At 38.8% G+C, this 288358-nt stretch overlaps 1 protein-coding gene and 1 non-coding gene across 2 annotated transcripts; one reads left to right on the top strand and one right to left on the bottom strand.

Moving 5' to 3' along the window:
- Positions 1-26786: 26786 nt before the first annotated feature.
- LOC130017345 (small nucleolar RNA SNORA70) lies at positions 26787-26923 on the bottom strand. The gene has a single exon (XR_008791387.1). It is a non-coding gene; the product is annotated as a small nucleolar RNA SNORA70 (small nucleolar RNA).
- A 115350-nt stretch (positions 26924-142273) lies between these two features.
- Positions 142274-282400, top strand: LOC130017337 (chemokine-like protein TAFA-1). The gene is made up of 5 exons (XM_056108023.1): positions 142274-142345; positions 147190-147292; positions 147981-148121; positions 276035-276159; positions 281326-282400. Exons 1-5 carry the CDS (start codon positions 142274-142276, stop codon positions 281341-281343), a joined length of 459 nt encoding a protein of 152 aa, XP_055963998.1. The 3' UTR covers positions 281344-282400.
- The last annotated feature ends 5958 nt before the right edge of the window (positions 282401-288358 follow it).

The raw sequence follows: 288358 nt of genomic DNA, 5'->3' as shown, positions 1-288358 counted from the left end.
TTGATTATGTTAAAATTTTCTGGCACAGGTTTTTTGAGGGATTTTGTAGTACATTAGCGGGTGAGGGAGGAAAACTTTGTGAGCCATTGCCTTCCATACTTTTAAGGGAAAGCTTGCTTTCCTTTAGTGAGTATTTTTTTGGTAGGGCCTACATATATAAATGTTCCCCATAGGCTTTGTGTAGACACTGTGGATTACAAAGTTGTTCCTGATGAGTTGTTACAGATATTCAATATTCCAACACCAATTTCACCACCATTAAACCTCCCCTTCACCATTGTCTCCAATTTTCCCAACCATCCCTTAAGTCTTAGAGAGTCTTTTTTGTGACTCCTGTTATTTCTTCAAATAAGTAGTCCTTAATGAGACTAGTCATACATGCTGAATATCTGCTAGACTATCATCAAATAATATTAAGACTTTTAAATGCCACTTTGATAATTAACTGGCAAAAATAATTTAGCTCTGAATAGTTTGTAGTCCTGATCTCAGAAGAGCTGAACCACTCCTTGGCCATTGGCAGTCCAGAGAATGCATTTTATTTTTCTTTGTGTCAAAAATAACTGAGTTTGTTAAAAAGTTGGTAAAAGGTGAGGCATGTTTTCAGAATCTTTTTGTCACTCCCTTTTCTAGCACCAGTTCCAAATACAAGTATTCAAGATATTTGACTTCCATTAGGAATCTTTCTTATTCTGAGAATATGGTCAAAGTTTTGTCTCAAAAAGATAATACTATTTGTTCTTAAAAGGACACTTGGGTCAGAATATGAAAAAATAAGAGGGGAAAGAGCACCATTTCAGCTTCAACAAGCAATGTTATTCTTCAAGGTGTTGCCTAAACTTTGACATTTTGACATTTAGCAGATCCAAACCAGAGACCAAGAAGGCCTGGCCCCCATGACTCAGCTCACTGTGGGTTTGGAGAAATGGAAAATAGGCAAGAATTCAATTGTTAGCTAAAATATTAGCGTCCTTTTGATATTTTCTTCCTGTGCTACTTAACCTCTCTTGGATGGGCATTATTATCACTTCCCCTCCCTCCATTGCAAGAAAATATAGTGGAAAAAAAATGAAAGGTGCAAAGAATAGAAAGGAAAAAGATGATGAATAGTAGGTAGAGGTCAGATCCCCAGGGTGAAGGGCTTAAATAAAGTCCTTTTCTTCCAGAAACCTAAAAATATCCAGCTCTTGCCTGATTGAAGTTTCTACTCTGTTTTCTTATGCATGCGCTCTATGGGCTGCTAGTGTTGCTAACACAGGCTCCTCGCACTTCCATGCTGTTAGAAAGAAACCAGTCAGTTGGTTAATTATGATAATTAAAAAAGATGTAAACTTTCAGAATGGCTGACACTCACTCATTACACTAAGCTGTCTTGCCCGACTGAACTAACATTAATTCCAATACCCCACTATATCAGGCTTGTAAGAGTTTCCAGCAAATGTGAATATTTTCTCTATCTTCTTCCTCCTTATTTTCTCCCTTCTCTTTGTTCTTGTCTATGTAAGCTCTCTTTGATGCTAATGTTGCTGATTTAAGGACTACGCTTTGATGCTTTGATAGTGTATTCCAGATCTGTATATGCCAAAATTGAATATGCATGTAAATCACCAAAGGGGGGGTCTCATTAAAATACGGATTAATGATAAAAGAGACCTAGGATAATATATCCTGAAATTCTGTCTTCTATCCATATTCTGGAAAGGAACAACAATTCTTACTCTGGGATCAGACTTAGAAGTTTTAAAGAAATTGTCCACCTAATTTCTATCGCTATTAAAATTCCAGTTTTAATACAGCCAAAGAGAGTGCTGAAAATAGATTTTCATTTGGCAAAATGATTCCATTGTATCCTGCAAGTTTGTGCCCCTTTTCAAAGGCATAATTCAGGGAACCACTTTCAAATACATTGTTGCATTTGAAAGTGTCACAAACTTGAATTGACTAAGACCTATAGGATCATGCAGAAGTAGATAAGAAACGTTGTGCCATCACTTTCTAAGATTACTTACTTCAATGTTCTATTTAATCCACAATTTTAAATGAGAACACAGGTCCGAGAGAGAGAGAGAGAGAGAGAGAGAGAGAGAGAGAGAGAGAGAGAATATAGGGTTCAAGGTGCTTGTCTTGCACATGACAGGCCCTAGATTGATTTGTGACATTGTATATGTCCTCTTGAGTTCCTCCAAAACTTATCCCTGATAATGGCCAGGAATAAGCCCAGAGACCAGCCAGATGTGCCCCCAAATTAACACTGGCAAAAGTTAGTTAAAATAAAATAAATATACAACTGCTAATTACCTAAAGAGGTTGGCAAGAGTGAGAGACGTCAAACGTAGATGTAAAATGTGTGCATTAATACTAAGGATTTTTATTGTATTTGGTTCTCTTCTGCCCAGTAAAAAAAGATGAAAATATATTTAAAAAACTATTACATTGCCTATACTTGGATTTATAAAATATTTAGTGTTAAGAGACTGAAATTTCAACAATTTTAATGCATTCACAAGATCCTTTGAATGTAGAGAATTTGTCAAGACTGGATTATATGTGGACAATTAGTAAAGTAACTATTTTGGGGACAGGGGATGGGCCACACCTAGAAGTGTTCAGGGTTTTTTCCTGACTCTGCATTCAGAAAGCACTCCTGGTGGGTTCTGGGAAACATATGCAATGCTGGGGATTAAACCTGGGTCAGCTGTGGGCAAGGCAAGTGCCCTATCCGCTGTACTATAACTCTGGCCCCTAAATTTGGAACTACTGAAACGGTCTCTCAATCAGAAGTTTCCCCTCGGGAAATGGGCACTGGTGGGTACGCAATCATTGTATAACTGAAAACCAAGCACAAAAATCTGTAAGTCTACAACTGTACCTCATGGTGTTTCACTAATAAAGAAAATAATAATAATTTAAAAAAAGAAATTAAGTGGGAAAAAAATAAGTTTTCCCTTTACCATAAGTTGTATCAATTTTTCTGATTCAATACATGGGGGCATAAGGTAAGATCAAAAGTAACCATTTCCTGTTGGGAATATTTCAGATTAATCTGCCAGCAGGCATGGATGTTTTACAAATTAAACAGTTGAGAAAAGTTAATCTTCAAGTTAAAATTTATTCAGAAAGCACTTGGGAGTCATTTATATTGTGACTTTTAAAAAATTAATGCAGAATGATGAAGATTATTCATATATCTTTTGTATTGAAGACCTTGAAAACAAATTTGCAGTCTATAATAAATTATTGTTTTTGTCGAAAAAGATAGAAGTATAGCAAAACTGCATATGCCAAAAGAAAAACAAAAAGTGGTGGAATTCATTGGATTAAATAAATGAAGTTTGCAAAGATATAGCCAGTATGGGATATGGCACTATGTCACATGCTATTTCCTGTCATCCCTCCCTCCTCTTGTTTACTGCTTCCCAACTGAACCCATAAAATTCATGTGATCCGGTATTGATCTATCTCCCTCTAGGTACAGACGTAGCTTTTCTGCATGCTCATTTCTGACCCATATGTGCAGTACAGGAAATGGAAGAGTCTACTTTTAACCAGACCATGAAAACCACAAAACTAAGAATATGACAAAAATAATTTCCCTAGTCATAGCAAGGTATTGTATTATCCCAAGAAGACTAAAGTATGGGTGGGTAAAAGAATTGGTTTCTAAAGTCCAGAGGGAATAAAGATGATATAAATATTTAAAGGACATGGGCAAAACATAGATAATCCAATGTTTTGCCATAGAGAAAATGAGTGATGATCCTTTATATATATATCAAAGGCAAGGTTCTTTTATTTATTTATTTATTTATTTATTTATTGCCAAATGCTGCTAAATAGTTTCCAAAGAGGTAATATCTCAGAGGATAAGTGAAAAAACAGATGGATAAAAAATAGCTATCTACTTTGTTTCTCATTCTCATATCAAATTTTACTCCCACACTTACATGTGGATATATTTGCATACATATATACACATGTCTTATATCTGCATATATCTACAACACTAATATATTATATCATTGTACTATATATGAAATAATCTTATTCCTCTCATGTATAAATGTAACGCTAACAAGTTTTACTCAAGTGGTTGAAGTTTGGTTAAGTGATTCTCAAGTACACAGCGATTTGCACTGCATAACTATAAATAGATGCTCAAGGGAAAATTCTTTTTTCCCAATCCTATTGACTTATGGAGATGTATGTGGAGATCCAAGCTCTGAGCAAAGTGAAATATGACTTTGTATTACAGTTTCTTTCTGCCAGAGATAAAAATCACTTTACGTAAGAGTCTATTCTCACTGGGTAAAAAGCCGCTCTTTTGTAATAAGGCACAATACTCTAGAAAATTACATCAGTTTCTGTGTGCTATCCGAGCACCATTCAAGGAGAGGAGGCATGTAGGGTCTTATTATGCAATCAAAAACCAAGCTTTCCTTAGATTCTGGTCCTGCTTAACCACTACTTATCTGGAAGAACAGTTCAATTATGGGAATATCTACTTCATCTTTTTGATGGTAATAAAATTATGTAGAATATAGGCAATTATGAGAACAAAATAAGGTAAAACCCATAAATGCATATGACAACATCTGTCATATTCAAAAGCACAAATAATCAATGATGGGTGAAGACATGACTGTTGGACAATTTGGCTATGCCAAACAAACCCATTTATTGAATCCCTATACAGTACAGCACAGTGACTGGGTCTGATCAGTTCCCTAGCCATTCCCTAAAGCAGAACTGCAGAAATATTTTGGGCTAAAGAAAAGAGAAATTAGTAGCTTTTACTGAAACTGTTGGGAATTGGCTGGTTTTGAAGTGGCATTTTTAAAAAAAAATTATATTCAGAATGGCTTCAAAAGAAATTCACATTCAAATTTTAATCTATAAATGTAAATACAGACTATAATAGATAAATTCACTTCATGGCATTAGGAATATTATTTTCCAAAGGAAGAGAAAGATGATAGTATTATCAATTGAAGAAATAGAAAGATAAAATTCCCTTTACCTTCTCTAACATTTTTTTTTCATTTTTATTTCTGATGCATGAGGTTGGGGGTAGTGAGTGGCAAATTAATATCAAAGCAAAAGAATGTAGGATTCTCATACATTCAAAAAAGTCAAAGTTAGTTGCTACCAGCATAGTTAAATGCTGTTGACCAATTAATGCATATTTCTTCTCAGTGTGGTTTACAAAAGTTATTTTGAAATGCACATACTCAAGAACACCTTAGAGTCTACTTTATCTACTTCAGCATTTCACCTCTACTGCTATACAAAACAGTACTTTCTACTAGGATGATTTTTAGGGTCTATGTAGTTACATTATTATTGAATCTTATCAGATCCTCATCAAAGTAGAGATAACTTTAGAACTTGCGTGTTTTCACATATGACTGTGTATATGTGTTTGGGTAGGGGATTGTGTTACAGTATTTGTCACAAATTTTAGTCTAAAGTTTTATTTATGCTTCAATTGAATGCGATTATAACTAGTGCTTGTTTTATCTCTCTCCTTTACTTACTCTAGAAGTGATTAAATTAGCAAAGGGTTCCTCGTTTACATATTTATTATGCAAAAATTAATACTTAGTGCATATACTGGCAACTACATCACCTCTGCTTCACTGATGACATCGTTCTAATAACACCAAACATTAGCCAAGTGGCACAAATGCTGGCCAACGTTGACCATGAGTGTGGAAAGGTCGAACTACAGCTGAATCTCACAAAAACAATTTTTATGAGAAACGAACTAATTCCTGATGTTCCAATCGCTCTCAATGGAACGGACATCTCTAAATGCAACAGTTATGTGTACCTAGGTCGAGAAGACAATATGACAAATAACCTGGCACCAGAGTTGTGCAGGAGAAAGATAGCAGCTTGGAACGTCTTCAAGAGCATCAAAGAAATAGCTAAGAGGCAAAGAACCTACAGCTCCAGGCACATCTCTTTGATTCCACTGTTCTTCCTGCATTAACATATGCCTCAGAGACCTGGACCCTATAAAAACAGAATGAGAACGCTATTCTGATCTACCAAAGAGGAATTGAAAGAGCTATGCTTAGAGTATCACGTTTCACTCAAATGAGAGAAAGAATCCAGAGTTCTGACCTCTGTCCACCGTCAAGAATCGGGGACGCTGTCTCATTTGTTAAGGCGTCGAAAATCAGATGGGCTGGAAATATAATGAGATTTGGAGACAACCATTGAACTAGAATCATTACCAAATGGATTCCAAGGGACGTCAAAACATAGCGTGACCACCCACCCACGAGATCGTCAGACTTCTTCATCAAGATCCTGAACCATTGGTTTGAGGCTCTTCATGTTCCTAGAATGAGCAGACGCCATTGGGCTACACTAGCACATGTCAGGGATGAATGGAGGCATTACTGGTGCATGCTCGAGCAAATCAATGAATAACAGGATATCAAGTGATCAAGTGATCAAGTGCATATACATTTGCAAAAACACTGAGAGTATTAAAGTTGGTGTTTTCTGAAAACATGCAATTAAAGTGTTCATAAAATGAATTAATATTATTGGATTTTATTTCTTAGAACTAAGTTTCAGGTCTGTAAAGAGAATAAATTGACTGACAAATATTGATCGAATATGTACCATTAGGGAGGATTATGGCAGGTCATGAGCAATTGCAACAAATCGCAAGTCAAGAGCCTGTCTTCACAGGGTTTACTAAAGAATAAAAGCCATTAGTTAAAGTGTAGTAAGTCATATTAGGGAGATATTTGGTGAAAACCCTTAATGGAGAGTATAAGAAGTCTAGTTAAAAATAACTGCTGAAGGAAGATTAAGTATTAGCTTGACAGCAGGACAAGAGAGTTTCCCACATGCTCAGACATCAAATAATCCCAGAATTTGTAGGATTATGTGTCCTTTCCCTTCAGAAAGTAATGATAAGTCATTGTTGAAAGTAAATAGTGTCAACACTACAAAGAAGTAAAACTGTACTATGTTTTTAATAAACAAAACTAAGAAAATGGCAAACTGGAATTTGGGCTTTGAGTCCAAATTAAGAATTGATCTCACTGCCCTCAAATGCCATCACAGTCTCATTCTGTTTTGCAGTTTCAGGGCATTTTGTGTTTCCCTTCACTGTAAGGACATGAGCATAGACTTATCACTGTTCATTCATTTCTGTACATTTAATGCCATAGGTGCTTTCTAGTGTTTATTAGACAGTTAAATTTTGTTACAAATTGAAATCTCCAAGATAGCATGCTGCATTTATAATGTTAAAAATCTCAGACAAAGAATATTTAGTTTAAATGTTGAAATTCAATTAAGCAAGTAGTAGTCTAATAATCCAGGGTTTTGTTTTAACAAAATAAAAAGGAGTCAGGAAAGTTAAATTCCTTGTTGGGGTAACAAGTCTAAATAGCTAGACCAGCATAAAATAAATGAACTTTTCTTAGCCTCAGAATGATTAGTGTTTTGGATCATGAAAAATCTTTGTTTTGAAGGCTGTCCTATCATTGTTAAGCAGCATCAACATCCACTACTCACTAGATACAGGTAACATCTCCTCAGTGGTGCCAACCCCACATATCTCCAGATACTGCCACGTGGCCTAGTAGGAACTAAGAGTGCAAAGTATTCATACAATGACACTTTCTAAAGTGCTGCAGAAATTGTACCACCCTCAGGGGTTTCATTTGATTCATGTGCAGTTTTGCAGAGAGCTATGATAAATGTGTTCCCTAAATGAAAATATTGTATATCATGTGTGCATTCTTAGCAGCAGAGAACAAAGATGCTTAATTTTTTATTATTTTTATGGTTAATGTTCAGACATCCATCAATGTAGAAAAAACACTTTCTAAATTTTTCTTTATAAATATGTAATGTAATTGGAGAGAAAAACCTCCTTTATCATCCTGATGGTGGATCAGACTAATACTCATATTGTACATTGAGTTTTATCAGGAATTTATTCTATTTTAAGAAGTTTTATATAGGGAGAAAAGAGGCGAACAGGGGAGACTTGCAGTGTGTTGAAATCAGTGGAATAACACAGTGTCACTTTAACACTAAGCTGGATCTCACAGCTTTCCCATACAGTTTGAATAATTTTTTTAAATAACTGTTTTTTATTTTAAATATTTATAAAACAGGAAATAATTTAAAAAGAAATTAAACTCATTCATAATTTTATAATTTTGACTTAATTGTGTTTATTATTCTTTTATAGATTTAACTCACTTAAATTATGTCCCAGGCACTGTGCTGAGGCTGGGAATTCATGACATTGCAAAGTGCAAGTAAAATCTATTTTTTTAACCACATATTAATATGTACATACTCCCTCTTTTCATGACAAATGTGTCTAGACACCTGGACAGTGAAGTAATACTTGAGAAGGAATTGTTCAACTGTGAATAAAAGGAACCTGAAAATAATATTAAATGAATAGCTTCACCATATTTATAAAATGAGAAGCTTGAAGAACTGATCAGAACTGATTCAATTCATTGGTAATCCAGGCTTCTAGTGTGTCATTTCTTATGACCGAACCAATTTTTATTTCTTCTAACAGTCTATCTATTTAATCTTAAAACATCATATCCATGAGTTGTTTCTATCTAGAGCAGAATGTAACAGATCTGTGACATTAATCTTATGCTTTCTTGTTTTAAACCTGAAACTGGTTGATCTATCTATATACTTATAGATTACTATAATCATAGATGTATCTTTACACATCATCCTCAGGTCGCTTTCCTAAGTCACTTTCCATAGATTCTCATTCTCTAGTTCTGGAGTGGTACCTAAAGTTCTAAATTTCTTTTTCATTATTTCTTTTCCTTTCCTTGAGGGAGGCATTGGGCCACAACCAGCAGTGCTCAGGTATTATACCCGGCTCTGTTTTCAGGATTCATTTCTTGTAGAATTGGTGGACCATATGGGATCGAATTTGAGTAAGCCACACGTAAGGTGAGAACCCTATACACCATACTTTCTCTCCAACCCCAGGCTCCAAATTTCTAACAACCTATAGAATGATGCAAATAGAAACTATCAATATATCACACTTTGTTAGCACTGTTCCAGATCGGCACTTCCAAACATTGCTGTGCATTTGAGTCATGTTCAAATGCAAAGTCTGACTTAGTATTTCTACTGCAGAGGCTGGGATTTTGTTTTCCTAACATGTTTCCAAATAATGCTGCTTTTTCATAGGCCAAATGCGTGTATGCTGGTCATTAATGGCCATAACTGGAGTCAGCTTGGAAGTGAAATCAATTGGCTATGCTACCTAGAAAACAAGACCTTACATAATTTCAAAATGTCCTATATATTATTCCACATAATAATGTGGTGTATGTATAGTGCAAAATGTGTATTGGGGAATCTTTTCTTGTCAGTTAAATTTCAAAGTCTATCAAGAGAAATGTTCTTTTTCTTTCTTTTTTTTAAAAATTGAATCACTGTGAGCAACACTTTAAAGCTTTCATTTTTGAGTTTTCGTCATACGGTGATAGAAAGTCATCCCTCTTACACCAGTGTACATTTTCCACCACCAATGTCCCCAGTATCCTCCTCTCCACATTCTACCCTTCCCCTGCCTCTATGGCAGATCGTTTACCTCTTACTCTCTACTTATGGGCATTACGGTTTGCAATACAGATAATGAGAGGCTATTATGTTTGGTCCTTTATCTACTTTCAATACACATATCCCATCCCGAGTGGTCCCTCCAATCATCATTGACTTAATGATCCCTTAAAGGAGAAATTTTCATCAATGAGTTTGGTGCAAAGCCTGGAAATTCATTTCAGGCAGCTCTTGGTTCAATTCTGAATCATTATGTGTGGGTGCTACCACTTTACACATTGATGATATGCAGGTGCTCCTTGAATTCATGTGCTCTCTCCTGTTGCATTCCTCTTATCAAAACACACCTATTTATTTGTTTTCTTATTCATTTTTTGGTTGGGGGGAGGCCCTGGAGTCGTTTTATAAGCACACAAGCAATGCTTAGAGAGCTACTGGGGAGTCTCACAAGAATACTCAGTCAATCAGGTTAAATTATTCAATGCTTATCCAAGCACAGCAATATTGCTCAGGTCTGGCTATGCTAACACCGGTTGGTACTCATTGTCTATGAGAGTGTACTTGGGTGGCGGGGTGGAGGAGAAGGAGGGATGTGGGAGTGAAGGGCAGTGCAGCATCTGGGATCAAACTTGGGGCCTGGAATGTGCAAGACATGATCTTTAGCCCTTTGAGCTATCTCTTTTGCCAAAGATCTATCTACTGGGTTTGACTTTGTTTCATGACTATGCTAGATTGCTAGATGTCATGGACTACACAGAGACAAATCAGGGTTAGATCCTATTTCCTAGGCATAAGAAACACACAAACGGGACTGGAGCAGTAGCACAGTGGGTAGGACGTTTGCCTTGCACGCGGCCAACGCGAGTTCAATTCCCAGCATCTCATACGGTCCCCTGAACACTACCAGGGGTGATTCCTGAGTGCAAAGCCAGGAGTAACCCCTGTGTATCGCTGAGTGTGACCCAAAAAAACAAAACAAAAAAAGAGAAACAAACATAATACTTCTCAAACAATTAAATGTAAAATTACCATATGATTTATCAATGTCATGCCGAGGAATCTATCCAAACATAAATTCAAAAAGATATATGCACACATACATTCACGGCAGCACTCTTTACAATAGACAGGATCCGGTAACAACCAAAATGGCCATTGGATTCATCTGGGCTGTCTACAGCAAATGAGAGGCTAAGGAAATTTGGGGATATATGCATGATAAAATTATGCTCTAACAGCAACCAAAAAGATGAAATCTTAGTTTTTGCTACAATATGAATTGAAATGGAGTGGGTCATGCTTAAGTGAAATATATCAGAAGGAGGAGATATAAACTTAATATTGTTGATAGTTAGCATATCAATAAACAATGCAAGAGAAAGACAATGACCAGTGGAAACAAACTTTAAACTGATGATGGAATTGACTTTAGTGGAGGTAGCTTTGGAGTGGTCTAGGTTGTTATGGAGTACTGGAGAATAACTGGCACTTTTTGGTGATGAGTGTGGTGGGATCATGTTATACTCCTAAGGCATATAAAATCAACCCTTGAGTGAAGAACAATTTTTTTTAATTCCACAGGAAATCAGAGAAGAAAAAATATTTTCTCTTTCAAAGTTAAATTGAAAGTGTTTGCTTAGTAAGAACTTTCCCATTTCAAGTAGAAATCACATCAAATCATTGCAAGGCCATGGTGATGATTTCCCATGTAGCATCAAGTCAGGATATGTACTTTATAAATCTGTTATACAATGACTTATTAGCTACACATCTAAGTGTAACACAACATGTTGCTAATTACACAATATGTGACAGTGAAGAAACGAACACCACCTAGAGAGCCATGGTTTTTTTTCTTTTTTTTATTCTTAGACTTTTGGGAGAAATTGTTTGTAGTCTTAATGATGTACATCTTTTGCATTTTAAGTAATGTGCCAATTGCAGTCTTGCTTAGCATCTTTGTTTTCCCAAACACTCATTCTATAAAAATTTCTATACAGAATGTAAATCACAAAATGCTAATAATGTAAGTGATATGTTTACCATCTGTTTCATGGTACTATTCGCTGTCATTAAGATTCCAAAAGAACCACTTGAAAAAACAGAATAATGGAGGGGAAGGGGCAGAAGAACTGTAATCAAGCATGAAAAGACTTTCAAAGACAGAACTGAGACATCTTTCAACAGTGACATTTATAATACTGATATTGGAGTGAGGTTGTAATTGTCTATCACTCTTTTCCGTGGTCAATACCCTGCTCACCACAACTCATTCTTTCAATACAATTGATCCTTTTAACAATCTAGGCTGGCAATCACTCTTTGTAAGTTACAATGTTAGTGGCATTCCTTCTGCCCTGTTTTGTGGTTCACTGTTAGTCTGCCTGTACTGTATGTCATGATAGATGCATGCTGGTAAGTGAATTAGAAAATTTGTTAGGTGATAAAGAGTGATTTCTCAGGCAGGATATTAGACTGGTTAAAGATTTATCTAGTTATAAACTGGTGATGTCCCATCACTACAGTCTCATTCCTGACATTCCATTCACTCTCAACGGAACGAACACCTCTGAATACAACAGTTATTGTGTACCTAGGTCGAGAAGTCAACATGGCCAATGACCTGGCACCTGAGTTGTGCAGGAGGAAGAGAACAGCTTGGAATGACTTCAAGAGTGTCGAAGAAATAGCTAAGAGGACGAAGAACCTCCGGCTCCGGGCATATCTCTTCGATTCCACTGTTCTTCCTGCATTAACATACGTCTCAGAGACTTGGACCCTATGAAAACAGGATGAGAATGCTCTTTGGGTCTCCCAAAGAGGAATTGAAAGAGCTATGCTTGGAGTATCACGCTTCACTCAAGTGAGAGAAAAAATCCAGAGTTCCAACCCCTGTTGACGGTCAAGAATCAGGGATGCTGTCTTGTTTGCAAGGCATTGAAAACCAAATGGGGTGGATTTAAAGATGACCGCTGGACTAGAGCTGTTACCGACTGGATTCCACGGGATGTCAAAAGACCGCGTGGCTGCCCACCTACCAGATTGTCAGACTTCTTCGTCAAGATCATGAACGATCGGTTTGAGACCCTTCATGTTCCCGGAGCGAACAGATGCCATTGGGCTACACTAGCACGCGACAGGGACAAATGGAGACATTACTGGCGCCCGCTCGAGCAAATCGACGACTAACGGGAAGTTAAGTGATTAAGTGAAGTGATTTCACCACTTAATCATCACATATTTATGTAGTTTTTCCAAACAATAGGTATTATTGAAAATAACTAAATGTATTTATTATGTGGTGGCAATGATTATGCAGTAAACTACACTAATATTGTTGGAAAAACTGTGGATCAAACCCAGTGCCTCATGTCACTGAGTCACAATCATGGACATAAGGTGACATTTTTATTAGCTGCAACTTCTTAAGGTCAGGATAAATTATGAACGTGTCACCAAAAAAGAAAAAAATCAGACCTCCTGGCTTCAAAAGAAAGCCATTTATTGGTGACTCACTTTTATAAACAAAGATGAGAACTTTCAAGTAATAGTAACTTTCAGGCAATAAAATTTTAACTACATTGCTCTGTTTAGTTAAGAGAAAGGGTATGCTTAAGCAAACTCATGGAGTCTAGACTGTGGGTATAACCTGGGAAGTGTGTTTGCTCCATACAGAGCATTGTATAGTATGAGCATCATAGCAGGGTAAATAAAATACGCCAAAATATGTGCCAAAACATCTTGTTTGTGAAGAGAATTGTTAGTTTTTATTCTTGAGTGAATTAAATATTTACTCAAAGTGCCTAATAATATAATAATCCCATTTTGCTTCTACACTGTGAAATATTGCTTATTTCACAATATTTAAAACAATATTTTAAATTTTATCTTGAAATATAAAATTTTCAATGAATAACTTCATAGCATGGAATATTCAAAATCTAAAATTAATTCATCTAAGCCTGGTGTGGCTAACCTGTCCAGAGGATTTCTGTAAAAGGATTTTAACTCTGTGTGAGCTTGTAGTTAGATAAACCTGAGCCCACTTTATTGCCAGGTTTATTGAGCATTGGACATACAAATTAAAATCAATTATGATAAAATGAGAATTTAATCATATTATATTTTATATTTCACTTTGGGTCTGGATGTAAAAAATTAACATTTTTCTTGAAGCTGAAATTTTCTATATTGTAAATTTTTACTAAGCAAACAGAAATAATGTGCTTTATAATATAACATATACTTAAACGAAAGGAGTAAATTTCATATTCCAGAAGAGCTGCATGAGATTGTTCAACTATATGTTCTCTCGACTAATGATTTTATAACTAAAGAGCAAAAGAGCAAAGATCCCCCTCATAGGACTGCTGTCGTTCTTTGTATGTTTTAGTATTTTTAGTTTTATTTACTGGTTCTCAAGCTTTTGTCCATGTATTATAATTCATGGTTATATATGTCAAGCCACTTTACCCTACTTAGTTGACAATTCAATAACTTTTTAGAATAATATATTAATACTTTCAGACTATTTCTAAATATCATTTAGTCTACAATCTCTGAATAAAACAAAACTCCGCATTGCTCCTATATATCTGGGTTTACTGGCCTGGGAATATACAATGAAAAGTTCTGAATGTCCCTAAATAGTAATTTTTTTCTTTTACAAATAGAGTGATAAAACATATCTTGAATATGTTAGTGAGGACATAATTATATTCAAGACTAAATCTTCCTTTAAAGCCTTAACATGGTGCCTAATGCACTGTAAATACTTAAAAAATGTTTACTTTCTTCCCAGCTCACCTCTTCCCCATAACCCATCACATAATAATATGAAGCAGGCATGGCTCACCATCTCAGGATCTAAATGCAGGCAACTGTTCTCAATTGCCCTTAATTGGCTTAACTCATTGCACAATACCCCTTGATTAGTTAACTCTTCTTGGATAGAAAGTTTCTCAGTTTTGCATAAACTTCCCATAGGTAAGTTTCTGAAGGTAAAAGTACTGAAGCATCAACTTAAACTAAATTATATTTCCTACTAGGAAAACCACCTACTGTTCTTTGTGATTTTATCTATATTTAGTCAGAGTGACACTGAGTTTACATAGATGCTCTCTTCAGTAAAAGGATAATTAAAGAGTAAAATAGATGAAATTTGAATCTTTCTGTTTTTCTCATTCTCATCATCTGAAATTAAACTTGCATTGATGCCAGAAGGAATTCATTTATAAACAGTATTTCTACTAAAGTCTCAACACTTCAACTGTTGGGTTATTGACTTTTTCAGGATTTTAGGAATTAAAAAATAAATGATAGCACTGTACAACAATCAAAATAGCAAAAATATAAAATATTGATAGTAATAAGTATTAGTGGGAGTGTTTTATAACTTGAACTCTTACACTTTGTTGGTGAGAATGTTGAATATACATCTTTCAAAAACATGCAGCCTTAATTAAACACATTTCTCCTCTATGACCAAGAAATACTACAAATAAGTATATGTCCATAAGAAATTAATGTGTCTTCAAATTTTTCATATAAGATGATTTTACATTATAAGCACAAAATTTGAAATTATTGAAAAGTTTATCTACAGCAATAGTGATAAGGCAATTGTGATATGTTCATGTGATGCAGGATACTAATGAAAAACTGCTACATTCAGTAACATGAATAAACTCAAAAACCTTATAGTGAATGAAAGAAGCAAGGTAACAAAAAAGTTCAAATTATAATGCCATCAACATGAAGTATAATAGGCAATAACATCTATGTTGGGCTGTGGAGATTATCACAGGGGTTAGGGTATATGCTTTTTATTGTGGGAGACCACTGTTGGACCCCAGGCCTTAGATGCCTGCCCAGCAGTGTTTGGTGTAGCTCTAATGACCCCTGTCCACTACCAGGGTGGGCCTGATGGTGCCTGGAACCACAGGTCCTGAGCAGAGCCTCATATTCAGGCCACAGCTTTGAACAGTCGAGTGTTATTAGGCATGTATCACCAGGAGTGCCTTCAGTCCCCTAGGATCACACAGGAGACACTGTTCCCCACCTACCCCATTACCCTCCAAAACACACAAAAAATGCTGATGACAGTCTTTGGTGTAGCTAATGGCTGGGATAAAGAATTTGGTGGGGATTAATATAATCTGAATATTTAGATATAGTGACTATTGTATTTATATGTCAAAAAAATTTTGAAGACATGCTTTATAACCTTGATAATTTTACTGTCTGTGCAATTAATTTTATCCCTCAAAACCTCTATATAGCTATATATTGTGCTATAAGTGACATATATGGTTAGATATAGCATAGGAAATTAGTAAGTTTGTATAAAGAAACTTCTGAATACCCAATTTCTTCAATATATATAAAGCAAAAGAAAAGGTTAAAAGATAGCTATTATATATTTAAAGTTTTTAATAGACAATCAAATGCAATGCACATTAATTATTAGTCCTTTTGTAAAAGATATATATATATTTAATCAGTGAAAATTGTCTGTGGGATGGTTATTAAATGATATTAAGGACATTTACTTAGGGTGTGATAATAGTATTGCAACTCCAAATAAAATGATTATGTGTCTGGGTTTTTTATTAAGTATTTCAATAATGAAATAAAAGTAGAGATATAAAATCATAGTAGTAAAATGTTGACTATTTTCTTTTAAATCTGGAAGTGAAAAACATTTTTTCCATGTATTTGTTTATTTTGAGATTTTATTGGTGGTGCCTGGGGTTGAACTCAGGACACATCATGTATTTTAAGCTTTATTTCTGACCCCCAAACTCAGTTTTGATTTAGATGACTGAAATACATAGCACAAGGAAAGTATAAAGAAATAGCTGGGTGAGCCCAATTATATGCCAGAAGGGAATTACTGGCCCTATGGGCTACAAGCTCATCATGGAGGTCTAGATTGGAAAGATGCATGGGTCTCTAGTTCCTCATTAAAGTCAGGACTTTAATGGGAAGAGGTCTGATGAAAGTGTTTGTAGTCAAAGACAACAGCACAATTTGCAAAAGGGGTGACTCTCAACACTCCCAAATAGAAGAAGAGAATACAGACTCAAGAGGAAGCCAAGAAGAAAATTGGAGAAAATTAGGACATTTAAAAAAATGTAAAATTTCCAAGACATTAAAAAAGATGTAAAAATTCCCAGAAAAGTTTAGTTATTGTAGAAGCTTTTTTTGAACTTTAGTTAGCAAATAATTTATGAGCACCGATTATCTAAGTGCTGGAATTGGACTGTTTAGAGGTCATTGGTGACACATGCCTGGAGCTATTCCAGTGGAGTGTTAAAAGATTAGCTAGGAAAGAATCATTAAGGTTGCACTAATGTGTAATCAAGACATTCCAAAAACTCTTCCAACATGAGCAAAAGAGGAAGAAGAGTGACCTAGTGAGGAAAATTTGAAAGAACTCTCTACTTCCTGTCCTGGTGGAATGGGGAGAGCAGGCCCCTTGGTATCACATTTTTAATAGGGCCATTCTTAATACGCTACCCTTGGAATAGAGGCTCATTGCATTTCAAGTCAGGAAAACGTAAGCAACTGCAGGACTGCACTCCACCATACTGAAAAGAAAAATGCCAGAAAAGAGTCATTTCTCTGCCCTAAAATTAAAACTGATCCGCTTTCATATTTCCTTGGGCTCTCTATGTCCAAATGGAGACCCCATTTGCCAAGTCTCAGCCCACAGTTAAATTACTTTCATTTTATTTTTCCTTACTCCTGAATTGAATTATCACCTTCCTGAAAAGCTGTGTGTGTATAATGGAAAAGCTGACATCAGCCAAAGTGGAGTGTAGCGGCCCAAATGAGGCTCCTATTATCGCCCTATTACACGAGGAACAGGCTTCTCCTCACCCTTCATTCATCACCTGCTCACTATGAAAACCTAATCGAGCCGCTTTGTTTTAATGGCAGCTGTGCTGGCCTGACCTGCACTGCTCTCCCACCCTGTTCCATGAGGAAACAGAAGAAATCTATTTGGGGTTGAAGTTACTGTGCATAAAAATCACAGTCAGGGGCTATGAGATTTTTAACTTTGCCTTTGTGGGAGCTTTAAGCTTTGTTTCCCCTCTTTGAAATCCAGAACAGGACACCTGGCTCAGGTGTTCCCTGTGAGACTGTATCATACTATTCAGATTCAAGGGCTTTAGTTGTGTATTGTCCTTCCCAAGAAGTGTTTAAACATTTCTTCTGTTATTTCTGCATGCATTTTAGTTATTAAAAAATACATCTTTCTGCGAACTGAAAGTAGACTATAGACCAAACACGATGACCACTCAATACCTATATTGCAAACCACAACAACCAAAAGGAGAGAGAGAGAGAGAGCAAAAGGGAATGCCCTGCCACAGAGGTGGGGTAGGGGTGGTGGGAGGGATACTGGGATCACTTGTGGTGGTGGGCACTGGGTTGTCGATCATTGTATGAGTAAAACGTGAGCACAACAGTTTGTCAGTCTGTAACTGTACCTCACTGTGTTTCATTTAAAAATATCACTGTATCACTGTCCTACCGTTCATGGATTTGCTCAAGCAGGCACCAGTAACATCTCCTTTGTGAGACTTGCTACTGTTTTTGGCATATCAAATATGCCACGGGGAGCTTGCCAGGCTCTGCCCTGCCGGCAACTTACACTCCGTAGCTTGCCCGGCTCTCAAGAGGGGCAGAGGCATCACACCCAGGTCGGCTGTGTGCAATTTAAAAACAAAAAAAAAAAATTAAAATTAAAAAATACGTCTTTTATCAGATTTTTATTGCATTGTCTCCTGGACAGTGTTACACATGATATAAGCTTCCAATTAGGACAACATACCCTCCCCCCTGTACTGTGCCCTGAAGCAAGTCTCATTTGGGAAATCTAATTATACCTGCTTATTTCCTTGGAATAAAAGACATTTTTGGATCTTTTATCAAGTGTGCTTCTTGTAACTGGAGGATGTTTGTGATGGTGCTAGATTTTTTATTTTTTTGTTTTTAGTTTTTTTTTTTTTGAATCACTGTGGGAAAAGTTACAAAGCTTTCAGGTTTAAGTCTCAGTCATGTAATGATCAAACACATTTCCCTTCACCAGTACTTATTTTTCACCACCAAGAACCCCAAAATACTGCCCCTTCCACCCCTCCCAATGCCTGTGAGGCAGATGAATTCTACTTAACACTCTATCTACTTTGATTGCATTCATTACTGCAACAAAAGATGCACCGTTATTGTTTAGAGGTTACACCCAACAATCAGAACTGCTGAAAAGGCATTGTGAAACAATTTGTTTTCTACAGCTGGTTATGAGAACCATATAATTTTGGATTTCTGATATTTTACTTATTAACCCTGGAGGTATTTCTGCCAAGAGCCCGATATTGGTTTCTGTGACTCTGGAGCCATGGCCATGCCGAAGAACTGCTCGTAGGGGGCAACTCGTGACCTTGGTAGGGAATGAAGGAGAAGCCGGGAACACCACGCCTTCCCATGAGGTTCCAGTTGCCCCATCACCACCGGCTCATACCTGGCTTTCCAAAAAGCTCCGAGACAGCCACCATCTTGCTCCCCAGGGGGGAAAAGGCAGAAGGGAGCAACATCCCTTCCCTCCCAGGCAGGCATGCTACTGTGGATTAACGCATAGTCCATTCACTTTTCTGCTGCAAGCTGCGGGGTTCTGCATTAAGTCCTTGTGCTTCTGAAGCCATGGCCGTGCCAGAGAGCTGCTTGTGGGGGACAACTCGTGACCTCGGTAGGGCGAGTGATGGTGCTAGTTTTAATTCTTTTTTGTTTGTTTGTTTATTTGGTAGGGGAAAGGTTTTCCTTGAGAATCCATAAGATATTAACTGATTTTTATTAATGTATTTATATATTTATTTGAGGTTCCCAGGACCGCAGGAGCCCTTCCTGTTGATTCTTAGGCAATGGGTCCAGCAATTCAATGCTATTGCTTAAGGCTGCATTGCTGCCCAAGCTTTTCTATGCTTGAAATTATCTGTTCCACCCAAGAGGTGTTGAGGCACTTCCAGGGCTCTTCCCAGCAATGCTTAGGGATCTGAGAGGTACCAGTGATCAATCAAGGTCAGATGTAAGCAGGGAATGTTGCTTAATCTCTCACTATTGCCCCTGTACATCGTATCTACTTTTAAACCTAATTTTACAGGACACTGTCTACAAGTCTTTGCAGATTCACTTAATTTTTTTACTGAATCATCATGAGATATAGTTACAAGGCTTTCATGATTGAGTTTCGGTCATGCAATGATTGAACATCCGTCCCTCCACCAGTGTACATTTCCACCACCAGCATAATCACTTCAGTGAAGTTCTTTCAGGACTGAAATCCTGAATCTCCTTCACTCTCAATCCTTACTTCTTTTGTCATTGAGCCACAATCTCCTGCTGCTGTGGAACTGAAAATTCATGGATGTTTCTAATCTGGAATTAGCAGAAACAAAAATATGATCCTTGTGGTAATCATTATCCCATATTTTCTGCTATCAAAGTAATAAATGGAATGCAGTTCTAAGCATACAGTGATCTTTGACATTGCCATAGGCACACACATACATACAAAAAAAAATTAAAGCTGATTTACTAAGATGCAGCTAGTATTGGACTTGTATTTGTCTTGAATCCAAAAGTGATGGTGAAAACAAAAATAAAGAAAACAAAATAAAGATCAACTATGGGAAATATCAATCTTGCTGACTCAGTTTACAAAAGAATCAGTCCCTTGGAGATGAAATTGTGCTTTTTGCAGTTAGTGTGAAACTAGAATTCTTGGCATTTGTATTCTTACCTAGCCTATTTTTTAAATCATACCTCTTCTCCATTTCTCATCTAGACATTTTTTTTCTATCTGCTTTCCATACTAATGTCTCCCAGATCTGCTTTTTAAATTAAATATCATACTTAAAATATTAATATCCTTTGCTATTTGATTCTTTGTTTATTCATTTTATGCAAAACACAACAGTGAGTCCTCCATCTGTATTAAACGTTACTTTATAGACAGACTCAATGACTTATTAATGACTGTTCTATAATATGGAGGACTAGGGATTTATGTAATCATGCAATTGTTACTTTAAAATGCCGTGCTAGTATTACCCTATAGGGAAAAAGTAAAATATATCTATCTTTCTAAATAAAAAAGAATTGCTTTGTGATATTTACTGTAAACATAAATAAGTATTGAAACTTGACCAAGTAACTTAAGTCTCATAAGAAGTGTGCTCAAGTTTTGAAGGGTTTTGTCATGTAAAATTTTGTAACATTTGTATAAGTAGAAAGTCATATTATTACCACATAGCTCAATTATCACAAAGTGCATAACCGTGGCCATATTCGGGAAATAGTATTTCCTTTACACACACACACAGACGCGCGCGCGCGCGCACACACACACACACACACACACACACACACGCCACATTTCTCTGTTTTATTATTTTGATAAAGAGTTCCTAACAGGGAGGCTAGAGAGATAGTACAGTGAATAACATTCTTGTTTGGATGAGGCTGTTACAGCCCCAACATATGGTCTTCCAAACCTGTCAGGATTGCAGTTAGAAGTAAACCCTGAGACCACTAGGTGTGGCAAAAGGAAATGAAAAGAATTCTAAATTGTAATGCTGTCTAATTTATCAAGTTTTCCCACTATAGTTACTGGTGTTTTTTTTATTTTTTGCATCCTATATTAAATTTTTTTTTGCCATCTTCCTGAAATAAAGCTATCCAAGCCTCATTTGGCATATACCAATGGACTTGGAGATTAATGCTTGGTTCTGAAATATATTTCTGAGTTTAGATTATCAAATTTTGCACTTGTGGGGTAAGAAAAAAATAGAAACTAAAGATTGCCCCTTAGAGGGAATATCATAGAATAAATTGAAATTCTGTTTTCTTAAGTTCGCATTTGAGAAGACTCTTCTAAGTGGAAATGAATAAATTAATGAATAACCCAATATACTTTCTCTTGATAACTAATTCTATCATAAAACTAGTACACCCAAGTGTTTTGACTCTAAGTTTATGATCCATTACACCAACATAACCCATAGAATATTCAGTTGATCTCTAATGTCGCAGTATTATAGAATAAGAAACCAAAGCTCTTCTGGTCAAGTAATTTGTGGCATTTTAACTCTCTTAATGATTAACTATGTGAATTACTTAAGCCTTAGAAATTGCATAGAAAAAAAGTACTTCATTATTTAACCTAGTATTACTCAAGTTATTCATTAAAAATGTCTCCTTTGGTAAAGAAGTGTTAGCACTGTAGCACTGTCCTCCCGTTGTTCATTGACTTGCTTGAGCAGGCACCAGTAACATCTCCATTGTGAGACTTGTTACTGTGTTTGGCATATCGAATACATCATGGGTAGCTTTCCAGGCTTTGCCATGCGGGCGAAATACTCTCAGTAGCTTGCCGGGATCTCCAAGAGGGACAGAGGAATCGAACCCGTGTTGGATGGGCTGGCCACAGGCAAGGCAAACGCCCTACCGCTGTGCTACCACTCCAGCAGTGTTTAACAATTTAATATCAATATTATTGTTTATAGTCTTTATAAAAAATGTCTTCAGTCTGTTATTGGTGTGTGTGTGTGTGTGTTTGCATGTATGCACAGAGTAGCAACTCTGAAACTCTATTATTTTTACTGCAAAACATATACAACCAGTAAATATTATCCTTGTTCAAATTTATCTACTCAAATTGTGTGCTCTTTTCCTAGTAGTAAAATGTTTCTTACCTTCCCTTTCTCAAGGGCAGTTCCCCCATGTCATAATAATTGAAAATTAAGAAGGTACAGAGTTATAATTAAATTGTCCCCTTTGAACCCTTGTTGACTTAAACTGCATACTAACCACATTCGTTTCAGACAGGAGTAGCAAGAAATATTCTGAACACCAACTGCTACAAGATAACATAACAAGCTTTGACAGCTTCCTAATTACCCTACTACCCAGTAGTTAAAAATCCTTTAAATTGTAGCAATTCTCTTCTTTGCACATAAGTCAAAAAGTATATCTAATTTGCTATTTAATTGATATCTATATTGGTGCTTTAAAAGAAGGAACACTCCCCCAGAATGCTTAACTACTAATGTGTAACCTTTAACCTGCATGGGAGAAATAATTATAAAAATAATTACTCATACTAGCAACCACAATTATTTCAAGAATAGATAAATTTAAAAACTAGCTCAGCAGATTGAATCCTTTTTATAGGAGTTAATCAAACTTTCTCCTCGAGTAAACTCATGTTCTGTAAATAACTATATTTTCCTTTATACTTTATTTCCTCTTGCTATACTTTATTTGACTTATCTATAGAATGGAGAGTGGGTTAAAAGCGTTGGCATCATTGTGAACATTAATAATAATGACATATAAAAAGGACAGGTTTAAATTCACAGAAACGATTATATTTTAATTTTAATGTAGGAGTATTGCTATTTATTCAGCCATTGGTTAGACTGATTGAGTTGAGCATCATCTCCACCTTACTTTTTTTTTCTTTTTTATAAATTTATTTATTGAATCACCGTGAGAGCAGTTACAAAGCTTTCAGGTTTACGTCTCGGTCATACAATGATGAAACACCCATCCCTTCACCAGTGCCCATTTTCCACCACAAAAAAAACCTCAGTATACTCCCCTCCCCACACCCTCCCCTACCTGTGGGGCAGATGATTTCCACATTACTCTCTCTCTACTTTGATTACATTCAATATTTCCACCAACTGATACTGCTATATTTCCACACCAGACCCACCATTATTATTTGGGATTTTACCCCAACACTCAGATCTGCCAAAAAGACACTGCACTGTAGCACTGTCTCCCATTGTTCATAGATTTGCTCGAGCAGGCCCAGTAACGTCTCCATTGTGAGACTTGTAACTGTGTTTGGCATATCAAATATGTCATGGGTAGCTTGCCAGGCTTTGCCGTGCGGGTAAGATACTCTCAATAGCTTGCCAGGCTCTCTAAGAGAGGCGGAAGAATTGAACCTGGGCTGACCGGCTCAACCACCTGCAAGGCAAATGCCTTACCCGCTGTGCTATTGTGCTATTGCTCCAGCCCACCAAAAAGGCAACTCCAAAATCCTTAGAACTGATTCAACTCAAAACCAACAAATAAGCAACCCAACAAGCAGGGGGTAGAGGAAACTTGAGTGTGTTGCCTTAGATCCTGCATCATTTTTCATTGAAATGTGAAGGAAAGAGATGGGGGAATGAGGAGCTCTTCTGACCATAACATAAAGGCAAAGTTCTTAAACATTCCGGTGATGCAGAGTTAAGTAATGATGCACATCAAAGTTCAGAGTCAACACTGTGTCAGCACGTGGCACAAACTGTAATAAGCGATTAATAATAAAAAATAAATAATAAATAAATAAAAGGAATTAGAAATGGAATTCAAATATAAAAGAACAAGAGAACATGAGAATAGGAAACAAAATAACAAAAACTAAAGCAGACTAAAATAAACCATAGAATGGCCATAAATGCCAAACAATTTCAATAATTTATCTAAATGATCATTTTTTTTACTTACCAATTAAGACATACAATAGCTGAAGGAAAGGCAATGGGCAAAAACCCTTAAAAATTAACTCTGCATTTTTGTAAACTTAATTTCAATTTTTTATTTATGTCATAAACTCATTACTATAATTTCTCCAGTTCAAAATCTTCAGAAAAATCAGTTATAGTTGGTTTTGGAACAATTATTACATCAAGTGTTGTGTATCATATATCACTGTATCACTGTCATCCCGTTGTTCATGGATTTGCTCGAGTGGGTACCAGAAACATCTCCATTTGTCCCAGCAGTGAGATTTTAGCAGCCTCTCTTTACTCGTCCTTCCCAAAGGTGCCACATTGGAGGTTCTTTCAGGGTCAGGGGAATGAGACCTGTTATCATAAGTAAATCTTCATAATATGGCTAGAGTGGTAGTATAGCAGGCAGTGCCTTGTATATAACCTTTCATGCGACCTACCCTGGTTTGATTCCTCCATCCTTCTCGGAGAGCCTGGCAAGTGACCAAGAGTATCCCTCCCGCACGGCAGAGCCTGGCAAGGTCCCCATGACATATTCGATAGGCCAAAGACAGTAACAAGTTTCACAATGGAGACATTACTGGTGCCCACTCGAGCAAATTGATGGACAATGGGAGGACAGTGACAGTGCAGTGCTAATATATAGATCACATTGAATTTATCCATATGTCTCTGTTAGTATAGCTATGTCAAGGTCTGTAATATATAAATTAGAAAAGAAAAGAGGATATCAGGCATTCATCAATATACCCCATACATCTTATTAATGGCTTTTTTCCTTCAGTCTTCTTTATCCTTTTACCAAACACCTTTCCAAAAATAAAAAGTTGGGGAAAAATGGCTGGGCCACAACTGGCTGTGCTCAGGCTCAGGGATTACTCCAGGTCCTGTGGTCAGGGATCAATCCAAGCCATCCTCAGGGATCGTATGTGTTGCCAGAGATTGAATTGGTAGTCTGTATGCAAGGATAACACCTTAATTCCTGTATTTTCCCTTCATTCTCAGAGAAAGGTATAAGAATTTTTGAAATTCTCATACACATGTAGGCTATAATTCATGTAAGTATTTTCATCGCCCCTTCACTTCTTTTTCTCCAATCTGTGAGAGAATCTAAGGGGAAAAACCATTTCTCAGCTCTCATTGACAAGTTATATAAAGAAGCACTTCATTGATTAACTCCTTTAGTTTCCTCCTACATTCTGATGGACATGTATTTACTTGTGTGACTTCTTTGAATAATACAAAAGGATGACTTCTGTAAAAAGCTATATAATTATACTAACAACATAAATTCAAAAGTTACTAAAAGACTAGGGAATCTGCGCCAGGCTGTTTTCACTCGGAGCACCCCGGAGGGGGTACAGTGAGAGCCCTCCCTGACCCAAGGGACCCAGCTCCGGAAGCCAACCTCCACTACCCAGCCGCTGCCACTTGTCCCAGGCCACTTTCCGGACACATCATAAGACACTTCCTAAATTTTCCCATAAGTAATTACCACAACGTATTTGATGGGGTTCTGAAAATAGGCAACAAATCATATATGCCTCTCAGAGAGTCCGGCAAGCTACTTGAGAGTATCCCGCCCTTTCCGCACAGGCAGAGCCTGGCAAGCTCCCCGTGCCGTATTCAATATGCCAAAACCAATAACTATAATAGGCCTCATTCCCCTGACCCTGAAAGAGCCTCCAATCATTGGGAAAGACAAGTAAGGAGAGGCTGCTAAAATCTCAGTAACTGGTACCTGCTTGAGTAAATCGAGGAACAACAGGATGAGAGTGATACAGTGATACAGTGATACTTAAAGGCCTAAAGACTTAAAGACTTAATTTTCTGTTGTCCTAAAGTACTCAGCCAAAGTACTTGATTCAGGTCCTTTAGTAGAGTAATGGAAGTGACATTTTAATGATATAGTCCAGGTGGTAAAGTGCTTGCCTTACACCCAGCCAGCCTGTGCAGAGTCAGAATTAAGTCCTGAGTAATACTGGGTATGACCCAATTTCCCCTTACCAACCAAAACAAAACAAAAAATTATAGATTCTCCCCCTAGAGAAATAATCACGTATTAACAATATAGAGCAACAAGATCAGAATTTTTAAATAGACTATAATCTTCATCTAAGAACCACTAACTAATGACCACTATCAATTATTATTTTGTTACGAAACAGGATATATTGTAGAGGCGGGATGGGGTGGTGAAGACTGGGGAGCAGAGGAGGGACTCAGGACAGAGCATCTCTTAAGCTCTCAAGAGAACCATGTCCAAAATTTGTCTAGGGACTAGTGATGTGGAATGCATTTGGCCCAACAGTCTTTCGGGATGATTCACTTTTCAGCAATTAAGTTTTCAGACTAATCTGAACTTTGTAAAGCCCCCTTCATGGGGATGTGGATCTTGTGGAGTTCAGGGAACTTAACTTTGCCTGAAACAAAGCATCAATTGCATGCTCCTTATTCTGCAGTTTGATATGGATGGATGGGCATTATGAGTTGTCCAGTGTGGTCCATAGGCATTGTGCTCTGGGACTTTCTTAAGTGTGTCTCACCATCCCTCGCACATACCTGTTTGGAGCCTGAGGCTGGGGTCAGCATGTGTGCAGACAGAAATGTCCATCAAAGAACTCTCTCCAGGGTCCCTTACAAAAGCCCATACAAGTCACAGGCTTTGACACTAACAAGGAGGCTGTTTGCTGTTTATAGCCATTGCAAACTGGGCCCCATAGAGCAGAGAGCACTGCCACTTTAATTGGCTACACAAAATCCACCATTTATAAATCAGTTCTCCAGTTATCTTGGAAACTGCATAGAATACAATATTTCAGATGGTATATTGGAACTTGAAAAAGAAAGGCCTAAATGCCATCCTTACCTCTTCCTAGATAATATGATCACAGGCAAACTACCTATTTCCAGCTCTGTGCTCTCTACATCTTTAGTGTTCCATAAGGATAGACTATATATACTAAACTCACATGTAAGGCAATACCCTACATGCACACTGAGGTATGTTTTCTATTGTTCACTCTAAAATCCATTTGCTTTTTGTGTATTGTCTCAGGTTTGTCTATTGGAATGAAAACCAGAGTAAAGAATTTGCTCTTTGGAGACCTTTGGTGAAATGAAGAGATATTAGCAGATTGAGAATTGTGGTGGAAATGAACCTTTCCATTTAATTTCCAGGATCAAGAGGTTTATCCCTCCAGACCTCTTATGAATGAGGATGGAAAAGCAAACCTTGTCAATAGGCAAAAAAGAATCAGCTCATGATCAAAGCACAGAGATTCCCTCTGGTACAATATTGATTAAGATTTAGAGGATTTGTATTATTTTTGTTTTTGTTTATGGCTGGGCTAGAGTGATAGCACAGTGATAGGGCGTTTGCCTTCTGTGCAGCCAGCCCGGCTGAGATGGGTTCGATCCCTCCACCCCTCTCAGAGAACCCAGCAAGCTATCGAGAGTATCTCACCCGCACAGCAAAGCCTGGCAAGCTACCCGTGATGTATTCGATATACCCAAAACAGTAACCACAAGTCTCAAAATGGAGCCGTTAATGGGCCCTCTCGGGCAAATCAATGAACAATGGGAAGACAGTGTTTATTTGTTGTTTTGTTTGTTTATTTTCACTGAAATACAGTCAGAAGAACATTACCCAAAACACTGTCAGCAGTAAGAAAACTGTCTTTATTCTTATTTTTATTTGCCTAGATCTTTATTATTTTAAGGAATAATTTGGAAAACATATCACCATGTTAAACTATAAAAAATTAAAATTCATATATTTTTGGAGGGGGGCCCGGAACAATAGCACAGCGGGTAGGGCATTTGCCTTACATGCAGCCAACATGGCCAACCCGAGTTCGATTCCTCCGCCCCTCTTGGAGAGCCCGGCAAGCTACCGAGAGTATCTCGCCCGCATGGCAAAGCCTGGCAAGCTACCCATGACATATTCGATATGCCAAATACAGTAACAAGTCTCGCAATGTTACTGGGCCCGCTCGAGCAAATCAATAAACAACGGGAGGTCTGTGACCCGTGATATTTTTGTTTATGGCCTTGTTTACAGGCTATGCTTAACAGTGTTCAGGGCTTACTTCTGACTTGGCAGTCAGCGTTCATTCATGGCAGGGGACTCTAGGGGTCACCAGAAATTGAACCTAGTTTTGTCATATGCAAGGCAAGTGCCATAACCTTTTTACTAATGCTCTAGCCTCCCCAAAGTAATATTTTACAATTCTCCACATGATAAAGGGATTGATATTACAGTATGTTTCAGTGATTTTATCTGAGACAGGAAAAATTCAAGGTAACAATAAAATTGTAATTCTTCATGTATTCACATTTTAAAAGTTGTAAAAGATAAAAAATAGTTATAATAGCATATTCTACCCAATCTATTATACTAAATGTAAAAAATCTTCAACTTAGTGCTTATTTCCAATATAGAAAGTTATTAACAAGATATTATAAAGCATCCCTGGATCCAATTGCAATGTGGGTGTTTTAAGACTTACCTACAGAATCAAGCAATTCTTTGATACCAGTAAAAAGGCTCAGAATTCAACTAAATTTAGACTACTGGTAAATGGCTCATTCCCCCAAGACTGTCTACTACTTCAGATGTTAGCTACAAGCCCAAGATGTTACCTAGATTTTTGTCCAGCTTTCTCTGTATCAGAGAGTTCCACAATTTTTTTCTCATGTTTAAATAACGTCTAGAATGGCACCTAGAATTCAGAAACACAGTTTACATACTAGATCATTGATTTCCACAAAGGTTCTATAATAGTACAATTGAAGGAATGTGTAGGACAAAGTATGGGGAAAACATACACTACATACATGCCATCTCTGTGCATACTGTTTCAGAATCCTTGCGTTCACTAAATAGAAGTACCTGCACTCCCCTCTGCTTGGTTTTATAGAGGTTTCAGCATATAGGCATAACTTATTAACTTACTGGCCTTTGACAACTGAAATCAACCACTGGAATGTCTTCCCTTTTAAAAAATTAATTGATTTCTTACTGGTTTCCCTGAAAACTAGCCCCAATCATCAACTGATTTTTTAAATATTAACTTCATTTAATTAAATATTAAATATTAACTTAACTTACCATAAGAGACACCATTAACACTCTCGATATTTAGAAAACTACAAGATAGTGGTTTATTTTGCACATCTGAATAAAATGAATACATGTTTTTTGCACTCTTTACAAAGCTTGATATTTTCTTTTTATATTAGAAATGAGTTTATTTTCTCACATAGAGATTATTATTCTTTTTAAGGTGCATGTAGTCTCATTGTATTAACTCTGAAATTTTACTTTACTTGAACTATCATTAAGTTGCTTTTTTATGTCCCAAAAGCATGAAACAAAGTAAGAGTTTTATAAATCTTGAAGGAAACTGCCCAATATGTACAGAAAAACCTTCACAGGTCTATCAGGTGGTAAGAAGAAAAGGGGCCAACCAACTGGGAGCAGAAAAAGTAAAGAACTTAAGGCAGGAACTCTACCCCTGGGCCAAAAGATAATGTTTTTTAACAAGAACCATCATCAGAACCGTTTAAGATAATGGGCTCATAACAGATAGAAAAATTGCCATTTGGGACTCAGCCAATCACTTCACAAGCTGTCAAAAATCTCTGAGATCACTGATAGTAACTTTCTGAGTAGGAAAGCAGAGAAGAACATCAGAAATATTGCAGCTAAGTTATATTTCTGTGTGATATGATTATTTAGCCCGCTTGAGCAAATCGAAGATCAACAGGATGACAAGTGATACAAGTCATGATTATTTTAGAGATATATATTTTGGTAGGGTTGTTCAGTTCTGTATTATTTGTTTATCTTTTTCTAGATTTCTTTTATTGAATTTATCTTTTGTGAGAGACAAGTACTTGCTATTTACTCTATAGTTTATCTTAAAAATATTTATGTATATACATGTGTATATGTATGTATATACATATATATGTGTGTATATATATATATTTCCCTAATATATATGTATATATATATGGGGTAAAGCGATAGCACAGTGGGTAGTGTATTTGCCTTGCATGTGGCCAACCCAGGCAACCCGGGTTCGATTCTTCCACCCTTCTCAGAGAGCCCGTCAAGCTACCGAGAGTACCTCGCCTGCACAGCAAAAGACTGGCAAGTTACCTGTGACTTATTCGATATGACAAACACAGTAACAACAAGTGTCACAATAAAGATATTATTAGGCCCTCTCGAGCAAATTGATAAACCATGGGAGGACAGTGACAATGATATATATCTATGTATGTATGGGCATGCATATATGTATATATATATATATATATATATATATATATATCGGGCCAGAGCGATAGCACAGTGGTAGGGAGTTTGCCTTACAAGCGGCCAACATGGCCAACCCGAGTTCGATTGCTCCGCCCCTCTCGGAGAGCCTGGCAAGCTACCGAGAGTATCTCACCTGCATGGCAGAGCCTGGCAAGCTACCCATGATGTATTCAATATGCCAAACACAGTAACAAGTCTCACGATGGAGACGTTACTGGGCCCGCTCGAGCAAATCGATGAACAACGGGAGGACCATGATATATATAAATCACAAACACATTTCAGATAGCATTTGATAATTACTACCAAAAAACAAATGTTTTATTTTACCCTGATTGAAAGGAAGAGATAAATATTCTTGGGATTTAGAAATTAACAGTAATAATTACCTCAGTTAATTATGCCTCAATACATTGATAAAAGCTTCATAAGGAGTTAAGTGTTATAATTCCTGGGACACTGTGGTAGGTTCTTATCACTTTAAAAACTCCAGAATCATCTTAGAAAGGCAGCAAACTTCAATGAGTTTTGTAGCATTTCTAATAGAAACTATATACATGCCAGAGATAGAATTTCCTATTTTCAGAATTCCCTGATCACTTGTCTTGAAATTTGCCTTGTCTTCTTCAAGACCATCTCAAAATACAGTTTATGACTCTGAAATATTGACAGAATCTGGATATTAGGGTATAACAGTGAGATTTCCCTATCCTCATTCATAACCATGTCTTTCATCTTTTCTTGTTTGTTTCAGGGGTATCTCTCCCACAGCGTCAGGGAGAATAACTCCACCCCCCACCACTTTTCCAGGGATACTTAATTCAGTGGTGGCAGGGCTCATTAGGAGCTCAGAACAGTGGTGATGCTTTGTGAGAAGACTGGGACTAACCACACCTTGCCTGCCTACCCTGATTCTCATTCTTGGGGGACCAGGGAGTGCCAGGAAGAGAACTCATAGCCTCCAAATGTTAGGCTTGTCTCCAAACTTTTGAGCTATCTCCTCAGTCCTATAAAAAATTTCCGAAATCTCTATCCTCTTATTCACTTACTTGTTACTGACCATCACACGTGAAAATAAAAGTTTCAAGAGAACATTCTACTTCACTGTCATATGTCTGCCTATAAAACTTAGGAGGCTCTCAATGAAAACTTTGAAATGAAAGGTGGCAGCTTACTAAAAAGACCACTTGACTAAAAGCCAGGGAAAACTGAATTTCCAAACCCACTGAGATAAATATGTTAAAGAACAGGAAGATTTAATTGCTGCCTTTATAAAATAGGATGATTTATCACTGCCCAAAATATGGGTTTCAGAGTCAGAATTTCCTATGTATATCACAGAACTCTAGATGTCTAAGATATAGGGTAATATACTAAAACCTTTATATTGCAATTTTCTCATATTTTTAACTGATGCAAATGCTTAAAATAATCTACCCCATAAGATTGCTGGCAGGATCAGATATACTTTTCATAGTGTATAGCAAGATTGACTATTTCCAAAATATTGGAATTAAATAACCCTGTTTTTTAATATATTTATATCAGTGGGGATGGAAATTCATTTTTTCCTGGCTTTCAGTCAGGTGGTCATTTTAGTAAGCTACCACCTTTCATTTCAAAGTTTTCATTGAGATCCTTATAAGTTCTACAGACAAATGACAGTGAAGTAGACATTCTCTTGAAACTTTTATTTTCATGGTGTAATGGTCAGTAACATGTAAGTGAATAAGAGGATAGAGATTTTGGAAATAGTCTATCTATTGGAATTTCAATATTGACTATTGAAACCAATCAATAACTATCAGCTGCTCAGTGACCAGCATTATGAGATATAGGGAAGAAGTTTATTTGAAGTACACGCACAGCTACCCAGGCTTATATTTCCAGATTATGACATTACTCCTCTCAAGGACATAATCTATATTCTAGTTGAGCCTTCTAATACTTTAGTGTTTTAGTCAACTTTATAGATACAGTGATCATCCTATTATACTCTTCAGAATTGTAGAGAAATATGTTGGGAAAAGGGGCTTTTCATTGACATAGCATCATGAAATTTTGCTATAATTAAAGAGTGAATGGAAAAAATTCCTTTTACTAATTCACTTTAGTTATAAGTATTCTTTAAAATAATTCAGAATAGGAACCTTAAACATAGTCAAGAGGCCACTTGTCATTCATATGCCAGCCAGGGTTCAATCCTCACCAGCCAGACTCCTCCAGGAATGACTCCTGAGCACAGAGATAGGAGTAAACCCTAAAAACCTCTCGATGTGGCACTAAAACAAGCAAACAAATTGAAAATATTCAGAATATGTTAAAAGTTTTCAAATGAAGTCACTGGTTTGCTGACATGTATTCAAAAAGCTGTGAGAAAGAAGTACTCCTTTTGGTTATAGAAATTTTAAGGAAAATAAATAAAACTTTTCATTTCTGTATTGCTCTGGAAATATATATGCTAGAATTTCAAGTATTAGGGCTGTAGCCATAATATAATGCTCACTTTGCAAAGGTAGACTTTACGTTAGTAGAAAATTGAAGTGTACAGTAATAGTTTTATACACAAAGAGTAAGGTAGAGCTATTTCAAAATGATATAAATCTGAAATTGGTATTTAAATATGGCTAAATGAAGGTGTCTAAAAGCATGTGGAAGCATTCTAACCATTTTTCATCCTGTTGCATATTAAAGTAGAAAATATTCAATAGATTTAAGTGATATACACCCAGTATAATCATATTTAAAAGAGAGTATTTTTAGAATAAATCATTAAACATTCTGAAGCTGTAGTGTTTTATTTGGAAAAACCCAAGTTAGTGAAAGCACATATCTAACCACATGGAGAAACCTTTTTTTAACTTTAATTGTATTTTAATTGAACTGAAAGTTCTTGGTTCTTTTATTTTTCTATTTTTCTACTTATTTAAGAACATAAATATTTCCTAAATTATATGAATAAGGAGTGTGATTTAAGTGTGTAGGATACCTTATATCTGCCTCTTTAGCCATCAAAGTATTCACTAAGCCTTAAGATAAGAGCTTTCTGCCAAGATTCATACAAATACTAGAGTGATAACTACTCTTTTGGTACTAGGAAAGTGAAATAAATCTTGTGTAAGAAAACTGTTGCTGTTTATTGTTTTCAAGTACCCACTAAAATGCAAGAAAAAATATTTAGTTACTTAAGTGTGCCGAAGACAGACTTGACAAAGTCATATTTAAAGTGGAGAAGGAAGAAAACAAAATTTATTTTGTTGTCATTTATTATTTCATTAGTTTATAAAGGGAAGTAAAAGTGAAGTTCTCGGGTAAAAGATTTGCCAAGGAAGACATATTTGGTTGAATATTCTCATTTGTTTTGTGTTTTATCTGGCTATGCAAAAAGTCAACTGAATAGGAAACATACTATAGTATTTAAATCCTTATCTCCAATTTAGTCATTCTGGTACAAACTGAACACAGGTAGATTATGAAAAACTGTGTTAGTTCCCTTGAACTACCAACATAAATTAACCTAAATTGAGACTTAGAGCAACAAAAATTTGTTCTCTCCAAGTTCTTAACTCTAGAAATATGAAATTAGTGGCAAAGCCATGCTCCTTCTGAGACTTAGTTGAATTTCTTCTTTGTCTCTCTCAGCTTCTAGTAGTGTCCATGATTACTGGCGTCCCTTGTAACTACTCAACTTTAATCTCTGCCATATCATTACATGGCATATTTTCTTTGTCTGTTTCTTATGGTGGTGTTTTGTTGTTGTTGTTCTATTTTTGATTTGTACTTTTGGCATAAGGATGCCAGTGCTAAGGGACTAGAATCAAACCTAATGACTTAATTTATATATCTATAAAAACCCTTTCTTAAGTTTTAGAAAAAAATTCACAGATTTATTGTTCTGGAGTTCTACCTATATTTGAGGGGAAAACAATTTACATAATAATAAAGTTCATTGAAAAAATAAATAATTAATATTTATTTAATCTTAATTGGAATTACTAAAATTTTCTTAGCCATATTAAGTGATTATAGTGATTTCTGAGTGTGGTGACGACCAGATGAAGTAGAACGACTGATACTTTTAAAGCTTCTATAAGCATCATCAAAAAGAAGTTTTAAGAACATTGAGACATTAGTAGAGCAGTTAGAGACACAAACTAAAGCGGGCACACTGCTGTAGAACTCACTGCCCAGGTGAATTGGGATAGCATGTGATGTCTCAGTGTCTCATGCCTCAGTTTCCTCATAAAATGTAGGGACAATAACACTATAAGTAGTTGTAGATATTAAATTAGAAAAATGCAGCATTTAGAGTAATACCGAATATTATCGTATATTTAATGCTTACAAACAATAAAGTAAAAAAATTATTAGAGGACTTTTACAGTTGAATAATGGAGGAGAAAAAAAGAAAAATAAGTGATTTCATGAAAGGTCTACATATCATTTTATTTTTGTTCGCTTGTGTTTTTTTTTTAATTCTGTTCTGTTTTGAAGCAATGCCTGGGTGTGTTCAGGGCTTACTTCCTGACTCTGCACCCAGGGATCACCCCAGAATCCTGGAAGGACTCGGAGACTACCTGGGTTGCTGGTATTGAACACAGGTTGACTGCAAGCAAAGCAAACTCCCTACCCGCTGCACAATTTCCCCAGGCCCAATATATCTTAAGTTCCTACAAAATACAAATTAGGAAATTTCAGATTTCAATAAATTAAACTGTTGGACGAACATTAGAGGTAGTTAGAAGATACTGAGCAATGACTAATTAGAAACTACATTGCTTATCAGATCATATACTTCTTTAAAGTTGTTTTACTTTGTACATTATTTCTACTGTTTTTTTTTATTAAATAAAGTAGGCTTAGTGCATCAAGAAACATAGTAAGTAAACACAGCTCAAGGGAGTTTAGTTATCAAACATGAAGAAACAACAATGAACTCACACATCTAATTATAAGTATATGTACGTTTAAATATCTTTACTATGCATCCATAAGGAAGGATGAAATCGTGCAGCTTGCTGTAACTTGGATGAACCTGGACTATGTCATATTAAGTGAAACAGTTAAAAGAAGGAAAATATTGCATTTTATCATTTATATGTGGCATATAAAATAACAACAGGAGGGAATAAATGGTACCAAAGGCTGATAAACCCTGCGTTACAGGAATGAAAATACCAAAGGAGAGAAACGGAGTGGGACAAGAAGAAGAGGTAGACTAGAGGGAACAAAGGGGCTTGGACATGGCGATGGAGGATAAGGGAGGTATTGGTATACATTAAAGCCACTAGAGCCAACAATACTGCAGGTTTGGAAGGGATCATATAACCTAAAAATACATCTACTCAGGAGGTAGACTGGACTGTGGGAGGGAACCTGGTTAACGGACAATGATACTGGTTGTAGGACTGAAACTGGAAAATTATATTCCAAAAGATGGAATTCAATTAACATTGAATTAATTAATAAGTTATTAACTAAGAACTTATTAATCAAGGTTTCTTAAGTAAATGTAAATGCCTTCAAAAGCCTATTTTCCACTGGATTGCTAAATTAAGTCACACATAAATTACTGAGCTCCTTGACAGGGTAGACTCACAGGTAAGAGCACCACAATCAGTCTCTGGGACCTTAGGATGTCAAAACATGTTCCCGCTGCAGAATTACTTAAGAGCCTACAGTATCAGGACCATGTTAGTGGTGCCTGTGGAACAGATAGCAGAAGCCCTACACAGGGTGCTATTCTGGTTCTGAAGATTTACTGCAGAAATGAAGGGATCTTCCTTACAACACCCACATTCCAATTCCAGTCTCACCTGTAGTTCCCTGTGAGACCAATTATGACTAAATTAGCAGATTCGAAATACTTTCTGCCAAATATTTACATAACTTTTTTTGTAAACACTTGGTGACATTTCCAGGCAACATTATATAGTGGTTAAGAACACTATTTGGAGCCAGCAAGAACTGGACAAATGCCAGATATAGCATATGACTACGTGACATTGCAAAGCCATTCAACTTCTTTGGGGTGTTGTTTCTTCACTGAAAAGTACTAGTAATTTCCCAAGCACTACCAGAACAGATCCCTGTGCACAAAGCCAAGAATAACCCCCGGGCCCAATTGGGTGTGACCCCAAAATAAAAATAAAGATCCACTAGGGATGATATTGTCTCTAGACTAGTGTATGTTAAAGTTTACTAAATTTCCTGGCATATGTTATAGTTTTTATGATAAGAATTTAAGCTCCCATAAAGGAATAGCTTCTATAGCATTAGAAAGACTTATTAAGGGGCTGAACTCCCTGCGAGGATGTGAGAGTGAGTTCAGGGTTAGGAATATGTAAGGATACATGAGAATGAGTAATTATTGCACCAGAGAGTCATAATTGCCCTTGATACTTCATTAATTTCCAATATGACTATGTTAACCTTCTTAAATGTTCTGAAGTAGTGATGTATTTTAAAAGAGATAGTGTTCATTTTTAATATTACTAAGTATTAAATAAATATCTATAATCATTCCCCAATACTAAGAACAACAATAATATGCATGATCTGAGTGGAAATTTCAGTTCCTAATTTAAAAACAAGCCTCAAAATAGTAAAAGATAATGCTACTAAAAACTTTTTCAGTACCTTTAACATTTTCTAACCAATAATATTCACAAGTCTAGGAAAGAGTCATAACAAAGTTTGTTTTTTCATATAACACCAGTCAATATCCCAAGTTCTTTTCTATCTGTTGCACTCTATCTTTACGAAACGTCTACACCACATAGTGGTTATATTCTATTTTTTTGTTTAATAAAAATTTTATATCCACATTTCAATAAATATAAAATAATAATTTTTATACTTCCTCCTGAACTTATCTCTGTATAAAAGTATTACATACTATTTATAAAAATATAATATAATAAGTAAACATCTTCATAACAAGACAAAATATAAAATCTCACTTTTCAAATCATAAAACACATTGCACACTCATATGCATGTTGGCATGAGAAATTGATCACTCGCACATTGCCATAGGAACTTGTTAAGGTTGGCATCAAAGTCAGATAAGTCAATGAGTTAAATGTAAAGGAAGGTATTGCTTTAAAGGAGGGATCTGGGCACTTTTAGTGGTGGGTGTGATATGGTAATATTGTACCCTTCAAATTGTAAACATTTGCACTCATAAGTGATGTTACCACAGAAAAATAAGATGTAATAAAAAGAAATGTCAATATCAGACAGTATTATGTAGTAAATTAAATATGAATGTGCAATTTTATTTTTAAAAATAAGTAAATGCATAGGAAACAATTCAATTTTCAACATTCAGCAAAACCACAATTTTCGATCTATTACATCTACATAAGAGTAAAATGATTCTAAGTTGTTTATTTTCCCAGGCTGTAGGATTTTGTTTTGTATAATATCAGATTGCTGTTTCTCCTAGGTAGCCTATGAAAAGTATTTATGAAGAAACTGCCCTGTATATTGAACTTCTGTCCAATTAAATAGTAATAGTTGACAAGTGAATGAACAGGTGAATGGATGTTTATTTAAAAATTCAAATAATAGTACTTATTCCTTTACATATAGGAGCTGGTAAGGTATACAGAATTGAGTTTTATTTAGATACTTAGCCCTAAAAGATATTAAAATTTTTGCAGCAGGGTTGCACCAACTTCCTACCACTAACATAATTGTTTTTATAACTTGCTCAGTCCCCTATGCTTTGGTTCTCCTGCTAATGTTATCACAACTAAAATCTATAAATAATTTTTCCTGCATTCATATCACACATATTTTGACAAAATAAAAGTGGTAAGCAGGGCCAAAGAGCTAGAGCAGCAGGTAAGGCATTTGCCTTGTACATGCCCAGCCCTGGTTCAATCCCTGCCACCTATATGGATCCAAGTCTGTTAGGAATAAGCCCTAAGCATAGCTCTGTGTAGGCCCCAAACAAAACAAAACAAAACAAAAAGGGGAAACAAAATTTTCTTTTGATGGGATTGCTCTTTGAAATAAAAACATTTCTCTACAAAAATGCATAAGTATATGCCTACAGGTTTTCACACATATCAATACCAGTTATGATAGCTATTAGTTAATGAAAGAGATTCACTTTACACTAATATCAGTACTTCATTTACAAATTTATTTAGCAAGAGCTTTTATGGTGTTGATTTTGATTTGGGGTTACACGTGATAGTTCTTGAGTTTACTCCTGGTTTTCCGCTCAGTGATCACTCCTGGAGATGCATGGAAGACCATTTGTAGCGCTGGATGTGGCCTAGTCATACCCCCTGGACTATGACTCTGACCCATAAAGTGCTTCTATGATTGAAATTTTACAAGTTCTTTCTAAATAGATACCTTTCATGAAAGGAGGTCAGTCTAGAACCTTTATATTCACAAAGTAATAGAAACTGAAGCACAGGAAATACCACAAAGTATTTTAAAGGAATATTCAAGCCCAGGGGCTGGAGTGATAGAACAGTGGGTAGGAGTTTGCCTTGCACGCGATCAACCCTATTGGCCCAGGTTTGATTCCTCTGCTTCTCTCAGAGAACTCAGCAAACTACCGAGAGTATCTCGCCGACACAACAAAGCCTGGCAAGCTATCCGCGATGTATTCTATATGCCAAACACAGTAACAACGTCTCAAAATGGAGACTTTACTGGGCCCACTCAAGCAAATCGATGAACAATGGGATGACAGTGCTACAGAGCTACTCAGTTCCAGTGTTTAAAAGAGTTTGCTAAACTTGGTTTATTTTTGCTATCTCTTGTCTTGGGATAGTTATACAGATAGTGGTGGTGATGGTGACTTCTATAGGAATAAAATGTACATATATATCAATATTAAATAATAGAATAAACTATATTGAGGAAGTTGTCGGACAGAAAAAATATTTTATTCTATTTCTTAAATAAGAAACCATGAAACAGTCATCTTTGGAATAAGTTCAAATGACTACTAGGTTGATAAACATAATCTTTACACTGCCATGTTCAGAATTGGTATGGATGACCACAGTTTTCTTTTACAGTCAGCTGAAAATAGTTTAAATGAGTCATCCTTCTCTTTTGGATCATATGTTGATAATATGAGTTTTTATGGGTCAGGGGAATTGGTTTTCCCTGAATTGAGTTAGTGATGAATTAATTCTCATGCCTTAAAACCCTAATTATTACTTCTGAAGTTACATTTATTCATTTTACATTAGTATACTTATGCCACAAGTACTTAGTTATAAACATTAAAAATTTCACTAAACTTCCTTAAATAGTTTTTCACACAAAATTTTAGCTATTCTAGAATCTGACAAATCAGATCATTTTAATAAACTGCAGCAAACATCTCATGTTGAAACAGCTGTAAGCACAATATGCAAATCTTGTTTACTGGTAGCTTATGCTCTAGAGAAATAATCTTTATATGACTGCTTTATTATTTACAGTAGTTTCAAAATTTAATTTTTGTCAACATTGACAGATGCCATCCATGTTAATACTTGGACTAGTATATATGGAAAAGGCTAACATATGCAGAGATCTTGTGTTTGTGAGCTGATAATGTAGTTGACAAATGGGTTTAACAATATCCAGTCATTTCTGAGAATCTGATGAAATTCACCTGAGGTCTTTGGTAACAGAGAGGAGGAAGGTCAAAAAAATCTGAATGAAGGAAGAAGAAAGCAATGGCCCTGGAGAGCAGTGCATATAATGAAAGCATGACAGAAGATGATTAATTATATTTCAGAGCCAGATAATTCCCAGAGAATATGTGTGCATGATAAAAAGTTTCTAACCTTTCCAGCTGTAATTAAATGAGGGATTCACAAATCTAAGCTAAGTAAAGACTATTTTGTTCCAATAGCGTGCTAATGCACATATTGAAATTGTTTGTTTTAAATATGAATATCACTAAATGACTTGCAAAGTTTGCAAAACTGAACAATATTGGGAAGAAGTTTTGCCCCAATGGATAAAAATGTCTCTAAGAAATGATCAGAATAGTGAAATAACAGAGCAGTTTGGAAATATTTGTCCTGGTATAAAATATCTCCAGTTAAAGAAACTAGAACTAATTCTTTACTTCTATTGTTTCACATTGTTCTGGATTTAAGTGATCCGCTCAATACTTTTCGTATAATATGAATTAGTTTTTTTCTTTATATTTTGTTTTTTAGATTATTAAATTCGAATGGTCTGAACTTTTTTACTCTCTCTTTTTCTCTTTCTCTTGGCATTTCATTATTTTATTTCAGACAATAAAAAGCAATGAGTCAAGAAAACATAGAAAAGCCTCACAGATTTTATGAGGTGGTTTGCTATGTTACATTCTAAATTCATTATAATCCACTTATTCCTACAAATATTCATTGAACACTACTGATGCATGACATGCAAATACATACTTATTCTATAATAGGCAAGGAGGGACTCAGTATCTACAAAACTGCCAAGCACTTAGTAGATCCTAATAAGTATATGTGGATTGAATTGATAAAGTAATACCATTTTGAATTAAGTGATAAGTAAATTATTTTTCTACTTTCTAAGAGATAAAGAAAACTGTTAATTAACAAACATCATTTGATTAAAAATATTATTATATTATTTCAACTTTTTTGTTATTTATAATAATAATGTAATTCCATCACATGTGAGAGGTATGCACGAGTGATCTAATGCCAAATTAATATTTCAAACAGATGGAACCAGATATTAGGTAAAAATTAAGCAAACTAAAAATAACGAAATAGTTTGAAACTTATGTTTCAAATATTAATTGGAAAGATAATAATTTAGATATTGAATTATAGAAAATAATTGCTATGAAGAAGAATGATAATTAAGGCAAAAGATAAGAATTAATTATTTAAAATACTGTTGCTTTTTGGACAAAGAAGAGACATCACATATTTAGAGATGCCATCACTAATGCTAAACTTTAGGGGTTTTATAGATCCCTCTCCCCAAGCAAAATTAGCTAATAGATTCACGAAGATAGATAGGTTAACTTCTATACCTGTCACCTGCCACAATTACAGTTTACTTCTCGATTAGGGCACATGTCAACTCCAGCTTTACTCTCTCACTTCCCTTTAGTACCCAGGTAAAGGATTAACACAGACTAAGACCAATGCCAGTCCCTGGAGCAAAGGTAACCTAGTGAATGATTTGCTCATTCTTAAAGTCTTGTCTCGAAATACTTCTGCCCACAAATTCATCAAGACAAGTTTCATGGCCTCTCCTGAATTCACCAAGAAAGTATATATTCCTGTCACAAGCAGGAATAATTAGAGATAGGGATAAGAATATTTGATTAGCTGGTAATTCAATAATCTACCATAATTGATTTTGCTACTCACCTGTGTATAGGAAATGTTTTTATTACAAGGAGTCGGCAAGAGACACGGGGATGGGAGGGAAGATAATAATGAGAAAATCATTGAACTCCTCCCTCCTTCCTCTCCCCTACTTAATGACAGATACAAGGATACTTTTGACTGAGTAAAGATCTGAATACGTGCCTGGGAGTCCTACCCATGACTTGGTTACTGGGTCTCTCTCCTCCCAGTCATCAGACTAGCCACAGCAAGGATGAAGTCAATCTCCTTTGCTATAGTCTTAGCCTAATCCAATACATTGTAGTGCATGTGTAACTTAATGGGCGAGAGACTTACTTCTGTTCAGTCACCTGCTAGACACATGAAAGAAATGCAAGCATGGGAGGGGGATGCTTGTGCCCCATCACCAAACAGAACAGTGTACACCCTCAATTTTGTCTCTTTCAGTATTCAGGTTTACTCAGAGAATAGAAACAAACAATGAGCAGGGAAGAAGAAGCCGTGGTAGTAGCACTTGCTATAAAGAATAGAAACGGGAAGTTTTCGAGGGACTGAGAACATGATAAGTTGGGGGAGCTTGTGAAAGAGCTCATTACAGAGAAGGAGAGAGGGTGTTCCTTGGTTTTGTTCAAGACATTTAAGAAGATTAGTAGAGGTGGGATAGCTAGCTCAAGGGGATCGTACACATGCTTTAAAAACTTGTTTAATTTTATATTATGGCTTAGGTATTAGGGTTACAATAATAATCAAGCTTACCATATTGATGTACAGATCCCACTATCAAAATGCCCATGAGCCAGTCCTATATCCCCTCCCTCAACATTCCTTCCCTCCCATCCCATGTTCAGTAATTGACAGCTATGCCTTTAGTGCATATAGTTACCTCCCTTAATACCACCCAGTGTGCTCCAACTACATTCCCTACTGCTTCCAGTCAACCTACTCAATTACTCCACCAAGCCGGGCACTCGAAATTTCTATTGCAGTATCAAAGGCTTATTATTAGTTGATACTCTCCATATCCTTGATTTGTTTCTTTTTAGAGTGCAGATGAGCCATATCATCATGTATTTACATGCTGAAGGTGTGGTTTCAATTCCTAGAGCCCTGAGGGATGTACCTTAGGATATAGTACCATGTGGAACTAAAAACCCAAGCCCTGATACATATCCTACATTCCAATCAGCAATATTTAACTTGTAAAAACCAAATTCAAAAATAAACTTCTAAAGAACATCAGTGTGTAACTGTTAATCGTCGATTGCCTCGAGCAGGCCCCAGTAACGTCTCTTTCATCCTAGCTCTGAGATTATATTCACGGCTCTTTAGGAGAATGAGACCCATCATTGTTACTGGTATTTGGCATATTTGGTAGGCCACGGGGAGTTTGCCAGACTCAGCCCTGTGGGCAGGCTACATTCGGATAGCCTGCAAGTTTGTCCAAAGTAGGAATGAGACAATAAGATGTCATAAAAAAAAGTTTTGATAAGATGTCACGCGGCCGCGAATCTGGATTTTATAGTCTCTGAGTCTTGGCCGCTGATGGGATTACACGGCGCCAAGGGTCTTTTCCAACTGCACAGCTTCTATGCTCATGAAGCTTCCCTTAGCTGAGTATGTTGATGAATGTAATCCATCCTTCAATTTTTACAGTCAACATTAACAATCTGTCAGTAAGATAAATATGTAGTACTGCACTGTAGCATTGTCATCCCGTTCTTCTTCGATTTGCTCGAGTGGACACCAGTAACATCTCCATTCATCCCTGTCACATGCTAGTATAGCCCAATGACATCTGCTTGCTCCAAGAACATGAAGTGAGACTTGTTACTGTTTTAGGCATATCAAATATGCCATGGGTAGCTTGCCAGGCTCTGCCGTGTGGGTGGGATACTCTTGATAGCTTGCCGAGCTCTCTGAGAGGGATGGAGGAATCGAACCCAGGTCGGCCACATTCAAGGCAAATGCCCTACCCACTGAGCTATACCCAGAGATTTATCATTGTGTGATGAAGAGCCTCAATAACAAAGTAAGTTGAACTTCTCTAAAAGAAAGCACACTTCTGCTTGGAGCACAATATACCTTATAATCCTTCCCTTCTTAACTAGCAAAGAATGTCTCTTTATTAACTGAATACTATGAAAAGTATTTGAATTTCCTTGGGTCATCATTTTCAGAAATTGAAAAGCTCTGAATTTAAAGGAGGATAAAGCATTTACTCAGAGAATTGCTAACCATTTGAGGTGTAAGGGATCTTTAAACCTTATAATTTGATTGATTTATCTTACTGCCAGGAAGTTAAAACCCATAGAAATAGAGGGAGGTATGAGGACAGTGTAGTGGTAATGATTTGTCAGAAGGTGACTTACTTGATTACCTAGTGAATGTTCTCTTACCTGGATTTTCTGTGAAATTTTCTCTTCTTCCTTGGCATTTATTTTTCTTTCTTTATGGTTTTCATTTGAAGGTATAGGAAAAGATAAATACCTTTCTCAAACCGTTTGAAAAATGAGTTTAACATGAATTTATTGAATTTAAGTCATTTTGAATTATTAACTCTTCAAAAAAGATAAATTATGTACCAAATGAATTAATAGAAAAGAATAGATTTTATTCTGAAATATATATGTTTATATTTAGAAATATAATTCATAACATACAAAAGTGTCTGATATTCAAATAAATTTAAATTAAAATTAAGTTATTATACTAAAATTTTAAAAATAAAATTAAAAATAAATAAATGTTCTATGCAATATCTCAGAAAAACAGTATTCTATTCTTCTCCATATCTTTCCTTTCTAGTAAAGCATCTCCAGCAGATACATCTTTTGCATCATTTGCTTGAGGTCACTTGGGTCCCATTAAGCATATTAAAACTAAATTATTGGTTCACTGTAATGATGTGTAGCAAATACCTATAAAATTATGTAGTTCCAGAGAAAGACTTGATCCTTGAGTATGACTTCTACACTAGTAGAATCTAGTTCAATGTGTATGGTGTGCTTGTTAAAAAGAAAATTGAATTGACTCAATAAAAGTAATAATTAAAACACATGAAATGCGAAAACTATTTATTTACCAGTTTGAGCGATAGCACAGCAGTAGGGCGTCCGCCTTACAAGCGGCCAACATGGCCGACCCGAGTTCGATTCCTCCGCCCCTCTCGGAGAGCCCGGCAAGCTACCGAGAGTATTCGATATGCCAGACACAGTAACAACAAAGTCTCCAATGGAGACGTTACTGGGCCCGCTCGAGCAAATCGACGATCAACGGGAGGGCCTTTACCTTTACCTTTACCTTTACCAGTTTGAGCTTATTTTTCTCTAGTCACTTCAGCCTAGTAGACGTGTGGCAATGTATGGAGACACGGCCATTATCATAATGTAGGGATTACAACTCTCCTCTGCTGAGTATAGTCTAAATATTTGCAAAGCATTCTGTGTTATAAAGGGCAACCTTGCCCCCAATAATGACCTGGTACACATGTCAGCACTATTACACTGTTAAATTACACCTACAGTCTTCATCGAAGGCATCAGAGAGGGTTGGTGGACAATTAAAAGGTGCTCAACTTTTATTCAATATTATCACATGGGCATGCATTGTGGGTATCTATCTTTATCACTAAAAGTTTTTAATATGTAAAATTTATTCTGGGATTTTCTTATAAAGGAAGAAATCAGTTTTGCACATCACATCTCAAAATGAATTGATCATTCTCAAAATAGAATGAGGCATATTTCCTTCATAGTTTGAATGATACACTTCTACATTGGTAGGATTAAATATTTCATTTTAGTTTAGTATCCAAGGACGGAGGTACTATCTAAGTCATGATTACGATCGAATTTACCCTTCTGAGATACATAAAATATTCATTACCATAAAAATAATTAGTAATTTCATAATAATATTAGAATGGTTGTTATCTTTGATAAAGCAAATAACGAGAAGACAATGGAAGCAGTATTTCATCTGAAATGGTGTTTTTACCTGACATTGTGTTATTAGCACAGGGGTAGGGCGTTTGCCTTGCATGCAGCCAACATGGCCGACCCGAGTTCGATTCCTCCACCCCTCTCGGAGAGCCCAGCAAGCTACCGAGAGTATCTCGCCCACACGGCAGAGCCTGGCAAGCTCCCCGTGACATATTCCATATGCCAAACACAGTAACAACAAAGTCTCCAATGGAGACGTTACTGGGCCCGCTCGAGCAAATCGATGATCAACGGGAGGGCCTTTACCTTTACCTTATTGTGTTATTATATACATAATTTATGTCAATTATATATATATAAAATACACATTATATATATATAGCATACATTGCATGCATGGAAGTATACACATGTAAAAGGACTCAACATTCCCAACTTAAACATAAGTTGATTGGGGTTGATGGGAAATATTAACCAAACCCTTTATCTTTCCCCAAAATTCTAAATCAGTTAAGAAAGACTCTAAATCATAATAATAAAGACTAGAAGAATATTTTAGCTCTATTAATTATAAAGTTAAGTTCCAACCAAGGCTTAGATTTGTAACCACGATCTACATGCTTTCTAAACTGCATGCATCCAAAGTGTAGGTTCTTCATCTTTCTGCCTTCAGATCAATCTTTGTTTATTCTGTCTCACGATCCTGTTGCTGCAAGTTGCATCTCACTGGCACCTAGGAAAGCTAAGTTCAGACAGGGAGTTCAGACACTATTCAGAAGTTAAAGGTGTTGTGAAAAGAGAAACCAGGGTCCTTCTCTCTGTGTCTCCACAGTGTGCTCTGTAGCAGTTCAGTAGTTCTGTACCTTTTTGGTTTTAGATCCTCTTGGTCCAGTCATCTTTTCACATTGCCTCCAGATACCCAAGTGCTTCCTTCCTGTGTGCTTCTACCCAGGCCTGGAGGCTATGCCCTTTACAACCAACTCCTTCTTGTTGATGTCATACTCCTTTTCTGACTACTGCAAGTGGTTTTGTTATAAAAAACAAAGAAACAAACAAAACAGTATTTTGGTGACTTGTTCACACTTACAAGCAATTAGAGCTATATACTTTGCCTACCAGGTACTACTCACTGGAATGGTCCACTTTGTGGACAATTAGAACTTTAGAAGAGAATATTTTTCTTTTTTTCTTTTTTCTTTTGCTTTTTGGGTCACTCCCAACAATGCTCAGGGGTTACTCCTGGCTCTGCACTCAGGAATTACTCCTGGCAGTGCTGTGAAGACTATATAGGATGCCGGGGAATTAAACTCAGGTCGGCTGCATGTAAGGCAAACACCTTACCCACTGTACTATCACTCCGGCCCCAGAAGAGAATCTTAAGATCAGACTCTTCCTCAGAGCAAGATAGAAATGCTTCTGCTCTTCCTTCCCTGGGTTCTGGGTTCTGATAAACCTCTTATACCAACTGCCCTATTCACATTTCTAATCTGCCTTTTGTTGCCAATAGTATGTAGGCAAGTAAATGCTATGTGGGCAGGTAAAAAAGTCTCTCTATACTTAGGTCTCTTTCTATAAAAGTGTGTATAATGTGACCCTACTTCAGAAGATTATTATGAGGCACATGAAGTGTAATATATAAAAGCAATATCTCTGTGCATAGGAAATATTCGCTCCTATTATTGTTATCATTCTTGGTTTCACTTACAAAATAGGCATGATGGTCCTTATTTCAAATGTTAACAGTCAATTTAACAGGGAATGCTTATGCCTAACATCTGAGCAATTAGAAAACCGTTACTATTTTAACTTCATAAACTATTGTTTTTGTCCCTGCTAAGGCTGTATCTATACTTATTTCCATTTATAGTGGGGAAAGAGAAATAGGGATGCTGCAAAGGTCTGTTAATAAGTGAAAAAACTAATATACAAGATTTTTCTTTTTATACTGAGGTATAACAAGTCAGTTCTAAATTATCTAAAATATGGTTATTAGGGGCTAGTGTGATGATACAAAGGTGAGGGCACAATCCTGGCATGTATCTGGGCTCAATTTCCCCACCAGACAACCTATCAAGAATCACCAGCTGTGTTCCAGGAGGCCACCAGTGTCTCTTGGTGTGAGCTAAAGCACCAACTGCCTTGAGATAGTGGATATCTCTGGGAGAAGTCCCCGGGCCTCCAGACTACCAAGAGAATGTCTGGTAAGAATTGTGTATTGTAATGAAACAAATCAAATGAAAAATGCTGGTAATTTTCAGGATGCTGCAAGCCTTTGGCTAATAGGAGGTCATGGCTGCTTTTATTTATCTATACCATCCACACTCTTTTCTCTTTCATTGACCATCTCTGACCATCCTCTAATTTTCCACCATATCCCCATTTTTCAGTCATTCTCAACATCTTCTTCCATCTTGCCTTCTAAGTTTCACTTTTCAATTAATTCTTTAATGTAGTCCAAAAATACAATGGTTAATACAATTCTAGTGTTTAATTTTACTACATAACAAAGCTCCAGTATTAAAATCAGTAAGTTATTTAATCATTTCTATGTGAAAATTGCTACTTTGTGGCATGGGTTTATTAAGTCCTTGTCTAAGGATTCACCAAGCTGTTTGTTGCTAGTTACACCTTCTGTGTTACTTCCCCATCTATTTGCCTCAGTAAGTTCATTTTAGTTTGCATGAACTTATTGAGGCCATGAAAATCAGTGGAGGATATCATCTAACATTTTACAGAATAGTCAACTGCAATCTGCAAAGTTTACTGAAAAAAGTTTAAATTAATAATAACTGTCTGAGCATCCTCCACCCAGATCCTCCAAATTCTTGTAGGCGGGGGTCACACCCACCAACTGGCCCCCTGGCACTGTATAATCCCATCAATGGCCAAGACTCAGAGACTATAAAACCCAGCTCCCGGAAGCGCGCGGCCTCATTAGCGGCCACGCGACATCTTATCTCATTCCTACTTTGGACAAACTGATAGGTTAACAAATGTAACCTGCCCACACGGCAGAGTCTGGCAAACTCCCCGTGGTGTACCCAATATGCCAAATACCAGTAACAATGATGGGTCTCATTCTCCTAACTCTGAAAGAGCCTTGAATATGGCACTTTTTAAAAATTCTCAGGGCTAGGACGAAGGAGACGTTACTGGGGCCTGCTTGAGGCAATTGACTAATAACAGGATGGTCATGATACATAATTATATTTAAATAGCAATTATGTTATTTAAGTTTCAGTAATTGAGTAAAATAAATGTTCCTGTTATATTTTCTGAGTTTGTGTCCATATTTTACTGCCCTTCTCATGGCATTCTGTCCTGTCCTCCTGTTGTTCATCGATTTGCTCAAGCGGGCCCAGTAACGTCTCCATTGGAGACTTTGTTGTTACTGTGTTTGGCATATCGAATACATCACAGGGAGCTTGCCAGGCTCTGCCGTGTGGGCGAGATACTCTCGGTAGCTTGCCGGGCTCTCCGAGAGGGGTGGAGGAATCGAACTCGGGTCGGCCATGTTGGCTGCATGCAAGGCAAATGCCCTACCGCTGTGCTATCGCTCGTACTTATGGCATTCTGTACTCTTATAAATGTAATTCATTCAAGAAATTCAGATTATTGTCAGGTTAGTGAATTCTCACAATCCTGTGAGAATTATCACAATTCAGTGTAATGGTATACTTTATTAGGAAGCTCAAATATAAATTTACGTATCTTCCTTAATTATAGCTCTGTCCTCCTGTTGTTCATTGATTTGCTCGAGCGGGCCCAGTAATGTCCCCATTGTGAGACTTGTTGTTACTTTGTTTGGCATATTGAATACATCTGGTGGCTTGCCAGGCTTTGCTGAGCGAGATACTCTCGGTAGCTTGCCAGACTCTCTGAGAGGGGCGGAGGAACCGAACCGGCTCCGCTAGGCTGGCTGTGCGCAAAGCAAACGCCCTACCGCTGGGCTGGAGCTTCCCTAATTAAGTTCAAATAATTAGAAACAAAATTTGGATTAAGAGTTAAGCATCTGGCTCTAAATATCAAATTACTCTCATTATATTACAGTCCTTTTACCTCCAGAAAAATCAAGGCCAGTAATGATCTGTAATCATACTAATAATTTCTGGACAGTAGGGTTATTGATTATATTAAAATATGTTCATAAAAGAAATCTTAACAGAAAAGACTAACGTAAATTTTCTAAGCATCGTGTTACTTTAAACATTGGCTTTGGTGTGTCCAGAGCTACGTGTCCTATATCCATCCAAATGAACTAAACATATCCATGGATAGATGCTACCTTTTCCATACTAAATGAATCACAATTTATAATGTCTCCTGCATGATACATTAGCTATCACCTGCAGACTTACCCAGCTGTGTAAATCTACTCACATAAATATATTTCACTGACTAGAACTTGAGAAAGGATTAAAGTCAGGAAATCAGCCAACACAAATGCAGGTAAACACGGGGGGTTGAAATCAAACCTAATATGGACCAGAGAGAAAGTGCAACTGGTAAATTATCTGCCTTGCTTGCAGCCTAGATGCAGTCTTAATCCCAGGAATCACATGTGGTCTCAAGCACTTCCAGGAATGATCCCTGACCATAAAGCCAGGAGTAAGTCCTGCTGACTTTGTACCCAAAACTAAACAAAAATAAAAGTAAGAAAACCAAACAAAATGAAGTGCTGATATTTAAAAATAAATAAAATGTTCAAAGTAATCGCATTGCAGTGACTGATAATTATCTACCCCAAAATTATTGGATAGACTGTCCTTGTAAATATAACTACATAATTAATTGAAGCCATCAAAACAATAATTTTTCAAGGGTTAAATAAAAATTCACACTTGTCTTAGACTTAAAAGGGAAAGGAAGAATAAATAATGTTCAGAGTAAAGGCAAATGAAATGCTACAAATACTGATTTGTTTCTCTAACCTGATGAGATATCTGTCGAATTCATTTCTTACAAAACAATTATCAGAAGCAGCATGACACAAGCATGTTCACCAAATTCCGGCAATTGATGTATTTACTAGGAAATAAATGAAACCTAAATCTCTGGAAAAATCTATTTGCACAAACCACTACATTGTGCTTCAGGGGGAAAAATGGGAGCCGTACTGTAATCAGGAACAGTTTCTCTTAACTAAGCGTTTTTGGCAAATTACTTAACAGGATATTCAAGAAGGGAACCTGTGTCTGCAAGACTCCAAAAATGATTCTTTCTTTCTTCATTGTTAGTGAGCATCAATTTTACTGTCTAATTTTGCAATTTTCTAAGAGTTTCTTCTATTCCCCAAACTGTATGATCTTTAGGCATTGCTAAGCCCTGGAAGTACTGGTCCATGGCAAAGATTGTCCACCAAAATAAAGCAAGAAAAAGAAGAACAATGTAAAGTCTTTTTAATAAAGCCAAAGTAGTAATATTTATCATTTTTTGTAGAGCAGCAATAATGGCTGTGGATGTTACTATGTGTTGATGTGTTAATGTATTTTACTGACAAATCAATGTAAGTTTAGAAACTATACCAATCATTAGTACTTAAAATAAATCTAATATGATAATAAATATATTTTAAAATTATTTATTTACTTGATTTGGAGACCAAATATGACTGTGCTCAAGACTTAATTCTTAAAGTCTATTAGGGGTCACTTCTGGCCATACTTGGGATACCATATGGGGTACATGGAATAAAAATTAATTTGGCTGTATGCAAGGTAAGTGACTTCCCAACTGTACTATCTTTGGGGTCCTATATCTGAAGTTCTTTGTAACTCAGCCAAAGAATATCAGGAACACAAGAATTCTGAGAACATTAACAACTCAAAAAAACTTTATACTTCTTTCTCTGCTTCTTCAGCTTATTTGTCAAGAGAGGGCAATGGCGTAACTTGGAGAAGTATCCTTGTGAGGAAGGACTTTTCATAGAATTTAGAGAAGATTCCTGATTTTACTCTGGTTCATTACTGTTATTTAGTAAGAACACTTCTCTGACTGGCTATATTGATAGTTTCTGTATGCTTATATCTCATTTTAAAGGGGGGAATAAACCGTGCCTAGTATTGTAATCAAAAGAAATAGCAGTCGCTCATATCAGCCAGGCAAAGGGGACTCAATCATTTTTTGTAGTCTGAGTTATGTTCTTGTTTGTTATTGTTGCTTTTTTGTTGGTTGATTTGGGACCACACCTGAAAGTGCTCAGAACTTGCTCTTGACTCTCTGTGCTCATGAATCACTCTCAGTGGTGCTTAGGGGATCATATACAGTACCAGAAATTAAACTGGGGCTGTCGTGCGTAAGTGCTTTAACTCATACTATCTCAGGCTCTACATGTTCTTATTTTTTCTGAGTTTACATATGATTGTGGTTATAGAATTATCTTTGTCTCTCTTTTTTGTATGTTTGTTTGTTTGGGGGCTACACTTGTTGGTTCTCTAGAGTTACTCCTGGATCTGCATTTAGGAATTAATCCTGACAGTGCTCAAGGGATCATATGAAATACTGGGGACCAAACAAAGATGAACACGTGCAAGACAGCTGCCTAACCCATGGTACTATCACTCCAATAACTAGATAATTATCCATTCTTTATTATGATAGCCTATTGGATACTATTTGGTGCTTTGTGAAACTGTTTATATTAAACAGGAGAATTTTGTCAGTGCACAATTCAGAAGTTTCTCTGTGTCTCTGTCTCTATCTCTGTGTCTCTTTGTATCTCTGAATCATTCTCTCATTCATCAGTAGTATAGTATAACTACCCATGAAATCTGAAAGTTTATTGGGGCTAGAATGATAGTACAGCAGGTAGAGTGTTTGCCTTGCACACAGCCAATCAGGGTTCGATTCCCAGGATCCTATAAGGTCCTCTGAGCACTGCCAGGAGTAAGTCTGGAGCGAAAAGCCTGGAGTAACTCCTAGGCATCGCTGGGGAAAAAAAACATGGGTACAATTTATAAAGTTTATTTTCAATCTTGATCCTACAAACAATGTAACATTAGGGCTTGTGATTCAACCCGTTCCTCATATATATGTTAATATTTATTTTTATTATTGTTTACCCAATTATGCACACATTTAGAGAAAGATCTATCACTGAACAGAAATGCTCAGTATGTCACTACCTACAAGTATGGAGACAATTATAAATGTGAATAACATAACTAGTTGTATACTTGTTATGTTCCAAGTGGTAGGATGAGTATCCCATTGAATCCCCTTCTAAAAGTTGCAAAAGAATAGCTTTGTAGATGATTCATCTGAGATTTGATGATCCATGCTTGCACTGATGTATATACTAGCTGATATGTATTGAGTACCTCATCACATAATTGAATTATCACAATGTTGTGTTGCTCCCCAAACTCTTCTATGTTCCCTTTTGGAATGAGGGAACTGGTATTGGGGAAAGACCAATGTTATGTCAATTTTCCCTTATTTTGCTAGTGATAAATCAGAGATTTGAACCTAGATTCCAAATTCTAATCACTGCTCTGAGATTAAAAGCTGCTACATAAAGTGTTCATTGCAGATCAATGAATACAAAGACAATTTGGTCTTAGTTGTAGGGGGGCATTTCAAATAAATTTCCATTTAAAATGTCTGACTTTATAAAATGATAATCCCAAGTGAAACATTAACTGTTTAGTGGAATATAATGCTTCCAAAACTCAAATTCTATTTTCCCGAAGCTATTAATTTTATTTCTACATGAAAAACATACATTAAAATTTCCCAGGCTGAAATAGTGTACTAGTCTTCTTGTCAGCTGATACTAAAACTAACTCCTGAAGTGTTCTTTGGAACACTTAAAAAACACAGAATTTAAAAGTATCTGCTTTTGTTTGATATGAGCTTTGGTTTCTGAAGTCTTTTTTTCATTGAAAAATAAAGGTGGGAAAGGGGAGGTATTGAAACAAAAGGAGAACAAGAACATGGGGAAATTACATTTGTGCCACAAAGGAATTTCACATTCACAGTATTTGCATATTCGCATAGTCACAGGCATGTTAACTGTTAACTGAGAATTTGTGTTCAGCTGCCGCTTATTGCTACCTACATAATTCCATTCAATCTATACTACATTGTAGGGGACCATTCCTTCTGCCCAACCATTACTAGAATCTGATATTTGAAAAGATATTTCACCATGGTTTACAAGAGTAATCTTGAATGAAGTAAAGAATATTCCAGTATAAAGAGTTCTTATTACTGGATATATTGGCCACAACACCAGAGATATTCCTGGATATTTTCTAATTTAATCTTTACAGCTCTACAGGCAGATAATATCCTCTCCTCTGAAAAGAGAAGAAATAGGTGACAAAATCAAATCAGATTTTGGACATCTTAATTCGAACATAAAGGGTTTAAACTTCAAGATTAAGATTAAATTAACAAAATTTCGTCGATTCAATCAATGAATAACAGGATGATGAAATGAAAATGAACAAAATTTAAGCCTCTTCCAAGTATTTAGATATTAGCAGGGAGATTACATCAAAAATTTAAGCTGAATATTTAGAGCATCACTAAGAAGTTTACTATACAAGCTGGAAAATAATTGAATCTTTAACTGAAGAAAGGCAGTATGAATAAATTATCAGCTTTTCAGCTTTGACATGAGATTATCTTAGATGTGAGCATTTGTTTTGGTGCTGACTAGAAGATGAAACTATGTTTAAATATGTAAAATCATTAAATTTCATTCTTATTAGTGAAACATAGATATCAATCCTGGTTTTATGAATTTATGGAGAAAATTAGATAAAGTGATATATAAAAATCCTTGGCATACTGCAAGGAACAAAATAAATACAAAATAATTACTAATATTTTTATTAGGTCGTTATTATTCTGTGTACAGTTCATTATCAATTTGCCATGAATTAAAGTGCATGTAAGCCCCAACCCTCTTGTTAACAATAAAATCATTCTAGTGATAGAATATAAAACTATTTATTCTGGCTTTTAATTGATGTATCAAAATCTGGCAAGCTATCCGTTGTGTATTCGATATGCCAAAACCAGTAACTACAACTGGTCTCATTCACCTGACCCTGACGGCTTCACCGACATGGCAGCACTGAGAAGGATGAGAAAGGAGAGGCCGACAAAATCTCAAGGCCGACCTAGGCTGCCACAATGAAGGAAGACAAAAATGATCGTCTGTACTTTCAATGCACGTACGCTAGCATCAGATGCATCCATTGAGGACCTGATGCTACAAGCGCGAATGATCAAGTACGACATCATTGGTCTGACCGAGACAAGAAGGCACGAATCTCACCATGACGTTTTCGACACTGGAGAAGAATTGTTCCTCGGAACATGCGATAAAAGAGGTGTTGGAGGCGTCGGTGTCCTTGTCAACACAAACTTGGCCAAGAGCATTGATTCGTTCGAATGCCTAACAACCCGAATCGGACGTTTACATTTGAATAGATGTGGCTCACTGCCTGCAGTTTCTATCTTCGTTGCCTACGCACCAACATCTCATTATGATGAAAGAGAAATCGAGAAGTTCGACATGGAGCTAGAGAAGTTCTATAAAGAAGACCACACCTTCTACAAGATCATTGTGGGCGATTTTAATGCCAAGATAGGACCGAGAAGATCAGCTGAAGAACTTCACATCGGGACCCATGGCCTAGAATGGAACGAACAGGGTGAGAGACTGTCTGAGTTCATCATGTCGACCAAGACCATTCATGGTAACTCACAGTTCCAGAAGGCAGAATCTAAACGATGGACATGGGAGTCTCCCGGTGGACGATTCCACAACGAAATAGACCACATCATATTCAATCGACGGTTTTGCCTGACTGATGTCGCTGTTGTCCCAAAATTTCGAACGGGATCGGACCACCGTCTCCTTCGTGCAAAATTCTACTTCACAGAGTGGGGAGAAAGGGCTGCAAAGTTCAAAAAGAGAACTCCCAGAATGACCACCAACTGGGAACTCTTTGGTACTATTGCGGCAACATGGGAAGATGCCATTGTTGACAACATTGACGAGGAATACGATCGACTGGTTCAGCACCTCCATGAATGTGCGAGGAACGCCAAGAGAGAGATAGCCACAAAAAATCGCCTATCTTCGAAAACTCTTGAGCTAATTCGCCAGCGTGGTTTGGCGCATGCCTCAGGCAACCGCAAACTAACGTCCGAGCTCGCAAAGCAGTGCAGAGATGCGATCAAGGAAGACCTCAAAGAGAGAAGAGCAGAAGTACTGGTAGATGCGGCAGAAGCCGGGAAAAGTATTCGTAACGCCCGCCTGTCTTTCGCCAACTATAAGACCAAGATGACTGCCCTCCGACGTCCTGATGGATCCATCACATCCTCCAGAATGGCAATGGAGAAGATTATCCATGACTTCTACTCAAATCTCTTCGATAGCCATGTCCACTTGCCGACATACCAAATTCCACAGGATGGATATGTCGTTCCCAATGTTCTCCCTTCGAAATCCGACACGCCATTTCGTCGGTAAAGAAACAAACAGCACCCGGCCCAGACAAGGTCAGACCTGAACACCTGAAGAACCTGCCGTCAGTACTCATCAATACACTGGCTCGGCTCTTCACTCGCTACCTGTCTGAATGCAAGGTTCCGTCCCAATGGAAAACCAGCAGGACCGTACTACTGTTCAAGAAGGGAGACATCCATGACATTGGTAACTATCGCCCGATCTGCCTTTTGTCTGTCATCTACAAGTTGTTCACTCGAGTCATCCTAAATAGGATTGGCAGAACACTAGATGAAGGACAACCATGCGAGCAAGCAGGGTTCCGCAAAGGATTCAGCACCATCGACCATATCCACACAATAACCAAGCTCATTGAGGTTTCTCGGGAGTTCAAGATGCTGCTCTGTTTAACGTTCATTGATTTAAAGAAGGCCTTTGATTCTGTTGAGACGAGCGGTCATTGAAGCCCTAGCCAATCAGGGCATTCAAGCCCAATACATCAGGATCCTCCATGAGCTGTATTGCGGATTCACTACCAGGATCTCACCATTCTACAAAGAAGTGATCGTTGATGTCAAGAGAGGGGTGCAGCAGGGTGATACCATTTCACCGAAACTCTTCAGTGCCACCCTCGAGAACATCATGCAACGACTGGAATGGGAAGGAATGGGAGTGAAGATAGATGGTCGGCAGCTACACCACCTCCGCTTTGCTGATGACATTGTTTTAATAACACCAAACATCAGCCAAGCGGCACAAATGCTGGCCGACTTTGACCATGAGTGTGGAAAGGTAGGACTACAGCTGAATCTTACGAAGACAATGTTTATGAGAAACAGCCTTGTTCCTGACGCCCCATTCGCTCTCAATGGAACGACCATCTCCGAATGCAACAGCTATGTGTACCGAGGTCGAGAGGTCAACATGAAAAATGACCTGGCACCCGAGCTGCGCAGGAGGAAGAGAGCAGCTTGGAACGCCTTCAAGAACGTCGAAGAAATAGCTAAGAGGACGAAGAACCTCCGGCTCCGAGCACATCTCTTTGATTCCACTGTTCTTCCTGCATTAACATATGCCTCAGAGACCTGGGCCCTACGCAAACAAGATGAGAACGCTATTCAGGTCTCCCAAAGAAGAATAGAAAGAGCTATGCTTGGAATATCACGTTTCACTCAAATGAGAGAAAGAATCCGGAGTTCTGACATCCATCGACGATCAAGGATCAGGGACGCTGTCTCATTTGCCAAGGTGTCGAAAATCAGATGGGCTGGTCACGTAATGAGATTTAAAGACGACCGTTGGACCAGAGCTGTTACTGACTGGATTCCACGGGATGTCAAAAGATCACGTGGCCACCCACCTACCAGATGGTCAGATTTCTTCGTCAAGATCATGAACGATCGGTCTGAGGCCCTTCATGTTCCCGGAGCGAACAGATGCCATTGGGCTATACTAGCACGCGACAGGGACAAATGGAGACGTTACTGGCGCCCGCTCGAGCAAATCGATGACTAACAGGAAGTTAAGTGATTAAGTGATCAAAATCTTTCTAATAAATCATATTAGTAAAAGCAAGGTAAAGCATGGCCTACTCAATTTTCAGTATTCATTACAAGTTAAAAGTAAACGTATCAGAATCTACAAGAATTATTAATATTTTGGATTGGAGAGATAGTTGTGCAGTAGGTAAGATATTTGCGTTGAATGTAGTCAACCTAGGGTCTATCTCTGGAACCCCATCAGGTCCCCAGAAACCAGTCAGGAATGATCCCTGAGCAGAGGCAGGAATAATCTCTGAATAATAATCTCTGCATATAACCTCAAAACAATACTTTAAAAAATATTAATATAGTTGTTTATGACACAAGGAAGGTGTTCAATAGAGGCATCTGGACATTAAGACAAAAAATTCACTACTGCAATGTTCAGTTTTTAAAATGTCATTTTCATGTTTGATTCTTCCGTCCCTCTCGAAGAGCCGTGAAAGCTGTCAAGAATATCCCGCCAGCACAGCAGAGCCAGGCAAGCTCCCTGTGGCGTATTCTATATGCCAAAAACAGTTACAACAAGTCTCACAATGGAGATGTTACTGGTCCCGGCTCAAGCAAATCAATGAACAACAGGAGGACAGTCCTACAGTGCTATCTAATATTCATCTTGGTCAATATAAATTGTTAATCTATCAATGTTTATGTAAAAATTTGGTAAAAGTTTTACTCCTTGCTTCTTCCTAGGATCTCACCCTCTGCCCCGCCTCTCCCACACCCCCTCCCACGACTCCCAGCACCCAACAGTCTCTCAAATGCAGCTTAATTGAAAAAAATAGTCTCAACTTTGTTTTCAACATACCTAGTTTTCATGAATCAGCTGCTTTGTGATCAACGGGGATTTCATGCTGCTCTCATAAATACATTCCTCAGTGTTTGTCCTGGACTGTGTGGAGTGTTAAAATTACCAATTTCATAAAATTGCTTTTGATGTTGGGTAAGATGCTATTTTTATTGAATACGGCAATTGCCGCCCCAGTTTCAGAAGGACAGTCTGGTCCTGATGATCCTATTTAGTTTCCGATTTGTGTTTGGAGAAAGTAGTTATTACACAGCTTTGAATCCTCTTGAGAGGAAATTACTAGAGAAAGTGTCTGCTGGGTTGGGAAGCCAATTGGAGCATTTTGGTTGCTTTCTGGAAGGTTTATGCAAACTGGGGTGACTGCCCTGTGTACTTCTGAACTTTAATAATTTAGTAGATATTGTTTGGGTTTTTTAGGGATTTGGAGACACATTACCTATATTTATGTGCAATTTACTTTGAAATTTACTCTGACTGGGCATCAACTCATAGATAACCCTGATTTCCATATACTGTTTTTTTATTGTCTTGTTTTTTTCCTATATCAATATTTTTAAGTTCTAATTTTATCACAAGTTCTTTATATAAAGTGAATGTTTACATAGCCTTACAGGTCCACAGAATAGACATAAATAAAATTGAACTTGGAACTAGATCTTAATGATAGAAAGTGGTAGCTTGCAAAAGGGGCAACAGAATATAATAAAATAAAAACCATGTTAGAAGGCCAAAATAAAATGCCAGGTTGATTTCAAGCAACGTGAGAAACATAATGTCATGTTGCTGAGTACTATGTTATCTATACTCTTACTATGTACTTCAAGTCTCCCTAGAGGAGTATAATCTAATCTTTCTGGAGACCACAATTAATAAACACTCAATATCTTTAAGTGCCTTATCTTTAATGGAAAAATGTTTGCACTGAAATAGCTGCTCAGAGAAAGTTTTATCAAAGGATAAATGTGTGTTAGCTATAGGTGGTTAATGACACCTTAGAGAATGGATTTAAAGCTCAGATGCTACTGTTCTTAGCTAATTGTCATTTGCTTTGCTCCAAGAAAATTTTCTTCTTTGCTGTTTTATTTATTGCTTTTTTAAAAAAATATATTGTAATTTAATTAAGGTAAAGGTAAAGGTAAAGGCCCTCCCGTTGATCGTCGATTTGCTCGAGCGGGCCCAGTAACGTCTCCATTGGAGACTTTGTTGTTACTGTGTCTGGCATATCGAATACTCTTGGTAGCTTGCCAGGCTCTCCGAGAGGGGCGGAGGAATCGAACTCGGGTCGGCCATGTTGGCCGCTTGTAAGGCGAACACCCTACCCGCTGTGCTATCGCTCCAGCCCAATTTTAATAATATTAGTGCTTATGGTTTTGATGTACATTTACTGAACCTTCAACACCACTAAAGTGTTCAAGATTCTCCAAGTCTGTCACCTCTAATCCAGTTTTTCCTTTCCCTCTGTTCCCCACCACCATTATTTGGCAATCTAAGTTTTGTGACAAAGTGTTACAGGTTTGTCATTATTATTATTCATATATGTTTATTCTCTAAATAATGAAATGACAAGATCATCAAGTGATAACATTCTATTTTATTTTAGCTGATTAATGTAAATTCTAAATAATCACAACCACTTTATTTATTCATCTATAATTGGACATTTGAGTCATTTTCATGGCCTGGCTATTTTATTTAGTTTTTCAATGAACATAGATGTGCATATGTGTTTTCAAGTTAATGTTTTTGTTGTTCTTGGTATAAATGTCATAGTGGAATTACTGGGTCATGTGAAAGTTTAATTCTTACTTGTTGAGAAGTCAGTACACTGACTACTATAGACACCAAACCAGAACACATTTTCAACAATAGAGAATGAGGATTCCTTTTTGCATTCTCTATAGCATGACTCCAGGCATGCCTATTCAGTAGTGGTTGCTGTAATATATACTTGGAAAGAATTTTACCTGTGTAAAATTGGAAACTGAGAATAATAACTGTGGTTGTGTGCATGCAACCTCTTACTCTTAGCTCTCATATTGATTATATAGTATGTGTATGTACATGGAGAAATGGCAGGTTTTTATCTGCCTGTTACATTCATAATTATATCAGCAAATTAGTTTACCTGGTTCTATGTTAAATTTTTCACAGATCTTGACTTTTTTTAATTTAATTTTTATTAGTGAAACACCATAAGGTACAGTTGTAGACTTACAAATTTTTGTGCTTGAGTTTCAATTATACAATGATCAAATACCCATCCCTCCACCAGTGCCCATTTCCCACCACCATGGATCCCAGTATCCCTCCCACCCCCCATTCCCCCATCCTACCCTGCCTCTGTGGCAGGGCATTCCCTTTTGTTCTCTATCTCCTTTTGGGTGTTGTAGTTTGCAAAAGAGGCATTGAATGGAAGTCATGTTTGGTCTATAGTCTACTTTCAGCATGCTTCTCCCATCCTGGGAGGATACTCCCAACACCCTTTATTTAGTGCTCCCTTCTCTATCTGAGCTCCCTTTCCCCCTAGCATGTGTGGCTGGCCTCCAAGCCATGGAACAAAATTCCTGGGATCTTGACTTTTTAAGTTAAAAGTATCAGCCCTAATTCAACTTGGCTCAAGAATAGTACATATCAATTTCTTTTTGTTTTGTTTTTTGGGTAACACCTGGCAATGCACAGGGGTTATTCCTGGCTCATGCACGCAGGAATTACTCCTGGCGGTGCTTGGGGGACCATATGGGATGCTGGGAATCGAACCCGGGTCGGCCATGTGCAAGGCAAACGCCCTACCCACTGTGCTATTGCTGCAGCCCCCAAGAAAAGTACATATCAATTTAAATGTTGTCTTCTGCAGCAATTATTTTGGGCAGTAATAATCCTTGGACTAGTCAAGTCACTTAAGTGTCCAGTCCTATGATGGAAAGTTAGAATAATCCCATCAACCTCTCGCTACCACACATACATGCACACACATGTATGCCTATGCTTGACTTCACATTACTTTCCAAGTAAAGGATTTCACTAAATAATAAATATACGAGTTGGAGCCATAGAGATTAGGACAGTGGTTAGAGCACATACCATGCATGCAACTGGCCTGGATTCAATGCCTGGAACTGCATACATTCTCTGAGCACTGCTAGAAGTGATTCCTGGAGAAAAAAAATAAAACAAAAATTCCCAATCTCATTGGGTGTGAAGAAAGAGGAGGGAAGGGCGGGGGGAGAGGAGGAAATGGGGAAGAGGGGAAAAAGTAGGAAGGTAGGTAAGAAGAAAGGTAGGAAGGAAGAAAGGGAGGGAGGGAGAGAAGAAGGTAGGAAGGGAGGGGGAAGGAGAAAACAAGTTTCCCTCTATATGTATTTTGTCAAAATATTGCCTATTTATAAAGCATATAATAGCAATGACCTCTTGAAATTTTGATATATTTTATATGAATTGTCATATTTAATCCTGCAAACAACCTGCTGAAAATGAATGCTATTATTATTTTAATAAGTAAGTAAAGTAAAGGCCCTCCTGTTTATCATCGATTTGCTCGAGCGGGCCCAGTAACGTCTCCATTGGCGACTTTGTTGTTACTGTGTCTGGCATATCGAATACATCACGGGTGGCTTGCCAGGCTCTGCTGTGCGGGCGAGATCCTCTCGGTAGCTTGCCGGGCTCTCCGAGAGGGGTGGAGGAATCAAACTCGGGTCGGCCATGTTGGCTGCGTGCAAGGCACACGCCCTACCGCTGTGCTATCGCTCCAGCCCATTATTTTAATATATACCATAAAATAGCACAGCGGTAGGGCGTGTGCCTTGCACGCAGCCAATGTGGCCGACCCGAGTTCGATTCCTCCGCCCCTCTCGGAGAGCCCGGCAAGCTACCGAGAGTATCTCGCCCGCACGGCAGAACCTGGCAAGCCACCCGTGATGTATTTGATATGCCAAACACAGTAACAACAAAGTCTCCAATGGAGACGTTACTGGGCCCACTCGAGCAAATCGACGAACAATGGGAGGGCCTTTACTTTTACTTTACTTTACCATAAAATAAAGGCTTAGAAAAATGTACAGTTTTTAGCATTTTAAATACAAAATTTATATGTATTATACATTTTAAAATGTTTAACCATGTGAATATTATACTATATGAATTTTGCCATAGCACAAATACTTGTTTTTGTATTGGGGGACTGGTCCTGGAGGTCTTCGGAATATAGCACTTTCTTAAAAATCTCAGGGCTAGGATGAAGGAGACATTACTGGGGCCTGCAATCGACGAATAACAGGATAGTCATGATTCGTGATTCGTATTGGGGGAGAGGCACATCCACAGATGCTGGCTATTCATGTCTCTGTGCTCAGGTATGAATCTTGGTGGTGTTCAGAAGATCATGTGTGATGCAGGAGATTTTACTCAGGCTTGCTTACACCACAACCACATATAGGCAAGTTTCTTTGCCTCCCATAGTGTATCTCAATTCCAGATATAGTCTTGTTCTTTCAAAAACTTTTTTTAAATAAATAAGTGTTTACTAGTTAAATATAATTTCTTAATTATGGAGCAAGTCAGTTATTAGGGCCATACTAAATTCTATTGCAGACAAACTCCTTGAGATAAACAGATAATTCAGCTTATTTTATGGGAAGTAGAAAGAAAGTTTTTCTGAGTTCTATATGTGTTTCTTTCTTGATCCTCCAGGATACATTTCACTAGCTTCTATCCATATATATGTGTGTATCTATATATATACACATTCTCACACAATACTGACATATATTTTAATTATGTCTTATGATCACTTGATCACTTGACTTCCTGTTACTCATTGATTTGCTCAAGTGGGCGGCAGTAACATCTCCGCGTGCTAGTGTAGCCCAATGGCATCTGCTCACTCCAGGAACACGAAGAGCCTCAAAGTGATCGTTCAGGGTCTTGACGAAGAAGTATGAACATCTCGTAGGTGGGCGGCCATGGGATCTTTTGACGCCCCATGGAATCCAGTCAGTAATGGCTCTAGTCCAATGGCCGTCTCCAAATCACACTCTGTGTCCAGCCCATCTGATTTTCGACGTTGACAGTGGTCATAACTTGGGATTCCTTATCTCACTTGAGTGAAGCATGATACTCCAAGCATAGCTCTTTTGATTCGTCTGTGGGAGACCCAAATAGTGTTCTCATCCTGTTTTCATAGGGCTTAGGTCTCTGAGGCCTAATGCAGGAAGAACAGGGGAATCAAAGAGATGTGCCGGAATCAGATGATCTTCGTCCTCTTAGCTATCTCTTCAATTACCTTGAGGCATTCCAAGCCGCTCGCTTCCTCCTGCACAACACAGATGCCAGATCATTTGTCATGTTGACTTCTTGACCTAGGTACACAGAACTGCTGCATTTGGAGATGGTAGTTCCATTGAGAGCAAATGGAACGTCAGGAATGAGTCCATTTCTCAAAAACATTGTGTTCGTGAGATTCAGCTGTAGTCCGACCATTCCACACTTGCGGTCAAAGTTGACCAATATTTGTGCTGCTTGATAATGTTTGATGTTATTGGAACGATGTCATCAGCAAAGCAGAGGTGCGTAGTTGCTGGCTTTCTATCTTCACTCCCATTCCTTCCCATTCCAGTACTTCCTCCACTAGCCAGCCGCAACCGCACTCCAGGCCACTTTCCGGATGCTCTGGCTGAGACTCACGCATGAGTGAAACCCCACAGAACCAGGTAAGTGGAACTTTGTGACCTTGAACTCCAGGCTCAGTGGACCCAGAAACAGAGATCCTCTGCCTGGTCCCACCAATCTCCGGTTACCTAGGAATCAACCCCCAAAGCCCCACCTGCCCTGCCATGCCTGCTTCCACCAATCTCCAGTGACCCAGGGATCACACCCAAAGGCCCCACCCTGCTGGTACCAGATAAATACCTCATTGGAATACTTCCACTACCTCCACCTCCAAGCCACTGCACGTTTCAAGCCACTTTCCAGACACATCATAAGACACTTAATACCTATCTTCGAAGATTACCACACCATATTTGATGGGGTTCATATATGGTTTGAACCATGGGACCACCTGCAAGGGTGATTAGCGGCCATCGAAAAGCCTCTATCTCTCTCGGAGAGCCTGGCAAGCTATTGAGAGTATCCTGCCCGCACGTCAGAACCTGGCAAGCTATCCATGGTGTATTCAATATGCCAAAAACAGTAAATACAATGAGTCTCATTCCCCTGACCCATCATATTCAATCAACCGTTTTGCCTGACTGACATCGCTATTGTCCCAAAATTTCAAATGGGATCGAACCACCATCTCCCAGAGCAGGGAGAAAGGGCTGCAAAGTTTAAGAAGAGAACTCCCAGAACGACCACCAACTGGGAGCTCTTTGGCACTATTGTGGTAACATGGGAAGATGCCATCTTGACAACGTTGACGAAGAACGTGATCGACTGGTTCAGCACATCCATGGTTATGTGAAGAATGCCTAGAGAGAGATAGCCACAAAAAAGAAAAGCCTGACTTCAAAAACTCTCGAGCTCATTCAACATTGTGGCTTGACGTGAGCCTCAGGTGACTGCAAGCGAACATCTGAGCTCACAAAGCAGAGCAGAGAAGTGATAAAGGAAGACCTCAAAGAGAGAAGAGCAGAACTGCTGGTAGATGCGGCAGAAGCCAGGAAAAGCAGTCCCAACACCCGCCTGTCCTTCGCCAACTACAAGACCAAGATGATTGCCCTCCGGCATCCTGATGTCTTATGAATTTATCAAATTTTTGAAATAACTTTAGAACATGTTTTAAAATCTCATTTAATAGAGAAGATCATTGTTAATAGGACAAGCTAGACATTTCTAACATCTATAGTAGACAAAGTAATCTAATCTAAACATTATATAAATCAGAATAGATGTAGCATCTCAATGTTCCTCAGTCTTTTAGGTACATACAAATCATGAAGAAATCTTGTTAAAATGCAGGCACTGACAAAGTAATCCTGAGGTGAAGTTTGAGATTCTACATTTTTAATAACCTGCAAAGTGATTCAGATCCCTGATAGATCATAAACCACGCTTAGATTTTTTTGCTTTGGATAATAATTAACTCTGAAATCCCAGAGTTGCTACATTCCTCTTTTATTTCACATACAATACAGGCGGTATGTACAAAGCATTTGCACATGGAGTTCTTAGGGGCCTATATCAGTGGAGAATTTACCATTTCATTGTTGGTCCATTTGAAGAATGAGAAGTGAAGAGTTCAGAAAACTTGACCCTTAAAAATTAAATACTGGGGCCAGAGCAATAGTATAGCGGCCTTGCATGTGGCCAACCTGGGTTCGATCCCTGGCATCCTACATGGTCCCACGAGCACCACCAGGAGTAATTCCTGAGTGGAAAGCTAGCAGTAACCCCTGAGTATTGCTGGCTGTGACACAAAAAGCAAAAAAAAAAAAAATTAATTACTTAATTCAAGGCACACTGTGTAAATTTTACTTATATTTCATTAGCCAAAACTAGTCCTATGAACATGCTTAACTTAAAGGAGCTGAAGAAAATACCCCTCCCTATATTTATAAGTAAAAACAGAACAATCTATTATTGAATCTTTTGTTTAAAAGCATGATCTTATAAAGAATTATCTGGCACTTTCAGTATAAAGCAGTTATGTTCAAGTATACTTTGATGTGCAAAACTAAAATTTCCAGTTATCTTAAGGATTTATGAACCAAAGATATCTCCCTATTTTTTTTTAAATTTTAGGGCCACACCTGGCAGTGCTCAGGGCTTATTTATGGCTCTGTTCTTAGAGATCACTCCTAGTGAAACTCAGTGAACCATATTGAGTGACAGGATTCAAACCCTTGTTAGCTGCATGCAAGGAGAAGCTCCTTTTCCAATGTACTATCTGCCCTCTGATATCATTTTTTTAAACTGAAAGATATCCTACAAAATTTAAGACATCGATTTTACATATACAAAGACACTTAATAGCATCAAAGGACACATAATAATATTCCAAATTTGACAGGTTGTTGAGCTTGTTTATTCTTAGAATTTCAATTGATTCTAAATATCACCACATAAAATGATGGATGATATTAATAACTTGGATGCAAAACAAGTTGCCTTTGAGTTATTTGCTCAATAAATGGTTTTAGAAAATAAGAAAGTGGCATGATACATTGCTGGTACCATGAAAGTTTTCATCATGAAAGCACATTTTTTCAGTCTATTGCTTTCAATATTTACTCTGCTCTTTTCCTTTTCAATCACCTGAGTTAGAAAAACCATGGTCATTCTGAAGGAGGTGAACCTTGGTGTCATGAAGAACTGGGGTTGGGGTCCAGAACCACCCTTTGTCAGCTGTGTAGCCAATGGTAAAAAACAATTAATTTCTCTGTTCATTGGTTTTCTTATATTACAATAAATAACACTATTTACTTGGAGGTTGGATGTGGGAATTAGAAGCAATATATGTAATACATATTTTTAAAAAGGATAGAGCTCATGGTAATCTTCAAAAATTATAATGCCAAAGCACTTTGAGATTTCTGCCTTAAAAACTCAACTCTCTCATATTTAATACCCTTCATAGTTTGTAATAAATGAATAAAACTAATCTATGATACAGAAAAAAGCACAAATTTGACCCACGAGTACTAGGTTGTGTTTTACTGCTAATTCTATATTCTTCAAAATATGGTTCTCAAACTATTTGTGACAATCAACTTATACACGGAGAAGAAAGGCAAAGCCCTAATCATCACTCCAGACCACTGAATCAGGATAACTAGATGTTGATCTCGATGTACTTCATTGCTGTGAAGATATAGGGTTGGAGGAATACCTTCACCCATAAGGGTTTGGGATCCACTCAGTACAACAGTTTGAAGCTAGGTTCAAACAGACAAAACATGAACTCTTAAAAATTGAGCTATATGCCAAGATCATGCTGTACATTTTAAATAATCTTTCTAGATTATTCTGTGCTCTCTGTTATTTAACAACTTATACTAGTTGAAATTATACCCTTTGAAAATAATCATGTGAGCTTCTCTGGAAGACAGAGGGCAAGGCTCATATGACTTAGAAGATGTTTGGCTGCTAAATAATGTAGAGCACACGCTACCTAGTTTTACCCTAATCCCACTCCTCCATGGCAAACAAATAGCATGCAAACATGCCTAAGAAACTGAGTGTACAACCAATTTCATTAGTTCATTGAAGACCACATGGTTGAATTTTCTAATCATTTAGAGGGTTTCTGTCATATTACTTTACCCTGTGTTCAAGGACAAAGCAATTTGCTCTGGAATTCACTTAATGATGCGTGTATGTAATTTTCTATAAGCTTATGTTTAAATGCTCCTCTCTGGTTAGTTTTGGGCTACCTATGATGGATCTTTACTTCCTTTTGCTAACAGCACTCAATAAGGCCATGCCTTACTTTTTACTTATATAATAAAAATCATCTATCAAATTTAACAAAGAATTTTTAATATGGTCAGTGATTATCAGTGTTCAAAAAGTAATTCCTATTCCACACCACTGTTTAATTCCAGAGCAATTGCCTCTGGCTGTGTTCTACAGTCAATATTGAATATGTTGCCTTGCAGGTGGTTTTGTTTTATTAGTGATGTCTGACTCTAAACCAAAAATATGGTTTGTTGTTTCTCTTTCAGAATTCAGTTAGTATTAGTGCTTTGTCACAGAACATATTCAGTAAATACTGTTTAATAAAAATAATTCTTATAGCCATCAATTTTGGGGTTTTTATTATGTGCCCAATTCTATGTCAAGTCCTTTATAATAGATGGATTTATGATAAAGTTTCTTAGTTCTTCTTCCATGTAATCTGTGAAGTGAATACTATTGTCATCATTTTATGGAAGAAGAATTTTATGGAAGAAGAATGAGGCTAGAGGAGTTAAAAGTAATTGCTTCAGATTTCAAAATCTTGCATCCTTATACCCAAAACTGTTGAAGTATGATTTATATAGTCATAAATAATCTGAGCCAGAGAGATAACTCAATGGACCAAGCACATGTTTTGCATGCAGAAGCCCCAGATTCAATAGCCAGTAGCGCATGTCTATATGCTTCCCTTAGCACCTCTGCAGGCAACTGCCAAACACAAACTCATAAATAGCACCCAATTGCCATTGGGTGTGGCCAACATTGTTAAATTAAGAAGTAAATTTTAATATAACCCTGCCTCATATCTGATAACTGTATTAGTCAAGTATTACTCTCTGTTGCATGATAAAATATACCAAAATTCACTTGCTTAAAATCGCACTTTGTGGGTGAATGCAACCAACCCCAGGTTCAGTTCCTGGTAACCGTATGGTATCCTGAGTCCAGCCAGGAATGATACCTGATTATATAGCCAGGAGTAAGCTTTGAGTACTGCCAAGTGTGGGCCAAAACCAAAAGGAAAAAATAGACACACACTTAGTTTTCACTGGTGGATTAGAGAATTTTTCCCTCATCTCAGCTAAGTATGTTTAAGCTGATTTCCGACTGTAGGTCAGAAATTTTCTATATAAATAGGATTTAAGTCTTGCCATGTTTCTCATTCTGAGATTTAACATATCTGCTCTCTAGAATATAATATTCTAAAAGTCTGTAAATAGAAGCAGACATGATGTACATAATGCCTCCTGAGGATTTGGACTAAGAAGAAACACGTTATAGAGTTCACAACATACCACACAGAAAAAACAGCACCAGCTTGACAGAAGTCTGTGTATTACTGTGACTTTAAGGAGAGTGACATGTGTGCAAAGAATCACAGAAATGACTTTCCACCCCGCCGAGACCACGAGTTGCCCCCCATGAGCAGATCTCTAGCACAGCCATGGCCCCAGAGGCACATGGACCTAATTCGGAACCCAGCAGCTTTTGGCAGAAATTTGAATGGACTATGCAGTAAGCTATGGTGCCGTTACCCCCACCCCCCCGCCACGAGAGGGAAAGGGTGCCTGTCCCTTCAGCCTCCCCCCCCTCCCAGCGGCATGGTGGCTGCCACCTCAGAAGTTATTGGACAGCAGTGGCAGGGCAAGTGTGGTCTCATGGGATGGGGGGGGTGGAACCGGCATGTTCTTCCTGCCCCAACGAGACCACAAGTTGCCCCACACAAGCGGCTCTCCAGCACAGCCATGGACCCAGAGGCACACAAACTAATCTTGGAACTATGTGGCTTTTGGAAGAAATCCTTCCATACTTAATTAGTAAATTATCAGAAATCCAAAATCACGTGGCCGCAATAGCGGCCGTGCGACATCATATGCTCTTCATAACCAGCAATAGAAAAAAAGTTCTTTCGTGATGTAATTTCAGCAGGTCTGATTGTTAGGGGAAAATTCCAAATAATAATGGTGTATCTTTTGTCAAAATAATGAATGTAATCAAAGTAGACAGAGAGTTCAGTGGAAATCATCTGCCTCACATGCAGGGAGAGGTGTGGGATGGGGGTATATTGTGGTTCTTGGTGGTGGAAAATCTGCACTGGTGAAGGGATGGGTTCTTTAATCACTGTATAACTGACACTTAAGCCTGAATCTTTGTAACTGTTCTCATGATGATAAATAAATGAATTTTAAAAAATGATAGAAATGGTTGAGTATGTTAGGACAACCTTTTCTTCTGATTGTCAAAAATGTGATTGAAGTATAATGAGCAAAGCATTAAAAGACACATTTAGCTACAATGTATAATAGGATTTTATTTTGTGACTTTTAAAATTATTCTATCACCATTTTATGGCTTTACAGATAACTTAGTTTAAAGATATAAAAATTAGTTTATTAGAAACAGAGTCTCAGCATATACCTCAATAACTATTTAAATATACTGTGGCAATATGGATAATAATAGACAAAGAAATTACATATTCTATAAGAGGAACAGATGAAATGTGTGCATTGCAAAGGGATTTTATTAAAAACTCTTCTGGTACTTTATCTAGTACACCTATGATGTTTAATCCACTTGTTCTAAATAGAATAATAATTTTACTATGTGTACAATTTTACTGAAGTATTGCCAGTATTTTTAATATGTAGTTTTATTGTTTTTAATGTAGATTTTGAGAAAACAAAACATTAATATGTCTCCCTATGTTTGTTTTTCTCTTTGCAAACAGTGAGTCTCTAGTCAGCAGTGTGTTGGTAAACCAGCTCTACTATATAAATAACACTATTTGTTCTATTGAAGACTTTCTTATCCCTTTTATTTTCTTGTAATTATTCTTTTATCTTTCTGAATTTGTTCTGATTGACCATCGAAATAAGATACCTACTTTAAGTGATTTTAGAAAATCAGTAGTTAAAATTATGAACTCTGAGCTTTGAAGAAAAAAACAGTACTGTGTTTTCAATATAGATACAAGTAACATACCTTACATTTGAAAATAGTACAGGATTACCAGTTATGTTCACATGTCATTTGATACATGTTCCTTACAGCACAAGAAAGTAACTAGCGTCCTTTTGAAAATTCAATAGCCAAATTTTCAGGGGATCAAAGAAGAAATCTCCTATTCTACATGATGATTCCATCTGAGATGGATTTATTAAAATATAGGTAACTTTTGAATATATTGGGGAATTTGGTCAACACAACATATATTGATGTCTTCTTGCTATTTATCAAGTGAATGAACATGGATAAACTCACCTCTTCCCACTAGTTCTTAAGTAAAATAATTTTATTCAATCTTTTAAATACAGACTTTAAAAAAGCCTTCCCATCTTAATTTCCTTTCACAGCAACTGACCCCAGGGCCCTAGTATTGTAATCTCATGTTTCATGTATTCTCCTCCTGATTTCTCTCCACAAATCTTTCACTGAAAAGACACCCAAATTTAGGTAATTTACATATTAAATCTTTGGTTTTCAATGTTTCACACCTGCAGACCAAAAGTGCAATGCTTAAAATCTGCTACTTTAGAAAAATAGACTTTGAACTAGTTCTCTGAAAAATTGCACATTAATTCTATTTTTCTAGCACTGTAGCACTGCCCTCCCATTGTTCATCGATTTGCTCCAGTGATCCCAGTAACCTCTCCATTTTGAGACTTGTTACTGTGTTTGGCATATCGAATACGTCATGGTAGCTTGCCAGGCTTTGCCATGCAGGTGAGATACTCTTGGTAGCTTGCCGAGCTCTCCGAGAGGGGTGGAGGAATCAAACCCGGCTCTGCCGGGCTAGCTGCGCACAAGGCAAACACCCTACTACTCCAGCCCATAGAAGTAAATTATTTTATATCAATAATTTCACAAAATATCTGGGTAACAGATGGATCAGAAAACAAAATTCAACTTTCTGTTGAGACAAACTTGATCTCCAAATGATAAGCATAGATTTAACTGTAAAAATTTGGGATACAACCATGAAGATTAATAGTAGAATTTAAAAAAAAAGAAAAGGAAAGCTATACTTAGACAAAATCTGTTTTAAAGTTAATAAGTGTAACAAGACTCATGGACACAAGAATTAAGAGGACTACTCGATGATTGAAAGCCTTCCTCATCTGCTGGAGGAGAAGGGAGTTGGGAAAGAGAAGGGACCACCAAATTTATGAGGATTGGAGGGATTGCTCAGGATGGGAGATGTGTGCAGCAAGCAGACAAAGACCAAACATGATGACCTCTCAGTATCTGTATTGCAAACCCCCCTAGCGCCCAAAAGCACAAAAATTTGTAAGTCTACAACTGTTTCCCATGATGTTTCACTAATAAAGTATTTTTCACTTGATCACTTCATTTCTCGTTACTCATCGATTTGCTCGAGCAGGCATCAATAATGTCTCCATTCATACCTGTTGCGTGCTAGCATAGCCCAAGGACATATGCTCGTTCTAGGAACTTGAAGAGCCTCAAGCCAATCATTCAGGGTCTTGATGAAGAAGTCTGACCATCTCATAGGTGGGCGTCCATGTGATCTTTTGATGTCCAGTGGACTCCAGTCAGTAACGGCTCTAGTCCAGCAGTCATCTCCAAATCTCATTACGTGTCCAGCCCATCTGATTTTTGATGCCTTGGCAAACGAGACAGCATCCCTGGTTCTTGAGCGTTGACAGAGGTCTGAACTTCGGATTCTATCTCTCATTTGAGTGAGGCATGTTATGCCAAGCATAGCTCTTTTGATTCCTCTTTGAGAGACCCAAATAGTATTCTCATCCTATTTTCGTAGGGCCCAGGTCTTTGAGGCGTATGTTAATGCAGGAAGAACAGTGGAATCGAAGAGATGTGCTCGTATCTGGAGGTTCTTCCTCTTAGTTATTTCTTCGACGCTCTTGAAGGTGTTCCAAGCCGCTTTCTTCCTCCTGTGCAACTTAGGTGCCAGGATTCGTCATGTTGACTTTTTGACCTAGGTATGCATAACTGTTGCATTTGGAGATGGTTGTTCCATTGAGAGTGAATTGAATGTCAGGAACAAGAATGTTTCTCATGAACATTGTCTTTGTGAGATTCAGCTGTAATCCGACCTTTCCACACTCATGGTCGAAGTCTTGTCAGCATTTGTGCGGCTTGGCTGATATTTGGTGTTATTAGAACGATGTCATCAGTAAAGTGGAGGTGGTATAGTTGCAAACCATCTACCTTCACTCCCATTCCTTCCCATTCTAGTTGTCACATGATGTTCTCGAGGGTGGCACTGAAGAGTTTCGGTGAAATAGTGTCAACCTGCCGAACCCCTCTCTAGACATGGATGATCACTTCTTTGTAGAACGGTGAGCTCCCCGTAGTGAATATGTAATATAGCTCACAGAGGATCCTGATATATTGAGTTTGAACACCCTGATTGGCTAGGGCTTCAATGACCACTTCCATCTCAACAGAATCAAAGGCCTTCTTTAAGTCAATGAACGTTAGACAGAGAGGCATCTTGAACTCCCAAGAAACCTCAATGAGCTTGGTTATCGTGTGGATATGTTCTATGGTGCTGAATCTTTTTCAGAACCCAGCTTGCTCGCATGGTTGTTCTTCATCTAGTGTTCTGCAATCCTATTCAGGATGACTCAAGTTGAACAGCTTGTAGATGACAGACAATAGGCAGATTGGGTGATAGTTGCCAATGTCGTGGATGTCTTCCTTCTTGTACTTATTGTCAGATTTATTTATTTAAATAAAAAATATTTTAAAATATTTTTAAAATTCGGGGCTGGAGCGATAGCACAGCGGGTAGGGCGTCTGCCTTGCATGCAGCCAACATGGCCGACCCGAGTTCGATTCCTCTGCCCCTCTCGGAGAGCCCGGCAAGCTACCGAGAGTACTCGATATGCCAGACACAGTAAAACAAAGTCTCCAGTGGAGACGTTACTGGGCCCGCTCGAGCAAATCGATGATCAATGGGAGGGCCTTTACTTACTTTTACTTTACTTTAAAAAATTTATTTTCTAATTAATGTACAAATTCATATACCCTATCTTATATGTTGAAATTTTTATAAAAGTGAATTCAATGGCAGTATCTAAAACTTATAACATATTAGAAAGAAATTAATCTCACTTATACACACATATCCATAATATCAGGGGCAGCAAGTTAGCTCATTCTGCTCCCAGATTTTTGGTCCCAGATAATGAAAATAAATTTCTTCAGTAGGCATTCTAAGTGTCAAAGAAATCTGCCTGGAATGTATTGCGTTAATAATCTATTGGCACATAGAAGTTTGAGCAGAGTAAGATAATGTTTACAATATTGAAGAACGAGCGTCACAGAAATAAATGTCCAGAAATGATGGATTAGAAAATATATGAGTCCCTGGTTATTTTATTTTACTGGGACTTAAAATGATCAAAGAAGAGACATTGAATGAGAATCCAGCCAGTATCAACGGACTTTCAGTAGCAAGTTTTAAGAACTGAAGACATGAAGAGTAGATATATGAATAAGAGTACATTTGGGGAAGGGTGTCATCTTAAAGAAATTGCACCATCAATTAGTTATGCCCCTTTTACTAAGGTCAGTAATTCATAAAGGCTAGTCGAGCTCTGGATGGATAGTTTCTACATTGTGTAGATTTTCTTTTAATTTTTAATCACCCTGAATTATACAAATTAAATCATTTTTGTGCTTTAGGCATACAGTGCTTCAAAACCAATCTCTTCATCAGTGTCCACCACCCTCCATCAATGTCTGCAGTTTCCCCCATCCCACAATCTGCCTCTAAAGCAGGCACTTTTCTCCTCCACTGTTGTCCTAGTGTTCCCTTCCTAATTTATACCCTACCCCCTCCAATCCAGTGACAAGTTTCCTAGTGAAATTCTCTGCTTCTTTGGTCCTTTTACCTTGGGGACTTTGCTGTCTTCTTACAAAGTTTCTTTATATTTCACATATGAGAAAGATTATTCTGTGCCTGTCCTTCTTCTTACTCAACATGATAACTCTAGTTTCATCCTTATTGCTGCAAATAACATGGTTCTGTTCTTTCTTAGAGCTGCATAGTATTACATTGTGTATATAAGTATACCATAACTTCTTGATCCATTCATAGAATGAATAGGATTGCTGGTTCTTATGGAAGCTCAAGTGCTACTTTCTTGAGTAGTGACCTTATTGACTTTTACAAAAGCTTTATCAGTGACATTCCCATTAACACTAAATTAGGGTCCCTTTCCCCCCACATACTGACCAACCTCCATTACTGTTCATTTTGATGAGTACCAGTGTCTCTGGTGTGATGTGGTATCTCATTGTTTTTCTGGTTTGAATTTCCCTAATTATTTGTGATATAGAGCATTTTTTCTTAATGCCTTTTGGCCATTTGTAATTCTTCTTTGAGGGGTTTCTGCTCATCTCTTCTCCACATTTTTGATGGGTTTAGATTTTTTTCTTATAGAGTTCTACGAGTGTTTTATATATTTTGAATATTAACCGTTTGTCAGATGAGTGGTGGGCAAAAAGTTTTCTCAGTCTGTGGACTATCTTTGTATTCTAGTCATTGTTTCTTTTGAGTTTCAGAAAGCATCTTAATTTAACATACTCCTATTTGTTTATCATTGCTTTCACCTGTTTGGCACTTTTGACCAAATTATTTTCAAGGGTGGATTACCTTCCAAATAAATAACAACTGACACTTCGAAAAATAAAATTAGGGAAATAAAAACAAAATGGATGCTCCTTATTTCAAAGAACTCAGTCATAGGACTGTAGCACTGTCCTCTCATTTTTTTTCTTGCTTGAGCTAGCACCAGTAACATCTCCATTGTGAGACTTATTGTTATTGTTTTTGGCATATCAAATACGCCACGGGTAGCTTGCCAGGCTCTGCTGTGTGAGTGGAATACTCTCTGTAGCTTGCCAGACTGTCTGAGAGGGACAGAATAATCAAAGTTGGGTCAGCTGCTTGCAAGGCAAACGCCCTACCCACTATGCTATTGCTCCAGCCAACTGAGTCATAATATCAGAGAAATTTGAAACCCAAACCAGCTTGAAAGTGAACACAGAAATGTGATAGACAACCTAGGTTTAGCCCGTAGGGCTAACAACAGAAATGGTTGACCTCTTGACTTTTGTTTTGTTTCTGTTCTCTGATCCTGCCTAGAACTGATGAGAGCATCAACAGAAAATCTTTAATCAGTTCCAAAGAGCTGTGATCTTGTTTACTCCTGTGTTACTGCAGCAAGATGGAGCTAGTTAAATTTAGCTAAAACATTAAGTACCATTCCAATGTTTCCTCCCTCTGTTCTTAACTATAAAAATCCCATAGAAAATAAGATTTTCATGTCTTAATTGTGATACCAAAAGTGTCTTTTATCCTCAGCATGCTTGAGATAGCAAAGTAATTTTCAAGCTGAATATGATTGTCTCACACAGTCATGATTCAAATATTTAATCTAAAGGGAAAATTCCCAGAGTGTGTCTCTCATCATTTCTCAGTTCTGTGGAGAATAAAAACCTCAACTTTATATGATTTGATATTATTTCCATTATTGGTATTATGCTGTAGCAAATATCTTCCAAGAAGCAAAGTCTACTTCCCTTGTGCTTAACACATTAGGCAACACAAAAGCCCAATCTGGCCTTTACAATATGAGCTGCTGCTACCTTGTAATCTGTGGAGAATTTAATAACAATAATTTCACTTTATGCAGCACAGAATTTTAGATTTAATAGTATATTCTTCACATACTCTAAGTATCTTTTTTCTTTTAAGGCCTTGCTTGATTCAGGAATTAAATTTCCTATGGGTTAGTTGTTTTAACTAAGTGCTTCCAGGTGACTCATGCTGCAGTTGGTGAGAATCTATAGATTGATTACCTAGGGAATTAGATGAAAGGAGGTTACTTAGCAAACCCCTGGAGTTGTTTTGAGCTTTCTCATTACTTTTTCAGAAGAAAATGTCATAGGTCAGGCATTTTTATGCAGCTCAAATAATAAACATTGAGTTTAGTTATTCTTCGAGTATAGTCCGCACACCACCATCTATACATCAGCCTCCTTGTGACACAAAGCATACAAACTCCTGGAGCACTCTCCAGGAATTGAGTCAGAACTTCAGGGACTATAGTATTCGATATGCCAGACACAGTAACAACAAAGTTCCAATGGAGACGTTACTGGGCCCGCTCGAGCAAATCGATGATCAACGGGAGGGCCTTTACTTTTACTTTACTTTACTATGGAACACTAAATGTTAAGACAAATCATTTTTTTTGTTTCTATCAGTATTACCATTTCATCTTTTAAAAGGATTTTATTCAATTAAAGAACCATGACTTACAGAGCTATTGATAGTTGATTTTTAGACATATAACATTAGAGCACCAATCCCACCACCAGCGTTAACTTCCCTCCACCAGTCTACCCAAGTTCCTTCCTCCCCTGTAGCCAACCTCCTTGAAAGGCACATTTTAAAGTTTGATGATTGTAGTTTGTATCTCATGTTTTTAGTATTACTGAGTCTGTGGTTTGGATATATAGCTATACCACTCCCCCACATTTGCAGTATACCTGAGACCCCTGACCTCTGCTCTCTGTTACTTCCTTTCCTCATATTCTTACTCCCTCACCACTGGATTTCTTTCTTTCTCTGTCCTACTCCTCTCTATACTCTGAATTCAAGGGTGAACTAGCACCTCCCCATCCTTTACTATGTTGCATTGCCTTGCCCAGTCATTCTAATACCACAGATAAGTGTTTACCTTTACAAATGCCGTACATAGAGTAACCCTCTCTAGATCTGTAGATAAGGGTAATATGTCAGAGAGTAATTTAAAAGTTGACATCCCGTTACTCATCGATTTGCTCGAACAGGCACCAATAATGTCTCCATCCATCCCTGTCATGTGCTAATGTAGCCCAATGGCGTCTGTTCACTCCAGGAATATTGAAGAGCCTCAAACTGTTCATTCAGGGTCTTGATGAAGAAGTCTGACCATCTCTTTGGTGGATGACCATGCATCTTTTTGAAGTTCCATGGAATCCAGTCAGTAACGGCTGTAGTTTAGCGGTCATCTTCAAATCACATTCTGTGTCTAGCCCATCTGACTTTCGACTCCTTGGCAAATGAGACAGCGTCCCTGATTCTCGATCGCCGATGGAGGTCAGAACTTGGGATTCTTTCTCTCACTTGAGTGAAGCGTGATACTCCAAGCATAGCTCTTTAGATTCCTCTTTGGGTGACCCAAATAGTGTTCTTGTCCTGTTTTCATAAGGCCCAGGTCTCTGAGGAATATGTTAGAGCAGGGAGGATGGTAGAATCAAAGAGATAAGCCCAGAGCTGGAGGTTCTTCGTCCTCTTAGCTATTTCTTCGACGCTCTTAAAGGCATTCCAAGCTGCTCTCTTCCTCCTGCACAACTCAGGTGCCAGGTCATTCGTCATGTTGACTTCTTGACCTAGTACACATAACTGTTACATTCGGAGATGTTCGTCCCATTGAGAGCAAATGGAACGTCAGGAACAATACCATTTCTCATAAACATTGTCTTTGTGAGATTCAGCTGTAGTCCACATTTGTGCCGCTTGGCAAATGTTTGGTGTTATTAGAATGATGTCATTAGCATAGCGGAGGTGGTGTGGTTGCCGACTATCTATCTTCACTTCCATTCCTTCCCATTCCAGTCATCGCATGATGTTCTCAATGGTGGCACTGAAGAGTTTCAGTGAGTTGGAATCACCCTGCTGAACCTCTCTCTTTACATTGATGATCACGACCTTGTAGAATGGTGAGATCCTGCTAGTGAGGCCACATCCAGTTCAATCCCCTAATTAGACTCATTAAATTAGTATTTAAATTTTATAGATGTGCAGACTGAGATAAATGAGATATCAGAAGCTGATAAGAAGGGAGACTGTCTAACTAAAACTTGTATTCTTAATCACTGATTGCAAGAATGACAAATAACTTGATAAGAGCTAATTTGAAGTTTTCATTTCATTATAATGGTTTTTGGAACAGACCCAACTGTGCTCAGGGATTACTCTTGGCTATGAGATCTGTGTTCAGTCCTGGTAGTGTTCTGGCGAACACATGTGGTGCCGGAGATCAAAGCGGGGTCAGCCTTGTGCAAGCAATTGTCCTGCCCACTGTACTATCTCCCTGACCTTCATGTGAAGTTTTTAAAATAAAATAGAAAGATTAAGTAGTTCATCCATATCTTTAGAGCTCAGGAGATTGGTACCATGTAGAGTAGGATAAATACGGACTTTCACTAAAAGTCAATGTTTAGGGTCTGGAAGAAGCCATTAGTTTGGCTTGTCAAAACATTACATCTTGCTAACTTACTACAGACCTTTCATCAAAGTATGAATAGGAATAACATAAGCCGCTAGGGATAGAGGTATCCTCTGCCCTGTCCAGGAAAAGAGAACAGCTTTTCTGGCAGAACTCCAGACCCAGGATTAGGTGATCACTGATCTGTATTTCTCATTTGCCTGTGGAACTCAACATTGAAGCCCTTCTTTATATACTGGGACAAATATAGAAGTAGAGCTTCTCCTTCACACAGGAAAATCCTCTGACTTGAGGAAAATAGAAAAGGGATTAACAGCACTCAGAGTATAAGAAGTCAGAGAAGAACGTGAGAAATCAGCAATACGCTGACATGAACAGTAAAGTGACATTTAAACTTGACAAGGAGACCCAGGAGATCATGTTCAAGCATTTCATTAAGGCATAGAGATACCACTTCATTCAATGTTTTGCTCTTGCCTAAAAAAAATTCTTACAACCAGAAATTTAGAAATCAAGATTTAGAAAAATATGTTTGGTTTACATGACTAAGAGTGTTGAAAAAATTTATAACGGCTCTGGAAAATCAGGCTATCTCATTGAAAATTGATATTACTTTGGGCAGAGAATGAGTGGATAGGAGAGGATGAGTCAGAGGACAGGTAAAGAACTGGGGAAAATAAAATGTGTGTTCTGTTTCTTGGAGAAAAAGGGAAAATTAGGCAAGAGAAAGCGTATGAAATTAAACATTAAACAAATTAAATTAAACAAAAGTCCACATTCAATCCTTCTAGCATGATAGTATGCTTATTTGTTTCTAATTTTTATATGCAGTTTCTCTGGGATCTTACTAAATGTCTACAGCATGGATTCATCTCATTGAAAGTTAAATATTTTAATGTAATAGAAGAAAAATAGTCCAACAAACAGAATTAAGTTTTGAATGGCAACATTCAGCATGGGATGTTTACCTGGTCTTTTCCTTTTCTGAGATCCAAATCTCTGTTACCATACTCAGAAAGAAATCACTTAGAATGAGTATCTCTATGCAGCAGTACAGGGAAGTATTCCTTAAGTCATGACTTTTGTTTTTTTGAGCCACACCCACTTGTACTTAGGGATGACGCCCAGCTCTGTGCTTGGTGGTAATCTGCAATTTCTAACGATTCATGTGATGCTTGAGACCAAAACTTGGTGTCTTGTATGTTAAGCATGCGTTCTAATCTTTGGAACTATCTTCTCAGCCCGTCATGATTTTTATGACACTAGTACAAAAGTTTATTTACATTGGTTGCTAAATTGTTTGGTATCTCTGTAATCTGTCATTTATTATTCTGAGTTATTTTTCTGACATGAAACAAAAAATACATTCGTGTGTTCCAAATACTGTATATATTTATATCTACATATTTAATAGTATTTAAATAATTGTATCCCAGGTAAGCATACAACTTCTGAAGGTGTCTGAAGGGCTGTTAAAATCATATCATGACACGAAAACTTATGAAATTATGAATTCAGGTTAAGAGTAAAAAAGAAACTGAAGACACTTATTTTATATATCAAAGCAAAGAAATTATAAACTATAATAAACATGCAACAGTAAAATAAAATGAACTTAGACCTCTATCTAACACCATATACAACTTAGGTCAAATGGATTTAAAACCTCCACACCATAACAGAATCCGTAAGTACATGGATGAAAATGTAGGCAAAATCCTCCATAACACTGAAACTAAAAGCATCCTCAAAGATGAAACACCACTGATGAAGCAAATGGAGGCAAAGATTTAAAAAAATGGAACTACATTAAACTAAAAATCTTCTGTACCTCAAAAGAAACTGTGACCACAATACAAGGACAGCCCATGAAATGGTAAAATTTTTTATCTACTATTGATCTGATATAGATAGAACTTTATTAGAACTTTGCAAGTTTAAAAAAACAGACATCAAAAATGAGAAGAAATGAACATAAACTGCCTCAAAGGGAAAAAATTTAAATGGTCAAAAGGAACATGAAAAAATACTGCTCTTCATCACTAATTATCAGAGAGATGCAAATCAAAGCAATGAGATATCATTTCACATCACAGAGACTGGCACACATCCAAAAGAGCAAGAACAACCAGTGCTGGTGTGGATGCAGGGAGAAAGGGAGTCTCATTCATTGCTAGTGGGAATACTGACTAGTTCGGCCATTTTGGAAAACAATATGGACATTCCTCTAAAGATTAGAAATTGAGCTCCCATTTGACTCAGTAGTATCACTACTGGGAAATATACAATGAGCTTCCAAAAACACAGAACAGAAACACCATCTGTACTTCTATGTTAATTGCAACACTACTCATAATAACCAGAGTCTGGAAACAATCTGAGCACCTGCAAACAGACAACTGAATATAGAAATATGCCACATATAAAAAATTGTATGAGACTTATATCCAAGGCCAGAGAAAACAGGGTCAATGGTTGAATCAACCACAAGTGTATCGACGGTAGAGGGTGTGTAAGACAGAGAAGGGACAAATATGACAATACTAGTTGGAAATGATCATGGTGGATAAGAACTGAATATTGAAAGTAGGTAAAGGGATATACATGATAACCTTTCAATGTCTGTATTGCAAACCCCAATGCTTGAAAAGGATAGAGAGAGAGGGAGGGAGGAGAGGGAGAATGGAGAAAGAGAGAGAAAGAGATAGAGAAAGAGAAAGAATAAAGATGTCGAACATAAAGGCAGAGGCAGCCTGGGGGAATTGAGTTGAGGGGTGGTGGGAGGTAAACTGGAGACATTGGTGCTGGGAAATATACATTGGTGGAGGGATGGGTATTGGTGAACACTGTGTGACTGAAACCCAATCATGAACATGTTTGTAATGGACTATCTCATGGTGATTCAATAATAAAGTAATTAAAAATAAAAATAAGGTATACATTTTTACCAACCTATGTTGGTAAAAATTTCCAGAACTTCCAAGAAGAATTAACAGAACTATTGGGGAATTAAAGAAAGGTCTTTGAATTGATCTGGTCTACTTTCTCCAGAGTTTCTGAATATCACTCTCATTCCACGCCATCTGCAATGAGATTCTTCAATTCTGCAATGGTACTCTCGTTCTTAAATTCACCACTATTACTTACCATCACATTCCTCTGGATTCATCTTAGCACTCATATTTTTGCAGAATGACAAGCATCACTATTGAATCTTTATGAAAGTTTTTGCTTGCCTTGAAAATAATAATGCAAATACTAGTTGTGTGCTTCCAGATACCTGGCTGCCTTAGCTTCTTCCTGTATCCTCTCGCTTGCTCTCTCATCCTCAAATCTAATGTTTTAATGCCTTCTGGACCTCCCAAATTAGAATGAGAATTTTAGATTCCTCATTTCTTATCTCATTTCCAGATGCGTATCTGTGGAATGCAGAATGAAATCAGAGTACTCAAGGAAGTCCCACACAGAGAACCTGAAAACTCCTAGAGAGTGGTCTCTTCTGGGAATTAAATCTTATTGCGTTGAGCACAACAGATATTGAGCAATATATGTATATATGTGTGTGTGTGAGTGTGTGTGTATAAATTCTTTTGTTTAAAGGGTTTATTTTCTTGCTTTCGGACTTTAAATTGTCTACCTTGTCTTTTAATATCAAATACATTTTACAACTTCATTACAGAGTTTACTTTTCTATGCACATATTCATTTTATACACAGTTTCTTTAGCTAGAAATTTAGAAGAAAAAAACTTGTCAAGGTAACTGATAAATGTTTTCCTAATTTTATTCCTTGAGTACATTTAAGAGTTAGAGCAAAGAATATTTAGGCTGATTAATCCAAGTATGCTTTTCTTCCCTCATCAGTTATTGACAAAATGTGAGTGTGGCTGCAGAAATAGCAGAGAATTGTAAAGGTCGTCCATTTTGCTATGTTCTAAAATATTTCAACTCTAGTTTCTGTATAACCCTTGTTTTCTTCCCTCTCTCTGGCACCCTAAAACCTCTGAAAGCAATTTTTAAAACTCAACATGAAATGTAAGAATGAATTACTGCAATCCCTCAATAGCCACAGGGATCACGTTCCTTCATGAAAGTAGCTTGGCTAAAAAAACTTCAGTAGAAAAGAGCAAGGACTCATAAAATAGCAGGGGGCGGTGGGGTGGGGGGGAAACAACACGAAAGACTTTTAATAACTTTACAGTATGGTTAATAAAAATTCTAGAAGACTTGCGTTTTTAAAACAAACTGGAGTTCTGATGTTGAATGCTCGCTAAGAGGCATATGCCAACCTGCTTCTGGCTTCTCTATAGAGTACTGCGTTTTCTTTCTGAAAGCTTCTGAAACATTCTCTATGTATTAGGAAATATTGCTAACTTTTTGAATTCATAACAAACTTTTAAGTATGTTGTCTCTCAAGCTCTATTACCAGACTGTAACATTTAGGTTTCTTTTTTTTTTTTTTTATCAATCTTCAGTGCTTTCAGATTCAAAGTTGACTCTGACCCTTTTTTCCCCTTTCCATCATGGAGAAAGATGGTTTCTAATTGCTGAAAATTTTTCCCTCATATCAAAATACTCAGATGCCCATTTTGAACATGATGTTCTCTTATAAAAATGTAAGGTAAAGGTAAGGTAAAGGCCCTCCCGTTGATCGTCGATTTGCTCGAGCGGGCCCAGTAACGTCTCCATTGGAGACTTTGTTTTTACTGTGTCTGGCATATCGAATACTCTCAGTAGCTTGCCGGGCTCTCCGAGAGGGGCGGAGGAATTGAACTCGGGTCGGCCATGTTGGCCGCTTGTAAGGCGAACGCCCTACCCGCTGTGCTATTGCTCCAGCCCTATAAAAATGTATTTCAGGAATATAAACGTTATATCGCCTCTACCCGATGGTCATAGTTCCACCATTTAGAGCAAAAGAAAGGTATTAGTCCAACTGTTCAGTACTTACAATCTGTTTTATTTAGACATGCAGTTTTAAATACTAAGCTACAATTTAAAAATAATTAAACACAAACTAGGTAAATAATAAACTTTAACCATTAGAGAAAAGGCATACATATTTTAGGCTTTCATAATGTGAATCAAGAAATAATGGGTTACAATATAAAAAAAATTCTTAGCCAATGATATGAACCCAAGTCCTCAACCATTAGCCATTCTGTTATGATTTTCCTAGTTCACAGCATAGGGGGAGTTTTAAAAGACTAAGGGAAGTAGTCTAGGCTTAAGTTTTTTGTTACTAAATTTGGGGGGATTAGAATTTTTCTATTCATTTTTTTGTCTATGATTGGTTGATAAATATTCTTTAGACAAAAGGCTTTAGCATAGGGAGTCTTGTGACATTTAGCAGTCTTCAGTTTGTTTCATAGTCACTGATTGCTAGGTTTGGCTGCCTCAGCAATTCACCCAGAAATCTCACATTGCAATTAGAGATAAGATTGAGTTTCTCTGATTCAAAGGGGATTCCACAAGGATCAGAGCTCTCTGCTATATATAATTAACCCTGCTATAATAAGAAGAAAGCAGTCACAAGCAATATGTAAATAAAGGAACATGGTTGTGTTTTTTTAAAAAAAAAACAAATTTATTTGCAAAAGAAGATGAGAATTAGATATAGTTCTCATGTCTTAAGCTTGTACATCCTTGATTTTGATCATCTTCTCATGTGGGGAGTGAGACCATAGGATTAAGTCTTCTGGAAAAAAAAAATCAGCACTTCTGAGTCCATGTTCCCACATAATTAATTATTACAGCCAGATAAGAGTGGATCTTTTTAGAACACATAATATCATGAGCTATGAATTTGCCATGGCCCACAGATTTTACCTAGTCAGCTAAATTCATTAGCAATAGTTCTCTGATCTCTAGAGAATTTCAAATCAATGAGTAGTTTAGGGGATATAAACTTAACCAAGCAAATCTGAAAATGTTGGTATTCGACTAGCAAACATTATCTTAAAACTACTGTGAGCGAAAGAATTGATATCAAAACTGCAATTAGAAAAAATTGATACATATTTAGTCAGTAATTAAATTGGTTTTGTTTAATAGGGCATTACTTTAGAACTTGTGGATATAAATTTTTATCTATCTAAGCATGGGCATAAGCACAGTTTCTGGGCATTCATTGCAGAATTATTTATGGTATTAAATAATAGGGTCTCAATAAATTGGTGGAACACTTGTAAATATATTTCTAAAATCCTTGATCTAGAAGAGCTGTAGGTCTTATGTTCATCACAAATGTAGCACACCAAAATGTCAAGTATTATACTATGTATGATAAAAGCTAGACGCTATTCTCCTGTAAGTGTTTAGGAGAATAAAATAGAAGGAACTTTTAGAAATCTTGACCCTGAAGTGCTTACAACAGATTTTAGGGACAGAAACTTTGTGTGGGTAGGGTAGAAGGATATATGTTCATAATTATATACTTACTGCAGATTCCTGGGTCCTCTGCTGATTTTCTCAATCAGTCTTTCAAGACTTACTTTCTTTTGTTTTGTTTTAGTTTGGTTTGGGGGCTACATTTGGTGGTGTCCTGAGTCTGTGATCAAGAGAAAAAAGTGTAAAAGTTTGTGTGTGTGTGTTTGTGTGTTTGTGTGTGTGTATGTGTTTGGGGGAAGGGTGATATGGGTGGTGGGTGGCACACAAATTCACAGTTCATCTCTAGCAGTGCTCAGGAGACCATATGTGGTGTCATGGATTCAAAGTAAGGTCTCAGCCTCAGCTGCATGTAAGGCAAAGTCCTGACCTCCTATACTATCTCTCCAGCCCAAAATTAACTTTTTAAAAGGCTTCAGGGTCTGTCTTATGTCTGATATAATTTGAGAAACTGCCCTTATAAGATAGGTACAGCCATTGTATTTCCTTTTGTTTATTGGATGGAATTTACTTGTTTATTTGGGGGACTTCTCAGGTGGTGTTTCAGGGATCTAATAAACACAACTGATGACTTTCTGCTACAGATGCCCGAAGTTCAGTGTTTTACCTTAACGTACAGTGCTGCTGCAGTGATAGCACAGCAGTAGGGCGTTCGCCTTGCAAGCGGCCAACATGGCCGACCCGAGTTCGATTTCTCCGCCCCTCTCGGAAAGCCTGGCAAGCTACTGAGAGTATTCGATATGCCAGACACAGTAACAAGAAAGTCTCCAATGGAGACGTTACTGGGCCCGCTCGAGCAAATCGATGATCAACGGGAGGGCCTTTACCCTTACCTTATATTGTGCCCATGAGGTCAGGAAGTACCTAGGCCACCACAGTGGTACTCCGTGGGCTGCAGCTGGAAATCTCAGGAGACATGTGGTGCCTGGGAACAAACGGAGTTCAGTCACATGCAAAGCCTTTTCCCTGATCCCGTACTATCTCTCTGACTCATTTATTCAATGAAATTCAAACTCATTTTTAACATAAAAGCAGAATGTCACCTCAGCGCAGAACCAAGTACATGTAAGAAAATTTATTCTAGTCACAATTATGCATTGATGAAGTGTAGTTTATCTGAGCTCTGGGTTGGGTCATTTAATAAACTGCTGTGTTGGCCTCAGACCATCCACTTAACGTCTCTGGTCTTTTTATTCTAATACAAGGTCAGAATGGGAGCAATGTTGAATCATAACAGAGACCTGAACAGCTAAAACTTGAACTTTAAAATTGTATTTAATAACTTCTATGCTGGAGGCCCAAGCAATAGTGCACTCGGGTTGACCCCTAGCACAATGTATGACTTACTAAAACGAATCCCTGAGCAAATAGCCAGGAATAAGCCTTGAGTACCATTGGTTCTGGCCCAAAATTAAACAGAAAGAAATAAATTCTTGTGCTGAACACATATTTTTGCTAGCAAGTTGAGAGAAAATGATTTTCTCTTTAGAGACAGCTGATCTTTATTCCAGTAGGGTAGGGTTTCTTGTCTTTAGCTGCACATTGCTATCATAAAGGAAGTTTTAAATCCTGATGTCCAGGTTGTACTACAGATCCACTAAATTCAAAGCTGTAGACACAGAGTTCAGACATCATTACTCTTGTTACATCTTCCATGGGATTCTAATATACAACCATAACTTTTAGTTGACTGGAAAAGTCACTCAAGATATGTGAATCAGCAAGTCCTTCTGAATACACAAATCCACTGAGCCTGGGGTAAGTCCTAGGAATTTGTGTTTTTAATAATTATCCAAGGTGATTGCTTGATCAGATAAATTTGGAAAAACATCTCCTAACAACTACTTAGTATGTCAAGCAGAGTTTGTTCTGGGAAGCAGGACTGCTAAGAGAATCAAAAATAAAGGAAACATAAAAGGAAAATGTCTACCCAATAGTGATAGAAGTTGAGTAATGAAGAAGCTGGAAGAATTGAGAAAAGTACCTAAACAACCTTCCAGATATTCTGGTGAAGGTAATAAGTGAGAACTTGTTTAGGAAAATGAGATGGCAGGTGCTGCTCCATTGATGGAGAACCCTGTAGAAACTGTGTTCCCAGAGGATGTAGGCAGGCACCAGATCTCCATGATTGGGAGACATCAGGGTTGGGGGTGGGGACAAGGCAGGCATTTGGAGAGAATTGGTGGAAGTAATGTAGAGAAGAGTGAGGGCAACAAGAAGCTACCTATCTCTTTGACAACCTCTGTGGCAGACTTCAGAATCTCCACTCACATTTCTGTTTTATAGGACCCTAACGCAAGGCCAAAAAAGAAAAGAAGAATCTGGAAAGTGCTACAGATATGAATTTTCCAGGTTATATTAACCGATTCAATAGTAAACTGTCCCACATGGAAAATGATTTCTTTCCTCCTCTAAAATTGTGTCTTTTCACAAAAAGTTACTACTTTCTCAAAAGTTGCAAAGAATCTTAGAAGAAAGCATATACCTTGGTCTCTTTAGCTGGGATTGACTCATTGTATTCCAAGCCCTAATCTTTCTTTACTCTTATTTTAATAAGTTGATTATTTGGGGGGAGGGGAGAGTTTGAGCCACATTATAAGTGTTCAAGAATTATTCCTGGGTCTATGCTTAGAAGTCAGACTTGAAAATATTTGTTATAAGTAGAGGGAGTGAGGCACACTGGGCAGTTTAAGTCAGGAATTCTTTATTAGCTGATCAGCGACTGTTCTCTCTGCCCAGAATTTGAACAGGAAAGCAGTCCCCTCAAACTGTCTTTCTGAGCTTTTTATGAACCCATTTCTTTCCCGTTCCCTCTGTAAGCGAACAAGAAAGCGAGATACAGAAGCTAAAGATAAATGTTTAGCGAAGCAATCTTAATTACAAAATAGGACTATTAGAAGGACAATTGGTAAACAATTCATTGATTAAAATAGACCCCCCCCAAGAGAAACCCAAAGATAAGACAGTTAAACAATAGTAAAACAAATATCAAGAGAGTAGTCAGATAATAGTTAAACAACTGATCCATGCAGGGACAATAAGGCAAATAAGGGCAAATAAGCAATAGGCTTCCCTCTTGTTTTTCTGCCAAATGAATACAAGTCCTAACCCTTGCCAGATAACCACACATCCTGCTTTTCTGCCAAGCTCATTTGCACACTGCCTGCTTTTCTACCATGAGAACATGTCTCCTTCTAATCTGTCAAAGGAGCTCACGCTCTGAGTGACTCTTCTCAAGTAAGTGGGGTAGCTTGGCCTTCCGCAGCGTTAAGGAGACCACATGCGGTACCAGGGATGGAAACTAGGGTCAGGGTCATACAAGGCAAGCACCTTAAACCCTTTAAGGGTTTAAAAGGTTTGCACTCCATCCCCCAGTAAGAATTCCTAGCCCTGGGGCTGGAGCCATAGCACAGCAGGTAGGATGTTTGCCTTGCACGCAGCCGACCTGGGTTTGATTCCCAGCATCCCATACGGTCTCCTGATCACACCAGAGGGAAACTCCTGAGTGCAGAGCTAGGAGTAACCCCTGTGCAACGCCAGGTGTGACCCAAAAAGAAAAAAAAATCCTATACTCCTTTTTTATATTGTGCTTCTGTTGCCAGGACCTCAAACAGACAAGTCAATTCCACTTGAGCTCCATCGCCAGCCCTCTACAGGTCTGAGTTTTCACTTTTCTAGCCTTCTCCCTCTCCTTCTTTGTAATTTGTCTATGCCTTTAAGTCGCTTGTCCCCTTGCCTCCCCTACTGGGATCTTTTCTCTGTCCTAAGATCAGTCTTGAGTAACCACAGGAATTGAGGATAGGGTGATAATTTTCAAATATAATTGAACAAACAAAAGGCCTGAAGCTTCTTCTTCTTAAGTGTGCTTAGTACTCAAAGAATTCTATTGTGACTTGCATATGGTATTTCTTTGTTAACATATATCCCATTCACCTTTATTAGGTGAGCCTTATCAGTTTATGCTCAGTTGCATAGCATATAGTGTGCCATGAAAGCTCTAATAATACGACTTACTTGGTCCTTTGAAAAAATTTTGATGCTTTATTGGAAGGGGTATTTCTAAAGTCAGCTTATGGATAAGTAGATTGCTTTGTATTCATAGCCACTATTTACTGCATATCTGGCTTTTCTTGCAACAGTAGCTACAGGGAAGGAGGGAACAATAGAAAGAAAACTCTTTAAGTATTCAGGGAAAAAGCAGTAAAGAGAAAAATCAAGCCTGAGGCAGAGAGTAGAGAAGGAAGGCTTATAGGGCTCAGAGAAGAGGAAGCATCTTCATCAATAGCAAGACCAGGACTATTTCAGTCATTTAATGTGGCAATGCATATGATACACTTTTCAAGTGTGCTCCACAAGGCTTTCTTTGTTCCAACTCTAAGGATACATTTGTTACAATTCCAGAATTAATCAGCCCTGGCCTGAGCAGTATGAAATGAGTTCCTAGATAAAACAGAAACTAATTCTGATGACTTTGAACAAAGTGCGTTTGATCTCTGGGCATCAGCTTCCTCATTATTAGATGTGTTTTTAGAACTGGATTAGAGTAGACATTTGTGCAGCCTGTGTGCGACATATCTATTAACTGACCCTCAGGTTTTGCCCACAGGATATTTTATTTTAACCTATCTAGAAATTAAACTGCAGTCCAGACAGGAGTAAATCCTCAAAACAGTGGGGTGTAGTCGAACGCTCTCAACTTCCCCTCCTCCGCTCAAGGTAAAAAAAAAAAAAACTAGAAAAAAAAGTAATTTTAATATTTTATTTGTATTTTTTTATGACTGCCCTTTCTCTTGCACAAGAACCAGTCTAGGATATCTCAGTACATATAGTCAGGAATAACATTTTTTTAAAATGGTGACATTTAAGGGGAAAAAAAGGAAAAAATGATTCAGCCCCAAGACTCCAGAACTTCTGGAACAAGACAACCTGAGAAGAGCCTATAAAAGACACCTTGAACAAAGAAAAGGCAAGCATATTCTGCCTGTGCCAGTGTGCTGCTTGTGCCCACGTGGCCAAGCACATGCGGTACCTGAACACATGTGTCACCCACATCTCCCCTCTTGAGATGTGTACTTTTATGCTTTCCTATCTATCAGTGCTGGGGTGTGTGTTGTAGGGGCTCTCAGTCCTTGGAGAAGCCTGCGTTCTCTCTTGAGTGCTTTACCCTGTCTCTCTTACTCTCCACTCTCTCCCACTTTCTCTCCCTCCTTCCCTTCAAAAACCATCAAATAAAATCTGTTTTATTTCAAAAGAAAAAGCGCTGTAGCACTGTCTTCCCCTTGTTCATCAATTTGCTCGAGCAGGCCCGGTAAAGTCTCCATCCTGAGACTTGTTGTTACTGTGTTTGGCATATCAAACACATCATGGGTAGCTTGCCAGGTTTTGCTGTGCAGGCGAGATACTCTCAGTAGCTTGCCAGGCTCTCCAAGAGGGGAGGAGGAATTGATCCCAGACCCACAGGGTTCAATTTGCAAGGCAAAGGCCCTACCTCTGTGGAAGGAGGGAGAGAGGGAGGGAGGGAGGGAGGAAGGAAGGAAGGAAGGAAGGAAGGAAGGAAGGAAGGAAGGAAGGAAGGAAGGAAGGAAGGAAGGGAGGGAGGGAGGGAGGAAGATCGCAAAAGAAAAAGAAAGAAAAAAGAAATATTGAATTATCAGTATCTAAAGAGTAAAATATTTCACTTTTCACTTGTCCTTTGAAAGATCCTGGCTTACAAATACTAGAGTAGCCTGAGGTGCTTGACCAGAACAAAGAGAAGCCAGAGCTGAGTCAGCAGTGAGCCTTAAGATGGGGTTTCTGACCCCAGTTTGACACACTCCTCTTTTTCTACTACAGCTCAGAGAATAGGGCCAATTAACAGTACCCATTTGCATCATTTAGCTCCAATTATAGATTGGTGAAAATGCTAGAAAACATTCAGTATCCTGAGAGCTTCACAAAAAGCGAGAAATCAAGACAATCTAAAAGAACAAGTTTCTAGCAATTAAAAGGTCAAGAACAAATTTGAGAAAACAAAGATAGATTTACGTAAACAAACTACTTCCTTCATTTGTATGGGGTATTTTGGTTTGATGCCCCTGGGCAATCTTTTCTAGTTGCTTTCATTGTGGTCATTTGAGTAAATGGTATTTGGCAACCAGGTCAGAGACTGAAGGGAAATATAAGGTTTCTGGAGACCAGCTCTATAACTATATTTTAAACCCTCCCTCACTGTAATGTAGGAATTCTGTACCCTGAGCCTTCAATCAATGTAGTGCAATTTTTGTGTTCTTTTAGTTACTTTAATTTAAGTCTTGAGAAATGATTATGGTGTTGGTTGAGATATGCCTTTGAATTCAAACTACCCAGCTTCATTTTCTGGCTTCACCACTTCTATGGCTTATAAATTTGACCAGTTCCCTTCATTTTCCTTTGGCTTGGTTTTTTATTTTTCCTTAAAATTGGCCTTATAAATAAGATATAATCTATAAATTTGCTATAATAGATAAATGAGGTCATTTCTATAAAGGGCTCAAAACAATACCTAGAATGTATTAAATGATACTTTGTACATGTAATTATTCTTAGCATCATTTTATAAATATTTTATTATGCTGTATCCCACAGAAGCCTTAATAAAAAAATCTGGAATGCCTCATAATTATGAAGATTTATTCATGGTAAAGAGTATTAGGGAGGACTGTTTTTGTATTCAATTGTGCTTACTTTACTTTACTTTATGTAGTTCCACAGTAAAATTTGGATCAACTGAGTAAAAGTTAGAGAAAAATATACGGTGGTTCAACGAAATGAATTTCTTGAATTCAGAGACAGAAAGCAATAGCCTAGGTCACTGTGAAGTGATAAGCAACCTGTCTCTTACGTTGCTCAAGCAGACTATTGTCCCCAAAAAACTGATAGCCAGAAACTGTGAGTGAGAGTAGAACTTTGTTACATAAAATAAAGAAGAGAACTCCCAAAACGACCACCAACTGGGAGCTTTTGGGCACCATTGCTATTGCAGCAACATGGGAAGATGCCTTCCTTGACAACATTGAGGATGAATACAATCGACTGGTTCAGCACCTCCATGATTGTGTGAGGGATGCCAAGAGAGAGATAGCCACAAAAAAAAAAATCCTGTCTTCGAAAACTCTTGAGCTTATTTGCCAATGTGGCTTAGGCTCAAGCAACTGCAAGTGAAGGTCCGAGCTCACGAAGCAGTGCGGAGAAGCAATAAAGGAAGACCTCAAAGAGAGAGAGGAGCAGCAGTGCTGGCAAATGTGGCAGAAGCCAGGAAAAGCATTCACAATGCCCACCTGTTCTTTGCCAACTACAAGACCAAGATAACTCCCCTCCAATGACCTGATGGATCTATCACATCTTCCAGAAGATCAATGGAGAAGATTATCCATGACTTCTACTCGGATCTCTTCAATAGCCACGTCCACCTGCCCATGTACCGAATTCTGCAGGATGGCTATGTCATTCCCAACGATCTCACTTCTGAAATCTGACATGCCATTTCATTGATTGGCCCAGACAAGGTCAGACCCGAAACCTAAAGAATCTGCTGTCAGTACTCAACAATACACTGGCTCCGCTCTTCACACACTACCTGTCTGAATGCAAGGTTCTGTCCCAATGGAAACCAGCAGGACTGTACTACTGTACAAGAAGGGAGACAAGAAGGACTGTACAAGAAGGGAGACATCCAGGACATTGGCAACTATTGCCCGATCTGCCTGTTTGTCATCTACAAACTGTTCACTTGAGTCATCATAAATAGGATTGGCAGAATACTAGATGAAGGACAACGATGCAAGCAAGACAGTTTCCGCAAAGGATTCAGCATGATCAACCATATCCACAAGATAATCAGGCTCATGGAAGTTTCTCAGGAGTTCAAGATGCCAGTCTGCCTAACTTTCATTGATTTAAAGAAGTCCTTTGATTCTGTTGAGATGGAAGCAGTCATCAAAGCCCTAGCCAAACAGGGTGTTCAAACTCAATACATCAGGATCCTTCATGAGATGTATTACAGATTCACTACCAGGATCTCACCATTCCACAAGGAAGTGATCATCCATGTCAAGAGAGGGGTTCAGCAGGGTGATACTATTTCACCGAAACTCTTCAGTGCCACCCTTGAGAACGTCATGCAACGACTGGAATGGGAAGGAATGGGAGTGAAGATAGAAGGCCGACAACTACACCACCTCCGCTTTGCTGATGACATCGTTCTAATAACACCAAACATTAGCCAAGCGGAACAAATGCTGGCCGACTTGGACTGTGAGTGTAGAAAGGTCGACTACATCTGAAGCTCACAAAGACAATGTTTATGAGAAACAGTCTCGTTCCTGACATTCCATTCGCTCTCAATGGAATGAACATCTCCAAATGCAACATTTATGTTTACCTAGGTCAAGAAGTCAACATGACGAATGACCTGGCACCTGAGTTGCACAGGAGGAAGAGAACAGCTTGGAACGCCTTCAAGAGTGTTGAAGAAATAGCTAAGACGATGAAGAACCTCTGGCTCCAGGCACAGCTCTTTGATTCCACTGTTCTTCCTGCATTAACATACGCCTCATAGATCTGGGCCCTATGAAAACAGAATGAGGACGCTATTCAAGTCTCCCAAAGAGGAATCAAGAGAGCTATGCTTGGAGTATCCTCCCACTTCACTCAAATGAGAGAAAGAATTCGAAGTTCCAACCCTCATTGACGATCAAGAATCAGGCACACTGTCTCATTTGCCAAGGAGTCGAAAATCAGATGCGTTGGACACATAATGAGATTTGGAGACAACTGCTGGACTAGAGCCATTACCGACTGGATTCCACGGGATGTCAAAAGATCGCGTGGCCGCCCACCTATGAGATGGTCAGACTTCTTCGTCAAGACCCTGAACAATCAGTTTGAGGCTCTTCATGTTCCTATAATGAACAGATGCCATTGGGCTACACTAGCACACGATAGGGACAAATAGAGACGTTTCTGGCACCCACTAGAGCAAATCAATGAGTAACGAGAAGTGATCAAGTGATTTAAAATAAATAACAGATTACACCTGACTCTTGGAACCATGAAAGGAGATCCCTTCCTGCTGACAGACTAGGAGAGGAATAGAGATTAAAGCATGTCAGGAGTAACCAGTTCATTAAATGCTAAGCTTAATGCATGGGACCTATGAGGTTTGAATCTCAAGATTTAAACCTTTATATGGACATGAGGATTCAGTTAACAACTCAAATCCATTGCATATTATTATAATATGATTTTTATTGGAAAGAGTCTACATTGTAATAATTTAGGTACATAATTTAATGAGGAATAATATCGTTTGATTCAATGAGAAAATGGTAGAAGTAGGAGTAAGAATTGCTTGTATGAATGTCTGGGACACAGGCTAGCTGAAAAGGTTGTTGTTTCACAGCTCTCTGGTCGGAGGGAGAGTGGTGCCTTCCCAGAATGAGGCTCTCAGGTTGTCCTCATTGGAGAAAGTATAAGGACAGTTGAGTATGGAGTTCTGGAGATGTCTCAAATGTAACCCAATTCAGTGGACTAATTTAAACATCATGTCAGAGGCAAGTTTTTAGGACAATTTGTTCATTTAAGTATGTACAAGACCCCTCGCAAAATTTTGTCTATCTGCTCTTCCATTTTCCACAGCCTCATCTAATATAAATAATTTTCTATTGGCATTACTTTTGCATCAGCGTGGAACTGTTCTATGTCTGTCACCCCCAACTTTTCAACAGCTAGACATATTTTATGATGTCAATGTACATAATATTCTAATCTGTCAGTAATAATACAATACTAATATGTAATAGTATTGTGGTAAAAATATTGTGTCTGAGCCTCAGTTTCCCCAGGTATGTAATTAAAACTTTCCCCAGAGAGAGTGTTAATAGATAATGTTCAGGTTCAGCATCTAACACAAAGCAGGATGCACAGATTCTCAGAATTTTTCCCATTGCTGAAGGGAAGGAAACCTGTTGAGATAGCAATCTAAGTTAGGAAAATGAGTTACCTACTGTCAGTCTCTCAAAAAAGTGCTCAGTAGCTGCCATCAGCTTAACATGTACTGGGTCCTGGACTAGCAGATATATTATTTTATTTCATTCACACCACTCCCATCCTGTGATGTGACACTTCATACTATCCTTAAACTAGAGAAAGTTAAAGTCTAGTATATATGATTTTTTTGAGGTTGTAAGGGGGTGAATACAGAACTTAAACACATTCTTTTTGACTTGAGATGATTGTAATTTGTCACATTTAATATGTATAGATTATTATGTATGACATATATTGGGATAAGAATATTAATACACAATTTTGTATCATTCATACAGCTTTTTTCACTCTTCCCTTTGCTGCTATCATCGTAGTGATATTCAGACATGCACTGTTATTGTAGAATCAGATGATGCACACTTGGTTGCAGTGCACCAGAGGCTATTTTGACATTGGCAGTGGGCCAGGAATAAACCTGTAACTTCACAATGTAAGAAAAGCACTTCACCATTAAGTTATATCCCTTTGCCTATTTTTTTTCCTTTTAATGATTTACGTGGCATAGATAGAGCAGTGGTATGAGAGGCAGAGGATAGGGTCTTTCCAAACAGTGTAGTACTACATCTGGTGGCACTCAGAGACCACCAGAATTACTCCAGCTGAGTTTAGTGCCACCAGAATTACCCTTAATTTTGCTCAAGGGTCCTTGTGGTTCCATAGAGCAAAATCAGGGCCTCATGTATGTTAGGATGTATTTTGCCTACTGATGCATCTCCAAGACACCCCCAAGTAAGCAGTCTTATAAGTGAAAATTTGGGGAGATCTGGGACCGGAACAACTGTACAGCAAATAGGGCATTTGCATTGTACATGACCTGTCTGGGTTTGATCTTTGGCAGATGCGGTTTCCCAAGCACCACCAGGAGTAATTTCTGAGTGCAGAGCCAGGAGTAACTCCTAAACAATGCCAGGTGTGACCCAAAAAGACAAAAAGTGGGGGGATTCAAATGCCTTGTTTTTAACAACTTATACATCAAAATTGACGGAGCTAGAATGTGAATCCAAGTCTTCAAGCAGCAATTGCTTTACCACTGTCATCACAGCCTACAAACCATTTTTATAAGACAGTGAAAAAATTCTTTAAGAATGGTGTCACTGGGTCTTATACAGAGATAAAGATGCCAAACATATATCACTCCTTCCTTAGTAGACAAGAATGCACCATTTGTTTCTTCTGTGTCTCCCAGAATTACAAAGAACAGAATTCTCCAACTTTTAATGTGTGAGGACCAGCACATGTACTACATGGCATTGTAGTACATAGTCTGCAGATATTACTAAGATTTTCAACCTTTCTATACTTAAAGACTGGCACCAGTCTAGTAGACTGGTAATGAAAAACCACTAAATGATGATACATAGGATTAAGTAAACATTTCCCTATTTGAACAGAACTACATCTTTTGAGGCTGGTGAAGCAGTTTTCTTATTCATGACAGACACTTAATATGTACACGTCTGTTATCATTCTTATTATAATAGATGTCTCTGTTCAATGATATTATTTGAAAGATATTTCTTTTAAGAAATATAACTAGGACTATATGGAAGACAAAAACACATCACACATTCATAATTTTTTGGTATTAAGTCTTTGAAAAGTTTGGATACTCTTTATTTACTTCTTTGTGGAAATGTCCAACCCTTCTACTGAAGTAATGTAGTTACTTCTCACTTCAATAGACAGTATGTTCTTCGGCTAAGCCAGCCAGGTAGAAAACTCTCATCAGCTAAACAATTGGTTAGTTAAAAATGTGCTACTGAGATCGAACACAGGAAGAAAATGTCTTTTGGAAATTGCCTTTTTCCCAAGCATTCTGATGAGTGTTTGGCGTGCAAAAAGCTGCTTACGAGTAGAATGGCCAGAGACCATTTCATTTCCACTGGAGATATAAATGTTCTTTGTACTTGTGGATTCCCAGTTGCATTTATTTAATATCCCAAAGAATTATGAAGAAGTGACCCATTTTATTTTAGTTTTTGAATCTTGGAAGCTGGATAAGGATTTTTGCTTTTAATGAAGACAGAATGATATCCCATTATGAAAGCCTCCAAATATTGTACACAAATAATGGGATTCACTTTATAAGATGGCTTGTTTTGTGGATATTTTTACAAAAGAATTATGTGCTAATTAAATAGATTGTCTTAGCATGGGATTGTTTGAGTTGCATGTTCGGAGCAAGCGTTCAATAAAAATGTATACTGTTATCATAGAAATAAAGCTCAAGTAAGATATATGTATCTCTAGAATTATTGTTAGCAGTTTTGATTGTGAATATTCAAACATTTTCCTATATTTTTATGAGATTTTTGTACATGTAATTTTGAGAGATATAATTACATTTCTATAAAGTAATGGAGTCATTCCAATTTTATATCTTACTTTTTCCTAATTTTATGTCCTAAATATATTTTGATACCTTCATATTGGGCAAGCTACCAAGAGCCCAGCAAGCTACTGAGAGTATCTCACCCTCACGGCAAAGCCTGGCAAGCTACCTGTGACATATTTGGTATGCCAAACACAGTAACAAGTCTCACAATGGTGACATTACTGGGCCTGCTTGAACAAATTGATGAACAACGGGAGGACAGAGCGACAGTGCTACAATGGTACATATTGGGCTGGAGCGATAGCACAATGGGTAGTGCACTTGCCTTGCATGCAGCCAACCTGGGTCGACCCTGGTTTGATTCCTCCACCCCTCTCAGACAGCCCAGCAAGCTACCGAGAGTATTGCACCCACACCGCAAAGCCTGGCTAGCTAACTGTGACGTATTTGGTATGCCAAAAACAGTAACAAGTCTCACAATGGAGACGTTACTGGTGCCCACTTGAGCAAAATTGATGAACAACGGGAGGACGGTGCTATAGTGCCACAGTGCTGCCTTCATATTGAGAAAATAGTTATAATTATAACATGAAAAATGACCAAAATTTTAGAGAACATAAAAATATCACATTCTATCATAAGTTATTTACGTAAAGTAGCTTGTTAACATTTAAATAAATCTGAGGCATTATCTCAATTTTATCCTCTCTACAGATAAGAAAAAGGCACCTTAGAGGATTAAAGAATTTACTGGAGAATTTACAAGTAGAAACTGGTGACTGTTCTTAAACTCTATAGAAAATGCTGGTTCCTTTCAAATACTTAAAAATTGGGTCACCATATGGATATTCCATGATTTCCCCACAACTTAAACTGACCCAACAGTTGTTCATAATAATCCATATCTGCCCCCCATCTCAGTCAACTTTCTGCCCCCATAACTGAAGTCATCATAGTGAATGATGCCCATACTTTAAAATCAAACTCACAGATCTAAGATCGCAGAGGTTTACATTAATTATATTGTTATGGTTTATGTTATAAATCGTGAATGAATAGTAAATGTGGAAAACTCAGAATAGTTTAATTGAGAACACAGTACATAGTCCGCCCCTCTGGTTTATGCTGTTAATGTCCATTAAAGCCTTTGGAATAATTAACTGCATCCAGCTCTTACTTTACCTTTAATTCTGCTTACAAGATATGTACATTTTGTACTGGGATGAATTGAACATTCTCTTCTGTCACATTGTGGATTAATAATCACTTAAATATAACTAACCTCACCACTTTTAACAAGAAGTCTTCTTTCACAAATCTGGATGTCATCATTTCAAACCAGACTCATATCAATTATGAATTTCTCCAGGGAGAGATTACCTTTTATAGTCACATATTTTGTATATGTTCTTACACTATCTTCTATGATGAAGGTAAAATTCTTAAATTCATTTTTATCAGGAAAAAATGCTGTGGCTGTCCCACTGTTGTAAGAGAATAAGCATGAAAACATATTCTCCTGCAGAGGATTCAAGAGCGAATATACCCTTTCTGACACACTGATTTTAACCCAGTGCAATGCAGGCTTCTGATCTACTGAACTGTAAAAAATAATTTGTATTCATTTAAAACTTCAAGTTTCTGGCAACTTGTGATAAGAGAAACAAGGAAGTAATATAACCATCAGAATGTACCTTCTTAAATTACTAATCCCTGACTGGTATTGAACTTTGCTTCTGTGTCAAAGCAAAGTTACCATCAAATAACCACCATCTTATAGATTATATTAGTAGGGAAACAATAGAAGACATATTAACTTGCATAAGTTGTGTAAGAAAATTCAAGCTATTACTCCCTTTAAAAAAATTGGTTATCAAGAGGGCTAGTGAGTTTGGCATTCTCCTGGGTAACTGTGCATGTTTTTATAAACACTGATTTTTACTTATCAGAATTCAGTTCATGTCTCTTTAGTATTCACAGTTATGATTGCAAAAGTACTACAGATTTGCCCCTTGAATAATAAGAGTAAATAATCAACTTCAATAATTCTTCAATTCCATGCCTCCTAATGCTCAAAGTCATGGTGATTTTGCAGAGAATGTTTATCCTATAGGTTCTCATGGAGATCTATACATCCGAATAATTCTTTGACTGCACCACTAATAACAACTTTTTTAAGCAACCACTTTAACACATGCAAGGCTTTTATGGTTATCATTTTAAATGCTTAGTAGAGCATACGTACTTATCCTCTGAAAAGCTGTTTGCCTCGTCACGGTTATAATATATGACATGATATACATCATGGTAGCCCAGTGCTACTGTTGTAAGAGTTCATTCAGGTTTTCTTACCAGATTAAGATTCCAAATATATTTTTCATTAACTCAAAATTATAGATAAGGGAATCATGGATAAAAGGAACCCAATAAAATTTGCCTTATTATTTACTCAGAAAGTAGACACTAAGGCAAATTGGAGTTGCTTTGTATAGATTTGTAAAATGACAAATGTTGACTCAGCAGGTTGAACATTTTAAATTGGTATCACTAATGTTGCCATAGTTAGTCATTTGAAGAACTGTCTGTACACAAACTATGACATATGCTACTATTTAAATTCACAGCTTGGCCTTATATAAAGGCACAACAATGCTAAAATCAGTGACTCATATGGAAATGCTTAGATTTTATGCTAAAGTAGAAATTACTATGCTATACATTAGTATGTTGACAGTATATTGCAACCATGAAAAAAATTTTGTGGTATTTTAATGAAAATTTAAACTTATTGATATGTTTTTATTTATTGAACGTTCTAGGCTGCTGGTGAGGGGTATTTATATCAATGTTTAATGTTCACAAGAAATAAATATTTACAGTGTTATTAGTACAATTATTTTAATCTAATATATAATTATTTTATATTTTATAAAATATTTTATATCATATATGGAATATATAATGAATCATATATGATTACATAATATGTAGTAATAAAATGATAATGTAATTATAATCTATTATAATGATGGAGGAAAGTATGTCACACTATCAATTGAGTTAATAAAATAAAATAAAGTATTGCTGTAAAATCAAATTAATTCTAATATCTGATGAGTAACTGAACTCACGATAATCCTTAAGTAATTGTAATATTTAGATAATCAGTGAGTATCCACTGATAGTTTTCACTAAGACTTCAGCAAAAATAAAGAGGATTAAGTTGCTATTTCACGCAACAGACCTGAGTAAGACATAAAAGAGAAAAGGAACACACCAACCCTCTATAAATGCATATTATTTGTAACCCAAAGGAATCATGATTTTATATATATAATTTCATTTCATTAATTTGTTATGTGATAAAACCGAGATATATCTTATTGTCCCCATTTCACAGGAAAAAATTTACTTGAGTTTCAAGAATTAGGGAATAGAAATTACCCAATTAAAATCAATCTGTACTCATAAATTTTATGAGGTTGATAATATTTTTCTCTCTTTATCAAAAAACAAATCCAAAGAGAAACAAATTGACTTTTCTCATGAAAGCATTATAACTAGAGCATGGAAATATGTCCTACATAGAGCAATCACCCATTCCCTATCCCCACCCCAAATAATCCTTACTTCAATTCTTTTTTTGAGAAACATAATTTTAAGAATATATAAACACAAAAAATCATTACTTTTAAAAATGACTAGGCTAATTTTCGTCAGAAGTCCTATGCTGGTTCTTTTAAAATCATCGGTTCTCACTTCATTGCCAAGAATAACCAATGAAATTCTCCATCAAGACCTAAGGGAAAGTAGTTAAGCTTTTTTTCTTCTTAGGGGTACCCAACAAAGATGCAGGCAGGTAATTTCACCGTATACCTTAAGGTTATAATAGTGCCAATGTGAAAGTTTACTCCTTTCTTCTGCTCTATAGAAAATAAGGGGTTGCATTGTCTCTGCTTTGTTCAACATGCCATAGAAATTGTTTCCAATTGATGAATTTGGATTGTAGGAAAGCATGACTAGAAGTTAGATAATAGGAAAGAAGTTTGTAGTGTGCTTGAGAGTAATTTCTCATGGAGAAATGTTGAGAGCTTTACTCAGTGGAGCAAAGGCTAATGGCAGAAAGTGAAATGGGAAGTATAACTGGAGACCTTGATGCTATCTCCCACTTCTATTCTATGTCAACAGTTAGATCAGAGAATTCAGTTAGCAGAATGTCTTATAGCGTTTGTTTGAAATAGACATTCCTGGGCACTAGATTTTATTTGCTAAGTTTAGAGGGAGGGGGCATATAACTCATGAATTTTTAGTAATTCCTAATACAGAATATTGAAAACAACATTCATGGAAATTGATTATATTCCATAGCCTCGTTGCTCTAATTGAATCAAGAGGCATATCCCCCAAATTTCACAGAATAAGTTATAAGACGGCCAGAAGAGCACCTTCAAGAAGTATTTGGGGCAAAGTTTTAATTGAATAGGAACAAAATAATAAAAAAAAACACTGAGTTTCTAGGGAAGCCTATATTTCTATAAAAAGTGTTCACTATACTTTTGTTTTAACTTCAAGAGGCAAAATTAATTTTAAACTATTCTATTTCTTTATCTCTCTCCTTAAATTCCTTCTGTTATTGCAATGGCCACACATACTTGTCTGTAGTGCTTGCACACTTGAATAAAGTGCTCACACTATAATTCCTTTATCCAGTAATCTGTTCTTGGGCATTTGGGTTGTTTCCATATCTTAGTTACTGTGACTACTGTTGCAATTACATAAATATCCTCAAGAGGTATGTGAAAAAGTGCTCTTCACTCATCATCAGGTAGATACAAGTGTAACTTTTATCCTCAGTCTATAGATAAGAAATTCAGACCCACAAAATATTAGGAATGTAACAAAGATTAAATAGGAAAATTAGTGCTGACTGAAATCTCTGCTACATTGAAGCTTCATTTTGGTACAGTCAACTTGTCAGTCAAGTCGATTGATGCACTTAACTTTGAGAAACTACTACTATAGTAGTACTATAAAACTACTATGAAGTTAAATGACTACTGGGAGATTGAAATGAGAAAATAGTAACAATTACAGTTATCTTTATAGCACTATCTGTAGCACTGTCCTCCCATTGTTCATCGATTTGCTCAAGTGGGCACTAATAAAGTCTCCATTATGAGACTTCTTGTTACTGTTTTTGGCATATTAAATACACCACTTTCCCAGTGAACTCATCCTCTCTTGACTGATGCATCTGAATGTTGCTTACAGTCTTTCATCCTCAAGACGATGGTTGTGCATCTCACCGTATGCAAATGTCTTTTCTGTTTCTCTTTGTAACTGCCAGAAAACAGACATTGAACTTAGTTAATTTTCAGTTACTACTAGCAGAGTCTCCTGCCCCCTGGCCTGGCTGTTCTCACTGGGGCCCCTTAGAAGGTGGTGGGTTGAGTTTCCCTCCCTGCCCCAAGCAGAGCCCCAGCAGCTGAAGACCTCCAGAACCAACCACAACCATGCTGAGACTACTCTCCACATGCGTGAAGGAACCGGCAGAGGAACACAGGCATGCGGGTCCCGGGTTTGAGATCTCCAAGCCTGCTCGGATTGGGGCTGAACATCCTCCACCCAGATCCTTCATCTTCTAGTAGGCAGGGGTCACACCCAACAACTGCCCCCAGCGCCAGGTAATCCCATCAACGGCCAAGATGGAGACATTATATTATCTTGTTCTTACTTTGGACAACCTGACAGGCTACCGAATGTAACCTGCCCAAATGGCAGAATCTGGCAAACTCCCCATAGCGTATCCAATATGCCAAATACCAGTACCAATGATATGTCTCATTCTCCTAACCCTGAAAGAACCTTAAATATGACACTTTTCAAAATCTCAGGGCTAGGATGAAGGAGACATTACTGGTGCCTGCTCAAGGCAATTGAGGAAAAACAGGATGATAGAGATGGTGAAATACGCCAAGGGGAGCTTGCCAGGCTCTGCCGTGTGGGAAGGATATCTTCGGTAGCTTGCCTGGCTGTCCGAGAGGGACGGAGAAATCAAACCGGGTCAGCTGCGTGCAAGGCAAATGCCCTATCCGCTATGCTATCACTCCAGCCTAGCTTTATAACAGCTAGCATATATTAAGCAACACAAACACTATACATAGCTGTTCCTATGCATTGTCTTATGACTTACCCCATGCAATGTAAGAAACATTTTCCCCATAGGAGGGGTAGCATAAGGAAGGATGTTGACCAAGAGTATCGAAAAGACAGGGCATTCAAATTAAAAGAGTTTCTTTTTTTTTAGTTTCTGTTTTGCAGTGGTTTCTGATACTGATAGAGAACTACGCAGTGAAGTTAAGCATAAAGTGAAGTGATTTGAATCTTTTCTTCCAGAAGGTTGAAAGGCACTGACACTGGTGTTAAATGCATAAACTTAAACCCTTTGTTTAGCATCCTTATAAGAAGTCTCTGATTTCAAACCATTACAAAATGATTCTCCTTAAGCAGAAACATTTGAAAGGGGAATAGGAACTACATTGAGTATATATGTGAAGATTTATATAATATAATGAGGACAGATGTATTTCCTAATAGTAAGGTCTTAATATATGAGTTTTAAAATGTTAGTTTCATATTGCAGTCATTCAAACCAAACTTAAAATTTTAAGCAATTTTCTTAATGTCTCTAAAATTACAGTTTCTCTTTTGTAGATCAATATGAATAATAGTGCTTATCTGAAATTTGAGATTAAATGAAATAATCGATAATGATAAGGGCCTGATGAATAAAGTGTATTCAATAAAGTGATTCTATTATTGTTAGAGACAAGATTTAGGATAAAAAAAACAGAAATCATAACACTAGTCATTTATCTTGACTCAGTCAAATCTAGAACTGACGGTTCACATTTTCCTTTTCTAAGTTAACCTTAAATTCTTCACTTCTTAAAAAGTGAAATAGTAAGGACATTAATCTACATTAAATCATATTAGATTATACTACATAGATTTGTCAGTATTAGGTAAATTATAACATCTAAAGCATTTAAAATAGTGTCAGCCCTTGGAGATTCAAGTCCCAAACAAGCTTTATGTGGCTATGTTTAGCACAAATGTCTTTTGAAACCTAATTCTAGTTCCCTCTTTGGAATGCACATTTCTTATAAATGACTAGTGACACATTAGTAAACTCAATCAATTTAGAAGTCCCTTTGCTTGAACATTCTGCCCTTTGGTACAGTTGTCTTAGTGTTCAACATATTTTTAAGGTTTATAAATGTTGCAAAGGTAAAATTAAAATGGGTCAAAATATGAAAAATCAGGCCACAGTGAATCTTACATTTTTGTCTAGAAACACCTTGCACAGTCCATCATAGTTACATGATTTTCCTCCATCTTGAGGGAAAGAAAAACATGTTCTGGACAAATCAATGGCAAGCACGGAGGCCATAATGTTGGAAACCTGTGGTCTATGTCCTCAGAACACTTTAGATTTACTTTTTCTCTTGTTACAAAATGCCATAGGTAGTTTCACTTGCAAGTACAGATAAGGAGAGGATTGAGAGTCTAATAAGGCTTGAGGCAAAAAAAAGAGAGAGAGACAGAAAAAGAGAGAGAGAGAGATAGAGAGAGAGAGAGACAACTACTTGAATGGGAGCAAGTGGCTCTGTATTTTGTTTTGTTTTGTTTTTTAATTGAATCATCATGAGACACAGTTACAAAGCTTTTCATGGGTAGGTTTCGGTCATACAGTGTTCCAACACCCGTCCCTCCATCAGAGTACATTTCCCACCACCAATGTCCCTAGTTTCCTTCCCACCACAATTCCAGCCTGCACTTTTTGCCTCTCTCTCTCCTTTTGGTCATTACGGTTTGCAATACAGTACTAAGAGGCTATCATGTTCGTTCCTTTACCTACTTTCTAAAGTTCAACATTAACAACTAATTTAACTGCTGCCTATTGTAAAGCAAAGAATTTAAATGTGATATTTTATGTATACAATTTCATTGCATTCATTTCAATCTCTAGTCATTCTCTAAAATTGCAATGAAATATAAGATGCCCCACATGCAAATAGACATGAAAATCTGCTGTTTAGTGCCTGGAATTTTATGTTTTCTACATCTCCCTAGGAAAAATATGCAAAGTTCTTCCCCCAAGAAACAACAATCTGGATACTGAGTCAGAGTAACAGTTGGCTTGCCCTATACACAGCTGACTAGAGTTCTTAGATTCCCCAGACCTATATGGTCCTCCGAGACCACCAGGAGTGATCTTTGAGCATGGAGTCAGGAGTAGCCCTGAGCACCATCAGTGTGGCCAAAAATCAAAATAAAATAGCCAACCAGGGCAACCTTTAAAACTATATTAAACTTCACCATTGTCTTTTAAAAGCTCTTATTCAAATAAATGTAGAAAATTAAACAAATCGATTGCATACAGTTTTTTCTTTATCAATAACCATTTTGTCATGGGAAGCACTGAGCATTGTAGAATTTGAAATAATAAGCAAAATAAGTAGATGTAGCCTGCCCACAGGGCAGAGTCTGGCAAACTCCCCGTGGCGTACCAAATATGCCAGATACCAGTAACAATGATGGGTCTCATTCTCCTAAATAGCCTTGAATATAATCTCAGGGCTAGGATGAAAGAGACGTTACTGGGGCCTGCTCGAGGCAATCGACGAATAACAGGATGATGAAATGAAATGAAATGAAAAGTAGATATTTCTAAATTCTATGTGAGAGGTTAAATTTGGGTCACAAGTACCAATGATTTCAGTACTATACTATAAATAGTTTCTAGTGGGAATTAAAACCCTTCCACTCTATGGCCAATAAAGCTCACAGTCCAATAGGAGAAAACTCTGTTAACAAAAAATATCAACAAAAGTACCTTATGATCTGATAGAATGTCAAACTGACAAGGAAATTGAGTCTGCATTGAGATTTTTATGTAGTTTGTATGAAATTTCAAAATTTTAAAAATGCCTTTCCTATTCTTCACTTTACTTTTTTGACATATTGTTTAGATTAACTTATTTGCTCAGGTAAAAGTAAAAAGAAAAACACAGAACAAAAATCATTTCTCCTATACGTCTATTATCTTTTTAATTTACCTTCACAAACAATTAAAGTGAAATTGCTGACAAATCTATGTATAGTTACTATTGATAAGCAAGATACCATCACACAAGTCTATTATTAATTAATAAATTCACCATTATTCTTATTACTTATTACTTTTTCGTTATTTTTCTTTTGAATATTTTCATGGTATACTTAGGACAAGTGTATGATGGAAAGTTTTGTAGGAGGGGAAAAATATATTATTATTTTATATACAGACATCTGTATATCTTCATATAATCTTTTTATAGTTAACTTATGGCTTGATAAGAATTTCTGGTATTCTAATATAATTTTAATAACAAAATCCTTACTTTAAAAAAGTTTTGTAATTCAAATATTATAGAAGTCAATAAAAAGACATTCTGGGATCTCTATGTAGCATGCATATGGATTCACAACTCACACATCAAACAAAAATTCCACTATACAAGTTTTAGGGTGATTAAATTGTTAATCCAGCAGTCAATGTTGAGGATGTACATATTACTGATATAAATTCAAACACCCAAAAGTAAAAACTGATGCTATCTGTCAGCTCCTTTACTCCATTGGTTATAAGGCAACTGTAGTCATAGTTCAGAGATAATATTGTTCTGTTATTTCTTTCTGATCTTTCTCTTTTATCTAATTCAATTTTTGTATCTCCTGTTCCATTTAAATTTTCACAGTTTTAGGGATGTCCCAATTTTTCATATTTTTATGGATGTTCATATTTCCATATTTGTCCCAATATGAAAATAATATTATTTTGTCAAATAATGTCCCAATATTTTCATATTTTTAGGGATGTTCATATTTTTAGGACTGGAGCGATAGAACAGCAGTAGAGTATTTGCCTTGCGTGCAGCCAGCCTGGCTGAGCAGGCTTCGATTCCTCCGCCTCTCGGAGAGCCTGGCAAGCCACTGAGAGAGTATCTCGCCCACACGGCAAAGCCTGGCAAGCTACCCATGACGTATTCGATATGCCAACCACAGTAACGACAAGTCTCAAAATGGAGACGTTACTGGGCCCACTCGAGCAAATCAATGAACAATGGGAGGACAGTGCTACAGACAGTGCTACAGGGATGTCTCATAACTCATCACTCACTCTCACATTGTTTTCACTCTCAATATAACTTGTCTTTGCCTCTTGCATTGTTTCTCCAAATAATAGCAAGAGCTACCATTTCTAGATTTCCAGAATTTTTATTAGTAACAAATCCAAATTCTTCTGAAAATATTTGAAAGTGCTATACCTTAGAAAAGGTGGGGGGAGGAGATAAAAAAATACTACCTTAAAAAATAAAATGAAAAATAAGGCCACACATATGCTTTGATTTTTATCTCAAGACATAATTGCAGAATAAATATTTGTTTTAAGTTGTTTTTAGTTTTAAGTTTTAAGAGCACCAATAAAAACTCATTTTGCAGACTGAATATAACCAAAGTGATGAAAATAGATAAGCTTTTATTTCATATATAAAAGTGAAGCCAGAGAGATAGTTCAGCAGGTAGGGCACTTGTTTTGCTCACAATTGATCTGTGTTTGATCTCTGGTACCTCATACGGTCCCCTTAGCCCTTCTAGGAGTAATCTCTGAGCATAGATAAGTGTTACACAAAAAACAAAAGAAAAAAAAAACAAACAACCAAACCTAATTTAACGACTTAAAGAAATAAATATTCCAAGCATGATGATAAAATAATTGTTTTAACACATGGAAAAAAATCAAAGTGTATCGAAAAGCTATTAAGTTTGTCTCATTTTATAATATTTCAAAGTTTTATTTATAAAACTACACATTAGAACCATAAATATAGCACTGCCCTGTAGTACTGTCCTCCCGTTGTTCATCAATTTGCTCAAGCTGGCACCAGTAATGACTCCATCGTGAGACTTGTTGTTACTGTTTTTGGCATATTGAATATGCCACGGGTAGCTTGCCAGGCTCTGCCATGCGGGTGGGATACTCTTGGTAGCTTGTTGGACTCTACGAGAGGAGTGGAGGAATCAAACCCATGTCGGCCACATACAAGGCAAACATGATGTCCGCTATGCTATCACTCCACCCCAGAACCACAAATGTATTCTTAAAATTTAGAAAATTGCTATTCTTTGTTGAAATTCATGCCTTATTTTATTTTTGTTTATTTTTTTAATTGTCTAGATATCATTGATCACCTGTTGAGTTTTGAAGTTCTTGGGATGTGGCTAAGAATGTTTAGAAAGTATTCTTACACAATAAATCAATTTCCCTTAGACAATATCTAAGAGCACCTGCAAGTCCACTCAAATTTCTAGTCAATGATTAAACAGGGTAGTGTGGGTCAGTGGTGGGAAAAAAAATTTTGTCAAGCTTGTGTTATCATGAGGTGAATTTTCTGCTGGAATCAAAGTACTTAAGGTATAAACTTCCGAAGTACTTAAGGTATAAACTTCCTGGACACGACTTTTTCTCCCACATCTCCTTTGGTTGGTTTTTCAGTTGTTTGCTTAGCTAGCTGGTTGCTTTTCATTCTAAATATCATAATAATCTCATGGAAGAAACAGCATCAATAAGAGCAGGAAGTTAGGCGTATGTTTTCCTTACTAACATTTCTCTCAAAAGAATATATTTCAATTTCCTCTCCCCATTAATAACAATACAAATAAGCATGAGGCTATTTTGATTATGATCAAAACTTATGTGAGGCTTTGTTTCTTTACTGGTAAATTGCAGATAATATTTCTGAGAAATTTTATAAAAACCAAAGTGCTTAAAATCACTTAGTTCAGATCTTGCAACATTAACTGAATACAGGATAGCGAAAACTTAAAAGTAATCTAAGTGCTAAATGTGGTGATAGAAGAGGTGGAGGAGACTTTCATAAATGGGTAAGCCCTTGTTATTTTAATATTTGAGAGACTAGCACTCAGCATTTAGTACCAGCAAATTATTCTATTGTTTCCAGGTGTTCTTCTGATAGTGTTCAGAAAATTTATAAATCTAGATTTTGCGTGAAATAGTATTGATAATCAAAACTTTTGAAAACCTCAAGGTAGTGAAATACTTAATGTAGTTGTATTTTGAGGATGATACAGCTTTGCATTGTATCACAAGAAGATATTTAATCAAAAAAAGTCTCTCTTTCATTTATATCCAAATCATAAGATAAATATTTATGCTACTGAAGACCCCATAGATTTAAAATAACCAATTAGAGGAAACATTGACATTAGGGTTCAATTGTTTGTTTTGGAAATTAAAATGGTCATTGTCCATTTCTGTAATCTGAACAGCATTATTATCGTTGACATGTTTGCGATCTGGCAATCCAGAGGAAGAACATAACCTGAACTATTTGGGGCCACTCGACCCCACTGGTAGTATGATAGCTCAGTCACTGTCACTGTCCTCCCACTGTTCATTGATTTGCTCTAGCGGGCCCAGTAACGTCTCCACTGTGACAATTGATACTGTGTTTGGCATATCGAATATGTCATGGGTAGCTTGCCAGGCTCTGCCATGCGGGCGAAATACTCTCGGTAGCTTGCCAGGCTCTCCGAGAGGGGCGGAGCAATCAAACTCGGGTAGGCCATGTTGACTGCTGTAAGGCAACCACCCTACTGTTGTGCTATAGCACCAGCCCAATGCTATAGCTCCAGCCTGACAGCACAACGATAGGGCCTTTGCCTTGCGCACAGCAAGCCCGGCCAAGCCGGGTTTGATTCCTCCACCCTTCTCGGAGACCCAGCAAGCTACCGAGACCTACCAAGATGTACCAACAAGTCTCAAAATGGAGACGTTACTGGGTCCACTCAAGCAAATCGATGAACAACGGGAGGACAGTGTTTGATGTCTCAGTAATTGATGAAAATGTGCATGCAAGTAAAGACCAAGACTGTCATTGAAGCTGATCCAGGCTCTAATGGAGAATAATCAATTCCAGAAGTTGACAGCATGGAAGCCCAAACTGAGTTAATGAGCACTTTGATGAAGAGAGCCAGGTGGGTTCAGAGATAGACTACCAATCTTTGGGACTCCTCCAAGGATGTGCTCAAGGGCCATTTTTACTAATTCCTAATCATGTGACAAATAGTCTAATATAGAACTGGCAGGTGAAACAATATTCTAGGGTAAAGAAATTTCAGGACACAGTAAGCATAACCTTGTCAAAAGCAAATGAATGCTCAACTAGTAAAACACAATCTAGGAAAGAAACTTCAAAGCCCTTCATATAATAAAGGTTGAATAAATCAAACAAAATAGCACAACCAATTAATTTAAAAATAACCAGTCTAACACTGAAGAAATCAATGATTTCTTCAAGGCGTGGAGACAAATTGGAAATATTTCAACAAGGCACCAATCCCAAGAATCTTATAGAAAACATAAAGCTTTTAGAATATTTTTAAAAGGTTATAAAGAAAGTATACATGATCTCACACTATTCCTGGAAAAATCTCCCATTGGAGATGGAAAAAAGTTACTTGGCTCTAATGCCTGATGTGAAAGAGGAGACATAAGCTGGTCCATAACTAAATGTGTAAAGTTCACAGTTAACATTATTTTTCAAATTTTCTTTTATTTCCATTTAATTTTATTTTTTGGCCAGATTTAATGGTGCTCAGAAGCTCTGCCTGTGCTAAGGAATCCCACCTGATGTTCTCAGAAGGCCATGTGCAATGCCCTGGATCAAATCATAGTTCACCATATGGAAAGGTCCTTATCCCCTGTACAATATCGCTGACCCGATTTTTTTCCAATTTTGAGTCACTTACTTCCAGTGCCATTTGTTAACTATAGGATGCTACATTTAAAATGATCACAGAGACCATTGCCTATTCAAACGGGAGCTTGCCTTGTTAGGGTTCTCCAAAAACTAAGAAGTTTGATTCTCTATTGTGTTTGCTTAATGTCTGATACCAACTAAAGTGACAGCTATGTGTACTGAAGTATTACTCTTCTTCACAGAAGTAATAGCAGTATTTAGAGTTAATGAGTATACATTAACTTTAAAGGTATGCTGCTTTATTTACAACATTTTTTTTTAGCTTCACCTAAAAAAAGGTTCAGGGAGATAGGCTCAAGCTATTTAAAATGAAACAACAACAACAAAAAAATCTAGCATGAAGACACTTAAATTCACTATATTATTTTTCTTCTACACTATATCCCATCTGCATTTTCTATTCAGCCACAGTCTTCATACCTGTTCTGTTTTCCACCCTGAGAACAGAAGCTTTCAAGCATATTTTACTCAGCAGTTACCAGCACACTCAGGCAATGTAATAGATTTTTTATGTCAGAGCTACCATAAGAGACAGAAGTCATTTCATTTTATATAAAGATATCAATCACCATCTGGAAGACCAGATATGCCAATCTTAATTTGAGACCAGATTTTCAAAGCTAACTCCAATGTGTGAAAAATGCTTATCAGCATTCAAACTGAAAACTTGGGTCATTTTGCCTAGCAAACATTCATTTTGTTAGGACCTTCTTTCACAAGAAAGGCGAATGGATTTTGCAAACAAGAGCCCATTTCTGTATCTGTTCGGGATGTTTGATGGGGAAAGAAACCCACTTAAGAAAGAATAAAACACAAAAAGGAAATCTAGTTTAAGGATATGCAGTGTCTTCTTGGACACGAGGATAGAAATTCACTGAAGTCTCATAAATAGACCAAAGATGAGGGCACTTTCCTCTCTGCACTTCTCTGCTCTGAAAACTGGCTTTCTCTGCTTTTCAATCCACATGAAACAATTGTTCATAGTTTCTATGATTAGGTCCACCTATACAAAAGAACAACCAGGAAGAATCAGGAAATTCAAATTCCCTTTTGGCCAATTAATTCCTTAATTCTGACCAATCAATAAAACAAGGTGACAAAAGTCATGTTTGAAAATATATTTGTTTGAATTATAAATATATGGGCTGGAGCAATAGCACAACGGGTAAGGCATTTGCCTTGCATGTGGCCGACTCGGTCGGCCCAGGTTCGATTCCTCTGCCCCTCTCTGAGAGCACGGCAAGCTACTGAGAGTATCTTGCCTGCTCAGCAAAGCCTGGCAAACTACCCATGACATATTCAATATGCCAAACACAGTAACAAGTCTGACAATGTTACTGGGCCCGCTCGAACAAATCAATGAACAATGAGAGGACAGTGCTACAGTGCTATAAATATATGGATAGGACAGACCAGTAAGAGGGATGTGTCTGTGAAAAGAGAAAGAAGTGAGAGGGAATGGTTCTTAGGAGATAATCCACTCTCAGCTGAGTCTGTACTGTAACCTAAATGCACTATAAGAAGAAAAATATCCTAACTGTGTATGATAAAGTGCAAAATAGAAAGAAAAATATAAGTTCACTTTTTGTAAAAATTGTAACAGAATAGTATTTATTTTAATTAATTAATTTATTTAATAAATACTGTTTTGATAAATACTGTTCTTTGGGTACCCTGGAATTCAGTATGTCCTGATGACAAAAACTATTTAAAACTCCTACAATTGATTTCATATTTTTTGACTTCACACCATCTGTTTCTAAAAGTTGCCACAACATGCCAGCATCATACAAATCTTTCACCTGATGCTGTTGTATTGCTAGAAATCTTACTTCCAGGTTTCTTGGTTGTTAAGTAACTTCTTATGTGTTCTTGTGAGATGAATGACCCCACGCCTGTGAGAAACTCCAGCTGTCTCTTAATGTTATCTCAATGATCTCAGGAGCTTTGCCTCAACATGTTCTTTATGGGTCACATTACTTTCAACTCTTCTTATCGCCTGATCCAACAAAATAAAAAAAAAAGTAAAAGAAAAGTATTGTCTCCAACCAGCCTTCTCTCTTGGAGATGGCACCTTTGACTCTCCTTAGGCTAATCACATTACAGAACTGTTGCATTGGGGATAAATTTCTCTGATCTAATAAAGAACAAATCTTTGTAGCAGTTCCTCCTTTGACATGCCCCTAAAGATATTTTTAGTGCTCCCCTGAATTGTAGTTCTCCAAAGCAAAAACAGCTTTCTTGCCCTCTGTGTTTTCACTTTGCTTGAAAATGATGAGCTTTTGTCACTGAAGGCAGTAGCTCTTTTTGCTCCATATGGAGCCGGATACTGCCATGTATCCTGTTCTAGACAGTCTTATGATAAGGTAATATCTATCAGAACTTTAAATTAATATTTCCTTATAAATTCTAAACTGATTTTATAAAATATACTTAATAAAAATCATATATTCTGACTGGCCAACCTAATGTGCATTTGGATCAGCTCAGTGACTACATATTATACTACTCCTCCATGTCGTCACTGAACCAAAAGAACGTAAATGATCAGATGTTATTCCTGACCTAAAGGCTTTCTTAGTCTGAATATATATATGTGTGTGTGTGTGTGTGTGTATGTATATGTGTATACATATATAGAGAGACTATAGTCTCTCTTTATTTCTCTCTATATATACATATATATATATATATGTCTCATATTGACCTCATCTTTACTGTAACACCTGTACTATATCCTGACCTATTTTAGCAAATACTCAAATATCGTATATATATATATATATGTATATACATATAATTCTGTAAATAACTAAGCTTAATCAACTCTCAGATCAATGAAAAGTCAACATAGACTGATTTATAATTTTCGAGGACCACTGGGAATAATTTTTCTTGCTTAATTAGATTCATTGAAAGAGTTAGACTTATAGTTTACCATTTTTAACAGTTTAACCTTAAGGACAAATATAACTGAGTGCTCTCTATGCATCAGGCTCTGTGGTAAGTACTATACATATACAAGTGATTTAAATGAGTGGCCAGGTTTGAGATCCATCATTTTTCACAAATGCATGTTTGAATATTCCTCAAATAAGTTAATGTAAAATTGAGGTCAAATTAAAAGATGAGAATCTCTGCGTACATATTATACATTTAAATACAATTGTACATATATGTTTTTTATACCTTGTAAAGGCATTAAGTATTTTAAAGCATTGCACATTGCATATTTAAGAACACTGTTTTTTTATTTTTTGGTTTTGAGCACCATGTAGCATTACTCAGGCCATACTAGTGTCTTTGCATTCAGGGATCACTACTGGTGGTGCTAGGTAGATAATATGGGGTGTCAGGGATAGAATTTGGGCCAGCTTCATGCAAGACAAGCAGTACCCATTGACTGTACTATGCTGCAGACCCCATGAAAACCTCAAGTTTCTCAACTATAAAATGCAGATAATAACAAAGGCTACCCTACTGAGTTTTAACCCCTGAAGATAAATGAGACAATGCACACATATCTATTAATAAGAATATGGAAAAACTGTGTTCTACATTGCTTCCCCTCCTACAGACAGAAAAAATTTTGCTTACATTCTGAAAAATTTTGAATGATAATTAAAAATCATTTTCCCTTGAATAAATCCTGGTCAATGAATAAAGTCTTCGGCAAACATTATTACTATATATTTTGATGAATGAGGTGGTGATGGGAGTGCTTCCAAAAGTGCTCAGGTGATCAGGACTCTCAGTGCTGTGATGAAGTTTTTGTAGGCATATGTTGCCAGAGACTACCTGGGTGACCCTTTCAGTGCTTAGTTGACTCCAGGGCTGTACCCAGCAATGCGTTGGTATCGTGTGGCAATGCTTAGGATCAAAATCATATTGGGCTCATTCTTACTGTAATGCCTGTACTATCTCCTGACCTATTTAAGCAAATACTCAAATCTCATTTATTCTTTTTACAAGTGAGTATGTTTCACAATGAATCATATTTTAAGTTCCAGTTGGCCTAAACAATTCAGATCAATCATCAATCTTTATCAACTCAACATGCATTTATTTCCTTTAAAATAATTTTACAACATTCAGAGAATTATAATTTATATATGGGATACATACACAGAAAAACCACATGTTGATGGATTAAGTCAAAGTTAAAACTAAGTGAAATTCTAAATTTTCCACCTGCCTGATCTTAATCATAATTATGGAGGATGCATTTTCTCAATCTTGAACCATACTAGCATTTTACTTAAACCTCAGCGACAAACTGATTTCCACCTGACAGTAATATTCTAAGGAAGGTGCTGGTAGTAGCAGCTGAGGGTGAGTGGCTAGGAAGAATAAGCTAAAGCATGAAGACCTGAATTCGAATCCTTGTTCCTTTCTACATTCATTACCTGTGTAACTTAAGCTACCTTAAGGGTCCGGATCTCTTTAATCTTATCAAAAAGGACTGTAATAGTTTCTACCTTATAAGTGAATAAAATGATCCATGTGAAACACTTAGCACAAAATGTAGAATATTGTAAAAAATGTGAAGTCTTTGGTGTCATTAAGGTTTATTTAAATATTATCGCTAAGCATATCTATAAGCCATTGCATAATATAGCCCCCTGCTTTGGTAAATAAAGTGCCTCTGGGACAGAGTCATGCCCACTCATTTACGTACTGTCTCAGACTGCTTTGGAGCTAAAATGACAGGTTTCACAGTTGCTAGGGAAACAACATGGACTCGGAAGTATGACATATCCTATCTGACCCTTTACAGAAAAAGTTTTCTAACCTCTGCTGTAAACAAGACGTTGAGTTAAAATTAATCCCCACAGCATGAAAACAGTTTTCTATCAGTAGTAACACTAGGTAGATACAATTGTTATTCATATTTTACGTTCAAATAAGCAAAACTCATTGTATAAAATATCAAGGTCACAAACTGTTAAATGAAAAAATTCAAACTTAGAGTATTTTTGATGATTCAAATAGCCTCATTCCTAGTCATATTCTCAAATTAGGTAGCTTTTGAGGAGATGCAGTGACTATAATTTCTATTACTGTTTGTTTGCCTTTAATCTCATAATCATATGCATATGTCAAAAACAGTACATCTTTGAAAGATCCATGAGTGAATATTCAATTCATTTATACCTGTGATGAGAACTTACCCAAGTGCTATCTCTTGATCGAGTCTGTTAAGCCTGTAGGAAGGTGGCCTGGCTACAGATATGTCTTCCCATGTCTGCCTTTATTGATAATCATCTTCCAGCTCTTCCCAAGAAAACAGTATTTTCTTAACCAAAGGGGCTTTCTCCAAAAGAGCAGCTGTGTTGCTGATGAGTTAGCATTATAGATTGTGTCTTTATTTCTGCTGGTCTCTTGGTTTGTTCTGTTGCTATCAGGTAGAGAGTCAGTTGAAATGTCATGTCTCAGAAGCTTTTACTGTGAGAAGCTGATTTTTGTTTGAAAATATTCCATTGCCCTTTGATTTATTCATGAAATATATGATGTGCACAATAATTAGGTCCTGAAAATTTTCCCAGGAGGTCAATTTGCAAGCTCTTTTAGTTTTGAAAAATTGTTCTTTAGTGTGTATGTTGGTTTGATATGGAAATCCATACACTTGTCCTACATATAGATTGCGAGTGTGCCCAGAATTTTCTTTGTTAAGTCAGAAACTGAATCTATATTCATTTTGCCTCAATGTTTCTTTTCAGAGTCTGAATATAGACACCTTCTTAAGGATGAAGCCCTGAAGCATGAGGAGAGTGTCAGAGAGTAAATCTCAAATCCATAGCTTCAAGAATCATCTTTGTTGTTTGAAAACAGTGCTAAAAATTCTGGTGGCTATAAATCCAGGCATTATATTTGCAGTGATAATTAGTTTTCTCACAGATGTGATATTCTCTGTGCTAAACTCAAAATGGCGGTCTGTAGTTTGGGAGCGCATAGTTGCTCTCTGAGATTATAACCTTGGAGGGGATTTAGAATATGTATTTACATTAAGGGCTGGAGCGATAACACAGCGGTAGGGCATTTGCCTTGCACGCAGCCAAGTTGGCCGACCTGAGTTCGATTTCTCCACCCCTCTCGTAGAGCCCAGCATTCTACCAAGAGTATCTCGCCCGCACGGCAAAACCTGGCAAGCTACCCGTGACGTATTTGATATGCCAAACACAGTAACAACAAGTCTCATAATGGAGACGTTACTGGGCCCGTTCAGCAAATCGATGAACAATGGATGGACAGTGCTATAGTGCTATTTACATTAATCTCTTAATTTTCATGTCATCTCATATAAAAATTATTGTTATATTAAATAATTATCTGTGTTTTCTGTAATATTAAATTAATTTCTGGGATTCGATAAAACATTACTGTTTTCTACCCCAAAATACTGAAGTATAAAAACTACGCTTGTAGGCAATTATTCTAAAATATATGCATGGACTTTCTTGATATTTGATCAAAGAGAAATTGTATGACTGAGAATTTTTTTTCATTAAAAATGTTTATTACAATACACTGGGGAACGAAGCAATAGTACATCAAGTAGGGGACTTCTCTTTTGCATGGAGTTAGATTCCTGACACCTCAGATGACCTGCCAGGAGTGATCCCTGAGCACAAAGCCAGAACTAAACACTGTGAAAATCTGTGTATGGCCCCCACCAACAATCAACAAAATAATTTATAAAAATATAGGCTAAATTATTATAGTAATGTTAATATTTATGGTCTTGCAAAATTATTGCACCCTAACACCATTCCATAATGCTGCAGATCACTATATCTATGTAACTTCTAGTCCACCTCTTCATTTCTGTACATGCATTTTTTAAATTTAAATCTAAACATAATAGACATCTGACTGGGGTTTAAAGTTTATACTTTTATGAGAGGAAATGAATAACAATTGCCATTAGTTGGCCTCTTTCTAACTAAAAATAGCTGAATAACTTGTTTGGAAAATTATTATTTTGTCTTTTTTCTGTCCCTGAAATAAATATTTTGTTCATCTTTTAGATTTTAAGATGTTTAGAATAACATTTCTCCCCACAACCACTATCACACTGGAGCTAGGTTCCCTTTTAGGTACTTCTTAAAATTTCATATGTCATCTTATTGAATTTTGGGGGGGGGGTCTTTCCCATTAACTAATAAATACCCTAAGGATATTTATACTAGTGTATTTTCCCACCTAGAACAGTGAAGGATAGTAATATGTGGCCATAAAATATTTTCTGAATGACTAAATGGATGAAGTTGCAGATAAAACCTGACTTACTGTCTTATATCTAAAATTGTTGGATAATATAAAATTTCTTAACTGAATTCTGGGCTGGAGAGATAATACAGTGGGTGGGGGGCAGGCCTTGCATGTCTTGAGCACCACAGAGTCTGTCCCCCAAATAAAAAACCAATCTTGAATTCTTAGAAACTGTTCCATACAACACTTGTACTTTCATACTTTCATCTTGGTGTCCAGTCCAGTATGGTTTCGTTATTATGCTCCAACCCTCTCTCTGCTCAATAAAACATACCCTGTACAAAAAAAGTGCTGAAAATTTTAGACCTAAGTAAACAGTAGCCTTGCACTACTTTCTTTCTAGGGATAACACTAGAAGACTGGGGTAGAGCCCCAATTCTAATCTTTACTAGCTGTGTATTCTGATAAATCCTGCTGACTTTCAGTGTCCCCGCTGACAAAATGAGAATAATAGCAACTAAGTTTTAGGATTGCTACAGAAGTAAAAGAGCTAGCATCTGACAAGATAAAACACTCTGATGTACTTGTATTGTGTTCATATTTCTTTGTCTGTCATAGACAGACACACTCTGAGATGGCTGGGGAATGATCAGGATTTTCTGACCTGGAAGTAAGAATGTCTCTATCCCCTGCCTATGTTTTCACATACCATTTAACAGAAGAGAAGGATAGAAGTTGGATCCAACCAGAAAGGGGTCTTCAAACATTCTCTGAATAGTAAGATAGAAATGATTAGATTTCATGTGCAAAAGGCAACATTGGTGATATTATACATTTACTTAAATAACATGGAGGAGAGAAAACAAAATAGTAAAAAAATTTTATAACTAAAATTTAAAATACAGTAATGATATAAACTTGATTTTCTCTATAATCTTCCAACAAAAAAAAAAGCAATATACTTCTGCCTATGTTGAACTTACAGAATTCAATAACATGCTATTGAGAAAGAGAGTGCAACTATTTTTATCATTTCAACCCTTACCATTCTTCTTAGTAGATGTGTCTACCAATGAATATGATGGCAGTCCATAGTCTACTATTGTATATCTTTTTTATTTTGTAGTTACCTCTTGCACTATAATTTTTACCAAGAAATTGGACTTAGATCCTAAGTGAGTCCTTGAATATTTGTGTAAAAATTTCTGTAGACAGTGGTCAGCTTGCAAGTAAAGTGCTTTTCTTGAATGCAACTGACTCAGGTTCAATCCCTGGTACCCCATATGGACCCCCAAGCCCTGCCAGGAGTGATTCCTGAGCACCAAGCCATGAGTGAATCCTGAGAACAACCAGGTATTGGCCCACTCTCCCCAACCCCTCCAGATTAACATACAAAATTCCTGCTGTTTCATCTATTAAAATTTATTTATGTGCAGCTTAAATTGGTTATTCTGGGCCCACCAGATATCCAGGTGTCACTTTGCTTCCTGTGTACGATGTCTGTGTCCTATCCTGTAAAAAACCCCGAGGGCAGCCAGGAGGTGGCCCCGACAGCTCTTCCCCTGGCTGCCCAGATTCTGGGTGGCCCAGGCCGCGCACCTCCCTCCCCCCCACCCCCGCAAGCCTGGGAAGCCCAGGCCATGGGGGGGTCCAAGCCAGTTGATTGATCAGACGCTGCTTATTCTATTCTTGTCCCTGTTCACTCCTGTCTCTCTCTCTCCTTCTCTCCCGGCCCCAATTTGGAACCCCTCTCTCCTGGCACTGGCTCTGGATCTTGATCTCCATCTTCATCCTCCCAGCCCACTCTTACAGTCTAGTTAAATCCCCAAACCATAAGGGGCTGGGCTTACACATAAGTGTGGTCACAGTCAATAGGGTTAAATTTCTTCCCCTCAAGGAATGCTGCTTCTAGGACAGATTCTCTTTCAGCAGGACCACCCAACCAAGGGTGGAATCCCATGGGTCTGTTTCTCCTCTCCTTGTCCAACAAACATATAAGCATTCATAATTTTAATCATTCTGTATGGACACAGTAAGAGATGCATTAAGCTTATAGAATTGCTCTCCTGGGGTCATCCCGATCTCAGACTGCAGTGCTCAGGCCAGATTAGTCTTTCCTATCTCTAGCAGGATCCTAGTCTCATTGTTATTTTTGGATCATGACACCATTTGTCATGATCAAGTTCTTAATTTATAGTTAAGGATTGTGGCACTTTGGCCAGGCCCATATCGATGCCAGGGCAGCACATAGCTCACCACTTGCCCTGGTTCCATCCAGTCCCTCATGGGACCCTGCTTTTGGGGGTGCTAGGAAGTGAGGGCAACTGAGGCTTTAGTTGAGAAAGCAGATGCCCAGGAATGAATAATATTAAAAGCCAATTATATTCCAAGTTACAAAAGCATAATATTAATTGTCTTCTTGTGTCTATACAAAAGGACATTGCCTTAAAGTAAACTATTCAAAAGACATAATGAGAGGAGAAAGGCAATATTAACTTATAATAAAAGTCCAATGTCCTAGAAAGATCTGATCTTACAAATTAACAGAATCTGATTAGGGGAATAGCTGATTAACTGTTTGGGGAAGAGAGCATAGAGAAGTAGTTACAAATAAACAAAATAATGGGATTGAGCACTTTGATAGATGTGACCAGATAGACCTAAGCTCCTTGTGGCAAGGGAGAAAGGACAAAGCAATGTCATCCTACACTATCTCTTGCTGCTTTCTTTTTCCAGTGAATGACATCATGTATTCTGATCTCTTGCTGTTCTCTCCAGTAAGCAGCATCACCTCTGTGGTCACCCATTGTACAATGTCACTTGCCTTCTCACTGCTGTATTCTTGGTCCAGTGCTGGTCCTCTTTAGACTATTGCTACAGCTCTGTGGCCTTGCTATCAAGGCTCCTTTCTCCACTGCTCTCTGTCTCATTGGCTTTCCTTTGTTCTCCGCCACCTCCAAGTGGGTGAGATGTGATCTTTTTCACCTACCACCTAGGTACAAGAGACAGTTAGAAAGATTGTGTGAGCTGACCAGGTTCAAGCACAGGGTCAAAGAGAGGAACTTCTACGTGTTCCCCTTTTAAGTGTTTGTTTTTTCAGTTCCTTACCCATTTTCATCATATTACTGCTTACAACTCATATAGACAAGATTTAAAATGAACAAACTGCTTTGCACAAGGCTGACCCAGGTTCAATCCCTACCACTCTAAATGGTTCTCCCAGCCCCACTGGAGTAATCCCTGAGTACAGAGCCAGGAATAACCCCTGAGCACTACTGGGTGTGGCTAAAAAAATCCAAAATAAAAACAAATAAAATGACCAATTGTATTTGATTGGATTGCCCTTCACAATTCAACGAATCCCAGAATTTGACATGAAACTTCACCCTAAATGATCTGGATCTATTCTCTTGACTGATTTTATTCTCTTAACTGTTTTTATGCTAAAAACTTCCAAAACCATATACTGCGGATAAGAAAATGTAAAGTATTACATTTAGGATTAAGAGATTGGAAGGTGAAAAGTAATTGAGTACAAAGAAATTGAATTTATGTGGAGATAAAAGACTAAAAATATGTAAAGAAAAACAGGAGAAAGGTACTTCTTCATAAGATTTTTTTTATAAAGTTCTTACTTGCATTTACACAAATACTAAATGAAAATAAAATCCCTCCAAATGTCTTTCATGCATTATTGACTGCAGTAGAAATTTGGTATGAGCCAACTAGACCTCCCTGATAGCTTCAATTCCCGTGTTGACCCCATTAACCTGAATATAATTTGCTGTGAAGAAGAAAACTTTAGCCTTAGGTTGAAATTTATGTACATTTTGCCCAGCTTTTCCCTAATGTTATTTCATTAAAATCATTAACTTGGCATGACTATTTCTTCAGGGAACTCAAAATTTCAGTAACCATATTGTGCTTTGCAGATGATCACTCAGAAAATGTTTGCTGACAAACTGACATCTAACCAAAGCAAATGATAATATTTGAAAGGCTTCTCCTTGCAAGGTCACTCATTTCTGTATGAATTATATAAAGAATTTAAGTTTAATAAGTTGCATTCTTCTACTTTAGATGAAAAAAATTATCTCATGAATTACAACCCTTTCAAATCTGAGCTCTTCTATTTCTATATTTCTCAACTGATAATATTATGTGGCCATAAAAATATTAAGGTCTAATTTAGATAACTTTAGAGTTAATTCAACTTGTTCATGTTAGTCAATGTAGTTAAAACTTCTGAAGAAAGATGACGGCAAATATCAGTTTTAGTCAAGTTGTAAGAAGCAGTGCATATTTATCATTCTATTCGTCTTCACAATTATGATGTCTTTATAACTGTGTTTTACTCAGAGTACCTATAAAATGTGTCTGTTTCACATGATTTATAAGCAGTGAAGTTGGAATTTGAACCCATGTTTCACAGATGTTTGAGCCCATGAGACTTTACACAGTGTGTTGTCAATCATTTCATGTACTAACTGGGATTTCTTAGCAACAGAGACACAACCATGCAGTTGATTACAATACGATTCAACTGATTGCTTAACCATCAGCTACTAGGAATCAATATAATGAGATAATTCGATATCCTGCCACAGAAGAATTAGAAAAATCAGTATCTAACAGACTCTTTCAATTGCTCTCAATTAAATTTAAAGATATTTAACAATTCTTCCAGAACCACCTGCATATTGGATTAATAAAATTTCAAGTCAATTCATAATAAAGAATATGATCAGTATTATTACAATAACAATAATAGTCATAAAAAGTGGCTACCCAATTTGAAGTATTTATTATATTCCATGGGGCTGGAGCAATAGCACAGCGATAGGGCATTTGCCTTGCATGCGGCCGACCCGGCCAACCCAGGTTCGATTCCTCCGCCCCTCTCAGAGAGCCTAGCAAGCTACCGAGAGTATCTCGCTTGCACGGCAAAGCCTGGCAAGCTACCCGTGACGTATTCAATATGCCAAACACAGTAACAACAAGTCTCAAAATGGAGACATTACTGGACCCGCTTGAGTAAATCAATGAACAACAGGAGAATAGTGTTTGTTTATTATATTCCATGCACTCTTTAAATGCTCTTTGTATGTGGAGAGAGGTAGAGGCTTCAATACAAAGGCTTGAGGACATCTAGTCACCTCTGAAGTGTTATAAGAGTGGGAGACCTCCAGCCCTGCCCCTGGGTAATAGTGTGGTGCTGAGGATCAAACTAAGGTCAGCTACATGAAGGTTTGCAAAGTATACACCCCTATGTATCACTTTTTTATATGCACGTTTGTTTACTAAAAAAAAAAATCCCAGATTTGGGACTGGAGCAATAGCACAGTGGGTAGGGTGTTTGCCTTGCTTACAGCCGACCCGGGTTCAATTCCCAGGATCCCACATGGTCCCCTGAGCACCACCAGGAATTGGCTGTGTGCAAGACAAATGCCCTACCCTCTGTGCTATCTCTTCAGCCCCTTAAGGGCTAAATTTTGAGTTAAGCACCAATGGCTGAAATTCAAGTCATTCTTGCATATATTAGTTATACATATTTCAATATTAGTCATTGTGATTTGAAATTTTATCAGACCATCAATAATAGGGTTTCATGCATTTTCAAACTTACTCCATCACATCCCCTCTCCCTGTCTGTTTCCTACCCTGCATTATTATCTCAGAGATCCTGTTGATTTTACTTTAGGTATATCAATATGTTTTTCTCTTTCGCTAGCATTTATTTGGGCCACATGCAATTCTGTGTTTGTTTGTTTGTTTGTTTTCGCTCTCAGTACTTTTCCCAATTGTCCAGCAGCATTTGCCCAAACCATCAGTTCAACTCTAATTTTTCCCTAGCAACCAGCTGCCTGGAACTGACAATGACAACACAATTTAAGGACTTAACCCACAGGTTAATTTTGCTTTGCATTCTTGTTATAATGGGGTGCCTAACTCTTATTCTTCTATTCAACGTGGTGACAAATGTAGGAGTTCCTTGCCATCTCTTCAGGAGGATAACTTAATGGAGTGACTCAGGAACTCAGAAAAACAGTTTACTCATGAAGTAGTAACTAAATGGAAAAGATATATAAAGCACAGAAGAGGGAGTGAGGTGTGTGTTGAGCCATGCTCTCTTAACGGGGAGCCACATGCCCTCAACAAACCCATTATTTCTATTCGGCAAATCAGAAACTTTCCTATATCTTGGCATTGAGCTTTTATTGAAGGTTTCATAATATATGCACCAAACTCACACATATTCCAGGCCTGTGTGCTCACTAGAGCAATCTCTGAATCATTTTCTAGTTGACTTAGTCAACTTGGATTGCGAAGAGCTATGCTATTCAGGGGTCAGGTAGATAGCATAATATTACATGCCCATTTAACACTGGTTTGATGCCCAATATGACATGAACCTCTGAACACACCAGGTGTAACACTAAAGGTTCCAGAATACCACAAGGTTTGGGACTGGTGGTACTTGGCTCTGAAACACCTCAGCCTTGGGTGCTCCCATTAGACTGTCTGATCCAGTTGTCTGATCACCACCCGGAGTGGAAGCTAGGCTACCTGGTACATTTTAAAACTCCTGCAAAAGAACTGCGCTATTCAGCCATAACTGTATCACAGTAACACCCCAAAGTACTTGTTCACCTGAAAGTGAGGTAGAGATGGTCTTTCTACAATTGAAACTTGAGATGGTATTATCAAAAAATGGAATAATGTATTGGCACACAGAATAGATAATTGCATGTATCAAAAGAAATCCCTTACTCCATTTTCCAAAGAAGTAAATTAAAGTTCAAGAGATTAAGTGATTCTAAATGTGCTAGTTAGTAAAGCATATACAAATAGAAAAAAATAAAGTCAAAATTCTAGTCAAATATTCTCAGAGAAATCCCAAAGCCATAGTATACCATAAGAAGTTATGCTACGGAATCAACAGCTTTTAACATAATATTCTGATAATTTATCTTAGCCCCACTTTGAGGGGAAGGGCTCCCAAACATTACTCAAGAGACTTGAATCCCTCCTAGCAATTTTTGACTGACATGGCTAATGGTTCAGTGCAAAGAAAAAAGGATGCTGTGCTTCTTAGAACCCAGAGTGGTAGGATTGAACTTTAGAGGAATTAAATTAAATTGGCCTAAGTTCATGTACGGTATGGGCTTTCCCTACTACACTGTCACTCCATCCCCCTACCCCACCACACACATATACACACATACACACACACACACAAACACACACACACAAACACACACACACCTTTAAGAACAAAGTTAATTTTAGGCTTTGTAATTTAGTTTGTTTCCTCACAGATTATCGATTTGTTTTTTTTTTACTTTTTCAATATACTATATTTTCTAACAATAGCATAAGTTGCTTTAGTTAAGATGGCCATTTTAACATGTATTTTTCCAATTCATAAACACAAAACTGTGTTCTTTTAAAACACAAAATCTTCTTCTGTCTCTTTTGTCTTTTAATTTTAGTGCTCTCTTCTATCCTGTATTGTGTAGGAAGTTTACCTTTCTTATTAGGTCTACTCCCACTATTTCATCTTTTGGATGCAATTTGTAAGTGGGATTGTTTTCTTAATTTTCCTTTCCTCTAACTCATTGCTTATACATAGAAATGCAACCAATTATATGTGTTGATTCTGTATTCTGACACAAAATTCAGATTCTGAAAAATCAAAATTTATGTCCATACTTGTATAAATGGGCTGGAGCAATAACACAGTGGTAGGGTCTTTGCCTTGTGTGCAGCCGGGTTCAATTCCTCTGCCCTTCTCGGAGAACCCGGCAAACAACCGAGAGTATCTCGCCCGCTCGGCAAAGCCTGGCAAGCTACCGGTGACGTATTCAATATGCCAAACACAATAACAAGTTTCAAAATGAGGACGTTACTGAGCCCGCTCGAGCAAATGGATGAACAATGGGAGGACAGTAACAGTGTCTTGTATAAATGTTAGAAATTTTGATTCTTGGATCATGTATTTTATAACTGGAGTTATAAAATCAGAAATAATAACATATTTTATTAGATACTAGAAATTATGAAACAAATCTTGAATCTTTTTAAGGTTAATGTACAAGGTATGTTTGACATGACAGAAATATTTACCCTGATCAAACAGTACATAGAGGAAATATCATTATCTAAGTTCCACTAGGTTGTACAATTCATCTCCTGTGCTATATGAGTCCTTCCGGGGAGCCACTCTCAGTTCTTGGAAATCATCTGTACTTTCGTGCCATATGGATTTCTTTGCAGATCTTGCTGCTTACTTTCTCAACACCAGCACCAGTCTGTCTAGTTTACATCATTAAGAGTTCATAACTAGGAACAGATGTAGATATATAGAGATATATAATATTATATACAATATGTATGTCTATAATAATTATTTATGCACATAATATGTACTAATGTACTAGTAATATCCTATAATGTTTGCTATATTTATTATGTAGCTTATATTCTAAAAGTCTAGTACTTGCTAAAAAGGAAAGGAATCTTTTTTATCTCCTGGTTCATAGCTGGAAATGCTCAGGGGTTACTTCAGATCCTATACTGAGGAATTATTCTGGGTGGTGCTTGGGGGACCATATGAGATGTCTAGGATCAAACTGAGGTGGCTTACCTGATATACTCTTTCTTCATCCCCTCAAAAGGAAAGGATTTTAAAGGACATGAACAGGGAGTCCCACTGACTCCATTCCTAGAAACTTGTTCAATTCAGTGTTTCTACCTGAAAATCCCACATTCCACTAAACAAGCGAATAATTATTATTTTTTTTTTTTGCTCAAGAAAAATTCTTGAATGACAAAGACCTTGGGTTAAGTACTTATACTGTAATAATTCTACTTAATAATCTATTTAATAATTCTACTTAATAATCCATTAAGATTATAAGGGGGTGGAGTGATAGCACAGTGGTAGGGCGTTTGCCTTCTGTGCAGCCAGCCTGGCTGAGACGGGTTTGATTCCTCCGCCCCTCTGAGAGCCTGGCAAAGCTACCGAGAGTATCTTGCCTGCACGGCAAAGCCTGGCAAGCTACCCATAAAGTATTCAATATGCCAAACAAGTAACAACAAGTCTCAAAATGGAGAAGTTACTGGGCCCCCTCGAGTGAATCGATGAACAATGGGAGGACAGTGACAGTGACAATCCATTAAGATGAAGGTGTGATATTATGGTTCTTCAGAAACTTATCATTTGCCTTATAGTTTTATGGCATTTATTACTTTCCACTTTAAGCATTTCCCTCTCTTTTTCTCCATCTCATCCAAACATGTAAATATTAGGTCTAAATTTACTTGTAATTAATAGAAATTCTAGTGAATAATGGGTTTAAAAAATTGGTAAAAAGTTTATTTCGCATCAAGCAATAGAAAGTCTGAGAGTAGAGATTTGATGACAATAACTCAGTTGTCGAACATACGACACTTGAATCTTTGAGATTCTTATGTCTTTCTCTTTTACCTTCCTCTTTCCCACTGGCATAAAATAACTACTCAAGATTGCAGCTGGCAAGCCTGCATTTGAAGCAGGAAGAAACAGATAGTAGTATATAGGAAGGGGCAATTACTAGGTCAGGCAAGCAAAATATTTTGACTATACTTTATTTTTTTAATTTAATTTTATTTACAAACTAAGGGGTAACAGAAGTCATTTTTAAATATGTAGGCGTAGTCACTTTGACCAAAGTTATTATTCTAGCTGTATGGAAAAAGAACAGAGAAAATATTGAATTAGTGACATTTATTTCCCCAATTAGGCATTATGTTGATCACTGAGAATAATGTGATCAATAAAAAATATGACTTCTGCCTGATAGTATCTTTTATTATTAGAGGAAGGAGATACTAATAAAAAGTATTTGATACCCGAATGTAAAATCACAGCAGTCTGTCTGCTAAAATATAGAAGGACACACTGATATGAGAAACCAGAATGCAAGGAAGGAGATGTGAGTGACCTAATTTGGAAGATAAGGAAGGCTTCCCAAGGAGGTGGAATTTGAGAAGTTAGGACTCAGATCTGGTATTTCAGTTTTAGTACTAGCCATAGGATTCTGCCTATAATAGAACCTGTAGAAAAAAGAATATATAATCAATAACCATTTGATTTTATACTTCGTAACTCTATTGAAAGTAGCAAAAGCCTACTTCAAACCCAGTCAAGTGGGGTGGGAAGTATCATGTATGACCTAATGTTCTGCAGCTGGCTTCTGGCCCAGTTACACTTACAACAGTGTCAGCAAGTGCTCAACTTCTTTACTTGGCTGCCCTCTGCACAGACTCTTAATTTGCAGATTTTTCTATCATGGTATTAAGAATATAGCAAGTTCTTTGATTCACTTATTTTCATAAGAAATACTTAAAGATAAACATTTTACTTTCCATTAATAAGCATTGAGACTTGTGGTCAGTAGCACTGTAGCACTGTTGTCCCATGGGATGGAGCAATAACACAGCTGGTAGGGCATTTGCTTTGCACGAGACTGATCCAGGTTAGATTCCTCCGTCCCTCTCAGAGAGGCTGGCAAGCCACTGAGCTTATCCTGCCCGCATGGTAGAGCCTGGAAAGCTACCCGTGGTGTATTCGATATGCCAAAGACAGTAACAACAACTCTCACAATGGAGACGTTACTGGTGCCCACTCGAGCAAATCGATGAACAATGGGACGACAGTGCTATGGTGCTACATTAATAAATATTATACAGTGTATGGCTTGAACCAGGTATCTGTATACCAATCTCTTATTCCTTAGAGAATTCACAATTCACTTACTTCTCCTGAATCTTGTTTCCTCTCCTAGACCAGGGTGTAGAAGCAGTACTTCCAAAAATCCATGTTCTGGGAATGGAGAAGGCCATTGACCTTCCAGGGAAGATAAAGAAGTAGTCTCTACTGAAAGTGACATTATGTTTTTCTGGGCAGGAAGAAAAAACAGGAGTTGCAGCTCCATAAAAATGATTAGTGATATTAATAATTGCCACAGCTAAGAATAATAACTACTAAGAACAAGCACTTCTAAGTGTCATTACACTGACCCATACAAACTCACCTGACATTTCTGGCATGTTGAAAATATATCTACCCAATTTTACACAATCCAGAAGTTAAAACCATTTCTGTAGTTTGAAATTCATGTTTGAGAGGCCCAGAGAACAGCATTTTTGGTAGGAATAATAATCTACCTTCAGTCCCCAAATCTGTGCCAATTACCCAGTACTCATGTACTCATGCAAACCTACCATTATTGATGACCTGCTCCTAGAAGATTTATTAACTGAAGATCATTTCACGTGCAGATGGTCCCAAGTGGCTCAAGGTCCACCTGGTGGCCAGACAAAATGTTTTCAGATGGCCTTAGACTTCTGATCACATCCAGGCAACCAAAGAGGAAATGAAACCTTGTTTATCATCTTGATAAACAGTCCTTTTCAATGTCTCCAGACTCTGTATGCAACTCGGTAGAGTCAAATACTATTAAATTGTCATCACTGTCAAAAAGAGAAATAATAAGTTTCTCTACCTGAGTCATAGTTAATGACTTCTACAATGTGTAACACAAATCAACTTTCTGTTTGCCTTTTCTCCTAAATGTGAGTTTTCTGATATTTCTGGCTGTAGATATAAGGCACAATCTTAGGATATAAATAAATATAATATTTTTTATTCCCTCTCAGCTAAACTAATAAAATACTGAGATGACAAGGGCTAAGCTTACATTAGGTATATGTTCAGAGGATGAAACTAAGCTGTAATATCTCATTCTAGTCTTTTCTGGAAGATATAAATGCAAAAGGCTATTTTATTGGATAAATACCTTAGAGATGGCTTCGCCCTAGTTATTATCATTAAGCATATTTAAAGAATATATTTACATAGTCTTAAGGGAAAAATATGCCTTTTATACTATCGTCGTCTTAAAAAGTAATGCGTTACTTCAACAAGACCATGTAAAATTGAAACAACCAGCAAGCAAATAAGTTCTGTGTGCCCAGAAGCTTCCATCAACATACCAGGTTAAAGTCCCACTTTTAAAAAAATTTAATTTTGTTAAAATTGAACTACAGTGAGATAGTTACAAAGTTCTTCATGACTGGATTTCAGTAATGTAATGCTCCAACACCCATCCTTTCCCTTCACCAGTGTACATTTCCCACCATCAATGTCATCACTTTCCCTCCAGCTACTCCCTTCCCAGCGTGTCTCTATGGCAGGCATTTTTCTTTTTTCATTTTCTCTCTCCCTCTTTCCCTCCCCTCGTGCCTTCCCCCTCTTCTTTCTCCCTCTTCCTCCCTCCCCCTCTCTCTCTTTTCTTTTGGGCATTGGGCATTATGGTTTGTAATACAGATACTAAAAGGTTATCAGGCATATCCCTTTACCTAATTTCAACACTCAGTTCCTGTTCAAAATGATCATTTCCAACTATGATTCTCGTACTGATCCCTTATTTATCCTAACTGCTCTTTGTCCCCCTGGGGCAAGCTTCCAACCATTGACCAGTCCTCCTGCCCCCTGTCTTCCCTAGCCTTGGATATTAGTTTCATTTACTGTTTTTGGCATATCAAATACACCATAGAAAGCGTGCCAGGCTCTGCCATGCAAGCGGGATACTCTCAGTACCTTGCCAGGCTCTCTGAGAGGGATAGAGATTTTTAGGGTGGCCTCTAATCACCCTTGCAGTTGTTCCCGTGGTTCAAACCGTATTTGAACCCCATCAAATATGGTGTGGTAATCTTGGAAGAAGGGTATTAAATGTCTTATGATGTGTTGTGTGGCAGCAAAGAAGGCACGCTGTCCAAAAAGCAGCCTAGAGCATGGTGGCTGCTAGGTAGTGGAGGTAGTGGAGGTAGTGGAGGTTGGTTGATGAGGTATTTATCTAGTACAGGCAGGGTGGGGCTTCTTAGTGTGATCCCTGGGTTGCCAGAGATTGGTGGTAGCAGGCAGGGCAGGGCAGTGGGGTGCCTCTGGTTTTGATCCCTGGGTCGCCGGAGATTGGTGGAAGCAGGCAGAGGGTCTCTGTTTCCGGGTCCCATTGAGCCTTGAGTCCAAGGTCACAAAGATCTGCTTACCTGGTTCTGTGGGGCTCAGCCCAAGCATCCAGAAAGTGGCCTGGAGCATGGTGGTGGCAGGGTAGTGGAGGGAGTGAAAAGTATGCAGCACAATCAACCAGATGCACATGGTAACCAAGCTCATTGAGGTTTCTTCGGAGTTCAAGATGCCATTCTGTCTAAGGCCTTTGATTCTGTTGAGACAGAAGAGCTCTTCGAAGCCCTAGCAAACAGGGCGTTCAAACGCAATACATCAGGATCCTCCATGAGCTGTATTATGGATTCACTACAAGGATCACACCATTCTACAAGGAAGTGATCATCCATGTCAAGAGAGGCGTTCGGCAGGGTTTCGGAGACCATTTCACTGAAACTCTTCAGTGCCACCCTCAAAAACGTCATGCGACGACTGGAATGGGAAGGAATGGGAGTGAAGATAGACAGTCAGCAACTACACCACCTCCGCTTCACTGATGACGTCATTCTAATAACACCAAAGATCAGCCAAGCAGCACAAATGCTGGCCAACTTCGACCATGAGTGTGGAAGTGTCAGACTACAACTGAATCTCACGAAGACAATGTTTATGAGAAATGGTCTCATTCCAGATGTTCCATTCACTCTCAATGGAACGAAAATCTCTGAATGCAACAGTTATGTGTACCTAGGTCAAGAAGTCAACATGACGAATGACCTGGCACCTGAGTTGTGCAGGAGGAAGAGAGCAGCTTGGAACACCTTCAAATAGCTAAGAGGATGAAGAACCTCCGGCTCTGTGCACATCTCTATGATTCCACTGTTCTTCTTGCATTAATAAAGACCTCAGAGACTTAGACCCTATGAAAACTGGATGACAACACTATTTGAGTCTCCCAAAGAGGAATTGAAAGAGCTTTGCTTGGAGTATCATGCTTTACTCAAGTGAGAGAAAGAATTGGGAGTTCTGACCTCCGTTAATCAAAAATCAGGGACACTGTCTCATTTGCCAAGGCGTCGAAAATCAGATGGACTGGACACATAGTGTGATTTGGTAATGACCACTGGACTAGAGCCGTTACCAACTGGATTCCACAGGGCATCAAAAGATCACATGGCCGCCTACCTATGAGATGGTCAGACTTCTTCGTCAAGAACCTGAATGATCGATTTAAGGCTCTTCATGTTCCTGGAGCAAGCAGACGCCACTGGGCTACATTATCATATGACAGTGACGAGTGGAGATGTTACTGGTGTGCACTTAAGCAAATCGATGAGTAACAGGATGTCAAGTGATCAAGTTATCTATTCTTTTTTAATTAGAAAATAATTTTCCTTGAACTATTTTGTAAAATTTTTGTTTAATTGAATATCTTTGAGATACATAGTTATAAAGCTGATCATGATCTGGTTTGTCATACAGTGCTGCAACATCAATCTTGACACCAATGTACATTTCCCACCACCATAGTCCTCAGTATCCTTCTGGTCACCCCCACATCCATTGCAGAATATATATAGAAGGCACTTTTCTTCTTCCCCCTGTCCCCCTCTACTTTTGGCCATTATGGTTTGCAATAAATTATGGTTTGCAAGCAGAAACTAGGAGGCCACAATGTTTGGTCCTTTACCTACTTTCAACACACATCTCCCATCCAGAGTGATCATTTTCAACCGGCATTATCATTGTGGTCCCTTCTCTATCTTAACTGCACTCTCCTCCAGCACTGATGCAAACTTCTGACCATCCTTGCCCTTGTTTCTACTGTCCTGGGTATTAGTCTCTTATTATGATTTTTTTTATATATCTTACAAATGAGTACGATCACTCTGTCTGCCCTTCTTCTTCTGACTCATATGACTCAGCATGATATGATCCATGTCCATCCATTTATAAGCAAATTTCATGACTTCATTCTTCCCACCAACTACATAGTATCCCACTGTGTATATACTATGGTTTCTTTAGCCAGTCATCTATTCCTGGGCACTCAGGTTGTTTCCAGATTCTGGCTATTAGGAACAGTGCTGCAATAAACTTAGAAGTACAAATGACATTTTGTTGTGTGATTTTGAGTCCGCAGGATATAGTCCTAGAAGTGGTGTTGCTGGATTATATGGAAGCTCAATTTTTAGTTTTTGAGGAATTTCCATATTATTTTCCAAAAAGGCTGGATCAGTCAGCATTCTTACCAACAATGAATGAGACCTTTCTCCCTGCATCTGTGTCAACATTGGTTGTTCTTGTTCTTTTTAATGTATGTTAGTTTCTGTGGTATGAGATAATAGCTCATTGTTGTCTTGATTTGCATCTGCCTAATGAGTAGTGATGTAGAGCTTTTATCATGGTTCTTTGTATAATCTCTTTTAGGGGCGGCCAGGCCCCCCCAGGGGTCTCCCCCTTGTAGCTTGCATTCGGGGTGGGCCCGGGCCACTCCCATAGCCAGGGCAACCCAGGCCGTGGGGCAGACCGTGGAGGAAATAAGGACCAAGCTGGTTGATTGATCAGATGCTGTTTATTCCATTCTTCCCAAGTGCCTGCCCCAGTCTCTCTGAGCCTCCCATTCTAGTCTCACTCTCTACCCCTCATTCCTGTCTCCTTCTGTCTCTCCCACTCATCTTCCTATGCTCCATCTCGCAGACTGGGATCTCTCTCTCCACATGCCTACTCCTGTATTCTTCTACATTCATCTCTCTCTGTCCCCCTTGCTAGCCTCTCCGCAGTCAATCTTGCCACCCTGAGCTCTCTCCTCCTTCAGCCTCCTCTCTTCAACTCCCCTGCACTCCGGGCTGAAACTGCACCCAGTCAGGTAGCAAAATCCACATAAGAAAACCCTTCCTGAGGGCTCACCAGGTTCACAGAACTCAGGCCAGATTAATCTTTCCTAACCCTAGCAGTGTCCAAATCTGGTTATTACTTTTTATGACAGCATTTGTCCATGACCAAGCTCTTAACTTACAGTTAAGCATTATGGCGCTTTGGCCAGGCCCATCTCGATGCCAGGGTAGCACATAGCTTACCGTTTTCCCTGGTTCCATCCAGCCCCTCATCGGGACCCTGCTTTGGGGAGCTCTAGTACGTAAAGACAGCTGAGGCTTAGGTGAGCGAACAGATGCCCAAGAGGGAAATATCACTGAGAGTCACATTACAAAAGCATGTCTTCTTGTGTCCATAGAAAAAGGACATTGCTCTGAATAAACTATGCAAAGGACTTAAGGAGAAGAGAAAACAATATTTGCAAGTTAACAGAGCACAAAGAAAGAAGTTACAAATAAACACAGAGGAATGGGAGCACTGTGATCGGAGCAACCCAATAAACCTAAACTACTTGAAGCTATACAGGAAGGACAAAACAGTGTTATCCTATAGGTCTTGTTGGCCATTTGTATTTCTTTTTGAAGAAAATTCTTTTCTGTTCATTTCTTCTCTCTACTTTTTGACGCGCCACCCAATCTTTGAGTAAATTTCCCTATTAGGCAATAAGTCATTTATAAGACTGCATTAATTTTCAATGTATTGAAGGTCAGTTCTGACAAGACAAGCAAATTTGCAGACAGAAAACAGGCAGATAGATATGTTGTATTGATAGGCTTGTTTCAACAAAAAATTCTCAGGCATATTTGAGAATAAATTCAAGTCAATATGATATCCAGATTATATGGCTTATGTTGTCCTCACAAATGCCATCCAGAGCATTATGCTGAAAAATAATAAGCATTCTGCAGTATTTGAATGACAATAGTCATGAAAATAATACCCATAACCTCATTGGTACTCCTTTGTATTTAACTTGTACTCATGTTATTAGAGCACTTATTAAAATGCTACTTTAGAAGTATCATCATACATAAAGTATAACTATTTTTAAAGAGTTAAAAATCTAAGCACTACTGAGTTTATTACATTGCATTATTTTTAGAAGTCTTATTTCCTAGCCATTAGAGGAAGAATAGGAATATTGGTGTAAAAAAACTGTTCTTGTCAGTATAGAGAATGGTAAAACAGAGTGAAATTTTTCCGCGCATATTGGCAAATATAGTTATGCAATTGCAGATGTTGATTTGTCTCTACTTAATTTTTAATACCCATTCAGTCTTCATATCAGCCCTATGAAATTATTACTATACACCCTTTATAGATGAATAGTTTGAGGTGTAGAATGGAAAATAATAGGAAGCAGCAGACCCCGAACTAAAATCTCGTTAATTAGCTTCCAGGAATATGTGATCCTATTTGTCATGCCTCCGTGTGTAGCAGTCTGACCTAGAATTTGTTCCTCTTTTCTACATTGTCTCTATATATACCACAGCACTAAAAGGGAGGATATGGAAGTTTCTATAATCTTGAACATGAACAAATTGAGCACCATTTTGCCCTTCTTAGCCAAAACATGCTTAAAGTTCCATTAGTGTCTCTCTTGTCAATGATTTACAAAGACATTTGGAACTTCCTTCCAGTCCATTGGGTCAATAAAACATTTTTAACACAGTTTTAAATATGCATTTCTGACATCAACTACAATTGTTTCTAAGAGCTATATATAAGGCTTTGATCAAGAATTCTTAAAAACTGAAAACAGAAAATCTGTGCTTACATATAGGTTTTTAAATAAAAGAACCACATGAAGTAAAATTGAAAATGAAATTATCTGAATAATAATCAGTCTCCTGTTATTTATAATGTTATTTGAATTTTATTGTATAATATATTATGAATAATATATAAAATATTTTAATGATTATTATAAGTTTTACTGATGACTATAATTTCCTTATGGTTCCTCTTAATTCCTATTTCATTTTCAAGTCATTTCAATTAGCATATAAATACGTATGACTAGGTAAATTAGAAGGTGACTTCTTTGCAAAAGCTACACTTATCATTCAAGTTCATTTTATTTTTTAAAAAAATTATTTATTTTTTAATTGAATCACCATGAGATACAGTTACAAAATTTTTCATGATTGGGTGTTAGTCACACAATATTCCAAAACCGGTCCCTTCACCAGTGTACACTACACACCACCAATGTCCCAGTTATTCTTCTGCCACCTCCCCTGCCCCCACTTGCCTCTACGGCAAACATCAAGTTCGTTTTCTTAAAAGATAATTGTATAGTTAGAAAAAAGTTGCCAAGAGAGAGTAATTTGTATTCAGTCTTTTCTCCCTTTTCTCTCTCATCTTTACCTTTTCTTTTTCTCCATTTGTTTCTTCTCTTTCTTCCTCCCACTGGTTATTTAATTAGCAAGTGTGTAAATGCCTAATAGGACTTAAGATGCTAGAGATAAAGAAGTCAATAATATTTCCTATAGCATCATATATGGTCTAATTATATACATGACAGTCAAGCAAAGTGACCCCAATTAGAAAACATGCTGAAAAAGAGAATTTTTTTGTATGCAGTAGTGATGTAATTCTTGTCTTTGGGGAAGTGGTTCATTCAATAAACAAATGCCAAACATCAGCCAGATGCAAGTCCAGTGAATATAGAGGTGTAAAACAGAAATGTTCTATAGAAATGTTCTACCTTTCCTATACAATAAGAGCATAAAACTGTTTTACAGTATTTAAATAATGCACTATCATTATTTTGAGGGCAGTTGCATTCAATTGTACATTCAGATAACAGGACCTAATTTAAAGTATTGTTAAATAAGACCTGAGTAATACAGAAGGAAACTATACAAGGTTTATACTTAAGTTCTATTTCTTTCTGTTTTTATGTGGGTTTGTTGTTTGTTGTTGTTGTTGTTGTTGATGTTGTTGTTGTTGGTGGTGGTGGTGATGGTGGTAGTGGTAGTGGTGGTTTGTTCTTTGAGGAAACCACACCTGGTAGTTATCAAGACATTTTCCTGGTTCTGTGCTCAGGGATCACTTGTGGCAGGTCTCCTGGGATCATATGTGATTCCAGGGATAGAGTCTGGGCTGGCCATATGCAAGGCAAACACCTTCCCACTCTGCAAACTCTCTTTTTATTTTTTAAAACAATCCTCTTCTATACTATCTGAATAATGCTCTACTATTTTGCTTTTAGAACAACTTATAATGTGATAAATTTGAATTGTTTTACCATGTTTAATAGACATGAAATCATAAAAATATAGTATTGAAAGTCAAATTTTCAGCAGATGGGTAGGTTCATGCACTAGAAAAGTCATACCAGTACTCATCCATAAAGAGTCAACACAATGAATAACTAAGAGCAATTCAGTTGGATCATATGAGCTATTTTGAATGCATTCTATTCTTGGAGCAACTATTTTTCTGTTGTCGATGTTCAAGATTTGGCCATTTTCCTGCCAACATTCCATTCTTATCTTCCCGCTCCACCAGGGCATATGATTGTCATAGTGAAAAAGAGGCTTTTGAATGAAGAAACATTATCCTTATCAATTCATCTACTTTTGCTTCCTCACTTGTAAAGTACAAGATTGACACATTGAGCTGGTATGGAACAATCATTACTAGGAGCACATTGTCCTCTGGCATATTTTAGTATCTCCAGTTCACATAAAAGTTTGATCCTATTGCCAGAAAAGGATAAATTGGGGGAGGGGCTGAGTGACAGTACAGCAGGTAGGGCATTTGTCTTGTACCTTGGTTCGATCCCAGCCCGTGTTTCCCTAATCAGTGTCAGGAGTGATTCTTCAGTGCAAAGCCAGGAGTAACCTCTGATCATAGGTGGATGAAGCTCAAAAACAAACATATATATATATATATATAAATATATATATATATATATATTCATGCTCTCCTCACTCTAGAATATTAGAAACTATTCTGATGTTAGCAGTTGATTTTGATAAGGAACTCAGAGCTGACAAGTTCAATAGAAAGACTAGGAAGTGAACTGAAGAGTTACCTAATAAAATTGCCCAATTTCCCTATCGGTAAACTTCTGATTGTACCTGAACAAGTGTGGGGAAGGAAATGGCAAGTTTGGCTATCATTTTGGAAGTTTTTAGAGATTCTAGGAAATAGATGCCCATATAACCAATTTCACTATCAGTATGGCCTTTATAAAGCCAGATAATTTTAACTTTCACCTTCCATCCTAAACAAACATGAAATATGTTATAGATTTGGATTTAGGGCATGAGGCTATTTTCATAATATTTTGACTTATATTTGTTCTGTGTAAATAAATCAAAGTGGTCATGTAAACAATAACCTGGTAAATTGGAATAGTCAATAGTAAAACCAGTCACTAAATTATCTTGTTCTCTGTGCCTCATTATCTGCTAACAGCTAATAAGTTGTTTTGCCTGACTTTTTTGCTAAAACTAAAAGTCCTGGATAAAATTCAGAAAAGAAACTATTTTCAGAAAAATTTATGAGCACAAAAATGGACATCTATTTTACAAACTCTTAGATGATGTTTTTGTGGAAGGTTAGAGATTACCTTGAAATCACTTTTATTTGCATTGAGATAAAATATAAAATTAGCAAGCTGGAGAGATAGTATAATTGGTATGACACTTACCTTGCATACAGCCAACCTGGATTTTATCCTAGGAACCCCCCAAATGGTTCCATGATCCCTGCTAGGTATGATCCCTGAGCATTGAGTTGGGAATAATCTCTAAACACAGCTGGATGTGTACCCAAAACCAAACCAAAAAACCATATATATATATACATATATATGTATATAAGGCCAAAGAAAAGTGTGAAAAGCTCATATTGACATATTATCATCATGATTAAAAGGGCAACTAGGTTTAAAAGGACAATTCACTGGGTCATCTTGAAATGAAGTTAAAATAGACTCAAAGGGAAACATTTCAGAGGAATGATCACTCTAACTCTTTATTTGGGGAAAAGCCTGAGAAAATTTTTGATTTTCAGTTCCCAGTTTTAAATAGATAGCTGAGGACAATAGATAAAAAAAACTTTGCAACCATTTACAGAAGTTCTTGAAAAATTCTATACCTGTGGTTATAATAGAGGTCCAAAATTATATTTGTTTTCATAGAATTTGATAATTTTTATTATGTCTTTGCTGTAATGAAGTGATATGGGTTATTGAAATAGCTTAGAAGTAAGAGCATCTAGAGGAAAGAGTATGCTTCACAAGTTTATATCCTAGATACAGTAAGATATCAAAACACTTTTCAAGAAGTAAAAACTATATTGTTATTTGATTGTGCCAAAATACTTGATAGATTGCCAGTTCAATTTTTAATTTTGTGAAATCATCTATTAATTCACCCAGAAAAATATTGTTGACTGATGCTAGCTTTAGAGAGTTCATCATCAATTTATAGTCATTTTTTAAGATTTTCCTTTAGGAAATTGTCTATTTAATGAATACAGCATTATTAATAATATTAAAAATACAATAACTAAAGTTTCCTTCTCCTTTCCTCCTGTGGAAGGAACTGAGCCCCCTCAGATAAACCACAGAGTCCCACAAAGCATAATTTGAAAACTTCTGAGCAAGGGAGTGCAGATGTAAGTGAGCCTTTACCTGTCAAAGATCTAATATTTTTACTTTGTGAACACAAATCAGCAGATCAAGATCTTGTGGTCAGGATTTATTGAAAGATTCAATTTCTCTGATTGACTACAGTGAGGTCAGTCACAAATATAAACCAAGGGAACCAAGAGATTTTGGTATGACAGGACCAATCAGGCTTTCTAAATGTAGGGTCTTGTGGACTTCGAGGCCTGGCTGTGGATCCAAATTGGAGCTCCTACAGAGGAGGCATAATTGAAACCATGGTTCAACTTGTCAAGACCAGATGAGTTTGTTATTTAGAGCAACACCTTTCTGACTTCAGCATGCAGACCCATCAGCTGGGAGTCAGAGGAAGATGTGGTCTGGTGTCACTGACTTCATATACAATGTTTTAATGAAAACAGAGCACTGGTCAACCTCCAGTTCTGAACCCCCCCCCCCCTCTTTTTCAGATAAATGACAGCAGGTGTGCTAGGGTAGGACTAGAGAAAGATCACAGAACATGGGTGTCAGTGTATGTGGGTTGTAAATCTGTTTATTGCCAGGTATTTACTAGGTAAAATACTGGCATGTATTTACTACTCTTGATCTGTATTGACTCTACTACACAATGTGGATGATGATTGGGAGTTTTGCCCTCACTGGACTCATGCAAGTATAAAATGGACTAAGGGTTTATAATGTATCTATCATAGTATCTATCATAATGTCAAGCACATGGTAATATTCAATAGATAATGCTTATAGTACTATTAGTAGTATTAGTTAATGTGACTATGCTATTTAGCTACTCTAAATTTTCATCCTTAATAGAAAATGTAAATAACAGGAGGTCAGTTCTTCCAAGATGTATTTTGAAAATTAAGTAAAAGAACTTTTAATATTTCCCATAAATCGATGATCGACGGGAGGGCCCATAATATACAATGTTTAATAAATAAAGTAATAGGACTTTTGTCCTTGAGAATACTGTATTCCAGTGGAAAACATAAACAATAAGTATAATAAATAAGTTACATATTATTTGAATGGTGTAGGTAGTTATGAAGTAGTGGGCATAGAGAAAAGTAAGGGAAATCTTGGATGTTAGGCAAGAGATGTATGATTTAAATTAGGTGATTAAGTGTTATTCTGATAAAACACTACAACAAAAGATGTGGAAGAGTTGACTGAGCCAGAGTCTGAGCCTCTGATTTAGAACAGAACCTCCCTGGGTTTAGAAGATTTCCCAAGAGTTTTCTTATATTTTATTTTATTTTATTTTATTTTGATTTTCGGGTCACACCCAGTATACGCAGGGATTACTCCTGGCTCTGCACTCAAGAATTACTCCTGACAGTGCTCAGGGGTTCATATGGGATGCTGGGAATTGAACCCAGGTTGGCTGCGCACCAGGCAAAGGCCCTATCTGCTGTGCTATTGCTTCAGCCCCTACCAGGAGTTTTCATGTCTGCCATATTCAAGCAAGGAGACTGGTGTCCCTGGAGCAGAAGTATAAAACTTAATTCTCTCTACTAATTTTTTTTCACCTACAAAATGAGATCAGAAAGACACTGGGAAAGATTGTCTACTTCATCTTGTTAAGTATCCTAAGCAAAATGTCTGACTTACTTTTGGAAGATTTTGTCAACCAAGAATTTCTGCTTAGAACCAAAGAGGTAGTACAGCAGGTAAGGTATTTGTTTGCATATGCTTGACCTGGGTTGGACTCCATATAGTCTTCTGAGTCTGCCAGGAGAGATCCCTGAGCACAGAGAGTCAGAAATTTAGCCTCTGAGCACAGCTGGGTGTTGCCGTGTCCTCACGCCCCCCACCCTCCCCCCCAAAAAACTCACCAAAAAAAAACAACAAATAAATTACAACAAAAGAATATGTTTAAAAAGATTTAGACATGGAAGGGATTCCAACAAACCAGAGTGATTCTGGAAAAGTTATTCTACCTTTCTGAGAATTAGTTTTAGTTTTTGTTTTTTATCTGAGAGTATCTCATGCAGTTTATACAATGTACATGTTATTGTCTGGAAGATTTATAAAAGTGTGGGTGAAATGTTAAGTACAACACACAATGGTTCTTTAATTAAGAGCTCGATAAATGGCAGTGATCAGTGAGATGACATGAAGCTATTAATTTGATGTATCTTTATCATTGCTCTGAGGGGCTGTCTTTAGGTCTCTAGCTGTCACCTCATAGTTCAAATTATGTAACTTACTGCAATGAATTGGAAATTCCCACATTTCTATCACTATACCTGCTGACTTGACTCTAAATCGAATGATATTCAGGATATCTTGAGAGTTTTCATATACCATGTGCTGTTCTCTATCAAAATGTTCCTCTTGTTATATATTAAAGTCAAGCGGTAACATTAAAATTAGTGGTATTTTCATGAAATATATAACCAGCTATTATTGACTTGACTAAGAGACCTTGTAAGAGACCATTCTAAGCTAAAACAGTCTGATTGCAGTTTTCAAGAGTACAATGTGTTATTCTGTCAAATCTCATCACAATGATAAGTGTGCACCAAGAAAGAAACATTGTGCTGATCATCCAAGTTCAAACCTCCTCCCTTTTAAGAGTTTTGTAAAGACCTGTTTTATTATGCTTATAGCTTCTTTGGACTTCTTTAATTCCTGCTGGATACAGTAGACAGGTGATCACCTTGGAATAATATCCAGATAACTTTAGTCCTTGGCTCGAAAAATCCTCTTTGTTATGCAGAAAGATAGTACAGGAGTTAAAGCGAATGCCTTGCATATGGTACACTTTGGTTTAACCCAAAGCACCACAGAACTCGGGCAGCATAGCATCCCCAAGTCCTCACATTGAACCACCAGTCCTGTTGGCTAAGAATCACTCAGCCTGTGGACCCAGTGAGCACCATTTGGGAGATTCTTCTCCAAAAACGAAATCTCCATTTGTCTCACATTGCAACATAGATTTGAGCTGAGGTCTCACCCACCAGATGGGATATCCCTTCATTTTCATGCTTTCCTCAGATCTTTTTTTTTAAATTAAAATAGTTGCCTGGAGCGATAGCACAGCGGTAGGGCGTTTGCCTTGCACGCAGCCAACATGGCCAACCCGAGTTCGATTCCTCCGCCCCTCTCGGAGAGCTCGGCAAGCTACCAAGAGTATCTCGCCCGCACGGCAGAGCCTGGCAAGCTAACCCGTGACATATTCAATATGCCAAACACAGTAACAACAAAGTCTCCAATGGAGACGTTACTGGGCCCACTCGAGCAAACCAATGAACAACGGGAGGGCCTTTACCTTTACCTTTAAATTAAAATAGTATGCATATATATATATATATATATATAGTTTTATTTATTGAATCACCATGAGAATAGTCACAAAGCCTTTCAGTTTAAGTCTTGGTTGGTCATACAATAATGAAGATCAAACACCTGTCCCTTCACCAGCAACCCAGGGCCTTGGCAGGGTGGGGAGCAGGGCTGGTTCCACCTGCCATGCCACGAGGCCCCATGTGCCTCGTCAATCCAGTCTCATACCTGGCTGTATATTAGGCTCTAAAAGATGCAGGCGACCATGATGCCGCTGCAAGGGGGACAGGCAGAGGGACAAACACTGTTCCCCTCCCAGGGCGGCATAGCACCATAGTTTAGTGCACAAAGCAGATGCATTTCATTTAGGCATTATATTTTGCTCAAATTTTCCCACCATCATTCAAGCCTGCCTTCCAGGGACAGACACAAGATCATTTACTTTCCATGGCCCACTTTGCATATCAGTAAAGAATAGTTCTGGTGCGTGCATACCAGAGCCATCCCACATACAGGATTCTATCTGGAGAAGGCGGGGAGACAGCATCTACCCCATCTGGGACCTCCCGGTGATATTGGCTCGGTGTGGGGCCTGGAGAATTCTCCGGGAGTTGTGGAGTCTGCAGACCAGGTTTCTTCACTGGTGTGTTGCTTTCCTCAGATCTTAAACCTTAGTTACATCAACTTAAAAGTATAATTTAGAATGTCTTTACATGTTCCTTAGATAAATGGTTGATTCTACAACTGTGTCAAGATATATACAAGATGAGCCTGGAATATCTTGAAAGGCAGTAAAATGTACTTTAAAAATAATAGAAATGGAAATAAAAAGCATGGAAAATAACTAAAAGTCTACACAATGACCAAACCTAGAACATTTTTCACAAAAAAATAATCTAATTTGGGGTTTTAACACAAAATATGAAATATGCATTTATGAGTGTAAATGTTATAAATCAATGAATAAGTTAATAAAGTATAGAGGGACAAATCTACCTCAGAGAAGAATTTCTAATAAATTTAGAAGTTATCAAGAAGTTAAAGCATAACATATCACCTATTAAATATGAGCAGCGCATAGTCACCTACTTCCACAGAGGACAGTATGAGAGAGGCCAAATTTGCTGAAGGGAAGAGTAACTTTGCAATGAAAAAAAATAACATGCACCACAGTGATAAAAGACCACGGTCACCATTAGTGATAAGTCATGTTGACAGTATGTTCTTAATATCTTGTAATGACAATAGCATTTTACCTCCATGATTTCCTTTCCAAATACATAAACTCAGCCCAAATATGAAAAAGAATCAAATTAATCCTAATTAAGAAACATTTTACAAATACCTGAGCAACATTGCTCATAACTGACAGGGTCACCAAAAAGAAAGGAATTTGTGAGAACTAACGAGGAATCTGAAGAGACAAACAAATGTAATATGGAACTTTGTATGGACCCCTAAAACCAAAAGACTATGAAACTCTGAGTAAAGAATAGACTTTGGATAGTGACAATATATCAACATGGCTCATTTTTCGTACCAATATAAAAGTTTTTATTAGGAGACTAAAAATAAGGGGGAAAAATTTGACAGATAAAGAACTTCATAGTAACTTCACACATTTTCTGTAAATATGAAACTATTCTATAATTAAAAGTTTTGTTTGTAAAAATGCCCAAGATTTTCACATAAGTAAAATTCTTTCAGTTTAATCATCACTTGTTAAAGTCCTACCTTTGAACTTATAACTTGAGAAGATTTTATAATTCTTCAAAAATAAGTGGATGTCTTCTTCCATCTGTCTATGAAGAACTTGGTACTGTTCTAAGGTGTGAATTTCTATTAATTCATATACTCCTCATCCACTTTTAAAAAGTTGAGAAGGCTAACTAGATAGTACAGGAATTGAGACATTTGCCTTGCATACAGTCAATAGTGATCCCATCTTCCACAATGCTTTGGGTGGAATTACTATCAAGCACAGATTCAGGAGTAGTCCTGAGCATGTAGTGTGACCCATTCTCCCATACCACCGAATGCTGTGGGGTTCCTATACCAATTGTTGATGATAGGTTGTGATAAAACAAACAACCACACTGATTCCGACCAAGTCTATTGTTCTCCTTGGATCATAGATAGTGGCTACAATTGTGCATATGAAGAAGAGTGTAGAGTGCAAAGAGAAGGAACAGGGGCTGCAGAGATGAAACATTGGGTTAGTTGTTTGCTTTGCATGCAGCAGACTTGGCTTCCATCTTCAGCACCCAATATGGTACCCTGAGTCCAAACAGCAGTGATCACTGAGTGCATTGATCACTGATGGGTGTGACCCCAAAATAAAGATGATGAGAGAGAGAGGGGAGAGAAATAGACAGACAGAGAAATAGAGAGAGAGAAGAAATAAAAATAGAAGGAAAGCAAATTCGTGTACCTTATGCCCAAGAGTTCTTGAGTGTTTCTTCCTTGTTAATCTAGGATTTCTCAACCTCATCACTATTGATATTTAGAGGCAGTAAATTATTTTTTCTGGGGTTTCCTTTGTTTTGTGGGACATCTCTGGCCTATACCCTTTAGTTTATAGTAAAGGGTAAAGGTAAAGGCCCTCCCGTTGATCGTCGATTTGCTCGAGCGGGCCCAGTAACGTCTCCGTTGGAGACTTTGTTGTTACTGTGTTTGGCATATCGAATACTCTTGGTAGGTTGCCGGGCTCTCCAAGAGGGGCGGAGGAATCGAACTCGGGTCGGCCATGTTGGCCGCTTGTAAGGCGAACGCCCTACCCGCTGTGCTATAGTATATAGTTTATAGTATCTCGCCCTTAATGGCCTCCAGATTTTGTCAAATACATTGGGAGGGCAAATAACAAAACCACCCATACCTTCATTATTACCTTGAAAACAACTGACTCGCACTGTTTGTTTTCAAGACAAGATGGAGATGTATCCTAAGGTTTTCCTCCTCTCCTTTCTCATCAGTCTTTCATAACTACCCACCTAGAATGGGTTGCAACCCTATCTCTCACAGTTTACTACAAATTTGTATACAATTTAGTTACTTTACAAATGGTTGCTTGGTTTTTTCCTAATGAATCTTAGATGTTACAGACCCATTTTTGGTCAACATTTTAGCAGAGTCAAAAACTTGATGTTGGGTGAGTTAATTCCTAGTTTGGAGTCAGTTGGATTATCTTTTGTGTCCCTGAAGCACTAACTTAGTTGATATACTGCAGTCTGAAAAGATCCACCTGAATGCTCACCAACTTTTTGACAAGCCCAGAAGGATCTTCCAAGAATCTGTTAGAGACATATATATTAAGTTACCAGTGTTTGCTGGTAAGCACATGGCTAACCTGTAACACTTCAGAGAAATTAAATGCCTCGGTTTCTGATTTGAGGTACCATTTAAATTGCACACCTATTTTTCCCCCAAGGAGTCTTTATATCATTTCTGGGTGAGATCTAAATTTGGCAAATGACTTCCCAACTATTTTCCATTCAACCTCCTGAGAGTGGGTAGGAGGAAGGAAGTAGGAGGAAGATCTTATTTCTAGCCAGGTTTTCTGCTATTGCATTGTCTGTATCACTGGAGTGTTGGTTGCTAGTTATTAGTGGTAACTCAAAAAATTCTAAATGCAAAGATAACACAGGATGAGTTCCCAAAATACGATACATTTAAATCAGGCAGCATCTTTATTTTGTGTTAGTTTCAGGCATTCTTTCCTCCTCTGCCTCTTTGTACATATGGCTGGAATTGTCACCACTTGAGAACTGTTTATCGGAGCTTTCTGCTGCTTCAGTGCCTATCTTCTTGGAGATTATGCATGCATCATCTATAACCTTGTATACATACATCTGCTGATTTTATATATGAGGAATAGAAGAGAGTCCCTTAAAATTATGCCTTAACTGAATTATTTTACAATTTCTGTCCCTTTATCCAGTCTCTCTACATATCCTCTCATAAAACTGAGTGTGCACGGAGCTATTCCTAATCAGCGTCCTATTCTTTCTCTCTTGCCAGAAGGAGGGACATGTGAAGTGATAGCAGCACACAGATGCTGTAATAAGAATCGCATCGAGGAGCGGTCGCAAACAGTAAAATGTTCCTGTCTGCCTGGGAAAGTAGCTGGAACGACAAGAAACCGACCTTCCTGTGTTGATGGTGAGTGGCTGTTTCTTATTTCTCTAGGGTTCATCTAGGTGTTTACCAGGCATCGTGTGTGTGCATAAATATATATATATGTGTGTGTGTGTGAGTGTGTATATACATATATACACATATATACATATTTATGCAGTATAATTATGGAAGCTAAATAAAAATAATATACATTATACTTACATATATAAGTTCAATGTTTATATGATTAAGAATAATGGAAACTGTGCGGCCAAAATCATCAAGTAACCAAAGTGCCAAAGATTGCCAAGGATGAAAACCTGCACTATGACTCTACTGGTCGAGGTCACAGAAAACATAGTGAAGTACCTCCAACACTGGGAAGTAGGAAGTTAACCTGAATGTCATTTAATACTCTCAAAGGAGGAAATATTCTTGGCCCAAGAAGCCATTAAACATTATAAAACCATGATTGCTTCTTATTGTTTCTTATTGTTTCTTCTCTGCCAAAGAAAACATTGAGTTGGTTGTCTATAAATCTCTATTTTGTTTTTAGTTTTGTTGGGGGTTTTGTTCATTTTTAATCTCTAATAATCTAGAAATAGCATTGTCTTCAGGATTTGGATGTAGGACACAAAGAATAATTCATTTTCTCTACTTGCGGAAGGGGAAATGGCATCTGGCCCTGTTCAGCGCGTTAAACCTTGAAATAGTTGTACTTCATCTCTCAAAACAAATTTGTTTGACTTTAGAAATCCAAACACATTATTGGCCAATTACTCTATCTTCAAGGCTGAATTCAATAAAGTATATCACATTCTATAGTTTTAAGCCAATTATTTATAGTTGATGTATCATTCTACTTCCCCAAAATTCTTGAGTGCATGGGCATGACAGGATCAGATCAGTTTTTATGACTTAGTTCTCTACACACAATTTAAATGTAATAATGTGAATATATATTAATAATCCCAAGGAAGTTATTAAGAGAGTAAACAGTGTAATTATTCAAATTTAAGAATCCTGGTCATACCAGTTACTAATCAATAGTTAAGATATACTTGCTTTAAAACCTGTCTCATCTTCTGTAAAATGGGAATAATTGTTTCTAATTTAAAAGGTTGCAAAGGAATTAAGAAAATTATATAATGTCCAGTCTGTACCACCTGTCTTACTAATGCTTGGAGTATAACTAAGCAGAAACATTGTTTTATGAAGTTTTGCTTCATATTAATACAGAGTGTATTGTATCCAAAGTTTTTTCTTGAACTAGCCTGGATATCACCAGTGTTCATAAATCATCTTTAGAAATCCATGTTCATTTCATTTCATTTTTCATTTCATCACCCTGTTAATCGTCGATTGCCTCGAGCAGGCCCCAGTAACGTCTCTTTCATCCTAGCCCTGAGATTATATTCAGGGCTCTTTAGGAGAATGAGACCCATCATTGTTACTGGTATTTGGCATATTTGGTAGGCCACGGGGAGTTTGCCAGACTCTGCCCTGTGGGCAGGCTACATTCGACAGCCTGCAAGTTTGTCCAAAGTAGGAATGAGATAATAAGATGTCGCGCGGCCGCACTTGCGGCCGCGCGGTTCCGGGATCTGGATTTTATAGTCTCTGAGTCTTGGCCGCTGATGGGATTACACGGCGCCAGGGGGCCAGGTGGTGGGTGTGACCCCCGCCTACTGGAATTTGGAGGATCTGGGTGGAAGATGCTCGACTCCAATTCGAGTAGGCGTGGAGGTCTCGGCCCCGGAACCCGCGTGGCTGTGTCCCTCTGCCAGTACCTTCATGGGTGCGGAGAGTGGTCTCAGCATGGTGGTGGCTGGTCCTGGAGGTCTCCGGCTGCCGTAGCCCTGGCCGGGGCGGGGAGGAAAGCTCAACCCGCTCCCCTCCAAGGGACTCCGGGAAGGAACACCGAGGCGCGGGGGCAGAGACTGCACTGCTCTCATCCGGGATCTGGATTTTATAGTCTCTGAGTCTTGGCCGCTGATGGGATTACACGGCGCCAGGGGGCCAGGTGGTGGGTGTGACCCCCGCCTACTGGAATTTGGAGGATCTGGGTGGAAGATGCTCGACTCCAATTCGAGTAGGCGTGGAGGTCTCGGCCCCGGAACCCGCGTGGCTGCGTCCCTCTGCCAGTACCTTCATGGGTGCGGAGAGTGGTCTCAGCATGGTGGTGGCTGGTCCTGGAGGTCTCCGGCTGCCGTAGCCCTGGCCGGGGCGGGGAGGAAAGCTCAACCCGCTCCCCTCCAAGGGACTCCGGGAAGGAACACCGAGGCGCGGGGGCAGAGACTGCACTGCTCTCATCCGGGATCTGGATTTTATAGTCTCTGAGTCTTGGCCGCTGATGGGATTACACGGCGCCAGGGGGCCAGGTGGTGGGTGTGACCCCCGCCTACTGGAATTTGGAGGATCTGGGTGGAAGATGCTCGACTCCAATTCGAGTAGGCGTGGAGGTCTCGGCCCCGGAACCCGCGTGGCTGTGTCCCTCTGCCAGTACCTTCATGGGTGCGGAGAGTGGTCTCAGCATGGTGGTGGCTGGTCCTGGAGGTCTCCGGCTGCCGTAGCCCTGGCCGGGGCGGGGAGGAAAGCTCAACCCGCTCCCCTCCAAGGGACTCCGGGAAGGAACACCGAGGCGCGGGGGCAGAGACTGCACTGCTCTCATCCGGGATCTGGATTTTATAGTCTCTGAGTCTTGGCCGCTGATGGGATTACACGGCGCCAGGGGGCCAGGTGGTGGGTGTGACCCCCGCCTACTGGAATTTGGAGGATCTGGGTGGAAGATGCTCGACTCCAATTCGAGTAGGCGTGGAGGTCTCGGCCCCGGAACCCGCGTGGCTGCGTCCCTCTGCCAGTACCTTCATGGGTGCGGAGAGTGGTCTCAGCATGGTGGTGGCTGGTCCTGGAGGTCTCCGGCTGCCGTAGCCCTGGCCGGGGCGGGGAGGAAAGCTCAACCCGCTCCCCTCCAAGGGACTCCGGGAAGGAACACCGAGGCGCGGGGGCAGAGACTGCACTGCTCTCATCCGGGATCTGGATTTTATAGTCTCTGAGTCTTGGCCGCTGATGGGATTACACGGCGCCAGGGGGCCAGGTGGTGGGTGTGACCCCCGCCTACTGGAATTTGGAGGATCTGGGTGGAAGATGCTCGACTCCAATTCGAGTAGGCGTGGAGGTCTCGGCCCCGGAACCCGCGTGGCTGCGTCCCTCTGCCAGTACCTTCATGGGTGCGGAGAGTGGTCTCAGCATGGTGGTGGCTGGTCCTGGAGGTCTCCGGCTGCCGTAGCCCTGGCCGGGGCGGGGAGGAAAGCTCAACCCGCTCCCCTCCAAGGGACTCCGGGAAGGAACACCGAGGCGCGGGGGCAGAGACTGCACTGCTCTCATCCGGGATCTGGATTTTATAGTCTCTGAGTCTTGGCCGCTGATGGGATTACACGGCGCCAGGGGGCCAGGTGGTGGGTGTGACCCCCGCCTACTGGAATTTGGAGGATCTGGGTGGAAGATGCTCGACTCCAATTCGAGTAGGCGTGGAGGTCTCGGCCCCGGAACCCGCGTGGCTGTGTCCCTCTGCCAGTACCTTCATGGGTGCGGAGAGTGGTCTCAGCATGGTGGTGGCTGGTCCTGGAGGTCTCCGGCTGCCGTAGCCCTGGCCGGGGCGGGGAGGAAAGCTCAACCCGCTCCCCTCCAAGGGACTCCGGGAAGGAACACCGAGGCGCGGGGGCAGAGACTGCACTGCTCTCATCCGGGATCTGGATTTTATAGTCTCTGAGTCTTGGCCGCTGATGGGATTACACGGCGCCAGGGGGCCAGGTGGTGGGTGTGACCCCCGCCTACTGGAATTTGGAGGATCTGGGTGGAAGATGCTCGACTCCAATTCGAGTAGGCGTGGAGGTCTCGGCCCCGGAACCCGCGTGGCTGCGTCCCTCTGCCAGTACCTTCATGGGTGCGGAGAGTGGTCTCAGCATGGTGGTGGCTGGTCCTGGAGGTCTCCGGCTGCCGTAGCCCTGGCCGGGGCGGGGAGGAAAGCTCAACCCGCTCCCCTCCAAGGGACTCCGGGAAGGAACACCGAGGCGCGGGGGCAGAGACTGCACTGCTCTCATCCGGGATCTGGATTTTATAGTCTCTGAGTCTTGGCCGCTGATGGGATTACACGGCGCCAGGGGGCCAGGTGGTGGGTGTGACCCCCGCCTACTGGAATTTGGAGGATCTGGGTGGAAGATGCTCGACTCCAATTCGAGTAGGCGTGGAGGTCTCGGCCCCGGAACCCGCGTGGCTGTGTCCCTCTGCCAGTACCTTCATGGGTGCGGAGAGTGGTCTCAGCATGGTGGTGGCTGGTCCTGGAGGTCTCCGGCTGCCGTAGCCCTGGCCGGGGCGGGGAGGAAAGCTCAACCCGCTCCCCTCCAAGGGACTCCGGGAAGGAACACCGAGGCGCGGGGGCAGAGACTGCACTGCTCTCATCCGGGATCTGGATTTTATAGTCTCTGAGTCTTGGCCGCTGATGGGATTACACGGCGCCAGGGGGCCAGGTGGTGGGTGTGACCCCCGCCTACTGGAATTTGGAGGATCTGGGTGGAAGATGCTCGACTCCAATTCGAGTAGGCGTGGAGGTCTCGGCCCCGGAACCCGCGTGGCTGCGTCCCTCTGCCAGTACCTTCATGGGTGCGGAGAGTGGTCTCAGCATGGTGGTGGCTGGTCCTGGAGGTCTCCGGCTGCCGTAGCCCTGGCCGGGGCGGGGAGGAAAGCTCAACCCGCTCCCCTCCAAGGGACTCCGGGAAGGAACACCGAGGCGCGGGGGCAGAGACTGCACTGCTCTCATCCGGGATCTGGATTTTATAGTCTCTGAGTCTTGGCCGCTGATGGGATTACACGGCGCCAGGGGGCCAGGTGGTGGGTGTGACCCCCGCCTACTGGAATTTGGAGGATCTGGGTGGAAGATGCTCGACTCCAATTCGAGTAGGCGTGGAGGTCTCGGCCCCGGAACCCGCGTGGCTGCGTCCCTCTGCCAGTACCTTCATGGGTGCGGAGAGTGGTCTCAGCATGGTGGTGGCTGGTCCTGGAGGTCTCCGGCTGCCGTAGCCCTGGCCGGGGCGGGGAGGAAAGCTCAACCCGCTCCCCTCCAAGGGACTCCGGGAAGGAACACCGAGGCGCGGGGGCAGAGACTGCACTGCTCTCATCCGGGATCTGGATTTTATAGTCTCTGAGTCTTGGCCGCTGATGGGATTACACGGCGCCAGGGGGCCAGGTGGTGGGTGTGACCCCCGCCTACTGGAATTTGGAGGATCTGGGTGGAAGATGCTCGACTCCAATTCGAGTAGGCGTGGAGGTCTCGGCCCCGGAACCCGCGTGGCTGTGTCCCTCTGCCAGTACCTTCATGGGTGCGGAGAGTGGTCTCAGCATGGTGGTGGCTGGTCCTGGAGGTCTCCGGCTGCCGTAGCCCTGGCCGGGGCGGGGAGGAAAGCTCAACCCGCTCCCCTCCAAGGGACTCCGGGAAGGAACACCGAGGCGCGGGGGCAGAGACTGCACTGCTCTCATCCGGGATCTGGATTTTATAGTCTCTGAGTCTTGGCCGCTGATGGGATTACACGGCGCCAGGGGGCCAGGTGGTGGGTGTGACCCCCGCCTACTGGAATTTGGAGGATCTGGGTGGAAGATGCTCGACTCCAATTCGAGTAGGCGTGGAGGTCTCGGCCCCGGAACCCGCGTGGCTGCGTCCCTCTGCCAGTACCTTCATGGGTGCGGAGAGTGGTCTCAGCATGGTGGTGGCTGGTCCTGGAGGTCTCCGGCTGCCGTAGCCCTGGCCGGGGCGGGGAGGAAAGCTCAACCCGCTCCCCTCCAAGGGACTCCGGGAAGGAACACCGAGGCGCGGGGGCAGAGACTGCACTGCTCTCATCCGGGATCTGGATTTTATAGTCTCTGAGTCTTGGCCGCTGATGGGATTACACGGCGCCAGGGGGCCAGGTGGTGGGTGTGACCCCCGCCTACTGGAATTTGGAGGATCTGGGTGGAAGATGCTCGACTCCAATTCGAGTAGGCGTGGAGGTCTCGGCCCCGGAACCCGCGTGGCTGTGTCCCTCTGCCAGTACCTTCATGGGTGCGGAGAGTGGTCTCAGCATGGTGGTGGCTGGTCCTGGAGGTCTCCGGCTGCCGTAGCCCTGGCCGGGGCGGGGAGGAAAGCTCAACCCGCTCCCCTCCAAGGGACTCCGGGAAGGAACACCGAGGCGCGGGGGCAGAGACTGCACTGCTCTCATCCGGGATCTGGATTTTATAGTCTCTGAGTCTTGGCCGCTGATGGGATTACACGGCGCCAGGGGGCCAGGTGGTGGGTGTGACCCCCGCCTACTGGAATTTGGAGGATCTGGGTGGAAGATGCTCGACTCCAATTCGAGTAGGCGTGGAGGTCTCGGCCCCGGAACCCGCGTGGCTGCGTCCCTCTGCCAGTACCTTCATGGGTGCGGAGAGTGGTCTCAGCATGGTGGTGGCTGGTCCTGGAGGTCTCCGGCTGCCGTAGCCCTGGCCGGGGCGGGGAGGAAAGCTCAACCCGCTCCCCTCCAAGGGACTCCGGGAAGGAACACCGAGGCGCGGGGGCAGAGACTGCACTGCTCTCATCCGGGATCTGGATTTTATAGTCTCTGAGTCTTGGCCGCTGATGGGATTACACGGCGCCAGGGGGCCAGGTGGTGGGTGTGACCCCCGCCTACTGGAATTTGGAGGATCTGGGTGGAAGATGCTCGACTCCAATTCGAGTAGGCGTGGAGGTCTCGGCCCCGGAACCCGCGTGGCTGCGTCCCTCTGCCAGTACCTTCATGGGTGCGGAGAGTGGTCTCAGCATGGTGGTGGCTGGTCCTGGAGGTCTCCGGCTGCCGTAGCCCTGGCCGGGGCGGGGAGGAAAGCTCAACCCGCTCCCCTCCAAGGGACTCCGGGAAGGAACACCGAGGCGCGGGGGCAGAGACTGCACTGCTCTCATCCGGGATCTGGATTTTATAGTCTCTGAGTCTTGGCCGCTGATGGGATTACACGGCGCCAGGGGGCCAGGTGGTGGGTGTGACCCCCGCCTACTGGAATTTGGAGGATCTGGGTGGAAGATGCTCGACTCCAATTCGAGTAGGCGTGGAGGTCTCGGCCCCGGAACCCGCGTGGCTGTGTCCCTCTGCCAGTACCTTCATGGGTGCGGAGAGTGGTCTCAGCATGGTGGTGGCTGGTCCTGGAGGTCTCCGGCTGCCGTAGCCCTGGCCGGGGCGGGGAGGAAAGCTCAACCCGCTCCCCTCCAAGGGACTCCGGGAAGGAACACCGAGGCGCGGGGGCAGAGACTGCACTGCTCTCATCCGGGATCTGGATTTTATAGTCTCTGAGTCTTGGCCGCTGATGGGATTACACGGCGCCAGGGGGCCAGGTGGTGGGTGTGACCCCCGCCTACTGGAATTTGGAGGATCTGGGTGGAAGATGCTCGACTCCAATTCGAGTAGGCGTGGAGGTCTCGGCCCCGGAACCCGCGTGGCTGCGTCCCTCTGCCAGTACCTTCATGGGTGCGGAGAGTGGTCTCAGCATGGTGGTGGCTGGTCCTGGAGGTCTCCGGCTGCCGTAGCCCTGGCCGGGGCGGGGAGGAAAGCTCAACCCGCTCCCCTCCAAGGGACTCCGGGAAGGAACACCGAGGCGCGGGGGCAGAGACTGCACTGCTCTCATCCGGGATCTGGATTTTATAGTCTCTGAGTCTTGGCCGCTGATGGGATTACACGGCGCCAGGGGGCCAGGTGGTGGGTGTGACCCCCGCCTACTGGAATTTGGAGGATCTGGGTGGAAGATGCTCGACTCCAATTCGAGTAGGCGTGGAGGTCTCGGCCCCGGAACCCGCGTGGCTGTGTCCCTCTGCCAGTACCTTCATGGGTGCGGAGAGTGGTCTCAGCATGGTGGTGGCTGGTCCTGGAGGTCTCCGGCTGCCGTAGCCCTGGCCGGGGCGGGGAGGAAAGCTCAACCCGCTCCCCTCCAAGGGACTCCGGGAAGGAACACCGAGGCGCGGGGGCAGAGACTGCACTGCTCTCATCCGGGATCTGGATTTTATAGTCTCTGAGTCTTGGCCGCTGATGGGATTACACGGCGCCAGGGGGCCAGGTGGTGGGTGTGACCCCCGCCTACTGGAATTTGGAGGATCTGGGTGGAAGATGCTCGACTCCAATTCGAGTAGGCGTGGAGGTCTCGGCCCCGGAACCCGCGTGGCTGCGTCCCTCTGCCAGTACCTTCATGGGTGCGGAGAGTGGTCTCAGCATGGTGGTGGCTGGTCCTGGAGGTCTCCGGCTGCCGTAGCCCTGGCCGGGGCGGGGAGGAAAGCTCAACCCGCTCCCCTCCAAGGGACTCCGGGAAGGAACACCGAGGCGCGGGGGCAGAGACTGCACTGCTCTCATCCGGGATCTGGATTTTATAGTCTCTGAGTCTTGGCCGCTGATGGGATTACACGGCGCCAGGGGGCCAGGTGGTGGGTGTGACCCCCGCCTACTGGAATTTGGAGGATCTGGGTGGAAGATGCTCGACTCCAATTCGAGTAGGCGTGGAGGTCTCGGCCCCGGAACCCGCGTGGCTGCGTCCCTCTGCCAGTACCTTCATGGGTGCGGAGAGTGGTCTCAGCATGGTGGTGGCTGGTCCTGGAGGTCTCCGGCTGCCGTAGCCCTGGCCGGGGCGGGGAGGAAAGCTCAACCCGCTCCCCTCCAAGGGACTCCGGGAAGGAACACCGAGGCGCGGGGGCAGAGACTGCACTGCTCTCATCCGGGATCTGGATTTTATAGTCTCTGAGTCTTGGCCGCTGATGGGATTACACGGCGCCAGGGGGCCAGGTGGTGGGTGTGACCCCCGCCTACTGGAATTTGGAGGATCTGGGTGGAAGATGCTCGACTCCAATTCGAGTAGGCGTGGAGGTCTCGGCCCCGGAACCCGCGTGGCTGTGTCCCTCTGCCAGTACCTTCATGGGTGCGGAGAGTGGTCTCAGCATGGTGGTGGCTGGTCCTGGAGGTCTCCGGCTGCCGTAGCCCTGGCCGGGGCGGGGAGGAAAGCTCAACCCGCTCCCCTCCAAGGGACTCCGGGAAGGAACACCGAGGCGCGGGGGCAGAGACTGCACTGCTCTCATCCGGGATCTGGATTTTATAGTCTCTGAGTCTTGGCCGCTGATGGGATTACACGGCGCCAGGGGGCCAGGTGGTGGGTGTGACCCCCGCCTACTGGAATTTGGAGGATCTGGGTGGAAGATGCTCGACTCCAATTCGAGTAGGCGTGGAGGTCTCGGCCCCGGAACCCGCGTGGCTGCGTCCCTCTGCCAGTACCTTCATGGGTGCGGAGAGTGGTCTCAGCATGGTGGTGGCTGGTCCTGGAGGTCTCCGGCTGCCGTAGCCCTGGCCGGGGCGGGGAGGAAAGCTCAACCCGCTCCCCTCCAAGGGACTCCGGGAAGGAACACCGAGGCGCGGGGGCAGAGACTGCACTGCTCTCATCCGGGATCTGGATTTTATAGTCTCTGAGTCTTGGCCGCTGATGGGATTACACGGCGCCAGGGGGCCAGGTGGTGGGTGTGACCCCCGCCTACTGGAATTTGGAGGATCTGGGTGGAAGATGCTCGACTCCAATTCGAGTAGGCGTGGAGGTCTCGGCCCCGGAACCCGCGTGGCTGTGTCCCTCTGCCAGTACCTTCATGGGTGCGGAGAGTGGTCTCAGCATGGTGGTGGCTGGTCCTGGAGGTCTCCGGCTGCCGTAGCCCTGGCCGGGGCGGGGAGGAAAGCTCAACCCGCTCCCCTCCAAGGGACTCCGGGAAGGAACACCGAGGCGCGGGGGCAGAGACTGCACTGCTCTCATCCGGGATCTGGATTTTATAGTCTCTGAGTCTTGGCCGCTGATGGGATTACACGGCGCCAGGGGGCCAGGTGGTGGGTGTGACCCCCGCCTACTGGAATTTGGAGGATCTGGGTGGAAGATGCTCGACTCCAATTCGAGTAGGCGTGGAGGTCTCGGCCCCGGAACCCGCGTGGCTGCGTCCCTCTGCCAGTACCTTCATGGGTGCGGAGAGTGGTCTCAGCATGGTGGTGGCTGGTCCTGGAGGTCTCCGGCTGCCGTAGCCCTGGCCGGGGCGGGGAGGAAAGCTCAACCCGCTCCCCTCCAAGGGACTCCGGGAAGGAACACCGAGGCGCGGGGGCAGAGACTGCACTGCTCTCATCCGGGATCTGGATTTTATAGTCTCTGAGTCTTGGCCGCTGATGGGATTACACGGCGCCAGGGGGCCAGGTGGTGGGTGTGACCCCCGCCTACTGGAATTTGGAGGATCTGGGTGGAAGATGCTCGACTCCAATTCGAGTAGGCGTGGAGGTCTCGGCCCCGGAACCCGCGTGGCTGCGTCCCTCTGCCAGTACCTTCATGGGTGCGGAGAGTGGTCTCAGCATGGTGGTGGCTGGTCCTGGAGGTCTCCGGCTGCCGTAGCCCTGGCCGGGGCGGGGAGGAAAGCTCAACCCGCTCCCCTCCAAGGGACTCCGGGAAGGAACACCGAGGCGCGGGGGCAGAGACTGCACTGCTCTCATCCGGGATCTGGATTTTATAGTCTCTGAGTCTTGGCCGCTGATGGGATTACACGGCGCCAGGGGGCCAGGTGGTGGGTGTGACCCCCGCCTACTGGAATTTGGAGGATCTGGGTGGAAGATGCTCGACTCCAATTCGAGTAGGCGTGGAGGTCTCGGCCCCGGAACCCGCGTGGCTGCGTCCCTCTGCCAGTACCTTCATGGGTGCGGAGAGTGGTCTCAGCATGGTGGTGGCTGGTCCTGGAGGTCTCCGGCTGCCGTAGCCCTGGCCGGGGCGGGGAGGAAAGCTCAACCCGCTCCCCTCCAAGGGACTCCGGGAAGGAACACCGAGGCGCGGGGGCAGAGACTGCACTGCTCTCATCCGGGATCTGGATTTTATAGTCTCTGAGTCTTGGCCGCTGATGGGATTACACGGCGCCAGGGGGCCAGGTGGTGGGTGTGACCCCCGCCTACTGGAATTTGGAGGATCTGGGTGGAAGATGCTCGACTCCAATTCGAGTAGGCGTGGAGGTCTCGGCCCCGGAACCCGCGTGGCTGTGTCCCTCTGCCAGTACCTTCATGGGTGCGGAGAGTGGTCTCAGCATGGTGGTGGCTGGTCCTGGAGGTCTCCGGCTGCCGTAGCCCTGGCCGGGGCGGGGAGGAAAGCTCAACCCGCTCCCCTCCAAGGGACTCCGGGAAGGAACACCGAGGCGCGGGGGCAGAGACTGCACTGCTCTCATCCGGGATCTGGATTTTATAGTCTCTGAGTCTTGGCCGCTGATGGGATTACACGGCGCCAGGGGGCCAGGTGGTGGGTGTGACCCCCGCCTACTGGAATTTGGAGGATCTGGGTGGAAGATGCTCGACTCCAATTCGAGTAGGCGTGGAGGTCTCGGCCCCGGAACCCGCGTGGCTGCGTCCCTCTGCCAGTACCTTCATGGGTGCGGAGAGTGGTCTCAGCATGGTGGTGGCTGGTCCTGGAGGTCTCCGGCTGCCGTAGCCCTGGCCGGGGCGGGGAGGAAAGCTCAACCCGCTCCCCTCCAAGGGACTCCGGGAAGGAACACCGAGGCGCGGGGGCAGAGACTGCACTGCTCTCATCCGGGATCTGGATTTTATAGTCTCTGAGTCTTGGCCGCTGATGGGATTACACGGCGCCAGGGGGCCAGGTGGTGGGTGTGACCCCCGCCTACTGGAATTTGGAGGATCTGGGTGGAAGATGCTCGACTCCAATTCGAGTAGGCGTGGAGGTCTCGGCCCCGGAACCCGCGTGGCTGTGTCCCTCTGCCAGTACCTTCATGGGTGCGGAGAGTGGTCTCAGCATGGTGGTGGCTGGTCCTGGAGGTCTCCGGCTGCCGTAGCCCTGGCCGGGGCGGGGAGGAAAGCTCAACCCGCTCCCCTCCAAGGGACTCCGGGAAGGAACACCGAGGCGCGGGGGCAGAGACTGCACTGCTCTCATCCGGGATCTGGATTTTATAGTCTCTGAGTCTTGGCCGCTGATGGGATTACACGGCGCCAGGGGGCCAGGTGGTGGGTGTGACCCCCGCCTACTGGAATTTGGAGGATCTGGGTGGAAGATGCTCGACTCCAATTCGAGTAGGCGTGGAGGTCTCGGCCCCGGAACCCGCGTGGCTGCGTCCCTCTGCCAGTACCTTCATGGGTGCGGAGAGTGGTCTCAGCATGGTGGTGGCTGGTCCTGGAGGTCTCCGGCTGCCGTAGCCCTGGCCGGGGCGGGGAGGAAAGCTCAACCCGCTCCCCTCCAAGGGACTCCGGGAAGGAACACCGAGGCGCGGGGGCAGAGACTGCACTGCTCTCATCCGGGATCTGGATTTTATAGTCTCTGAGTCTTGGCCGCTGATGGGATTACACGGCGCCAGGGGGCCAGGTGGTGGGTGTGACCCCCGCCTACTGGAATTTGGAGGATCTGGGTGGAAGATGCTCGACTCCAATTCGAGTAGGCGTGGAGGTCTCGGCCCCGGAACCCGCGTGGCTGCGTCCCTCTGCCAGTACCTTCATGGGTGCGGAGAGTGGTCTCAGCATGGTGGTGGCTGGTCCTGGAGGTCTCCGGCTGCCGTAGCCCTGGCCGGGGCGGGGAGGAAAGCTCAACCCGCTCCCCTCCAAGGGACTCCGGGAAGGAACACCGAGGCGCGGGGGCAGAGACTGCACTGCTCTCATCCGGGATCTGGATTTTATAGTCTCTGAGTCTTGGCCGCTGATGGGATTACACGGCGCCAGGGGGCCAGGTGGTGGGTGTGACCCCCGCCTACTGGAATTTGGAGGATCTGGGTGGAAGATGCTCGACTCCAATTCGAGTAGGCGTGGAGGTCTCGGCCCCGGAACCCGCGTGGCTGTGTCCCTCTGCCAGTACCTTCATGGGTGCGGAGAGTGGTCTCAGCATGGTGGTGGCTGGTCCTGGAGGTCTCCGGCTGCCGTAGCCCTGGCCGGGGCGGGGAGGAAAGCTCAACCCGCTCCCCTCCAAGGGACTCCGGGAAGGAACACCGAGGCGCGGGGGCAGAGACTGCACTGCTCTCATCCGGGATCTGGATTTTATAGTCTCTGAGTCTTGGCCGCTGATGGGATTACACGGCGCCAGGGGGCCAGGTGGTGGGTGTGACCCCCGCCTACTGGAATTTGGAGGATCTGGGTGGAAGATGCTCGACTCCAATTCGAGTAGGCGTGGAGGTCTCGGCCCCGGAACCCGCGTGGCTGCGTCCCTCTGCCAGTACCTTCATGGGTGCGGAGAGTGGTCTCAGCATGGTGGTGGCTGGTCCTGGAGGTCTCCGGCTGCCATAGCCCTGGCCGGGGCGGGGAGGAAAGCTCAACCCGCTCCCCTCCAAGGGACTCCGGGAAGGAACACCGAGGCGCGGGGGCAGAGACTGCACTGCTCTCATCCGGGATCTGGATTTTATAGTCTCTGAGTCTTGGCCGCTGATGGGATTACACGGCGCCAGGGGGCCAGGTGGTGGGTGTGACCCCCGCCTACTGGAATTTGGAGGATCTGGGTGGAAGATGCTCGACTCCAATTCGAGTAGGCGTGGAGGTCTCGGCCCCGGAACCCGCGTGGCTGCGTCCCTCTGCCAGTACCTTCATGGGTGCGGAGAGTGGTCTCAGCATGGTGGTGGCTGGTCCTGGAGGTCTCCGGCTGCCGTAGCCCTGGCCGGGGCGGGGAGGAAAGCTCAACCCGCTCCCCTCCAAGGGACTCCGGGAAGGAACACCGAGGCGCGGGGGCAGAGACTGCACTGTTCATTATAGGAATTTGAAAATGTTATGGCCACCCATAATATGATTGCTCAGAAATTATTACTGCTCTCTAAGATATCCTTCCTATCTTAACCCATTACTAAAGAGAAACTCACAGAGTAAGCTGAATGTTATAATTAGATTGAACGTCATGATGTTATACATATAGCATAGTTTACTAAGAACATCATTTTCTATGGATGAACATTTTCAAATTTAATAAACAGTGTTCTAAAGCAACATTTTGGGAAATGGACTGTGGTGTGTTGGAACGTTGGGTTCATTTATTGAAGCACATGGTCACTGCGTTCTGCCTGGAGTTACTACAACCAATATGTCCCAGGTACTGTGTTCAGAGCATTTCTTTGTATGACTCCAAGTCCCTCTAACCAAATGCAACATTGTTATAGTTGCATAATACTCCAAGGAAAATATATACCAGCACTAATATAACAATCACCTTCACACAGGTTTTGTGCACTTTCCTTTGTCAGCCTAAGAATAAATGAAAACAAGATTCGGTGATAGCAGTTGGTGTTCATATGTCACATTTATCCTTGCCATATGCTATTTGATATAGTTCCTTTTCCATAATAAGTTCCAATTTGCTGTTATTTGCTTTTCTTTGAAATTTCAGGTCATTTTTATTTGCATTTTTTAAAAAAGTTAGAACAGACATAATTTCCACAGAAAGCCTATGTTGGATTAAACTTTATGACTCAAAAGCTGAGGTCAGATTATTTCAAATTAAATATAATTTTAGTACAGTATTAGCAAAGAGCTTTACATATGATATTTGGAAAAAATACTTAATTTTTTTTTATTTTGGGAGGGTTTCAAAGCAGTGCTCAGGGATACTGGGAGTCACTCCTGGCAACACCCAACCAATTAGGTTATCAATTCAATATTACGGTCTTGTATGACCAGGATCACCCCAGCAGAACTCAAGGGCTTCCTTGGCCATACACAGCAATGCTTAGGGACCTCCAATGCTACATTAGATATTTGTACAAAACAAGGATAGCCTCCAATCTCTCTGCCTCTGTCTCTGTCTCTGTCTGTCTGTCTATCCCTCTCTCCCTCTCTCTCTCTCTCATATCTTCCCCATTTTTCTATCCCCTCTAAAAGTATATTCACATACCCCTTGTCTCTTTCTCTACGCTACATAAAAAAAGGAGATGAATACTCTTTAATTATTGGGTTTACCCTGTCAACCAAGTAACCAAATGAAGACCATTCACTTCGAGGATGGGGAAAGAGCATAAAGTTTTGGGTCTTTTCATTTCTTTACTGTGTTAAAATATTTGGCCCATACCTCTCAAGTACCTTAAACAAACTTATCTTGTTCAAAACCCTCTAAGCTACAGATGATGCTGTAGCCTAAATTGAACATATTTTTTACTTCTACAGAGCACCCATGGAAGATCCTTTTTCGAGAGGGCTCTGTCCATGGCCCAAATATCTGGAAGTAGCCAGCTGGTTTATTCACCTCTATTCCCCTGCAGCAGTGGAACCTCCAATTAAAAATTGGGGAATGAAAGGGACAAAAAAGGAGTAGGAAGGATGAGATTAGAAACTTGTTCCTAAAAAAAGAAATTATTGCTATGGAATGTCATGAGTGAGCCTAGGTGTTGTCAAATAATCTGGAGACCCTAGGCCCTATCTAGTGACCAGACTTGGAAGATAATCATCTTAATGTTCTCATCCTGCTTTACCAGTGAACTACTCTAAACTAAATGAAAAGTGCTCACTTCTCCCCTTTGTGTAAAAGGTATTAAAAGTGAAAATGTTTTTCCTTCTCCTGGAATCCTGCATCAGGAGACTCCTCTCATAATCAAATCTCCTCTTTCTTTTCCCTTCTCTTCTACAACAATTTATTTAAATTATTTTCTGAATTTTGCCATCTGATATTCAGTCCTCTACTCTTAGTTTTGACTGCTTGAGGACAAGTACCTGAGTTCTCACATCTGATATAACATTTTATTTAGGAAAAAAAATGGGGCCCGAGTAATAGTACAGTGGGTACTTTCAATGCACTCAGCAGACCTGGGCTGGATCCACAAAATCCCAAATGGTCCCATCAGCCATGAAAATTAGTTCCTGAGGTCAGAGTCAGGATGAAAACTTCTGGGTGTGGTCCCAGAACCAAAACAAACAAATTGCTGGCACCACATATAGTCTCCCAAGCAGTGCCAGAGGTTACTCCTGAACTCAGATCCAGAAATATCCCATGAGCATAACTGGATATGACTCAACCCCCTCCTTCTAAAGCAAAGTTTTAAAAATTGAATTATATTACAGAACCATAATTTATGTCAAAAAAGTTTTGTTAGACATTACTCTTTTTGAGCTACATGATAAAATTTTTCTTGAACACACATCACAATATTCCCTAGAGGTAACCCTAGTGTAGAAAAGGATTTGAGAATTGAAGAGAATTCCAAATTCATCAGTTTTCTTAAAAACATGGTGAAATACATATGAAATATATACAAATATATTAATAGATTTTCAAATTATCGTATTAAATACCCTGATTGAAAACTTTCTCTATTAAAGACTCTGAAAAGTTGTGCAGAGAGGGATCTGATTGAGCCAGAATTTCCCAAACTTTTGTGGTTAGAAATCCTTTCTCTTGGTAAAACTTTTCACCTTCTCTAAACATGGCATTCCATGGAATAGACTGGTGGTAGTAGTCCCGTTTCTGGGAATGATTTTTAGGTCTTCTGAATCCACTTGAAAGTCCAATGTCGACTCTCACACTGCACAGTAGGTTCTAGCAGTAATGTGATTTGTAATATCTCGATGATATCTCAGGCTCAGTTGCAGTTTGAAAATTATCTGAACACCGTCCAGAATAATTAAATTAAAATATTAATCTCTTATTTTTATTCGCAAATATTAAACATTGTAGGGGACAGAGAAGATGACCTATTTCGGTTCCTCCATTTGTTACGTGTCATCTGCACAGACTAAAACATCAGGATAATGAATTGCTTTGGTGGATCAGGGACATATGCCACAGCAGTGGTCTGTGGTCCCTTCATTACTGTCTCTGTTTGAAACTTTCTTTGTTCTTTCAAGACAGACTATAAGTTGTTTAATAGATGGAATGCTGAGCTCAAATGGCGTCTCCAGGAGGTATTTCTAAAAGCAGATTCCATTGTTCTCATTTGAAGAGGGTCTTTTATAGAATCTTTAGTAAAACTGGCATTTTCAGGTATAATTTCTTCGTAACATGTAAATTTTCCTTGGCTTCCCTTCTTGGCACTTAAGCTTGCCCAGGTTTATGAGTGATCCAAATCCCATTAGTAAGAGAAAAGAGAAAAAGAATGTGTAAGAACTGACAAAGATTTTAGACCATCTATTAAAAGATCTTTCTTTACATTTGTTCTTAATTTGAATAAAGAGAATAAAAATTGAGTCTTCAGATATTCCCAAACCTCTAACAGTAAATTTTGCCATTTTTAAAGTTTATAGTAGCAGCTAGCCACTGGTAGCCTCACTGGCAGAAACCATATTTAGATGGGCAGAAGGGTAGGAAACTTGAGATTGTGTGTCTTGAATGGGCCATTCTCGCTTTCCTTGAACTCATCATTCCCTGATTCCACACCTTGCTCCAGCATATGAATGTTACCTGTCTAGTCCTTGAGACAGTAGATGGTCAGCTCCTAGTTTATTGGAACATTAAGAAAATTAACTAGGGGGTTTTAAAGTTTGTTAATAAGAAAATTAACTAGGGGGTTTTAAAATTTGCTATTTGGTATAACAGCAACTTATAAATTTGAAGTATATATAACTATATAAACGCAGAAAAAATAAAGAAAGGATTTTTTGCTGGAGGGGGACACGATTAGGGCCACACCCAGTGGTGCTAGGGGCTTACATCTGACGTCCTGTTCAGGGATCACTCCTGGCAAGCTTAGGGGATCATTTGTGATGCAAGGGATTAACCCAGTTAGTCAATTGCAAGGCAAGTGCGCTATCTGTTATAATATTGCTATGGACTAAGAAGGATAAATTTCTCCTTCTTCTTCCCTTTCCCATTAATCATTTCACAACTCAGTTGGTAGGAGGAACAATGACCAGATTTCTGTAAATCCTATGCATCTAAAACTAAAGCATTGACACTGAAAACATCATAGTGTAATGGTATAATATATGTAGTGAACTAAAATTGTATTTGTAGCATTAATAAAAACCTTAAATATTTTTCTCTCTTAGCTAAAGAATGACTAGTAAACATGAGAAAATGTTCAATATTCAATTGGAGAGAAGTAAATTGAATACTAAAATTCTATGCTTCATTAATCAAATAGAGGCAGATATAAAGAGTTTGTAAGTACACAGTATTAAGTAAGAATGAGAGAAAATTGCATATAAATCATTCTCAATGATAAACAGCTTACAAACTCAATTATTTACCTACTTTATTTGGTTCACCAAAATGGAAGAAGATAAATAGGAAATTTGTAATGAGACTTAATGTTTGAGGAGAATAATACAAATTACATGGCCTATAAATTCTTACAGTGTAGAGTGTAGTATAATTATATGTAAAGTTCTTGTATATATAATTATATGCATTTCCTTAACAGAATCATATTCATGAAACTTAATATAACCTATGGAATCTAAGAATTTTGCTGTCATTTCAGTGGATAAAAAATTGTATGAGGGACTGGAGCAATAGCACAGAAGGTAGTGCGTGTGCCTTGCACGCGGCCAACCTGGGTTCGATTCCCAGCATACCATATGGTCCCCTGAGCACCCCAGGGGTAATTCCTGAGTGCAGAACCAGGAGTAACCCCTGTGCATTGCCGGGTATGACCTCCCAAAAATTTTATGGAAGTGTATTAATGTATACACTTGAACATTAAAAAAAGTAATAGTAAGACCTGATGCAAGTACCATCTTTGTAGGTACTTTACTGGTAAAAAATATTTTTTCACAAATGCTTGTCATGGTGTTTAAACAACGTGTGTGTGTGTGTGTGTGTGTGTGTGTGTGTGTGTGCGTGTATAAGGGTTAGAGATTGCATTGTCATGTCAGATATCAGTTATCTAGATGAAATGTTCTTCTTTTTTTCTTTTTTTGCATTTTGGGTCACACCCAGTGACTTTCAGGGGTTACTCCTGGCTCATGTACTCAGGAATTACTCCTGGAGGTGCTCGGGGCACCATATGGGATGCTGGGAATCAAACCCAGGTCAGCTGCGTGCAAGGCAAACACCTTACCCGCTGTACTATCACTCCAGCCCCAGGATGAAATGTTCTTTACCAAATGGAATTATGGTATATAATTCCAAATTTAACAATAAAATTTGTTCCTTAAAGTTGCTGCAAAGTCATTGGCATCTATTTATTTCCGAAGAGCTCAGGTATTTTCAAAGATCTTTCTTGTTTGATAAGACAGTACTTTTAATCAACTCTTAGTTTCTTTTCTTCTCTTTTTTTATTTTTAACAAAAAGGGAAAAAATATATTGCTCTAAATCTAAGGAGGCAGTTTCTCATCCCTCTAGCTGGATTCCAGCTTAGAAAAAAATGAGATTTCAGGGTCCTCTGTTATTAATGTGCTGTCCCTATGAATAACGAGCAAGGCTTGTGAATTATTTTACACTTCTAGGAAAATCTATAACAATGTCCTTCCATAACAGTATTGAAAACTGCTGAGGATATTGGTATATTTCTACGTGAAAGATTATGATAACTTCATCTAAAGAAATGGTGAAACATGTCCCCTTCTGAGAACTGTGTAGAAATGTATGCAGATGAATAATATTCTGAAAAACAGAGCAATGAAATATTCCATCATACTCTCAGGCTCTAGCATTTTTTAAGGCCTATCCACACCGAAACAAGAAGACAGGAATCATCTACTAACAGGAGAACAAAGACCCAAATATTTAGCATTTAAATTTGAAATCTATTCAAAGATTCGGATTTTAAAAATTGCATAATTAATTTTCTAGGCTTCCAGTCTAATAAGGCTTCTGTGAGCTGAGAAAGGTCAGGGGAAAGAAAGCAATAGTTGGGTAGAAGAAATATAGCCTACTAGAAAGACTGTCTGCTACTACCAAGGGAGATAAGTATCACCACCTATGGAGCCACCTTATCAGATGGCAGCCAGGAGAGCACTGTACAGGATAGCTGAACACCCTTTCATCAAATCCATTCTATTTACTTACAATAAAGATTGTCCATGAAAAATACAGATAGCATAGGTTAAACAGGAGTCATAACCACGCAGTGTCCTGAGGCTTCCCTGGCATTCCACTTTCCAGAGGTAGTTTTAGAATATTTATGAACCCCCATAATGAGAGAAAATCTTTGGGTTTCTTCAAAGATAAGGTGGTCATGAAAGGAAATTTTATGGGCTGGAGAGAGAATTCAGTAGGTAGGTAAGTTGCTTTGCAGACAGCTAACCCAGGTTTGAGCTCTGGTACCTGCTATGGTGCCACCAGGCTGTCAGGAGTGATCCCTGAGTGCACAGCCAGGAAGAAGGCATAAGGGCCTCCAGGTGTGACCTGTAAGCTAAACAAAACCAAAAGCAAAATGAGGAAAGTTTATGAAACAACAGTACAAGAGAAGATGGGGTCAAGATTTCACCCTGGTTCAGATATTGGTGGAACACTGTCACCTTCCCTAGCCACATACTCTACTTATTATGCTTAATTGTATTTTATATTTTAATTATTGCATCATTTTTTAAATGTAAGAGTAAAATTTGCTGAAGTAACATTCAATATCAAGCATATTCTGTAGGCTGCTTATTCTGTAGGCTGATAAAATGATTAGGTAATTACCCAGTCATTCAAAGACAATTGTATCAAACTTAGAATGGCCAACATACTAATTTATAAGTTGTCAATGATGTTCTTCTTTAGTTCCTACACTAATTTTATTTATGTTACATATCTGTTATCATCAACACCCTTTGTAGTGCAAGAAATATAGGTACTTTTGAGTGGTTCAAGTAGAAAAGAAAAGTTTTCTGAAAATATTGGTTCATGAAATCCAAACAGAGTTTACCATGTAGTAAGTCTCAAGGAGGATAAGAATGAGCCACAGTTATAAGGCATTTATGTTCATAAGAACTCAGTCTCAGAAATATTATCACCTTTCATCTAAACTTCTCTCTGCATAGTTGCCTCATTCTTTTGCTCTGCAAACTAGATAGCTTACACCTGTTCATGGCAACTCACCTTAGTTTTCCCAAGTATATGTGCCAAAAGTGAAAGAAGGAAGGTAGGTGGAAGGTGGAGGGAAGGAAGGAAGGAAGGAAGGAAGGAAGGAAGGAAGGAAGGAAGGAAGGAAGGAAGGAAGGAAGGAAGGAAGGAAGGCCGCAGGCTAGAGAGCTAAAGCATACACTTTGTACGTATGTACAATTCCCTGAATTCAATACCTAGCACCGAATATTTTACCATGAACAGCACCAGATATAAAGCTGGTGACCCCAGCCACATATACCTCTTGGTCTTAGCAGCTTTGCTGACTTGAACGTTGAACCATAGTGTCTAGTTGTTCTATCATCTGGTCCCCATGCCCCCTGCACATTGTTTGGGAACCACCTCCCGAAATGCTAATTAAACTGTTTTATTATAACTGAATCTTTGCTCTATATTAGCCCTATGTATTGTACAAATTATTTTAGATAATTCTTAAAAGAGCAACCTATAAGATGGAATTATTATAATCCCCATTTTATAGAGAAAGTTTCTGGTACTTTTAGGATGTTAAGTCATTTCTTCCAAGTCTTGATAAATATGGGATCCTAAACAAGGAGCTATAGAAATTACAAAGAGATAACATCATAAGCATGGGTAGGAAAAGTTCAGAGTATCTGCTTATTTTATGGAGAATAATGACTTCATTCAAAAAACTAGAAAACTAGAACACTGATGTTCCTTTATCTAAAAATATCCCAATGCACTTGGAGTCTATTTCCATCTCAGTACTGGGAGTCTCTGCTGGTGGTGCTTGGGGGACCATGGAGCAACATGGGTCAAACTCATGGCTTCTGCATATGCAGCATGCACTCAAGCCCATTGCCAACGCATTGGCCTCAAGTGTCATCTCACCATTTCTAAACTGATAACCCACTATTGCCAAAGGCCTTTATAACAGAAAATCCCAATGGTCCGTGAAAAAATTATTGCTGCCTAAAACATAATACACTTGCATCATGTTGCTGTAGCTATTTAACTGTGAATATTCTTATTATAAAGTTTATTCTTTTTAAATCTGCCTTAATGGACTGAAATGTTTCCAGGTATAGAAAGACTAAAAATTATAGCACAAAGCTATTATTTAAGCATGAATCCACCAATACACATACCTTCATTATTCACATCCCATGCATCTCAAATCCATCCATTTAACTCCATTCCCTAGTTTCAATTCCACAATTTTATAATCTGACCTCTTAAGCTGAATTTAGCTAACTTATCTGATTAAAATGTGCCCTCAAGGGGCTGGAGTGATAGCACAGTGGGTAAGGTGTTTGCTTTGCACACGACCGACAAAGGTTCAATTCCCAGCATCCCACTTGGTCCCCCGAGCACTGCCAGGAGTAATTCCTGAGCATGTGAGCCAAGAGTAACCCCTGTGCATTGATGGGTGTTACCTAAAAAGCAAAATAAAATAAAATAATAAAATAAAATGCGCCCTCAATCCCACATCCCATTTGATTGTGGCTTCATTTCCAACTGCTACCCCATCTCCAGAGTTTCTCCTCTCATCCACCACTTTCCAGGGTAATAAAAGCCTTCCTCTTCATCCATGGAGTAATCTGTGAAATATTTAGTGTGACTTTACATAATATAGCATAATCTTTCTTGGGTATATCATCTTATCTGCTGTAGAGACATACTCATTTATCCATCAGTTATTATTTGAGGTGAGGAATAGTGGTCAACACCTGATAGTGCTCAGTGCTTACTCCTGGCTCTGCACTCAGAACCATACCAGGAGCTGGTAGTTGAACTCAAGATGTCTGATTCAAGGCAAGGATATTACCCACTGTATTCTGGCACTCAACAAATATTTTTAAGATATTAACATTGTTAACTCATGGCTGCTTCTCCTGGAAGGGGGCATAAAATGAGGCTCCCATAACCATGCCACCGGAATCTGCAAAAACAGTAACAAAAACAGGTATCATTTTCCTGACCCTGAAAGAGCCTCCAATCATTGGGAAATACGAGTAATGAAAGGCTGCTAAAATCTCAGGACGGGGATGAAAGGAGACATTACTGGTGCCTGCTCTTGTAAATTGATGAACAACGGGATGACAGTGATACAGTGAACATTATGCCATAAATTAAGCAAAACTCGATTGTATAGGTGGGATCTTTGGTGGTGGTGAGTGGGCACTGAAGGAGGGATGGGTACTCGATCATTGTATAACTGAAACCCAAGCACAAAAATTTGTAAGTCTACAAGTGTACCTCATGGTGTTTTTCACTAATAAAAATTAAAAAAAAACTTGATTGTAGAGTTAGAAACAAAGATAACTCCTTCCTTCCATTGATTTCATTGGAAGAGACAGGCATGGATCTAGTCAAATGGGAAAACAAAACACATAAAAGTAATTATTGCATGTTCAGATGGAAAATAACTGAATACTTTAGTAAGATATTAACAAAGAATTAAAATAAGACTAGAAGCAGAGACTTCTGTGAAAAAGTGCAAGAGGACTGAAACGTAAGTTATAATTCAAGCTAGCCAGGTTAAAAGAATCCCAGGTAAAAAGAACAGCAGGAGTGAAATCCTTCCTTTTTGATCAGGAACTTGAGAGAAAGCCATAGTAACTGAAAGTCAAAGAATAGTAGGAGTTTAAAAGATAGAAGGGGTCAAGGGATCCAACAATAGAAATGTAACCAAGCTGTACCTCTCCAGTTCCTAATATAGTTTCTTTTAAAAAACTACTATATACAAATCAAATACTTAAGATAAGACAGCAATGAAGAAATACAGGAAGTATGCTGCGCAAAATTGTATATTTAGTCAACTTGAGATTTTGTGAGTGGACACACATTTGAGAGCTTCAACTGAAGCAAAATTCCCCATATGAAATGTCTAATAACAGATTTCAGACCTTTGTAAAACACTTCGGACAATGTCAAAGCAAAGCAATTCAAATTGAATTTTAGATATAACTACCTTCCACACCTCTGCTAACATCTTAATGTCTCACATACTCTCTATTCCTGATCAATTGCACTGCTGTAAAGGATTCTCACAACAACCTTCAAATCAAACAAACAAATCCAAGTGATCTAAATTTCAAGGCTCTATTTTTGCAGTTCCACCAATCTGAATTTTTAGGCAATATTTTGACCTGTAAGTTGGAAGGGTTGTCAATCTATTTGACTTCTTACATAGAATATATTTAAAAACTGTAGAAAAATAAAGGCTCATATCACTTCATTTTCTTTTTGATTAACATATATTTTCTTTGACTATTTATTCAATAATCAATAGTCCCATGTCCTTTATAATGCCTCACCTACCCATAAGAGAGATTCCATATCAACAATATCAAAGGATGCTAGATCTGTTCCTGAAATCTAGGATAATATGTGAAATTCAAAAGAGTATGCAAGATTTTCATGAAAAAAGGCTTTCTCTTCAAATGACCAAGTTCTACTCCCTTCAAAATATTCAAACCCATGAATTTTTAAAATTATACAATAAAACCATGTGTGCACTGTAGTAATTTCTGATTACACTTAAGAATTCTAATAGAAAAATTACAAGAATTTCTTCAAGTTTAGACATTAATGAGTTATACAGAGACAGGTAGCCTCTTCAAAAACATGACATTTTCACTTAATTTTTACAGCTACAAATGAGTTGGCTACTGTTATTTTTTAAATCTCAATGGTACTGTTAAAGAAACTAAGGCTGAAAATAAGCAGGCTCTTGCTTAAGTTCACACTGTTACCAGATTGAATGTGCAAGTCTTAATCACAGTCTGAAAGCAGTACCCCTGTCAGATATTAAGAATGCATTTGTTTTCAAACAATAGAATATATCTAAGACAGTATAGAACCACTACATCTTGGAACACACAGATATCTAAATTTCAACTCTAATTTGGCTACTCCTTGGTCAACAAATTCTTCACAATGTTATTCTTATGAAACCATAGTTTCTGAACCAGTAAAAAAGGAATAGAAAGTATGCCATAAAAGTGTTGATGAGAGGGGCCAGAAAGATAGTACATCATGTAGGGCATTTGCCTTGCATGTTTCCACCCTGGGTCCCAGCATAGCATGTGGTCCCCTAAGCACCATCAAGAGTGATTCCTGAGCACAGAGTTAGGCTCAAACTTCAAGTACTGCTAGATGTGACCCCCCACAAAAAAGGCAAAAACAAGTTGTACAGAATATTAAATGAAATTATTCATATAAGTCAGAAAAACAATAATTTACTCTCTAGTATATAGTGAGACTTTAATTGTGTTAGGTCATAATAGAAACATGATAATTTGGAAAAAGGAATATTAAATTTATGTTTTTTATGTTTTCATTAATTAGCACATCTGGATTTTGAGATTGGAAACTTGTCCAGAACTTTCATTTTGATAGTAATACAAGCCTCTTTAGTTGATTACTTCCAACCATGAAACATGACAGGTGACAGGAAGTTGTATCATAGTATACAAGCAATTGCCATAGAGATATAAAGATAAGAAGACAAGCTGAATGTGACTTAATATCCAGAAGAAAAGATACTAAACTATTATCTTCTATTCCATTGCCAGTTGAAATAATAGGAGAACTCATTTTCTAACTTCCTAGTGATCTGTGCAAGTAACTTAAGTCTGAAAGACCTTAAATACTTTGATTGCTTTCAGGAAAGAACAAGGAGCGTGCCTTTCATTGAACATGGGGCTCATTAGGTATAGACTGACCTACTCCTCCCTGGAAGTTTTGGTTTTCTTTCAAACCTTCTTTTCAAACCTTTTTTTCAAAATCTGAGCTCCTTTTCTCTTCACTCTGGAGACGTTTGTCCAAGGTAACTTCATTCATTAATTCATTCCCAGGGCTACAGTGACACAAATAGTTCCCATCTAACTAGATCTATTCTTGCAAACTTCAGATCTTCAAGTCTCTTTGTTCAGGAGAGAGATTATTAGACCTCTTCATTTTGAATTTAAAAAAATCATCAAATTCAGTATGCTCAAAGTACACTCTTTCTGCAGCCAAGCAAAATCCCCTTATTAATCAAGAGCACCTGCAGTACAGTGGACTGAAATTTTAGTTCTCTTACAAAGTTTGTCTCTTTTCCAAAAAAGGCACATCACATTTTAACTGGCAAAACTGCAAATTTTATGTGAGAAGTACCTCCCCAAGGAAATCCTGTATCACATAAGCCATACAACTGGGAAGTTCTGCATTGTGCAAATTCAGAGAATCTTCATAGGATTTCAAAGGTCTTCATGTAACATATTGGTCAATACAATGATAATAATGGAAAGCAGAGTTCATTCCACTTTTGGGAAAAAAATGGAAAGGACTGAAATTAAGTTGCAACTCATGGAATGTAGAAGCAATTTATTTTCAGATGACTGACAACTACAACAAATCTCCACATGTAAGACATTTCTTTAAAATGTCTCTCATACCTTGGTCACATGCCATTGTATTTTAGTTGAACCAGGATGGTACTTGGACATTTGCAATTTTTTAAAAGTTCCACATAAAGGATAATAAGATGTAACCTAATTCTAGAACCAAACTGTAACAGTCAACAACTTAGGCAGGGGAGTGGAATGCCATGAGTTGGAATGTTAATTTTCTAGAGATAAAATTATTTCTGTTATTTTTCATTAGTAAACATCCCAGAAAAATAAAATATTCTCTGTTCTTTCCATATTTGCAAGTAAACATCCCATAAGCATTAAAGATAACTTATTCACATTTAACCTATATGATAAGAGTATAATATAGACATTTTAATGAGTTCAAGCATTTTCTGCCTCAATGTCCTCATCTGCAACTTTTTAAAATCTCTTCCCGATATTATCACTGAATGAATTAAAACATTGACAAGTGATTTATAGATACCTGGTAAAACAAATTCTTAAGCTTTGTATAATTTATAGAAAAAAACAAGGACCAGAAGAATAGAAATCACCAATTAGATTGGCTGGCACTTTGGAGAGTATTAGAGGTGACAAAGGGTTGAACAACAACATTTAAAAGAACAAGTTGTGACCAAATGACTTTCTTGAGTTTCAGCAATATTTAAATTTGAGCAAGTGTTCGTTAATTGATGATCTAATAGCATAGTACCTAAATGTGAGGCAAGCAGGTGTATATTGTACAAAATAGAGTAGATTAAAAGATGGCTCAGGGTCCATTCCAAAACTTGGACTGTAATTTCAATTTAGCACAAATATGGAGTGAGCAGATGTCTCTGTAAAAAGTTGAAATTAAAATCAGCATAGAGCTTCAAAAATGAAGTGAGTCACTTGGTATTAATAATTGCTGTTGCTAAGGGAGACAGATGCTCATCTTCATGACACCTTGGCTCTCATTCTTAGTCAACTTCACTTCTGTGGTCCAAATTCAGTCCACTTTATTAGAAATCTCTAAATAGTAATAAAAACAGCTTCTGTTTTTTTATTTTTTTATAAATATTCACCTAAATATTACAGGTAACATATATGCATACCTTCAGCACAGTCACACAAAGATAAAGTGTAATAAAGGTGAACCTCTCTGTCAGAACACAGGGAAAATGAGGATAGAGGTAAGAAGAAGCCCACTGAGCAATATAGGGTTTTCCATCAATGGGCCACAAATCAGCTGTAAGCCTTCTAACAACCAGTGCAGAGAGAGAAACAATACTCATTTTAATATTTCTAAAGTTTCCAGAATATTTCACCAAATTGCTTAGGAGGGAATAGCTATTCCTGGCACAGTCTGGAGAGAATTATTTTGAGATTTGAATAAAGAGGAGACTGTCAAATAGTTCTGTCTTCAGCACATCCCAACACCCCAATAGAGTATTTGCAGTGACTGCTGATAGTAAGTGGAGAAAGAACAAACCTGGAGGAGGAATGGAAGAGGGGAGAGAGCATGGAAGGAAAGAAGAATTCTATACTTCAAATTCACAGAATTCATGGAATGTGCCAGTTTTTCCTTGACCAGAGCTGATGGCACAGCACAGTTCAAAAAAAATAATTCTTAAGGGTCTGAATGCAAAGTGATCCAGCATAACCATCACTATATATGCATACTTATTGAAACCAGAAAAATATTATTCTACAATAGTTCCTAAGATGTTCCATCAACTCTTACTCTGGAAAGAGTTGAGAGGAGGTAACTTAATGTTGCACGTCTCAACAGCTCCAGTTGCTTGATATGCTGATTTAACAGGACAGAAATTTACTTCTCACTCACATAAAAAGTGATACTTGTATACCCAAATGGCAAGTAGCTCTCTTATATGAAACGATTTAGGAAGCCTTGGCCTTTCTATATTCTAACTCTTGGAATCCATATTAAGTAGAAGATAGTGAAAAAGGCCCATCTACTTTTTAATCACCTTAATCTTGAAAGGATTTACACAATTTATAATCACATTCTGTTCAAATATAGCCCCATCTTATTGCCAGGAAGCCGGTAAATAGAGTTCCTAGGAAGGTTGACTCTCCTTGATTACGTTCTTATTCTCTGGAATAATACTTGAGATGACATGTTGTTACCTTTCAAATATTTATGTTCAGATCCAAGTATTTTCTCATCCAGAGAACTCTTTTTCCTCCCCTAAAACTGATAGCTCCTAGCCCAAGCTCTCTACATTATGAATAGCTTCTCCGTTGGATCTAGGTTAGATTCTTTCTAAAAATCCTGTCCCATAGATTCCAGTGTTAATCTGTTGCACAAGTAATCTACATACCAATTTATAGGTGTTAGGACAGAGGAAGATCAATTTTTTAAGACCCTTTCAGAGCACAGAGAAAAGGAAAAGAACAGGAAATGGTGATTACCATTTCACAGCATTATGAAATCCTGCCCAGTGAGCATTGCAGAAACTTCTATCAGAACATGGATGGCAACTTTAATCTACTCTTTCCTTGTAGTTGGGTCAACAAAGTGCCCTCAAATATTTAAAGTCTTCTGACTTACTTGCCCTCTATAATATTCACTTTCCAGTAATCACCTCCAATTTAATTTTTAGAAATATTTTTCATGTCTGCTTTATTTCTTTGTTTTCTCACTCTCATGTGACAAATATCATTCAACTCAAATGCCATTCACCAGGGAAAGTCACAGGTCCCTCCTTAAGTAAAAGAGGCTGGAGAAAAGAGCACCTAAATGCTCTTTACAGTAAATGTTCCATTATTGAAGTAGTGTAAATCTTCACTAAAAAGCCAAAGCATAGTTCATTAAAATATATGCAAGAGTTTAAATAAACTATGATCATAAAATACTACTTACTATTAACCTAGATGGAACTTGTTTCAAATATCTTACCATTTACAAGTCACTAAGTATTGCTCAACTTTGTCTAAATATCGCATTTTGTTTTACACATAAAGTATTAATTATGGCATCAATTTCACAGTTGTTTTACTGAAAAGTGTATTTTTATAACTTACCAATTATTGTCCAGTAATCTAAATGAGAATTAAAGTTATTTTTATGTATTTCCTATGTTGAGTTTTTAATAATTTCTTATATTAGTTAAGACTGGGATGGTCTACATTTATTTTAAGACATTTTATAGTTTATAAACTTCATAATTTGAAAAGTTTATTTCCTTCCTTGCAAAACTAGCCGTTTTACTGTGTAATTACTTAGCAGATTATATAAAACAGTTCTATCCCCATTTTTATTTTTTTAATTTTATTTTTAATTTTTATTAGTGAGACACCATGAGGTACAGTTGTAGACTTACAAATTTTTGTGCTTGGGTTTCAATTATACAATGATAGAGTACCCATCCCTCCACCAGTGCCCATTTCCCACCACCACGGATTCCAGTATCCCTCCCAACCCCATTCCCTCCATCCCACCCTGCCTCTGTGGCAGAGCATTCCCTTTTGTTCTCTCTCTCCTATTGGGTGTTGTGGTTTTGCAAAAGAGGCAATGAGTAGCAATCATGTTTGGTCTATAGTCTACTTTCAGTATGCTTCTCCCATCCTGGAAGGATCCTCCCAGCACCCTTTATTTGGTGCTCCCTTCTTTCTCTATTTGAGCTCCCTTTTCCCCAGGATGTGTGGCTGGCCTACAAGCCATGAAGCAAAATTCCTGGTACTAATCTCGGCCATTCTTGGGTATTAGTCTCCTATTTTGTTACTTTATGTTCCCCAGATGAATGCAATCTTTCTATGTCTATCCCTCTCTTTCTGAGTCATTTCGCTTATCATGATACTTTCCATGTAGTACCACTTGTATGTAAATTTCATGACTTCAGCTTTTCTAACAGCTTCATAGTACTCCATTGTGTAAATATACCAAAGTTTCTTTAACCAGTCATCTGTTCTCGGGCATTCAGGTTTTTTCCATATTCTGGCTATTGTAAAGATTGCTGCAATGAACACACAAGTGCAGATGTCACTTCGACTATATTTTTTTGCCTCTCTGGGATATATTCCCAGGAGTGGTATTGTTTGGTCAAATGGGAGTTCAATTTCTAATTTTTTCAAGAATCTTCCATACTGTTTTCCAAAAGGGCTGGACCAGTCGGCGTTCCCACCAGCAGTGAAGGAGGGTCCCTTTCTCACCACATCCGTGCCAACATAGGTTGCTTTTGTTCTTTTGAATGTGGGCCAATCTCTGTGGTGTGAAATGATATCTCATTGTTGTTTTGATCTGCATCTCCCTGGTGATTAATGGTGTGGAGCATTTTCTCATGTGCCTTTTAGCCATTCGGATTTCTTCTTTGAGAAAGTTTCTATTCATTTGTTCGCCCCATTTTTTGATGGGGTTGGATGTTTTCTTCTTGTGGAAGTTCAACCAGTACGTTGTATATCCTTGATATCAACCCCTTGTTGGATGTGTGTTCGGTGAATACCCTTTCCCATTCTGTAGACTGTCTTTGTATTTTGGTTCTTGTTTCTTTGGAGGTGCAGAAGCATCTTAGTTTAAGATAGTCCATTTGTCTATCTCTGTTTTCACTTGCTTGGCCAGTGGCGTGACATCTTTGAAGACACCATTAGCTTCATTGTCATGGAGGGTTTTGCCAACTTTTTCTTCAATGTATCTTATGGGGGCTGGAGCGATAGCACAGCGGGTAGGGCATTTGCCTTGCACGCAGCCAACATGGCCAATCAGAGTTCAATTCCTCTGCCCTTCTGGGAGAGCCCAACAAGCTACCGAGAGTATCTCACCCACACTGCAAAGCCTGGCAAGCTACTCCTGACATATTCAATATGCCAAACACAGTAACAACAAGTGTCACAATGGAGGTGTTACTGGGCCAGCTCAAGCAAATCAATGAACAATGGGAGGACAGTGACAGTGACAGTGACAGTGACAGTATCTTATGGATTCTGGTCTGATGTTGAGGTCTTTAATCCACTTTGATCTTACTTTGGTACATGGCGTTACGCAGAGATCTGAGCCCACTTTTTTGCATGTAGCCATCCAGTTTTGCCAGCACAATTTGTTAAAGAGGCTTTCCTTGCTCCACCTCACTTTTCTTGACCCCTTATCAAAGATTAGATGATCATATGCTTGTGGGGAGATGTCAGTCTATTCAACCCTGTTCTATTGGTCTATAGCTTTGCCTTTGTTCCAGTACCATGCTATTTTAATTATTAATGCTTTGTAGTAGAGTTTGAAGTTAGGGAGGTTGATTCCTACCATTTTCTTTTTCCCAAGAATTGCTTTAGCTATTCGTGGGTTATCCCCATTTTTAACTTTAAATTTTTGAGACATATCAATCACTCTACTAAAATTGAAAGAAAAACCCCTTAACACAACAAACAGTATATAATTTGAACTGAAATATATAGTGGTAGGATATGTACCTTTGTATAATTTAATTATGAAGGATGACTTATTTTATGCAATTATTGTTTGAATCAGTCAACAAATAAACAATTATCTATGCAATGAAGTAATGGCAAGTAAATTTTCTCTGACAAATGCTGCATTGAACACATACATAAAACAAATGTAGTTGTAGATATTAAAATTAACTATTAGCATGAAATTTGTTTGTTTTCTTGCTTTGGGTCCAAACCTGACAGTGCTTAATCATTACTTCTGGCTCTGAATTTAGGAATTATTGCTGGTGGTGTTCAGGGGATAATATGGGATGCCAGGATTGAGTAAGGCAAATGCCCTCCCTACCCACTGTACCCAATGCTCTATCCCCCAATGTGAAATTTTTATAGATGAGTGATAGCTAAAAATTGGTTAGGAGGAAATATCTTCTCAGAATCAAACATATCAGAATCACCTGTAAGTCTTCTTCAAGCATAGATTTATCTAATTTTTAAAAATTTTATCTAGGACAGAGCTAAAAATATATGCTTATCTAAAAAAATTCCAAATGATAACACTGCTTCTGTTTTGGAAACTCATTCCAGACATTTAACCCAATACAGAAGTCAACAAATTTTATTTTCCACACCCAATGTGAAACATCAGCTTTGTATAAATAAAGTTTTATTGGAACACAATAAGTCATCTCTTTACACTTGCCTTATGCTGCTTTCATACTTAGTAGAGTTAAATAGTAGAGTTGAATAGTCCAACCAGGGACCATAATAGCTGGGAAATTCAGGTGATTCTGATATGTTTGATTCTGAGAAGATATTTCCTCCTAACCAATTTTTAGCTATCACTCATCTATAAAAATTTCACATTGGGGGATAGAGCATTGGGTACAGTGGGTAGGGAGGGCATTTGCCTTACTCAATCCTGGCATCCCATATTATCCCCTGAACACCACCACCAACATATGCAGTATCTGTTCCATTACAGAAAATGTTTTGTAACTCCTGAGTATAGAATGGGGGATAAAATAGCAAAGAGATCTGGTCTCTACCCTTCTATCTGTACCTCAGATAAGGTTTCTTTGTGCTGTAAGTTAATAATTAGCTATAAACTCATCAGAAGCACAGTCAATTACAAGGGCAAATAATTCATATATTCTTGTCATTAAAGAATGGAAATTAAAGGGAATTGAATTATACACTTCAGTACTCAAAATCTACTAGCTAGATAGAAGACTTACATCTAAAATGACTCACAAAGTGAGTTGACTTTTCTTCTCAACCCATTTGGAGGTTAAAGGCAGAAAGGTTAACTTTTTATGAGATAACAAAGATTCAATGTAATGAATGGCTCATTGCTATGTCTAGTTAATTAGACACAAGTTCATCTGCAGCTGAGACACAGGAAGGGAGAGTAGGTGTCCACTGGACAGAAAGAGATGATCTAAATGCAATTGCTATTTTACAAAGTCATTTTCAGGAGAGTCAGAAGGGAGAGGACTGTATCCTTCTGGTGACTTCTTGCCTTTGGTCATCACCCTTTTCTTAGAGGCATCAGTTATTTGCTCATGAATTTGTGGGTTTGTCCAACAGTAAATCATGATGAAGCAGATTCTCTTTGGTGAGTCTGTATCATGACTGTCACCATTTATTTATTTAAGAAAATTTTGCAAGTATTTATATAATATTGGAATGATATCTCATAGTTAAAAATGGAGTAAAGGAAATGAAACTAATACTCATTAAGTAGCATTAATATTGCTTCATTTTCTCTGGTGCACTTATTCTGCTAGCTGAATTTATTTACTCCAGAAAACGTATCTTTTTTATCGTTGATGTATGAACATTGTTCTTAAATCTATTTTCTGCTTTGATCATTAACTAAAAGACACAGACAATAGGTAGAAGAGTTTGAATATTGGTTGAAAATTTAACAATAAGAATTTCCAGAGAAGTATTATTTTAAAATATGAATAAGAACGTTTTAAACTTAAAAAATAGGGAAACATGCTCAGGCTCATAAATTGGGTAATTATGAGAATAGAAAATAATTTTCACCATTTTAGTCCTCTTTGTCTTATTAATAATGGCTATTACAATCCTGTTTTGAAAGAATTCTAAATCTATGTTTTATAAAGATAGATTTCAGAATTAACATATATATACAGTATATATGCACATATGATATATGTATATATATAGTAGAATTTTCCAGATATAAAACTCAACATGCTTAAATATATTAACTTGATCCATCCTGTGGGCTGGAGCGATAGCACAGCGGGTAAGGCATTTGCCTTGCACGCAGCCAACATGGCCGACCCGGGTTCGATTCTTTCACCCCTCTCGGAGTGCCCGGCAACTACCAAGAGTATCTCCCCGCCCACGGCAAAGCCTAGAAAGCTCCCCCTGACATATTCAATATTCCAAAAAACAGTAACAACAGGTGTCACAATTTGTTGTGAGATGTTACTGGGCCCGCTTGTGAAAATTGGTGATCCCTCCATAGCAAACTTATAAAATCACTAAAAATGAGGAAATTAAAGTATCAAGTTTAAATAATTTATCAAACCTATACAGAAAGAAAAAAACTAGGATATGAGCCCAGAAAGTCTGTGGCACCATGTGTGAAGGATGTGATTATTTCTGCAAGAAAGTAGCCCTCCGTGTGACAGGCCTTTGTATCCTTGAAATGCATAAGAAGTAACATATTTTAATCTGCTTATGTTATTGAGCCCTTAAAAGAAACTACAGACCCTTCATGGGATAATACTTTCAACGTATAAATTAGAGCATCTGAACTAACCAAGAAGTCAAATGTGTTAAAATCCACTTTTAAAATATTTTAAGTGTAAATTTGTAAAAGCAATATACACACTCTTTTATTAATATTGCAATAAATTTCACCAGTAAGTCTAATAAAACATGAAATTCTTAAATAATAAAGATCATGAATAGTATTTTGCTAATCTGCAATAACAGAGCAGTGATAGGAAAAATCTTTGTGATTTCTATTCATGCCTAAACCGCTGCTGATTCTCATGTAGTCTGTTGCCTTCTTATATAATTGAAGGGATGATAATTTAAGCCAAAGGTTAGTAAACATAAAAATGTAATTTTCCCCATTTAAGGTCACAGACCTTTTTATTTCTACTCACCAAAACACCGAACTGCATTGAGAGTAGTTCTGATATTATAAAAGGAAGACTGAATATGAAAGACAGAAGTAAAATTTAGCAACTCTTCATGATAAAATGACGTGAATAAGTTGCCTAACTTCTCTGAATTTCCACTTTCTCCCTGTAAAATAGGAGTAAACTTTTCTTTTAAGACTGATGCAAAGAAGAAGTAATAATACCATGTTGGAATGACTCTGCTCTGTAAGTGTAAAATCTTTTATGAGTTCCATGAGAATTGATGATCATTTGAGAAACTACAATAGACTGTATAAAAATTTAAGTAGCCTCAAGTTGGCTCACATTCACACGCCTTACAAAAATGTTTTATTAGCAGCCTACTGTGTGTCCTCCGGGATAAGTTACATACAAATGTATAAATATGAATGACAGGAAACTAGGTATATGAATATTAAAGACACTGGAATAAGTCCCATGCAAAGGTAGCACTGTAGCACTGCCCTCCTTTTGTTCATGGATTTGCTCAAGCAGGCACCAGTAACATCTCCATTGTGAGACTTGTTGCTACTGTTTTTGGCATATTGAATACTCCATGGGGATCTTGCAAGGCCCAGTGGGTGGGATACTCCAAGAGGGGTAGCTTGCCGGGCTCTCCAAGAGGGACAGAGAAATCGAACCCAGGTTGGCTGCGTGCAAGGCAAAAGCCCTACCCGCTGTGCTATCACTCCAGCCCATACCATTCAAATATGTGAATATAAAGATGCAAAGGTATAAACATGAACATTAATATAAAAGATGCAAAAGTATAAACCTGAATATGAAAGACCCCTGATATCAGCACTGCACTGTAGCACTGTCCTCCCCTTATCCATCATTTTGCTTGAGCAGGCGCCAGTAACGCCTCACAACAAATTGTGAGACTTGTTACTGTGTTTGATATATCGAACAGGTCACAGGTAGCTTGCCAGGCTTTTCTGTGCACATGAGATTATCTCTGTAGCTTGCCAGGCTCTCTGAGAGAGGATGAGGAATCAAACCGGGTCAGCCACATGCCAGGCAAATGCCCTACTCGCTGAGCTATCGCTCCAGCCCCCCTGATATCAGGGAAGTTGAAAACTACTACAAGGAATACTGACCTTTCCACAAATATTGAAGTACTAGAAGAAGGAAAATACACAGAGAAGAGTGAGAGGAGACCTCTTGTTGGAGGGGGTATACAGGACATTGTTGAACATTGCATGTTGAACAGGATTTAGTCAGTCATAAATTGCTCGTGCTACAGCTAGAGGAAATAGTGGTATAGATGTAAGGACAATATTGAATTAAGTATACAGGAAATGAGACTATTATTTCTGTTGTCATAGCACGATGAGAAAAAAGAAAGAGAATAAAGCAACATTTGCAAGGTAAGAGGGATGCCATAGAGGCGAGAACACTACAGTTATTACCTGGTATGCTAAAGATCTTGGACAGAATTCCTTAAGGAATAAGCCATCCTAGTGCTTTATAATAGGTAATTTGCACAGTCAGATTTATGTTTTACATTGGATTGCAAATTGGTGACCCTCTGATAAAATCTAGCTTGCGTTCATGTTTGATTAGTCTATTGACTTTTTAAAATTCTAACATTCATGAGTTCATATTTCACATATCTATTGGCTTTAACTGAATAGTATCTGTTCTATTTAGACTATTCATGGGCTTTTCAACAATCCTTAGCCCCATGTCTGTTTCTCCTTGTCAACATTATGTCCACATAAGTGTGGTTATTTAAAATCATGTTTATAGCATATTTCTTATTCACTCAATCACTGTATCACTATCATTCCATTGTTCATCAATTTACGAGAACAGGTGCCAGTAACGTCTCCATTCATCACAGTCCTGAGATTTTAGCAGCCTTTCCTTACTCGTCTTTTCCAATGATTGAAGGCTCTTTCAGGATCAGGGGAATGAGACCCGTTATTGTTACTGTTTTTGGCATATCGAATATGCCACGGGGAGCTTGCCAAGCTTTGCCATGCAGGCAGAATACTCTCGGTATCTTGCTGGGCTCATATACATATATATATATATACATATATATATATATTTCCCTCTATGATTTGTTTCCAACTTTCTGAACCCCATCAAATATAGTGTGGTAGCTCTGTCTTCTCATTGTTCATTGATTTGTTCAAGTGGGCCCAGTAACATCTCCATTGTGAGACTTGTTGTTACTGTGTTTGGCATATTGAACACATAATGGGTAGCTTGCCAGGCTTTGCCATGTGGGTGAGATACTCTCGGTAGCTTGCCGGACTCTCCAAGAGGGGCAGAGGAATTGAACCTGGGCCGACCTGGTCGGCTGCATGCAAGGCAAACGCCTTACCCACTGTGCTATCGCTATGGAGTTGTAATTATGGAAAATGGGCAGGAAGTGTCTTATGATGTGGCTGGGCCACACCCATAAGCCACCCTCTTTGGCTGTTTCTTCCAGAAGAGAGCACATAAAATGAGGTCCCCGTAATCACGCCACCGGACTCTGCGCCAGGTTGTTTTTACCCGGGGTGCCCCAGAGGGGGGCGGGTGAGAGTCCTCTCTGCCCCAAGGGACTCAGCTCCAGCGGCTGACCTCCACTATCAACTGCCACCACTCTCTAGGCCACTTTCCACATGCTTGGGCTGAGCCTCACACATATTTCTTATTATAAAGAAATATTTCTCTGTATTCACATGTTGTCAAAAGTAGGAATATAAAAAACCAAGAGGGCTCCTGATTCAATAAAAATGGTAGAAACAAAAGTTTCTATTTTTTATTTCAGCTTTATTCTCTTATAATGCCTTCTTGGAGTTTGACTTGATTTTACAGACCCTTTTCCATGGAGTGCATGGCCTGATTGACTCATTCAATAGGAATTATTTTGGGAGACAAAATGGAATGCAAGAGCAAAAACGAATGATGCAATAACTCAGGGATATCTAATCATTTCTTAATCATAAGAGAGTGTTAAAATTTTGATACCAATGATAGAATATAAGGATCATCTCACATAATCTAGAAGTAAGGCAATCACAGAGTTATGAATCTGGCTCTGAATGTAAGAGAGGAACTGGCTGGGAAGTGAGCAAGGTCATGAGAGTAAATCCCTTCAGTCAGCTAAAGTCTGAGTTTAAAGAGTGACTCATGGACAGATACCTAGTTATCAGCACATTTGGAAAGGAGATTCCACAAAAAAGGTGTTAGTAAAACAAGAACAAAGTACCCGGTCAATGATGAAGAGTCCAAAGGTGATATTTATGGAGCCCAGGAAAGCAGATTTTTAAGAAATGTCAAATACAACAAGACAATTTATTTAGTTGATAAATTTGGGATTTTGTCATTAATTTTAATGGAAGTAATATCAGTAGAGTTGTATAGCTAGATAATAATGATAGTTCCAATGCATGTAATTATGCTCTACGTAACATGAAGAAATCTCAGGGCTTTGAAAATTGATTCATCTAAAATAATAATCTTATGAGATAAATACTATGGCTATCTGCATGGCACAATGAGGAAATGGAAAAACAGAAAGTTTACATGACTTGGAAATACAGCCAGTAAATGATGCAGCCAAACTTTCTAACTTGGGTAGGCTAGATCCAGAGTCCAAAGTTTTGTTTTGCTTTGTTGTTTTGTTTTGTTTTTGGCCATACCTAGTGGTGCAGATTGGGACTGATACCAGTTTTTCTGTAGAGCAAGCACCTTCACTCCTGTAATCTCTGGCTCAGCATTAAACTAACCTTTTATGCACTGAAAGGACAGCAGAGTTTATGGATGTTATCTCATATCATCCACAAATATCCTGTCAAAGAAAAACTAACCTTCATATTGAGAGAAATTAGATTTAGTCAGTCCATATAGGCAACTCATGTGCATTGAGGAACTGAATATTGTGAACCTCTTGGAGCCACAGACCTTCACAGTTCATCATGGCTCCCAACAAACATTTGTTAAATGAATCTATGAGAAATATTAATTATTAAAGGAGAAGAGAAATAAATTGGTAACTAGAATGTTAAAAATTAGAATACATTAATAATACTTAGTTGAAGTTGTAAGTAGGTAGGAAACAACAAGAAATATAGAAGAATGAAATGGAGTTCAGAGTCATTAATGAACATAACTTGCGAGCAAAGACTGCAATAGTGTCCTCCTCTGGGTATTGTTGGGAAAAGGAACCTCTATTTGCTTTTGGTGGGGATGTCGTCTGGTTCTGCCTCAGTGAAAACCAATATAGAGATTCGTCAAAAGAGTAAGAATACCATCTCAATATAACCCAGCAATCCATCTGTAGACATCTGCTTCCAAATTTCAAAAAAAATAATAAATCTATTCACACTTATTTTCATTGTAACATTAAGTTCAAGCCAGGATATGTAAACTATCCAAATATCCAAATATCCAATTTATATTGATGTATAAAGAAGCTGTGGCATGTATGGCAATGCCATGAAATTGAACTATGCAGCCATCAGAAAGGGTAAAATTTTCAGTTTGTTGTGACTTGGATAGAACTGCAGGGTATTATATTAAGTACAACTAGTCAAAGGAAGAAGAATCAAGACTGGATTATATAACACATCTGTAAAGAAAATAAGCAAATAGTATTGAATGATAAACCTTTGGCCTTGGGTTACAAAACTGAAATTACCAAGAAGGTTGGAGAATAATGAGATGGAGGAAATAAAAGAGGTGGACCTGCAAGCTGGTGCGATAGCACAGCAGGTAGGGCATTTGCCTTGCATGCGGTCGACCTGGGTTCAATTCCCACCATCCCAGAGTAATTCCTGAGTGCATCAGCCAAGAGTAGCCCCTATATATCACTTGGTGTGACCCCCCAAAAAATGAAAGAAAGGAAAAGAAAGAGGTGGACCAGAGTAAGTTCAGGACATTGAAAAAGAATAGTGAGCATTTTGGTGGTGGTGAGGTGCAGTAACTATACACAGAAATCATTAAATATTAATAATGCTGCAAACATGTTACCTTAATTACAAAGATAATTTTTAAAACATATGCCAAAATAAAGACTTGGAATTGATGTGCCTCAAAGAGGAAGATCTTGTCTTCCACCAAGGAGCCATTCCTAGACAAGTGTGAAATTGATTGTAAATCACTTATCTTGTTTTATAGATATTGAACGTGTCCATTTAATATATTTAATGTGTGTCTGACATTTACAAAGTGTCTAGTGAGCTTTGGCCAATCATTATTTAAAACATTTTACTGAAAGTACCCCTGAGTAGTTCCTAAACATTTCATTCTTTTTTGGTTGATTCTAAATATCCCTGAGGAGAGAATTGTAAACATTGAATAGTGTTGTAATAGTGTAGTTGTCTGTCAATCATGGATTTTTCTGTTCACCTCTTTGAGTAATATAAATTCATTTGAAAGACTAAGTATAGCCAGACACCTTTCTCCTTCCTGTTGCAGCATTGAGATTTAAAAACTGGATTAATCTCTAGAGACAAACTCTTGCTATCCTTGAGAGTTTGCAACTAAAAATATGATTTTTATGTTCTTTTTAAGAATGATGGGTTTGAATGGGTCAGATGTGTGGCCTAAAGTTCTCTATCTTGACAAGAGAACCATTGCAAACTCCTCTCACCCTAGTATAATTTGTGCTGTGGAGTGACAGGTCCTATATTAGGATGTAAAAATGTCTCCAATCAGAAAATGCAGCATATTTCAAAAATGACAGAAATTGTGCATGTTATAAATGTGACTCTTCATCAAGCCACTTTTTCACTCCGATTTTGCTCAAAATGCAAGCTGTACTTTTATACTGTGATAAGTGTTCTGAAAGCCCAAAACAAGAAGATGGAGAATAAGTGGGCTTGAACTAGCAGGTAGAGGTGTTTTGAGTGCCAACAGGCATTGTAAGAGTAGAATACAAATACCTATGTCTTTGTCCTCAGTTATATGTCATACATTCTCTGCGTTGAATATCAATGTTATCTAATGAGAATATGTGCGGAGAGGCCATTTGGCAATGGGCAACAGATTTTGAATAAGCATCTGGCACAGGAATAATTTGACGAATAGCAATATGCCAAAATTGTGTTAGATAATTTTTAAAGAACTATTTGTCAAGCTGAATACTCATTATTCCTGAGATGTTATTCATCAACCCCATGATTTAAATGACAATTAGCTGCAAGCTTTACATGGCAGTCCAGGCTTTCTTAATCCCCTCGGTGTGATTATTCCTTAGTGTAAACATGCAGTCACTTCTAAGGCTTCTCACCTTGTCCCTCAGATGGAAATCTGAACTTCATTCAGGTGCATCTGAGAAAATGAAGAATGAAAAGGAGATGAGGTGGGACAGCTGAAATGAAAATTTAATTCCTAGCACATCTCATAGAAGTAGAAACAGGTTAACAGGTATTTGACTCCAAAAGGGTACCTCTAGCAGCTTGTAAATGTGTAGCACTAATTGTAGTTGTGCTGTTTAATGAGCATTCTACAACTTCAAAATAATGAGATCTACTGTAGTGAACCCAAGGATTGTGAAAGAAAAATAGTTTTTCCAAAGTCAAGCATTGCCTCTTCTAATTAATTTGTATTAAGATTGTGACTTATAAAATTGTACATAATAGAGTTACTTCATGCATAGACTGTTTCAACACCAATCCCACCACCAGTGTCCCCTTCCATCCACCAACGTCTCCAGGTTTCCTCTCACTCCCCAGTCTGCCCCCTTGGAAGGCATACTTATTTCATATTACTTGCTCCAATAAAACTTACAGGAATGGCAATTAATCATCACAAATTGGCTTTCATTTATTTATTTTCTGATGGTTCCATTTGCCACTCCTTTAAGTTTAATTGGAGCACATAATATGCGATAAATTTGGTATATGACTGCCAAGGCTGACAGGTGGGAGGGAACCTGGGGACATTGGTGGAGGGAGGGTGACATTAGTCATGGGATTGGTGTGGAGCATTGTTTGCTTGGACTAATTCTGTGATGGACAACTTTGCAAATCATGGTGTCTTAATAAAAATTAAAAGAGGGGTTGAAGCAATAGCATAGCAAGTAGGGCATTTGCCCTGCATGTGATCAACCCGGACTCGATTCTCAGTATCCCATATGGTCTCCTGAGCACCACCAGGAGTTATTCCTGAGTGTAAAGCCAGTAGTAACCCCTGAGCATTGCTGGGTGTGACCCATAAAGAAAAGAAATTTTTTAAATCACTTCATTTATCCTGTCCCAAGTCTTAGAAAACAATGTTGTAGCTAATCCATACCAGGTGCTACATTTGGGCTCCTTTCCTCTTGAAACCCCTATTCTTCGACTCTTCCATACAAATGGTGCAAGTTACCAGAAGTGTTTTCTTACTACCTTGCATCCCTATCACCACCCGAGCAGTAATTCTGAATCTGTAGAGTGGGATTTGAATCCAAGAATTTGCCCTTTTTTTTCTTTGCTGTTGTTTTGGCCACATCTGGTGATGCTTAGGGCTTACTCCTGACCATGCTGAGAGGAGTATATGGATGCTGAGGATTTAACCTGAGGTGGCCACATGCAAGGCAATCACCCTACCCATTGTCCTATTTCCCGGGCCACAAAACTTGCATTTTGTAAATGTATCTTGGACTTACTGGGTTATTTTAATTGACAATGTTTTGAAATAGTTTGTCCTATTCCTTGGGTAAAGAGATTGCTTGAGCAGGCCCAGTAGCATCTCCATTGTGAGACTTCTTGTTACTGTGTTTGGTATATTGAATACTCTCGGTAGCTTGCCAGGCTCTCCAAGAGGGGCGGAGGAATCGAACCTGGCTCGGCCAGGCTGGCTGCACGCAAGGCAAATGCCCTACCGCTGTGCTATCAAGGTGAAGCATTTTATTTAACTGGTCTTGCACTGCTAAAACTATGAACAAGTATTATTAAAGTATTATTCCCTCCTGCAATAATAGCTGTAGCACTGTAGCACTGTCCTCCCGTTGTTCATCAATTTGCTAGAGCGGGCACCAGTAATGTCTCCATTGTGAGACCTGTTGTTACTGTTTATGGCATATCGAATACGCCATGGGGAGCTTGCCAGGCTCTGCCGTGCAGGCAAAATACTCTCGGTAGCTTGCTGGGCTCTCTGAGGGGGGGCAGAGGAATTGAACCCAGGGCAGCTGCATGAAAGGCAAATGCCCTACCCACTGTGCTATCACTCCAGCACAATAGTAGCTGTACTACTATTATTGATGAATTGGTGATACGTATTTTGTAAGCCAGCATTACAGGTTTATTTTTAATTTGCCTGTTTATTTTTTATGTTTCTTTTGTTTTTGAGCCACATCTGGCATTTCTCAGGTCTTACTTTCTGACTCAAGTTTCAGAAATGCTCCTAGCAGGGTTGGCGGGGACATATACACAGTTCACAATCAAACTGAGGTTAGCTATATGCAAGACAAGTGCTTTATCCACTACACTGTATCTCTACCCCTCTTCAATTTTCTGTTTTTAAGTGGTCAATCTAAAGCCACCAAGTTAATTCAGTACTAAGACAGAGAATTTGTATTCAAAATTTATCACACACCCTACTCTTTTCGAAACGCGGCATTTTTCAGCCTTTTACATCGTAGTTCCAGCACCAGTCTGCATATGGGTCTATGGACTAGCAATTACAACCACTACTAGTAGAACACTAATTCAACCTTTCTGTATATGGACCTGGGGTTGAAGGCAACAGCTATAAATTCTCAGTTGACAGCCACTAACAAGACAACCACTGTCTTGACATTTCAGATGCTACATGTGCACGCTCCTTAAGTTGGTCAATATGAGTTTCTTGGGTTCAGATGGATTTTTGTGATGTTTTTCTTATTTAAAAACAAAGTTATCGGGGCTGGAGTGATAGCACAGCAGGTAGGGCGTTTGCCTTGCATGTGGCCGACCCGAGTCTGATTCCCAGCATCCCGTATGGTCCCCTGAACACCGCCAGGATTAATTCCTGAGTGCAGAGCCAGGAGAAGCCTCTGTGTATTGCTGGGTGTGACCTCAAAAGCAAACAAACAAACAAAAATTATCACTCTTACATAAATGATCAAATTGCATTATAGCTAGTAATATCTCAGGTGAGTTTTTTGGGAAAGAGAGAATATTACAGATTATTATTAGGAGACGGATTGGGTAATATAATCAGAATCATTACCTCTAAGGGGGGAGAAGGGCCAGCTAGATGGCTATGGAGGGAGCAGGCTGCCGGTCACATCAGCTGGTCTTTCATTTGATCACACAGGTGTAATTCTTCCAGGTTTCTCTCCTTTGGGCAATGAACCAAGCCTGTGTCCTCACATTTGACAGCTGTTGAACCATAGGGTGACCTCAGCAGAGGTATAACTTTGAGCATAGAAGTTAATTCTGCTGAGGACAATTTCCTTGGAGCCTTAAGTCATGTCAGGAGCTGGGATAATGAGCTTCTAGGTACTAACTAGGGAATCAGTTGGCATACTACAGCTTAGTATGTTCCTAGTCTTTGGGACAATAAACAATAGCATTTTAAAATAAAAAGAATAAACAGTTAGCATCATATTATTAAGACACTATTCACTATTATTTTCTATCTTGAATTCAAAATTTATATCTTATGTGAAATAACTTGGCAGGTACATTGCTCATAGCACTGGCATATGCACAGTAATGCTCAACGTCCCAAGTTTGACCTGTAGCACCACATAGCTGCTTAATTAACATCAGGAATAGCCCCTGGTGGTCCCCAAGAATACCAGATTAAGTATCCAAAGAAGCCACAAGGCCTATAAGAATCACTGTGAGTGATCCCATTCTCCAAACTCTGTTGGGGAGGGAGAGAGAGAGACAGAAGGAAAGAAGGAAAGAAGGAAAGGAAAGGAAAGAAAGAAAGAAAGAAAGAAAGAAAGAAAGAAAGAAAGAAAGAAAGAAAGGAGGGAGGGAGGGAGGGAGGGAGGGAGGGAGGGAGGGAGGGAGGGAGGTAGGTTACACAAGGACTATTTCAAAGACCTGATTTTTTTCCTCTTTATTTTTTAATGCTCTATGAGAAGTAAGCAGTGATTCAGCATTGACTGTTCATTGTGCAAAATATAAGTTCTGAGAATTGAATAAATATAACTAAATCCTGGTACTGAGGATAAAATAAATGGAACTAATACTAGTTTTATGGGAGCTAAATGAAAGTGTTTGCAGTTGATAGAAAGTATTATCTCATCTTTGAAATGAGTGATAAGATCAATACACAGAAATCTCATTGCTGCTTTTCTCTAATTCCCTATTTGCCCATATAAGACTTTCATTTTAAAATGCTCTAGTCAAATGCTCATGAAGAAATATCATCCCCAATGAGATAAAGAAAATGATAAATAAAGGTAAGCTTTTCATGTGTAATCAGAGATACCTGAAGCTTTGAAAAACAGAGTGAACCTATGTTTCATTCATTATCTTTTAATTTGGGCTGTGTTTTCAGAATTAGTCTGCTCTGATTCATACAGTAATTAACCAAGCTCTATTATTTAGATGAACAGAGGAATTTACAGCTTTTAAATAGAACTTAGATGTATACTTGTTCCATCACCTTTGAAAGGAACACTTTAGGGTAGTACCCTAATTTCCAAGTGGGTTTAGGAAATAAGTTTTTTAGAACTCACAAGGAAAATAGGAATTGGACTTTTGATGGAGGGAACTCCCACACGGTACTCAGTGTGGTCCAGGAACCACTCATGGCAATTCTCCACCAACTCTTTTTGGCAGGTCTTTCAATGAAATCGACTGAGGATTCAGTGCTGCTCTGAGCTGGTGGTGCCAGGAACCCACAGGATCACAATTATCAGAGATCAGAGACCCCAAACTGCACCCAGAGATTCTCTGGTAACGTTGTGATTCTAGATATTGAGCAAATGAAAGGCATATACCCAAAACCTGTACTATCTCCCTCACCCTAGACTTTTTTATATGCTTTCTCATCATGAAGCAAAAAATCTAACTGAAAATTGGCTATAAATGATACTGCAGAAGTTTTAAAAGGGATAAAATGAAGTATATATATTTTAAAGTCTCAGAATTTCAAATTTGCAAGGAAAATATAGAGCCTTCTGTCTCACCCTGGAACATCTTATCAGATTCTGGAGTCTCTTCTTGCCTCAAGAAAGAAACTGAAACAAGAATGACAGGTCGATTTTATTTTTCCTCTCACTGACTTCAGCATTCCAGACTGCTATTTATCAGTGGTAGGCAACTTAAGACTGATTGAAAATGGGAAGTAATAGTATTCATCTGACCAGTCTCTCTGAAAGCCATTTCCACAATGATGATGGGATTCAATTATACTTTTTATTTCAATCACTCTGGATAAATAAAAATATTTGAAGAAATAAGAAATATCTGAGATGGGGCTGGGGTGATAGCACAGCAGGTAGGGCATTTGCCTCGCATGCATCCAACCTGAGTTCGATTCCCAGCATCCCATACGGTCCCTCGAGCACCGCCAAGAGTAATTTCTGAGCGCAAAGCCAGGAGCAACCCCTGAGCATCGCCGAGTGTGACCCTGCCTCCCCCTCAAAGAAATATCTGAGATACAAAAAACAACCTTATTGGGGTCTGGTTCTCCCATGAATCAAGACTTTCTATTTTTTCATACCTTGACTCAAGTTCAGGGAAGTGATTTTTAAGAATAATAGGTACAGGGTAGATCCTCCAGGACTATAATCAGTTCAGTAAAAGAAGCCAAATTGTATTAAATATTATAATCAAAGGTTATGTCTCTGTGAATGTGTCTTCTCCAGATTCGGAGCATCCCCTGTTCTTCTGAAGAATGAGTTGTGGAAAACTGTGAATGAGCATTCATGCTCACAGGAAGAGACAGGATTCTTAGACTGTTAATGTGTCTCCATTGGAGTTTTTGATTCCCAAGGGCTATATTGTTGCATAAGTATCTGTATTGCCAACAAGTTTTCAGGTGATGCTTATGAAACACATGTTAAGACTACAATTCTGGAAACTTAAAAAAGAAATTATATATCCTTTAAAATGTTTCCCCAAAACCCAAAGTACAAACCAGACAATATACACATATATATGTATATATATTTAAAATCTGCTCTCATAATCCAAGATATAGAAGCAAAATGATGAAAATAAACTTTCCAGGATATCTCAGGGTATATATCTATGGGCATCCCATTACCAATTTTCTGCACAGAGGTTCATATCCCATTGGAGATTTTTTAGCTATCTAGATATGACTCTTAATAAAACACAACAAAAATGATTATTTTTTCTATGCATCTGTTCTCGAGGTCCCTGGCTGCTTTCACTGTATTACTGAATCTTGGTAGGGGTGACAGGTGAAGGAACAAAGCCTTGATCAGTACACTTATCTTACCTTATGTCTAAACACCTTCCTAACAATGGTTTCTTAGAAACTCTAGAGAACAAACATACCACAGCTTATCATCTTATACCCAATATACTTAACCCATCATAGGTTGCTCATCTTGTCATCAAGTTAGGAGACAGTTTCCCTTGAGGTTTCTTCTCCTGGGAACTTAGAAAGTTTAGTGGTGTAATCTTAAGACTCAATTAAGGGCAATAGGTGTGTCTAACTCTACTGGCTTTCTGCTTATTTTTTCTGTGATATCTTGTCTTCTGAGGACACTTTTGGCTATAAATGCATAATGGGTTTTGCTTCTAAAGCAAAAAATAAATAAAACAAAAAACAATGGGATTGTTTCCTTGGAGAAAAAAAAGCAATCACTCATAAAGCCATTTTCTGGTTCCTTCCCAACAAGGAAGTTTAACTAATAAACTGGAGTGAAAATATCACTATGGACACAGCAATAGGGAAGTTAGTGATCTTGAGCTATTGATAAGACAATATATGTTGACAGTTAAATGGTATACTGTTGAAAACTCTGGGAAAATTTTTAATACAATGGTAAGTGTAGGAAAATAAATTTTGCTCTTCCTTACAGTTTTTCTGTATTACAGAATATTTATGAATACAAAAACATACAGACACAATTGTTTTTTTTAATCTTCCCAGTTGTGCTTGGAAGTACAGGGGTCCCTTGCTAAAATACTCCAGAGGCCTGACAGTCATGCAGTGCTGGACAATACCAGCTCTATGTCCAATAGTGCCCAGGGTTCATGTGATAGAGAAGACCCAACCCAGGGCCATATGCATGTAAGTCATGTGATCCAAACCCTTGGGCCATTTCCCCCAGCTTCTAGAATCTGGCAGTGCTCAGAACTTAGTCTTGCTCTGTGCTCGAGGATCACCCCTGACAGGGTTCAGGGGGATCATTAGGGATGCTGTGGATCACATTAGGGTCAATCACATGCAAGGCAAGCACCCTGCCCACTGTATTATTTCTTCAGCCCCTAAACACATTTAATGTTTAAAAATTTATAATTTAAATGAAATGAATGTTAGGTAACCTAACAAATAAAGATGACAGATATAGTAAGATGATCTAGTTGTTTAAAATTATATCTAATTGCTACTAATTGTATCTTAAATTGTATCATGAGAAAAGTTTATTATAGACATGAGAAAAGTTTATGATCATAAAGCATTTTAAACTTTGGGCTTATCCAATATGTAAATGTCTTGTAAATAGAATAGTTTCCATTGAGAGTAACCATGTACTTTTCAGATTAAATCATGACATCTACCCAGAATTCTTTTCATTGTCTGACAAAATAAAGAAAAAGCAAAAGAAGAAATTCTATGCTGCATGAATATTTTTTCTTTCATTTGTAAGGAAAATTTATTTTTGTTCTTAGTGTGGTTTATAAGTCATCTAGTATATTCCAAAATTGGTAAATACTAAAATAAAAAAGGCATAAAGGGTTGTTATTTTTGATTCAAGCATCTTTTTAAATATATAGATTATATTACTGTAGGCAACTAAAAGTCAGTTTCTCACCTTTGTGTACAGTACCTGATACTTATTTCCTTCATTTCTCGTGATTATTACCGTTTTAACTGAAAGGGCATCATAGAGTTTGCTAGCTCATGAAGGGAGCGTAGATTTCTATCCAGGATGATGCATTGATTGAGTCAGTCAGTAAATTACCAGCACTAAAATGCCATTAAATTTTAAACTTAATTGCCTTCTCCCCTTAATTTCTATGGATATAATCAATAGATGCCAGAGAAAAGTTAAAGGAGTTATTTAGCAAGGATCTATTTTCTAGAGAATAATGGAAAAACCACTGTTTCATCTTAGAGTTGATATAAACAACTTGCATTTAAATGCAGTCACTTATTTTAAAGGTTTTTATCAAAAGATTTCATTTTATCGAGTTTATTATTTGAATTAGCCCTATTTCTTGATAAGCAAATGGGAACTTTGGTTGTATAAACAGTTTGATTTTCTCCTTGGATCTGGCCCCGACTATACTTGTTTATTTAATTGCTACCTTCTCCTTCTTTGTTCCTATAAAACTGTCTTTCTGTTTCCACACTGAATCTGTGTTCTGTGCTTCAGACATACATGATAAGTAACAGCTTTAAAAAAGTTCTAAGGGGAAGTATAAAGCTCATCAATTGAGTGTTTGTCGTTCATGTGTGTAGCACTGAACTTTTATCTCTGGCCTCAGATATAAATATCTAAATCAGTACTTAACGATTTAAATATCCTCAGTCCATGTTCACAGACCCAAGAACAAGCTCTGTCAATTGATGTTTCATCAAGGATAAAGTTGCCCTCTCAGAGTAGTTTCTGTTTAATCTCAGCACCACCTATAGTTCTGTGAGCATAGACAGAGGGGTAAACCCTATGCATTGCCAGGTTTGGCCCAAAATTTAATGATAATAATAATAATAATAATAATAATAATAATAACGTTGAATTATCTGTCACTGTCACTGTTACTGTCCTCCGTTGTTCATCTATTTGTTCAAGCGGGCCCAGTAACATTGTGAGACTTGTTACTGTATTGGCATATCGAATATGTCACAGGTAGCTTTCCAGGCTTTGCTGTGTGGGTGAGATACTCTCGGTAGCTTGATGGGCTCTCCGAGAGGGGCAGAGCAATCAAACTCGTGTTAGTTGTGTTGGCCACGTGCAAGGCAAATGCTCTACCCCTTGTGCTATCGCTTCAGCCCATTGAATTATCTATACCTTATATTATTTTAAACAAAACATATGTATATTTTCAATTCCTACTTATTCATTATGCCTTTTGATCTCAATATTTTTCCGTTATCCCTAGCTTCTTGACCACTGACCAATTACATTAAGACCAAGCTTATAAAGAGTTGAACTTTTCAAAAATTAATTAAGGAGTTAATCAAAAAATTAGGAGTTTTTAAACCTCATAAAACATAGTTAATTTCATTGGTAACTTCTTTCTTTGAACATTGAGTGTAAATATATAACTTATTGTGATGTCAAGAAGTCAAAAATGTTCTGCATTAAGGATGAGAATGATAACACAGGGGTTCTGGCACTTCCATCACAGTTGGTTGAGCTCAGTCTGACTCCCTGGCACTGCAAATAATCTCTGAACACAGAGCCAGGAGCAAACCCTGAGAACTGCTGAATATGACCCCCCCCCTCCAAAAAAAATTTAATATCTATAATCCACTTCTAAGGTTTGATTGCCTTTTTATAAAATATAAAGTCAGGAGACACTAAAACAGGGTTACAAAATAAGGATTTATGTTTAACAAACTAATCTTTTAATGCAAAGTGAAAGTTAAATAGTCTAATTATGTTACTCATAGAAAAAGTTGGAGAGAGATGAATAGATTCATTCATAATATTAAACGAGGAAGGTCTTGATCTGGAAATATCAGCAAAATTTGAATATGTATGAAAAACAGATTTAATTTTTTTTCTTAGGCCTTTGAGACTTTGGGCACAAAACTTCATTTAGAGATACTATTTAAAAAGTTTAAATTAGGGGCATGGTGCCGCCCGCAGGTCAATCTGTACCTGTGAGGCGAGTGCATCAGTGCCTGATGGTGCCTTCAGACTTCTAGATACCCCAAAATTGCTGCTGTGCCTCTGACCAGACCCCAACAACATGGGGTTAAGTTTACCAAGAACGTAAACGGTCAAAAGTTAGGTATGTAGGAGACACACCCACAAACCACCTCCGACTCAGCTATATAGTTGAAGGCAAGGCATCTGGTTCCTGATCAAACTGCTTAACGGCCATGATCCCAGAGACTCAGTAACAAATCTCGGAACCCAGTGGCTTTCGGCAGAGATGCATCTGGTCCCCACAGTAGGTTACCGGCGCCGGACCACCCTGGGGTAAGGGAGCTGTCCTTCCACCGGCTCCCTCTTGGCTGTTCAGTGGCTGCCATTCTCCAGAGGACACTGGAAAGTCAAGTTTGGGCCTGCAGTGACAAGACACGCCGGGCTTCTTGGGATGGGGATGGAGCTGGCCCTTTCCTCCCTCCCCCAACGAGACCCTGAGTCGCCACTCACAAATGGCCTCTCTGGCTCCTGATCAAGTTGCTTAATGGCCATGATCCAAGAGACTCAGAAATAAATCTCGGAACCCAGCGGCTTTTGGCAGAAATGTGTCTGGTCCCACAGTAGGTTACTGGCCCTGGGCCACCCCAGGTGGGAATAGGTTTCAGGCCTTGGTTTGTTCCCCCTGGCAGTTTGGTGACCACCGTCCTCCAGAGGCCACTGGATAGTCAGGTTTGGGCCCACAGTTACGAGATACACAAGGCCTCAAGGAATGGGGGCGGAACCGGCCCTTTCCTCTCCGCCCCAGTGAGACCCTGAGTTGCCGTCCAGAATGGTCTCTCTGGCTTCTAATCAAGCTGATTAATGGCCATGATTCAAGGGACTCAGAAACAAATCTCGGAACCCAGCGGGTTTTGGCAGAAATCCCTCCGGATTTAATTGTTAAAATTTCTGAATTCCAAAATCCTGTGGCCAGTACTGTGGCCGCATGACATTATATGTTATTCAAAATCAGCAATAGAAAACAAATTGTCTACTGTTGCCTTTTTGACAGTGTTGGTGTAAATCCCAAAAAATAATGGTGGGTCTGGTGTCAAAATATTGAATGTATTCAAAGTAGAGAGAGAGAGTAATGTGGAAATTATCTGCCCCACAGGTAGGGGTAGGGTGTATGATGGGGGTATACTGGGGTTTTTGGTGGTGTAAAATGGGCACTGGTGAAGGGACAGGTGTTTCATCATTGTATGACCAAACCTTAGACCCAAAAGCTTTGTAACTGCTCTCACGGTGATTCAATAAATAAATTCATAAATAAGAAAAAAAATGGTAATCAGAGTTCATGGCCAATTCAATCAGCCTAATCAATGGCTGAGTAAATAGCAAAACTCCTACATTAAAATAAATAAATAATTTTAATTATAATCCTTTTCAGAGCCAAAGAGATAGTGCAGCAGGCAAGGTGCTTGGCTTTCATGAAGTCAGCTGGGTTCAATGAAAACAAGGAATGAACCATCAGGAATGAACCCTGAGCACTAAGCTAGAATTAAGCTCTAAACAATGACAGGTGTGGCCCCTAAACACACACACACAGATACACACAGACACACATGCACACACACACACACACACACACACACACACACACAAATACACACACATTTTCATTGCAAACATCAGACAAACTATGTTCCCAGACCTTCCACCAAGGTCTGTCTTCTTCATTTTCCAGGCTGAGCACCTCCAACAGCAAGGTTAGGCCAAAACAGGAAGAAAGAGATAGAACTCATATCTGTCACATAGACTTCTTGTTATTCATTCCTGTCAAGAATTTGACGCAAAAGGGCATTAAAACTATTGAATAAGATAAAGGTTTTAAAGTATCAGTGGATCTCAATTACAGTATTTGTGCTCTCCCAGACCCCTATTACCATCAGTGTTGAAAGTTGACAATATTGAGATTTATGATGCTTCCTCTCTGGTTAACTGTATCCACTGTGGGGCCTATATTATCAGCACTTTTCCAACTATCTGCAGATCTGATTTCCAAGAAAAACATATGTTTTCTGCCTACATGACTTTAAAAACTGCCAACTCATCAATAGCTACATCATTTTTAGTATAAAATGAATTCCACAAGGTGTCAAATTATTTCTTGTCAAAGGAATTGGTTCATTGAAAAGTCACCAAAAGAAAAAAATTAAAAGGCAGTTACTAATGACTAATTCAAATTGAAACTCTTTTCCCAGCAGTTGTTAGGATCATGTAAAGGTTTTTAGAGGTTGGAGAAAAGGAGGTATTTGAAGTATTTCTGTGTTTTGTTTTCTTTTTTGGTGGGTTTTATAGAATATTGAGACAAGAGATTTGATAAGAAACATTCAAGTGAGTTAATTGCTTCTAATGGAAAAGAAGCAAGTCAACCATGAAAAAACAAAGTTCATCCATCATTTGTTGTTTACTTTTTTTTTAGAATTCAGATTTCCTTTATTATGGCTTTTAAAAAATAATATTTGAAAAGTGCATGATTCCTTTGGACAATTTTGTTTAGGAAAGATTAGAGATAAAACATTGTTAGGATTAAGTTAGCTGTATAGAGGTTGAAATTAGAAAAGGACAAATACTGTGAAAAAATTAAACACGAGTTTATAAGAAGCAATCTGACTTAAATTGTTCCATTTGAACCTTCACCATTTCACTTGTTCTGTGTGTCAATCCCATGACACAAGGTCACATCTCAGTAGATTTTCAACATTCTCACGCAACATGTAAAAATCAACTCCTGTAAAATTATATTTTGTCCTCATGGGACTGGGATGAGAAACTTTTTTTCCCGGAATGGGCGATAGAAAAGGGAGAGAATTTGCCCACTCCACCAGAAAGGGGAAAGTAATACTGTAGTTGGGACATGGGCTGTGGCACTGTGACTGTTCACATTCTGATTCCACTTTAGCAATGACATTCCTTCCACAAGTCATCTTTGGTTGAGTAATACTGGCAGTCTCAGAGAGAGTCAGATGGCAAGGGTTATTCAAAAAGTACTCCCCAAAGAGAGAGGGTGGTGGTCCCTTCAATAACAAACACATTCAGCAGGCTCAGGAGCAGGGTTCATTTTCTCTCAAAATATAATGATGACTATTGAATCTTCTTCCACTTAGGCCTGCTGAGACCAAGAGAAACTGATCACATTTCTCAAGCATGCTTTGTAATAAGGCTCTCTGCCTTTTTTCAGCAATCCTCAGGATAGCACAGGCTCTGGTAAACTTCTCTGACAGCGCATGGGTCAGACTGCACTCCTGCAGCAGTGAGCAGGCCTGATCCGGGCCCATGGCCTTCACTAACAGAAGTGCCACGTTGTCCATGTTGAGGGGGAAGGCCCATCTCCGAAGATCCTATTTGGTGACTTCTGGCGGGGGCTGCAGCTGTTCTCTTGCTCTGTACCAGATGCAAAAGCAGCCTCCATTCCTCCACAGTCTCTGGAATCCAACCCATGAGACCTAGAGATATTAGGCATTTTCTCTTTGGTTGCAAAATCTGCAGGAAATTTAACCAGATGAAGAATTAGCTGACTGTAATTCCAGGAAAACAAATGTGAATAAGGCCTGGATGAGTCCGCTGAGCACGCCGAAGAGCCAGTATTTGCTGTACACTGTGACCACTATGCAGTCCCCTGAGGCCTCGCCCTCCCCGCGACAGGATGGCGGTGATGGGTTTCCGTCCATGCCTTGCCGCCACGACCCTGTTGTTTACTTTTAAAGCTTTCTTCCTATTCTCTTTTGAAAAGTCAGAGAGCTGTACACTTAAATATGGAGAGTTTTAATGCTGTCAACCAGACACATTCATCCTTCAATGGTGCCAGACTATTGCCTTTGCTTTTCAAAAACTTGGATTCAAATTCTAGTTCTGAGACCTACTAGCTATATAATCTTGGTCTGGTGAATTATATTGTTAAATTGAATTTTATTATCTTGAAAATATATAGTATATCACATATAGAGATCATGTAAGACTTGTACTTTAAAATACATATAAAACTCTTGTGTTGGTGTATTTACTTAATATTTTTATTCCACTGATGAATACATGTGTCTATAAGATATGCTAAAATTGTTAGGTATTAATTTATACACTAGCAATTTTAATACAAGCAAAACTGGCAAATCTAAATAACATCAGTAGATTATATTTATATCTTGTTGTAATATTAGTCTATGGTTTAGCAAAATATTACTGGAAGAAATAAGATTTATTAAAGGCACACAATATCTTTGTCTGTAATTTTTACAAATGTTGATGTGAATATACAAAATAAAAAGTTAATAAATTGCACATAATTTTCCCAGTGTTGGAATTTTAAATCCCTAATAAATGAAAGCAACTTTGATATCTGTGTCTACCTTTCCAATATTATTAATGCATTTAGTTTTTTGCAAGGAACAACATAAAGGATAAGAAATGCTATACTAGTCAAACTTTTGTGTGTTTTTGTTTTGGAGTTGCACCTGGTTGAGGGCTTTACTTTTGGCTACACTCAGGGAACACTCCAGTTAGTGCTTGGAGCTCTGTTTGGGATGCTGGAGATAAAACCTAGGTGAGCCACTTTCAAGGCAAATACCTTACCCGCTATCCTGTCTCTCCAGGCATACCAGTCAATTTTTATTTATTTTTTAAATTTTATTGGATCACCGTGAGAAAGCTAGAAGCTTTTATGTTTGGGTTACAATTACACAATGATCAAACTTCCATCCCTCCACCAGTGCACATTCCCCACCACCAATATCCCCATTATACACCCCCCTTTCCCACCCTCCCCTGCCTCCATGACAGACAATATTCCTCATACTCTTTCTCTACTTTGGGGCATTATGTCAAACTTTTAACTGAAAAGTAGAAGCCACTTTAGATATTTTAATTAGCTAGGCTTTTAATACAGACACTTAAAGCTTACAAAAATTATATGAAGGCTATGACTGTGGGGAGTACAGAAAGGTTAGGATATCACTTTCAATAAATCTTGAAGTAATCACTAAGAAGAAATCAATGGTTCTAGCTATTTTTAAAAATTAAGTAGTTGATTTATCGAAGAACCCACATATGATAAGGCAAGCCACCATCCACTATTGTAGCTAATTGTTAATACTTGCTAGCCCATGAAGTCTACCTCTCACCTACCTCAACTACCTCAATCTCTCAGAGTTGATCTCATCTATCTGTATGAAACTTCCACCAAGATCAACATATTTTGATTCTCTTTCACACTCAAAAAGATGATGCTTTCATTAATTCTATCTCACCAGGAAATGTCTGGTTAAGGGAGGTCTACTAAATGAAAAATTCTAAGTTCTTTCCACAGCAAAGGGGTAATACTTCTAAAAGGTGTAATAATATTAATGAAAAAGATAATAATAAAGATAATTATGATGTAATCAATGATAGATAAGATAGCACAAATAAAAATGGAGAATTTTGTCAATTTCTTATTAAACAAATTTATAGATGGATTTTTACATCATTACTATCTATTTTTGCATCTAATATTTTACCATTAGACACTAACAATCTAATGATGTTATAAGTGGGTTATTCTGTTTCATAATGAATCTTACCACTAGATAGAAACAGACTTATTTTTGTATAATTCTTGTTTTCTTGTTCCCAGAACAACATTGTTCACTCTATCAACAAATTTATTGTTGTTATTTCCTTTCTTGAGTTTATTTTAATCTATGATTATTTTATGCATTTATTCATTTGCTTATTGTTCTTTATCTCCTTTCCATTAATATATAATTTCCAAAAGGTATATAGTCTTTTCTCACCTCTTCTACCGTAAATATTCATTGCCTATGAGCACCTGAAATAAAAAGGGTGCCCTGTCAATATTTGTTGAAAGGAAAGCATCCCAAAGAAGGTCACTAAAAAGAAAAAGGAAGCTTATGGCCCAATAAAAAATGGTAGTTTGCAAGAAAATGCATAACACAAATAGGTAAAACGCAAAGTTATCATTCTAAATTGACCACAATTTAAATGTCACAAAATTTCTCAGTGTTGCACATGGCTTGGAAAAGTGGGGAACAAGAGAGACAACTTTGAGAAAAGAATGCTTCTTCGCTCTGCTGGCCCCACTTTGGCCACCCAAGGAAATAAATGTCATGGTCAGAACTGGTATAGTATGCTGTGGGCACCTCCAGGTAGGATGCTCACACTCCTCAGGCAGCTGTCAAACTGCTCCTAAAGCCTTCTTGATCTGCATGATGTGGAAGCTGATTCCTTATATCCATATATATATATATTCCTTATATATTCCTTATATCTTATTTTTGCGGGGTGGGGGTCGGGGGTGAGTGGATGTCTACCATCCTTCAGAGGGTGGCTCAGTTTCTGATTCTGGGTAGTGTCTTGGTTTCTCTATCTCCAAAGAACTCAGGATTTGCATCTGTAAGGGATGTATTTCTCTTCATCCCTTTGGGCCAACCCTGGGATGGGCAATTTCTTCTTAAATATTATAATTACCCTGAAGCTCTTTTCCAGTCACCCATCCCCCACAACTATAAGGCACTTCACATTAGTTATTCAGTCAATAACAAAGTCAAGGGAGATTGGACTAAGGCAATCTTACTAAAATTAGTTTCCAGATCCTATATTTTCATCACTATTTCTGGCTACTTCACCTCTTCAGGGCAAAAACCAGGGAATTGTGATGATAATGAAGTACTTATTCCATCATCCTTTGGAGAATCTGAGACTTTGCTTTAGGGTTGATTTCCACACCTGTGTCCCATTGATTATGGAAATCAATGGGAAATTCACTCTACTATCCTTAGGAGCGAGTCAAAGTAGAAGCTTCTCCACAAGCAAAAGCTTTTAAAGTACTTGGCAAAAGCTACCAGTCAAACTCTATGAGATATGGTCTCACTGTGAAGATTCTAGGGATTAGAAATAGTTACTTCTTCACTTTCAGGAAAGCAGAGCAGTGGTTTTCAAAAGAACCAAGTTACATGATGTATTCAAGTTTGGTATATTAACTTAAAAAGTTCTTAAAAACTATTTCCCTAATATTTCTTACCATTTCTATTACTATTCCATGGAAACAAAGATAGCTATCATCTGTAAAAAGGTAAAAAGGTAAACAAAAGGCTAAGACAGAGGAACCAAATCATTTGTAAGATACAATCGCTAGAAAAAAGGGGAAATACTATCCAACAGACTAAAATATGAACATGGAAAAAGTATCTTTGATTCCAGCACAAAGGCCTTGCTTATGGCATTGGTGTGTGATTTTTTTTCAGTCTGTATTTCCTTTTGATTATAAAAACATGCAGTGTTTCTCACCAGTGAAATGTGATGAGCTGAATGGCTAACAGAGGTCCCGTTTCCTTTCCAAGAGACTCTTTTTCTTTGAATTTACCATTGCTGGTACTTGACATTGCTCTTTCTTAAGGTTGGATGAGTATAGGGTTCTAATTCAGTCCTTTGTTTTTTTTTTTTATCTCACTGAGGCCCCATTCTCATCTTTCTTCTTTCCTGTGGTCTTTCTGCCTTATTAGTTGACCCCTAGTCTCTTTCTGGGACCCCCAGTTATGCAATTGCCCAATCTGGATTGCCCTAAGGGCCTACGTGGGGTGTTGGAGGGAGGATCTTTACATTAGATCCTCAGACCTCATACATCTTAGAATTGTGGGTTTATATCTTTTAACCATCTTTAATTTCTCACATTTTGCATCCCCTGACAACCACTTTAAATACTCTGTTTGTATGGGTTTGACCTTTTTTTCTTTTAAAGATTTTGAATGTAAATAATCCCATGCTCTATTTATCTTTATTTGTCTTATATCACTTAGCATAATACAATGGCTTCAAGGTTCATTTATATTTCTCAAATGGCAACTAGTGTTTTTTTTTTTAAAAAAAGGACTAATTCCTGTCTCCAGAAAGATGGGAGAACTGGTAATACAGTTGGCAGCCTAACTTGCTGCCAACCCAGATATGATCCCCAGCACAGCATATGCTCTCCTGAATCCTGCCCCAGAGAATGTTCCCTAAACAAAGCCAGGAGTAACCCCTGAGCTCAGTTAAGCATGGCCAGCAACAACAAACCCTTCCCCCACCCCCCACCCCGCCAAAGAAGCAGTTCCTGGAGACTTTAAAATGATAAGCAAATAAATAAAGACTTCAAGTTTATCAACCATGTATTTTACCTATTCCCCACTTAATATGTATCTAAAAGTGTGGAGTAATAATATTTTTAACTGATTAAGAAAATCTTATATTTCTTTCATTGTAAAATTCTATTTCTTTTATTCCATATTTGAGAGTATAATATATGGTATGACCTGAGGCCTTACCTAAATTAATTCAGATCAGATTATTTCCTGATTTTTATCCGTTGTGACTCATAGGAATTTTTTAACAGGATTTTTTAAATGGCATGTCAAACACATTTATAGAATAAAAAAAATTATACCAATGTTAGCCTACTAGCATTTCCAGGGTTGGCAATGATAAAATTATCTAATAAAATGATAAAATTTTAACACAATAGCTATTGTGATTTTGTTGTTAATGTATAATATGCATACTGATGGAAAACCTGCTGGAATTTACACAAAATAAACACCCCAATGCATACAGCACTTAGAGGAAGAAATACAACATTTTCAGCGTTTTGGAATTTCCCCAGTTTTTCAGCTTCTTTTTTCCCAGTGTCTATTATCTTGAATTATAGCATGTATAGTTTTAATTCTCCATTGAATTCTGGGCTGTAGTTATAGCACAGCAGGTAGGGCATTTGCCTTGCCTGTGGCCGACCTCGGTTCGATTCTTCCAACCCTCTCGTAGAGCCTGGCAAGGTACTGAGAGTATCCCACCTGCTCAGCAGAGCCTGTCAAGCTCCTCGTGATATGTTCGATATGCCAAAAACAGTAACAAGTCTCACAATGGAGACATTACTGGTGCCTGCTCGAGCAAATCTATGAACAACGGGAGGACAGTGGACAGTGCTACCAACTGAATTCTACATCAATTCAATTGTATTCTTTAATCTTTTAAGTTAAATTGTTAGGTTTATTCATATTCTTACATATAAAATTATTCCTTCATTCTCATTACTATGTAGTACACTTTGGAATGAAAACACCATAATTTATTGCTTTCTTCTAATATTTATGGGTTATCTAACAGCTTCTAGCTTGACAGTAATATAAATAGCATTCTGAAACACATTTTTGGCAACCATATGTGAGTGTTTCTATTAACTATAAAATTATACTGGAATTTCAGGATTAAAAAATATGCATACTTCAAGGAGATGCAAATCAAAACAATCATGAGATACGATCTCACACCACAGAGACTGGCATACCTCAAGAAGAACAAAAATAACCAGAACTGCCACAGATGGTGGAAGAAAGGGATTCTTACATATTGGTGGGAGTGCTGACTGGTCTATCCTTTTTGAAAAACAATATAGGTGTTTCTCAAAAAACTATAAATTCAACTTCAATATGACCCAGCAATAACAAATAGCACTTCCTGGAATATATCCTGGGTCCCCTAAAAAGACATCTGCACTTGTTTGTTCATTGCAGCACTTTTTACATAGTCAGAATCTGAAAACAACCCGTGCCAGGGAATAGAAAACTGGATAAGCAAAGAAATAAAGACTACTTTTTTTAAATGTAGGAATACTGCTATTTATCCAGCCACTGATTAGCTGATTGAATTGGGCATGAACTCCACCTTACTCTTTTTTCACTTTTTATAATTTTATTGTTGAATCACCGTGAGAGCAGTTACAAAGTTTTCGGGTTTAAGTCTCAGTCATACAATGAAACAGCCGTCCTTCACCAGTGCCCGTTCTCCACCACCAAAAACCCCAGTATACCTCCATCCCAAACCGTCTCACTACCTGTGGGGCAGATGATTTCTACATTACTCTCTCTCTCTCTACTTTGATCACATTCAATATTTTGACACCAGACCCACCATTATTATTTGGTATTTTACCCTAACACTCAGATCTGACGAAAAGTCAACAGATGACAATTTGTTTTTATTGCTGGTTAAGAATAACATATGATGTCGCTGGCTACAGTAGTGGCCACGCAATTTTGAAATTCCAAAATTTTAACACTTAAATCTGTAGGGATTTCTGCCAAAACATTCTGGGTTCTGAGATTTGTTCCAGAGTGGCCGTTAAGCAGCTTGATCAGGAGCCAGACAGGCCATTCGTGGGTGGCGACTCGGGGTCTAGTTGGGGTGGGGAGAAAAAGGCCAGCTCCACCCCCATCCCATAAGGCCCCACGTGTCTCATCACTGAGGGCCCAAACCTGACTGTCCAGTAGCCTCTGGCAGATGGCAGCCACCAAGCCGCCAAGGGGGAGCAGGCAGAGGGACAGCACCATTTCCCCCCTGGGGTGGCCTGGTGACCGTAACCTACTGCGGGGTCCAGATGCATTTCTGCCAAAAACCACTGGGTTTCGAAATTTGTTTCTGTGTCTATGGGATCATGGCCGTTAAGCAGCTTGATCAGGAGCCATAGAGGCCATTCTTGGGCGGCGACTCAGGGTCTCGTTGGGGTGAGAAGGAAAAGTCCGGCTCCACCCCCATCCTGTGAGGCCCCACATGTCTCGTTACTGCGGACCCAAACCTGACTGTCCAGTGGCCTCTGGAGGATGGTGGCCACTGGACTGCCAGGGGCACAGGACAAGGCACAAAACCTATTCCCATCTGGGGTGTCCCAGCACCTGTAACCTACTGCAGGGACCGGACACATTTCTGCCAAAAGCTGCCGGGTTTTGAGACTTGTTTCTGAGTCTCTGGGATCAAGGCTGTTCAGCAGCTTGATCAGGAGCCATAGAGGCCATTTGTGGGCGGTGACTCGGGGTCTCGTTGGGGTAGGGAGGAAAGAGCCGACTCCACCCCCAACCCATGAGGCCCCATGTGTCTCATCACTGTGAGCTCAGACTGTCCAGTGGCCTCTGGAGGATGGCGGCCACTGGGCCACCAGGGAGAACAGGCCAAGGCACGAAACCTATTCCCACCTGGGTTGGCCCAGTGCCGATAATCTACTGCAGGGACCGGATGCATTTATGACAAAAGCCGCTGGGTTTCAAGATTTATTTCTGAGTCTCTGGGATCATGGTCATTAAACGGCTTGATCAGGAGCCAGAGAGGCCGTTCATGGGTGACTTGTTGGGATGGGGAGGAAAGGGCCGACTCCACCCACATCCTGTGAAGCCCTGCGTGTCTCATTGCTACGGGCCCAAACCTAACTATCCAATGACCTCTGGTGGATGTCGGCCGCCAAGGGGGAGCAGACAGAGGGACAGCACCCTTGTCCCCCTGGGGTAGCCCGGCGACAGTAACCTACTGTGGGGCCTGAATGCATTTCTGCCAAAGGCTGCTGGGTTTCAAGATTTATTTCTGAGTCTCTGGGATCATGGCCGTTAAGCAGTTTGATCAGGAACCAGAGAGGCCATGCCTCCAATTATATAGCTGGGCCCAAGGTGGTTTGTGGGTGTGTCTCCCACATACCTAACTTTTGGCCATTTACTTTCTTGGTAAACTTTGCCCCAAGTTTTTTGGGTCTGGCCAAAGGCACAGCAGCAATTTTGGCGTATCTGGAAGTCTGAAGGTGCCCTCAGGCTGCTGATACACTCACTTCACAGGTACAGATTGACCTGCTGGCAGCACCATACCCCCAGAATACTTCTTTGTTTCTTTCTTCATAAAAAACTATGGTACATTTATACAATGGAATACTATGCAGCTATTAAGGAAAATGAAGTCATGAAATTCACTTATAAAAGAAAGGAAATAAGTGAAATGAGTCAGAGAGATAGAGAGAGAGACAGACAGACATAGAATGATTGCACTCATTTGTGGGATATAAAAAATATTATGAGACTAATACCCAAGGTTGGTAGAAAAAAAGGCCAGGAGGACAGGTCCACAGTTGGGGCTAGCCACAAGTGGTGGTGGAGGAAGGAAGTTAGGATAGAGAAAGAAACACTAGAACAAGAATAATCAGAAATGATCACTCTGTAATTCAAATCATAATACCATAAGGAGAGAAAGAGAGAGAGAGAGAGAGAGAGAGAGAGAGAGAGAGAGAGAGAGAAATGTACACTGGTGAAGAATTGGGTGTTTGAACTTTGTATGACTGAAACCCAATCACAAACAACTTTGTAACTGTGTATCTCAAGATTCAATTTTAAAAAGTTTTAAAAATTAAAGATATGCATACTTTCAGCTTTACCTTAAGATAATATTCCAAGTAGATTCTATCAGCATATTCTTATTAGCAGTTTCAAAGATCAAACTGCTCCATTATTTGAAAACTTGCTATTATCAGGTCTGGCTATATTTTTTAAATGATATTGTTGGTTATAAAATGCTTTCTCATTCTCACTTAAGTTTGGGTTTTAGAAATTGTGTTTAGAATGAGTTAACATGACGAGTCAGATGACTCTTGATATGGAAAGAGTTCAACCACAGAAGGTTTTTTTTTTTTTTGTGGGAGTACTGCTATTTGTTCAGCCACTGATTAGCTGATTGAATTGGGCATGAACTCCACTTAATTTTATTTATTTATTCTTTTTATATTTATTTATTGAATCACTGTGGGAAAAGTTACTAAGCTTTCAGGTTTAAGTCTCGGTCATACAATGATCAAACACCTTTCCCTTTACCAGTACTCATTTTTCACCAGCCAGAACCCCAGTATACGCCCCCTCCCACTCCTCCAAATGCCTGTGAGGCAGATGATTTCTACTTAACTCTACTCTACATTGATTACATTCATTATTTCAACAAAAGATGCAACATTATTGTTTAGAATTTTCCCCCAAACAATCAAAATTGCTGAAAAGGCATTGTGAAATATTTTGTTTTCTATAGCTGGTTATGAGAATCATAATGTCACACGGCCACGATTTTGGATTTCTGCAAAGAGCCAGATAATTACGAGATTGGTTTCTGTGTGTTTGGTGTTATGGCCATGCCAGAGAGCCACTCGTGGGGGGTAACTCGTGACCTCGGTAGGGCATGAAGGACGTGCCGGTACAGCCCCCCTTCCCATGAGACTGCAGTTGCCCCGTCACGGCCGGCTTGTACCTGGCTTTCCTATAAGCTCTGAGGTGGCAGCCACCTTGCATCTAGGGGGGAAAAAGGGGAAAAAGGCGGAAGGGAGCAACACCCTTTCCCTCCTCGGGAGGCATGATGCCGTAGTTTAACACATGGTCCATTCACTTTTCTGCCACAAGCTGCTGGGTTCTGAATTAAGTCCTTTTGCCTCTGGAGCCATGGCCATGCCAGAGTGCCACTTGTGCAGGGCAACTCGTGACCTCAGTAGGGCGTGAAGGATGACCCAGTATCGCCCTCCTTCCCATGAGACTGCAGTTGCCGCGTCACTGCCGGCTCATACCTGGCTTTCCAAAATGCTCTGAGGTGGAGGCCACCTTGCTCTGCCAGGGTGGGAAAAGGTGGAAGGGAGCAATACCCTTTCCCTCCTCGGGAGGCATGATGCCGCAGTTTAACGCATGGTCCATTCACTTTTCTGCCGCAAGCTTCCGGGCTCTGGATTAAGTCCTTTTGCCTCTGGAGCCATAGCTGTGCCAGAGAGCCGCTTGTGCGGGACAACTAGTGACCTCAGTAGGGCGTGAAGGATGAGCCGGTACCGCCCCCTTCCCATGAGACTGCAGTTGCCCCATCACTGCTGGCTCATACCTGGCTTTACAATAAGCTCTGAGCGGGAGGTCACCTTGTATGCAGTCCAGATGCATTTCTGCTAAAAGCCGCTGGTTTCAAGATTTGTTTCTGAGTCTCCGGTATCATGGCTCTTAATCAGCTTGATCAGGACCCAGAGAGGCCATTTGTAGGCAGCAACTCGGGGTCTCATTGAGATGAGGAGAAAGAGTCGGCTCCACCCCCTTGTGGTGAGGCCCCGTGTGTCTCGTCACTGCAGGCCCAAACCTGACTGTCCTGAGGCCTCTGGAGGATGGTGGTCACCAGGCCGCCAGGGGAACAGGCCAAGGCACGAAACCTATTCCCACCTGGAGTGGCCCAGCGCCAGTAACCTACTGCAGGAAGAGGATGCATTTCTGCCAAAAGCCTTTGTGTTCCGAGATTCGTTTCTGAGACTCTGGGATCATGGCCATTAAGCAGTTCGATCAGGAAGCAGAAAGGCCATGACTCCAATTATATAGCTGAGCTGGAGGTGGTTTGTGGGTGTGTCTTCCACATACCTAACTTTTGGCCGTTTACTTTCTTGGTAAACTTTGCCCCAAGTTTTTGGGGTCTGGCCAAAGGCACAGCAGCAATTTGGGGGTATCTGAAAGTCTGATGTTGCCATCAGGCTGCTGATGCACTCACCTCACAGGTACACATTGACCTGCTGGTGGCACCATACCCCCAAGAAGGTCATTTTTATATTAATAAAAGGTTTGTATTTTGTGCTTTGCTCACCAGAAAGGGGAGGGGAGTTTAAAAAATTAAATCAAAATATAGTTCTATAAGGGACTGCAACAGTAGCACAGCAGGTAGGGTGTTTGCCTTGCACGCAGCCGACCCTGGTTCGATTCCCAGCATCCCATATGGTCCCCTGAGCACTGCCAGGAGTAATTCCTGAGTGCAGAGCCAGCAGTAACTCCAGAGCATCGTTGTATGTGATCTCTCAGAGATAAAGACTGAACTTGGCCATTGAGGTTTGAGTAGATACATTTCTATTTTGATTCTTAAATTGTCAGAGGTACAAGCAGCGTTCTCTCTTCTCTCTCACTCTTTCTCTCTCTCTCTCTCTCTCTCTCTCTATCTATCTATCTATCTATCATCTCTCTCTCATTAAGTTACCCCCAACTCTTTAGCTTTCATTGCTTAACAAAATAGAACATGGTGTGGCAAGGTGACAGAATACTTGAGAAAAATTCTCACTATTTCTTATAATATGCTCAGGACAACTATGAATTCTTATTTGCTCTGCTCAGGCTGCTAAGCAAAAAAGTCAGCAACCCTTTAGCATTCTTTCTGAGTTATCTAGGAACTTCTGTGACATAAATGAAAAATAAGAAGAAAAGACAATTTTTTTCTGAAGGGCTTAGAATCTACAACACTGAAACTCCAAATACATATTTATTTACCTCCTATAAGATGCTTAAAGCTAGAATAATTATTCTTACCTAAAATTCTGGAACCATCTTTCTGCCATGGTAGTTTATAAGCTGAAAAAACATTAATAAATATAAGTTTAAGTAGATTTAATGTATTGATTTTAAAACATTTTATGTATTCTTTGACATCAGTTCTATTTTGAAGCAACCAGAACATTTTTTCATTAACATAAATAAAAACTTTTTTGGTTTTTTTTTTTGTTTGTTTGTTTGTGGGTTATCTCTGGCAGTGCTCAGGGCTGACTCATGGCTCTATGATCAGGGATCACTCCCAGCAGGCTCAGGGGACCATATAGGGTGCCAGGGATCAAATCCAGGTCAGCTGTGTGCAATAAAAGTGTTCTACAACTATATTATCACTCTGCCCCATACGTGAGTGCAACCTAGAATATATAATAATGTAATCTATCAAAAGGGCTAGAGCGATAGCACAGTGGGTAGGGCGTTTGCCTTGCATGCAACCAACATGGCCAACCCGGGTTCGATTCCTCTGCCCCTCTTGGAGAGCCCGGAAAGCTACCGAGAATATCTCGCCCACATGGCATAGCCTGGCAAGCTCCCCGTGGTGTATTCAATATGCCAAACACAGTAACAACAAAGTCTCACAATGGAGACATTACTGGGCCCACTCAAGAAAAAAATCGATGAACAACGGGAGGACAGTGGTTGTCAGTGCCAGTGATTGTGAATCTGTCAAAAAATTATTTAAATTAGTGAAATATTTCTAAAAATATATATAAAATATTTTATAGTTAGATAACAAACTATGTATTTCTATAAAAGATATCTAAAAAGGAAAATAATTTTATGAATTATTAAATACATATAACCTCATAATAATCACATTTTAACTGTGTATCCATATGTATGAATATAAAGCTATACTATATAACAAACAGGGTGAGAGACTGTCTGAGTTCATCATGTTGACCATTCATGGTAACTCAAGGTTCCAGAAGGCCGAATCTAAACGTTGGACATGGAAGTCGTCTGATGGAAGGTTCCATAATGAAATAGACCACATCATATTCAATTGATGGTTTTGCCTGACTCATGTAGCTGTTGTCCCAAAATTCCAAATGGGATCAGACCACCATCTCCTTCATGCAAAATTCTACTTCACAGGCAGAGAGAAAGGGCTGCAAAGTTTAAGAAAAGAACTCCCAGAATGACTACCAGCTGGTAGCTCTTTGGCACAATTGCTGCAACATGGGAAGATGCCATTGTTGACAATATTGACGAGGAATACGATTGACTGGTTCAGCACCTCCATGAATGTGCGAGGAACGCCAAGAAAGAGATAACCACAAAAAAATGCCTGTCTTCGAAAACTCTTGAGCATATTCGCCAACGTGGTTTGGGGCATACCTCAGGCAACCACAAGCGTACGTCAGAGCTCGCAAAGCAGTGCAGAGATGCAATCAAGGAAGACCTCAAAGAGAGAAGAGCAGAAGTGCTGGAAGAACACCTCTATACATTGTGCTATATGCTGCTTTTTCATTTCTTAGATCTTTTAGTTCTTTCAGTATCCTGCAGTATTCTACAAAGAATCAACATCAGTATGTCTTTCTTATAATTTGAAACTTTCTCATAAATTTTTATTGCCAAAATTTACTATAATTCAGGTGAAAGTTATCTTCTTGAAGTCCCTTTGGTTCTTTGCTCTCTTTTTCCTGCAAAAAATCCACACTCTACATCTTTATATGATGTGAGACTATACTTGTAGAACAAAATCTGGAAAGTACAAGTGTTCAAAGAGAAGGGTTGCAATAAATATGAGGGCATTTCTAAGAATTTTTTCATATGCTGATACTTGTAGATGGTCATAATATCAATTCTACTCAAAAAACAGCACATCAAGTCCTATTTCAAGAAATTAGAAACCTCTGCTGGAAAAGGCAAGTTAACCAGTTATTGCAACGTGCTGTGGACATAGAAGAAAGCCCATAGTCATGCAAGGCCTGAACAAGTGTGGAATTCAGTTGGAATAGTGGTGAAGGGAATAATGAAGACTCCAAAGATTATATCATTTCTACCTAGACTAAAAGGACAAGGAGCAAATTTTCATGGTTTTTGTCAGAAAGCTTTTGTCTGCTGATTTTCCTAACTACGAACTTTTGATTTTCCTCAAGATGATAGCTAGTTTTCCTGTTCTTTAACTTCTCTTTCAGCAAGCTTACGATGAAACTGGTTTTGAGCCACTTATTCAGGAGCTGGGTTAGAGCCTTCTGTATCTGATCCAATTTGATCCAATTTATCAATGGTTTTCCTAAGACTTTAGAAATAAACAGCTTTGTGAACACTTAGAGACCTTATTGTATTCACAAACAGAAAACCAACCTGAGATGAAAGTCAGTAGAGAGAATGAGTGTCCAATAGAAGAGAAGGCAACCAGCATCTATTGACCAAATTGAAACTTCTGGACCTAGAGGATATAAATATTATCCTTTGATGATTTTAGTTAATGGAACCCTTGAATCAAACTTTTTTCTTAAACTAGTTGAACTCATTTCTTGATGAATATAAACCCTAAGTGTTTTAGGCTTCATCAGTGAATTGCCCATTTTCCTCCTCCCAGAGAAGCTTACTATGCTCTTGCTCGTGTCCCTAATTTAGTTAAAGTTTATCTTTAACCTTTTTTTTTGTATTTTACCTCCCATTGTCACAATTCTCCACGTCTGTTTTGATCACTTGTAAGCCAAAACTTTCTGGTAATTCTGGACTTTATATCTGTAATGTTTTGTATTTGAAGTGCTGTGTTTTTGTTCCTGCTTTTCTATTTCCCTATAGCCTTTTCTATTTCCCTTAGAGCAATGGTTTTTGGTTAAATAAAAAAGAAAGAAAGACCATTAATGCTATGCTCCTAATATTGCAGAGTTGATTGACTCTGAAATACATCTTCTCCTGGGCATTGGTCATAATTACCTGACTCAGGCTTCAGTTGCTGTAGTTCTTAACACCCCAAAAGGGAGGTCCTATGTAAGTGGGACTGGGATGGAACTGGGGTGAGTGGCAAAGCTACCGAGGTAGTTAAATGGGACAGTCTAGAACGCATAACTGCAGGGTCTTGATGCAAGCTGTTATGACTTAAGAGACAGGATCCTTTTAAGGGGAAGGACAAGCTGAACTGGCCTGAAGGAGACTTAGTCTGGTATTTACAGTAATAGCCTTGCTTGGTCTCAGAGCCCAGAGAACTAAGTGTTAAAAACCTTGCTTGGTCTCTGCACCCAGAAAACGAAGTATTAAGAACCTTGCTTGGTCTCTGCACCCAGAGAACTAAGTGTTGGGATATTTGTCTCTTACTATGTTTATCCAAACACCTGCATGTATTGATAACATATACAACTTGAGGGAAAGATAAAAGCAAGTAGATGTCCCTGGGAGACAAAGTATCTCCTTGAGTTAATCTCCCAAGAGAATATCCTCCTCAAATGTTTTATCTATGTAAATGATCATTCACATCTAGGTCCTATACTTCAACCCCCCCTCAGATGTTCTATAAGTATGCTAGCAGCTCTGCATTTAATGGGCCGTTTTCGTTATTAGGCTGTGGTCCCAGTCTCTCTGTTTCTCCATCACTCTGCTGGGGAGTCAGGAGGCCAGGGGAGGATAGGAGGCTCTTGGCCCCTTGTGGTCCTATAGCCCACACATTACTTTGTGAACTCACAATTTCTGTCATTTTTGGCAACCAACTATGTCTGCATGTCAAAGGTAGGGGGACAAGGCATTTCCTGCCATGTAAAAAGTAAAAATATCTGTCTTTTAGAAGAAAAAGTATGTTCATGTAAAGCTCAGCCTGTAGCCTAGTTTTGCTGCTGCATAGAATGGAGAAGAGGAAGTAACTTGAGAAGACATGAGGCAGAGAAGGCCTAACTCATAGAGGATCTTGTACAACCTTATTTATATTGGTTTCAGCAATGCTATAAATCATCCAATAGTAAATAATTTTAGTTTTGTGTGCCAGAAAATCACAGATGGCCTCTTTCAGAGATATTCAACTCCTCTTTGGAGTTCAGAAACAGCCAATAGTAAATGCGTAAACAAATCAACATGGCTGCATCATGGATAATACAATGTAGGACTTAGGAAATTATGGGGAAGAGGTTTGGTTTGTGAACCATACATAGTTTGCCAGCAACACATCTATATCATGCTTTATAGGATACAAAGCACACTCACGAATTTCCTTTTAACCAATTCAATGTGTGTTTACTGAGCACTTCTTATAAGACAGTGTCCAGTGTAGCATTTAGGTCAAATTACGTTTGATACATCAGTTGTCCTGTTTTTGTTCCAGTTGGGGTGGAAATGACACAGAAAACAAACGATGAGCAACACAATTTGAGATCAAGCAAGTCACTGTAAAAACAGCAAACAGAGTTATGGGATTCGAGGAACCACAAGGTTTCTCTAGTTAGAAGGGTTTGGAAAATATACTTGTAGAAAAAATAATGTTCTTACTGAGACTGCTAAATGACTGAGAAAAGCAAAATCTTTCTAAGCAGAATTAAAAAAACAGCAAGAGAAAAGACTTGAATGAAAAGAAAATAATTCCTTTCACATTTTTTTTTAAAAAAACAGGCCAAAGTCCAGTGTAACTAGTCTGGTGTTTACCAGTTGGGCACAAAAAGAAATTAGAGGCTTAGGGCTTTATAGGTAATGATATGAAACTTGGAATTGCCATGGAAAGTCATTAAATGTTTCTAAAGAAACATGCTACATTTTATAATAGAGTCATCCAATAGAAATATGTGAGTCACATACATGGTTTTAAAATCTCTAGTAGCCAAGGCCAAAAATTAAAAATAAACAAACAAAAATGGTAAAATTAACTTTAACAATGTATTTTCTTTAAGGAACCAGAGAAAGAATACAGCAGGTATGGTGCTTGATTTGCACATGGCTGACTTGACTTCAGTTCCATCCCTATCACTCCATGTAGTCCCCTGCGCACCCCAGAAGCAAACCCTGAATGTAGAGTCAAGAGTAAGCTATGAGTACTGGCAGGTATGGTGCCAAACCCCTCTTCCAAAAAGCCTACATTTTTTAATTCAAATATTGCGATATGTTTTCAATTTAAAAATTATTAATAAGGAGCCTGAGAGATAGTCAAGTATAAAAGTAGTTGTCTTATACAGCTGATTCTAGTTTCATTTCTGGCACCAAATAAGGTCCTCAGAGTCTTTCCAAGAGTAATCTCTGAGCACAAAGTCAGGAGAAATCCTGAGTACTTCCAGGAATAGTAAAAAAAAAACCCAAAATAAAAATATATTAAAATTATTAATAAACTATTCTATACTATTTTATTTTCATATTGTCTATGACATCAGTGTGTATTTTACTCTTATATTGTATTTCAATTGAGCTGCACATTTCCAGGGTATGATAACCACTAACATTTAGTGACTATCTTGCTGGACAGACAGTTTAAAAGGGATCATACAGGTTGCTGTGTACAGAATAGATTTTTGAGGGCAAGAGTGAGAAGTTAGGAAGCTGTTGCTGTGATTTAGATGAAAAAGAATGGATCAGAATACACACAAAAAAAGAACAATTTTGCGTGTGTTCTAGAAATAGAAGATAATGAGTTAATGGGGGTAATTTTGATTTTGATGTAGGCAGATAGATAGGGAAACCCACCCCATGTACCCACCCCATCTCATAGCAATAGAATTCCTAGGAAGTAATGAAACCAATAGTCACAAAGCTACAAAAAGCTCACTTTGTGAGCTCAGAAGCCTAAAAAGACTTTATCTGATGCCAAGAGACCCAGAGAAGGCTGGACCCACTTTGACCCCTGCACCCTCAAGAAACTCTGGTAGGAAGAAAGGAATTTCAAAGAAGACCATCAACCACTCCCAACTCTATTCCCTTGGCAGCCACCCTAGCAATGGACTCTTACCTGCCTAGAAGCCCCACGTGGGGGCAGCTTGGGCATAACCCTTAAAAAGCTACCTTGAGCAAAGGAAGTGCATGCATATGCTGCCTGAGCCCAGGTGCTGCTTGTGCCAATGTGGCCAAGCACACGTAGTGCCCAAGCACATGTGTCACAGCATCTCCCTTCTTCAAATATGTACTGGGGCTCTCTCTTTGAATCTGTTACTCTTGCTCTCTTTCTCTCCTTCCTCCCTTCCTTCCTTCCTTCCTTCCTTCCTTCCTTCCTTCCTTCCTTCCTTCCTTCCTTCCTTCCTTTGCTCAAAAGCCTCCAAATAACATTTGTTTTTACTCTTACTCCTTGTCTACTCCTGAAATTCTTTTCTGCATTAAGTACAAAGACCTTTAACACATGGGTAAGGCCTAGGAATGGCTTTCTATTCCTGCAAAGAGCAATTCCTCACTCCAGCCTGAGTCTACAGCTTCCCGAGAAATCAGGTGGTGAGGATTAACTCCCATGCCAAGAAGATCAAGTCAGTGTAATGTGTGGCTCATGTGGCTCACTAGTGGGACTGGTGGGACTCTGGCCCATTCCACAGAGGGGCTCACCCACAGACTTTATTAGTCCTCACCTTCCCAGCTGGTCCCAGGTAGGGAGAAAGCAGCTGTCTCTCTCCTCTCTACCTCACATAAGTCACCCATCGGGGCTCACCCACTTCAATTTGAAAACAAGAATCAAAGATGAGTGCTTAGCCTGAACTGCTGGGTTGTTGGTTCCATTTTCTAAGTGAGCAAAGTCTAGAAGGGAATAAAGTTAAGCAGCAGCAGAATGAGTTGCTTGGATTTAGATAGATTAAGTTCAAGATGCCCATTAGGCATCCAGGAAAGCAGTTAAACAGAGTGGCTCTTTCCCAAGAATCCATCATTAATCTTATAGGCAGAGATAGTTTCTCATATTTCAAAATCTTTAAAAAAAGGAAGTTTTAATCTACATCTACTTGGCCCACATTCTCCCCTTTCCCTCTTTCCTCCTTCTATTTCTAAAGAGATTGATTTCACTTTGCATGAGATGCTACAGCATTTTCAATTGAAATAGAAACCTCAAATAAATTGAATTTAAATTTTTTCAGGTAAAAAAGAAACAATTTGCTTGTTTGGGTTTAATTTCGAGGCAAATATTATCACCCAAGTTATTTTGACTCATGCCTTGATTACTTTCCTTAATCCCTTGATCACCTTCCGTGGCAATACTTGCTCTGGAAAAAGCAGGAAGGTTATTGAAATTTCAAAGATGTGGATGTAGCTATGTTCACACAGGCAAACACACCATTAAAGGGCTCATTGGTTGCAATTCCCAGCCTCTAGAACTTCTAATCCACCCAGAACAAACAACTGTTTTTCCTCTTCTCAATGATTTCCATAGCTCTCGGCTACAAAATCTCTCTTGGTAGTCAACTCTGATACCTCATCACACACAAGGCAGCTGGGGAAGAAGGGTAAATGCTGTCAAATCACCAGCTGGCTTTACCATATGTCTAACTAAATCTACTCAGTCATGTTCAAAATAACCACTATTTGAATGAAGTTGCTCTACCCTAAACCACACTACATACAAAATAGTGGCCTAAATAAATCTGAATGTTTTTCCACTTTGGCATAGGCCTCCTTAGAGAATTAGAAATTGTCAATTAATCCTTTTAAATGCTGCTACTGACAATCAGAATTTAGATAAGACATACCTGACAAAAATTTACTTAACCACTCCTAGGGCAATATTGAAATCCAGGTTTTTTCTCACTGTCACTGTCACTGTCCCTGTCCTCCCGTTGTTCATCAATTTGCTCGAGTGGGCCCAGTAACATCTCCATTGTGACAATTTTACTGTGTTTGGCATATCGAATACATCACAGGTAGCTTGCCAGTCTTTTCCATGCAGGCAAGATACTCTCAGTAGCTTGCTGGGCTCTCCGAGAGGGGCGGAGGAATCCAAGTTGGGTCGCAAATGCCCTACCCACTGTGCTATTGCTCCAGGCTGTTTCTCACTGTATTGACCAGGAAACATCAAACTATTTTTTTTTCTTCCTTTTCACACTATGACAAATGTAAAGGACGTCAAGTATTGTAAAAGACTGTGTCCACCTGATAAAAAAAAATTCTATATGATTCCAATTAAACTTAAATGTATGACTATTCATTCAATAGATGCTTCAGAGCTCTTCACTGGCCATGTGCCTGAGGATAGTTCATAATATATTATCACCTTGATATAAAATTTCTAGAAAATTATAAATACTAAAATGAATGTTCTGTGACATTCAAAAACTAGAATTGAGGATTTATAAAATGATTGCAGGGGTTTTGGAGAAAGGAGAGTGGGCAGGGATCTTGCTTTGCTCATTACCTATCCAGATTCAGTCCCCAGAACCATATGCGGTACCCCAAGCACCATGAGGAATGAGTCTTGAGTGCAGGATTAATCCTGCAGAGCACTGCTGAGTGTGACCCAAAACCAAAAACAAAACAACAAAAAAGTGAATTCAAAATTACTAGCTCCATTCCAGATAGTGTTTTAAAACCTTTAACTGAAGCTAGGGATATAAACTCAGTGGCAGAAATCTTTCACACTGTATGTTCCACTTCATGTCAATACCAGTTGTGTCCTGGGGGCCCCTTGCCTCATCAGTAGAAGCACCTTTGCCTCTTGCCCTCCACTGGGTATGGTCACTGAGTATAAAAGCAAATGTTTGCCTATATTCATTTTAATTTGGCAATATGCAAGGTTTTTCTCTTTATTTTTAAATTCTTATAACATAGCTGCTAAGTGAGAAAAGAAACTCATATTAATGGGATTTGTGTTTGCTTTATGTGCTTCATGGTAGCAAACCAAATTAAAGAACTGTAGTAAAATAAAGTGATTGTTTTCATTTTTCCTGTATAACGCAGTTTAGAACTTTGAATTTGAAAGTATTAGGAAGGGTATACAATCTGCAGTGTCTTGCAGGTCTGGTCACTCCCTGCATTCTGACACATGGCTACGATCACAAATGCAGACATTTTGTAATGACTTATGACTTCCTCATAATACAGAAACTCAGAGGTATAGCTTGCTTAACACCCCTATAAACATCCACTGTGTCACAAGCAAAACAACTTTGGCACTGCCATCCTCCCTCTCTTTCCCAAGGGTAACCTGGATAGCTTTCACCAAGTCTAGTAGTTAGGTTTGTTATTCTTTGCCATTTTTCTCATTTAATTTATTTATAAAATAAAATGATCAAGACTAATAAAAACATAATAATAAATATCCAGACCATCTGTCTGGTCTGTAAATGTTCTAAGCCACACGATAAGCAAAGCTAGTGTTCTGAAATTAAAACCTACATGGATTGAAATCTCAACCTTGCTACTTCATCAGTGATTTGCAGAACGTTTTTTAGTCTTTCCAAGCTTCAGTGTTCTCATCTATAAAATGAGTATAATAAATCATAATTTAATAGGGCAGTTGTTAGATAGTTCTCATAAGAGATAAGGTGTTGTACTTAATGAATCATGACAAATAGCAAAGCATTTAACAATGATATCTACTGAGATCTGTATAATAAACCTTTGTTTGATATGTCAATACAGTAATAATAAGGAATAAAGAAGACAAGCATTAAGTCACATGCCCTGACATCTGGACATTTGGACAACTGTCACCTATTTCTCATATGAGTGGCATTTTGTCATAATAAATAATCCTTTACACAAGTTTTCAGCTTGCCCTCTATTCTGTTGGTATGCTTATTATTGAAGCCATTTAAAATTAGTATCAGTTGTGATGCTTTATTTCCAACAAAATCTACAATAAGTCAAGGACTAAATGAAATTAAATACTAGAAATCATAGTCTATTGAGATTCAATTAATCTGAGCAAGGTCATTCTAAAATTATGAATAGATATAAATGTTATGTTGGATCAGAAAATAAACAAAAACTTCATAATTTAATTGCAAATAAGAAATAATGTCATTTGCCCAGAAGTGTGACTCAAATTCAAAATATTATAATATTAGGAAAGGTTTTGGAAAATTGGCTAGTACTTCACAAAAAAATGCAGGTGGTTCTAACTACAGCAGGAAACTAGAAAGATTTTTCTGCAACATATTATAAATTTATTTTATTATTTAAAACCCCAAGAGTTGACCCAAAATGTCCATAATCTTTTAATATTTCAGATAATTATGCTTCATTATACAATTCATAAACTGCACTATATCTGTGGAGATGGAGATGTGTGTTTGTTTCTACAAATGGTCATTGTGAAACTTTTCTCTCTACAAAAGGTTGGTGTGATAAATCATGAATTAATCTTATTGAACTATTACTCTAAATACCCAAAGTTTGGGGATATTTTTAAATCTTCTTTTCATTAGTGTTTATTGAAGAATTTCCATAGAAAGAAACATCTATGTGATTTGATAGCCAGAAGGCCTATTGTAAGTTATGCAGATTTTCTCCTTGCAATCATTCCCCTGGTAAGCAGTAACTAGTTGTCAAGAATATAAGCATGCTTCAGAACATAGCAAGATTGCATATGGGTAGCAGTAAAGCCAATCTCTGTCACCCTATCTGAGTTCAACGTGAAACCCCAAAAATCTGCATTTTAACAAGTTTTTTATGTGAAGCTCCCCCAAATAAGATGCAATGTTCTATGTCAAACTGTTGATAACCTCTTTAGTAAAACACACTTTTGAGCTCTCTCTGTCTCTCTCTCTCTGTCTCTCTCTGTCTCTCTCTCCTCTAGAATACATATCTCTCTTTCTCTCCCATTCCATTTCTCTAAAATGTTTTCACTTTACTAAAAATTTTAAATTAAATAAAACATTTTAAAGTCAAAAGATAGTACAGTGGATAGGGCGTTGGCCTTGCATGTCACCAACCTGGGTTCATACCCTGGCAACAACCTGAGTTCATTCTCTGGCATATCAAATGGTCTCCCAATCCTGCCAGGAGTGATCCCTGAGCACAGAACTAAGAGTAAGCCTTCAGCATCACTAGGTTTGTCTCATAAATAACAAGAAAAAAACTAAAATATGTTTTGAGAAAAAAATCCTCAATTTACACATAATCATACTTTACTTGTTTACCTATATAAAAATACTTCTGTAGTAAAAAGAAAAAACTATGAACACACCCTGAAAACATAAACATTACTTGATCACTTGACTTCCCGTTAATCGGCGATTTGCTCGAGCGGGCGCCAGTAACGTCTCCATTTGTCCCTGTGTAGCTCAATGGTGCCTGTTCGCTCTAGGAACACGAAGAGCCTCAAAACGATCGTTCATGATCTTGATGAAGAAGTCTGACCATCTGGTAGGTGGGCAGCCACGTAGTCTTTTGACATCCCGTGGAATCCAGTCAGTAACAGCTCTGGTCCAGTGGTCATCTTTAAATCTCATTACATGACCAGCCCATCTGATTTTTGATGCCTTGGCAAATGAGACAGTGTCCCTGATTCTTGATCTTCGACGTTAGACAGAGGATATGGTCCCCCAAGCAGTGCCAGGACTAATTCCTGAGTGCAAAGCCAGGAGTTAACCCCTGTGCATTGCTGGGTGTGACCCAAAAAGTAAATAAATAAATAAATAAATAAATAAAGTAAAAGCAATGCTTTCTGGGCAGAAGAGAGGATTGCTCAGCAGCTGAGAATATGCTTTTCGTGCAGAAGGCCTGAGTTCAAGAGTAGTCCCTGAGTACACTTTGGCTGTGGCACAAACGCCACAAAAGTATTGGATCTTTCTGATCCTATTATATTTTAAGTAGGGGCAATTATTTTGCATCTTTTTTTTTTTCAAAATACTCAGTGTAAATTTTTATGTCACTTAGACTTTCTTGTAAAAAATTAGAATAGCTAAGTGCTGAATAGTGTTAAGTGGATATACCTGTAACCTTTCAATACCTTTATTGCAAACCATAATGCTGAGAGAGAGAGAGAGAGACAGAGAGAGAGAGAGAGAGAGAGAGAGAGAGAGAGAGAGAGAGAGAGAGAGAGAGAGATGGAGGGAAAAGAAAAGTGTCTGCTGTAGAGGTAGGCTGGGGTGTACCAGGGGTAGAAGGAGGGAAACTGGAAACATTGGGAAGTCTGTGGAAGGGATGGGTGCTGGAATATTGTATGACTGAAACTCAATCATGAACAACTTTGTGTTCATGAATTACTACCTATCTCACAGTAATTCAATACAATAATAATAATTTAGAACACAGAGCTCAGGGAAAATAGACTAAAGGGAGAATTTCAAAGTTCCTTCTCTGATAACCTTCACTTCTTCATTTATTACCTCATTTGATTTACCCATGAATTAAAGAAGGAACGAATGAATGGATCAGAAAGGAGTGCTTATTCAAGTTTAATGCCACTTCACTACGAGCTTTTATTCTTACTTTTATATATGTTCTTTTAATCCTGCAACTTTAAGACAAGTCTCCATGGAGTATGGAAATGAATTACTGGCAATGTTTTCATATTTACTTTGTTGACAAAGGGGAACACCAAGAATAAGCAACATTTAAATGTTGCTTTATTTTTTCTTAGAAGGAGAATCTTAAACATTATTGTAAATTTCCCTAATAATATGCTCTGACCTCAGAATATAGGGAGGAGGACAGAGAAGGAAAAAAAATTGAGTCGGGAAAGTAGTAAGAGGTAGAGAGGAAGGAACAGGGTGAGGCAGTCGGGGTTCAAAGGCATCCGGCACATCAGCTTTATGGAGGAGCAGCGCCAATGACAAGGAAAGCAGGAGATCCAAACTACATTCACCAAACTTTAAAAATGTACCTGTCAAAGAATCAGTCCAGGGACAAGGAGGTGGGGTGAGAGGGAACCTGGGACAGTGGTAAAGGGGAATTTACACTAGTGTTGGAACTGGTGCTGGTGTTGGAAATGGTGTTGGAACATAATAGAGTGCCTAGAACTCATTTTTTTTAATCATGGTGTCTTTAAAAATAAAATTTTAACAATGAATTACTTTAAAAACATAGATAACAGAGAAAATTATTGTGTAAAGGTATTTTTCACCTTTAATTCTCATGAAGCTCAGAATTAAAGGTTGCTACTAAATTAAATAATTTAAAAGTTATACACTTTTCCATATTATCCTAAGCATAAAAATGAACTGAGGCAACGATTGAATGTAATATCTTAATAAAAGAAGTAAGATTTTATTTCCAACAACTTCTTCAGGTAATTTTTATGGTTAGGCAAAGTTGGATGATGAGTGATTAGAAGGCTTTAAAACAGATTTAGGAATAAAGAGCCATGTAGCTAATAGCATCTTGTAAACGCTTGGTATGTTTTTACTCTGAACAACATTTCATGGGAGTTTTATGCCCAAGGAGTGAAATTGTATCTGGAACTTGAGTTGCCTTCTCATGAATACACACAATGAAGCTAACTACATGAGAGTAATATGGAATTATCTTACATTGATCTCATAAACCAAGATTCTATTTCAGCTTTTGCTGTATACTTATTTGTTTGTGTATTCAATCTCTCTAACCTTCAGTTTGCTGTAAATTAGAGCTGACAGTAACAGTCTAATAAGACAGTCAATGGATATTTAGGTTGTTTGCAGATCTGGAATATTGTGTGTAATGCTGCAGTGAACATGGGGTACATGCATCTGTTTGAGTTTTCCATAGTAACTGCAACAATTTACATTCCTGCCAGCTGTGCATATAAATTCCCTTTCCCCACATTCTTGCTATCATATATTCTTTCTTTTTCTTCATATTAAGGTGTGAAATCATGCAATAATCTTGAAAGTGAAAAATTTATTCATTGCAAGATGAATGAATTCCAAAAGAACTCTGGACAATTGCCATTTAGGTCATTTTTTTTTACAGCAAACTAAACTTTTTACTCCTTTTAAACCCTAGCAGTAATACAATTCATAATTGATGTTACCTTATAGGTTTATTGTGAGGATAAAATTTAGATACAGCATGTGACGAAATTATAATAATGCATGCAACATTGGGCTACTTTCTAAGGAAAGATAATTTGTGTTGATTTCTTTATTTGGGTTTTGGTCCGTGCCCAGTAATACTCAAGGCTTACTCCTGGCTTTGTGCTCAGTCCTTGGGTCAGATCAAACCCAGGTCAACCACAAGCAAGGCAAACTCCCTACCTACAGTGATATCTTGAAATTCCAATAACTTCTGATTAAAGTGTACTTGAATTCTATAGCCCTTTACATAGAGATCATGCTTATTCTCCTCTGGACTTCAGTTAATGTAAATATACATGAGATTAAGTAATAGAGGTTGCCTTTTTTTTTAAGGAACACAGCAAAAAGTTTGTTGAATGACCTCTAAGTTACAGACAAAGAAAATGGATGCCCTACATTTGATACATGATGGAGATCAGCAACACACTGAGACTTAGAGACAGAAGATTACTTTCTTAATCATTTAAGTACTTCTGTCCTCAGAAATTTAGTAGTATACCTAATATTCAGTGTTTTGAAACATGTGAATGACTATAGTATTTTCTATTGTAATATATGATATAATTATTGCATCAATAAAGAAAATATGAGATGAAAGCAAAAAATTCAAATGATTTGAGAGGAGAAATATTGCCCTTTTTGATATACAAAAAGTCATTTTAAAACACTTGGATGTATCTGAGCTCTGCCATAAATTCTCATCTTATTTTACAGAAAATAAGCGGCATCAAAGATGATGCTAATATGCATCATTTATGCAAAAATGACTGTTTTAAACTTAAATATGTACTCAATGCAAGTCCTTGACCTTTGACAAATACAGTAAATGAGTGTATATTTAGTTGTTTTAAGTTACACTGAAATGCATATGAGATTTATATATCAACTTGGCATTTATTGCTTTCACTGAATTTTCCAACTCACCAGCTGCAATTCTCAATCATTTCCGATTAGAGGGCACATTCTCAGTCCCATCCACAGTCCACACTGCCGCAGGCATAGCCTGAGGACAGATATCTAAAGCAACCCAGGGTTGATTGAGAGAGTGTAGGAAGACACATGCTCCCCTGGCTCCCATGTGGATCAAGAAAGAAAGGGAACTGAGGAAGGAATTTACATCAAAGCAACATAGGCACTCCAAACTTCCTTTCACAGGCTTAAAGGGAAAAGTGATCTCTATGGACAGTGATTTAAAAGGCATCCTTTGAAGTATTCCTGTTTGTTCTGAAGGATTTTCCCACTTGCCTCTTGAAATACAATGATAGTGAACCCTCTTTCCCTCAAGCAAAAAAAGACAAACAACAGATCTTCTCAAATCAAATATCACTGTGTCTATGGTATGTCTAAAAGATACCTGAAATTGTTCTCCTAGGAGACCTGGAAGGATATAGCAATACCTATCTACTTCCCCAGCATGATTGATGCAGAAGAGTATCAATACTGAATGAAAATAAATTAGGGAAAGATAACATGGGGAAGTAGGTAACTGCTAGATAAAAAAAAATGGTCTCTGCCAATTCCTTCTCTCCATATGCCTATACACTATTCCATGATAATAAGGATTTGGCTTTAATTTTTTTGCCCTTCAACCTGAGATATGCTTAGTGCACTTTTGACCAATGCTAAGATCATGGTCCAAACTTTTAAATCAGGTGAGATAAAACCTTACAGCTTTGTCTGGTGCCATAAAATGTCCTAGTGAGTTGATCCCTTTATAATCGTGCTTCCATACTATGAGGATTTTGAGATATATGGGAAGGTCATATCTTTGAATTATCAGATTCAAAGAATACCTGGATGATGGTGATATTATTACTGGTCCTACAAGTAAGTCATTTTGGATGTGCAGCTCAGCAATATCAGATGTGAAACCTCAGGATGACAATACACCCCAGCAACTGACTATGATCACCCAAAAGACTTTAAATAATAATTGCACAGATGGGTCCAGTTTTTATCAGCAACTATATCAGCAACCATACATTTGATACATATAGTTTTTATCAGCGACTACTCTATAAACATATAACTGGAACAAATGTTGCCATGCACGATGTTTAGTAAGACATTTTCTGAATGTTGAGACAAGATCCCAGCCTTGTCCTTAATAGCTATGTAAAAGTAGACCATTATTTAACATCTTGTGACTCAGTTTCTTATCTTGAGGTTGTGGTTAATAATATTATCTATCTTATGAAATAGTCTAAGCCCATATATTATTATTTAACTATAAGTAGCAGAATATGTTAAGACCTCACCCCCAACACCATCATCATTTTTGCTTTTATTGTCACCAATACTGCCAGTTGGTAAAATTGTTGTTTCTTACCTGCTTTTAGGAAGAGAAAGACCTTTTTCTTGATGTTTACTAGGGAAAAATAGAAAAAGAAAACAGCAAATACATTCCTGTGTCAGCTGTTATTTTAATGCTCTTTTTTCTGATAGTCAATGTTCTTAGGTAAATTATTCCTATATGTTGCCAATTAGTCAAACTTTGAAGCTATATTAGATTCCTTCTCCTGATGTAATGGTTCCCAGAAGTAACATACTTTAATAATTTAACTTATCTCCATTAATTCATTTGATTATTTTTAGACAGTCAGCAATATGACATACCTTATGATAGATATGCATATATAGCAATAAAGCTAGGAAGATATTTAATAAGTAATAGATAGTAAAGGTATGATATGAGTTTTATAAAGAGAAGTTTAGGCTATGTTGTATAAAAGATAATAATCCAATATGATCTGGGATTAGCCAATACCTAGATACTCTTGCTAGCCAATCTGAGACTAGAAGTTAGAATGAGTGGAAACATGCCAGCAGTGCACAGGGGGTGGGTGGGATAATGAGGCAGCAGGATGACCAACAGAAGAATAAAGCTTAACAAATATCCTGAGTTATCAAATACTGTGGTTCCCTCAAGCACAAAATAAGAGTGTGTGGGGCTGGAGCAATAGTACAGCAGCTAGGATATTTGACTTGCATGTGAGCGACCTGGTTCAATGGTCCCCCAAGCACCTCCGGGAATAATTCCTGAGTGCAAAGCCTGGAGTAATTCCTGAGTATCACTGGGGTTGAAACAAAAAGCAAAAAAAAAATCATTTCTAATAAACAGAGTGTGTCTGGACACAAGGGAAAAAACTTGAGAAGATTCTGGGTAAATAAGTAGGATATTCACAAAAAAACTTTCCGCATTCAGAAGAGAATTTTTACTTTTATTAAGGGTAGCACAAATACTATAAAGTTTTATTATGTAGGAAAAGGTGTTGGGACACACCTACCCGTGTACTACAGTTTGGGGCATTTTTAAAAATATTTTTTCATTGAATCACTGTGAGATAGATCCTGACAAACATGTTCATTAATCTTTTGGATTTTTTTTGAATTCCAGTTCATTCATTTCTGCTCCAAGTTTTATTATTTTTTTCTCCTTCTTGGTTTGGGCTCCTCTTGTTGGTAATTTTCAAAGATCCAAAGCTGAGAAGTCAAGTTATTTGTGTGTGCCCTTTCTTCTTTCCTGATAAACACTTGCAGAGCTGTAAAGTTTCCTATCAACACTGCTTCAGTTGTGTCCCACAAATCCTGGTAGCTCTTGTCCTCATTCTCATTTGTTTCCATGAATCTTTGATTTCCTCACTAACCCAGTTGGTTGTTCATCATTGAGCTGTTTAATTTCCAGGCATTGGATTTAATTCTCCATTTCTGTGTATGATTAACTTCTATTTTCAATGCACTGTAGTCTGAAAAGATAGTTGATGCAATTCTATCTTCTTGATTTTACTGAGATATATTTTGTGGCCCAGCGTTGGACTATCTTGGAAAATGTTCCACACATATAAGAGAAGAATGTGTATTTGGCTTGGGGGTGATAAAAAGACCTCTATATATCTACTAGCCCTCTCTCATTCTTTCTTCAGAGCCAGTACTTCCTTGCTGAGTTTTAGTCTCTTTTGATCTATCAGGAGGTGACAAGGCAGTGTTGAAATCTCTGACTAACTACTATTATGTTGCTATCAATGTCCTTCTTGGAGTCTATTCACTGTATCACTGTCATCCCTTTGTCCATCAATTTACCCCAGTGGGTGCCAGTAATGTCTCTATTCTTCCCAGCCCTGAGATTTTAGTAGCCTCTCCTTACTCATCTTTCCCAATGATTGGAGGATCTTTCAGGGTCAAGGGAATGAGACCTGATATCGTTACTGTTTTTGGCATATCAAATATGCCACAGGGAGTTTGCCAGGCAGGCTCTGCTGGTGCAGGCGGAATCTCTTGGTAATTTGCCAGGCTATATATGATTTTTACTGTCTGAACCCCATTAAATATGGTGTGGTATTGAGATCTATTAGCAGTTGTTTTAAGTATTTTGCTGGTACCTCATTGGGTGCAAATATGTTTAGGAGTGTAATTTCTTCCTGATACACATATTCCTTGATCATTAAGAAATAGTCTTCACTGTCCCTTCTGATCTTTTTCAGTCTGAAATCTATGTTGTTGTATGCTACTAGTATGGCAAACTCAGGTTTTTTTTATGGAGTTGTGTGTTTGAAAAATTGTTTTTCATCCTTCAACTTTGAGTCTGTGTTTGTTCCAACTATTCAAATGTGCTTCTTGTAAGCAGTAGGATGTTGGATTCAGTTTTATAATACATTTTGCCACTTTGTCACTTAATTGGTGCATTTCGACAATTGACATTGAGAGAAATTATTGTCATGGGGTTTTGTGCAGCTTTCTGTAGAAGTTTTTTTTTTGTGTTTGTGGGATTTGTCTTGTCTTACAGTAGCCCCTTCAGTCCTTCTTTTAAGGTTGGTTTTGAGTCCATGAAGTTCCTGAGCTGCTGTTTATCCAAGAAGTAATGTATCATTTTTTCCAGTCTGAATGAGAGTCTAGCCAGATAAAGTATTCCTGGTGAGATGTTCATTTCATGGAGTATTTTTCACTATATATCATCACTGTCTTCAGGCCTGGAGAGTTTCTTCTAGTAAGTTTGCTGTAAGGGATGCTCCTTTGCATGTCATTTCCTTCTTTGATCTTGCTGCTTGCAGTATTGTTTCTCTATCTATTGTATTTGTCGTTCTGATTATGATATGTTTTGGAGTCTTTTTATTAAGGTCTCTTTCAGCTGGTACCCTTTGGGCTTCTTGAATCTGAATTTCTACATTCTCCCACTATGGGATCTTTTTATCCCATTCTTACTTTGGACAACCTGGCAGGCTACCAAATGTAACCTGCCCACGCAAACTCCCTGTGGCGTATCTAATATGCCAAATACCAGTAACAATGATGGGTCTCATTCTCCTAACCCTGAAAGAGCCTTGAATATGGCAGTTTTTAAAAATATCAGGGCTAGGACGAAGGAGACGTTACTGGGGCCTGCTCGAGGCAATCGACGAACAACAGGATAATCGTGGTCGTGATCGGGGTCTTTTCAGACATGATTTTTTTTTAAATTTTTTTTTATTAGTGAAACACCATGAGGTACAGTTGTAGATTTACAATTTTTTGTGCTTGGGTTTGATTATACAATGATCAGATACCCATCCCTCCACCAGTGCCCATTTTCCACCATCATGGATAATATCCCCCCCTGCCTCTGTGGCAGGGCTATCCCCTATGTTCTCTCTCTCCTTTTGGGTGTTGTGGTCTGCAAAAGAGGTATTGAGTGGCAAACACAGACATGATGTTTTTAACTATTACTACCTCATTTGGGTTGACTCCATTTTTCTGGTACTCTGATGATTCTTGTTTTGTTCCTCTTGACTTAATCCCACATCTCTTACCAGTTCATGAGCTATTTTAAGGTCTTTTTCCATCTTCTGTTGTTGCCTGGATGCTTTCTGCAGTTCATCTTCAAGCTCACTGATTGTGTCTTTGGCTGTTGTCATTCTACTGTTGAGGGTACCCACCGAGTATTTATTTCATCTACCAAATATTTCATTATTGACTCTTCTGTTTGTGTTTTTCTATTTCTGGTCTCATATCTTCCAGTATTTTATTGACTGTATGTTCCATTGTTTCTTTGACCTCATAAACATCCTCCCCATTTTATCCTCACAATTCTTTATCAGAGGGATTATATATGTGGATATACCCTGTTGAGGCTTTAGGGCTCTTTTCTGGATCCACTCCTCTTTGTGGGAACTTCACTGTTTTCCTATGTTGCTGGAGTAGTATGAAGGTAGATCCTTCCAGTTCACTATCAGTGACTCCCTCTCACTCACCATCTCTGGGCAAGCTCGGTAGAGGGTGGTCTCCTCTTTCCCCTTTAAGGATATTACCTTCTTCTTTCGTGCTCCTGTGTGACTTCTGTGAGGCCTCTAGTGCTAATTCGGGGGACATTTTCCTTTAGATTGGGGTTGTAAATATTCTTGTTCACTGTTGCTTGTTTCATTTTGGTGAGTTTGGGGAATATTTTGATTGGTATAGTGGAATATTGGCCTAACGTGATGGAGTAGCCAGACTGCCCTTATAAAAGTTCAGTAGAGGAGGCTGAGAGATGGGTCCAATGCACTAGGACAGGGAAAATGAAATGTGTCCATGTAAACCTGGTGTACCTGGAGCCGAAGGAGGGACCACTCATTGGTGCAAATCCTGAGAACCTGTGGCCTCAGAGAGGTCCTCTCTGTCCCCTGTCGCCTCTCTCCACCACACTCCAGTTTTTAAACCATCTCCCCACCCCACAACAAACATTTTTAAAAAGGGAAATTACACAGTCAGAATGGTGTTTGTTTAGATGCCCTGGCTGCTGTGCGCAGAGAGGAATAGAGAATCACCTAAGAGATAGTAAGCATGTAGAATGCTTCCCTTGCAATTTGCTGACCCGGGCTCAATTCCTGGCACCAAATACAATCCTCCAAGTCCACTATGAAGGATCCCTGAGTACAGAATCAGAAGTAATTACTGAACACAGCTAGATGAGGCCCCAAAACAACACAAAGAAAAAGAACAGAGGTTTACACATATTGTAGGACATAACTTCATTCACAGGGATATAAATTCCTGAGTGGAAGACAGAAATAAATATGCCATTGGATAGCTATTTATAATTTATATTTTTATTTTCAATTATTTTAAATTGAAAATTTTTGAAAGATTCTTTTAAACATGCTACTCTGGAGAGCACAAATCTTTGATTACTAATCTTTTGCTTGATAGTAATTATATTCTTTAGCAACAGTGGCTGAAGGTCATTCCTTGATATTAAAAATCATGTTAGCAATTCTTTTGTGTTTGCTTGTTTTCACTTTTGTTTAAAGTGAAAGTAAGTGTTCTTTAAGAACATTAAGGAAACTACTATCCTGCCGATGTGAAGTGAAGCAATTATTTGAGAAAACATAAAGTTCTGAAAACACTCTTACAAGTAAGAAAAGTGATGTCTCAAGAGACCACCTTGCTTAGCAATGTAAACATGAAATTCTAACTCAGAAATTACGGGCTACTGGAACCAGAGAGATCTAGTACAAGAGTTAAGGTGCTTACCTTGCATGCAGTTAACTTGATTTGAGCCCTGACACTGCAAATGATCCCCCAAGCATCACCAAGAGGAATCCCTGAGTACAGAGGCAGGAGGAAGCCCAGAGTTCTGCTAGGTGTGACCCTCAACTCTCAAAAAAATGCAATTATTCATTCTGTATAAATACATGCAACTACATAGTAATATTCAAAGACATATTAATGTCTTCACCATTAAAAATACTTTAAATCTACAACTTTAGAGTTATAAATCAGATAGATAGGAGCTAGGGGGTGAGCACAGAGGTGCAAAAAGAAAGAAAAAAATAGAGGAGTACATTGTGGTTCTTTGGGCCCAGCTAAATAAAGCTCTCTAAGTTAGGAATTTTACTATTTTGAGGGGGGGATGGGGTCCATATCAAGGCTAATATTGACTGAAAATGTGGTACTTACAGAGCCCAACATATCACTGGAAAGTGAAGACAGCTTGAGAACATAAAGATGGTTTTCTTTTAAAACCTGATTCAGGTTGAGAATTTTTGAAAGTTGATTTTGGATCATAAAACTTCCTCCTAGTTTTTTGGTAGCTTTTGTGTGCATGATTGGAAAAAGTATTTTAGTGGCCATCATATAGAAGGAAATATTCAAGGCAGTGCCTATATATGGAGGATTGGCTGCCAACGTGATTGACTTCAAAATGATCTTCAGGGACATTTTTAAGTACAGAAGATATTTTTAAACACTTTCTTGAAAACAGAGCCTTGAAAGCCTGTCCCTAGCGAAGGGAATTTTTGACATGTGTGGCTAGAGCCTACAAGTAAATTTTATCTCTTCTGCTTTCGCACCAATCTTTTACTTTTATCCTGACAGAAGCCAAAGTTAAGTTCATGTAATTGCAATATAATTGTAAAAATCATTAAAGAGATACTTTTTTCTCCCAACTAAAAAAGCAACTTGAATATTAAATACCTCCTTTTTATTCTTTTTTAAAATTTTATTTAATTTTTAATTTTTTTTAACTGAATCACCATGAGATACAGTTACAAAGATTTCATGTTTGAGTTTCAGTCATACAATGATCAAACACCCATCCTTCCACCAGTGCACATTTTCCGCCACCAATGTCCCCAGTATCCCCCACCCTACCCTGACCCTCCCCTGCCTCTATGGCAGACAATTTACCCCATACTCTCTACTTTTGGGCATTATGGTTTGCAATATAGATACTGAGAGGCTATCAGATTTTGTCCTTTATCTACGTTCGGCACACATCCCCCATTCTGAACAATCCCTCCAACTATCACTGGCTTTGTGATCACTTCTCTGTCCCAGCTGCCTTCTCCCCAACTCATGAGGCAGGCTTCCAACCATGGAGCAATCTTCCTGGCCTTTGTCTCTACTGCCCTTGGGCGTCAGTCTCACATTATGATATTAAATACCTCTTTATGTCCATGAAGCATTTTCATTTATACTAATAAACTTGTTTATTTGTCAGGACATTACTAATAGGAATAACAGATATATGAGAAGTATTTTTCATAGAAATTCTTTATGTATTACTTTTAAGTATTACTTTTAATATAACCTTGCTGTTTACTAAAGTGTCAAAATTGATTTTAACATAATTTAAGACTTGATATAAGTAAATATTTAATATTCAGAAGGGAGGGTAGTTTTTGTTATTTTTATGGTTTTGTTTGGGGTTTTCTTTTATCTTTTGCTTCCATTTCTTCTACTTTTCTTTCTTTCCATTCCTTCCTTCCTTCCTTTGTCCCTTCTTCCTTTCTTTATCCCTCCCTCCCTCCACATATCCTTTCCTTCCTACCTTTTATCCATCCTCAATTGTAAATTAGAATTCTTGCATTGGTGGGCTGGAGAGATAGTACAGGTTAAGACGACTTCCTTGCATATAGCCAACCGTTTGGTCCCCTACACTGTGTATTGTCCCCAGAGCACTGCCAGGAGTTATTCCTGAGCAAAAATCCAGGAGTATAGTTTCCCAAGCCCATCGGGAGTGATTCCTGCATAAGAAAGCCCCAAACACTGCCAGATGTGGCTCAAAAACTAAAATATTTTTTTTTCTCAAAATAAAATAAAATTCTTGCATTCACACTTTAAATTTACAACAAACCCAAATCCCTTTAACTCGAGTATAAAATACAAGTGAAATGCAAATAAGATGAATTGGGGAAAAACATTTTTAGAGAATGCATGAATAGGAAAGGTGATTTTCTCATTATCTCACAGCTGATTGGCAGTGAAAGCAGAGGGCGGTTTGGGCCACACCTGGTATGCTTAGGCGTTACTCCTGGCTCTGCATTCAGGATTTACTCCTGGAGGTGCTCTTGAGCTACATAGGGATCAAATCCAGGTTTTCTGGTCTCATGTAAGACAGGAGTCTTACCCTCTGTATTATCTCTCCATCCACAGAAGAGTTTTTAAAGATATCTTGACTACAAATCACAAAATTAAAATTATGCTGATGACATTTCTGTTTGTTTGGGGGGCTACAATTGGCATTTCTCAGGGCTCTGGCATTACTGCTGGCTCTCCACTCAGGGATCACTCCTGGAGTTCAGGAATCTCTATAGGGTGTTGGGAACCAGATTCGGGTTGGCCATGTCCAAGACAAGCACCCTACTTCCTGCACCATCGCTCTGCCTGCCCCCTCCCCACTCCTTTTTAAGAGCCGGGAGGCTCTGTTTTTTTCTCTTGGAGTCAAGTCCAAGGGTACAATTTATTTGTTAGATAAACAGCTAAAACACAAGTAAGCCATGAGAACTAAACCGCAGGATCTTATCAAGGCATAGCATCTGATATGTCATCAAGTTTAATTTCTAGTCACCTTTTAATTGTGCCAGCCATTATGTTGCCTTCTTCCTGAGCTCTTCAAGGCAACCCTGAATATGCTAGTTCACTTTTTTAAGGGCTTTTGTGACGTTGGGTGATAGGAGTCTTTTTTATTTTTAATCTTGGAATCATCTTGGCTTGATCTAATTGGGCAGAAAAGTCATGTTGAATCCTATGTCAGTACTTCTCTAACTCTTCAATATAAAGATATAAAGGATTCTTCGTTACTTTTTCAAATATTCTGTCATGGGCTAAAAACTTTATACAAGTAACACAAAAATGCAAAATCTACACTTACTAATTATAATCCCAAATTATGATTAAATTTTACCAATACAAAATTGTCAAATTTGTATAAAATTTTCTAACCACTCTGTTTGTGTGTTTATTATGTTGTAGAGTAGTTACAATCACACATTTTACAATAATGTTCTAAATCAGGGGTAGCCTACTGCATCCCACAGAAACAAATGTACCATTAATAAAGTTTCATTAGCGTGGAAACACCCCTCTTTTTAAACATTTTTTTAAATTTTGTTGAACCACCGTTAGATAGTTAAAAGCTTTCATGTTCGGGTTACAATCACACAATAGTCAAACACCCATCCCTCCACCAGTGCACATTCCCCACCACCAATATTCCTAGTATAACCTCCCCTTTTCCACCCTCTCCCTTCCTCCATGACAGACAATATTCCCCATACTCTCTCTCTACTTTTGGGCATTATGATTTGCAATACAGGCACTGAGAGGTTATCATGATTGGTACTTTATCTACTTTCTGACACATCTCCCATTCCGACCCAGTTCCTCAAGCCACCATTTTCTTAGTGATCTCTTCTCTATTCCAGATGCCTTCTCCCCTTTGCTCATGAGGCAGGCTTCCAGCTATGGATCAATCTACCTGTCCTGTGTATCTACTATCCTTAGGTTTCAGCCTCATGTTACGTTGTTTTATACTCCACAAATGAGTGCAGAGTCCTTTTATGTCTGTCCCTCTCTTTATGACTCATTTCACTTTAGGCATGATATTCTCCATGTCTATCCATTTGTAAGCAAAATTCATGACTTTGTTTCTCCGGACAGCTGCATAAATATGACTGGTTAAAGAAACTTTGGTACATTTACACAATAAATGTACCAAAGTTTCTTTAACCAGTCATATTTACTAAGCACTTGGGTTGTTTCCAGATTTTGGCTATTGTGAACAGTGCTGCAATGAACATATAGGTACAGATGTCATTTCTACTGTCCTTTTTTGCATCCTCGAGATACATTCTAAGAAGTGGTATTGTGGGGTCATGTGGAAGCTCAATTTCTAGTTTTTGAAGGGCTGTCCATATTGTTTTCCGGAAAGGCTGGACTAGTGGGCATTCCCACCAACAGTGAAAGAGTGTCCCTTTTTCCCTGTATCCACGCCAGCACTGGCTGCTTTTGTTCTTTTGAATGTGTGCCAGTCTCTGTGGTGTGAGATGCTATCTCATTGTTGTTTTGATTTGCATCTCCCTGATGGCTAGTGATGTGAACCATTTTTTCATGTGCTTTTTGACCATTTGTACTTCTTTTTTGAGGAAACTTCTGTTCATTTCTTCTCCCATTTTTTGATGGGGCTAGAGGTTTTTTTCTTGTACAATTCTACTAGTGTCTTGTATATCATGGATATTAATCCCTTAGCAGATGGATATTGGGTAAATATTATTTACTATTCTGTGGGATCTTTCTGTATTTTGGTCACTGATTCTTTTGAAGTGCAGAGGCTTCTTAGTTTGATGCAGTTCCATTTGTTTATGTTTGCTTGCACTTGCATGGTCAGTGGTGTTTCATCCTTAAAGATGATTTTAGCTTCAATATCATGGAGATTTCTGCCTACATTCTCCGCTATGTGCCTTATATATTTATGTCTGTTATTGAGGTCTTCAATGCACTTTGATCTGACTTGTGTGTTTGGTACTAGACAGAGGTCAGTGTTTATTTTTTTGCAGGTAGCTATCCAGTTTTCCCAGCACCACTTGTTGAAGAGGCTTTCCTTGTTCCAATTCACATTTCTTGCTCCTTTGTCAAAGATTAAGTAGTCATATATTTGGGAGTCTGTGACAGAATATTCAACTCTATTACAGTGGTTTGCAGGTGTGTTTCTAGCTCAGTACTATGCTGTTTTATTACTACTGCTTTGTAGTACAGTTTGAAGTTGGGGAGGGTTATGCCACCCATCTTCTTTTCCCCAAGGATTGCTTTAGCTATTCGTGGGGGTTTATTGTTCCATATAAATTTCAGGAGTGTTTTGTCTATTTCTTGAAAAATGTCATGGGTATCCTGATGGGGACAGCATTAAATTTGTATAGTGCTTTGGGCAGTATTGCCATTTAGATAATGTTAATCTTCCCTAACCATTAGCAGGTGATGTGTCTCCATTACCTAGTGTCCTCTTTTATTTCTTGAAGGAGTGTTTTGTAATTTTCCTTGTATAGGTCCTTCACCTCTTTGGCTAAGCTTCATTCCGAGGTACTTGATTTTCTGAGGTACTAAGCTACCAAGAGTATCTCTCCCGCATGGTAGAGCCTGGCAAGCTCCCCGTGACATATTCCATATGCCAAACACAGTAACAACAAGTCTCATGATGGAGACATTACTGGGCCCGCTCGAGCAAATCGATGAACAACGGGAGGACCGTGACCGTGATTGTGAATGGGATTGTTTTTTTAATGTCTCTTTCTTCTCTTTCATTATTTGTGTACAAGAAAGACATGGACTTTTGGGTGTTGATTTTGCAGCCTGCAACTTTATTAAACTGATCTATTGTTTCTAGGAGCTTTTCTGTACAGTCTTAAGGATTTTCTTAGTATCATATTGTCTACAAATAGTGATAGCTTTACCTCTTCCTTTCCTATCTGTATGCCCTTGATATCCTTCTCTTGCCTAACTGCAATAGCCAGGACTTCCAGTACTAAATTGAATAGGAGTGGCGAAAGTGGGAAACCTTGTCTTGTGCCTGATCTTAGAGGGAAGGCTTTTAGTTTTTCCCCATTGAGAATGATACTTGCCATGGGTTTGTGGCTTTGACTATATTGAGGAAAGTTCCTTCGATGCCTATTTTTCTGGGATTTTTCATCATAAATGGGTGCTGGATCTTGTCAAATGCTTTCTCTGCATCTATTGATATGATCAGATGGTTTTTATATTTTCTTTTGTTGATACAATGGATTATGTTGATCGATTTCTGAGTGTTAAACCACCCTTGAATCCCTGGGATGAATCCTACTTGGTCATGCTGTATGATCTTTTTGATGAGACATTGGATTCTATTTGCTAATAGTTTGTTGAGGATCTTTGGGTCTGTTCATCAGGAATATTGGCCTGTAATTCTCTTTCTTTGTGGTATCTCTGTCTGATTTTGGTATCAGGGTGATATTTGATTCATAGAAACTGTTCAAAGTGTTTTTGATACTTCAATTTCGTAGAAGAGCTTAAAGAGTATTGGGAAGAAGTACTCTTTAAAGATTTGGAAGAATTCACTAGGGAATCTATCTTGGCCAGGAATTTTATGCTTTGGGAGACTTTTTATTACCTTTTCAAATTCCTTGGTGGTGATAGGTCTGTTCAGGTATTCTAGGTCTTCTTGGTGCAGCCATGGCAGACTATAGAAATCTAGGAATTTCTCCATTTCCTTGAGATTTTTGTGTTTTGTGTAATAAAGCTTCGCAAAATACTCTCTGAAGATCCTTTGAATTTCTGTAGTTTCTGTTGTAATGTCCCCATTTTCATTTCTGATTTGGTTTATTAGGGTTTTCTCTCTACCTTTCTTTGTGTCTTGCTAGGTGCTTATCTATCTTGTTTATTTTCTCAAAGAATCAGCTCTTGGTTCCATTAATCTTTTGGATTTTTTTTTCGGTTTTCATTGCATTAATTTCTGCTCTGAGTTTTATTATTTCCTTCCTCCTGTTCGGGTTGGGCTCTTTTTATTGGTTCTTCTGCAAGTTCTTAAGCTGTGAGGTTAGGTTAGTTCTGTGGGCTTGCTCCTCCTTCCTGAAGAATGCTTGTAGAGCTATAAATTTTCCTCTTAATACAGCTTTTGCTGTGTCCCATAAGTTTTGGTAACTCGTGTCCTCATTTTCATTCTTTTCCAGGAATCTTTTGATTTCCTCTTTTTTCCTTCCTTTCTAAGCCACTCGTTGTCCAAGAGTGAACTGTTTAATTTCCAGGTGTTTGATTTAGTTTTCTGTTTTTGTGTGTGATTTACTTCTAATTTCAGCGCATTATAGTCTTGAGAAGATTGTTGATACAATCTCTATCTTCTTAATTTTATGGAGGTATGTTTGGTGACTCAGCATGTGGTCTATCTTGAAGAATGTTCCATGCACGCTTGAGAAAAATGTGCATTCAGCTTTGAGGATGAAGTGTCTGATATATCTACTAAGCCCCTTTCTTCCATTTTTTCCCTCAGATGAAGTATGTCCTTGCTAAGCTTGAGTCTGGTTGATCTATCAAGAGGTAATTAAAGCAGTATTGAAGCCTCCCACTAGTATTGTGTTGCTGTCGATATCTTTCTTCAAATCTATAAGTTGTTATTTTAAGTACTTTGCTGGTCCCTCATTAGGTGCATATATATTTAGTATTGTAAGTTCTTCCTGTTGTACAGATCCCTTTATCAATAAGAAATGGCCTTCACTGTCTCTTGTGACCTTCTTCAGTCTGAAATCAATGTGGTCTGATACTAGGATGGCTACCCTAACTTTTTTACGGGAGCTTTTTGCCTGTAGGATTGTTTTCCAGCCTTTGACGTTGAACCTGTGTTTGTTCTGACTATTGAGATGTGTTTCTTGCAGGCAACAGAATGTTGGGTTCAGTTTTCTAATCCATCCTGCCACTCTGTGTCTTTTAATTGGTGCGTTTAGCACATTGATGTTGAGAGATATTATTGTCCTCGGGTTTTGTCCCATTTTTCTGTTGAAAATAGGTGTATTTGAGGGGCCTGCCTTGTCTTAAAGTAGCCCGTTTAGTTGTTCTTGCATACCATGGTTTTGAGTCTTTGAAGTACCTGAGCTGTTGTTTGTCTATGAAACTGTGTGTTGTTCCTTCTGTTATAAATGAGAGTCTCTCTGGGTAAAGTATTTTTGTTGAAGCATTTATTTCATTGAGTTTTCTTACTATATCCCACAACTGTTTTCGGGCATTAAGGGTTTCATCAGACAAATTGGCTGTGGATATTAAGGATGATCCTTTATAGGCAATTTCTTTCTTTAGTCTTGCTTCTTTCAGAATTTTGTCTCTATCTAAGGATTTGGTCACTTTGATCAGGATGTGTCTTGGGGTATTTTTATTCAGATTTCTTCTAGCTGGTACCCTTTGGGCCTCCTGAATGTGGCGCATGTTTTCTTCAGCTCTGGGAACATCGTAGCAATGATATCTTTGACAGTTTCTTCATCATCAGGGTTTTCTTCCTGTACCTCTGAGACTCCAATAATTCTTATGTTACTCCTTTTGGCTTCACCATGATCTTCTCTTGCCATCTGTTCCCAGATTGTTAGTCTCTTTTTCATTTATTTCTCTTTTCTGGAGAGTATCTGGAATTCATCTTTGAGCTCACTGATTCTGTCCTCAGCAGCTGTTACTCTGCTGCTGAGGCCTTCCACTGAGTTTTTCAATTCGCCTACCAGTTTTCTTAGGTCTGACATTTCCGTATGCATTTTCCTCATCTCTACCTTCAAATCCTCTTGTCTTTTATTCACATTGTTTTCTATTGTTTCTTTTAGCTCCCTAAGCATCCTCAGTAGCTCCCTTCTAAAATCCTTGTCAGAGAGGTTGCCTAGCACTTCATTACAGTTGGGGTCTTCTGGGTTAGCCTCTTAAATACATAAGTTTGGTGGGCTTCTGTATTGTTTTACCATTGTGACCTGTGTGGTTTAGCCCTTCATGCTCACTGTTAATAGTCTTCTCATGATGAAGTATTAATTGAGGTGGGCTTAATGAATTATTGGCTGATAAGTTTCTGGTAGTTAAGATAAGCTAGTGAAAGTTCCAACTAAGAGGGTAACTTATGATTCTTATGGAATATGGAGAGGGAGGATAATTCACGGCCGTGTTAGTGAATTATGGCTCCGGGAAGGAGTTCTGCCACCAGGTGGGTACCTGGGTGAGATGAGCAGTGGGTGCCCGGAACAGTTCAGTTTGTGTTGTGTACGGTGTGCCTCAGTTCCTGTCCCCCGAAGATCAAGGACGAAAACCAGCAGCCCTGAGGACCAGCTAGACACGTGAGTCTGGGAAGGAGCCCTTGCACCAGGCGGGTACCTGGGTGAGATGAGTAGAGGATGACCGGAATGGTTCCAAACATTTTATTTTATTTAAGCACTGTGGTTTACAAAGCTGTCAATGATAGAGTTTCCAACAGATATAGAATGTTCCAAAACTAATCCCATCAGCAGTGTCAATTTTTCACCATCAATATTTGCTCTCAACCCCAGCCATCCTATTTCATAGGCATATTTTAAAGGTTGAATATTCTAGTTTGGGCCCCATGTTTTAGATATCAACAGACTGTCTATTCTTACATCTCCCTTCTTTCTTTCTCTGGCCTTTTTATCACTGTATTCTAATGCCACAGGCTCAGACAAGCCTCACACATGAAGGAACTGGCAGAGGAACCCAGATGTGCAGGATCTGGGGCTGAGATCTCCAAGCCTGCTCAGATCAGGACTGAGCCTCCTCCACCCAGATCCTCCATCTTCCAGTAGCTAGACAGTTACACCCACCAATCTCTGTGTAATCCCACCAACAGCCAAGATCCAGAGACTATAAAACCAAGCTCTGTGAAGAGAAAAACGCAGTCTCCTGTCCCCGCACCTGACTGTCCTCACCTGGGCCCCTTGGAGGAGGCGAGTTGAGTTTCCCTCCCTGCCCCGAGCAGAGCCTCGGCAGCTGAACACCTCAGGGACCCAGCCACAGCCATGCTGAGACCACTCTTCACATGCTCAGACAATCCTCACGCATGAAGGAATCGGCAGAGGAAAGCCCAGGTGTGTGGGACCTGGGGCTGAGATCTCCAAGCCTGCTCAGATCGGGACTGGGTCTCCTCCACCCAGATCCCCCATCTTCCAGCAGCTAGACAGTTACACCTACCAACTGCCATGTAATCTCACCAACAGCCAAGATCCAGAGACTATAAAATCAAGTTACCAAGTTCCCAGAATTGCTCAGCCACATTTGTGGCCACGCAACCTCTTTTTGTCTATTTTTCGCTCTCAGAGAACCCAGCAGGCTACTGAAAGTATCCTGCCTGCATATATGCCTAACTGGGAACACCTGTAAAGGTGATTAGAGGCTGCCCCAAAAGCCTCCATCCCTCTCGGAGAGCCCAGCAAGCTACTGAGAGTATCCCGCCCGCACAGCATAGCTTGGCAAGCTGCCTGTGTCATACTCAATATGCCAAAAATAGTAACAATGATGGTTCTCATTCCCCTGACCCTGAAAGAGTCCCCAATATGCCATCAGGCTATATCAGCACGTGATGAATGAATGGAGACGTTACCAGCATCCACTCAAGCAAATCAATAAACAAAGGGATGACAATGATATAATGATACAGTGATTCTAATGCCAACGGTTTACTTACCCACCTTTTATAAACTTTATTCCCTCCACAAGTTAATCTGTGTACCATAGATTGGTGAGAAAACTCTTGATTTATTTTAGTTAGCATGAGACCCTCCTGTTCCACCCAAGTTACAGTGATTGCACTGTTTCATCAGAGAAACTACCTTGAGGCAGTGTAGTATTTCATTATGTGCATATACCACAAATTCATATTCACTATCCTTTGTTGGATAATTGGGTTTTTTCCATATCCTGGCTATTGTTACTCAGTGCAATGAACATAGGTGTGCAGAGATATCTTCAAATTAATGGGGTTGGGGTTGTTTGGTTGGGTGCATGGTTTTTGTTTAGGGCCACACCTGAAGGAATTCAGGGCTCATTTCTATCTCTGCACTCAAAAGTCACCCTTGGTGTACCTCAGGTAACTATGTGGGATGCTGAGGAACCACAAGCAAGGCAAACACCTTACCTACTATACTATCTCTCTAGCCCCTTCGAATGAATTTCTGTTTTTCGGAAATAGACACAAAGAAATAGTATTGTTGGGTCATAGGGGAGGTTAATATTAGTTTTCTGAAGAATCTTCATAGTGTTTTTCCAGAAGGGCTAGCTATACCTGTAACATTCAAACCAGAAATGATTGAGAGTTCTTTTACCACTCCATTGCCAACAAGTTTTTTCTAGTGTTTTTGACATACGCCATTCGTACTGGTGTAAGATGAATCTCATTGTTTTGATTTGGATTTCCCTGATAATTAGTGATGAAAAATACTTTTTCATATGGCTATGGAGTACATATTATCCAGGCTGCTTTCATAATATAATGTCAAAGTTGACTAGTGTTGTGACAGAGATTATAGAGTCTGGGAGACCATAATATAGTCCACCCTTTAACAGGAAAAGTAAAAGTTTTCCAATTTTTACATTATATATAGCACTGTAGCACTGTTCTCCTGTTGTTCATCGATTTGCTCAAGTGGGCACCAGTAAAATCTTCATTGTGAGTCTTGTTGTTACTGTTTTTACTCTTCTGTGCCAAGGGGAGTTTGCCAGGGTCTGCCGTGTGGGTGGAATACTCTCGGTGGCTTGCTGGGCTCTCTGAGAGGGACAGAGGAATCGAACCCGGGTTGGCCACGTGCAAGGCAAATGCCCTACCTGCTGTGCATCACCCACGCAGTTTACTTTATATATATGTAAATATATATAAAGAATGTATATACATGTAAGAGTACATATACATACTATATATAATATAGACCTGTGTGTGTGTGCATATTTGGTTTTTGAACAATACCCAAGGTTTACTCTTGGCTCTACATTCAAGGACTAAGCCTGGTGGGCTTGGGTGCCATTTGGGAAGCCTGGGATTGAAACTGGATCATCCCCATGCAAGGCAAGTGCTCTACACACTGTACTATCATTATGGCCAATAGCTATTTTAAAGTATTAAGAATCTTATCTGGAAAAAAATATTTAGATTATTTTACTCTTAATTTCTCTTCTTGATTATTTAAAATTTACTTGACCTTATTTATAAAAATAAATTCTCCAAAGTCAAAACATACCTTATGTGAATGCAGACAGTAACTAAGATTTAAAAGAATAAAAAGCATGTGAATGAATAAAATAATTATAAAAAGTATTTTAATAAGAGAATTGAAGAGCTTACTATTGATATATAAATAATTATAAAATTTTAACTCCACTTTTCATTATGGAAATCAAACCTTTTCAGAAATTAGATTTAGAAGTAAAATATTTGATAAATGTCAGGATTTTATAAACATCATGCTAAGTTTTGGTCTTTTCAAGAGACTTGGGTCGATGAAGAAAACAGTGGTCATGTGCAATTTAATGAAATGACTGCCAATTATCATTAGGCCATTGTTTGATGAGAAGGGAAAAAATATAAATAGAGATTAATAGTGGAAGATCTTCTTTATCGACAATGGATATTGGAGAAAATGGAATTAAAGTGATGTTCTACAAGAGGAACGATTAGCTAATAGGGCCATAGAGTAAGAGCTATCTCAACAGAGGGGAGAGTCAATGTCAAGTATCAGTGTCAGGGAATCTAGCTCTATTACAGGAAAGACAACTTCTTTGGTAGGAATTAAGCATAAAATAATATTACAAATACTTTTGGGAAGTTAGCAACCAAATCAAGCAAGTTCTAGTATTTTCAAATTACTTTCATCATTAGTTAAGAATAAAGGCCTTGAAGATTAATAAATGAGACATTTTGGGGCAGTGCTCGGGTTCAACCCACAGCCTTAAATATTCAAGCCTCACACATACCATTAAGCCACATCTGAGGTATATTTAATCTGAAGAGTTTTAAACAAGTCAAAGGCATAATTTTATTTACTTTTCCAATATCAATAGTGTTACTCTTTCTTGAATAATAATAACGATGATAATGTTTGGCTCATATTAAGGGTATCATCAAAGCAATTTAAATATATTAAGTTACGAATTCTCTCAGCAACCCTATGATTAGCTCCATTTCATAGATAAGGATTGTAATTACTCTTTTTACTGTCAGCTAGTAAAAATTAATTTGAGCTTCTTATGCATTAGAACATATGGAAAAAAACTGTCCTCAAACACAAAATAGTTGTTAATAAGATTTGAACTATAGTGCCCAAATATTCTGATTTATGATAATCACTTCAGACAGTTGATAGATTACTGAGTTTTGCACAACTTTATAGAAACTGGATGTACTCCTAAACACACAGATGTATAAAACAGTCAGACTATAAATTATGGGAAATTAGAAACAATCTCAAACAATGGTGATCCTGCAGATTATGAAAATTTATGTTGACTAATGAGAAGATCCAGGCTTCTTTACCTTTGCTTTTCCTCTCTGCCTCTCCCAAAGTCACTTTCGTCAGTCACATTGACCCTCATTATCCCAAATTAAATTGTTCCTTCTTGATGCCATTAGAAACAGAACATGTACAAAGCTATTATGTTGTCAAAATTAATCTCAACTAATTATGCAAAATCAAAACCTAAAATATTATGAGGCCCAGAACAATCATTAAAGACATGTACTCAGGCCAAAGTTCTTATACAATATACTTGTGACATTATTCATAGCAACCAAAGGACAGAAATACTCAAATGTCCACTGATGAATGAATAGATAAACAGAGTGTGACATAACCCTAAAGTAGAATATTATTCAGTCATAGGAATGAATAAAATGCACTGGCCATTGCTGTATCCCTAAAGCTAGTAACTTTTTAGTAATAGTAGGCTGTCAGGAGATCATGCATGCACACATGCAGACTCATACACACACAGTATACACAGATATGCACATATACCTAACTCTTTGATATTTTTCCTCCACTCAGATAGTGGATAATTAAAGAATGAGAATTCAGACCCAGTCCTACAACCACAAGCTATGAGAACTATAATGCAATCCTTTTTGTTCTCCTGAAGAAAAATGTTTCTTGGGAATTTTCCAGGAAGCTTCCAACCTTGCAAACCTGAGAACCACTATGACATCCATGTTGTAAGCCCCTCAACAGAAGTCTTACCTATCTGCATTTATTTCTGAGGACAAATAAACTAAGAGCTAAAAAGTTGAGTAAGTCAAACAAGGTGACACAGTTCATTAACATCAGAGTGCAGACTTACATTGGGAAATTTTAATTCCCAATTCAATGTTCTTTTCATTTTGGCACTTTACATAGTAAAGGGAAATGGATACAACAAAAAAAGTGCAGGAAAGCAACAGATTTATTAGGTTTTACAAATTAGTAAAGAGAAGAAATAGACAAGTTATTATTCTTTGGCTATCCGGTAAATAAGAGTCAGAATTTGTTTGCGGATGTAAATCAGCTCATTATAATCCTTAAGATTTTATACAGTTTCATTTCAGTCTGGTTGTGCTTATTCAGAAAAACAGGAGGAAGGTCAGGTATCTATTGTATTGATTTTTCAGGATACTCAAATGCAAATATATTTCTCTGCTAGCTATTTCCTTGTCCCTGAAAGGCGAAAAAACTCATTAGATCTTTTACAATCGTATTTCATTTGCTTTGCACATTCAAGATTACACTCGGTGCTATTTTTTAAATAAACATATAGTATAAATATTTTTGTAGCAATAAATATGGAAATAAGGCTCAGTCTCTTGCTATGATGAATTTAAACATGGAGTAATAGGTATAAAAACAAATATAAAAACAATACTATTAGCAATTGCACTCACCATAGGTTTCTTTTCACATCGTTCTACTAGTAAACAAGTTAAAATAGCTCCACAACTTGGTTAGATATACACTATAAAATTCTCTCTATATTTTTTGTCACTATCAGAAGTACAGATACGTTCTTATACACTGTATATGTATTGATTAAGAACCATGAGGTCACTTTCTAATACATGGACTCAGAATTTCAAGAGATAGGATACTCAGCAGCATTTGTGGAAGCTGCAAGCCTCTCCATGACTTGCCCTGAGAAATCCTAAAATATCACTTCAGCTATTTTCTGTTGGTCAAGCAAGTTACTGGACCTCATCCTGGGAAGGAAATGTTAATTAACTTCTCTGTGATGTAACTAATTTTTTGAAGTACTCTTCAATCTCTGAAGAGATGGAGTGTTTGTTTGATTTTAGGGTTTGGGTTTTTTTTTCTTTTGAGATGGAATGATTTTAATGGAGGACCATAGTGGGTGTTTACAAGAGAAAGAATCACTCATGGGAAGATCTAACTAACACTGTGAGGAGAACAATTCCGCAGAGAAAAATAGGGATACTGTTGCTAGAAGACAAGGAAACAAATTCGAGGTATGCGGAAACAGTAACTTTGTTAAAAATTGATGCTGTCTTCACCAATCTGTGATTCTGATAGGTAATAGTTCTGGAGTGAATTAAAAAAAAACATTGAAATGTGGAGCTCATAAAAACCTGAGACAGTTTCTTAAAATTTGAATCTTACCATCTTCATCTATAAATTGTGATTAATAACCTCCCCCCAGAGTTGCTGCAAGTATTATCTGAAGTACTAAATGCAAAACTTAATCTTGCTGAACAAATGTTATCCTTTCTTTCCTGATGTAGTTAGTATAAGCCAATCTTAATAATAGTACCAATTTTGAGATTGGCATGAAATGTAGTAGTCTAGTCTAAATTGTAGAGTAACCAAGAATTTTCTATAGGCTACTACTGACCGTTAGTTCCCAAAATACGAATCACATTACTCACTTTGATAAAATTAGATGCAGCCCAGTCTCTTCATGTGAGTGAGTGCTTCTGCCAGTGACAGTTTCCTGTTTCATCTTCAAAATTCACTTCTCTCAGAATTTTAAGCAGTTAAGGCCATCGTTTTTTTAAGTCATATTGGAGGTTGCTCAACCCATCTTAATAATGAAATTGAGGACAGAATTTAGCTTTTCTCTTTTATTGGTCATCACTGATAAAACTTGATTGCTTAATATTTTTTCCTGGACATGAAAGTACTGGAAGCTGCCTCCCAAATTCTGTTATTAAATGTGTCCTAAAACACCAGACTGACAACTTCTCAGTCTGGCACTTTTCATCACGGAGACAGTACTAAAATTTAAAAATGTTAACCTTGATTTATACATTTTTCTAATATGAATGCCAGCTGAAAAATTTAACTACAGATGCTGCAGCTCTCACATCTTATATCATTTCACATACTCATCTCTTCAATTAAGGTATCTCACTCTAGAATTTAATTTAAGTAAGCGTGGTCTTGAACAAAGGCAGCCGGGGTGGCAAGTCAGGACAGGTTCTTCTACTTTTGAGGGAGCAAGAGAAGTTGCCTCACATTCTGAGTCCAGGGGTCATGCCATAGAAGATAAATGAGATTACTTGGGGTAATAATAGATGCTGTACAGAATAACAAAGTAGGAGAGTAGATAAAAATTTGTTTTCGATTTACTTCTGTCAGCATGATCTCCCAAAATTTACATGTTGCCAATTTTAAAACAAAACAAAACTTCACCTTAGAGGATCACAGTATCTGTCTAGATTTCTTAATGTTGCTGTTTTCATATGACCTTAAAGGAAATGATAACAAATTTCACTTGTGACTAAAATAATACATTATCCTTGGCCTGGATGGAAGGAAATGAGTTTCATTTTTCAGAGTTGAAGTCTCAGGCTGCCCAGAGGAAGAAACCAACACAGAGAGTTGTGATGAGCCACTTCCCTGAATGTGGGTTCAACCTTCTATGCCCTTGGAACAGGAGGTCTATTCTCAAAAGAGAAAAAAAATATATGTGTGTGTGTGTGTGTGTGTGTGTGTGTGTGTATCAGAGCTTGGCAAGCTACCCGTGGTGTATTCGATATGCCAAAATCAGTAACAATAACAGGTCTCGTTCCCCTGACCCTGAAAGAGCCTTCAATACGGCAGCATTGAGAAAGATGAGTAAGGAGAGGCTGCTAAAATCAAATGGGCTGGGATGAATGGAGACGTTACTGGCACCGCTTGAGTAAATTGATAAATAATGGGATGACAGTGATATAGTGATAAAGTGATATATGTGTGTGTGTGTGTGTGTGTGTCTGTGTGTAGTCAGATAATTTTGAAATGGGGCCACAGAGACAGTGCAGCAGGCAGGGTGCTTGCCTTGACAGGGCTGACCTGAGTTCTATCCCCTTCATCCATATAGTCCCCGACACTGCCAAGAGTAATTACTTACTGCAGAGCCACAAGTAACCTTTTAGCATCTCTGGGTGTGACCCCAAAACAAATTAAATAAATGAATAAAAATTAAATATTTGCTAAAGTAACAATGTATTTGACTTTTAAAAATACTTTTATTGGAAAGAAAGATGGCGGCCGCATGGGAGCCTGGTGGAGAGCAGGTCTGAGCCGGGGGTGGGGGCGCTATGGATACTTCATGGGACGGGGGGGGGCGCTCCGGCCCATCCTTCACGCCCACGCGAGGTCACCAGTTGCCCCCCACGAGCGGCTCCCTGGCATGGCCACAGCCCCAGAAGCACAAGGACTTAACACAGAAATCCAGCAGCTTGGAGCAGAAAAGCGAATGGACTAAGCATTAATCCGTGCCATCTTGCCTGCCTGGAGGGGAAAGGTTATTGCCCCATTCGCCCTCTCCTCTCTGGAAAGAAAGATGGTGGCCACATGGGAGCCTTGTGGAGAGCAGGTATGAGCCGGGGGTGGGACGCGACTGAAACCTCATGGGACCCGGGGGGTGGGGGGGTGGGGGATGCTCCGGCCCGTCCTTCACGCCCGACCGAGGTCACCATTTGCCCCCCACGAGCAGCTCTCCGGCACGGCCACAGCCCCAGAAGCACAGAGACCAATCTCTTAATTATCTGACTCTCAGTAGAAATACTTGCAGGGTTAATAAACAAAATAGCAGAAATCCAAAACTGCGCGGCCACACGACATCATTTAATTCTTGAACCCAGCTGTAGAAAGCAGATCATTTCACAATGCTTTTTCAGCATGGTTGAGTTTGGGGGGGGGTAAAGTCTAAATAATAATGGTGCAACTTTTATCAAAACAATGAAGCTAGTCAAAGTAGACAGTGTTAACGAGAATTCATCTACCCCACAGACATTGGGGGGTGGGGGAGGTTTATTGGGGTTCTTCGTGGTGAAAAATAAGTATTGGTAAAGGGAATTGTGATTGATATTTGCATGACTGAAACCTAAACTTGAAAGCTTTGTAATTTTTCCCACAGCAATTCAATAAATAAATAAATAAATTTAAATAAATAAATAAATACTTTTATTAAATCACTGTGAATTGCAAAGTTGCAAATATATTTGTGTTTAAGTTTCGGGCTTACAATGTTCCAACACCAATCTCTTCACAGGTGTCCACTACCTTCTACCCATGGTGTCCACTACCTTCTACCCATGGCCCAGTGTCCCTCCTTACCTTGCACCTGCCCCTGTGGCAGGCACATCTCCCCTCCACCACTGTCCCTCTACCATTGTTCCCTATCTTATCCCCCCAACCCCACCCTAGTGAAAGCTCCCTATATATGAACGGTACTCCCCTCTGTTTCTATTGCCTTTGACCATTTGATATTTCCCTGGGAAGTTTCTCTCTATCTCATATATGAAATCTTTCTTTCTTCTTCTCCCTCTGGCTGATTTCACTCTACATAATACTCAACAGTATTTGATGGGCTGGGCAAAGTGCATGTTTCAACATCCTGGCTGAACAAGGAAACACATACTTTAAACTCAATCATTATTTCTGAGGCAGAAACCTTTTAAAGGTGAGAGAAAATGCAAAATTAGAGACGAAAAATTCAATTTAAGACTTTTCCTTGGGGTCTGAGCAATAGTACAGAGGGGGACGCTAGCCTTACTTCTGGCCTGGGGTTGGTTCCAGAGTCAGTCAGTGCATAGTCAAGAATGCCTTCCTCTCCCCACAATAAAGACTTTTGACCAGTTGTACACTTTGCCCTATCTTTAAGTTTGAAGTCAGCCTCATCCCTTTTTTTTTTTATTTTTATTAGTGAAACATCATGAGGTACAGTTGTAGACTTATGAATTTTTTTGCTTGGGATTCAGTTATACAATGGTCAAATACCCATTCCTCCACCAGTGCCCATTCTCCACCACCAATGATCCCAGTATCCCTCCCACCCGCCACCCCCCCCCCCATCCCACCCTACCTCTTTGGCATGGCATTCCCTTTTGTTCTCTCTCTCCTTTTGGGTGCTGTGATTTGCAAAAGAGGCATCGAGTGGCAATCATGTTTGGTCTATAGTCTCCTTCCAGCATGCATCTCCCAACCTTGGAGGATCCTCCCAACACCCTTTATTTGGTGCCCCCTTCTCTGTCTGAGCTGCCTTTTCCCCTAGCATGTGCTGCTGGCCTCCAAGGCCAGCAGCACATGCTAGGGGAAACCTTCTTGTATTCATCTCGGCTATTCTTGGGTGTTAATCTCCCATTTTGTTGCTTTATGTTCCCCAGATGAATACAATCTTTCTGTGTCTATCCCACTCTTTCTGACTCATTTCGCTTAGCATGATACTTTCCATGTAGTACCACTTGTATATAAATTTCATGACTTCATCTTTTCTAACAGCTACATAGTACTTCATTGTGTAGATGTACCAAAGTCTCTTTAACAAGTCATCTGTTTTTGGGCACTCAGGTTTATTCCAGATTCTAGCTATTGTATACAGTGCTGCAATGAATACACGAGTGCAGACGTCACTTCAATTATACTTTTTTGCTCTCTGGGATATATTCCCAGGTGTGGTATTGCTGGGTGAAATGGAAGCTCAATTTCTAATTTTTTGAGAATCGTCCATACTGTTTTCCAAAAGGGCTGGACCAGTCGGCATTCCCACGAGCAATGAAGGAGGGTCCTTTTCTCGCCACATCCACGCCAACACCAGTTGCTTTTGTTCTTTTGGATGTAAGCCAGTCTCTGTGGTGTGAAATGATATCTCATTGTTATTTTGATCTGCATCACCCTGATGATTGATAATGATCAATGATTGATATTCAGTAAAGTCAGTCCGCTTGCTTCGGTCAAGTGAACTAATTTTCTCATGTGCCTTTTAGCCATTCGGATTTCTTCTTTGAGAAAGTTTCTGTTCATTTTGCCGCCCCATTTTTTGATGGGGTTGGATGTTTTCTTTTTATGGAGTTCAACCAGCACTTTGTATATCCTTGAAATCAACCCCTTGTGGTATGTGTATTGAGCGAATATTCTTTCCTATTCTATAGACTGTCTTTGTATTTTGGTCAGTGTTTCTTTTGAGGTGCAGAAGCTTAAAAACAGAGATAGACAAATGGGACTATCTTAAACTAGGAAACCTGATCTCTTCGTGCAGTCACAGGAAGGGATTAGGGTGTAGACAGGTGGGGCAACTCCCTTCCATGGTTGACACAAAAACCTCTACAAATGCACCCTATTTGTTTCCAGTCTTGCTCCATACACTTAAAGAAATGAAATAAAATTTCTTTTTAAATATAAATTTACTTTAGTCAAAGAAGCAGTTTCCAAAAACTTCAAACACAGGTGGAACTTTTTACTTCAGTCATGGGCTTATGCAGTTGTTTAGCTCTGATTCCTTGTGTATAGATGACAAGCCCCTGTCAGTTTTGTAGCACAGGTCAGAAAAAGCTGTACAAGTCAGTTATAGTAGGATAGAAAATAGAAAAACCGAACAAGCATTCTGCAGGCTACTGCTGACGGAGATGCAAATGGAAGGAAGTATTCAGTAAAGTCAGTCTGCTTGCTTCGGTCAAGTGAACTAATTCACCTCCAGTGCCATCTATTAAATTGCACTTTCTAAACGTGGATGCGTGACCCAGGAGAGGGAATCAGTATCACTCAAGATAAGAGGGAGCTTGCTCCAGATCAGCAGCAATCATTTCCATTATCCTCAGGGCATCTTTGATTTGCCACTTCAATTGTTTTTGTGTGAAGACTAGTTAATTAAGAACCCAGACATCAAATTCCACAGAAACACCCACGGCCACCTGCCATCATTCATTCACATTCATGCTTGTTTGCTTCAGAAATGCTGAACTACGGGGCAGGAGAGATAGTATAACAGGTAAGGCATTTGTTTTGAAGACTGCCAGCCAGGGTTGGATCCCCAGCACCACCAAATGCGATCCCTGAGCACAGAACTAGTAGTAACCCACAGCATAGCCAGATGTGACCCAGTTAAAAAAATACAAAAACAGACAAAAAAAATCCCTGCCAAACCGTTGATAGTTGTTCCCAGTGTACAGCAATCTGGATTGTACAACACTTTACCCACAATGAAACTTTTCATGTCTAGTTTGCTTGCTTTGAAAAATCCTATTCATTTTTGATCATTCAGGTCACACATCCTGGTTCTAAACTTTAATCAGCCCTGAATAGATATGCCTCAGTTAAACTATGATTCTGCCACTTTCTAACTGCATGAGTCTGGACAAATTTACATAATCTACCTTGGCTTTAATTTCTTCTCTCTAAAATGGGATAATAGCAGAATTAAAATCTCAGGACTTCTGTGAGTATTAACCTATAGAATCAATGCAATCTTTGAGCACAGTGGCTCCCTCGCAGTAAGCACACTATAAATGTTATGATTTTAAAGCATGACATATTTTATCATTATACTGACAACATTGATTGCAGTTAGAGTATCTTTTATTCAGCTAATAGATCCCTAAAGACATGGACCGAAATTTATTCTGTTTTTCCTTATTCCCGACATAATGTTGGGAATGTTTTGCTTAACTCAATTGAATATAGATGAGTTCAGCTCATGTTTTCTTGTATGATAGTAATTACTATTATTGTTGCAAAGAATTTTCTAGCATTTATACCAGGGATTGGTCTGGGAGCTTATATGTATTAATCCTTTTAATTCTACAATCCTTTAAGCTAAGTCTGACTATTATCCTCATCTTAGCAATGAGAAAATTGAGGCAAAAAAAGAAGTAACTGCTTTGCCCAAGATCATACAATAGAGGCAGGATTTAAAGCAGGGAAATCTAACTGCAGACATTTAACTGTTAATAACTATGCTTTAATAATGTGATACTTAAGAAACTCAAGTAATAGATATTATATGTGTGGGAATGTATAAAATTAGATTAATTAATTAATTCCAGATAATATGCTTTTAAATGAGCTTACAACAATATGCTGTTTTCATTAAAACCTATGTACTAATTATACAATTTTTGTCAATTACAAAAGCAGCAGTTAAGCTGACAATAAAACATGAATATTAGTGGCAACCTACTAAAAAGTTCAAATTTCAAACTAATTTTCATGGAAAGATATACTTTTTCCAAAAGAGTCTATCAAAGTCCCAGAACCAATTGATTGGCTAGTTTCATGTATATGAGAATCAATCACTGATTCAAAGGAGAGAGAATATACAAGCAGATAGCAATAGGTAATATGACCATTTGAATTGAAAGGAAGTCAAAACTTCCCCAAAGTTTAATTTAAATATCACTATGGTGGGGATTAACAGCAGAGAACATCGATGATTTCAAATTAATTTTTGTTTCTTTATAAGGACCACTTCCTGAACTTTACGTGGTACCATCTTTAGCAATGAATGTAAATGATAAGACTCAAGTTTTCAGTACAAATTATTTTTCTTTATATTTCAGATAGGAGAGTTGGTATATGTCTCCAATCTAAAAAGATTGGAGAGTTGGTGTATATGTCTTCTATATGTGCAAATATAATCTTGGAAGGAGCTAATCAGATTATTGATGATTATCTCACAGTTTTAATCATCTTCCCTGCAGATCATGATGGATTTCAGAAATAAACAAATGTGAGAATATGTATGCATTGTGGATTAATGCAGTATGTGTGATTAATCTTTATGAATCAAAGAAAGGACATTATTCAAGGAATATTTTTTAAGATTAGTCATAAAGAAGAAGCAATTTTGATAGAACAAAATCTTGTACAAAGGAACTCACATGATCCAACAATATCCTATATAATGCAAAGGCAATTTTCCCTTCCTCAAAATTTCATGTTAAGCCATATTTCATTATTGATGGCTTTTTCTCTGAGAAAGGTTTTTTTCTCAGAATGTGAAGAGAAAATGAGTTTGATCTTGGCACTTAGGCCAAGGCCTATTTAAAAACTCAGAGGTTAAGGGGGAAAATCTTGCTTAGACCTTCTCCCCAAATCGCATCAGTTCAAAAATATTTTTAGACTATCCCACCCCTGGTGTCTCAGTTTTCAGTAGAAATAAATTTAAGCTTACTGCAGTTATTATGGACAATGATTTTAAATCAATAATAAATAAATATTAGAAGAATTCTTGAGTTGCTAGATTACCTAGAATACCTCCATTTTTATTTTTGATGACTGCTTTTTTTATACTCTCCCAATTACTTTCTTGTGCATAACAAATCTCAAAAAATATTTCACCATAAGAACAACTTCTGTCTCTCTGCTCCTTGCCAAATATAATCAGATACATATAAATGAATCTTAATCAGTTAGCAAAATTGAATTTAGCTTTTCTAGACCATAAAACTTAGTTTTATTCCATTATAAGCATATCTGTATTGTAATTTTTAAAAAATCTCAACATTACCAGTGACACTGCAATGTTCTGGGAAATGCCTAATTTACATATAGCTATGCCAGTTTTACATCTTTTGCAGCTGGTATGTTATAAAGGACACTTTAATTTTGTGCAAGTAAAATGGAAGCACATCATTAGAAAAGAAAGCTACTTTAGATTGTATATGTCAACGGAATTTCTGAATTTGAATACAAAACAACAAAACCAAAAGCATAGTTCTTCCATCATTATGAAGAAGAAAATTATGAAGATGAAAAGGACAGTAATGGGATCTTCATTCAATAGACTTGTAGATCTTTTTGTTCATTCAGTTAGCCTATAAATAGAATAAAGGATTATTCTATTTTTCAGTGTGTTAGTATTTTTGAAATAAGTATTTTAAAATGAGGAACTCATAATTTCTAATTTCCTTATCTACTTTAAAACTTTTTTTTAAAAAATTATTTTAATTTTTATTAGTGAGACACCATGAGGTACAAATTTTACAAATTTTTGTGTTTGGGTTTCAATTATACAATGATCAAGTACCCATCCCTCCACCAGTGCCCATTTTCCACCACCACTGATCCCAGTATCCCTCCCACCCCCTCCCCCCCTGCTCTACTTTAAAACTCTTATGTGAAAGCTCTCACATGCTCTTTTATAGTTTAGGACACCTATATTCCATAATGCTATCATAGGACAAATAGCCTATATTTTCTGATAAGTAAAACTGAAATTCCTCTAAACCATTTAAGCAGTTGTGCAAAAATAATTACGCAATTGTTAGAGATTGCCATAGGTTGCAAAGCACGTGCCTAGCATATGAGGCCCTGTTCAATTCTTGTATGACCAACAAGCACCACCACCACCCCAGTGGAAATACAAAAATGCTAGATGTGTGGGTATTGTGTGCAGGGAGAAAGAACAGTTGATTGTTCTTTTCCACTACTCCAGGGGTTGGTGAATAAATATGCCAAACAGTACTGAGTAGTTCTTACCAAATTACAAATAATCAATTTCCAAATAGCTTCACCAATTCAAATATAAACACACAAATAAAATTTGATCCAAGAGTTCTGTGTGAATAGGTTTACACAGTTCATCCTCACATGAAAGTCAGGTCATATTTTTTAAGTTAAAATAATTAAATAAACTTGAAGACATCAAACCTCCCCCAGACACCGCATAAACATAATAACAGTATAATATGTTCTATTTTTCTATCAAACATCAATGAGGCAGCCATATGAAGCACTGAAAACCAGGGCTCATCCCTCCCAGGGTTTCCATTTTTAGTTGTAATTCACTCAAACACCCATGATAGTCTAATGAAATATGAGAGGGGAAAAGGGTTATCTTGTTCAATTCTTCAGGATTTGACTTCTAAGGTAACAGTGAGTTCAGGGTTAGAGGCATTGCTCCCCCTTGATGTCAATTCTTATTGATCTGAAGAGGCCTAACAGGTTTTGCATGTTTATTCTTTCTCCCTTGTCTAAAGTCTGCAATAGTACCAAGAGCATCTCTCTGGGAGTTTGAACTTTCCTTTAATCTAATCCATTTTGAAAATGACTCACAATTCATTGAATAAAGTAGAGAAAATTGATACCTTTTCATTAGGCTGACAAAGTCTTTTTCATTGTTGGCATCTGAAATGTGTTTTCTATTTAAATTTTATTTATATCAATCTTCTCTTGTGGCCATTAGATTAAAATGAAAGACCTTGCAATCAGTATACAAGTTTCCCATTACTTCCAATATTTTGAGCTCTAGTTTTGCAAAGTAACTTGAAATGAGAATTTTTCTGGGAATAATTTAATATTTGGGGTCAGTTGCAAAATAAAATCAGTCAAAAATATTATAAATATCAGTGACTTCTAAGTCAATTTAAAAAGAAGTAGGCACTTTTCTGACATAATGTAGTTATGCCAAACTATAACAACCAACAAAATAGTATATTAGAGAATGAAATATAAGTCCTATAAAGTAATTTTTTCAAATTGAGAAAATTCTTATGTACAAATGTATTCCAGCATGTCACCTTTCTAAAGTTAAAAAGAATAGAGATCTAGCATAAAGTTAATGTTTATGCAGATGTAAATGTGTCTTAAAAGATGCCATAAACATAAGAATTTTTTACCTGATTTTACCATTTATTTAAAATTAGAATTAGTCAGAGACTTCTTTACTTACATCCAGGCTAAACTCTCCACCCCCTCTTTTTTTAACCATGGATGAAATAGGTCAAATCAAAGTGACAGTAACAAGGATATAGAATTCCAAGGGAACATGCATATATGCATTTTCTATTTTTAAATAGAAAGGTTTTCTATATTCATTTGGGTAAAGTGAGGTTCTTTCTAGTGGCATTAACTAAATAAAAAAGTTATAACCCTAATTTAAAATATAAAGCATTAACTAAATAAATGATTACATACTCCGACAGTGGGATTTTAGTTTATTTTGGTTTGGGGGTCATACCCAGGGGTACTAGGGCTTACTCCTAGTTCTGCACTTAGGGATCACTCCTGGTGAGCTCAGGGACTCATATGGGATAGAACCCAGGTCACCCTTGTGCAAGGATATAATGTTATAAGCAAGCTGGACTGAAGTGATATAGAATGTTATAAGGCCAGTACTATTTATAAACTGTTTTATCTCTCCAGTCTCCCAAAAGGTGACTGAAGAAGTACAGTTATGTTGAGGTTTAGCTAATGTAAGTCTTGGGAAAACATAATCTGTTACAGAAGATAAACCAAGTAAATAAAAGTAATTACAGCTTTGGAGAAAAACTAGAAGGGAAAAGAGACCATTTAAATGAAACGGGGGTATGAAAGTAGAAAATGATATTGGAGAATAGGGAACAAATATTATGGATATTTGAGGCTAAATTGAGGATTTAGGATTGATTTGTTCTCTAGGATGGAAAGCATTTTTAAAAATACTTTTATTTTAGACACTGTGATTTATAATACTGTTAATGGTATATTTTCATGCATACAACATTTCAACATCACACCCTCCACCAGAGTGTCTGCTCCTGGTCACCATAATCCGAACCCCCCACCATCCTACCCACCCCCAACCCTCCAGACACACCGAGGTGAGCTTCTTACTGAGGACAGTTCTTAGTTTATGTTGCCTTTGGGCATTTGCTATTTCCTTACTATGATTTTTATATCCCATATGTGAGAAAGATTATTCTGTATCTGTCCCTCTCCTTCTCACTAAGCAAGATAGTCTCCAGATACTTCTACACAGCATAAATGATTTCATGTTTTCATCTTTACTTATAACCAATTATTATTCCATTATAGATATGCACACTAGAGAATTTTAGCAGAGAAATTATATGAAATATTTGCATTTTTAAAGATTATTCTGAATGTTGCATTAGGACTAATCAGAGAGAAAATCTAAAAAAAATATACTCAAAAGCATATTGTATATTTTATGAGCATATTGTTTATTTTAACTTTGATGGATTCAGCATTGTGCTGCTACCTAACAAAATTAGAATTGATTTTATTTTTATTTTGATAATTATCTTTATTTTTTAGAATTTAGAAGAGTATCTATTACTTTCAGAATTAGAGAGGAAATGTAAGGCTTGGCAAAAAATAAAAGAATCAAAATATTTTCATCACAACAAAATTGAAAATTTTAAATACAAGAAATGTAAAAACTACTTAATAATCATGACTTTTTTGTTGGTGTTTGACTGTAAATTAAAAATTATGTACCAGTGCAAATAAAAAAAAAACATGTTGAGTACAATTCTACTATATAGCCATTTATTTAATTAATGCAACAACTTACACACTTAACTTTTGCCTGCTTAACTTCCTTCTTCCTTCCTTCCTTCCTTCCTTCCTTCCTTCCTTCCTTCCTTCCTTCTTTCCTTCTTTCTTTCTGTCTTTCTTTTTCTTTCATCTATCTATAATGGGCTGGAGCGATAGCACAGTGGGTAGGGCGTTTGCCTTGCACGCAGCCAACATGGCCGACCCGAGTTCGATTCCTCCGCCCCTCTCGGAGAGCCCGGCAAGCTACCGAGAGTATTCGATATGCCAGACACAGTAACAACAAAGTCTCCAATGGAGACGTTACTGGGCCCGCTCGAGCAAATCGACGATCAACGGGAGGGCCTTTACCTTTACCTTTTACCATGCTGGAGCGATAGCACAGCGGGTAGGGCGTTCGCCTTACAAGCGGCCAACATGGCCGACCCGAGTTCGATTCCTCCGCCCCTCTCGGAGAGCCCGGCAAGCTACCGAGAGTATTCGATATGCCAGACACAGTAACAACAAAGTCTCCAATGGAGACGTTACTGGGCCCGCTCGAGCAAATCGACGATCAACGGGAGGGCCTTTACCTTACCTTTTATGTTTACCATGAAAGTCTAGTTCTCTCCTTAATACAATTGATTCCTTTACACAGTTTACCAGCCCTTTTCTCTTTACCCTTTCCCTTTGGGTATACATGATTTTTTTTCTATTTACTCATTTCACATCTAGGAATTCAAATAATTGCAGATGCTGGTTGGTTGTATATGAGCATATTGTATTCATAGATAGTTCAACTACACAATTCTTTCAAATATTCAGGTTTGCTTATTAGGGAAGGCAATCTGAAACCAATTTTCTGTTGATACCAAGAGAGAATTATCACTTTTCTGCTGATACCTGTTAAGTTTGGGGAAAGTCAAGAATTATTTGTGGATTTTAACTTTGATGGATTCAGCACCCCCAATTTCCACATAGTTCAAAGATAAACTGTATATTTATTCCATAAATTTTCATTTATGTAAATTTCCATTAAAAATGATAACTCTATGAAGTAACTGGATGGTTCATAGATGTGATGAATTAATAATAATTACAATTATCACATGTTGACTATAAAGTTTATTAGTTATTATGATGAGTGCTTTTATTTAAAAATCACTATAATCAGTTGCTAATTTTATTAACTGCACTTATAACTCAGAAATGTAAACTAAGAACATTTACAGTCATATTATCAGTAAGTGGTAGAATTAAGATTCAAATCAGGTCTTCCATCATAAACTCAATAGTTTAAGGTCTTTTGACAGGGTGGGGGATGAAGTTTAGGCAACACCCAGTGATGCTCAGGGCTTACTCATGACTTTGTGCTGAGGTATCATTCCTAGTAGTACCCAGAGGGATCACATGAGGTGCCTGAATTAAATCCGGGTCAGCCTTATGCAAAGCAAATGCCCTACTTGCAGTACTTGTCACTCCAGCCTAGCAGTTTACAGCCGTTATCATGCCTCCAAACTGAATCCTGTCCTTAAACATGAGTTTGCAGAAAGACTGTGTTTGTAATAATTGCACCAAGAGTATTCAATGCCTTTAATTTTGTCATTGCTTTGATAAAGATGATAACACACGGGAAAACACTGCAGTCTTTTGAATAGGGCTGTTGGAACAGCTGTTTTAACAACCTGTGCAAAAAAGGAAGGCATTAGAGTTGTCCCATTCCTCTAAAGGAGTTCCAGCCATTGCTTTAAATTACATGACAGACTGCATAAAAGCGAGCTTGGAAATTTGTTATGATTGATGTACTTATAACCTACTTCTGGGAACAAGAATGTAATCATATGTTCAATCATTTAATTTATGTTCAAACTCTCATAAGTCGTAGAAGCAAGCTAAGAGTTTGGCATGATATTGAAGAACAATTATTTACTTTCTAATTTTGTGAAGAATTGCTTTTTCTGTTTTGGAATTGATTTTCTTTTTTTTTTCAGTAATAAAAATGATGCCAATGATGATGAAACTAATATTTATTGAATACTTACCAAATATCAGATATTCTGCTGATTGCTTTGAGTGCACTTTCCCCATTTTTAATCCTTAGAACACTTTGATATAGGTGCTTTTTTTTCAGAATTTATTCTCTCGGAGAGCCCAGCAAGCTACCACGTGGCAAAGCCTGGCAAGCTACTGTGATGTATCCGATATGCCAAAAACAGTAACAAGTCTCACAATGGAGATATTACTGGGCCCACTTGAGCAAACTGATGAACAATGGGAGGAGAGTGCTACAGTGCTATTCTTTCAGTCTCCTATTCTTTAATTGCAAACCTGTCTTGAGTTACTCTATGCCATTCAAAAAAAAAAAAAAAGAACATATTCCCATCCTGGCACGTGACCTAAGAGTTAAGAGTTGAAATTAAGTGTCTGGTCATACCAACAATTACTTTTAAAAGAAAAAGAAAAAAACTCTTGCTTTAAAGAACACAAACATTTTTCTTTGAAGTAGGATTTAACTTTACTTTTTCAGAAGATAATAAATGGCCTGAATTATTCCTTAACCATTGATATTGTCCCTCTAAAAGAAAAAATTACCATAATATAATTTGTTCAAGCACATTTGAAATGGAAAATAATGATAATCAAAACTGAGATTTGTAGTTAAACTTCTACTAAGCTTTCAGATATCTAAAGAGAATCACTTGATCATTTGATCACTTGACTTCCCGTTAATCGTCGATTTGCTCGAGCAGTCGCCAGTAATGTCTCCATTTGTCCCTATCGCATGCTAGTGTAGCCCAATGGTGTCTGTTCGTTCTAGGAACACAAAGAGCCTCAAACCGTTCGTTCATGATCTTGATGAAGAAGTCTGACTGTCTGGTAGGTGGTCGGCCACATGGTCTTTTGACATCCCATGGAATCCAGTCGGTAATGGCTCTAGTCCAGTGGTCGTCTCTAAATCTCATTACGTGTCCAACATCTGATTTATTTTTTTTGCTTTTTGGTCATGCACAGGGGTTCCTCCTGGCTCATGCACTCAGAAATCACTCCGGAGGTGCTCAGGGGACCATATAGGATTCTGGGAATTGAACCGGGGTTGGCCGCATGCAAGACAAACGCCCTACCTGCTGGGCTATCGCTCCAGCCCCCCATCTGATTTTTGATGCCTTGGCAAAGGAGACAGCGTCCTGATTCTTGCTAGTCGACGAAGGTTGAAACTCCGGATTCTTTCACTCATTTGAGTGAATCATGATACTCCAAGCATAACTCTTTCAATTCCTCTTTGGGAGACCCAAATAGCAATCTTATCCTGTTTGCATAAGGCCCAGGTCTCTGAGGCGTATGTTAATGCAAGAAGAACAGTGGAATCAAAGAGATGTGCCCGGAGCCGGAGGTTCTTCGTCCTCTTAGCTATTTCTTCGATGCTTTTGAAGGCATTCCAAGTGGCTCTCTTCCTCCTGTGCAACTCAGGTGCCAGGTCATTCATCATGTTTACTTCTCGACCTAGGTACACATAACTGTTGCATTCGGAGATGGTCGTTCAGTTGAGAGCGAATGGAGCATCGGGAACGAGGCTGTTTCTCATAAACATTGTCTTTATAAGATTCAGCTGTAGTCCGACCCTTCCACACTCATGGTCGAAGTTGGCCATTGTTTATTTGATATGCCAAAACCAGTAATCTAAAGAGAATGCTTTATTTAAATTGGTGTTACTATATTAAATATTAATTAGCACTGCACTGTAGCACTGTCATCCCATTGTTCACTGATTTGCTTGAGCAGGTACCAGTAATGCTTCCATTCATCCCAGCCCTGAGATTTTAATGTTACTGTTTTTGGCATATCGAATATGCCACGTGTAGCTTGCCAGGTTCTGCTTTGAGAGCGGGATACTCTCGGTAGCTTGCCGGGCTCTTGGAGAGGGATGGAGGCTTTTGGGGTGACCTCTAATCTACTCTAATTTAATCTAATCTAATCTAATCTAATCTAACCTAATGATGTAGCAATTATGAAAAATGGGTAGGGACTATATTATGATGAACTTCCACAATCTTATTAATGCTATTTCTTCTATTTTGAGGATGAGTTGGTTCTTCTAGTCCTATAATGTGTTTACTGCTGAAGGAGCACATTCATTATATAGAACTTTTTATCACAATTCTTGTCAAAACTGAGCTAAATTATAAGAACTATGAAATGTTCATTATTTTATCCTTTTTTGTCAATCAGGTTATGTGCTTTGATACAGAAATTGCTCAATAAATATTTGCTAAATTAAGATTCAAACATCATCTATTGAAATGATAAAGAGGACTATTTCATAGATTATATACTATGCATTGCTGTGTAATTTAGACCCGTGAATTATTAGTATATTCTATTTCCATAGAAAAATATCACAAAGTGAACAACCATAACAACAACAGAAAGAATTTTTTACTTTTGTGAGCTTATCACTGAGAGATTAGTTCTGCTTTTATTGCCTCTCCTTTGCTCTACATAAATATGATCTAGTATAGGTGAAATCAAAGCTCATGATTAATGTTGTTTTCCTGGGAAGAAAAAATCCCAGAACTCCACTGTTCAAAGAGACCTTAAAGACTCTTTTATAATGACCACAGATAAGATACAGTCAGGTTTTCCTGCTTGTATCTGTTTAACTTGGTTCTTTTAAGGAATGAAAATTCCTTACAGAACTTAAATGTTTTCCTCACTAGTTTTCCATGTCTTCAAAAAGTATTCAATGGTAAATTTTTTTTTTAATTGAATCACTGTGGGAAAGGTTACAAAGCTTTCAGGTTTAGGTCTCAGTCATGCAAATATCAAACACATTTCCCTTTAACCAATACTTATTTTTTACCATGAAGAACCCCAATAAAACCCCACCCCCCACCCCTCCCCGTCCCTGTGAGGCAGATGAATTCTAGTTAACACTCTATCTGCTTTGATTAGATTCATTGTTTCAATAAAAGATTCACCACTATTTTTTAGAGTTTACCGCCCCCCCCAAATCAGACATGCTGAAAAAGCATTGTGAAGTGATTTGCTTTCTACAGCTGGGTTCAAGAATTAAATGTTGGTTTTGGATTTCTGCTATTTTACCTATTGACCCTGGAGGTATTTCTACTGAAAGTCAGATAGTTAAGAAATTGGTTTCTGTGTTCTGGAGTCGTGGCCGTGCTGGAGATCCGCTTGCGGGGGGTAACCGGTGGCCTTGGTAGGGCATGAAGGGCGGAGCGAAACGCCCCCCTTCCCATGAGGTTTTAATCGCCCCCACACCCCCGGCTCATACCTGCTGTCCACAAGGCTCCCATGTGGCCGCCATCTTTCTTTCCAGAGGGAGGAGGGTGGAAGGGAGCAACACCCTTTCCCCTCTGGGCAGAAATGATTGCCTGGGTCAACGCATAGTCCTTTCACTTTTCTGCTCCAAGCTGCTGGGTTCTGCATTAAGTCCTTGTGCTTCTGGGGCTGTGGCCGTGCTGGAGAGCCGCTCGTGGGGGGCAACTGGTGACCTCGGTAGGGCGTGAAGGACGGACCGGAACGCCCCCCCTTCCCATGAGGCTCCAGTCACCTCCACACCCCCAGCCCATACCTGCTGTCCACAAGTCTCCCATGCGGCCGCCATCTTTCTTTCCAGAGAGGAGAGGGCAAATGGGGCAACACCCTTTCCCTTCCGGCAGACTTGATGGCCTGGATTAACGCATAGTCCTTTCACTTTTCTGCTCCAAGCTGCTGGGTTCTGCATTAAATCCTTGTGCTTCTGGGGCTGTGGCCGTGCTGGAGAGCCGCTCGTGGGAGGCAACTAGTGGCCTCGGTAGGGCGTGAAGGACGGACCGGAACGCCCCCTTCCCATGAGGTTTTAGTCGCCCCCACTCCCCCAGCTCATACTTGCTGTCCACAAGGCTCTCATGCAGCCGCCATCTTTCTTTCCAGAGAGGAGAGGGCGAATGGGGCAACACCCTTTCCCCTCCGGACAGACATGATGGCCTGGATTAACGCATAGTCCGTTCACTTTTCTGCTCCAAGCTGACTATGGTAAAATTTTTATAAAATTTCCGTAACTAATAAAATTAAGCAATATGTACCTCAGACTATGAAGAAGCTAGTGTGATAAATTGGCCATTGACCAAATTATAGGTGAGCTTTATAAAAAACCAAACGTTGATTCTGCAATCACGATCACGATCACGACCACCCTGTTGTTCATCGATTGCCTCGAGCAGGTGCCAGTAACGTCTTCTTCGTCCTAGCCCTGAGATTTTTTTTTTTTTAAAGTGCCATATTCAAGGCTTTTTCAGGGTTAGGAGAATGAGACCCATCATTGTTACTGGTATCTGGCATATTGGGTATACCACGGGGAGTTTGCCAGACTCTGCCGTGTGGGCAGGTTACATTTGGTAGCCTGCCAGTTTGTCCAAAGTAGGAATGAGATGATAAGATGTCACGCAGCCTGTGCCTGACTGTGTCCCGGGAGCTGAGTTTGATAATCTCTGGATCCTGGCCGTTGTTGGAGTTACACGGCAGTTGGTGGGTGTAACTGTCTAGTTACTGGCAGGTCCAGTCCCAAACCGTGCAGGCTTGGAGATCTCAGCCCCGGGTCCCACGCACCTGGGTTCCTCTGCCAGTTCTTTTATGCGTGAGGCTCATCCAAGTGTGTGGAGAGTGGTCCCAGCATGGCCTTGGCTGAAATCTTGTTGATAAAAAAACTTTATTTTCAGCAATAACCACAGCAAGAGTTAATTCATTCACTCGGTAGTCAATGAATGTGTTTTAGAACTTTGTGAACCTGAACAGAAAGCTAGAATGTGTTGACATTCTAAAAGATGAAACATATTGAAACCAGAAAGATTGTACGGCGGTTACGGCATGCAGTCAAGCTGATTCTATCCACAGGGACATTTGGTGCCCTATGTATTACTGGGTACAGCTTTAGAGTCCTCTTAGCACTCTGGGTGTGGCCCTGAAGCCCCCCCCCCCCTAAAAAAAACTTACCAGTGAGATCACTCCAGTATTCCCCAGTTTTGGAAGGATTCAAGTAGCACTGATCCTCATGATATCGTTAAAACCCTGGTTCTACAGATAGAGAATTGCTGGCAGGTAGTCCTAGGCTGCCTGAGCACTGCTTGTGATGCCCTTCAGAATAAATGAATAAACGTGACACAGAGATCTTGTAATTGGGTATAGTTGGACTTAAGGTTAATGCCTATATTATTTCTTTTATTTTTTGTTTTTGTTTGGAATGAGGGGTGATGGCTTCCTCAACAGTGCTCTGAGCTTACTCTTGGCTTGCTCAAAATCATTTCTGACAGGGTTCAGGCAACCATATATGGTGCCAGGGATTAAACATGGGTTGGCCTCATGATAGATGAGTGCCTTCTCTGCTGTATGTTCTTTCCAGCATAAATCTGGTCTTGAGATTTTTATATATTAAACGGATTTATAGCAATACTCATTTAATTGGGTGTGTTAAAGATTGGCCTAATATATTTAAGTTAACACAAAACATCTCAAAATATTTTTAAAATGTTAGTCGTCATTACACTGTTACACAGATGATAATCACTCAAGATATTTAAAATTTTTTTTTGCTTTTTTTGGGGGGTCACACCCAGCAATGCTCAGGGGTTACTCCTGGTTTTGCACTCAGTAATTACTCCTGGCTCTGGGGACCATATGGGATGCTGGGAAGCAAACCCAGGTCGCCCACGTGCAAGGCAAATTCCCTACCCGCTGTGCTATTGCTCCAGCCCCTATTTAAGAAATATTTTTATTTTTTATTTTATCTCCATTAGGAAAGTCTTAGAAACGGTTAACTAACATAAACACTACTTCATCTTATTAAATATAATCAATCATTCTCTCCCAATAATCCAGTGGACTTAAATTATTTCTATATAAGGAAGAGAAGAAGCATTCCAAAAATCTTGTCTGTAAACTTTTTAAGCTACATCAGAAAATAAGAGTTTACCAGATATTAGGACTACAGATTATAGGTTAACCTGAAATTTGATGTCATATATATTAAGATGATCACACAGTATACAATTCAGGAACAAAATAGGTCTAACAGCATCTTGACAAAATCAACACTGGGCCAATGAACAAGATCCTTACAAATCATCAGGAACTGACAAACCATCAAAGTTCACTTCAGAGATGTAATATAAATTTGCAGAGATTTTCAGCAGGTGTTCAGGGATACTTATATTCTTAAAAAGTCTTTCTTTTCCCCTCTGTGCTCGTGGATCTTTGCAAGCTTGAATTAAAGGTGATACATAAGTTTTAAGACCAATTCTTTTTCCTACTGTCTACATTTTCATTTAAGAGATATTAATATTTGAAAAAGAGAGAGAAGCTACTTTTTTAGTTTGCAACAAAGTAGGTCAACTCCAAGAGGGCAGACAGAGAGAAGCCTAAAGAAGAAGGAGGAACCTTCAGAAAAAGGCGACATCCTAAAGGCTGACCTCCCTGACCGTATTGCATTATTCGTGTGGTTATGTGAAAAAAGAATGGCAACTGCTAAATTGAAGATGGTCAGAAAAGGCAGTCCTGCTTCAGAGCTGAGATCAGAGAGTTTCCTTTTTTGACAGTGTAGATTTGGGGCAACTTCACTGAAATATTGGGTGGACTTTAAGAGAACAAGAGTGACAAATGTAAGTGACCTGTTTCTAATCAACTACTAGCCTCACATTGTAGACCTTCAATAAACACTGCAGACTCTGGGGTTTTTACAGTTTAATTCTTTTTGTTTTACTTTTTGACTTCTAGTTTTATTTCATGGTACCTGAAGCATTGCAATTTATTTTTCCCCTGCAACAAACACTACATGTGTTTTTCTTGGTGAGAAAATAGATTGTTTTCTTATTTACTATTGTCACCTATTAATGCACATAAAATGGTCTGTTTCACCAGTGATTATAATCTTCCCCTCCTCCAGTATAGAACCATTATATTTAAAAAAATTAAAAATTATCATAATTATTTTGTACCCTCAATGTATTTTACTACTCTGTATGTTACCAAAATATCAGGTTGTCTTCATATAAATAAAATTAATTATCAGGTTTTACTATCTCTACTTGTTTCCCTGATCCATTTGAAGTTACATTTTACATGAATTGGCATGGTCCACCTATAAGACATAAATCAAATATAGGTAAAATTATCCTTTAAAATGTCCTTAAGTTGACAACATAATGAATGGACATAATTTTGCATATATAATCCTGCATAGTATGTTTATCTATACATGAAGATTGAGGTACACGGAATCCTAAAGGGGAAAGACTGAATGCAGATAGAAGTTTGGATGTTCAAACCATTCTGCTTTTAAGTGAGAATGGTTTAAACATTCTAAGCTCTCTATTGAATGCCATGCTGAATGGATAGAGAATTTTAATGTGCTCCTGCCTCACTGAAGGGTTTACGCCTTTCCATTTTAATCCTCTGTGATATTAACAGATATGGATTAGATGCCTTGAGATTACTGGTACTCCAGCCAACCAGTGACCAAAGACAGTAGATATGCTAAGATACTTGTCTTGCATGTAGATGACCCTGGTTTGCTCCCCAGCACTACAAATGATCCTTGGGTAGCATCAGGAATGACCCATGAGCAAAGAGCTTTGAGAAAGCCCTAAGCACAGTAGAGTATAGCCCAAAGGTTCCCCCAAATAAAAATATTTTTTAAAAATAGCCAGAGTTAAACATTGATAACTAAACAAAGTGAAACAGTGCAGAGGGTCTGATGGTTGTGAATTGAAAAATGCATGTGTATATGTGAAAAATTAAGGTCTTAGGAATTAATTAACAGATGTCATCTGGTCCTATGTCTTGAGAATTAAACAGTATGGTAGGCATTCTCCTTTGTTTAGGATTGGATGGTTTGAGATTACTGGTATTCCAGTTCTCAGGAATTCCCAATGGTCATGCAAGAACAATTTTCTACTCAGGGCAATAAGGAAGATAGTGAAAATTCTTGAACTGAATGAATATAGTTTTATAAATATTATTAGCCAAATGGGTAGCTTGCCAGGCTTTGCCGTGTGGGTGAGATACTCTTGGTAGCTTGCCAGGCTCTTCGAGAGGGGTGAAGGAATCGAACTAGGGTCAGCCATGTTGGCTGTGTGCAAGGCAAACGTCCTACCTGCTGTGCTATCGTTCCAGCCCCTACTCCTCTCAGAGAGCCCGGCAAGCTACTGAGAGTATCTCACCTACACGGCAAAGCCTGGCAAGCTCCCTGTGGCGTATTTGATATGCCAAACACAGAAACAACAAAGTCTCACAATGGAAACGTTACTAGACCTACTCAAGAAAATTGATGAACAACAGGAGGACAGTGACAGTGATTAGCCAAATACAGTGTGTTATAGATATGCACTAAATTTATTGATTTCTTCCTTTTGTCATCCTTGATATAACGTTGTAAAATAGGGACATTTTAACAAAGGCTCTACTTTTGAATGTTTTATCCATCTGTATGTATATATAAAAGGAAAATACAGCTCATACCAAATATGCTTTTGAATATAAATAAACATTTTTATTTATTATTTCTTCTGGTTTTTACTTTTTAGGTTTTTCTTTGTGTCTTTAATCAATTAATTTTTCTTTAAATAGGCTTCTAAAACTAGAGGCATATTCATATTTATACTGTAAAACTAATTTTATTTTTAAATTCTTTATTGAATCACCGTGGAAAAGGTTACAAAGCTTTCAGGTTTAGGTCTCAGTCATGCAAACATCAAACACATTTCCCTTTAGCAAAACTTATTTTTTACCATGAAGAACCCCAATAAAACCCCACCCCCCACCCCTCCCAGTCCCTGTGGGGCAGATGAATTCTAGTTAACACTCTATCTGCTTTGATTAGATTCATTGTTTCAATAAAAGATTCACCACTATTATTTAGAGTTTACCCCCCCCCAAATCAGACATGCTGAAAAAGCATTGTGAAGTGATTTGCTTTCTACAGCTGGGTTCGAGAACCAAATGTTGGTTTTGAATTTCTGCTATTTTACTTATTGACCCTGGAAGTATTTCTACTGAAAGTCAGATAGTTAAGAAATTGGTCTTTGTGCACTGGAGACGTGGCCGTGCTGGAGAACCGCTAGTGGGGGGGCAACTGGTGGCCTCGGTAGGGCGTGAAGGGCGGACTGAAACGCCCCCCTTCCCATGAGGTTCCAGTCGCCCCCAGTACCCCGGCTCATACCTGCTGTCCACAAGGCTCCCATGCGGCCGCCATCTTTCTTTCCAGAGAGGAGAAGGCGACTGGGGCAACACCCTTTCCCCTCTGGACAGACCAGATGGCCTGGATTAACGCATAGTCCATTCACTTTTCTGCTCCAAGCTGACGGGTTCTGCATTAAGTCCTTGTGCTTCTGGGGCCGTGGCCGTGCTAGAGAGCTGCTCGCGGGGGGCAACTGGTGACCTCGGTAGGGTGTGAATGACGGACCGGAACGCCCCCCTTCCCATGAGGTTTTAGTCGCCCCCACATCCCAGGCTCATACCTGCTGTCCACAAGGCTCCCATGTGGCCGCCATCTTTCTTTCCAGAGGGAAGAGGGCGGAAGGGACCAACACCCTTTCCCCTCCGGGCAGACATGATGTCCTGGATTAACGCATAGTCCTTTCACTCTTCTGCTCCAAGCTGTTGGGTTCTGCATTAAGTCCTTGTGCTTCTGGGGCTGTGGCCGTGCTGGAGAGCCGCTCATGGGGGGGCAACTGGTGACCTCGGTAGGGCGTGAAGGGCGGACCGAAACGCCCCCCTTCCCATGAGGTTTTAGTCGTCCCCACTCCCCCGGCTCATACCTGCTGTCCACAAGGCTCCCATGCGGCCGCCATCCTTCTTTCCAGAGAAGAGAGGGCGAATGGGGCAACACCCTTTCCCCTCTGGCAGACTTAATGGCCTGGATTAACGCATAGTCCTTTCACTTTTCTGCTCCAAGCTGCCGGGTTCTGCATTAAGTCCTTGTGCTTCTGGGACCGTGGCCGTGCTGGAGAACCGTTCGCGGGGGGCAACTGGTGACCTCGGTAGGGTGTGAAGGACGGACCGGAACGCCCCCCTTCCCATGAGGTTCCAGTCGCCCCCACTCCCCCAGCTCACGCCTGCTGTCCACAAGGCTCCCATGTGGCCGCCATCTTTCTTTCCAGAGAGGAGAGGGCGAATGGGGCAACACCCTTTCCCCTCTGGAGAGTCATGATGGCCTGGATTAACGCATAGTCCATTCACTTTTCTGCTCCAAGCTGTTGGGTTCTGCATTAAGTCCTTGTGCTTCTGGGGCTGCGGCCATGCTCCAAACTTAACTATGATTTTCAGGGAGAAACGTTGGGTGGTTTACTTTGTATATATGGATCACTTTGTATGTAGATAGATGTCGTGCGGCCGCGTAAGCGGCCGCGCGTTTTGAGGAAAAGTCCTAGTTCCCGCATACTCGAGCTTTGGTTGTAGAGGCTTCTGGTCACCGGGGTTCCATCTGGGGGAGGCGGGATGCGGTACCTACCCCATCTGGGGCTTCCCGATGATCTTGGCTCTTTTTGGAACCTGTTTTTTTTTTTTTTCCTTCGGGCTCTGTGGATCCCGCCCTCCATGTTGTCCTTCTCTTTGGCTGAATGCTGTAAATATGGCGCTGGGGGGCGGGCTGTGGGTGTGACTTCCGGAATCAGAGGTTACCTGGGAGGTGTAGTCCCAGGAGATTTGAGGAAAAGTCCTACTTCCCGCATACTCGAGCTGTGGTTGTAGAGGCTTCTGGTCACCGGGGTTCCATCTGGGGGAGGCGGGATGCGGTACCTACCCCATCTGGGGCTTCCCGATGATCTTGGCTCTTTTTGGAACCTGTTTTTTTTTTTTCCTTTGGGATCTGTAGATCCCGCCCTCCATGTTGTCCTTCTCTTTGGCTGAATGCTGTAAATATGGCGCTGGGGGGGCGGGCTGTGGGTGTGACTTCCGGAATCAGAGGTTACCTGGGAGGTGTAGTCCCAGGAGATTTGAGGAACTAATTTTTAAAGGGAATTCTTGTCAATATTCTTAGCAATGCAAAGTTCAAGAGTTATTTTTTGTTACTGTATTTGTGCTATAATCATCAGTGCTCAGGTTTTACTTTCACTCTATGCTCAGGGTTCACTCTGGTGGGGGAGTAGGGGACCACATGAGATTAAACCCAGGTCAGCCACATGCAAAGAAATTGCCCTACCTGCTATGCTATCATTCCATAATCAAGAGGAACACATTTTATGGTAGATTATGAGTTCCTAGGTTAAACCAGGAACCACACATCACACACACACACACACACACACACACACACACACACAGGGTTATATATCAGTATGACCTTGTGTGCTTCAGAGCATTATCATCTGCAGAGGGACACATCTGAGGGTCCAAGTTGTTTGGATGAATTGCAAATCCATTTGTTTCCTGTTTCTGCACAGCCTCCATAGTGATTGGGAAATGGTGGTGTGAAATGGAGCCTTGTCTAGAAGGAGAGGAATGTAAGACACTCCCTGATAATTCCGGATGGATGTGCGCTACAGGCAATAAAATTAAGACCACAAGAGTAAGTTCATTTATTTCAAATGTCTCCTGCATGTTCCAAAGTCTGCTATTTTCCTTTGTGTTACACAAAAAGCACCTAGACAGCTTGAAACAGTAGAGAAAAGAACCTTCCCTCAAGTGAAAACTTCTTAATCATCCTGATCAGTGTTCATCCTTCCAGATGTGAGAGATGGAATTTGACTGATGCACAATGAGCACTTTAGCATTTCTGTTACCGACTCATAAATAAAGCTATATTTGTCTTGACTAAAGGGGAAGAGTTCTCAGTCAATTATTTGGATAATTCAATTCAAGTCTATTTTGTTCAGAATAGATAAGATAAGGTGTTGCTATATGGTTTGCTGAAAGAATCACATTTAAGTGCCACTATTTTCTAAAGTGTCTTTAAAAGAATTTGTAAGTAATATTTAAAGGAAGTTAAAGCACTTAAGATTGTAAAATCTATTCCTTCTTTTATTTGAGTAAATTATAAGTAACTGGGCTGGAGTGATAGTAGAGTGGGTAGGGCATTTGCCTTGCAAGCAGCCAACCGGGGTTTGATCCCTGGCATCCCATATGGTCGCCCATGCAATGCCAGGAGTAATTTCTGAGTGCAGAGCCAGGAGTAACCCCTGAACATCGCATGGTGTGACCCCAAAACTAAAAGTAAATAAATAGATTATAGGTAACTGTGTATCTCATGGTGAGTCAAGAATTTTTTAAAATCATAAGTTATTTCTAAAATATATAACTACCTGTATGATGAGACTACACAGCTTTTTGGAATTGATGTCATGGTGCTCAGGACTAGTTAGGAGAGACATCGATTCTATGTGTCCTGGACCATTGGAAGTCTGAAAGTCCTAAAGGGAAAGAGTGGTGGGTGCTCAAGATACTTAAGTGTCTACTTTTATATTAGTGAAAAATCACATCAATATTTTATTACCCTATGATTATACTATAATATAGATACTACATGAGTATAATCTCTATTTTGTAGGCCTCACAGATGATTCCCAAAACAAACTTTGCCAGTTACATTTACCAATGTAGTCTTCCAGAAGTGAAACTCAAATATCAAAGTCCATTTCTAATTCCAATCCATGTGTTATGGTTTAATATGCTTTTATCTTCTCAGCATTATGTTTTCAAAATATAAAACTGGTTCTTACAGCTTATGATGCATAAAACTAAGTAATGCTGCATAATACCTTACAAAACCTTTTTTGTATATAAAGTAAGTGGAGATTCTCTGTCTGTAAATTTTAGTTTTCTATATTGATTTTATTAACCAGTAAATGGATCTTTCTGTAGCCAAAAAGCTTTCCTGAACCATTCTAAGCTTATTAACATATATTTGCATGTATCCAAGAAACACAGTGTATATTATTATTTTAATGGAATATATACAAAAGAGAGAATTCATAAATGAGTCCAATTTGTGCCATTTACTCTTTCCCCATTTAATTATTCCTTTTTGTTACATTTGCCTGCAGAGGTTTTTAATCAAATAATTTGAAGATGTCTTCACAATGTAATGATAAACTACTCTTAATCATGTCCAGTTAGACTGGATCCAATCGCCACTAGTTTAGACACAGTGCCAATATATGTTCTGCCAAAACACCACTCTCTATTCCAAAGGACAAGCATGCACCCTTATGAAAAGTGGACTCTGCACTCATGGTGTTGCAGAGTTTAAACTCAATAATGCAAATACATTATTGTTTTGATTTAAACAATACTGTATAAATCAAAACAGTCTCAGGACTAAAATTGAAAAAAAAGTCACAAGTACCAAAGCCAATAGATTCTGGAAGATAAACTATAAACAAACAAAATGCATAAATTGGCTACAATGCATTTTTGTTACCTCTGTACTCTTCTATTGTTTGGGCTCTGTAGGGTTTATTTTTAAACCATCAGGCATGTTGTAAATACCTCCTAGACATCTGCTGGCATCACAGAGTGCAGAATCTGATCAGGGTAATAGAAGTTGGAGCACACTATGTTTGCTACCACCTGGGTGAGCTGAATTCAATCCAGATAGCTGAGCATACAAGAGAAATAAATCACCCTTGTAGTATGAAAGCAGAGGATATACCTATTACGATGCTTGCATTCATTCCAACCACACAAATACACAGCCTTGTGAGACACCTATAAGTCAGCCAAGACTACTCAAGTCTGTGTTTAGAGAAGAAGATAAGTTACCTTATACCTAGGAAAAGATGTACTTTCAAAACCCCTAGAGGAATCAAGTACTACTGCTGACTTCCATTTTCTTCCCTTAGCAAAAAGAAATAACAAAATAACTACTTTTAACTAATCCCACCAATCAGATTCAGATGACAGATACAGAAATTCTCCATTCTATATTAATAACTTTGTAAAACCAGACTATAAAGGTAAAGGTAAAGGCCCTCCCATTGATCATCGATTTGTTCGAGCGGGCCCAGTAACGTCTCCATTGGAGACTTTGTTGTTACTGTGTTTGGCATATCGAATACATCATGGGGAGCTTGCCAGGCTCTGCCGTGTGGGCGAGATACTCTCGGTAGCTTGCCGGGCTCTCCGAGAGGGGCGGAGGAATCGAACTCGGGTCGGCCATGTTGGCTGCGTGCAAGGCAAACGCCCTACCGCTGTGCTATCACTCCAGCCCAGATTATAGATCCCACATTCTAAAAATAAGTTTAATATTCATTTTTGTTTGTCATATGTATTTTCCCTATAAAGTAGAAATATTCTTACATACCTCAAATACTGACTTTAACAATTTAACTTTTAAGAGAGTTTCATTCATAAACATAATTTAATTTTTAAACATAAATTTCCTTTGTTATCATGAGATAATATTTAGTATAAAATATTCTTAAAATTAGAATCAAAGTGAGAGGGAAAAAATCTTCCTCAATTTTTTGTTTAATGTAAGACTTACTCAAAGGAAGTGTTAACAAGACAAAAAAATAGATCACAACAACAAATACCTGAAGAAATAATGGTAATTAAATGTTCTTCCATTTATGATTTTAAAAGTATCTCCAGCTGAAGAAAAAGCCTTGGATGTAAGGCATTTGCTCTGCAAGTGGGTCCCAGCTCTTCTTGGTCCATATCTCACTTCATATGGTCCCTCTGAGTGCCACTGGGGGTATGCTCCCAAGAAAAGAGTTGGAAATAGTTCCTGAAAAACTTCAGTCTAAAACAAACAGTAACTCCAATGTTAAATATATTTGCAAAGAAGATTTCCTGAAATCTTCAAAAATACTCCAACCCCGTAATTTAGAAAATAGTTTCTAAGCATCTAAAAAATTAATAAAATAATGATTAGTAGATATTGATATAACACCTTATGTCCTTGGGTTTAAAGAGAGATACATGTTGAAAGTAGACTATGGACTGAACATGATTGCCACTTAATGCCTCTCTTGCAGACCACAACACCCAAAAGGAGAGAGAGAACAAAAGGGAATGCCTTGCCACAGAGGCAGGGTGGGATGGGGGGGGGGGGGGAATGGGTGTGGGAGGGATACTGGGATCCATGGTGGTGGAAAATGGGCACTGCTGGAGGGATGGGTACTTGATCATTGTATAATCAAAACCCAAGCACAAAAATTTGTAAATCTACTGTATCTCATGGTATTTCACTAATAAAAAAAGTGGAGATTCACTTAAAATTTAAAGCATTTAAGGTATAGTTTTCATTTATATTCAAAGCCTATGGCTCTTCTGTGCATGCATCCTTTCGAATGTTAGTATTTGAAACTGTATTTCAATCAATCAAATGGTAGCAATAGGTATAGAACTAGGCTTTTGATTTCTCTTAACAAGTCATTATTTGAGAATAAAAGGTTCTTACCTTGGAAGTGTTTCCAATGTTCTTAAATAAATGTGTTCAAATCATTGCAATGATATCACTTTAATACTTGCCCACTTTAGAACAAGAACAGGCTCTTGGGGTAAAACACAAAAAAAATGGACTAATACTTCTCTATCTCTGAATAGAATTTATGAAAGAAAAGAAGAAATTGCAAAAGAATAGAATAGGCAAATTATAAAAGTAATAATGCCCATAGTGCATTAGGTTTAAAGTTCTTAATCCCTTCTATAATGCAGGGGCAGACTGTTTTATTCAAGAGACACACTGTTGATATCTTTCTCTGGAAAGTTCAACCACTTAACCTGAAATTGGGCTTCTACCCTTTTATCTACCCTCTCCTATGAGAATTGTAATAGAAACTCTTTGGGTAATACAGAGTAATGGGGAATCCCTCACTTGAAGATAATGGAGCCAGGACTATTTGATTCATTGTGGATTACTAACCCTATGTAGAAATGTAAGTGAGACTCGCAGCTTCATAGACCAGACATGGTATCCTTCAGCTAGCAATCCTTCTGTAAATTATCTTTTTTTTTGGTTGTTGTTGGAACTATGGGAAGCTGGGATTTCTCCATGCCTAAATGCTTACTGAGTATTTAGCTGGACAAAGGTTCTCTACTTAGAGGTTCATTTTCTCCTCTTTCAGCACTATAGTTTACAATAGGTTTGACAAAAGTCATAGAAAAATCTATTTAGTTCAAATCCTCATCAGACCAGTACAGGACTATCAGATATCCAGGGGTCATTACTAAATGAGAACATGAAGTCTCTTGTTCAAAGTTAACTAATAATTTAAAACTGGAGAAATAGCACAGCAGGTTAGGTGCTCGTTTTGGAGTTGACTTAGATTTGACACATGAAATCAGATATGGTCTCCTGAGTTCCCCCAGCTGTGACTCTTGAGCACCATGTCAAGAGTAAGCCTTGAATATGTACCCAAAAACCACCATTCAAGACATTTTACTAATAACTTCAAGATAGTGGCTGTTGTTCATTTCAACATAAACTCTGAAATTGCACATGCAGCATAGCCATGAAAAAGCCCTGATTATAAATTGCTCCACAAGTGTATCTCTCCCATTGTGGAAAAATTAATTTAATAAACTAACTGAAAGGAAACGAAGTCAGGGTGTAAATGTAATTTAATCTCCATTTTGAACTATATCATTAAAGAGTTACATTTTTTACTTCTTAGAACTTGAAAGAAGCAGTTTCTTAAAAATCTAAGATTTTTTCTGCCTGATTACCTTTCTTTGAGCCTTTATTTTATTCTTTTGTCTCTAAAATCTCTTTCTCTGTTTTTGCTTTCAGATTCACCCAAGAACCTAACAGAAGAATTTGATGTAGTAATAAAGGAAAATCAACTCTGCGGAAAACACTTTTTAAGAATTTAAAACATCTCACCCATTACAAACCAAATGGATTTCCAATTTGCATCTTTGACTGCTTACCAGATAATGAGTGGTTTTACTGTGTGTCACAAAGTACCCTGTAAGGAGAAGACCTGGAATCCTTGGCATGGAATTTCCTGATGGAAAATGGGATTTGAAGAAAATGGCTTTCTCAATGGAAAAAAATTTGGATTATGAACAACAATCAACTCTTCTCTAATTTGGATCTATAATTACTTTGTACTATTTAAAATATATGTATATATAATATTTTGAAATATTATATATTCTCTCCAAAAATGAACCATATCACAATTTAAGGCAACTGGTGTATCTCTTGAGTTTTGGATTTCTTTTGTTTTCTTGTCTTCTTTTTCTACTGGCAAGGAAGACATGTGCCCCTTTGAGAGTTCAACATAGCACTTGCACTCGCAGGCCAGCTACAGGTGGACTCCTGGAATCTGAGGCATTCCAACTATACTGAACCAAGAGCTTCCTTTCATTCCTAGCAGCTGGTCCAAGGAAGCACATTGTGCTGTTTTATTGCTTTCTACTCTGTGCAATATTAGCATGCAGGCTTGGCTTACATAACCATACTTTATATTCAATTGATATATAATAACCATTCTAACCTCTTCCAGGAAAATATTTTTAGAAGTACTAGCTTTTCCACAAATACAAGTGAGAATTCTTGAGGGAGCTGTTCCACCAAGCTATTAAGACTCTGGCAGAGTTATGGCAGAATATGGATCCCTGTATTAATAAGTGCTGTACATACAATGTCTTAAGGCTTTGTATACTATCCTAGACTTCAGAACTGTCCTATGATTAAATCCAAAGTCTGGCATCATTAAGTACATAGTGCTGTATCAACAAGTCTTATCATGACACCTCTTTCTGTGTTGATTTGCTTTTTTTGAGAGTGTTTAGATTTCTGGTGACATAGAAAGACCATTAAAACAATTAGGTTTCAGAATGATCAATGTGACCAAATATTGATAACCTTATTAAAGTGGTAAATAATTTCTTTATAAACCTACTACTTTCTTTATTTGTAATGTATTGTTCTTGTATCAGTTTTACCCAAAACTAGGACACCCACTTAGGCACTGCTAGTGAGCCACAGCTTTTCCCATGAGGTCTTTGTTTTCCTCAAAACCACTCTTTCAACTCCAATATTTTGAAATTAATAAATTTATTACAAGGACTACAGAATCTTCAGGCAGTAAGATAAAATGCCAAACTCCATTAGTAGGCTTTTCTAGTGGTCACTTGGATGTTACATATGAAGCTCACCTCCTAAACAAGGAATGATTGATCTTCTTTTTGATAGTTTCTTAGCTGATGTTTCTAAGAATGAATATCTCTTTAAGTTCTAGTTTTTCTTAGAATAAATTATAGTATTATACATTCTTATTACTCTTTTCATTATTTTCTAAGTATATCTGTTTTTTCTCTGTAAACTTTCTTTGCAATGCACATTGTTAAGGTTTCTTATTAGATAAAGTAGCACAGAGAGTCCACTGGTCTGGACTTTCAAGGAAAATCTAGAGGCTCTTCATCTCTACCAATTTGGTTTGAAATAATTATTGAATATGTAAATACTCCAACGAGAGATAGAAATTCTACACCTTAAATGCAAAAAGAACGATCCTGAAAGAAAAAGAAAATCTCACTGAAAACTGGATGTATCTTAAATACATTCACAATTACCAGTAAGGTAATATAAATTCCACACCAGCAAATTAGAAATTTATAGTTCAGTTCTATATACCATGTAATATTATCATAGTTATCTGTAAATGTTGACATAAAACCTGAATCGTAATCCCTAGAAAAATTATCTAGACATCCCAAAATGTGGAGAAAAAAATCTACAGTTAAATATATTTATGGAAATTTTTAAACAAAATAGAAGCATTTACTAACGGAATTTGCAGAATCAATAAATTCTCCAAAAGGTACTATGTGTCTTTAAGAAAGATTATTAGAGGAGTCAACTGAATTTCTTTCAGAATACAAACATTGTTTACTTTTTGGAACGAACATATCCTGATTAATGGAAAGTTATAAAAGAGTATTTCTTCATATGAGTATAATCACTGCATTTTCATATCTTCTATTTTGTAAAAGAACCAGATGTCTAGATTTTTACAAAAATCTCCTAACATTCATAAATTTGATCATCTAAAATAATATTACCTTCATTAAAAAATTGCAAGCATTACTATTGTCCAAAATTTCCTGACATGTCAACATTTCTGTGAGATGGGTGTTTTCAGAAATACTCTTTTCAAAACCTGCATCCTTGAATGAACAATCCATTGAAAAACAGCAAAGGTATTTTTTCTTTGTTTTCATGCTTAGATTCTTTGTATAATTCCCAGTAAGTGTTGCTCACAACTTTATATGTTCTGTAACAGGAGCCTGTAAATAACTGAAGGAGCTAGCCCGGTCTATGTTAGTTCATTTAATATTGACCACCTAATGCTAGCCTACCTTGGGAAGACCTGAAGGTCAAAACAAAGGGAACCAAAGGACCACAACAAAACCTTGGGAAACCATTGAATAAAATTGAAGTATTTGGAAATTTTAGCATATTCAATTTAGATGTATCCAACTTCCTTAATACAAATGAGTGAGCCATCAAGTTGTGCTTAAATCTAACTTCCACCAGTTTGAGGTATTCAATAGCTACCATCTGCCTATTGAATCTGAACATTTATGCTTTAAAATTTTCTGTCATGCATTCTGGGATGACCAAACTTGACTAAGCTTATAAATCAAATATAAAAATAATGTTATAAAATAATTAGACCAAATGCCAATTTGGTAAAATAATTACATCTTATTTCATAGGACAAAGAGTTTCGGGTTTGGTATAGCTAATTGGTTGGCATTTTATGTGTAGAAATATTGATCTATTATTGGAATTGATATACATATTGAAAAGTTTTAAATGTAGTCATTTTGATTCTAAAATGATGAAGAATGTATTAATCAGTACACAATTCAAATCATTTGTTCTGACCAAATCTGGTGAAATTTTCAAAAAGCATGAAATTTTCAAAAATTTTCAAAAGCATTATGGTGTAGTACAAAATGCTACCTTGCCATTGTCACAGATATGTTATGTGAGACATAAATATTGTTTATACAAGGAAATACATTATTCACCTTCAGTGAATATGCACTCCTTCCTGGAAGGATAAACATCATGTCATAATGCAGGTTTCTCTTTTAATCGAGCTTGACAATTCCATTTGAAAATTTATTAGAATTTGCTTGACAAAGAAACGTGTCATGTCCTTTTTCATGAACTGTCTCTCTTCTAAGTAGAAAATCTAGTGTCAAGAAATAGGGCTCAAGTACCTACAAGTAGTTTATGAATATAATAAAATAATATTAAAGGCACTATTAAGACTGGACTAGAAACAAGTATGATAGAATTGGATTTCCTAACATCCTTGGGGGTAATGTAAAACTGATAGAATAATATTCAAACTTAAAAGTAAATTAAAGGGGAAGTCATTAATACCTTACATATGCTTATCAAGCAAGCAAGCATGCATACATGCACACACATACACATACACACATTTACACACACACACACACACACATACACACACACACACACACACCTCTTGCTATTAAAGTTTTAGAGAGTTTAGGTTGAATACGCCAGGACATTTTTTTGTAAAGGGTCTATGGCTGGATATCATATATACCCAAGACCTACAGTTTGATAGATTACTGCTTCTGAATGCACCCTTTTGCCAGAACCTCTGGTTATAGTCTAAGCACAGCAATACCTCTGGGTATAGTCTAAGCACAGCAATCTGAGTAACCCACATCATTGCCACAGCATTGAAACTATACAGACTATACTTTCCCCAGATACCCTTAAACACTGCCAACACTGTTCCCAGATATCCTTAAGAACAGCCAAGGAAACTTCCTCTAAAAAATTAGATCACTATATATATATATATATATATATATACACACACGTATATATGTATATATATGGATATATTTGCAACCTCCCATATATTGAGCGATTTATTTATATGTCCCTAATAAAGATTATCCTCCACATGGTCAGATTGAGAACTTTAGAACTTTTAAAATTTATGACCCCTTGCATCCCTTCATTCACCTGACTGTCACATGTTTATCTCCTCTTCACACCTCAGGCCTAAAAAGCATTGTAGCACTTTCCTCCCATTGGTCATCCATTTGCTTGAGCAGGCACCAGTAACATCTTCATCGTGAGACTTGCTGTTACTGTTTCTGGCATATCAAATACGTCAGGGGGAGGTTTCCAGACTTTTCGTGTGAGCGGGATACTCTCGGTAGCTTGCTGGGCTCTCCAAGAGGGGCAGAGGAATTGAACCCGGCTCAGCCGGGTTAGCTACATGCAAGACAAATGCCCTACCCACTGTACTATTGCTTCATTCCCAAAAAGCATTGTATATATTGTAATAAAGAAGTTCTAGAGTTGAAAGCCAACAGAAGTTCCCTCCCCACTCTCCACAATTCCTTCCCCACTCTCCACGAAGAGTCAAAACCTTGCTCTCCATTTAAACACAGAAAAACCTGTAGCTTGAACAGTTCCATTTCCATTTTTGTATGTGGGTCCGTTAGTGAAGTGGAAAGAAGAGACTTGGCAGCCTTGAGATTAAAGGCACTATTAAGACTGGACTAGTAGAAAGTATGATAGAATTGGATTTCCTAATACCCTTGGGGGCAATGCAAAACTGATAGAATAATATTAAAATTTAAAAGTAAATTAAAGGGGAAGTCATTAATACCTTACATATGAAGGAAGGAGTCAACTGCTTTCCCCTCTACACATCTTTGTCACCCAGGGAAGTGCCTGGGGAAATCTTGGACTGAAGTGAATAGGCTATGAGCACTTACATGATACAGTCCATAGGTCTCACCAACCCCATGAGGCAGTCATCAAACCCATCTAGGTTCTACTTGTTCTGCCCAGCATGGGAGATGAACTCAGCCACTGGATTTCTCTAAGAGCCTCAGAACTCAGGCGGGTGGGAGAAACTGTTCTTTGTTCAAAAGGAAAGTGAGTCCTAAACTTTACCCAGTTTCTTCAGGTCTACCCCCTTCCTTCACTCAAAACAATTCTAGAAGGAGATTAACAGTGATATGAAATATTCTTATTTAGAGATTATGAAGAAGAAAAGAGAGAGTAATGTGTTCAAGAGAAATCTCAGGCTTCTCCAGAGGACTGAGTCAAGAGTACATGTTTCAGGTAGAGATGCAGAAACAGGGAAGCATTCCAACTGCCTTTCCAGAACTGGTTTTATAGGTTCCGCCAACTACCCAAAGATGAAATTTTCCATGGAGATGTCTGTTGCTCTGACTTTTTCTATAAAAAGATTTTGTAACTTTTAGTGGTCCATCTTCATGTTCTTATCACAACCCTTTGTTCCTGCTAGAGCTTCTCTCTGAGTTGGGTGCCAGGTCCAGCCTCCTTTGGACCTGTGTTGGTACCAGTTCAAGTCCTATCAAAACTCAGGTCTGGCCATAATGCTTTTTTTTTTTTAACTTTAGGGCTAGTGACAGAGTGACTCTTTTAAATCTCATCTTGCTTTTCTTATTCCCATTCTTTAATTAGAATGATCACCTCTATCCTTTCACCCCTTTCAATTACTATGGTAACACCTAGATTTAGACAATACCTAACAGTTACTTTTATTAGAAATGGTTAAAAATTTGCTTTTTTAAATTTATATTTCACTTAAGAAAGAAAATATCCAGTAATTATCTTCCACTTTTTGACTTATTTTGCTCAGCATTAACACCTCAAGTTCTATGTCACTGCAAAAAATAATGTGTCCCTCTCCTTATAACACCTGGGTAGCATTCCATTGAGTATATATATTGCTACTTCTTTATCCAGTCATTCGTTAAGGACTATTAGAGTTGTTTGTCTTGTCAACTGTGAATGATGCTGCTATGGATATGAAGCTGAATCTATCTCTTCAAACTAGTATTTTCATACTTTTCAGATAAAACCTAAGACAAGTATTGTTGGAATATATGATATTTCTATTTTTGGCTTTTAAAGGTATATCTGTACAGTTCTATCAAGGCAAACCAGTTTGTACTTCATGGGCTATCTACAAGAATTTCTTTTACTTCACACACTCACTGCATTTGTTTCCTGGGTTTATCCCCCAAAGCATGGGATCATTCTCGGAGGTGTCTTTGAGGTTTCATATTTGTAAAATTGAGCTGTTGTCAAATTAAAGGGGAACTATAAAAATAGGAAATATAAAATGTTTTGTAAATTTAATAAACATAAATGTAAAGTTATATATTTATACTTAAATTACTCATAGTGTATATCAACTAGAAAATCTCTGTGTTGGGCCAGAGAAATAGTAGAGCAGATAGGATGCTTGTTCTTGCACATGGCCAACCTGGGTCCAATGCTCAGCATCCCATATGGTCTCCTGAGCACTTCCAGGTGTGATCCCTGATCGAAGAACCAAGAGCAATGGTTGAGCACAGCTGAATGTGGTACAAAACACCACCACCTCCACCCTCAACCCACCAAATAAAAATAAAAGAAAATCTCTGTGTCCGTGTTAACCCCACATAAAGCAAGCAAACAAACTTGAATATATCAGTCAAAATATCAATACACAGGATGAAAGTGATGATGAAGAGATTAAGGCATTTGCCTTGCACATGGCTGACCCCAGTTCAATTTTTAGCACACATATGGTCCCCCAAACAGCACCAGGAGTGGACCTGAGCATGACCCAGAAAAGGTAAAGGTAAAGGCCCTCCCGTTGATCATCGATTTGCTCGAGCGGGCCCAGTAACGTCTCCATTGGAGACTTTGTTGTTACTGTGTCTGGCATATCGAATACTCTCGGTAGCTTGCCGGGCTCTCCGAGAACCAGAAATTAGAAGTT

The sequence above is a fragment of the Sorex fumeus genome, unplaced genomic scaffold, assembly GCF_029834395.1.
Source record: "Sorex fumeus unplaced genomic scaffold, SorFum_2.1 ptg000191l, whole genome shotgun sequence".
Lineage (NCBI taxonomy): Eukaryota > Metazoa > Chordata > Mammalia > Eulipotyphla > Soricidae > Sorex > Sorex fumeus.
The sequence above is the reverse complement of the archived record's forward strand: the minus strand, read 5'-3'. Positions and strand labels throughout refer to the sequence as shown.

Excerpts from the sequence above, each read along its gene's own strand:
- LOC130017337 (XM_056108023.1), top strand. The coding sequence starts at position 142,274 with ATGTCTGACTTACTTTTGGAAGATTTTGTCAACCAAGAATTTCTGCTT. Across the intron at positions 142,346-147,189 it reads CCAAAGAGGTAGTACAGCAG|TCTGAAAAGATCCACCTGAA; the intron begins GTAAGGTATTTG and ends GATATACTGCAG. Across the intron at positions 147,293-147,980 it reads TAAGTTACCAGTGTTTGCTG|AAGGAGGGACATGTGAAGTG; the intron begins GTAAGCACATGG and ends CTCTCTTGCCAG.